This window comes from Drosophila nasuta, chromosome 2L (genome assembly GCF_023558535.2).
Source record: "Drosophila nasuta strain 15112-1781.00 chromosome 2L, ASM2355853v1, whole genome shotgun sequence".
Lineage (NCBI taxonomy): Eukaryota > Metazoa > Arthropoda > Insecta > Diptera > Drosophilidae > Drosophila > Drosophila nasuta.
Window position 1 is genome coordinate 26322437 of NC_083455.1, and position 288358 is coordinate 26610794.

At 38.9% G+C, this 288358-nt stretch overlaps 16 protein-coding genes and 2 long non-coding RNA genes across 27 annotated transcripts; 11 read left to right on the plus strand and 7 right to left on the minus strand.

Annotated features, from left to right (window-relative positions):
- Nucleotides 1–17189: 17189 nt before the first annotated feature.
- LOC132798726 (hydrogenase maturation factor HypB-like) lies at nt 17190–17905 on the plus strand. 2 transcript variants are annotated; one of them, XM_060810684.1, is made up of 4 exons: nt 17190–17409; nt 17479–17511; nt 17588–17650; nt 17711–17905. In XM_060810684.1, exons 1-4 carry the CDS (start codon nt 17267–17269, stop codon nt 17769–17771), a joined length of 300 nt encoding a protein of 99 aa, XP_060666667.1. In that variant the 5' UTR covers nt 17190–17266; the 3' UTR covers nt 17772–17905. The 2 variants fall into 2 exon arrangements, with proteins under 2 accessions (XP_060666667.1, XP_060666668.1); XM_060810685.1 differs by having other exon boundaries at nt 17714–17905.
- Nucleotides 17906–18085: 180 nt separating this feature from the next.
- On the plus strand, nt 18086–20232 carry LOC132798891 (uncharacterized). 4 transcript variants are annotated; one of them, XR_009633988.1, is made up of 7 exons: nt 18086–18330; nt 18401–18436; nt 18538–18600; nt 18664–19581; nt 19651–19686; nt 19763–19825; nt 19886–20232. XR_009633988.1 is itself a non-coding variant. In XM_060810901.1 (5 exons), the coding sequence occupies exons 1-5, from the start codon at nt 18140–18142 to the stop codon at nt 19944–19946; spliced, it is 327 nt and encodes a 108-aa protein (XP_060666884.1). In that variant the 5' UTR covers nt 18088–18139; the 3' UTR covers nt 19947–20040. The 4 variants fall into 4 exon arrangements, 3 of the variants coding, with proteins under 3 accessions (XP_060666884.1, XP_060666883.1, XP_060666882.1); XM_060810901.1 differs by lacking the exons at nt 18664–19581; nt 19651–19686 and having other exon boundaries at nt 18088–18330; nt 18538–18552; nt 19802–19825; nt 19886–20040; XM_060810900.1 differs by lacking the exons at nt 18086–18330; nt 18401–18436; nt 18538–18600 and having other exon boundaries at nt 19335–19581; nt 19889–20041.
- Nucleotides 20233–26574: 6342 nt separating this feature from the next.
- LOC132798177 (uncharacterized) lies at nt 26575–27578 on the plus strand. Its single transcript, XM_060809931.1, has 4 exons — nt 26575–26823; nt 26883–26915; nt 27086–27352; nt 27412–27578. Exons 2-4 carry the CDS (start codon nt 26897–26899, stop codon nt 27576–27578), a joined length of 453 nt encoding a protein of 150 aa, XP_060665914.1. The 5' UTR covers nt 26575–26823; nt 26883–26896.
- LOC132798826 (mitochondrial import inner membrane translocase subunit Tim17-A) lies at nt 27538–28362 on the minus strand. The gene has a single exon (XM_060810811.1). It carries the CDS (start codon nt 28159–28161, stop codon nt 27625–27627), a length of 537 nt encoding a protein of 178 aa, XP_060666794.1. The 5' UTR covers nt 28162–28362; the 3' UTR covers nt 27538–27624.
- Nucleotides 28363–35247: 6885 nt separating this feature from the next.
- LOC132791196 (protein snail) lies at nt 35248–36890 on the plus strand. Its single transcript, XM_060800034.1, has one exon. It carries the CDS (start codon nt 35335–35337, stop codon nt 36532–36534), a length of 1200 nt encoding a protein of 399 aa, XP_060656017.1. The 5' UTR covers nt 35248–35334; the 3' UTR covers nt 36535–36890.
- Nucleotides 36891–37677: 787 nt separating this feature from the next.
- LOC132791214 (uncharacterized) lies at nt 37678–183051 on the minus strand. The gene is made up of 8 exons (XR_009632880.1): nt 181717–183051; nt 151700–151764; nt 122127–122196; nt 101913–102011; nt 76688–76712; nt 57416–57465; nt 43805–43823; nt 37678–37748 (listed from the first exon to the last, which is right to left on the minus strand). It is a non-coding gene; the product is annotated as an uncharacterized LOC132791214 (long non-coding RNA).
- Nucleotides 81276–83017, minus strand: LOC132791186 (damage-control phosphatase ARMT1). The gene has a single exon (XM_060800023.1). It carries the CDS (start codon nt 82869–82871, stop codon nt 81483–81485), a length of 1389 nt encoding a protein of 462 aa, XP_060656006.1. The 5' UTR covers nt 82872–83017; the 3' UTR covers nt 81276–81482.
- LOC132791177 (zinc finger protein 286A) lies at nt 93748–95989 on the plus strand. Its single transcript, XM_060800013.1, has 2 exons — nt 93748–94005; nt 94105–95989. Exons 1-2 carry the CDS (start codon nt 93918–93920, stop codon nt 95694–95696), a joined length of 1680 nt encoding a protein of 559 aa, XP_060655996.1. The 5' UTR covers nt 93748–93917; the 3' UTR covers nt 95697–95989.
- On the plus strand, nt 168778–169465 carry LOC132791205 (uncharacterized). Its single transcript, XM_060800047.1, has one exon. The coding sequence runs from the start codon at nt 168896–168898 to the stop codon at nt 169448–169450; it is 555 nt and encodes a 184-aa protein (XP_060656030.1). The 5' UTR covers nt 168778–168895; the 3' UTR covers nt 169451–169465.
- Nucleotides 183052–191024: 7973 nt separating the features above from the next.
- On the plus strand, nt 191025–195093 carry LOC132798960 (uncharacterized). 3 transcript variants are annotated; one of them, XM_060810998.1, is made up of 4 exons: nt 191025–191276; nt 191335–191467; nt 191522–191728; nt 194999–195093. In XM_060810998.1, exons 1-4 carry the CDS (start codon nt 191070–191072, stop codon nt 195046–195048), a joined length of 597 nt encoding a protein of 198 aa, XP_060666981.1. In that variant the 5' UTR covers nt 191025–191069; the 3' UTR covers nt 195049–195093. The 3 variants fall into 3 exon arrangements, with proteins under 3 accessions (XP_060666981.1, XP_060666984.1, XP_060666982.1); XM_060811001.1 differs by having other exon boundaries at nt 191340–191467; XM_060810999.1 differs by lacking the exon at nt 194999–195093 and adding an exon at nt 191839–191945 and having other exon boundaries at nt 191029–191276.
- A 7071-nt stretch (nt 195094–202164) lies between these two features.
- Nucleotides 202165–204239, minus strand: LOC132798619 (protein escargot). Its single transcript, XM_060810546.1, has one exon. The coding sequence runs from the start codon at nt 203981–203983 to the stop codon at nt 202403–202405; it is 1581 nt and encodes a 526-aa protein (XP_060666529.1). The 5' UTR covers nt 203984–204239; the 3' UTR covers nt 202165–202402.
- A 7527-nt stretch (nt 204240–211766) lies between these two features.
- On the plus strand, nt 211767–213374 carry LOC132798490 (uncharacterized). The gene is made up of 9 exons (XR_009633949.1): nt 211767–211978; nt 212032–212150; nt 212205–212327; nt 212381–212499; nt 212554–212676; nt 212730–212829; nt 212885–213013; nt 213071–213206; nt 213260–213374. It is a non-coding gene; the product is annotated as an uncharacterized LOC132798490 (long non-coding RNA).
- An 8706-nt stretch (nt 213375–222080) lies between these two features.
- On the plus strand, nt 222081–224889 carry LOC132790723 (uncharacterized). Of its 2 annotated transcripts, none has more exons than XM_060799371.1 (3): nt 222081–222180; nt 223058–224473; nt 224532–224889. In XM_060799371.1, the coding sequence occupies exons 2-3, from the start codon at nt 223074–223076 to the stop codon at nt 224818–224820; spliced, it is 1689 nt and encodes a 562-aa protein (XP_060655354.1). In that variant the 5' UTR covers nt 222081–222180; nt 223058–223073; the 3' UTR covers nt 224821–224889. The 2 variants fall into 2 exon arrangements, with proteins under 2 accessions (XP_060655354.1, XP_060655362.1); XM_060799379.1 differs by lacking the exon at nt 222081–222180 and adding an exon at nt 222465–222487.
- A 24813-nt stretch (nt 224890–249702) lies between these two features.
- Nucleotides 249703–250848, plus strand: LOC132798178 (ubiquitin-conjugating enzyme E2 Q2-like). Its single transcript, XM_060809932.1, has one exon. The coding sequence runs from the start codon at nt 249703–249705 to the stop codon at nt 250846–250848; it is 1146 nt and encodes a 381-aa protein (XP_060665915.1).
- Nucleotides 250849–251411: 563 nt separating this feature from the next.
- On the minus strand, nt 251412–251970 carry LOC132795125 (uncharacterized). The gene is made up of 2 exons (XM_060805619.1): nt 251643–251970; nt 251412–251581 (listed from the first exon to the last, which is right to left on the minus strand). Exon 1 carries the CDS (start codon nt 251968–251970, stop codon nt 251644–251646), a length of 327 nt encoding a protein of 108 aa, XP_060661602.1. The 3' UTR covers nt 251412–251581; nt 251643.
- A 360-nt stretch (nt 251971–252330) lies between these two features.
- LOC132798179 (ubiquitin-conjugating enzyme E2 Q2-like) lies at nt 252331–253485 on the plus strand. The gene has a single exon (XM_060809933.1). The coding sequence runs from the start codon at nt 252331–252333 to the stop codon at nt 253483–253485; it is 1155 nt and encodes a 384-aa protein (XP_060665916.1).
- Nucleotides 253486–254079: 594 nt separating this feature from the next.
- LOC132795112 (uncharacterized) lies at nt 254080–255918 on the minus strand. 2 transcript variants are annotated; one of them, XM_060805608.1, is made up of 3 exons: nt 254490–255918; nt 254357–254409; nt 254080–254296 (listed from the first exon to the last, which is right to left on the minus strand). In XM_060805608.1, the coding sequence occupies exons 1-2, from the start codon at nt 255835–255837 to the stop codon at nt 254393–254395; spliced, it is 1365 nt and encodes a 454-aa protein (XP_060661591.1). In that variant the 5' UTR covers nt 255838–255918; the 3' UTR covers nt 254080–254296; nt 254357–254392. The 2 variants fall into 2 exon arrangements, with proteins under 2 accessions (XP_060661591.1, XP_060661582.1); XM_060805599.1 differs by having other exon boundaries at nt 254081–254296; nt 254357–255916.
- Nucleotides 255919–262850: 6932 nt separating this feature from the next.
- Nucleotides 262851–263720, minus strand: LOC132794283 (uncharacterized). Of its 2 annotated transcripts, none has more exons than XM_060804634.1 (3): nt 263336–263720; nt 263131–263272; nt 262851–263077 (listed from the first exon to the last, which is right to left on the minus strand). In XM_060804634.1, the coding sequence occupies exons 1-3, from the start codon at nt 263489–263491 to the stop codon at nt 263022–263024; spliced, it is 354 nt and encodes a 117-aa protein (XP_060660617.1). In that variant the 5' UTR covers nt 263492–263720; the 3' UTR covers nt 262851–263021. The 2 variants fall into 2 exon arrangements, with proteins under 2 accessions (XP_060660617.1, XP_060660609.1); XM_060804626.1 differs by having other exon boundaries at nt 263128–263272; nt 263336–263718.
- Nucleotides 263721–288358: the final 24638 nt, after the last annotated feature.

Below are 288358 nucleotides of genomic sequence, written 5' to 3' on the forward strand. Positions count from 1 at the left end.
TGCTTGATGAAACTACTTCAAAGCGCTTTTGCTTTACAATAAACGGAAATATTGCTAAAATTGGAAAAGTTGAGTGGAAGTGCTAAACATATTTCTTTTTTTAGTTTACATTATTTCTTTTTTTTTTCTTAAATTAGATGTCTGAACCGGTTCACTTGCTTAATGGAACTATTTTAAGTTGATTCTGCTTTATAAAAAAACAGAAAATATCAGAAATATTGGGTACATAAAATTGAGTTGAAGTGTAAAATTACTTCACTTCATTTGTTTTCTTTTTAAATAAGATGTTTGAACCTGTTCGCTTGCTTGATTAAATTATTTCAAAGCTTTTCTGTTTTATAATGAACGGAAAATGTAAGAAATATTGCTAACATTGGGTGTAAAAGTTAAGTGGAAGTGCTAAACTTACTTCACATTATTACTTTTTCCCATTTGTGAACCGGTTCATGGTAGTTTTTGGTATGGTTTTTGAAAAGTATTTTATGAAATTTGTTAAAATTTGCTAAATTAACTCGTAAACATTTATTATGGTAAAAAACTCTTATTACAAGTTTCTACTTCACAATATAAATAGGTTAAAAGGCGTTTCAGTGATATGAACCGGTTCAAGGAACCGGATTTTAACTCATATTTTAAGAGTTTGAAATATAATTGATACCGTATTTTATTTATATTGTCAAGTACTGTAAAGATGTCTTCAAATATTACATAGTATCCCCAAAGAGTTTAAACAGAACTTAAAAATTGATACTTTGAACCGGTTCTCATTAGCTCATCTTGAAAAAGAAGCAGAATAAAAGCTTCATCATCATTTGAAAGCAGGTCACAAATAAACAAAAATAGCTGGCTAATCTGCCACTTTCACAATTTATGATTATATCCACAGTATTCAAATTGAACTTACAAATTAAAGCGCCTTTCGAGAGTCATTTATTTTATGAAAGCTAATAAAGAAATTTCCTAGTTAAGTGTATGGCTAATTCGTTGTTACTCTGGCTTAACTAGGTTTATATTTATTTGCCTGGCTGACGCGCCTGGCTCTCAAGTGGACTTTGTGCCAGGCAAAAGGCAACAAAAAAAAAAGTTAAGAGGAAAAATGAGAAGCAAAGTGAGGCAAAGGCAACGCCAAGTTGACATTTTCATTATGCGACTTGTGACTGGGGGCCAAGTGTCGTTCGCCATTGCCACCGGCGGCGACAACAACAACAGCAACAACTGTTGCAACAACAACAACAATACGGTAAACAGCAATTACAACAACTAACTGCGGGGCGTGGCCGGGGCACTCAGTCAACGCGATTTTCAAACGCGTTGACAGTTTTGCTTGTCAATCGCTTTTTACGTATCTCTTGAGAGAGTCAAAACTTCTCCGTAGGTGTTTCTTTTGTTTTTGTTTTTTGTTTTTTTACAACAACGCGACATGTGATTAAGCTGTGAAACGCGCCAGTTTTGATTTGAGCTGCGAAATGCAACTGCAACTTTAACAACAACAACTGCAACAACAACGAGAAATAACATCGAGTGCACATTGAGTGCATAAACAATTGTCAATCATTCAGCTTAGACTGCGAGTATAAAACAAAAAGAAGGCCTATCCCAACAAACAAACAAATCATTAATGAAAACAATGGGATGCAGTATATTAACATATATATAGCATATTATTTATAGTGTAGTATATACTGCAATATGTGAAAATTTAATTGAATATTGAAGCAAAAGAAACAAAAAGACCTATCCCAAGAAATAAACGATTGGCGAAAATAATGTAAGGTAGTATATTTATATATTTTCAGTATATTATTACTGCAATGCAATATTTAGTTAAGTACTGTATCAGAAGAAAAAAGAAGACATATTCCAATAAACAAACAATTAGGGCAAACAATGAGAGGTAGTATATATACATATGTGTATACAGTATATTATTTAAGATATGGTATATACTGCAATATGTTAAAATTTGATTGAATATTGGAACAGAAGAAAAAAGAAGACCTATCCCAACAAATACATAATTGGGGAAAATAATGTAAGATATATTTTCAGTATATTATATATAGTATAGTATATACTGCAATGTGATAATATTTGATCAAATATTGGAGCAGAATAAAACAGAAGGCCTAACCCAACAAGCAAACAATTCGAAAAACAAATGGAAGGTAGTATATGCTATATTCATATGTGAATACAGTATATTATTTAAAGTATAGTATATACTACAATATGTTCACATTTAATTGAGTATTAGAGCAGAGCATCGCAAACTATTTAGTATATATACAAATATCTAGTATATTATTAATAACATAGTATAAACTGCAAATATGTTGATATAATATTTAAATGAATATTGAAGCAGAGCATCACAAACTATTTCTTTGCTGATTCATTAATTTCGTAATTTATCATATTAAATCTAGTATTGAATACTTTGTTGCTTCCTCTACCAACATTTCACTATCGATTTACTATCCTAAATCCTATAATCCTATAATCATATATGTATATGTATTAACACTCCTCGTTAAGTTTATATTTATTTAGAACTACAAATTATTTGCTTCCTTTGGTAACTTTGTAAGTTTGTTTTCATAATTTTGCTTATCTTCTAAGAATATCTATACTTTTGTTTCTACAATATTTATCAGACGCTTTTATATCTTATCATATCAAATCTTCCTTAGTCACTTTGAATGTTGAATATTTATTATATTATTATACTTAACATTTCATTTACTTGAGTATCGTTTTCTCATTCTTTTGAGTTCCATATTTTACTTTATACATATTATATTAATTTGGAATAGTAGAAGATTTTCTATCAGAAAAATAAGAAAACCATGCACAAGTAAAGAAGAATTTATTTGTAGTTATTTTTGATTTTACAATGTTATGAAAAACCTTATTTACATTATTATTATTTACAATATTTACATAGAAAATCTTCTCCTATTTCAATTCAATCAATAGTTTCACTTATTTTACTTTAATATATAAAGAAAATTGAATAATTCATAACATGTGTTGATGTCTTTTTCTACTAACTACTCTCCAAAATATTTCCTAGCTAAGTGCATTTGATTTTCTTTTATTTCTTATATAATCAAGTGCCACCTTGGTCACTTTTGGTGTATTTTTAAATGTTTTTTGGCTATTGACAGCATTTTGTGTAGATATTGCGATATGCGCTTAACACTCGTTAAGCGTCACAAATTACAAAAAGAAGCCAAGCAACGAGACGAAGCAACATCGAGTGCAACATCAAATTGCAATTATCGCAGTGGCAAAAAGGAAGCAACACAAACTGAGCAAAATAGGCGACGACCCCAAAGAGAGGCAAAAGCAAACACAGCAACTTGGAACAACAACAGCAACAACATCGAAACTAAGCAAGTGTCCAGAGCAACAATTGTTGCAACAACAGCAACTGAAACTAATGCAACTTGCTGCTTGAAAAGCTGTTGCAACTATTCGAAAGTGATTTTCACATGGGCAATTAATGTTTCAATAAACGATATTCTAGCTGCAATAACTGTAGCAACAACAACAACAACTACTTTGGCTGCTGCTGCTGCTGGAGAGGCATCAACAAATTTGTTGGCAACTTGCAACTGTTGCCGTGTTGCCAGCAACATATTGCTGCCGCTGTGGCTGCTGCCGCCTCATGTTGCAGCTGGAAAATGTTATTGAAATTGGCTTTTTATGTTTATGAAAACGGCCGCTGAACTGCCGACTTGCCACAGCAGCAAAGTGGAGAGGAGGGGAGAAGGAGGGGAGGAAGAGGAAAGCATCTTAAGCAGAGTATTTCTGTCTATAGATCGGTTTCGAGTTCGAGTTGCTCTCGCACTCTCGGCGTTAATTGCTGCCATTTGCAATCGTATTTATGGCTCACGCCTCGCTCACGTTTTGGCCATCAACTGCCATCAGCAACAGCAACAACAACAACAACAACAGCAATTTAGACAACAACAACAACTTTGACTACAACAAACTTCGACAGTGCGTACAAAATGTTTTGCTAATTGCCAATTTTATTGGCCAGCTAATTTGTGGGCGGCAGCCATCGAAAAGTCAAGAGTCGCGATTCGGATTCGGATTCGGATTGTGTGGCAAGTTGCCACTAGACGCGCCTCACTCTCTTCCCCCTCTCCACCTCTCCTTCCCCTCTTCTCTAGCTATACATTGGGGGCAACAGTTGTTCTTCGATTTCGCAGAACTCTATAACGAGCCTTTTCCATGAATGGAATCGCATTTCACTGCAAACTAAACACGAAAAACCAAATAACAAATGGCATCTAAATGCATTTTAACAATTTATGCGAAAATTTCTTAAATTGCGCTTGCTTTGCCTTTGAATTCTTGTAGCGAAAAGGTATCAAAAAACATATCAATTATTGCGAGTAAATCATTCAAGTAGGGGAACTTCAAATACTTCGAGATTTGGTTTAGAATTGTGACTAATTTTAACTAAGAAAATGTTTAAGCATTCATGGTAAACTTTTCTACTAAAGTAAATTATAAATTGATACTTAACTATTTTCATCACACATATTCCTCAATCTTATGCATTTGTCTTAGCAAATAATATCACTTACCTTATTAGCATTTCAATTATTAGTGATATATTTTATCTGCAACAAAATAGAAATAATATTAGAAGACATACATTTATTTATGTGCATAAAAACTTAAATTTGAAATAGCTTAAATTTATCTTTACCAAACATACTTTATTTCTTAAACTTAAGACATTTATATGCCTACAAATTTAAACTAAAACCGCCTAAGATTTGGTATTCTAAATTAACTTGAATATGAGAACAATTCATATGTGAAAGATATGTCTGTGATTTTTATTGTGAATATTGTGAATAAAACCAAAACAGTATGGTATTAACTTTAAAATATACCAATTTATATACTACAATATACTAAAAAAATACCAACATCATTTTTTAATAATGATATAGAACTATTTTTAAAGTATGCCCACATCAAATCATTTCGGTATTATTCCTGGCATTTGTCAAAGTAATATACCACAAAAATACTAAAAATATACCAAAAAACTTCATACTGTGGTATATGGTGGACTCTATGCTATATTTTGAATGTATTACAATACCGATATCCAAATAAAGAGTTCAGTATATTTTAGTATTTCTATGGTATATTTTTGGTATATTTGTAGAATATGGTGTTAATGTAAATGTCTTCTTACTTTTTTCTTCTAGTCTTGTTAAATTCACATACTAAACAATTTATACTAAATAGTTCATATATAATATTAATTGTTACTGGATATTTGATTCATACCTTCTTAAAGCATTTTTCCACTAAGTCTGCAGCTTTAGTTTCAGTTGGGGTCTATTAAATGTTAGCTGTAATCAATTGATAGCGAGCAGAGTTTCACTGTGAAATGGTTGCACTTTGCTTAGCAATCAATGAGGCGGCGCATTCCACATGTTGCACTGAACTGTGAAGAGGAGTCTCTCAGTCAGCCTAAGGTCAATTATGCTGTCTTCTTGCAACTGAGTTTGACCTGTGTGGAAGCTGCTGCTGTTGCCGCTGTTGCAGTTGCAGCCAAGGCTATGAATGCACACAATCTATGACTGAGTTAGTTGGCTGTTGGTTCTCTGTCTATAATTTCGGTTGCATACCACAACGCGAGTGAGTCGAACTTGCCACATGCAAATCTGCCTGCTGCATTTTGGACCCTTTTGGACAGCCAACACTTTGAGCTTCTTTTTTTTGTTGTAACTAGCACTTAACTTGGCTTTGATTTGAAGTTCGTGTCCCTATGCGAACTCCAACACCTTGCCACTAGAGAGAGATGGCAAGTGAGTGAGTGAGAGAGGCAACTGCAGTTGCTGTTTGAGTGAGTGATTACCGTTGTTTGTGGCTTCGCAACGCGGTCGCAACAGGTTACCCATGGGAAAACCTGCCCCAGCCAAGCAATTACCTTCAGACTCCAGCTGCCTGCCACCCCCTCTTCCCCTTGTTGCCCTCCTTCCCCTTCGAAGTGCTGCTCCCATCGTCTGATGTTGCTGCTGCTGATTTTGATTTTGAAATTTGAACTTGAGGCTAAAGGTAAAAATTGTTTGCCAAGTAATTGGCGCATAACGAGACTGCGAATTGCCAGCAGAGGGGGAGAGGGGAGTAAGAAGGGGAGGGGCAGCAGACGCTGCCAGCGGGCAAAAGAGTTGGCGTTGGCTGGCCCATAACATTTTGGCCAACTCGGTGCGTTAGAAGGTCGATCGTCGAATGTTGGCAACCAACGCCCCACAAACTGCAGTCGTAAAAGTCGTGCAAATGCCAGCAAACACAACTTGCAACTTGCAACAGCAACAGCAACAAATCAAGCGTCAGGTGCATTTCCATCAGCGATAATTCGCTGCTGTTGTTGCTGTGGTTGTTGTTGCATCGATTGCGGAAAACTTGCAACAGCCGCTGCGCATATCACAGCCGAATGATCTGAACTCGCAGTCGAAGTCGAAGCTGCAACACAATTGTCTTTGCAACTGCAACTGAGCCATATTATTTGCACTTTATTATCACGTTAGCAAAATGAGCAAAACGTGCAGCAATCGAATGAGAGAGAGCGATTGATAGAAGGATAGAGGGAGAGAGGGGAAGAATAGACAAATGAAACGAAGGCGAATTTTGCACCCACCCGCCCAAAAATAGAGAAAACAACAAACTCAAGCGGTTCTACTCGACTGTGAGATATCTAATAAGTATTTCTTTCCAATAAAGCTTCATCGAACAGATTAATTTAGTTTACTTTTCAGACTTGACAAGAAATAAGGAACTTGAAGAAATTCTTAAGCAATGTTGCCAAACTTCACAAAGAAGAAGCATGACAAAATTCTTCAGCAAACTTTAAATTTCAGAATTATAGCTCTTCTATTTGTTAAGATCGCAGTTTTTTTTAAGAAATTCTTAAGCAATGTTGCCAAACTTCACAAAGAAGAAGCATGATAAAATTCTTCAGCAAACCTTAAATTTCAGAATTATAGCTCTTCTATTTCCAAAGATCGAAGCTTTTATTGAAGAAATTCTTAAGCAATGTTGCCAAACTTCAGCGAGAGAAACTTAAAGCTTCAAATTTCAGTATTATATCTCTTCTAATTGTTAAAACCGAAGTTTTTCTTTAAAAAGACTTTCATAAAGAATCTATAATGTAAATAATATGAAAAGTTAACGAATTTAAAAGAACTTTCTAGGTTTAAAGCTGTTACTTAACTTTGCTTACATGTTAAGGAAGTTTAATAAGAATTTCCTTGTAAATGTTAATAATTTATAGTTCAATTTATAATAACCAAATTGTTGAGAATTTTGTCAGTTTGAATAAGAATTGATGACAATTTATAAAACACCAAAACGTTAAGAATGTTGAATTGAAAAGTTGTTCCTAACTAAATTCAATTTTATATTAATTAAGTATCATAAATTTAACATGATTTCAACATTAAATTAAAAAATAAAGCACAAAATGTAAATTTAATACTAAATAAATAATACTAATAGCAACTTAAATTGTATTTATATCCTTAGCCTATCATACCCTTCATACCTTATGCTTACCACACCACACTTAGAGAGAATAAAAATAAAGTTGCTGCTGCCAGCCGCCTGTTTGTGTGGCAGCCACATGTTGCAGGCAGCTTGTTGCTTGGCCGGCTGCTTGGCCAGTGGCTGGCTGGCTGCCCGCCTGCACCTTTGACCTTTGCCAGTGCTATCACAACAACAACAACTACAACAACAAGAACAGCAACAAATGCAAAGTCTAATTTCATATTTCTAATGGAATGCAATCAATGAAACTTGCAACTCAGCAGCGGGGGAGGGGCTAAAGGGGCTGCTCACATTTGTCTTAATAGCCAAAACAAAACGTAAAAATATCGAAAAACATTTTTATTCATATTTAATGCTTTCATATTCATTTTTATGCATTTGGCAATCTGTGGCAAAAGGCTAAATACATTTAAGAGGCATGTGCTACATTCGAGAGTTGCAAGGTGGAGACTGGAAAAATGGATAAATGTCACAATTGTTGCTAAGTGGAATGCTGTGAAAGTTGGCCAATTCAAGTGAAACAATAGATGATAAAAGTTATGCTAATTGCAAGGTATTAATAAAGAATATGAAATATACTTATGTTAATCTAATGCTAACAGGTATTAATAATACAGACAGAAAAATTTGGCGTAATAAAATAAACTTCCACTTGTTAAGTAATGCCAAAGGAGTTTACTTTGAGACTGATTTAATATTAATATTCCTTAACTAACCAATTTCATGCTTAACTAAACCATATTTAAGCTTAGTTTTGTCTGTGAAAACATTCATTAGAGAAGAGCATTAAGAATTGATTTCAAGCTTAAATCGCACGTTTTACTATTCAAATTCTATTGCTATCCTATCCTAACCTGTTCTATCAAATACTATGCTATTCTATCTTATCCTATCGTCTCCTATCCTCTCCTAGCCCATCCCATTCCATCCTATCCCATCCTATCCTTTTCCATCCTATCCTATCCTCATCTATCCTATCCTATCTTATCCTTTTCTTTCCAATTCTTTCTTATTCTATCAAATCCTATCCTATCCTATCCTATCCTATCCTATCCTATCCTATCCTATCCTATCCTATCCTATCCTATCCTATCCTATCCTATCCTATCCTATCCTATCCTCTCCTATCCTATCCTATCCTATCCTCTCCTATCCTATCCTATCCTATCCTAACCTATTCTATCAAATCATATTTTATCCTATCCTATCATATCCTATCATTTTCTTTCCTATTATATCAAATACTATCCTTTCCCATCCTATCGTATCGTATCGTATAGTATCCTATCCTATCCTATCCTAGCCTATCGTCCCCTATCCTATCCTATTCAAAAACCATCCTATCCAATCTTATCCTATCATGTCCTTTTCTTTCCAATCTTATCTAAACCTTTCCCACATAATACTATCCTATCCTATCCCTTTTTTTATTAACTAAAATTTAATAAGAAAGTCAATCAATTGTGCCAATATCTATTATCACTTTAAGATTCATATCACAGCCCATCACATTCGTCCTTTATCTACCACATTCATGAGTCATCTCTCATTCTCTCTAATTCCTCTCTCACATTTCCTTCTCAGTCGTTTCACGTCCTGTCAGCTGACTCACTCGTTATTTCCACTCACAAAGCTGTGACGTCATCCAGGCTGTCTCTCACTATCTTTCACTCTCTACATTTCTCAGCTGTTGCATGCAACGTGCTCTTAACCCAACACTGTTGCTCACACTCTTAACGCGACTGTCGAGATTTTTGCCATAGCAACTGCTTCCATCAATCATTATATTTGTCCCTGAAATCAAACGCAAAAAGCATCCTGTGTGCCAGGCGAACAGCGTCGCATAGCAAGCTGAACTTCCGGTGCCGCATTCCAAAGCGTGCCAGCGAAAAATAATTTGCAATACGCAGGATAAACACACAGAGAAAGCGAGAGAGAAATACACTGAGCGAAAGCGAGAGAGAAACTGGGAAACAGGGTCATGGAATTAGCACGCGTCGAGTCCTTGAGCCACAAACAGCTGCAAGGACACGTGTGAGAGAGCAAGGAAGAGATAGAGAGAGAGAGAGAGAGAGCGAGTAAGAGCGGCTGCTGTTGCTGTTATAGCAACCACGCGGCTTCGTCCTGTTTTCAGTTTTGTGCCGTTTGCCTGCTAATTTTGCTGTTCGCCTGCTGCACGAAGGCGCCAAAATTCAACATTTTCGCTGTGTGCGTGCAACGCGCAGCAACGTTGCTTCTGCCACAGGACGGACAAGGGAAAAAGGGATAGAAGGACCGCGGCACTTTTGAGTGGTGGATTTGGAGTTGGGCTCACTTGAGCCGCCTCCACCTCGGAGTCACTTTTCGAGCTATTCAGTTTGTAGCTGACTGGGGGGATAATCCCATTTTGGCAGCTTGTATTTGCTAGGGATTTAGCATCTCTCCATCTCCACTTCCATCTCTTACACACGCACACACATATGCAGAGAGTGAGCGTGAGAGCGAGAAAGAGAGCGAGATTGGCTCAAGTGCACGACACGGCGTAGATTTTACTTCTCAAATGTAATCGGCGCACAGAGTTGAACAGGCAGCGAGAGAGCGCAGCATGCAAAGCAAATTGTTTGTGTGCTGATGATGCTGGGGGATGTTAGTCACACTCACACGCACACCAGCACATCAGCACACTAGCGCACTCTCTCACACATACACAAAACTAAGGCTGACACACATTATCACAGCGACACGCATTTTAGGCGAACAGGCAAGCAAAGCGTTCAACAGCGTCACGCATACTAAGAAGAGAGCTCTGCTAACGCGGAGAGTAAGTGTGTGGAGAGTGTGTGTAGTGTGGAGAGGGCAGGCTTTAAATGGGTGGCTCTCTCTCACTATCGCTCTCCCACTCTCTCTCAACCAATTCACGCACACTGCGCTACGACAAACTTGCGGTTCGCGATGAGCGACAAACAGAGACGCAGCAGTCACAGAAGGCAACACAGCAGCATCTCCTGTGTATCCCGAAAACAGGCTCACCCCCTCCTCTCTTCTTCCTACCCTTCTCCACTCGCTCGCTCTCTCTCATCAACTATCAAAAGTGCGCCACACTTTTTTTTTTCAGCTAACGCTTTCTGTTGGCATTTCTAATGCAGCTGACGCAGCTGTTGCTCTTGCTCTTCTCCCCCCTCCCCTCCTCCCGCACCCTCACTCTCTCTGACGTCACGCGCTTTTGTTGCTTTTTCCACTGGCATCGATTTTCACACGCCTCTCTTGGGAAATGATAAGAATGCCAAAAGTTTCAGGCAAACATAAAGCGCGCGTAGCTCGCTGCCTGCTGCGTATCCCCACGCACACACACACACTAACACATTAGTATACACACCCACGCATACACACACACACATACTCAGAACATTCGCAACATCCCGCATCCCAGTTTCAAGTCACAGCAGAGGCGCCACCCGCGCCTATGTGCCACACTTTCTCTCTCTCTGCCAAGTCGATCGATGGAAATTTCTTTATACATTTTTGATAACAGCAAACTCACGCGTATGCGTGTGTTATGCACTGAGTGTGCTGAGTGTGTGTGTGTGTGCGGGAAATATCGACTATTGAATCAACTGCTGGGATATCAGTAGACTGTGGCAGCAAACGTTCACTCGGTTCACTCGATGGCAGTGGCATTAAGTCTACCTCGAGTGCCCACTTGAGCGCTATCAAGTGCTTTCTTTTGTTGCCCTTTTGTGGTGATAACTGTTTGTCAACAATTCGAACTTGCCGAAAACCTTTTCAGTTTGATAAGGTTGCTATAAAATTGATAGTTTTACTGCTAAAGTTTATGACAACAATATTTAATAATCATATAACTGTTTCACTATCTATAAATTCAAGATTTACTTCTTGATCGAAAGCTAGTTGTTCTATATATTTTATTTATTTGTTATTTATATTTCATTAAATATAAATTCAAGATTTAAAGTTGATCATTATATTTTATTTATATTTTTAATATAAACTGATAAAATTTCCTAGCTGTTTTTCTTTCCATTTAACATTCATTTAATGTTAGAAATAAAATCAAAGAATTAATAAAACATTTTGAATATATCTACTTGCTCTGTATATTTAACTAAGGCAGATAAAATTATAATAATACTTTCCTATTCTTGATTATTTCCCTAGTTGGCATTTTTACTAATCTGCTACATGAAATAAACTTTTATTTATCGAAATGCTGCGAAAGTTGATCAATTTATTAAGTTAATATCATTATTGTTTTACGATATATATTAAATTTATCATATGAATGATAATATTATAGTAATTACTCAACTTCTCTAGAAATATTTCTTTCTTTTACTTTCAATTGCTTGACTTAATGCGATCTAAACATATTTTTAAAACGTATTCTACAATAATTTTTTGATCTACTACTAGTATATTGATAAACCAAATATAGCCTGCGGTATATTTCAGTATACTTCGGTATAACAATTCGGTATATTTTAAGAATAATGCCGCAGTGATTTGCTCTTAATACAAATCTAGTAATAGTAAATTGATATACCAAATATAGCCCTTGGTATATCAGTTTGGTATATTTTAAGAATAATACCGCATAGTTTTGCTTTTATTAAAAATGATTATTGGGTAGCTTTCTGACTTGTTTTATATTATTAAAGATATCATTATAATGATATTTATTTAATATGATTTATTTCCTTGGGTTTCTATGCTACATTGATTGTTAGTGACTCATAAATTCAACACCATAAACATTTTTATCAGTTTCTCTATTTGCTCTTCTTACTTTATTGCTATAAATGAAAAACTTGAATAAACAGTCATGCTACTAATGCTACTCAAATGCTCTCTTCAACGTTTTCTTCGTCTACCATCAATAAATGTAGCAGCAACCATTAACCTAATATACATATTAAAGGTGACTATCGCAATTGATGCATCACTTTTAGGCATCCTTTAGCTATTTGTGGGCCCATTAAGTTGAGCACTTGAAAAATGTGGCTAGAAAATTGCAGCTGCGTTAGCAAAGGGCTCGCAGCGTTTTTGATTTGCGCTTTTCAAAGTCATTAAAGCCAAATTAAACGGCCACAAAATCGAACTCAAACGAACTCCACTCAAATGGCAAATTATTCACTGTCAGGCGCAAAACGAATGCAAATGCAACACTGCAAACAATTGCGGCACAAAAAATATTATTGCCAAATGATAGCCAAAGCTCTCCTCACTCCTCTCTCACTCTTAGTTGACTCCCCCAAAAATAGAAGCGAATCGATGAGGTCGCTGATAACGAGACAGAGCATTGCAATTGAACAGACGATCAACTTTGGTTTCGGTTTCGCATTCAAGGCGAGTAGCTTCAGGTCCTAACTGCCGTCAATTGTTGACTTTAATTTGTTTTATTGGCGCAGACTTCGACTTCGACTTCGACTTCAACTTCAACTTCGACTACAACTGCGACTTGCAAGTTGCGAAGTGATGCAGATAACGCTAACTAAGCGGGTCAGGGCCTGGCTGCCACTGGCCACAGCTCTGAGTATCTATTGTTGCCATTGAAGGAGAACTGGGCGGGGGAGGAAGGTGGTAAGCAGTATGTGCACACACGTCGTATACGCAACCTGAGCACAAACCCATTTCCATGACAATTGAAGAGACACGGCAACAAGTAGCTCAAATATTCTATTTGGATATGTGTTTTGTTTTTCTTTTTTTTTGTTTTTTTTTGTTGCTTTAATACCTTTAGGAAGTCAAAGTCCACAGCAAAACTAGCAGCACAAACAACAAAAGCCAAAAGTCACACACAACACAAAATGCGAACTCGTATTTACAATAACAAAAGGCCGCATTTCGTGGCGAGTTTTCTTCTTCAATAGCAGACAGGTCTCTCTCTCTGTCTGTCTCTGGGGGAGTCGCAGAGACTAATCAGAATTGTAAGTAGTGCTGCATCCACTTATCTTTTATGTAAATTACCTGCCATAACAATTTCTGACGGTCTACGGTTACAATCGGGAAGTTTCAAAGAAATGCGAATAAAAAAAAACTTTAAATACATATAAATACGAGCAGAGCACAAAAGCAAATTATTGTCGAAATGTTTAATGACAAACTGTTGATGCCATGTCACGAACTTTCCTCAAACTGCAGGAGCTGCTGCTCTCTGGCACTCAGTTCACGAGTTTGTAACGGATTTGCGTTGCGTTCACTTTGGGGAGAGGGAGACAAAGACAACGCTTATCCAATATCCAGATAGCCAGGCAGCACTTCTTTCATTCAGTTTCAGTATCAGTATCAGGTTCATGCCCATGACTTCAGAGAGACAAACACAAAGTGTGCATGATGAGCAATGAGGCTAGACATCAACAAATTGTCTTCAAGAAATACATTTAACAGTGGAAGTTTGGCAACCTGGCAACTTGCAAGATGAATTGCGACTTTCAACTTGATTGAAATCGGTTATTCAACTTTGTCATTCAAATAGTAAATGAACTGAAAGTGCTGAATAGAGTGCACAACCATCTAGGATGGTGAATAAATATTTATTACTGGGAAAACTTAAATTCCCTAATTAAGTATCGATTAAATAGAATGCAAAGATATTCCTTCCTAAACTTAAGCAAATTCCTTATTCTGAAACAGTTTTAGTTTTATATATTTGGGTAAAAAAGTATTATAACTTTGTGCCTTCACGAAATGTATGTAGCAGGTTTCTCCAACCCAACAAAGTTTACTTTAATAAAGCACTTTACGGTATATTTTGCATTTTGAATGTAGTGATGTATCAATATACCAATTAAAGAATTTAGTATATTTTTTGTATGGTATTTTAATTTGGTATATTTTAAAATAAATTTCGCCCTGTTGAGACTTCGTTTAAAATCGGAAGCGAGTATCTCACAGTCGAGCACACCCGAATGTGTGTCTTAAACTTTAGCCTTAAACGTATTTAATAATCTTTTACACTAAACGAATAATCTGATTACAACAATTCAATAGAATCTAACTCTTTTCTTAGCGTGTTTGTTCTATTTAGCTACAAACTTTTCTTTAATTTTAAGTCCCAACGCCTTCTGCTTGAATGTTTTTCATATTTTGTAGCCATAAACATATACCTGTTATTATATTAAATTCTTTAATAGTGTCCTTATAAAGTAAACATTAAATTTAAATTCGTCTCACACTTTTTCTACCACAAACATTTTAAATATATCCAAATCGTTTGATACATATTCCTATGCATTATTTGTCGCGCAACTTTCGCTTTCTTCGCTTCACTTTTACTTGAACTTCACTTTCATTTAAGTACTCGCTGTTGGGGGAATCTCCCACAGAATGTCGGCGGCATTGAGACTGAGACTGAGAGACTGAGCTCTGCAAAAATTTCCAAGAAATCATTTGGTTACGCATGTTATCAACACACCTGAACCTCAAAATAAAAAGAAGAGAAAAACACAACGCTTGTTGTTCTTTCCAACTACAATTCTTCAGCTCATATATTTACATCTTCGGTAAGTGAATTACTTTTATATTAATGACTTCAATGGAAGTGACCCACAATTTTATTGCAGAGCACAATGTTCTCTTTTGGGGCTAAGGTCAAGAGGGAACCGAACGGTGACTTCGACTTCAGAGATGATTTCATCGATTTGGTTTCATCAGCCAAAGAAGAAAATGTATCAAAAAAATACGAAGATAAATTACATATGGATTCGCACATTGCATGCATATCGTATGATATGAATCGACGCGGCATACGAAAATTGAGAAACGATTATCAATGCGATGCAAATCGGATGATCAGTGTGTGTTTTTGTCACAAAAAGTCATTGCGCCGCAAACTATTGCAGCAGCAATAGCATACTCTCCTACATCTTTGGCTTTTCAAACTCAATATACAATATCGCATGATGATATATGGAGAGTGCATTGATCCAAGCGCTATTTCAGGGACAACTGATATCACATATCGATGATAATATACGACCACCGAGAGAGTACAGTAGTCGACAAATGTGTGGACTGGATTTCGGATTTGAGATTCTTGGGCATTTTGTTTTTTGGATATCAATTTCGATCTGGAGTTGGGAGGAACACCTTGAACTTCCACTGACCGACCCGACTTGCTCCGACTTTGGAGAAGTCCGTTCCGTTAATTTATGCGCTAAGCAAGCTAAGATATTCTAAAATACCCCACACACCATTCTCGAGAATATTCCCAAAAAGAATACGCGAAACACGTACACACATATTACACTCGGACTCGAGCCACAATCACATCACAACAAATAATTCAATGCATTGCGCCTGCAGATCACGCTAGTTATACGATAAATTCTGTGATATGCATGAGATATTTGGCGCCGATTCGATCGAGCATACGAAATCGAAATGTGCCCCCAAATGCAAACAAAATTCTAATGCAATAGATGCTTTGTACATACAGTATGTGTATCGAAAGGTGCCATCAAGTCGGCGAAATTCCTTTAATGCGCATCTTGCGAGGTTCAATGTTTGACATTGACATGTGCCAAGGCTTGCTGCGGGTTCTCCTCCTCTTCCCGCTCTCTCTCTCTCTTCTTCTCGATTAGCTCTCAATCTGTGCAATCAGTAAACAAGCGAACCCATTTACCATATTGCTATTGCTATTACTTTTGCCAAATGGTTTCTCACTTCTCAATTCGGACCCATTTCTCAGTTGTAGCGCCATGCGGGCGCAGCATGCAAAACTCTAACTCTAACAGCAGAGGCAAACACACACATGTGTTTGGCATGTGTGTATCTTTATCTTTTGCTTAGTCCTCGTGCCTGCCACACCATCAGGCGTTGACATAGGTGTGAGACCGAGGGCCATCGCATATCCTTGCGTAGTCCTGCCTGCAAGGGTTAACGTTTGCTAACTGAATAACCCAATCAATTACTCAATCCAAAACAAAAAAAAAAATGTCAAAGTCGTAATATTCACCTGGACACACAACACTTAATTATAATTATAGAATTTACTTGCTTGAAAGATATCAAAATTGGAATTAAATTATGTCTAAGCAACAAGATCTATCATTTTATGCTAATACACTCATCTAATTTGTATTATTTGAGAATTACAAACACTTCAAGTTATAATAAAAAACCTGTTAATATAAAATTTTTCTAATATTCTTTCATTATGATTGTTCAAGATGTTTTTTATTTGAGACTATTTGATAAAATGCACTTAACTGTCGACTGCTGAAAGTGTTTGAAATGTGAAACAAATTTGCATTTTAAAATATATCAAGATTTCAAAATCATTTTCTATTAAACGTGCTGAATCAAATTAACAATGTTGTTCTAGTTTTTCGCATTCCATAAATATGAGATTATAAAGAGTAATTGGAAAAATCCATAATATATTCATGAAAATTTTCCGGGTACTCGACGCTTTTCTCTATATTCTAATCTTCTAGCTTCTAAATACCATTCTATTTTTTAGAAACTTGCATTAGAGGAATGCGAATTCGATTATTCAACCGAAAATTTCATGACAAATTGCATAATATGATTATACATTTGAAACACTTAATTTAACTTTCTACAGCATTGCGCCTCATACAACTTGTCAGTTATTTGTGAAACTCGAAGAAGTAACAAGCTTACAAACAATGAAATACGGGTGGATAATATTTTGCTATTTCAACTCGTTCTATTGTTGTCGATGCAACCGAGGGAAGCAAGTGGCGAATGTTGTCCGGGTATAGGTATTTGGTGCCTGGATCTCACAGTAAAGACGCCCTGCTGTGGGTTAAAACCATGCAATATTTTTTGCTGCGATTGCGGCAAATGTAGACGGGGAATATTGTGAGACATTAATTTGACATTATAAAATTCCTATTCATCAGAGAGAACTTAATGAGCATCTTTTTTTAGGTCCCGCAATAGCCATGGTGAACATTCTCAAAGGTAACAAAAGTCTTTGGTTAACTATTGCTTTAACTTGACATTGAGAATCAAGACCTAACAGTTCCATATTTTTTAGAAGTTCCGGTCGTCATGATCATCATCATACCCATAGTCGTGATCATCACCACAAACACAAAGGGTAAATATCAATTTTGTGCTAACTTTCCGTATTATAATTTAACAAACTATATGTTCTTAGAAGAAAACATTCCAATTCCTGCAAGTACACAATTCTCGCCATGTGGACATCAAAGGAATAAGCTTTTTATAAACAATTAATTTAATACTGAGAATTAAATTGCTCTTATTGAAGTTGAGTTATATTGATATACGAAATATCTTTTGTGTGTTTTTGGACTAATCCATAATAATAATAATATATTCATGAAAATTTTCCGGGTATTCGATGGTTTTCTCTATATTCTAATCTTCAAGCGTGCAACTATCACTTTTTTTTTGCAATTTGTATTATAGGAATTCGAGTTCGGTTATTTAACCGAAAGTTTCATGACTAATTGCATAATATGATTATACATTTGAAACACTTAATCGAACTTTCTACAGCATTGCGCCTCATATAACTTGTCAGTTATTTGTAAAACTCGAAGAAGTAACAAGCTTACAAGCAATGAAATACGGGTGGATAATATTTGTGCTATTTCAACTCGTTCTATTGCTGTCGATGCAACCGAGGGATGCAAATGGCGCCTGTTGTAGGCATGAAGATGGTTGGTGTAAGGACGGCACATTTGCGACGCCCTGCTGTGGAATAAATCAATGCAATATGTTTTGCTGCAATTGCAGATGCAGACGTGGATGGTGAAACATAAATTTAACATTTTAAAATTCCAATTCATCAGAGAGAACTTAATGAGTACATTTTTTTTAGGAGGTCCCGGAATAGCCACGGTGAAGATTCTCAAAGGTAACAAAATTCTACGTTTTTATCTGAATGAAAGTTCTTTGGTTAACTATTGCTTTAACTTGACATTGAGAATCAAGGCCTAAGAGTATCATATTTTTTAGGAGTTCCCGTCGTCATGATCATCGTCATACCCATGATCGTGATCATCACCACAAACACAAAGGGTAAATAATTATTTTGTGCTAAATTGCGGATTTATAATTTAACAAACTATATGTTCTTAGAAGAAAACATTCCGATTCCTGCAAGTACACAATTCTCGCCATGTGGACATCAAAGGAATAAGCTTTTTATAAACAATTAATTTAATACTGAGAATTAAATTGCTCTCATTGAAGTTAATGGCATACAAATATCCTAAGACTGTCTTCTTTCAATTCCAACGTTGGCTGGTCAAACACAGCAAACAGAAAACGCAAAAGATATAGGCTTAGTCCTCGTGTTGGGCGAAACCGAGAGCCAGAGTATATTCTGGGTTAGTCGTGGATGCGAGATCTCAGATCTCAGAAAAGAACTATTGTCCTAATGGTTATTTAATTTGGTTGCGATTATTTAACAATTGTATGAAATAATTGTATATGGCAAAAGTCGACTGTTGTCGAGAGGTCTTAGTTGCTTTGGTTGGCAATCCAGTATATTTTGAATGTAGCAGTATATTGATATACGAAATATCTTTTGTGTATTTTAGGGCTAATCTATAATATATTCGTGAACATTTTCCGGGTATTCGACGCTTTTCTCTATATCCTACTCTTCTAGCGTGCAACTATCATTCTTTTTTTTTGCAATTTGCATTATAGGAATTCGAGTTCGGTTATTTAACCGAAAGTTTCATGACTAATTGCATAATATGATTATACATTTGAAACACTTAATTGAACTTTCTACAGCATTGCGCCTCATACAACTTGTCAGTTATTTGTGAAAGTCGAAGAAGTAACAAGCTTACAAACAATGAAATACGGGTGGATAATATTTGTGCTAATTCAACTCGTTCTATTGCTGTCGATGCAACCGAGGGTAGCAAATGGCGCCTGTTGTCGCCCTATAGGACCTTATTGTCTGGACGGGACGTTTGCCACGCCCTGCTGTGGAAAAGATAATTGCAATATTTTTTGCTGCAATTGCAAATGCAAAAAACCATGGTGAAACATAAATTTAACATTTTAAAATTCCTATTCATCAGAGAGAACTTAATGAGCATATTTTTTTAGGTTTGTCCGGAATAGGCATGGTGAACATTCTCAAAGGTAACAAAATTATTTGGTTAACTATTGCTTTAACTTGACATTGAGAATCAAGGCCTAACAGTTCCATATTTTTTAGGAGTTCCCGTGGTCATGATGGTCATCATACCCATGATGGTGATCATCATCACAAACACAAAGGGTAAATATCAATTTTGTGCTAAATTGCGGATTTATAATTTAACAAACTATATGTTCTTAGAAGAAAACATTCCGATTCCTGCAAGTACACAATTCTCGCCATGTGGACATCAAAGGAATAAGCTTTTTATAAACAATTAATTTAATACTGAGAATTAAATTGCTCTCATTGAAGTTAATGGCATTAAAAAATCCTAAGACTGTCTTCTTTCAATTTCAATGTTGGCTGGTCAAACACAGCAAACAGAAAACGCAAAAGATATAGGCATAGTCCTCGTGTTGGGCGAAACCGAGAGCCAGAGTACAAGGTGCGTTCCAAAGTAAACAGGACTTTTTGAATCTAGCGCCCTCTGGCGGCGCCATCTATATGTCAATTGGTGCGTTAGAATCTGCTATCCTTTATCGACTTCCAGTAAAAATTTCATGACATTTCATCTATTGGAAGTGAAGTTATTGCGTTTCAAGTGTCAGTATGTTTTTGTCATCGGTGCGAAAATGAGCTTCGAACAAAACATTAAATTTTGTTTTAAAATTTTTACCGAAACGATTCAATTGACGAAACAAGTTTATGGCGATGCTTGCCTATCCCGTAGCAGAGTGCACGAGTGGTTTCAATGTTTTCAAAGTGATCGTGAGGACATAAATGACGATGAACATGTGGGCCAACCAAAATCCGTGATCACCGAAAATTCCATCGAAACTGTACGTGAATTCATGAAAAATCAGCCGAAATCATCATTGAAATTAATGGAAATAGAATTGATCATCTCCAAAACATCGATTTATCGCATTTTGACCGAACATTTGGGTGTGTGCACGGTTTGTTCCGCACAAATTGACGGACGTCCAAAAATTGCTCAGAATTCAACATTCGAAGTACCGACTATTGGACCAAAAATCACATTTTAACCATCAATCACTCCCCGTATTCACCTGATATTGCACCGTGCGACTTCTACCTTTTCGGAAAAATGCATTTGCCGATGAAAGGAAAGCGTTATGCAGACGTCGAGGCCATTCAAAAGGCTTGCACCGGCATACTGGAGGCCATACCGGGCAACGAGCTAAAACACTCGTTCGACTTGCTTTTGGACCGCGTAGAAAGCTGTATTAAAGCAGAAGGAGTCTATTTTGAATAATATAAATTGATTTTGCCGAAAAAACTATTTGTTCTGTCTTTTTGTTAAAAGTCCTGTTTACTTTGGAACGCACCATGTATATTCTGGGTTATTCGTGGATGCGAGATCTCAGATCTTAGAAAAGAATTATCATCCTTTGGTTTTTATACCCGCTACCAATAGGGTAGAAGGGTATTATAACTTTGTGCCGGCAGGAAATGTATGTAACAGGTAGAAGGAGGCTTATCCGACCCTATAAAGTATATATATTCTTGATCAGCATCAACAGCCGAGACGATCTAGCCATGTGCGTCTGTCCGTCCGTCCGTATGAAACACTGGATCTCAGAGACTATAAGAGATAGAGCTATAATTTTTTTTCGACAGCATTTGTTATGTTTGCACGCAGATCAAGTTTGTTTCAAATTTTTGCCACGCCCACTTCCGCCCCCGCAAATCAAAAAAAATCGAATAACAAGCGTAATTTTTAGAGTTTCTAATTTTGGTATATATAATAACAACTATATTAGTTATGATTCCTGAAAATTTGGTTGCGATCAGATAAAAATTGTCGAAGTTATTAGAGGAATACTTTTGTATGGGCAAAAACGCCTACTTACTAGGGGTCTTAGTTCCTTTGGCTGATGATCTGGTATATTGTGCCGTCTATGGTATATTTTGAATGCGGTGCTATATACCATTTGGTATATTTTTAGTATTTTTGCAGTATATTTGTTATATTTTGAGAATAATATCGCAAAATATATTGCTTTTATTCAAAAGGGGTAGCGGGTATCTCACAGTCGAGTACACTCGACTTTCTTACTTGTTTAATTTGGTTGCGATCATTTAACAATTGTATGAAATAATTTTATATAGCAAAAGTCGACTGTTGTCGACAGGACTTAGTTGCTTTGGTTTGGAATCTAGTATATTTTGTACGATATAGTATATTTTGAATGTAGCAGTATATTGATATACGAAATATCTTTTGTGTATTTTAGGGCTAATCCATAACATATTCATGAAAAATTTTCCGGGTATTCGACTCTATTCTCTATATTCTAATCTTCTAGCGTGCAACAATCACTTTTTTTTTTGCAATTTGCATTATAGGAATTCGAGTTCGGTTATTTAACCGAAAGTTTCATGACTAATTGCATAATATGATTATACATTTGAAACACTTAATCGAACTTTCTACAGCATTGCGCCTCATATAACTTGTCAGTTATTTGTAAAACTCGAAGAAGTAACAAGCTTACAAGCAATGAAATACGGGTGGATAATATTTGTGCTATTTCAACTCGTTCTATTGCTGTCGATGCAACCGAGGGATGCAAATGGCGCCTGTTGTCTCCCTTCTAATAATAGGTGTGCGGACGGCACAAAAAAGACGCCTTGCTGTGGGTACAAACCATGCGATATTTTGTGCTGCAATTGCAAATGCAGACGACCCAAAAGGTGATACATAAATTTAACATTTTAAAATTCCTATTTATCAGAGAGAACTTAATGAGCATATTTTTTTTTAGGTTTGTCCGGCATGGTGAACATTCTCAAAGGTAACAAAATTATTTGGTTAACTATTGCTTTAACTTGACATTGAGAATCCAGGCCTAAGAGTTTCATATTTTTAGGAGTTCCCGTCGTCATGATCATCATCATACCCATGATGGTGATCATCATCACAAACACAAAGGGTAAATATCAATTTTGTGCTAAATTGCGGATTTATAATTTAACAAACTATATGTTCTTAGAAGAAAACATTCCGATTCCTGCAAGTACACAATTCTCGCCATGTGGACATCAAAGGAATAAGCTTTTTATAAACAATTAATTTAATACTGAGAATTAAATTGCTCTCATTGAAGTTAATGGAGCGTGGCATGCAAAAATTCTAAGACTGTCTTCTTTCAATTCCAACGTTGGCTGGTCAAACACAGCAAACAGAAAACGCAAAAGATATAGGCATAGTCCTCGTGTTGGGCGAAACCGAGAGCCAGAGTATATTCTGGGTTAGTCGTGGATGCGAGATCTCAGATCTTAGAAAAGAATTATCGTCCTTATAGTTATTTAATTTGGTTGCGATGATTTAACAATTGTATGAAATAATTTTATAGGACAAAAGTCGACTGTTGTCGACAGGTCTTAGTTGCTTTGGTTGGCAATCCAGTATATTTTGAATGTAGCAGTATATTGATATACGAAATATCTTTTGTGTATTTTAGGGCTAATCCATAATATATTCATACCCATTTACCGGGTATTCAACGCTTTTCTCTATATTCTAATCTTCTAGCGTGCAACTATCACATTTTTTGCAATTTGTATTATAGGAATTCGAGTTCGGTTATTCAACCGAAAGTTTCATGACTAATTGCATAATATGATTATACATTTGAAACACTTAATCGAACTTTCTATAGCATTGCGTCTCATACATCTTGTCAGTTATTTGTAAAACACGAAGAAGTAACAAGCTTACAAGCAATGAAATACGGGTGGATAATATTTGTGCTATTTCAACTCGTTCTATTGCTGTGGATGCAACCGAGGGAAGCAAGTGGCGAATGTTGTCTCCCTGCGGGAGTTTATTGTTGGGACGGGTCATTTGCCTCGCCCTGCTGTGGAAAAGATAATTGCAATATTTTGTGCTGCGGTTGCAGATGCAGACGTGCATGGTGAAACATAAATTTAACATTTTAAAATTCCTATTCATCAGAGAGAACTTAATGAGTACATTGTTTTTAGGTGGGACCGGAATAGGCATGGTGATCATTCTCAAAGGTAACAAAACCCTACTTTTTTATCTAAACAAAAATTCTTTGGTTAACTATTGCTTTAACTTGACATTGAGAATCAAGGCCTAAGAGTATCATATTTTTTTAGGAGTTCCCGTCGTCATGATCATCATCATACCCATGATGGTGATCATCATCACAAACACAAAGGGTAAATATTAATTTTGTGCTAAATTGCGGATTTATAATTTAACAAACTATATGTTCTTAGAAGAAAACATTCCGATTCCTGCAAGTACACAATTCTCGCCATGTGGACATCAAAGGAATAAGCTTTTTATAAACAATTCATCTAATATTGAGAAATAAATTGCTCTTATTGGTAATGGAGCGTGGCATGCAAAAATTCCAAGACTGTCTTCTTTCAATGCCAATGTTGGCTGTTCAAACACTGCAACCAGAAAACGCAAAAGATATAGGCATAGTCCTCGTGTTGGGCGAAACCGAGAGCCAGAGTATATTCTGGGCTAGTCGTGGGTGCAAAGATTGCAAACCTAAAAACCTAGGTCACAGAGAAAATCTATTGTCCTTATGGTTTAATTTGATTGCGATCATTTAAAAATACTTTTATATGGCAAAAGTCGACTGTTGTCGACAGGTCTTAGTTGCTTTGGTTGGCAATCTAATATATTTTGTACCATATAGTATATTTTTAATGTAGAAGTATATTGATATACGAATTATCTTTTGTGTATTTTAGGGCTAAGAACCTACCCACCAGAATTCATAGTTGCTGTGGCTGACAATCTGGTTTATTTTGAAGTGTATGGTATACCAAATACAGCCTTTAGAATTTTGTGGTATATTAATTTGGTATATTTTAAAATGAGTACCAAGTGTGTAAAGGTGTAAAGGATATCTCTCATCTTACTTGTTTTTATTTAAGACTAAATTTGACTTAACATTTAAAATGATAACATTTTGTGAAATGTTGCTTTCTCTAAAATCATATATTCTTGGGCATTCGACACTTTTCCCTATACCATGGCTTGTAATTATTTCGAACATATGGGCTTCTCAATAATTCACACCGTCTCCTGCTCATATGTGTTTATACCCAGCTCTGGCCTCTGGCTCACCTCTGCGCTACCTTCGACTTTCTCAGGCTGGTTCCCATGGCACTGCAAGACTTTCAAGTATTCAATTCCCGCCAAATGCAAACTCCAGCAGCGCCTTGCTAAACAAATTTTTAGCGCCTCTACCTTTTTGGCAACGTTTGCGATGATTGGAAAAACAAGCGGAACTGTTAACTAGGACATGTGTGTGAAGAAGGGAAAGAGCACGTACCAAGACCAAGACCAAGACCAAGACCGAGACCAAGGCGTAGGTGCGATCTGTTGTTGTGCCACATGATAATGTGTAGTTGTATGGTAAATTTGGCCATAGTGTTTGCGCTTTTCCCATAGCGCCAGGCGTGCTCGAGGGATTTCTCAAGGAAAATCTCACAGGCACACATTACGCGACGCGGCGGCGCTTGTTCAACACACAAAAAAAATTAAGGAAGAAAAACACACGAGTCAGAGTTGCATATGTTTCTAGGTTTTTGGTTTTTGGTTCGTGCTAAAGGATCTTCCCAGATCCAGAAGGGCACCAAGCTGTCTCGCCATAGCTATTTGTTGGTTATTCAAGAAATTTCCATGTGGTAATTCCTATCGCTCTCGCTCTCTCTCTCTCTCTCACTCTCTCTCTGTCTGTCTATCGATATTAGCAACATTATCATAAAGAGCAATTTTATAACTAGGGTTGCCAAAAGGCGGCAACGACTTTTTCCCACCATCGCGACTCGTCCATGTGTGAGGGAAATCCTTGCTATTGGTTTTTTTGCTGCCCGCTGCTGCTGTTGTTGCTGCTGGGAAAACGCCAAACCAAAAGCAATTCCCACTGTACCTGAGTGCGAGACACGAACACGTGGCCAGTAGCAGGCTGGCGAGAGAGGGAAATGCAATCATTATTAGCCCGCTTTGCACTCTCAACTGTGGTCATTTTGAGTGCACAGGTTGTAAAGACTTGAGCTCGTTGTTGTTGTCTTGCCACACCCACCCATTGCCTGCCACACTTGACTCTATGCGCCGGCGCAGGCTTTTGCGTTTCTCATCACTTCGCAGCTCAGCGGGACGACAGGTAACGACACTGTGCACTGTGCAGAGCTCAACAGGTAAACACATTCGCCAATGACAACAACAGCCTGTTGCTTCCGACACGTGTCAAGTGTGTGTGATTATTTGAGAGAGAGAGAGTGTTTCTATTGCCCTGTCAGCAAACTACCTGTGACTTTGAATATGATATAGACCAAACATTTAAATCCAATTAAAACGAATCACGGCCTTAAAACTAATCAGCGAATATATTGATGTTGCTTAAGAATACTTCTTGTTTTAAATAATTACAAGTAAGACAATATTGATGTTGCTTAAGAAGTCTTTTTTTTTAAATAATGTGATTAAAAATTTGACACACACAATTATAAATAAATAAGTCGAAAAATTTTACACAGTTGGATAATCTCTTTAGCTACTCATCCGGCTTCCCTTTCAATTTAATGGTTAATTTTCCAGTAGATTTGGGATGCAAATTTAGGTGCGACCTTTTTATTTATAGTAAAAAAACATTCCAAGGAAATAACTGCAGTTAAATTAAAAATGTATTACTTTGTCTCAAACCAAGACTGCCTCAACACTTATATATTATTGTTTTACGATTGATGCGAGTTCGATTATTCAACCAAAAGATTTGTGACTAATTGCATAATATGATTATACATTTGTAACACTTAATCGCACTTTAAACAGCATTACAACTCATACAATGTGTCAGTTAAATGTGAAACTCGAAGAAATGCTGAGCTTACACGATCGGGGAAAAAATGAAATACGAGTGGATAATATTTTTGCTATCTCAACTCGTTCTATTGCTTTCGATGCAACCGAGGGAAGCAAGTGGGGACTGTTGTCTTGGCGATTTTTGGGGCTATTGTAAGGACGGCTCATGGCATACACCATGCTGTGGAATATGGCAATGCGATTGGTTATGTTGCAACTGCAAGTGTAGAAAAAAAAAACGTAGTTTTGACCACATGTAAGACATTCTAAATGATATATTTGGTATATCGAGAAATTAATGAGCTTTATTTTCAGTGGCACGCCAAGCCATGAAGAACATCAACAAAGGTAAGACATTGATTTTAAATGACGCGCCAGATTTTCATTTGCGAACAGAACATTGAGAATTGACTAAACAAAATTCTCTTAAAATTTTCTGTACGATAAATACATTTGTCGGTTAATTATTGCTCTTACTGGAGATAGAAAACGTGGATTTAAAGTTTTATGCTTTATAGGAGGAGTTTTCTTCGCCGTGATCAACACCATGATCGTGGTCATCACCATAATCATGATCATCACCGCGATCCTTTTCATCACAATAATCGTGATTATCACCGTGATCATGATGATCAGCATGATCCTTTTCATCAGCTTTATCGCGATCATCACCGTAAACGCCATGATCACAAAAATCATCATATTCATCAGCATTATCATCACCACGATCATTACCACGATCATCACCATGATCATGGACACAATCATCACCACAATCACAAAAGGTAAATATAAACAATGAGTTTAAATACAGATTTATAACTTAAACTATAAATGCTTTTAGAAGAAAACATTCCGATGCCTGAAAGTAAATTCTACAACTTGTTGACGACTGTCGAATCGATGGATATATTCACTGATCTCATGTTATGGGGTGTATTTTATTTTACCTTCATATTAAAAGCAAACATTAAACTTGACCAGAGCGATATATTATTACTACACCATTGACTAGATTGCTGAGAGCGAAGAAAACTAGGAATAAATTTAGCCAAATTTAGGTGTTAACATTGGGAGTTCGTGTTGTAAAGCCAAAGGCACTGGCTGACGAGTCCGTATCCATCATATTGATATTGGCATCATGTGGATCCGTTGGTGGCCCGGGATTCCGAAACTGTTCGGCCGAGATGCGGGTGAGCAGAATGCCAACACCCTCGATGAGGGAGAGCAATATGCCACCAATGATGGCACTGCCAGCCATCGAGGCGAGCCCGTTGCGTGCTGCCAGAATGCCACCAGTGGCTGCACCGCTGATAATCGAGTTCCATGGATCCTCCTTCTTACGGAAATGCACCAGCGTGCAGTCGATGGTGCTAAACATGCCGCCCCAAGCAGCAAAATTGCCGGCGATCACCGGCGATCGCGACTTCACAGCCGCCAAGCTCCCAACGAGGCGTCGACTCAGTCCTTGCGGTGCATTTCTGAAGCCCTTGATCGCCTGAAAGATGCCTCCGCCAATACAGCCCATAGCGAATGCCCCGCCCGAGTCATCGACAATGCGATAGGGGCAAGGTTCACGCGAATACTCCTCCATTTTCTAATGTGTAATTACTTGCTCTTGAGCTAAAGATGTTGAATGGTGGGGGGGCAGGGGAGTATAAAGTTTGATGGCCAAAACTCGATCAGAAATGCGAAATTTAACAATTTAAACTAATTTTTCAATTGATTGTGTTTGTTGATTTTGAGAGATTTGAGAAAGAAGAACGTGCTCGTAACATGACACTTAAATCGTCTGTCAAAACGAGAGTCACAAACTCTAAATGAGTGAAGGCTCAAAGGATGTCAAAGCAAAAAGAGTAAAGAGTAAATGAATTGCAATTAACTAAGGGATCGAATAGACGAATTGAATTCTTTAGAAACCATTCAGTGAACTAATCAATGTTTTAAAGAGCTGACAAAATGAAAGTGATTTGAGATACAATCGTCTATCAAAACGAAAGACGCAGCTTTAAAATGAGTGAAGGCTCAAGAAATGCCTTAGCAAAAAGAGCGTCGCATTTGTTAGTAAAGACAATAAACTGGAATTAACTAAGTGATCGAATAGGCGAATTGAATTGTTTAGGAAATCAAGTAAATCAATTCAAATAAAGAAATAATACTATAATCATTATACATGCCAGTTATTCTGTGAACAGTTGTAGATATAATAATATTCAACTGATTTGCGTAGTTAATGTTTTCATAGTATTTGTTGCACTTCCCTCTAAAAAGGTATTTAAGACCCATATTCATAAATGCGCTGATACGATAAGTCGTCTGTCGTTGGGTATTTCATTATCATATTATGATCGTCATCATCAGCTGCAAGCCCCTCCGAGTGTGTTGGGTTGACAAACAAAACTCGGTTCGGTTCTGCTCGCCATGGCAAATTACTCGAATATTATCGGAACACTTGGCACGAATTAACATACACACAGAATCACTTAAAACAGGGCCAGTCAGTCAGTCCCGAAGTAAACATATAACGAAACGCACGTGGGGCTAGAAGAAGACTGGGGACAGGGATCGGGATCGGGAGGTAAGGAAAAGAGCTTCGATAAGCAAAGCAGCGTTGCACAAAAGGTTAAATAGCACAGCAGAGAGCGTAGTTAACCATAAAATTTACTGGCTCAGCCTTAAGGTCTGCCACGCAGCTGGATGGTTGTCTGGAGGGTTTTTTTTTTCTTTATTTTTGATTTAGGTGGCTCGACAAAGGCAAATGGTGGGAAACGGAAACAATGAGACCGATTGTCATCGAGTCCAGCAGAAGCTTGCGATTGCCCCATCGTCATCGGACTAACTTACAACCATATACACGAAGTTTTCATGCATAATTATCACGCGAGCATAATCAAAAATGTTTTTTTTTTCAAAGCCGGTCGCAACTGTGTCTACACAACAGACTTTTTGAGGGGCGATTCTCAGTATAACGCTATGGATATATAGATGGATATCGCAACTTGCAATGCTCTTTACAACAAGGTGTCAAACGCTGACAAATGAAAGTGAAACTTGCCCAAAAAAAAAGCAGACAAATGTAAATAAAAAGGGACACCTGGACACACACATTGCCTAGCGCCAGTCTCTAGAGGAGGTCTGAGTTCTCTCTGACTGACTGACTGTCTGTCAAGTTGACATGTAAATCGTTAGAACGTGCTGGATTGATTGTTCTCACTTTAACGCGTTTATTGATTGTCCCATCGGATCGCCGAGTGATGTGGGGGAAAGGGGGAACAACAACGATCACTGATCATTTGTCAGACGAGTCGTTGTCGATAAACTTGTGTAATTTGTAATTGTAAATACACGAGAAGCTTGTCAACTGGGCACATTGTTGTTATTGCCGTCTCTTTGTGTTAATGTGGGCACATTATGTGGAAACTCATCAAAGGATTGGCAATTTCTACGAAGGATTCGATGGTCAGTTTCTCACGAACTCAGTTTGATTAACATACATTTTCATGGGAATCATTAGATAGTTATCTTTATGAACTGCTGCCGCTTCAGCTGAAGATATTACAATATATTCTTGCTTTAATTGAATCAAAGTTCCGCAATCACCTGCGAAAAAAACGACAGCAGCTGTTATGCAATTTCAATTTGGTAGCTGCAGGAATGCAGATGCGAAAAACTCATTTACCTACGTAAGCATTCAAATCGCTGATGTGTTGTGCACATGCCAAAATGCGAGCATAAACAATGCAAAACAATTGCGACGAGACGTCGCGGCAGTGGCATGCCGCCAAAAATATAAGAGAAGGAAACGAAGCGCAGGCGCTCTCGAATGGTGCACTATTGTTTGTCACACTCTCTACCTTTTGCCCCTCCAGTCTTTATTCGTTGTGCTCCCTGCATCAACTGCTGTGATTATTTTGATGACGACGCTCAACGTTTTGGTTTTGTTCCTGTTGCCCATTGTGCGCCCGCAGATGCAAGTCAACGTCCGAGTCGGAGTCTTTCTCTCTCTCTCTCTCTTTTGCACTCGCAATCTTCTATTTCGCTCTGCAAACAGATGCACGTCTTGCCAAAAAAAAAAATCCCTGGCCAAGACGCGCCAAAGGAGCAGCTGTCAATGCCAAGCCACCAACGCGCCAGCCAAGCCAACACCCTCAAGAGCAGCAGCATCATCATGGTTGACAGTTTTCTTCTTTTTTTTGCTTTCAAGCAACTGATTTGTGCTGCCTGCCTGAGGACGACGCAGATGCAATCCTTGTGCTGCTCTCTGGGCAGTTTTCTTGGTTTTCCGTTGCTTGCATTGTTGGGCGACCGTTACACCGGTGTAATGAGTTTTTTCCATTGCTTTGTCTTGGGTATTTCTCTGCGTATTTTTTTTTTTTTTTGCAGGCTGCCCAGCGAAAGGTGTTAAAAATGCTGTCAATATGGGCGTAATGCTCGACCTAATATCTAGCTTTGTGATTGCATCAGTTCAGAGTTCATTCTGCTCCAGTTTTATAGTCTTTGTGCGGCAGCTGATTCCGTTGGTTACTAAAGAATAGCATATCTGATCGAAAATCAGCTAAAGACTAAGAAAATGTTCTATTACTTAACTGTATTTCCATTTTAGAACAGCTTTTTGAATGTTTTCTCTCTTCTAAAGCGAATTATTTTATTATTCCTCTAAACATTACCTTCAGCTTTAGTTTAAATTACATTTAATGGAATTACATTATGTTTTTTTTTGGAGGAAACATTCCAATGGTTGCAAAACGTATTCATTGGTTACTTGCTAAATATATTTTATGTCATTCTCTTAATGTCTTTTTGAAGTATTCAAGTTCTTCATTCCCTTAAGTGCTTTCTATTAAAATACAATGAATAAATACAACTATCACTACAATTTGGATTTCCTTCTGTAGACTGAAAATCTTTGTAAGCAAGCAGCTCTAATCTACCAATTATTTCAAAATGCAATTTTCTATTTGTCAAATTTAGCCTATAGTTCTTCTCTTTCTTATTTATAAATGCGACGTCTTCCGCTTCCTGGGGACCTCCTGCAACTTAATCGCCGCAACAGCATCGTAAAATTGTAAAATATTTATTCACTTCATTTTTTAGGAGACACATTTAATAGGCTAAGCAGCACGTTAAGTCAAACTACTATCAAGGACTTAGAGTAGGGATAACGATGTGTGTTGTAGGGAGTGTAGTGAAGACAACGCGCTGACACAGACAATGAGGATAATGCGCAGGCATTGACAGGATAACGAAGCATGAATAGGCACGAAACCTGCGCGAATCTCTTTCTCTTAAAAGAAGTCGGAATCAAAGTCAGCATAGAACACAACACAACAGAGCACGAGCAGATGGCAAGTGGCAGACACAGTCAGGTCATGAGGATGCAGAGCTTCTTCTTTTTATCCATCATACTGGGGGGTTGTTGCTGGGGGTCATTCACAATTGGGCGAGAACAATGGATCACAGGTAGCTGGTAGCTGGAGAGGATTAAGCGAAGCGGCACCCGCACATAATCGTCATCTCGATTCGGCCAGGTGATCCAACTTTTTGATTTCTTCTGGCTAAGGACATTGATACGCCGCCGACTTCGTTTTATTTTTTTCCTTCGTTCTATAGTTTATTTGGGATTCTTGGAAGCAATTCCTTTCGCTGGCTTTTCAAAACATTTACTCCAATGTGTCTGCTCAGTCGATCTGTCTGTCCCTCTGTCTCCGATCGTTTATTGTGTCATGAGGTCCTGCGTCTATTGATTGTGCAATGCACCCGGTGCCCAAGGCCCGTGGCAGTGATTTCATTTTTGTGTTGTTCTTTCAGCTTCATTCTTCTTTCTTGGCTTCGATTTCGATTTATGGATTGGTAGTTCTTTTGTCCGTGCCAAAAACTCGGCTCGGCTTGGCTCTGCAGTTGTTCCAAGATCTGCTCTGGGGGTAGTAATCAACCATTCATTGTCAACGACATCACACATCGTATATCTTGGGCCATAGTTTGTTTTTTCTTTCCATTCTATTTTTTCAGTACATGTTTTCTTATTTCTTTTTGGCAAAAGGTGTGCCAATGCACCGGGCCAGGCTGTAATAACCGAGAAGAGCCGGGAGACAAGTACAACGATAGTTTGATAAACTTAGGAAAATTGTGTTGTAAACTTACGAGATTCTACCAAACTTATCATAGGATATTTATGTTTTAAGATGTACTTCTCCAGCTTTGAGATACTATTAAGAAAATCTAGTCTAATTGTTTCCTTGAATATTCTTCTCTAAGGCATCGCTTAGCATTCTCTCCATTTTTGCGTTCCATTTGCTGCACTCATCTGCTGACCTATAACTGCTCTCGCAACAATAGAAGGCATTCTCTTTTCGGGGCATTGTGAGAGAGACAAGGTGCAAAAATAGGATGGCATTATTGTTTGCGAAAATAGGAACGACAACGTAAATCCCTTTGGGACGCACCTGCACAGATTCTAACGGCAACTGTGGAATCAGGCAGCGGAAAAGGGTTTTTCCGATCAGGCAACTGAATGAAGTATTGCTGCTGGTGCTGGTGGAAATCTCAATCTTGCCAAACCATAATCTATACCTAGCTAATGCTAATGAGCGGGCGAAACCCGCAGGAGAATCCATGGCAGGTACTTGCAGGACAACAAGTGCGAGAGGGTTTCCATGGGATGTTCGGGTTTAACCTGACTTATGAATGAAAGATCGCGGGTTATTTCGCGATATCCTCGCGGGCAATTCCGCGCACGATATTAGCGTTTTGGATGATCATTAGGTAGTGGCTCGTATGCTTGTTAATTGCGCGGAATAACACACGTAATAACCAACATTGTTGGGATCGCCCGTTAGGTGTGTGTTGGTAGGTAGATGGGTAGGGAGGCAACTTCCCAAGGCGCACGAAATTCCCGAGGACGCTGACCAATCGTCGCTCGTGTTTTGCTTGAGTTTCGCTGACTGCGTAATTGGATAAGCTGGGAAATTACTTTAAATCCAATGCGCCGATCCACATCCGGAGTGAGAGCAGGAAAATCCATCATAGGGAAACTACAAAATGGAAATACAACAATCTATCGATTACTTGCTGGCTGCTTGTGTTGCCATCACACCCAGCGAACCTTTGAAGCACTGCCATTGGTCATTGGACTGAGAGTAAGAGAGAGAGTCGCGATTGCCTCTTGGGAAATTGGAATTTTGCATGCTGCACTTGGAATTTTTCGATTTTTGTGCGTTTTTGTCATCGCCTTGGGTTTATCAAAACTTTTGGGTTTGCTACATTTGCTTAGGTTTTTTCTCATTTCGCGTTTCGCGTTTCACACATTTCCCTGGGAAAGTGCGATGTGCTCGATCGGGAATATGCGTGTGATTTGGTTTTTTTGATGACTGGGAAATCAAAAATTGTTAGTATGCGGGCTGTGCTGTTTTTCCCTAGGCCATGGACGTGGGTAAAAACAAATCTAGTGCCTCCCTATGTCCTGCCACGATGTGGGACAGTTGTTTGGTGTGCATGTGAAATGAGGCAAGTACAAGTCAACGAAGGAAGTGATGGGCCGAGTGCAGAGGATCCCACGACTGAGATTACACGATTGTTTTATGAAACATTAAGGCTCCCACGTTGCTCAAGCTGAAGATTACAGGATTGTATTGAGGTTACAACACATCTATAAAGTTAGGAAACTTGAGAGGTAATTTCGAGAACATCACATTTACCTTTAACCTGATTTGATACCAAAAAAGTCTAAAGTGATCGAGCAGCACACGGCATAATAAGTTAGTGGAAAGTGTCCCCCTAAGAGCTAATATATAGCTACAATAGACTGCAGCGACTATTTATAGCTTTACTTATGGCTTTAGGTGCAATGTCAATTGTAGAACCAGCCGAGCACAACACAACACGACACGGCACATCTCAGGTTCAATTTACCTCCCCCCTCCGGTGTGGCAGATGCGTCGAAAACTACCCCGAAAGTGGAAAGTGAGGGAATCATCCAATTTGACTGGTGAAAAATGCCGCAACTTATAAATAGAAATTGTTTCAAATGTTTCCAAGTGCTTGGCGAAAGCGAAACTTCGAAAATTCCATGGATGCTGACAATACCTGCGACGCAGATTGACAAGAGATTGGGAGACGAAGTAGCGCACATGCTTTGACGAGTTATTACCGAGCACCGATGTGCTCCGCGGGTAATACGAGTAGGTGAAGTTGTCACAAGTTATGCGCGTTGTGATCGTCGCAGCAGAGGGAGCTTGGATCATTACCTGGCAAAAACTGAGGGAGGGTGCGCCTGCGTTCCAAAAGGGATTCTCAGAGAGCGTATGTCAGGTAGCAGGTAGTGCGAGCGAGAGAGCAATATCGAGAGGAAGAGAGAGCAAACGGAACGAGAGAGAATACGACAAATGGGAAACACGCAATAAGGGTATGGGAAAAGTGCCTGAGTGTATGTGTGAGAGTTGCTGCTGTTGTTGTTGCTGCTACCTAGCAGCATACACGTGCGTCTGCTGCCTGCGTGCATGTGTGTGTGTGTGAACTGAAGAAGAACCACCACCAAATGGGCAGACGTCAGGCAGTCAGCAGCCCCGCTGCCGGGCATATAAAAAGAGCTCGCTCTGCCCTCGACCTGTCACAGCAACCTCAGCGCTCGTTGAGTAAGCAACTCTCTCGTCTCGTCTCGATCTCGAACTCGAACTCTCGAAAAAGTGCTCGGAACTACAAACACACACACATCAACACAACTATATTTAACATCGTATCATCAAATAATATCAACAACATATTCGCTACCATGGCCGTCAACTACAAAAGCTGCCCGCTGAAGAAGCGTCCCATCGTCTTTGTGGATGAACTGCCGCAAACGGAGGCCTTGGCATTGACCAAGAGCTCACAGTTTGTTCCAGCAGTAATCGTCCAGCAAGAGGAACAGCCACAGGATCTCTCACTCAAGCGCAAAGCCAGCGCTCTGGATGACTTTGAGGATTACGAGCTGCCGGCCAAGCGTGAATACGTCTTGAATTTGTCCAAGACAACGCCACCACGCCGTGCCTGCTCACCGCTCAGCTCGGCTCTGCTATCGCCGCCCGCCGAGCAGGAGGAGTACCAACCCACCGATATACACATGCGTGGTCTGACTGCAGCCACTGCCGGATACACAACGAATCCCTATCAATCGGCCTTCGTGATGGCCGCCGGCTGCAATCCGATCTCGGCACTGTGGAGCAGCTATCAGCCACATCTGAATGCTGCGGCATTCCCATCGCCTGCCAGCTCGCTGGCATCGCCACACTCGGTCTACAGCTACCAGCAGATGACACCACCATCGAGTCCCGGCTCGGAGGCCAGCTCCGAGCCCGAGGATCTCTCGGTGCGCAACGACATTCCACTGCCGGCACTGTTCCACCTCTTCGATGAGGCACGCAGCAGCAGCCTGGCCTCGTCTTCATCGTCCTCTGCCTACTCTTCGTACGCCGCCTCCCACAGCTCCAGCAGCAGCTCGAGCAATGCCAGCTCATCGACAGCAGCATCGACTGCGGCCAAGAACTATCGCCACAAGTGCGACAACTGCCAGAAGATGTACTCCACCTCGATGGGACTGTCGAAGCATCGCCAATTCCACTGCCCAGCTGCCGAGTGCAACCAGGAGAAGAAGCAGCATTCGTGTGAGGAATGCGGCAAGCTCTACACCACAATCGGAGCCCTTAAGATGCACATTCGCACCCACACGCTGCCCTGCAAGTGCCCCATCTGCGGCAAGGCCTTCTCCCGTCCGTGGCTGCTGCAAGGACACATTCGCACACACACCGGCGAGAAGCCATTCCAGTGCCCCGACTGCCCGCGCTCCTTTGCCGATCGCTCCAATCTGCGTGCCCATCAGCAAACCCACGTGGATGTGAAGAAGTACGCCTGCCAGGTGTGCCACAAATCGTTCTCCCGCATGTCGCTGCTCAACAAGCACACCAGCTCCAATTGCACCATCACAATTGTCTAGACTGGGACTTGGAATCTGAACTGAACGACGAACCAACATTCCGCTGGCAAGGATCTAACCCAAAGCAAACAACTGACAAACTGACAATAAGCCCAACTCATAGTTATTTCTAAGCTCGATTTACTCTCGGTTTTGGTGCTATAGCATATAATACTCTCTCTCTATTTATTTCGTTTTGTAGCTCTTAAGTATTCTGTACATTTGCCACGAACATTTATCAGACAGCATTTGACCAAATTGTAATAGTTTTTAGTTAACTGCTATTTAATTTATACACAATTATTTCTAGTTATGTTTAGCCAATGTTAATGTTAAGATATTTATAGTTCTTAAGCGCATATTATATATTTTTGATAAGAATAAATTTTACAAAATGACAAAAGAAACTCAAAACTGTTTTCTCAATATCAAGTGAAGGAAAAGGAAAAAAATATTACAAAAGATAATCCAACTACAAGTGATTATTGTAAAGTATAGATCAAAATTGGTTCATCTTTGTTCTATTTTTCTTGGGGACGGATATGCAAGTCCTATTTCCGTTTTGCTCAGATTTCAAACAGCTGACAAACTGGCAACAATTTCTTCAGCTATTCCATAACAATATCGTATTCTGAGCAGCGAAAAACACCTTTCCTAAAGGCAAACAATAAATGCTGTTGCACTTTCAATTTCAGTTCGGTTTTTGGTAGAAGAAGAACTTCCTCTTAACCCGCCCCTAATATTTCATCAAATCATATCAGCGAGTAGATTTTTGCACCTTTGGCAAACGCAAATATTTAATTAGCTGCCCCTATTTACAACAATATCAAAAGGTTTCCTGCTCCTTTTTTTCAATCCAGCAGCAATCCTTTTGCTCCTCGCATTTGTTTACACAAAGGATACACGACGCATGCGCTCCGACGCAGGTGATAGACGTACCAATAGGACAACAAGGACAACGACAACGACAAGGACGACGACGACGGCTGCTTATCGAAGCCTGTATTTGAACTAACTGATTGACATGACAGACGGCAGTCTGAAGAGTCCTTAGACAGCAATTTGTAGTCTGCTCTTATCTAGGCACACTTTGGAAAACATTTGAGGAGCATCTTTCGATAGTGGAAATGCATTGATTATGCTTAATTACCTGTGTTTCCTTTCCCTCTCTGATAAGCTCTTTTACAGGTTACGTTGGCGGCAGTCACGTAGTCCTTACGATTGTGGCACAAATTCTGGCGGCAGTTTTAAAGGCGCAAAAGGATACGTACATTAGTGACATTTTGTAGCAATGGCAACACCTTTCTACCATAAATAAAACACATACAAAACGCAAACACACATGTTCCTAGAACTGCACCTTGGCTAACAAAACACAACAAAAAGCAATCATTTCATTCTTGTTCTACTATTTTCTTCCTTTTAGTCGTAATCAGAGCGCGTCGCATGTGCAAAAAAAAGAGAGAAGGACAATGCAAGTACCGCTATGGAAAGAAATCACCTTGCGCACCTTGAGCGAAACGGAAAATCCAAAAGAAGTCAGCTTCAGCTTCAAGCAGTGCAATGTGCACACTGAAAGAAATTGTCAAGAAAACTGCAGAGATTTTGTAAAAACATATTTGTGAATTTCTGTTTGAAATATTCTCTTAAAATCTCTTAGAAATATTTTCTTCAGCTAGCCCATCTCAATAAAATGCATTGAAGTGTGGAATGTCCGATTTACAAAGTATAAACTTAACATATAAGATATTAATTTAAATTCAAAACTATATTTCTGATGTAATACTACAGTATCTCTTTTTGAAACGTTAAAATTCAAGCAATTCGGTTAATTTTCTTTTACTTATGATAATTCCCTTATATAATCACAAAGATATTAAATTTATTTCCTTCTCCCATTCGATGGACTATTTTCGCACAGTGTAGCTGTCTGTACCTGTCGCCCAGTTGTCTGCATTGTTGCCTCAGTTGCCTCGTCACCTACTGACCCAGAACTGCGAATGCAGAAAGAAGTTCTTTGGCTTCATCTGCTTGTGTGATGTGTGCCGCTTACTATTGTTGCGGCATCCTTTTGGTCCGGCTTTAGGCCATTGCCGTTGTCCTGTGTTTAGCCGCAAAACTCGTAGCTAATCATTGCTCAGACGACAGCACAAAGCGCGCACACACTCGACTCAGCCGAAGTCAGAGCAAATCCTTTGATTGAATGACCAACAACAACGACAATGGTAAGAACAACAAACACGAAGAAGAAGATGTGGTAAGCACCTGAAGCTGTAGCTTTGAATCAACGCGAATTTGCTTTGCAGAGCAGATAACAAATTGCAATTGACAGAGGAACCCAAGTCGAGTCAATCGAGGAACAAGATGCGATCGAATTCGCAGCAAAACATACGAGTACGAGGTTTTTTTTGTTGTGCCATACAAATCGATGGCTGGCCATGATACAAGTCACAGCATTTGTAATTGCCGGCATTGAGAAGCAACGGAAAGGGGCAAACCGTGATTAAGGGGGCGATCAGGAGGCGGCATAGAGAGGATCGCAAGCGAGCGGAACACAAGACAAAGTTGGGGCAATCAACGAACGGCGGCGCATGTCACACAGCCATCAAAAAGAAGTGAATGCAGTTGTTTGAACTACTAGTAGATACCCTGCAAATTTAAATGAGATTGCTAATGAGGTGAGGAAGTATGAAGAATGTGAATTAAGGTGAAACTATTGAGTGAACACTCTGCAAATTTAAAAGAGAACGTTAAGGAGGTGAGCCCCTATAAGAAGTGTGAATTAAGCTAAAAGTATTAAGAGAATACACAGAAAATTTAAAAGAAAATGTTAAGGAGGTGAGGAAGTATAAAGAATTTGAATTAATGTGAAACTCTTGAATGAATAAAGTTTGACTAGAAAGTGTTCTCTCTCAGCAAATTTGTCAATTAAATAAGAGGTGATCTACAATACAAAAATTTTTAGAAGTCAATATGATCTATGTGATCTACAATTCAACAACTTTTAGAAACAATTCTGATCTTTATGAATAATGATGTACAATACAACAACTTTTAGAAATCATTTATGATCTATATAAAACATGATATACAATATAACAACTTTTAGAAACCAATTCCCAGCTTAATGGCTACTGATGATCGGACTATAGTTTCGAATCTTTTAGCATATTTTGTAGATCAAATATAGGGCTAAGTCTCCAATTTAAAACTTTACATTTTAAATTAATATAAGTATTGTTTTAAGCTGTTATTTTCAAATTTTCTGATTTTAATTATTTGTGGCCTTGTTTCCACTAATAGTTATTTGAATATTAACTCTTATTCACTTCAATTGTATAAATTTAATTGAAACTCTATCAAACTAGACAACCCGCTTGACTCCTTGTGTGTGTTTACAGCGTATGCTAAGCTCATGCAAAACAAACATTAGGAAATGCAATACGAATACGACTCACAACAGCAGCAGCGGCAGCAGCAGCCACTTAGGCAGTCACTCAGGCCAAGCCAGGCCTAGGCTGAGAGTTGCAGGCTGCATCTGAAGTTGAAGCTGAGGCTGAAGCTGGGAGTCGTGGTCGTGGTCTTTGTCGTCGTTTAGGACGTCTGAGATTACGACGATTACGTTTTACTCCAAATTTGTATGCTGCCAGAGTTGTAATTGAAAAAGCATCAACATTAATCTTGGTAACTCTGGAGCACTCGTCGCAGTCGCCTTCGATTTCGATGTGGATTTGGATTTGGATTCGAATTTCGTAACCCCCGCCAGAGCAGATCGAAGATAAGCAAACAGAAGAAAAGCAAAAAAAACCAGTGAAGCGGGTGTCTCATGTGGGGGCTGCTGCTAGTTACTTTGCTTACTTGCCAAACTCTAAAACATAGCTAACACAAAAAAAAACAGAAACAGAAACAGAAACATATTGCTTAATCGTTGAGCTCTCAGATGTGGAGCACTGAGATGAGATATGATCTATCTCTCGACAAGTGGAGAGCTATATGTGATGTGATGTGATGATCGTCAAGCGATCGCAGCGCATAAATCAAATGCCTGCGGAGAAATTGCAGCTGACAGCAAAGCCACGAGTTGTGCTGTGTCTGACATCGTGGACAACTGTCTCGTAGTACTTCTTCGAGTACTCTACATGAATGCTTTATGGCTTTGGCATATGCAAAATGATCGTGGCCAGCATTCGACACCCATTTCTTCCCCTTCTTATGCTGGCTGGCTGTCAGCGATCTTTAGTCAGTCAGTCAGTTAGTCACTAACAGGCGGCAGAGGGACAGTACAGTGTGAGCGACCTTAACTGTAAAGCACAGCCACAGACCGCATTAAGTTCTAGGCTGCGCCTCGAGTTACCTCGCAACAGAAGATCAGCGGAGTCGTGGCGTTAGTTGTCGCTAAGTGCAACTCGTTGCACAACATCAAGTTGTTCGTTGCTAGCGATGACAGCGTGTTGCGTGTCGTGTCGTGAGTATATCTCCTCATAATCCTCGAATGCAAACGTTCTATGTGATCTATGTGACCATCTCTAGATTGCAATTCTTTTGGCTTTCGCTCGGTTCGTGCCTGTGTTTGGCTCTGCTGTAGATCGTCAAGCGTTGATAAATGTTGTTACTTGTCGGTTGTTGCAAGTTGCGCTGATGTTTGCTGTGTTCAGAAAGTCGCCGATCGATGGGTGGTTGGTTATAGTTGACATGTCGTTTTGTGTTTCCCTTGGCTCATCATCGTCGTCAGGCGACATGATCAATGAGCTCCAGAGAGACAACGGCGATCGTGGTCTGTTGTGTCTGTATCTGTGTTGTTGTTGCTGCCACACTGTGATTGCCCTTGACAAGTTGGTATTTCTACATTGGCAAACGGTTAGTTAATTGTGGCTATGATTTTTGTCTCCTTAATTAGTTTCTCTCACTGACAATCTCTCTCTCTGCCCAAAAAAAAAGTAGCAATTACTTCCTGCTTGGCGGACGCATCTTCGCCAAATCAATTTGAATTTTATAAAAGACAGATCCAAAAATAAATATTGCATAAAGAGTATAGCAAAAGAAGCGCTCGACAACAAAAAAAAGGGTAGAAAGTAGCGCCTCTCACAGCAGCACGTTTACACGAAGAAGCATATCCGATTCGTTCGTTAATTTGCAGGCAAATCGATTCATTGCTCTGCTCTGCTCCAGAGATTGCATCTACTTGACACACATCGCACGCAAATCGATGCGGTAGCTTTTACAAAATACTCGCATATATGGAGAATGTTACAACAAGCCAACTTCCCCCCCTCGGTTCGCTTCCTCCCCCTCCAATGAAGATGCGATGCGATGAGCAATGCGACAATCCGACAATCCAAAAATAACTAGCAATAGCAATTCGATCGATCCAGAAATGCGACAGACTGAAAGCAGAAAGCCTACGACACAAAAAAAAAAGAAATGATTTATGTATGTGACTTTCTTCCCGCTATCTGAAAGCAGGCCTACATCAGTCAGCTGCGAAGCTGTGGAACATGGCTTCATTTCACCGACAGCTTAGAATTTGTATCTTTTAGGCCTGTTAAGTATCTATCTATCTATCCCTTTGACTCGAAGGTGTAGCAAGAAGTGCATAGAACGGTAATCCAATAAAAGTCGATGAACAAATATGCTAAACTCTGCTTGCTGCATTCACGTGCGAAGAATAAGTTGTCTTTGCTAGACAATTGGTTGCTATGCAAATCGATTGATCTATTCGATTCAGTCCACCTGGATGCTCACGATGACGTCGTGCAGACTCTTGAAATATGTATGAGTATAGAAAGACTTTCTTCCGTTTCCGCTACACACACAACGATGACGTCTGCAATTCCCCCCTCATCTATTCGAAAGATGCATTTTATGAGCCCCACACACAGAAGTGTGTTGCTGCCACACATCGTAAACTAACAGTTTGTAAAATTGCAATTAACTTTATCATCTTAGTAGTAGACGCACAACTGTTGTCCGTCTGTCGAACTATCTCTCTCGTCGTTACCTGTTCTGATTTGAACACTGAAAGTGAAACCGTAAATTTGGCCCCTGAGACAGACAACGCCTTCGGTCTTGAGTCTTTTTGGCTATCGTATCAAACATCAGGTGTCGACCGGCGGCTTCTTCAGTTCAGTTCAGTTCGGTTCAGTGCAAGAAACCCAAATTAAAACTCTAGCAATGATCATTTCATTGAGGCTAGAGCGATCCCGGCTGTCGGCGGCTTCATCAAATTTTGGTCAGTTTGTAATTAATTTCATTCTAGCCAAAATAGATACATCTTCTTCCAGCACCATATGGCGCACACAGGTCCTGGTCCTGGTCCTGTCTGTTGCCCCACACACGCCTACCAAACAACGCAGCTCGATAAGGTTCACTTGCTCTCTCTCTCACTCGCTCTCTTTTACTACTTCTATCTCGCTCTTGGCTCGCTTAGTTAGTGGCAATTAACACGACACGCTCTCGGCCTGTGCCGTTCGTGTGTCGAGTTATATTTCCACATAGTGCGGGGGATGTGACTTGGCTAGCAGCGCGCATTTGGCCATAGCTCACTTTTCATCAATTTTTGGTAACAACAACAGTTGGTCAAATATTCCTTCTGACCCGTAGTTTTCCCTAATGAATTCATTCGCTTCACTTTTTGGTTGTAAACTCGGGGTTCATTATCCTCGCGTGGGCAGTTGTGTTAGCCCCCCTCTCCACTTCCCTGGAATTGTTAAAAGGATTGTGCATTCTACAGAATTTATTGGGTGTGTCCGACATTTATTAGTGGCCGCGGCCACTCGAGCTGCTCTCGCTTTCGTTCTCTCCTCTCTCTTTTAATGTGCCATCAGACTGCATTTTTCAGTATATTTCGATCGTGTTTTGATAAGCGGTTGTACGTTGTTTGTCTGGGTTTGTGCATAAAGATTAATTAAAGGGTTCGTTTTTGAGAGAGAGAGAAAGCAAAAGGGTTAAACAGTCAGTGAAGTATAGTTTAATGATTACGTTTAGATGCATTTACGAAATGACTTTGAAAATTATTAAACCAAAGGGTTAAAGGACTCGAAAAAAAACTAAAGAGAGATTCTACTATTCATTCTACTTTATCAATTTTCAAAGTCTACAGAATATAGCGGCAATAAATGTTTAAATTCTCAATCCCAAGAATAAAATACTAAATGCATTTTTCCTAGACAACACTTGCCCAACAACAGTAGCTAATAATAACTAGATTTGCAACTAAATGAACAACATTTAAGCAAAGTATAAACACAATTTAAAAATAATGTCAACTATATAAAACAATTTATGGACTTACCCAATGTCATCAAGAGTTGCTGCAAATAGACAGAGAGACTCGTATTAAAAAATATGAATTTCATTTGCGATTTTCATAATAAACCTAGCATTTCAGTTTATTAGTTTGAAATTAAGACGTATTGCAGTTAAAGTGGACTATTAATGGAGTAACGTGTGAGTTCAATTGGGTCTAGCAGCTTTGTCTAAATATGATTTGTGCTCTCGTGTGTGTGTTTGCAAATTAGCATATCAAAGGTGAATGCAATTAATTTGCGAATTTACATTTCTGCAAATGGCAAGAAACGCAAATTAACACCTAAAACACAAGTAAGAAAGCCACAGTCGAGTGTGTTCGACTATAAGATACTCGGTACGATTAAAATATACCAAAATAATATACCAAAATACTAAAAAATATACCACTTGGTATATTTGGTATATTATATAGTACATACAAAAGTATATACATAGATTTGGTATATTTTGTATTTCATGGTATGCAAAATATACCATATATAAAATATACCAAACTAAAAATACTTAAAAAATATACCACTTGATATATTTGGTATATTATATATAGTACATATAGAAGTATATATAGATTTGGTATATTTTGTACTTTAAGGTATGCCAAATATACCATATATTATAAATGTACATATATTTTGAGATGTTTATAATACCCTTTTACTTTATGGTTACCGGATATTGCAAAGCAAATCTCGACTGTAACCTGTGTGTAGCGGAACTGGAACTAGAATTGAAATTGAAATTGAAGCATAGACATTTATCAAACTATATATGTATATATCGTGGCCATATATCCAATTGCACCCACATGCCACTGCAGCACGACGCTGAACTGGCGCCAGAATCAGAATCAGAGAGTTGAGTTTAACTCTGAACGCAGATTCAGATTCCGGGGCGAGTTCTTTTTGCTTTGCATTCGCACACTAAGTTTTCAATTAAAATTCAAATTGATGCAAACAAGTGGCCAAGCCCCATTCCAGTGCAGAGTCAGTCTCCCCTCAAGTTGGAGTTGCAGTTGCAGTTGCAGTTGCAGTTACACATTGCCACACAGCGCCCAATCCAAGTCCAGGTTCAAGCCTCGCATTAACAAATTGAAATTTGCTCGCGTCGCTTTGACAATGTGCAAACGCCCCCAGACATCGTTCGTCTACTGCACAACGTTTACGTTTGTGCAGCCTGATTTCTTTATTTCAATAATTTTACATAGATTGCCTGCCCATGGAGCCATAAACATTACTCCAGCCAGCATAAACAGAATGATTCGAATTTCGAATGCCCAAGCGCAAAGCCATTGACATCGAGTTAGGAACCGCGTCAAACTGTCATTTGATGGCGTCGCCATCGACGCCCGATAGTATCGCCAATTATTGCAGTTGCCTTTTGGCAACTTTTCCACCAATATGTACATACATATATATATAGTTCAAAGTCAAAGTATGGTGGTTATCTCTCAAGTTGATCTAGAGTTTGATTAATTGCCAAGTGAGTGTGACTTAGCCTCTGGCTAAAATGGGAGTGCAAAGCTCGAGAATAAATTATTTGCAGCCTGATAACTGACAGAGAGCTGCACAGTTCCTGAAAGTCTAAGCTCTACTCGTAATTGCAGCCTATCGCAAAACACTTTTCATTTAGTTTGAATGCTATTAAAAAGGAAGTTTTATACCGCCAATGCAACAGCTTATCCTTGAAGCATAAAACGATTAATTAGAAGTTGGAAGAGCAAAGTTCAAGGCATTACAGATCATTTAATGATATTTACTCAATGTAATATCGTTGGAAAAGAGTATTTCTGATAGATAAAGTGCGGAGAATACATTCAGTATTTGTTGAGAATAGCTTTTAGATAAAGTGAGAATACATTCAGTATCTTTAAGAATAGTTTGAAAGACTATTTTCGATGAATTAAGTTTGCTGAGAGTGTCCAGCTTTAACAGCTTTTCCTTGAGCCATTCAAAAGGTAAATATCAAATGTGAAGTTCAAACTTATAATATTGTTAAATGGGAAAATCAGTTGAATGGATTATTATACACAAAATGAGGTGGGAACCCTTTGCATTCGTATAATTTCACATTCTTCGGATTTTCTTACCACAAACTACTCATCTTTGAAACACAACACCATAATGTATAACTTTATTTAATCAAAATTGCAACTACTCAAAAGAAGAAAATATATCTGATAGCTAAAATGATAAAGTCTATATTTTTAGCATAACTTCTTCATCTTTCCTATTCTTAAGCTTCAAAGATTTTCTATTTCATACAGCTAAAGCAAAACTTTATCTTTGAAGCAATTGTAATTACACGATCAAAGTTATAAGATAAAGATAAAATGCTTTTAAGAGTGTTGCTTAAGTATAATTTTTGCTGGCCAATATCTCTCACTTCTCCCATTCAAAATGAAGCCTGTCTTAGATCTATTTTAGCATATCTTTAATTTCAATTTAGCTTCCCAAAGTATCCGTTAGATCGTGCCCTCTTTCTGTCAGCTTCTGTGACCATTCACAAAGTATTTGTTTGCGAGTCAACGTTACGCATTGTCAACTGAAGCAGCCATAGTTAGCTGCTTCGCCTTGCCTTCCGTGTCAGACAGTTGCCCCGCTTGCGTTGAACCCCCCTCCCTGAAAGTTCCCTGTGGCAGCAACCACCACAATACAATGACATTTCCTAGTTTTGCGGTCGGTCAAAAGTCTTCCTGGAGTAGAGTTACGGCAAGTGCAGGGGCCCAACTCTCACTTGGCGTGCAACCCGCAACCAGCAACAACAACAACGAGAAACAACAACAAGCGAGCGGCGCTCAACTGGCAGGCACATAATGCAACATGACATGCGCCGCATGTGCAACACAACAGCCGAGCAAATGTTGCAAATATGAGTTCATTATTTAAACGTTGACCAAAAACAAATTGACAAGTAAATGCGGCACATGGCTGAGTTTTCCAGCTTTTCCAGCTGGAGGCCAACTAGAGCTCTGGCTCTGGCTCTTGATCTAACTCTGCCTGCAACTCCAACGCCAACTCGGAGTCGAAGTCGAAGTCGGTGTTGCCTCTGGTGGCCTCTGTTGGTTCCTCTAGGTGGGTTCGCATTTCTGCTCCAATAGGCTGCGGCTGTTTCGATGATGTTGTGTCCATGTGACGCACACACACACACCAAGGCGTGCTCTTAAATGGACGACGCGTTCGTCGCTCCGCGTGCCACTTCAAAGGCACAAGAAACCGCCACAAAGCGCCAGCCAAGCCACGCACCACAGTGCGCGAGAGGCGCCTTCTTTGGTGGCTTGGCTTGATCTTTGGCCAGCTCTCGAGCCTCGATCGTTGGGCTGCACTTCCCACTTGTTTGCTTGCTTGCTTGCTCATTCGTTTTGCAGTTATGAGTTGCCAACAACAACAACAACCACAACAATATTGTTGTCGACGTGCAACGTCATAGGCTCAACTTGTTAACGCTTTGGCCTACAGTGTAAACTTGCGCCTCATCCTCAAGTCTCAAGACCTGTGGCATGCTGCCCCCAATGCTGTTGCTCTTGCTGTTGCTTTTGCTGTTGTCGTTGTTAATGATGCCTTATAATGCCAGCGCGCCTGATTTGCCACAATTTATTATGAAAATCGTAATAATCTCAGAGATTCCTGAACCCACAAGACGCATTTGTCTTTGACGTCGGCTTCGTCGACGTCGGCGCTTATCTTTCAGCCTGAGTTGCGACTCCAGTGCCAACTCTGACTACGAATCTGTGTGTCTAGTCTGAGCTCGGCAAAAGGTTTTTGACTGTGGCCTCCAGCCCATCCGTCAGCGTCGTCGCGTCGATAGCTGGTTAATGCTTTTGGCCGCGGCCGCATTTGCCGCTTTGGTAACACGATACGCAGCAGTTCAAGTGCCTCCCTCCATCTACATCTATACATCCATTCAGTCAGCCAGTCAGTCAGCCCACTCCCAAAGTGAAGCTGTGGCCAACAACTGTGCGCGTGTCATATTGGCATTTCCTCTTCTTTGCTGTGAGGCAACGCCTACGTGACCATCGTCCAACACTGGCAACACACACACACACACACAACGAGGCTCGTCTTAAATCGTTTTCAAATTGATTTTTGCCGTCAAATTTGCACAGTCGGAACGGAACACAGCAAAGAAGCGGGAAAGGATGTGGATCATTTCATGTTGCGCTTGTTGTCGTCGCAAAATGTTACTAATAGTTCGAAATTACAAGCCAATAATCGTTTGTTTTTGTGCAGCCCTCTCTCATTGAGCATTCGCATTCGGTTTTTGCAATGCACAAACTGCGAGTATGTAGGTGGACTCCTTTTGATAAATGATACGACTGTGCAAAGCTTTCTTCTACTCAATGCTAATGCATCATATATAATGCTTTATTTGACATACAACTAATCAAACTGAAGAGCAGTCTTTAAAAGATTAGCTCAAACTACTTTCACTTGAAGTCCTCAATATATAAAGCATAGGTCGATTTTACAAACTTTTGACTTTTAGACTGATACAAAAGTGAATAAGTAGAAAAGCTACAGTCGGGTGTGTTCGACTGAGAGATACCCGCTAGCCATTGAGAAAAAAGCAAAATGTGCGGTATTCATTTTGAAATATATCGAAATAATATACCGCAAAGATACTAAAAATATACCATTTGTTACATTTGGTATATTGATATACTACTACATTCAAAATACTCCATATAGTGCAAAACATAGCAAGGCAAAATGGTATTCAAATTCAAGTACACCAAATTAATATACCGCAAAGATACTAAAAATATACCGTATGTTGAATTTGGTAAGCTGATATACTACTACATTCAAAATATACCATAGCGTGAAAAAAGTAGCAAAGCAAAACGGTTTTAAATTTCAAGTATGCCAAATTAATATACCGCAAATATACTAAAAATATACCATATGTTGCATTTTGTATATTTATATACTACTCCATTCAAAATACTCCATATAGTGCAAAACATAGCAAGGCAAAATGGTATTCAAATTCAAGTACACCAAATTAATATACCGCAAAGATACTAAAGATATACCGTATGTTGAATTTGGTAAGCTGATATACTACTACATTCAAAATATACCATAGAGTGAAAAAGCCAGCAAAGCAAAACGGTATTAAATTTCAAATATACCAAATTAATATACCACAAAAGTACTAAAAATATACCAAATGCTATATTTGGAGTATTGATATAGTTCTTTATTTAAAATATACCATATTGGGAAAAATACTGTATGGGGTCGGGGATATCTCCTTCTGCCTGTTACATATATTTCCAAAAAGCAAAAAGTTATAATACCCTTCTACCCTATGAGTAGACACATTCAAATTTCATATTTCTCTAATTTATGGTCTAATCTTTCCTGCTCTCTTTCAACATTTCCTTATTGATTTAAGCCAAGCTTCTGTTCAAGATATCTTCTCCGTTGTCTAAGCTTTTAATGCATATTAAATTTAATCGCTCCTATTCTAACCTGTTTGACTTTGCTACACTATACTTTTCTTTATGCAAAGTTCGAAGTTATCTTAATGGCATTGCAGCCAGTCAATATCATCTTTATATCTTTATTTATTGCACTAGCTGCAACATTTCCGCTATTAAGTTTCGCATAAAGCATATTTGAAATACAAGTTAATCGATGCCAGACAAATTGAAATGCCAAAATGTGAATATAAAAATGTTGGCAATCGTTAGATAAGTGCGAACGCATTTAAACAGCGTTGCTTGAATAATTGTTATCTCTTAAATGCAACAAAGGTGTTTGCACATGTCCAAGCAAATACAAAAAACAAGAAGAAGAAAAACCAAAAACAACTTGACGCCACGCCACACTCAACGCGGTTTCCATACCCAGGATAATGCAAATAAATTCAACACAACAACAAAACCAAAACCAAAAACCAGAAGAAAAAAACGTTGGGCAAACAAATTGCCAGCCAGACAAGTCGCCACACACACATACAAACATTCAGTTGAGAGCTGTGAGCTGAGCTCTGAGCTCAGAGTCCACGGCAGTGGAGGAAAAATCAAGATAAACGCTCTAATTGAGATTAAATTCATAATTACGATCGCACGGGCGACACTTTTATGGTGTTCTTTAATTAAAGTTTTTTTGCCGGTCTAGGAAATTTGAAACGCGACCGCCCTGAGGCTTGGTCCGGCTCCAGCTTCAGCTTCGGTGTGGAGTTCTCTCCTCCGAGAAGGTGTTGAGTAATTTTCTGAAAATGCCGCACACTTCCCGCTCCACTCGAGAGTAGAGCGCTAATCTCGAGTTTTTGCGAGCGCGCTGATTGAAATCACAGACGCTGATCACATAAATTGCAAGATTTTTCGGTATACATGACAGAGAGACCCAAGTTTCCAGTTTCCCTTCCCCTCCTCCCTGGCACACACTACAACGCATAATTGCATTGTATGTGTTGTGTGTAATTGAAATTAATACGAGTGTATTACACCGAGCGAAATGACTTATTTCATATGGGTTAATTTGACGCCCGTGCATGTCTGATAATTAAGCAATTTAAAGCGGCTTTTATATTGATTTATGATAGTCGTTGGCGATAACTTTTGATAACTGGTAGCTGCCTGACTATCGGGGGTTAAAAGCTGTTGACATTTAGCCAAAAAATACGTTTTACTTTTTGCCATTGATTGCAGTTCACTCGGGACACATTAGCATAACGATCAACAGCTGCGAGAACTGCGCAGCATCTTTTTGTCAAATGATTTCCCACACTTGAAACACACTCGAAGGATTGCCACACGCGATCCCCCATCATCATCATCGAAGAAGCTGTCGAATGCGTAAATTCGTATAGATTATTGATAAGAAAAGCGAGCTGCTTAGGTAGAACCAAAACCGTCCCGAGATGCTATCGAAAGCTCATTGAAACAATTAAACGGCGGCTGCCTCCGCTGGCCGAGAGAGTTTGTGTCGCGCCTAATGATCATGATGATGATGGCCCCACAACTCAGTTCGATAGATAAGGCATTAAAAAGCAATTATGACGACAAATCTGTAAACATACGGCAATCGTTTTAATGGCGGACTTAACGCAACATTTAGAAGGTAATAAAAACAAGGCGGGCGACGATTCGAGGCGCCACAGTTTGAAGTTGCATTAACATAAAAATGTCATAAGGTTTATGTGTACGGAGATCGATCCGATCAGATATAGTCACTGGGAAGTAGAGGTATTGCTGTACGTACTTCCAGCCAGCTGCCACAGCTGGCCGCCCTCTGCCTTTCTTCGGCATTTTGCAATTGAAAGTGAGAGAGGCAGACATTGCGTAGGAAATGTTTCGAGAGCAAGCATAAATTATGAACGATCGTAAATCTTTGACATGGATCAGGGATCAATGCAGTTCTATTTATGCTTCGTGTAAGGCAAAGGTTTGTTGAGTATTTCAAATAAGTTTAAAGAAAGAAGTAAACATCCAAAAGTCTGCCCCTTAACCCATTAGTGTGGCCACCGGAAACCGCTCGCAACATTAATTATGTGCGAGCTTCGCGGAAATTAAAGCTGTGTTTGCTTCGTTTCCAACCTGCCAAGACACATGCTATACACAAACACACACCAAAAAGTGACCCAGAGACAAACCCAAGCGATGATTCAAGACACTAAACGAAGTAGGTACTCGTTATACCTATAAAAGTAGCCAAGGGGAGTGGGGGGGAAGACAAACAGATCGGTCATTGAGCGTAACAAAGGTGCACCTTCAATGAAGCCTAACCAAATAAGGCAAGCCACGCAGCGAGCAGCTCGTCTCTGTGTCTCTTCTCGACTACACGTAAGGAATGCTTTCGGACAGTTTTGGGGTGTGCTCCACACACACACTCGCACACACACACCGTTGAAAAGTTGTCGTCGGAACACCCATTTTACCTGCACAACGCGTTCTTTGGGTGACTAAACACTTGTTTCGCTTCAATAACGCACCGGCGATCGTCCAACTTCCAAGTTCCAAGTCGCTGCTGTCATCTTCCACTGGGGAGTGGAAGAAGCAGAAGAAGGGGAAGGGGAAGGGGGGAAAGCGAGGGAAGACGATTCAGCGAAAACATATATTTTAAACAACAAGTACGCAATATCGTCGCTGACAGTTTAGCCCCAAATCCAAATACAACAAGCTCATTTCGTTCTTTTTCATTCGCTTTAAGGCGCTGTCCATTCGTTCGTTCAATATGTTCGATTCTCGATTCGTTGACTTAAGGTGAGGATCGCACCACATCTCTGGCTATGGGATTGAGGTTGTGTCGCGGGGGTTAAGCGTGGCGTGGCGCGAGGGTGGGAGGAGCGGCAATGAGCCATAACGGTGCTGGCTGCTCGTGCCTGTGCCCCGCTTTCCCGACTCTCGACTCCCGACTCCCGGAAGCGTCTCTCGTCCGGTTCTTATGGGCTGGGTTGGGTCGTATACACGAAAGAGAAGCCCAAGACAAGTCGCAGGTTAGTCTCTCGATTGCGTATGCCTTTCATCATCATATGCTACACACTGTCTGTCTGTCTGTCTGTCCGTCTGACTGCTTGACTGTCTGTGTGTGGTTGTTCAACTATATCATTTGCTCGTACGTAATTTCTTGATTTGTTTTCTGATCGTTTTTTTTTCAATACCCTTCCAAAAGGTACTGCGAAATTGTCAACAATGTTGAGGCGTTCTTTAATTTATAATACAGGTCACAATATTTGAATACTTGTTGACTTATATATTACTGGAAACTTTGTTGCGTTGGGCACACTTTTTCGATGTTAAGGAACAACAGGTTTGAGGTATTGTTTAGTTTATAAATCAAGTTGCAAACTTTGAAAAATTGTTGACTTTATCATCTATCAAAATGCTTTATTATTTATTGAAATCTTTGTTGCGTTGGGCACACTTTTGCCTTGTTAAGGAATAGCAAACATTGACAATAATACTGCACATTGCAATTAACATTTTGTTAACAATATTGAGGCATTCTTTAATTTATAATGCAAGTTACAACATATCAAAACTATTTGACTTTATCATCTATCAAAGTGCTAAATATTTATTGGAAACTTTGTTGCGTTGGGCACACTTTTTCTTTCTTAAAAAATATCAAACAACATTGAGAACAATTCTGCATATTGCAATTAACATAAAAGTGCCCAATCAAAATAACAAATTGTTGTCATAGGAAAAAGCTGTCAAAAATTAAATGAAAATTTCAAAAGAAGTTTGACTTTCAATACTTTTCTTTATAGAAGTGTATTTACTAGTCGTACATCTTAAGCTTGCATTTCGTATTTGCTCTTTTTAAATACATTTTATGCGTCTCGCTCTCGAAATTATGGGAAATTAAAAAATGTTTTATTTATGAGTAGCTTTCAGGCAGCAAGTCAAGTAAATCGCGTTTCGTTGATTCTGAGGTGTGGTTTTTGGGTGCACATATGGAACACAAACACAAACAGAAATACATATTAATATATACCTCGATATATGGATATTATTATAGTGCTTTATGAGCTTTTAATGCATCCATAGACATGAGACAAGGAGAAGAGGAAAGAGAGGGGAGCGGAACGGGAGCTTTATGACCCGCAACAAAGTCTGAAAGTCAATCATATGTAACACAGGTTGCGATTATATTCGCAATTCTATGACTATATTCATATATCCACTCCATCAAAATCAAAAGCAAAAAACCAATTTAACTTCCCTCCCCGCTCTGCGCGTTCGTTTTGCATGTGCAAAAACAACTTTCCAACATTAATGACAATTTGTATCGTAATTGAAATCGAAATGCCGTGAATAAATGCCGCTTTGCACTAAGCCTCGAGACAACACTAGGAGAGTGCGAAGAGCAACTGAAGGGGAAGGGGGAGGGGTGTGTAGGGGGTGTTATACAGACGCACCACAACAAGGAACACCTTTTAAAATTAAGAGAGAAAAAAAAAAACAAACCAGAACCAGTTCAAGCGGCACAGGTGCCAAGCCAAGCCAAGCATCAGACGAGGCCAACTCTTGGCCAACTCGAGTTCGAGTTCGAGTCTGAGATGTGGATGTGGGCCTGGGCGAAAGCGCAGGCAGCCGCTTTTCAGCTTTTCAGTGTGTAATCCATTTTAATGCCAACACCATTACGAACAGTAGCCTCAGTGTCACATTTAGCAAAAGCAACGCGACCAAAAAATGCAAACTGTCATCCGCCTCAATGGACACTCTCGACTCTTGGCTCTCGTTGGTTGCAAAATGTTGCACCCTACTAAATGTGATCGAGTGCCATTCACACATCGATTTGCCAATTATACGAATATGCGAATTGAGAGTGCCGCAAAAAAATATTGACTTGAGGTACGTCAGCTAAGAGTTTTAATGAGCTGAGGACTCATTCATCAAGTTAGTCAACAGGCTCAATTTACTTTCAAAAGTTCAACATTAAGTTGTTAGCTTTTTGGGAAGGTACTTAAAAATATAAAATAACTTTCCTATTTCTTGTGGCAATATATTTTTTGAGGATTATATATATTTTTATAAGAATTTTAGACGATCAATCAATACACAATAGTAACAAAAATGTATCGAATATGCTAATTTGGGAGTAAAGCTCAATGTTTTTTAAAGATAAATGAGAATGAATGGGGGCATTGAATGACAAATTGAAAATGAATGATATGTTGTTCCTATAGTGAACAATATAATATTGTTTCTATATTATTCAAAATTTAATTCATATTCAATTCGTTATGGTAGCTAGCACTCATCCTTAAAAACATTCTTCATTTTGGTTCTTTATTGTACAAAATTGTAAATTTATTAAAAATAATTTCAGACGACGAATCAATAGTTTCAAATGTTATTTCAACTTCTTTAAAATGCTAAGTTGATTTCAATTTTCGTGATAAATCAATCTCATCTAATATCAACATACTAAAATATTATTATGTCTTTCTTATTTAGTACCAAATAGATTATATATTATTATTTTAAAAAGAATTTCAGAACCCTTTTACATTCTTTGACAGTTGCAGCGCATTTGAAAGTCTCCTTGCAGCATTTCTCACTTGTTTTATGATTTAAATGAAGCGCCAAAGTGTCACAGCATCGCTGATAGCCACGGCGACTGCAGCCTCTTGGTAGACAGCAGACTCGATGCCCCAACTACATACACTTGGTTGATCTGAATGCCAGGAGCCAGCGACCTTAATACGGCGACAATTGATTAGCAAGACGGACAGAGTCAGAGTCAGAGTCAGAGCCAAAAGGCGCGCACGCGGCTAATGAGCCAAGAGTGAAGCATAACATGTGAAGAAACGAGCAGCGCAAAGATTGGAGTGTGTGGAGTGTGTTGCAAAGGCGCCAAGTGCAGCAAAACAGGTTTCGCAAAGTTGTGGCAACAAGCAAAGGGTTGGTGTGGCACAGCTTCTGATGAGCCACTACGCATCTTCAGGCTGCGAGTTCGGGGGTATTAATCACGCCGATTGTCCGATATGGGCAACGCGATATGTTGTAAAGGATGCGAAAAGTCTCTCTCTCTCTCTCTCGCTTTGCACTTTGCTGTGTCGATAGCAGGGCGCATAATTTATCAAATACCTGAGAGACAGAGACTCAACTAAAGCGAACTGAACTGAGTCAGTGGCTCGGCATGCCATAATGAACCTTAGCCTACTTCCACAAAGGCCGCTGGTTGTTTCCCACAATTATGCAAAGAAGGAGAAAAATTGTTGGAAAATGCACAGAGTGAACAAACATGCCTCGAACATTCAACTGGCAACATTGGATAAGGTGCATCTCGACGGGGCCCAATTGCCAGGCCAAATTATAATGCATTACTTCATAATTCCCCGCCAGCAACTTGTTTGAACTGAGTCAGAAAGAGATTCCCTGGCCAGTGGGCAGTCAGGCAGTGGGTTGTGGGTTGTGGGTAGCCATAGATAGCCATAGTCGTCGGGGATAGTGAATAGTGGATAACGTTTGGTGGGTAGTCAGCAATCAAATCACTTGTTGCCCCAAAGCTAGCCACGAGATTGTTAGACAACAATCAAAGCTAAAATCGAATGATCGACTGGGAAAATGCGCTGTAAATTTTGAGGTGATAAAAGTATATTTAATAGAGAATATATAGAGAAAGATCGTGACTAGAATTATAAAAATATTTAGCAATTCATAGAAGACTTTCAAATTGTAATTATAGTTTAAAATGTGTAAATGAAAATTATTATTATTGGTTTTATGAAATAACGATTACAATTCCTTATAGCAATGGGATAAGCCAGAGTAAATAAGGATTTCAGGCTAATAAATGATATTGATTTTATAATTCGTAAATCTTTACCAATCTCGATCACTTCTAATCAATCAAAATCACTTTCAACTTCTACAGGATATCACAATTCTTACAGAATAATCCTAACTAGTACATAAAACGTGTCAATGAATAAGTGAATAAACAAATGAATTCAAAACTTGTTTACAAATTAAACTTTATAAACTGCGATCAAATGATTACTTTAAGCATCTACAGGGTATTGCAATCGTTACTCGCTTTTGTGGCCTACATTGGATACCAAAAGTCTCTCACTCCCTTTGCCTCGATTTGTTCTTCACTCTGGCAGTTAATTTGATTATGTTTGGCTGCATTGATTAACTGCCGCCTGACATGACAGCTCAATTCCAATGTCTCCTGCTTCCCCCCTCGCAGCATTTCATGATTATCGATTGCGCAATGTCCCCATCGACATCGTCGTCGTCATCATCTCTGACTCCTTAAGTGAGTCTTGTCTTTGGCAAACAACGACCAATCGAATTGGCCCTTTAGCTACCTTTGTCTGGGCATCGGCCACCGACCACTGAGACAACGATCGCGTAATCGCCCTTAATCCATCAATAAAACGGGGCCATCACGATATCGTTGCTCTCCCCCAGTTGTTGGCAGCAGTTGCCACTGTTGCCCAAAACAACAACAACAACAATAACCAACGACAACAACATTCAAATTTGCCAATTGCAACCTAGAAGCGAAGCAAAACTGCACTGTCGAAGCACCAGACACAAAACACCATCAGTCAACACAATCAATCTCTCAGAGACTCTAGTCTCGAGTCTAAAAACTAAGACTCGAACACAATCTCACATTGCAACTCAGGATCTTTGGAGCAGTTTACAGTTTTGTTGTGAAAATATTTGAGCTGTTTTTTATTCATTAAGTGCTTTTATTGGAGCTTAACGAGCAGCCCAATCGATCAAGTACCCTAAAACCTTTCACTAATGATTTGATTATGCAGTCAGTTTTTTGTTGTCCCTTATTTGTTTTTGCTTTTTCCACGACAAAGTCAACGACAGCTGAGCTCAGCATATGCCTCGGTCCAACTAGTCACAAAGTTGTGAAAATTAATTCGCAAATTGTTGTTGACAGTCTGCAAAGTTGCTTTCAATTTGTATTAATAGCAAGTCTTTGTTTGTTTTGCAACACTGTCACAATTACTTTTTATTAAGTTGCCAGCGTGCAAACTAAATATAGTGAAGTCGAGTTAGCGAACATTTGTATTGGATGTTTTTGGCTCAAATCAATAATTAGAGTATTACGTATATATATAATTAACTTGTCATGATTAAAGTATTGAGAGATAATAAACTTACCATAATATTGAAGCAACTCTCTCTAGCAGCGGCAGTTAAGGAAGTTATGCCTAGAAAAAGAAGAAACCTTTTTTTAGATTGATTGCGATCGCATTCAAATTGTGGAAGTTATTCAAGAAATACTCCTGTATGGCAAATTAAGCCTACTGTAATTGGGTTTTAGCTGCTTTGGCAGACAATCAGGTATATTTTGACTCTTATGGTACATTTTGATTGCAGTATTTTATCAATATACCGAATATGGATTTCGATATTTTTTTAATGTATTTTGTGGTATAATATTTTGGTATATTTTAAGAATAATTCCATGTTTCAAAATGGGTGGTCGGATCTCCGTTGCTTTGATTGACAATATGGTATATTTTGCACTTTATGGTATATCTTAAATGTAGTTCAATGTTGCTTTGACTGACAATCTGGTATATTCTGGTATATATTTATGGAATATTTTGAATGTAGCACTTCAAAGATTTACCAAATATCGCTTTTAGTATATTTTAGTATTTTTGCGGTATATTATTTAGTATATTCTAAGATGAATACCGCACTGTTTTGCGAGCACACTCAATTGTAGCATTCTTAATTGTTGTTAATTTAATTTGTTTGTCAGTTAATGAATTTACTTATATCTAGTTTGAATAAAAAGGCTTTAAATGAAAACAAATTTACTGATTACCGCCATAAACTTTCCGACTCTAACAATGAGCTCATCAAGACTGTTTTGTATGCTCCGGTCTGTTCATGACACTTTCGAGGAGGCAAACTCCTTGGCCTGAAAGTCAGGGCACGATCTTGCAGGCGGATAACAAATGTGTCCCAGAGACCCAAAACAAACGATGCGCCTTCACTTTTTATTTCCCTTAGCATATGGCAATAAAGCAACAAATTAACTGATGATCAGTGTCAATGGAATGCAACCATGTAAATTACACACAACTCAGATCAGTTCAGTTCAGTTCAGAGAGTGGGGTATGGAGTGGAGTCTTATGGGTAACGGAGACTTGCAATGTGAATCGGTGTCGTGATTACAGGTTGTTTGCAACAGCAGATGAGAAGCAGATGAGAAGGAGGAGGAGGGAGAGAACTATGCGAGAGTTGTTGTCGCGTTTTTAAGCGATGAATTAAGCGATATTTGCAATTAATAACTGTCATGCTGAAATCTGTTCGAATAATGAAAATTTGTTTAACTCAAATCGAAGCGGTCGCTGTGCAGAGTGCAGTGCAGCTGCCTCGAGGAGTCTGTGTCTCTTGTCTTGTCTTTGGGCCACACTTCCTTGACGTTGCCCACAAAGATTTCACAACGTCGTCGACGACTTTCGTGTTAATGGTATGCAGGCAATGCCATTGATTTCACTTCGATTATGGGGCACATAAAGAAACGCTTATGGCCTGTTCTCTCTCTCTTTCTGTCTCTGTCTCCCCTTCTGCCAATCTTCCACGCCTCCCCCTTCGGACAATAGTCGAGGTCGCCACGTGCGAGAAAAGGCGGCAAAAGTTATTGACTGATTATGAGATTTGGCACGCCATGCCACAACCAGAAGAAGGTGAATGCAACGCGTCTGCTGCTCTGTGTCTGTCTCAATCTCAACCTCTGGCCCTGCCTCCATCTCCTTGCTTCTTCTTGGTCGGCAGATTATGTTTTGAAAGTGCAGCCAGCGAGTGATTTCTTTATGAATTCATTAAACTTTAAATTGGTTTTAAATTGGCCACAGTTGTAAGCTGTGTGCCGAGAGTGTGGAATTTGGCACGAACTTGCTGCTGCTGCCCACAATTATCAGACAGCACACATCTACATATGAGGCCTTACCTTGCCTTGCCCACTCGTGTGTGGCCAGCGAGTAAGCCAGGCTTTTGGGCCAGGCCAATAATATTAATAACACGCACTTTGTGCCTCCTGTTGCCTGTGGCCCCGTTGGACAGCTGCCGGCGGGTAACTGCAACGGCAAAAGGCAACTCCATCCCATCTTTTGTTTGTTTTCATTAAGAAAATATTGCAGCGTCAACATGAAATCAATACCGAGGCCAAGGTCCACACACACACAAACACACATGTAAGACACCCGCACCCGCAGCATCAACTGCAACTGCAACTGCAACGGCAACAAACACCACGCCTTTTGTTTCACGGCTGCCTTTCTGATGGGGGTGACTGATTGCGATTGTGCAGCAGGCAGCCAGTCAGCTCTCTCAGTTGTTGTTGTTGCTGTTGTTGCTGTGGCAGGACATGTGCAATGTGCCGTTTGTCAGTGGCGCATAAAAGAAAGGAGTTTTGCTTGGATATATCAGGGCTGGTGCTGTGGCTGTGGCTGCTGCTGGTGGCTTGATGCTGCCTTCTACAGAAATCTGATACTTTCGTCTCTTGCTCGTAATTGTGCAGATGCATTGGCTAAAGGTGTCACTTGAGTTGTTATTGCTCTGCTCTCTGTTGTTGTTGTTGTTGTTGCTGTTATTCCCGATGTTGCTGTCGTGTCGCGCAGCTATTTTTGACTAACGACAAACGGCACAAGTTGGACACGCGTTTGTGATTTGAGCTGGCGTTTCTGGGATTGAAATAGACAAACACAGAAAGAGAGAGAGAGAGGATGAAGCGAAGCCACTCTTCGCTCACACCTGTTTTTGAGGCAGTGGAAAGGAAGGAACTAAGGAAGGAAACATTCAAGGGGTTGCAGCAGCTGCAAAGTGAAAAGTGACTGAAGCACTGATTTGTATACAATTGGGAAATGTAGTTTCCTCCATTTGATTTCCACCTTAATTCCCTTATCTCTCGAATAATTACAATAATCCACGTGCTTAACTAGCCTTTGATCTGATTCGCTTTGCCTTTCCGAAATCGATTCTCACGTTGGCCAAGGCAAAGAAGGCAATTAAAATGAACGAATCGAATAATCAATAATCGATTGCATTTAGTAGCAGCCACACAAAACGTGCATTTAATTGAGGCTAGCAGCAAAATAAAACAACAGCAGCAGCCGGCATAGTGCAAGCCCCACTTCATGATTACATAAAATTATAATTTAAATCAAATAGCGCAAATAGCAAAAAAGCAAATAATAAATAAGAAAACCAGCCAAAAATATCCAAGAAAAAACCAAAAAAACAACAAGCTGCCACCCACTCGATGCGAAGGACGTGGCTGCGGCTGCAGTTGCAACTGCGGCGCGGCGCCTCAAGCCAAATTATAACGATCTCTTTGCAGTCTCAATGTTCCCCCCAGAGTTCCATTCAGACAGTTGGCACACTGAAGACAACCAGACAACAGACAGGCAAAAACAATGCCCAAATGATCGCGAGCCGATCAAAAAGCCAAAGCAAATGAAACCCCCAAATGAAACAGAAACAACTGCCTTGCTGCGACAATCGACAATCGATAGTCGACAGTCAACAGTCGACAGTCTACAGTCGACATAACCCGCGGGCGCCTCAAACTTAAATGAAATTGAAATGGCCTCACAATTATAAACACAAACAACCAAGAACTGCTTAAAAAGTGTATGATGCAGACTTAAATACTCTAGAAGAGGTAAAGGCTGAGAATTCTATCTGAGGAATCTAATAAAATTTAAAATTAAATTAAGCAGCATCAGATTTCTATCATTCAGAACCTACTCAAATAAAGAATAGAACATTTTGGGAAAAATCTTTTCGCATTTTTTTAAAAGTTTTCAATAGAATATTATGAAAGAATACAGCTCTTCCACTAAATAAAGTTGATTGTTAATATATATCAATTTTTATACTATTTTGGAACAGAAGAAAGTAAAAGATTATCAGATATTGAACTTCTGAAGATTGCAACTTTTCAATCAAGAAAAATAAATACTCAATATGTAGACATATTTATAAATTTTGCAGTGTAAGAAAATAAAAGACAATCTTTTCAACTAATCAACATTCTTGCTAAATCTGCAGTCATTATTAATAAATTTTACAATAGAGTGGAGGAGAGAGAATACACATCTTCCATTCTGTAAAATGAACAATTATAGCGATTTTTATATATTTTGAAATAGAAGAAAATACAAGACAATCACATGTTGTAATGCTAAAAATCATAACACAATATATTGCAAATTTGTATACATTTTGAAATAGAAGAAAATAAAAGATTATTAGATATTGTATTTCTAACAATGATGACAAAAGTCCAAACTAATTTACAACCTTCTCCACCATCTTCAACCAATCAACACTAATGTGAAATCTACAGTCATCTTAAATAAATTTTGCAGTCTATGAAACGTTGTTATCTGTAAATATCTGTTGTATACGTTAACTTCATTAAACATTCCCCAAAAATAATTTAATGACACCTTCTTTAACTAATTTACATTAATATTTTAAGCATATCTGAAATATTAACATAAACGAAGCACGAATGTTTTGGCACATAAGAACTTCCTCAAAACTGTTTGATTTTAATTTGATTTGTCGTCCCATTGAGACAAACGACTGATTATGCAACTGCTGCAACTGCGATGGCAACTACAACAATGGAACCGCGAAAAAGAGTGCTTGAAGCACGTGCAGACCTTGCCGCAAAATAGTAGTATCTGCAACTATCGAGATATCGTAGATGCAACCGAAACGAAACAAACGATGAACGAACAAACGTTTGGCAACAATTTTAGTTTGCAACGCTTTTTTAGATATCTCGTTTGCAGCATCTGCGTTAAGTTGCCAAGCTTTTTATTTGCGATCATTATTATTATTATTTTTATGCAGTTTACGGTTTACAGCTAACAGAGTTTAAGAGTTTTTCCCCGAGACGTGGTCAGACATTGGCGGGCTGTCAGCCTGTCGTTGGACGGGAGAGTCAAAGTTCAATCAAATGAATGGCACCCACAACGTTTAATGTCTTTGATGGTTTTATTAGTCGAATGCCGACAGATAGATTCCTATCCGACTATTTGAATACGTTGTATATTCGATCGCTGGTGAATGAGTGAATGAATGAATGTACTCGCGTATCTCTTCTTCTTCTCCACTGACTCATTAGCCATTGTTGTGTTGATGAAGTTGTTTTGGCTTTTTCCTCGGCCAAAAAACCAGCTGGTGATTTCGGCCCCTGATTACAGATATTTGCAGCGAGACTTTATTTTTTATTACGAGTATTTCGATTATGTTTATTGGTATGCAATTTTGCAATGCTCAAGAAAAAAGTTCAAGGTTTCGAAATTAAAAAGTAGCGCAGCTCGCAGCTCGCGAAACAACTCAATATCCGAGTGCCGAGTGCTGATGATGATAATGATAATGATACTGACTGAGAGCTCTGGTCAAGGCTAGAAAACATCCTGAGGCATGACTCACACAAATTGGTGGGTGGAAATTGGCTGGAAAAATAGTGTATATTTTCCGAAGGAATGCAACGCTGTCTGCAGCTGATTACGGTGTGGATTTTTAACGCGCTAAATTATATTTTATTTATTCTCAAATCTCAATTACTAATTTCAATTGCAGACTGCAAACTTCAAATTTCTATCCACTTCGTCTGTCACCTTTGTTTGACGTATCTTTTTATACTGGCTATAAATATATCAAAGGTTATACTTGGTATATTGGTATAGTACTACATTTAAAATATACCAAAATATACTAAATCATACGAGTTATACCAAAATGCCGGACTTTACCAATATATCAAATATATCTTTTGGTATATTTTTAGTATTTTTGTATATCTTACAGTCGAGCACAATCGACTGCAGCTTTCTTATTGGTATAGTATATTTTGAACGCAGTATTATGTGAATATACCAAATATAACATTTGGTATACTATTAGTATTTGTGTAGTATATAAATTCGGTATACTTTTAAATTAATACCACACCGTTTTTACATTCAGTATATTTTTAGTATTTTTTGGAATATATTTGGTATATTTTGTGGGTATCTCGCAATCGAACGAGTGTATCTTTTTTACATGCTTCATCTTTGCTCTCGAAATTTAGTATTTTTGTAGTATATAAATTCGGTATATTTTAAAACTAATATTGCACCGATTTACATTCAGTATATTTTCAGTATTTTCTCGGTATATATAATTTGGTATATTTTGTGGATATCTCGCAGTCGAACGACTGTAACTTTTTTACATGTTTCATCTTTGCTCTCGGCATTTTCTCCTTTCCAAAAATGAAACACTGACAGGCTCATTTGTTGCTAGTGAGCCTTATCTTGCCTTGCAGAGCGAAGAGAGAGAGAGACCCCAATCACATAACTAGCTCCATCAGTGTTGTTTATACTCGCATTCTCCCCTCTCTCACACCCATATATCATTGGCTTGGCCCTGGCAATGATCGCTGGCAACAAGTGTTACGCCCAGCCAAGCCACATGACAATAGCTTTCAAATGTTTCTAATTAAAAAACAACGAAGAAATGGAAGAAAAAAACCAAAGCAGGCTGACTATATTTAGCTGACATTGTCCCTGCTGTTGTTTGTTGTTCTCCAAATAGATTCCTCCACAGCTGCCTCTTAACTCTCTGCCGATGCAGTGTAATGTGACCGACAACAACAACAACTGCGAGAGAGAATTGTGTTGTGTTGTGCCCGCATAAAGTGAGCGTGTCGCGGCAATGGAACGCTAATCATAAGCATTTGGCGATGATTTAGTGTCGCCAAGGCTGAGACACGTGTGTGTGTGTTAGTCCATCTCCCTCTCCTTGTAAACTGCAATCAGGCTACCACATCATGGGGCACATTGGGCGTCGTCGTCGTCGGCATCCTTTCAAGCTGCTTTTTCACACGCCGCACGTGAGAGAGCTTCTACCCCACAAAACAAAAAACACTTTGGCTCCAATGAGCCGCACACAACTCACAAAGTGATTACCTATTCCGATTTCGATTCCGATATTTCGCTGGGGTTGTCTGTTTTTTATGTTTGGGGAGCGAACTAACGCCCAAACGAACTTTCTAGCCAACAGGCGCGTCATTAATTAACGTCCTGTTGTTGTCTGAGCTCAGTTGAGTATTTAATGCTATTTGCTTTTGACGGCGCCGCACCACAACCACCCACAACAACGCTCTTTACCCCGTTCTCTTCCAGTATTTTTATACCCGCTACTCATAGGGTAGAAGGGTATTGTAACTTTGTGCCGACAGGAAATGTATGTAACAGGTACAAGAAGGCATCTCCGACATATAAAGTATATATATTCTTGATCAGCTTCAACAGCCGAGACGATCTAGCCATGTCCGTCTGTATGTCTGTCCGTATGAACACCTAGATCTCAGAGACTATAGGAGATAAAGCCATAATTTTGTTTGCACGCAGATCAAGTTTGTTTTAATTTTTTTGCCACGCCCACTTCCGCCACCGCAAATCAAAAAAATCGAATAACAAGCGGGTATCTCACAGTCGAGTACACTCGACTGTAGCTTTCTTACTTGTTCTCTCTCATTTTGGTTTTCAATTTTCCAATTTTCGATTACCAAACACTGGCATACTTTGGCTCGCTGCACTCTTAATTGCCGTTGCATTTCCACTTTACACAACTTAATTGCACCACCAGCTAAAATACCCCCATCTCTTCTCCCTTTTGCCCTACCCCATGCCCTGTGCTCCTACTTCTACCCCTTTCATGCTGCTTCTGTAGTCTCGGCTATTTATTGTTTCCATTTGGCTGCAAGCGGGTTTATTACAATGTTGCCCTCGACTCAACTCGACTCGACTCTTTGACTCTTCTGTTCGTTGTTGATTTTGGCAACTTTATTGACGTTTAACACGTTCACTCTGAAAGGGGTTGACACTCGTCCTAAATAAGTTAACAACAGATGTTTACATCATTATTTTATGATGATGTTTATCACTGTGTTCAACCCGTAGAAACTAACTGTTCACAAAACGCACATTCCTGTTGCAACTTCAACGACAAATAAACTTCTATGTTTTCTTTAATTAGCTAAAGTTCTAATGACAAACAAACTTGTTTAAAAAAACAACATGAAGAATTAACATCGGAGGAACTTTGGATTTCGTTGAATGCCAACTGAGCATAAACGAAGTTTGTCAATCAAAACAGTTCTGTTAAGTAAAAGATTTGCATAAATTTACTTGGAAATCGAAATAATCACACATTTGTATACAAAACAAACAATATAATTTATGCAAATTCTTACTTCAAACTTCTAAGCAATAAGAAATCAGGACATTCTCTATTCTATTGTTTGAGACTAATTGCAATATCTTTATCCTATTTGTATTGATATTCTTCTGGCAAGCAACATTTACTCTATTTTATTTCTTGCTACACTCAATTTAGAAGTCGCACAATACTTAGCCCTCATATTTACAGAATATATTTGCTAACAATATAATATATGCAAATCTTTTTATCAAATACATATTAATAATAAGAAGTCAAGAAAACACAACCTTCTCGTCAAGAAAGTTTCACTCAACTCTATTCTTTCTTTGTATAAAGTCGAGATAATTGCATAGTCACTTTCATTTTAAAAGACATATTCACATATTTAAACAACAAATTTGCTAATAAAGCAAACAAACTTCTTAGTAATAAGTGAAGCATTTCACATAAGATTAAATCTAAACTTTATCCTATTCAAATTGAAAATATCTCGCCAAGCTTAACTCTGTTCTATGCCACTTCTTTGTCTATATTTGATCTCTTACTTCCATCGCATACAATGTCATTCCAAACAAGAAGTTAATGTCGTATTTGTAGGCTGTTAGAGCAGCTTATTTCTATAGCCCAAAGTATTATTCATAAAGCAAACGCTTTACGTGTTGCGACTTGTGTTTTTTTTTTCATTCTTTTCTTGACTGTGTTTTGTTATGTTTTGTTGGCTGCAAACACACCGATGATGATGGCTCGTAATCGCTGAAATTGGCTTAGTTTCACATAAAACTTGCCCTGCAGTCTCACCTCCCCATTCTTACCCCTCCTCCTGTCTGTGGCAACAATGCAAACGGCTCCCCGGTCGGTGCACATACATAATAAAACAATAAAAACAACTTTTACGATAGCCGCCGGATTCTTTTCTCGTATTCAAGTGCAATAAATGTTGGACGAGACAATCCGTCACTGCAAGCTTCCCCCTCACCTCACTTCCCTACCCTTCCTCCTGCTGCAACACCTCCTACTGTTGGCCTATTGCGTTGTAGAGAGAAATAGGTGACAATGCCCCCGAAAATGCTGCGAGACGCATATAAAAATCAACGTCGGGCGATTTGATGGCATTTTGAAGGAATCAATTTAATCGCATTTAATGCCAAGCGATAATACCCAATGCCTTCTGCATCAGATCAGTTCAGATCTTCAGATCTTCTTTCAGCGTTCATATAAAAATTTCAATAATTTTCCATAGCTGCCCAAAAATACTTTCTTGCCTTTGCCGCTTGTAATGTGTGTCAAAGTGGGGAGCGAGTTAAGTGCGCCCCAAAGGGAATTGGATTCAACATTGTTCTGCTGTTGTTTTGTTCTTGTCAATGGGGCGACACCTTGCCGAAAGAACATTCGTAGCAATAGCTTCAGAGATACTTTCGTATCTTTACCCCATTGAGATATTCACTAATTAGTTGTTGCCTGCCAGATATTTATGCGTCGTTGGTGTCACTTGGCACATAAAACTGAGGTGGAAGATGGGGAGAAACTTCTTCTGCCGCTGCTGCAGCTGCGTGTGATAAAAAGGCCCAAAATTAGGCAAAAGGCGTGTAAAGTGCACACTGGAACGATTAACTGCCTGCATTAGCTGAGCGGCCTGATTAATACCGAGAATTAAACTGCAGACTCTGCTTTCTCTCTCTCTCTCTCTCTCTCTCTCTCTCTCTTCAGCACGTGTTGTGATTTGTGACTCTGTTTTCGGGTGTCCCAAAAATACAGTTCTGATTCTAATTGCCCAGTTGAAAGTAGTAAGAAGACTTTCTGTGTGCACTGCTAATATGAAAATGAGACTCCGCTGGCAACGGAACTGAGGAAAAACTGTTGCAAATGCAAAAAATGAAAAGAAAAACCACAAAGCACTAAAAACTGAAGACGTGAACGCGATGTTTGTGCGACGTAGCCTCGCCTGATCGCCTCAATGTATCACGATGGATTTATAGTTTAGTATGCACGATCAATCAAAAATCGTGAAGAGAAAGAATCACAGTGTGTAGTAGGAGAGCGACAGAGAGAACTCTTTTTTTTTTGTTTCATTGGTCTTGGCCATCTAACAGTAAACGATGCGCGCGGGGCATATTAAAAGAAAGTCGACGACGACGACGACGACGTCTTGACTTCCACTTTAGAGTTTTGGCACTGAGCGTTTTTTTTTTTGTTTGAAGCGTTGCCAATAAGAATTATTACACCTGATTGGAATCTGCAGCCGCAGTTGTAGTTGCAGCAGTCAACAGAAATGAACTTGACCACAGCAAAAAATAAAAATAAAATACGCCCACGTACTTGTGGGTGGGTCGACGTTTTTTGTTTTTGTTTTTGAGGAACCCCAGAATCCAGAAAATCTGCGCCAAGAAGCGTTAGACCCCGACTGCATTTATTAACATTTTGACTTTGTGACCAATATACCGAAGAGACTGAAGACTGAAAACTGAAGACTAGAAGACTTGCAGCAGCAGCAGTTGGCCTGGTAGGCGTACTTAATCGATCGCTTGTTGATAGGCAAATTGGCAAAATGCAAAAAGGCAGCGAGGAAAACCTGTTTCGGGGGGCTTTTCCTTTGAACTAACTTCCTCAGCGGCGGCGACTGCCAGGAAAATTCGTGATGCGCAGCATTCATTTGGCTCACAAAAAAAAAAACTTTTGGTTTAGTTCTTGCGGTCCTCGTCCACTGTGCGATCTTTATCTGGTCTCAGAAATTTTTAGGGCTCCATCGACGACGACGACGACGTCCGCTAGTCATTTACATTTGCCTCAAATGGGAATTTCAAGTTTCGAACTTTGTGCAGAGATTTTTGTGTTTTATTTTGGCGACCGCCGTCGTCGTCGTCGTCGTTGTCGACGTCTGACAGTTGGAGCATTGCAAAGTGATCGTTAAATCACGAATATTTAATTGTCTTCATCACCTGAGGGTGGTTGAAATTAGTTTGGACTTGGCTTAAAACATTTCTTCTTCAAGCTCGCTGCTCCATTTGCAGTTGTTGTTGTTGTTGTTGCGGTTTCTAGTCGGACTTCGTTCGTAATGGGCTTGTAATGGTTTCAACTTTCAGATGGACCCACTTTACTTAAAGCCAGTGCCCTCGGACACAGGCTTTAAAGGTCTGTTTTCCCGTTTCAAATTGCATGCATAGATTTGGCCTCTAATGAGTCGTCAACCTCGCGACATTAAGTGCTAATTTTATGGCGATTGATTGAATATCCCCCTAAAACTAAGGTCAAGGAATGCCACAAAACGAAGCGTGAAAAATGCAAAGGCAACACTTACCAAGAGCAGATTTAAGCGAGATTGAGAAAAGCCTTTATTGCTATTTTACTGGAAGAAATAAGATTCGTTGAACAAGTCTTGAATGAGCAATTGTGAGAAGACATTTAGTACTAACAGTTAAGAAAGCTAGTCGAAAGCAAAACAGTGAGGTATTAATTTTAAAATATACCAAAATAATATACCACAAAAATACTAAAAATAAACCAAGGGTTACACTTGGTATATTATATTCATACAAGCTGTACCATAGAGTGTAAAGTTTGCCGAATTAATATACGGCTAAAATACTAAAAATATACCGAAAGTTATATTTAGTATATTGATTTAGTACTACATGGAAAATAAACTATAGAGTGTAATACATCAATTAATATAGCGCAAATATACTAAATATATACCGAACGATATATTTAGTATATTAATATACTAAATGCAGAATATACTAAGGAGTGCAAAGCCGAAAGCTAGACTTAATATATTTATATATAAATATAAATTAAAAATATACCATAGAATGCAAAATATACCAACTATATATATTATATAATTTCTACAATGTTTATCCGATTAAACCGAATCAGTTATATTTTGATTTTTGAAACATTTACAATTAAAAGACCATCTTCAGCTGCTGTTATTTTCAGCTTGATTTGCTGTGAACTTTGATGTAATATTCTCTGAAGTTCCCATGTTTTGATCACACCTTGCCGACTTTTCCAAGCACAACTCATAATTGATAAACTGTTATGGAAGAACAATTGAATCGACTTCCCACGCTCAGCTACAAAATGATTTGTGTTAGTCGCTGTGCATTAACCATAAAAACACTTCACTTACAAAACAGAGCAAATATACAGAGAGTGAGGGCTGTAAAACAATTAACGATTGACCCCTCTCAACGAAAATCAGACAGTGACTAAACAGTTATCAATTATTACGATGAATGTCAACAATTGAACATTGCGGCGGTTGGCAGCCAAAGCAATAGATAAACAGTTAGAAAGACAAAATGCTATTGAAGGTTTCCCAGGCACAGAGGGACGGACAGGAAGTGGCAGAGGCAACGCATCATTGCACATGTTTCACATGATCGAGGGGGGTGGGATGAGGGGATGACATCGAGCATATTGTTGCAACAAAGATTCCCACAATTGTCAAATCACAATTCTAAGGGGGGAAGGCAAAGGCATCGAAAATTCGCGAAAGCAGGAGTCGAGAAATTAAATTAGTCCAAATTAAATGGTAACATTGAGTCATTGTCGCAAGTCTCGAGGGTTGCTGCTGCTGGTGGCAAGCACAACTCCAAAACTGCCACCGTTGCATTAATGAGCGACAAACGCTCTGATGATATTATTTACTTGTCGTACTTGTCACAGTCCCATTCGAATCATTTGCTGTCTGGCCACACTGGTCGAAAGTCAACGAGTAAAAGTTGAGGAGGGTGAACTACATACATATGTACGTAGAGAGGGTTGCAAGCGTCACGGCTGCCTGCACACCCTCACCCTCGCCCTCTCTAGTTTGTGCCACACGCATTTGACATACGTTTTGAGCAGCATTCAATTCTTAATATGCGACACGTGACCCACACTTTGCACGCTCTGCTCCCATCCACCTTAGTGGATGGATGCATCCCAGTTAGATGCAGGTCCTTCCCCTCCCACCGCCCACCTCCTGACGCATTTGACTTGTTGTTCTCTGACACGCGCAACGAGCGTCGAACGTCGTCCGCTATCGCCGAGCTGCCATCTCTCTGGGCTTCCATTCTTCATTACTCTTTTGTGGGCTGACCAGCGCCACGCGACATGCGATTGGCATTTGGGATTGCAATCGCGATAGCGTCTGCGACTGCGCCCCTCTGCTCAGATGTGGGCGTGGGGTATGAGGTGTAGTGTGTGTCTGCTTGTTAGGGTTGTGTGTGTGACGACATGTGGCATACTGGTGGTGCATTAACGATCCTTCAGCTAAGCTTTGTTTGCTTGATCAAGTGCTCTTCTCTGAGCTGTTCTACTTCTTGTTTGATCATTACTTTTATGAGAACATAATGAAACAACCGCAGACATTTATAATGTTCTGCAGAAATATTATAAATGAATATGATTGAGAATACTGCCAGAGGAAATATAAGTGCATAAGAGCTCATTAATTTAAAGAATACAATGAAAGAAAATATACGCGAATATTTTATATAGAAGCTGAATTGAGAGCTCATTAATTTGAAGAATAATATGAAGGAAAATATAAGCAAATATTTTGTATGGTATAAAATCTGAATTAGGAGTTCATTAATTTGAAGAATACTGTAGAGGAAATGTGGAATATCTTTAATTTTTATATCTTCATATCTTTAATCTTTAATAAAAAGAACACAATAGAGAAAGTATAAGTGAATTTCTTTTAACTATAAAAAGTCATCTTTCGAATGCATTTTATCCTTCTGCAACCATTCTTCTAAGTAGATCTATTAATCAATTAGAATATGAATTTCTCTTTTGTAATAAATCAAACTTTCCATGGATTGAAATTTATTCTTCGAAATAAAATGTACATTCATTCTTTTTAATAAAATATACTTTGCAAAGATTTGAATTTAATGCAAGCTTTTGCATCAATTTTACTTTTACTTTTAGTTAGATTATGCATTTATTAACGCTTTAAATAGGACTTTATGCTATTATCTAAGTACTTGTTGCGGAAAATGTTTGGAATGCGTTCGACTCTTGGCTGTGTTATTATATACTAGTAGAATGCAGCCACACAGTTTGAGAACTAAGTTTGCATTTTCGGTCTGGTCACACTTTTCTTCACGCTCTCTCTCAATTTAAGTGTGGCATGAAGCGAACTTCCCTTCAAAAACATCTTTCCCCTTCACGTAGTATGCAGCCACACAGTTTGAGAACTAAGTTTGCATTAATAGGTCTGGTCACACTTCTCTTCCCGCTCTCTTTTAATTTAAGTGTGGTGTAAAGTGAACTTTAGACTTCCCTTCATATTAGAATATTTATGAATGTAATTAGTTAAGTAAGAGCAACTCATCTCTGGCGATAACAATTCCTATATGCGACTTTCTATGCGCTGCTCATAAATCTGCTGGCATCGCCATGCTTGCAGCAATTGCAGTACTTTATTGACCCGATTGACCCAAAGCACGACGAAGTATTCGAGCGTTCGAACATTCGTCCCCGCGGGCAGTCAACGAAATAATCACCCAGCCGCAAAGTACTACAAGTACTACAAACGGCGGTCTAAGGATAATGTTTGTACATTATTTGACCAAATTTGCCCAAGTGAAGTCCAACAAGCAGACAAGTCCAAGTTGAAGGCATCGCATCGTGAGCGCATTTTCTTTCTTTTCTTCTGCCACAAAAGCAACAACTACAACAATTTTCTACACGTTTTTTGCGGTTTATGTTTTCCTTTTTTGCTATGCTCTCTTGAGATCTGTTTGGGGCGAAAATTGCCATACAAATTAAGTGATTTGCTATTGACATTTCCGCGAGCCTTGAACGAAGCACGCGCGTGAATAATGAAGTGCCAAGATCGCTTACACTCCAGAGACCAACAACAACAACATCGACGAAGTCGTGGTCAATTGATCTTCTACTGGCCGGACGGACTGCGGTCATTTTCACACAATTCACATTGACCCCGTGCGCACTGAGCCTGACCCTGGTTAAGGCTGGGTTTGTGCTCATGCTCAGCTCAGCTCTGAACCCTACTGTTGTTGTTGTCTCTGCTCAGGTTCACAGTTATGCAGCCGACAATCGATTTTAATTTGTTTAACTTGTGCATCAATTTCTGTGCTTGTTTGTGCAGCATCCTCTCTCTCCCCCTCTCTGCTCTCTTCGAAGATTTGCCAGCTGCCTTTGTGCATAAATTACTGACACTTGTCTCCATTAAAAATGAAGGTGATTCAACTGTCATTCGCAGCAGCATCTCAGACCTGAGAGCTCTCTGACTTTGACTTCGAGTTGGACTTAAGCAGTTGTTGTTGTTGCTGTTGTTGTTGCTGTTGTTCTCTCAGTCACGGCTTGCATTTCACTTGGAATTGGACATGGCTGAAGCTGAGGTTGATGTTGCGAACTGGAATGATGACGGCCTATTGCGAATGCCAATGAGCATCAATCGCTGGCAATTTTCATGTAATTGTTTGTTGTTGTTGTCTCGCATTGTTGCTGCTATTGAAGTGCAATTGACAAGCGATCTTCTGCCGAGCCTGTGTGAGTACATTTTAATGGCCATCTGACCGAACTACTCTGCTGAATCATGTACAAAATTAATGTAAACACATTCAAGTGGCAGAGCAAGCGAAATGAGAAACAAGCATGAGAATCATGAGAAGATTTCCAACTCCTTAAAATCATATATTTTTCTTCTCCTATCTCTTTTTAGTTAACCTACTAATTAGCTACTTATGTTTATCATATGACTGGCACCTCGAGAGTCATTAATCGATAGATCAACTTTCGTTTTATTCAAGTCCAGTTCACACACAGATAAACACTCACACACATTTACAACAACTCGCGGTGGTCCAATTCGCTTGAAAATGTGTCCTATAAATTAACTTTGACGCGTTTTAAAATATTTTAGCACTTTTTTGTTATCGCAGCGACAAAATCTATTACTTAATTTTTTATTTGCGCCCCATTCGGACTGCGCACATGTTTTGCAAATAACACTTGAAATGAAATATGAAATGCAACTAGCTCGAGAGGTCTCCAGCATTTAACTGGCCATTTATGTGCGTGATTATTACGTGATATCGCGCACATTGGGCCCATAAATAATATTAAGCCAGTTTCATAAACAGGCAGCCAAAGCAAGCAAAGGGGAATCCGGTCACAATCGCAGTTCCATTTTTTCTACAATTTTTTTTGAATATGAATTTCGGTGCCCAATTGCCTACACCCTCTCTATATTCAGACAGACAGATAGACAGACAGGCCTTATAAATGGTCGACTGCGGATTTGGATTTGGTTTTTTGTGGCTTTTGCTTATTTGCAATTGATTTCTGTTTGTGTTGGCGCATTGGCAAGCTTTTAAATCATTTAATATACCAATTATAACAAGTCAAGTAGTTAACATAAATCTGCAATGGACTCAAAGCAAACTTAAGTGATTTCTTGCACTTTACTTAGGCTCCAAATACCCTGGGAGCTATCAGGTAGAGGTAGTATGTGCTAAATGTCATTGATCATTAAAAGATCAATAAATAAACGAAAGAATTAAACGAAATAACCTAGCGAAGTAATCTAGCCATATAAGTTGCATTAAATTCACAAAGATCTTTTTATTTTTTTTTTATTTTCTATAAAATTTTCAATGACATTTTTGATCAAATTTCAAAAATGGAAAATTCAAATCAAAATTATCAAACTTAAGTCAAATTTTGGGAATAAACTGTTGACACTAAACAATAATATTCATTCATAATCATATATTCCGAAAATTGCAGAAGAGCATCACTAAAATCAATATCAATATGACTTCGTACCTATTCATTAATACTGTAATCTATCTATCCACATTTTAACAAACTCAAATTCTATATTTTATTTTTTTGACTACAAAACTTAAAATCAAAATTTTAAAAATTTGAATTATTTATTTCTACCTAAACAGTTGTCACTAAACATTATTTATTCCTAATCATATGTTCTACAAATTTCGGAAGAGTATCACTGCAATCTTAGGCAGAATATTAAGTAAAACTTTTCAAATTTAGATCAATTTTTAAAATATATTCACTTGGCACTAAACAACAACATTTCAAATGTAGTTTTTGTTAAACCTAAATCAAGTTTCAATACTAAATAAAGTACTGATACTAAGCAGATTAATTTATTTGACTGATTTCAAAATTTTTAGAGGAATCAACCTCCTACAGGGTATCTCCTCGTCTCGTTCAATAGCTAGACTATTATATTTTCTTTTTCTGTTGACTTTTTGACGTCGCTAAGAAATCAAAACTCATGCATTATGAATGCCAAAATTTTCTGACGTAGTCAATTTCAATTTTTATTTATTTTATTGCCTTTAATGCATTGCGCGCGGCACTCGCAAATAAATAAATATTGAAGCCAGCAACAGCAACAACAACACAACCATGACATTTTGCCAGTCCCCGCATAAGGAACCCACATACTAATGTGTGTGTGTATGAGTGTGTTTGCATATGTGAGAGAGTTGAGCCGGCAAAAATCGAAGGCTTTTCATATGTTGGGCTGACAGGTAGGTTAGTTGCCTCATTCGTGCCGCCGCCGCTAGGTGGCGTCTCGGCGGTGGCTGCCTGTCATTGGTAATGCAGTAATAACCAACAAGCAAGCAACCTCAATCCCTTCCCCCTTCCCCTCCACCTACTCTTCTATGCTTCCTGCACGTCAGACAGTCGCTGGTCAGTTATATACGAGACTCGATGCTTTTGTATGTATTTCCTTTTTGCTATTTGCTGTTTTCTCGTCTCTTTTTGATTTTCCTTTATTTATTTCTATTTTTCGGCTATTTTTCCACTGAATCATGGGGCATAGTAGTAACCCCTTCCCCTCCCTTCCCCTCCGCTCTCGGTCTCTGCAATGACGATGGAGCTACCCATTTGACTGTCTGCCCCAGTGTCTCATATTTTATCACAGCAGTCGGCGTCTCGAGTGGCCAAGTGTCTCTCTTTTTTTGGCCAAGAGGTTTCTATGGCACATGCTGCACACAGCCGCTTTTGTTGTTAAGGAGTTGAGCTGAGCCTCAGTCGAAAGCCGGTCGACTGGTCTTTTTGGCCGGCGTAAGTTTCGTTTTTTTTTTTGTTTTCTGTGTTTTTTGGCACAGATTTACGACTTTTAATGCTGTTTTGATTTGTTTTGCATAAGGGTGTTCACGTGGCCAAAATGAAAAGGAAAAACAACAGCAACAACAACACCGACAACAACAACAACAACATTGAGAGAAGTAAACGTCTGAGATGGAGTCTTGGCTGCAACTGTTTGGCCGTTTGTCTTGTTGGCCATTGTAATTGGGCTTTCAGAATATGACGGAAAGAGTGTTGCTAATCAGCAAATCGCACTCTGGCGTTGAGTAGACGAATTACATCGCACTTTTGACTCCAGCACGAGTCAAAGGAAGTGTTGTGTGTGTGTGAGAGGGAGTTGTTGAAGGAGATTGTAAAAAGGAAACTATGAGAGTACAAAAATGTAACTAGAGAAAGAGTTGATGAACAGAATATTGCTTTAATAAAACTTTGAAAGAATAAATATGTTACTCAAGAATTTGTTGATAGCAAATTGCCACGAATATTAAATAGAATATTGATTTAACAAATCTATGAAAGAATAAAAATGAACTAAAGAATATTGCTTAAACAAAACTGTGAGACGAATAAAAATGTAACTAAAGGAAGTGTTGATAGCTCAATTGTTTTATTATTCACAATTAATTTGCCAATTTGTCCTCTTACTGCAATTAAATATCAATAAATGCACTTTACTAACCAATAAACCTCAATCCGACGTTGTTAATGCACTTGGCAACTCCTTTAACCACATAAAATAATAATCCACAAGCCTATAAACCCATATTTCCATATCTTCATGCCACTTTTTAATACCCCAACCAATTTTAAGGCTTCTCTAGAGAAATTTCATGGTCTAAGGCAAAAGCACTTGGCTGCTAATCACAAAGCTGACACAACAACATTAACAAGCAATAATTAAATGCAAAAATAAACTTAAACTCAGCAAGTGCAATGAAGATAAACCGAGAACTTTTATAGGAAAGGCGATAATATATGTAAAAAGCTGTGAGGCATTTTTACAGCGAATGATAACGAATTATGTAATGGCATTTAAATAAGTTTTCACCTGCCAGCGAAAAAAAGGTGTGTAGCAGCAAATAAACTCACCTCGACTTTGAAGATTGCAAAAAACCTGTAAAGAAAAATACGAGGTATTAAATATTTATTTACTTATTTATTTATTGAGTTTAATATATAGCGTAAAACTGCATTTAAATATTTTATGGTTTACGGTTTATGCTTTAAGATTTCTTTGTTCATTCATTTTATGAATGCAGAAATATAATTATACTAAGATTTGAACAGAATCTTTAAGAAATATATGTTGAGTTTTTATGTTAATATATAAACTTTCCTTTAAGTCGATTATTTATTTATTAAGTTGAATATAAGAATTGAATTATAAGTAAGAATATATTTCTAGAATCTGAAATACTAACAACTAAGGCTTTTGATTCCTATGGTTGCTTATTAAAGATTTCTTTGTTCATTCATTTTATGAATGGAAAAATATAATCATACTAATATTTGAACAGAATCATTAAGAAATATGTTATATGTTGAGATCTTATGTTAACATATAAACTTTCCTTTAACCATATTATTTATTTATGAAGTATAATATAAGAATAGAAATATAAGTATGAATACATTTCTAGAATCTCAAATACTAACAACTAAGGCTTTTGATTACTATGGTTATTTATTTAAGGTTTCCTTGCTCCTTCATTTGATGAATGGAAAATTATGATTATATTTGAACATTAAGAAAGTTATGTACAATTTTAATGTTAACATGTAAACTTTCTTTTAACCAGAGAAATTAAAATTTCTTTGTTCAATCTTTTAAGGAATAGTCAGTAATAATTATATTAAGATGTTCATATAATTTTTAAGAAATGTATATACACTTTTTATGTTATGGTATAAACTGTCTTTTAACCAAAAAAATTGCTTGAAAATTTCAAAGAATTACGCTCGTGTTCTTCATCAAACCCTTTTCTTAAAAGGAAATACTAACTAACTAGTATAAATTTTAGTTTGGGGTTTATTTTATTTTCCATTATAAATTTATTATGGAAGATATTAAATAATATTGTCTGATTTATGCAAATGATTGAGCTAAGAAGCTATTGAGGAGATGTACAGTGAACGCATTTCCATTTGCCAAATATATGGGGAACTGCAACTGCAACTGAGACAGCGACTGAGACTGTACAGGGCAGAGCAGGGCAGGGCAGGGACTGAACAGGACAGGCAGCTGGTTGGGCAGGGGCAGCGCAGTTGTTAAGTTGTTGTTGTTGTCGAGTCGCAAGTCGTAAGTTGGGCAGTTGGCCAGGTGCGGGTGCCACACAAACTGGTTGGTCAGCGATGGCCAAACAACCGTCTATCTGTCTGTCTGTCCCTCTGTCTGTCTGTCTGTCTAGGCTGTGCCCAACGCAAGCTGACCAGCCTGTGCCTAGGCAGTGTGTTAGCTTGGTGTGGCATGGCCTGAGTCTGACTTGGCTGCGTGGTGGAAACACACCCGCATCGTGGCAGCGATCGTTTGGTCGGTCGCCTGGTCGCAGTTTAAAACCAGATTAGCGCCCAAGTCGATGGCTAATTTTTGTGGTACGTCGCTCGTTCAATGTGCGGTGGGGAGCGTTGTGTTGGGTTTATTTTTTAGCAAATTTGAATTTGAATTTTAGCGGGTGATAGTCGTTTGAATATACATATCTAATACTACTGCTATAACTACCACTTCACACAGGCCACTTGGTCAGTTTTTCAGTTCTTTTTTTTTTGGTTTTTTGGCGAATGTTGTTGTTACTTGGCGGGTTGACAGTGCCATTCGCCTGCCTAACCCAGCTACAGACCCCGTCTTGGTGTCTCGCTGAAATATAGGATGACATGCTGCATGCTTATGGTTACGTGTGCACACACACACACACACACACACACTCGTATACACAACAAACTGATTACGAAATGTTGACCTTTTTGCCGTTGCCTCTTGGCCACTTGTCAGCGCCTTTGGCGGCATTTTCGGCGAAAGGTTTATGTCAACTGCCAATTGGCAATTCGCAATGTTCGCAGCGCCCCCAAAGGAGTCGCGATACTCGTAATTGCTCTCCAACTCCAACTCCAGCTCGAAGCTCGTAGCCAGTCAACTCATTTAATTTGCCCATAATTTAGACACAACATTTGCCTAATGCCTGTGACCGACGACGACGACGCTTTGAGTGCCTGATTGTTGCCAAGTGCTCTCACTATGGACATTTATAGACTATCACAAACAACGCGTACAGTCATCAAACGATCCAACAAACACTGAATCACCCAATTGAAGCTTTGATTACACCAGTTTCTATTAGATATGAGAGCGTGTCGTGTCTTTCCAAAGCGATATTTTAGTTTTATAGTAGAGAAACACCAATTTAAATAGTTCAAATCATAAAAGTTTTTGACTTAGATGGGTGTTATAGAAATTTATGTTTATCTTCTTCATCATTCTTTAATAAATTTATGATTTCATTAAGTTTTCTTCATCGAAATAGGATTGTAATTGGTTAAATCTTGAAATATATTTTCATTAGTATTTAAGTATTTATAGAATTCAATATTTATAGTATTTCTCAATATATCTCTTCATTGAATTCAATAAAAAATTAATATAAGACTGTAATTTCCTTAAATCTTATATTACATTTTCTTTAGTATTTCAGTATTTTTAAAATACGAAATTCAGTATTTTTAGTATTTCTCAATATGTCTCTTTATTGACTATTCTTCATCGAAATAAGATTATAATTTCCTTAAATCTTAGAATAAATTGTCTTTAGTATTTCAGTATTTTTAAAATAGGAAATTCAGTATTTTTAGTATATATCAATATATCTCTTTATTGACTTTTCTTCATCGAAATAAGATTGTAATTTCATTAAGTATAAGAATACATTTTCTTTAGTATTTCAATAATGTAGAATACAAAATTCAGTATTTTTAGTATTTCTGAATATATAACTTCATTGACTTCATCTAAATTTAATTGTTATTTCCTTTAATCTTGAAGTATATTTTCATCAGTATTTCTAGAATTTTGTATTCAGTATTTTTAATATTTCTTAATGTATCTCCCCATTGATTATCGACTCTAATTATTACAACTATTTTTGTTTTATCGTGCCTCATATACAATTTCGTTGCCATCTCTAGCTTGTCTTATTTAAGAACTATGCGCATGACTCATTCACAAGTTTTGATCCAATAAATTTATTCAATATTTGAGCTCAAACATTGTAAGCACTTGTACTATAGCTTTGGCATCCGGTCAATCATTACATTTTTGGGGTGTAACATGCGATAAGCGATTTGCAATTGATAATAAATATATACTCATCGATTATGCACAATGTTCACACCTTGCCTTCAAGGCAATGCGAGAGGAGAGTAGAGAGAAGAGGGAAGAGAGAGAGCGAGAGCTGGCGGCAAAAAACAACTCAACTTGAACAATTTGTCTGTTGATTCCTGTTTGCCAGCTGGTTCAATGTTGCATACCTGCGCACAGCTTAAAGCTATTCAAATGGTTGGATCATGGTTGGGTGGTGGAAATCACAGCAGCAACAATCATCACCTGGCCTGCTTGGTGATAAAGTTTTCAACCCTCATCAGACAAAAGCACCAGCAGCAACAACCTGGTAAGCTGTTGACTGGTGAAATACCGAGGAGTCGGGGTGGCAATTGTGATTTTCAAGGGCGCATCTGCAGTCGGAAGTTGAAAGCAGCAGGAGCAGGCATAAACCACCCCACACCAAAAAACACGAGAAAACACGAGAACCAAGTGGACAACAGTCAGTTGCTGTTGTTGCTGTTTGTGTTGTTGCCACTGATTTATTCTGGCTGTTGCTTTTGTTCTCATTCCGCAGCTGCGCAGTAGCTTGCTTATGGCTTTGGGGTGGCTTTTTCATTGTGTGTGTTTCGGTGGGAAAATATAAAATTCGCCTGGATTGTTGTGTTCCATTTCCATTGCGTATCCCGACAGCAACAACATCAACATTTGCAATGTTCTGCTGATTAATTGCTCAACTTGGGAATGAGTAGGACGACTGTACCTTGAGATTTATGTGCAACGGAATTTTTGGCAATCGGCCTCATGTTGCTCTTTTCAATATCCTAATAGTTGTGGGAATGCTCATTTAAATCATTCGAAGTGCAATCAACTTAAAGAAATCATTCCTCAATAGTTTCTTGATACAATTTTTAAGGAACACCCATGGCTAAGTATTGAAATCTATTCGAGTGCAAGTCTGGGAAATAAAATAGTTGCAATAGGAAAACAAAGATTGCTGTCTTTGCTTTCTTTGCACAGTTAGACTGTGATATCATCTGCAATTGCTGCTGTTGAGTTTCACAACTTTCCATTTTGTTATGTTTTTCTTTTTCAATTGATCATCAAGCCGCAGGGCAGCTCCTCTGCTGACAAATGGCTGCGCATGTGCGCCACATCAATAAAACCAACAGCATTAGTCACTCGACAATTGGCCAGGCTGCTCTCTGTGCAGATCAAGCTTCAGGCTACAGTTTGAAAATAGAAATGCAGGTGGCACACACACACACACAACACAGAGAGTGCACCCAAAGGCACAACCCAAATAAACTCCTCTTGCTTGCCCCAACTTGCAGCAAGCAGCAGCAAACGACGGTGGACGTAACGATGTAGTTTGATTTGGGCAAAGTGCGCTGACAAATTTGGAATCATTTATTTTGGGCATTGTGAGTTTTCTACGCTGGCAGCGTAATGCAAATTAAGACATAGTCAACTTCCCCCAGCTGCGGTAGCAATTTGTGAAAATAGAAAAAAAAAAACAGTAATGAAAATGAAAAAAAAAAAAATAGAAGAGTGCTGATTATCAATGCCGACACCTCACTTGGCGCACATCAAGGACTTATCCATGCAACTTGCGGTCAAGTGCAAGCAATCACATTTGCACTTCAGGCTATCGGTGTATTGAATAACTCCGTAAGTGCCCGAGATCATCCAGTTGGGATCGGTGTGCAACAAACGATCCGCAGTGCCCTCGCTTAAACCGCAGATCACTTCGCACTTCACAGTGCGCATTGCACACATATTCGTAGGTCGAAAGCCGCGCAAGCATGTGATAAACTCCTCAGTGGAGTCCCAAATATAATCACCGAGCAACTTGCGATAGTTGAGATCACCCTTGAAGATGGCCACCGCCGCCTGTGAGAGCAGCTTGTACAAACCGATGCTGCAGTCGACCATCACAAAGTACGCTTGTGGTCCAGTCCAGAAATACGATGGCGGGGATATCACAATGCGTTGCTCGGCGAGCATTCGGTTCAGTTTCCAACCCAGACCGGAGACACACTCATCTTTGTGATCCATCAAATACTTGAGGGTCCATTCCACATCGTGCGGCATCACATCGGATATATACCAGGGTATTGCCTTGACATGCATTCGCACCTGGGTAGCCAGGCCATGATCGAGCATGTATTCCATGAGCAGAAAATCGGTGAATAGCTCAAAGCCAGCATTATCGCAAATGTAATCGACAATGATTTCCTTGTTGCTCTTGGCCTTCATCAGGCAATTCCACACCAGCAGCGACTCGTCGACCAACAGCCGCTTGTCCAGATCCGCCACCGAAGTCAACACATTGATATCCGAGCGATCTTCGAGGGTGCTGAAGTAATAGGAATTTAGCTGTATGTCAAAGTGATTGCTCCACAAATTGATGCGCACAAGTTTGCCGAAATTGTCAAAGGATTTGCTCAGATTTCGTGTTGCCTTCGCTAGGCAAGTGATGGCCAGCTCACTGATCCGCAAATCCTCCTGCTTGAGGTCCAGAAAATAGTCAAAGTTTCGCAGGTGCTTGCTGTTCTCAAAGAACGAATAGAGTCGCCTGTACAGATAACACTCGGCATGTAGCCAGGAAGCCCTGAAATACGAACGCTTCGGATGCGGCAACTCAGATAGGAATGCATTCCATTCGGCCTTGTCCACCTCGTTGCCATGGAACAGAGTGAATCTCCGATCGTTGCTCAGTTCTCGCTTCAATCTCTCGATGTTGTGCGTGATCACTTGAATGTCCTTCCACACCTCTTCGCCATGCTTCTTCACCAGCTCGTGTTCGTTACTGTGCAGCGTGTTTATCACCTGCTGCATAATGCCAGGCATTCGGGCTTGCAGCGCCACATAGGCGAAGCTCTGCTTAAAGCGACCCGAGAGCAGCGAGTGTCGCGGCGTTGCCACATCCAAGAGATCGGAATTGTTGGCGCTCGTCCTCATCTTGGGTTGAGAAGATCTTTCCGGTTATCGTTGCACATCTGTACATTTGAGACTCTTTTGGTTTCTACTTGAATTTGGTGACTAAAGCCGAGAAATACTAATGTTCTATTTTTGTTTTAAATACTCAATTTAATTTTGAAAAGTAATGCAAGTAATTGTTAAAATGAATTTCGTTTACTTTCTTTTTCTATTGCATTTCATTTGTCTGTACATTTCAGACTCCTTTGGTTTCAAATAGAATTTAACGAGATTGCATTCGATGTGATTTTCATTCGATATTCGTTAAATCTACTTCGTTCTGTTCTTCTAATCTCCATCCGATCTCAATTCATTTACTTCTCATTTCACTGTTTACTGTTTACCACCATTTCCGACACTCTCCTTAGCAACCAACTGTGGGAAAAGATCTCTTCCTCAGGGATGCGTGTTTGCTTCCTTCCGATCCGTTGCCCAGGTGTTCGACAGATCATGTCCGAGGTTACTTTACACCACATACTCAACGCGATCAATGCTAAACGCAATTTGCATAATTCTCGGATAGATGGGATAACACTTGCGTGTTGTCATCCGGTTGGGAAAATCATAACAAGACGAAAGGGTAAAGGGTTAATTTCGGGCCAAGGAAGCGTGGATCGTATTTGATGTGAATGTAATTTGCATTCGCTTGCCTTAATTGTCACATGTTAATAAACAAGTTCAAGAAAAGAGAGCGACGCAATGTCGATGGGAAGAATGCTATCAAGTTGTCTGTCGTTTCCCCCAGCGCAGTCCCAGGTTAATGCTATGCTAATGGGGCAAGGTGTGCACTTCCTCTAGCAACCCCTACGGCAACTGAGTCGATCGAGCATTCTGCACTCTTGAATGTTATTTTTATTCTTATTATCATGAACTGCGGATGACGCAAGTGTTCGTTTCTTTATAGATTTTGCCAAAAGCAAAAAGGAAACACCGAACTGATATGATTTTATGTTATTTACTGATGACACACATGGATATGGATTTACCCCCCCAATTCGATTCAATGTTTGAATCCCCGTCGCAGACATAACTGCGTCAAAACATTAAGTTGCGAGTTGCGAGCTCATTAAGTGAGCATGTGCACCTTAGATGTACCTTCAACTTTGTCCAGGTGTTCCATAGAAATCGAAAACTTCCCCCCGTGACATACCAGTTTCAATATCTGCCTGCTGCTCAACCTTTTTGAGGTGACTTACTACTTATCTACTTCTAGCTACTTCTCAAGGTGCTCGGCTGTGTTGCATATGCGCCACTGCTTTGAGGAGTCGTTACTTTTCGTGTGGCAGTTGCAAAGAGGAGTGAAGCGAAGTAAGAGTGCGTCATCGCGCTTTCAATTGCGTTGCCTTGTGAAATTCATGAGTAGCAGCTGCGCAATATTTGTGGCTACTTTTGGCATGTGCTCAACGATGCGCAATAAGAACACTTTTCTAGGGGGTTGAGGTTGTTTCCCACAAGCAACAAATAGTCGAAACAGGTCGAGAGGAGCTACAAGTTCTAACATGAACTCTATATTATATTCTCTATTCAACATTTCTAACTATTCATATTAATATAAGTTACGATCCATCTCTATTTGTGCCTCCATCCGCTAGACGCCCGATTTTTGGTACATACAATAATAACTATAGTCTTTAAGTAGAAGTTATATAATAAACACTCTTGTATGGGCAAAAGCTCTAACTTAATATGGTCTTAGTTGCTTTGGCTGACAATCTAGTATATTTTGTACTATGTGGTATATTTGAATATAGTACTGTGTTTTACTTTTGACATTTTTTGCACTCTGTGGTATATTTTGACTGTAGTACTATATCAATATGTCAGCCTATGGTACATTTTTTAGTATTTTTGGGGCATATAACTTTTGTATATTTTAAAATGAATACTAAATACTATTCAAAATGTCTAGCTGGTATTTTACAATCGAGCAATCTCGACTATTGCTTTCTTGTTTGGTTTAGTATGTTCACCGTACATATTCATATTTGCATTGATCTATTTAATATGATAAAATGCAAATTTAGTATTAATTCATTCTATAATGACTTTGCAATAAGTTATATAGCATATTTACTGTATAAATTTATATGTCATGATCTGTGCAACATTGCTAATAATTTTTTTTTTATACCACTTTCATAATCTATATTGTGTAATCATTATTTAAGCATACTTAATGTATACATTAATATTTGTAATGATCTATTTAACACACTGCCAAATTACTAATATTTATTAGTATGACTTTGCAATTACTTTTATAGCATATTCACTTCATAAACTTATATGCCATGATCTATTATGCATTGTGCCAAATTACCATCAACTGCAATAAAGATGACTATTATCTAGATTTCTTTATTATACTTATAATTGCTAAGTGAAGAAAAATGATCTTCGTCAGAAAATGTGTATATAATTATGCAATTATCTAAATGCTAAATACACTAATTATGACAGCAATTAAACTAAGTAAAAGAATATGTATAAAATAAGCAAAAAATCTTGCATAAATTTAGTTACTTTCAATTAGTTAATTTGCTGTTATAGTTGTCCAATTCTTTCACACCATTTTTCTAAGAAACTGCACTCTAGAGTCTTCGACTCAGCTCGTAGATATCGTTTAGTGCAGCACAGCAAGAGCTCAGCAACAGCAGTCTCTAGAGTTATGGGCAGCCATAAAAACGCCTCAACTTTCACCCAAAAAGCGAAGCGAAATGTGACAAAATATGGCTCACCCGGTAATTGCTCCCGCCAGATCAGCGGATATATTTATGTTATTGCAGGTTCCTCTCTCTCTCTCTCTCTAAAAAATTGCATTATCAGAGCCATAAACAAATTAGGAGGGGAGACCTTAACAGAGAAGAAAAAAAGTGAAGCAGATCACTGGCAGCTGCAGACTGCAACAGTTGATGATCGTTGCTCTAGGTGGAGAGCACTCGAAAAAAATCTTGGCTCAAGTGGCGGTCCCATTAGGTGACACTTAGGAGCGGAGCGTACAATATTTTAGAAACAATGGAGGCCCCAACTAAGCTCGATAAGATTAATAACTCTCTGGCGCACGTTCAATTAATCTTTCGTCTAAAACAGAAAGAAATTTCCCTGCTTACGCTGCTGCTTCTTCCACAACTGACAACTTAACGGCAGAGGCAGCACGCCTCCTCCTCAGTCTCCTCCTCTGTCTTTGCATCGTCGTGTACCTGCCGCATCGTCAGTGTCAATTGTGACAGCGCCCTGCCAGCCAGATTCTCCCAGCTTCATTCCTCCCCACTGACAAAACAAAAACAAACAAACGGACACGTTCAACAGCTACCAGAAAAGCTAGAGAGAGATAGAGATGCATAGAATGAAAGAGAAAGAGAGTCACTACATGGAAGTAGTCGAAGATCATGCCCATGAACGTGACAAAAGTGAAGAACATGAAACTTTGCAGCTCACATCTCTCACTAAATTAGTTGTTTTAGTTGTTCGCTGCGCGTCTAAATTTAGTCAACCCAACAATCCATTGGCCATAAATCAATTATATGGTTTTTCGATGCCTCTGTCTCGAGACAATTTCCAGCATTTCCAACTTGGGGGCCCACCTCAGGTGCATGAGAACAGCAACAGCAACAGCAACAGCAACAGAGAAAGAGACAAAGGTGCTTAGCTCTACCCTGTGCAGCTAATTAGAATATTCGGGCTGAGATAGAAATATACGGCGAATGAGACTAGTTCATTATTACGCTACTTATTTGTCGAAATAAGGTATTTCTGGCATTTGCAGAGAACCACAAAAAACAAGTAAGAAAGCTACACTCGAGTGTACTCGACTGTGAGATACCCGCTACCCATTTTGGATAAAAGAAATATATTTTGCGGTATTATTCTCAAAACATACCAATTATACTACAAAAATACTAAAAATATACCAAACGGTATATGTTTTATATCGATATAGTACCGCATTCAAAATATACCATAGACGGCACAATATACCAGATTGTCAGATTTGATTTGCGGGTGCGGAAGTGGGCGTGGTAAAAATTTGAAACAAACTTGATCTGCTTGCAAACATAACAAATGCTGTCGAAAAAAATTATAGCTCTATCTCTTATAGTCTCTGAGATCTAGGTGTGTATACGGACAGACGGACAGACACACAGACGGACATGGCTAGATCGTCTCGGCTGTTGACGCTGATCAAGAATATATATACTTTATAGGGTCGGAGATGCCTCCTTCTACCTGTTACATACATTTCCTGCCATCACAAAGTTATAATACCCTTTTACCCTATGGGTAGCGGGTATAAAAAGAACAACAATGCTGACAACAACCGAAAAAACTATGAAATATGAAATCATTTGTAATAATTAGCGCGACATTTGCTGCTATTTTTACGGCAAAAAGATTGAAGCTCCAGAGAGAGAGAGAGGTAAGAGCGCAGATCTGTTGCTTAATTTGTTTAATTACAAATCCCCGGTGTATGGGAAATACAAATAGGTTTTCTCGCTGACTTTATTAATGCCAACAGGCGCAAGCTGTCACTGAAATTGATGCACCCTCAACAGCAACAACAGCAAAAGGCGTAAGTTAAGAGTTCACGAAAACAAAAGCAAATGTTTTGTAATGAGGTTGAAATTGCAGCACCACCAAAAGTTCTCTCTGTATTTCTGTTGTCAGCTCAGCTTACCGCAGGATAAACAACAACAACAATGGCAAAGCAAAAGCGAACCTGAGTCACAGCAGTTGAATTTTATTTGAATTAGCAACGCGCAATCAAAAACATTCAAACACGCATAAATTGAATCCCGTGGGATGATTTCTCTGCCGCGTTCCCAGCAACCCCCTGTGGGCAGGCAGGCAGCCAGCAACTTGTCACGTGATTCAAATAACAAATAATGCACCAAGGATCATCCCTTAGCTGCTGCTGCACTGAACTGGTCTTGGTCCTGCTTCTCTCTGTGTAATTCGAATCCAAATCCTCATTCTCATCCTCATCCGTGCCCGCATTCGACTTGCCTGTAAGCGTGGGTACCTTTTATTTATTGGTCAACGGAATCGAATCATCCTGCTGCTCAGCCACCAGCCACCCTCCTCCACCCTTCTCCCTCCTTCACCCACCGCCTTTCTCACGCAGTTGCAAGTGTAAATTCGCCTGGTCATGGGAACATTTGCACACAATTGAATCATTCTATTAGGCGCTCAATTGATGGCCTTTAATTGATTATTTGAAGTGCAAGGAGTGTCTCCCTGCTCTCTCCCCTTCTCTTGTCCATCAATTTCAGTTCGATTATGACCTAAATTTATGTTAAGCAACCCCCGCGTATTGCGTGTTCTTTTAACATATACTAAATTGAGTTGAAATTACGTGGGAGTAAGACATAGACTTGAAATAAATTGATAGAACTAGCATCTAAGCAGTCGAAACAATCAATCATCAATTCGACACATCTTCATATTTACGGGATTTCAATAATCTTCAGCAGTTGCTTAAATAATAATTCAAATTTTTAAATTAAATCTTTCGATATAGATTGCAGCTGTAGCTTTCCTTTTTATTCTCAATCATCTTTTAAGAAACCTTTTTGTTGCAAGTATGTTAGAAAAACATTTTATTGTAGATATCACTGTTTTTTGATGATTTCGATAAGCATTATTCTATATTTCTTTCTCTTCAATTTGGCAATTACCTAAAATATCTTGCAAGAAATCTTTTTGTTTGTCGAAACAAACATGTTTAAGAAAAATATTTCTCGTAAATCGAACTTTTTGTTAATGATTTCAATAAGCATTATTGTTCTAAATCATTTTTCTTTCTCTTCAATTTGGCAATTGCTTAAAATATTCTTAAAGAAATCTTTTTGTATATTAGAATGGAATTTATATTATATTACAAAGGAATTTGTAGATCGCATGTGTCGCTTTCCACAATCCCAGAAACATTATCTGGCAATTACCATAATTTGTTTTCCAAGTATTGCTAAAAAATCCTTTGAGCATTATTTAAAAAGCATTGTTTTTCTAAATCATTTTTCTTTTTCTTCAATTTGCCAACTACTTAAAATATCTGTCAAGAAATACTTTTTGTTGAATGTATATTAGAATGGGTTTGTTCATAGATTTCATTGGTTTGCTTAAGAACTTTTTCCTGCAATTTCAATTAACATTAACTGACAGTTACTTAAATTATATTTCAAGTCTTGCTCTAAAGCCCTTTGAGTAAACTATGAGTCATCAAAAAATATGTCATTCCTTTACTCCTTCTTCCCTCCTTGCCTTTTCTTTTCCAATCGCATTTCATTCACAATCCCCGAGTTCAACCGAACTTGAACTTCAGCGCGCCCTTCAACTTGACGCAAACAAACAACCAAAAAAAAAAAAATGTATACTCTTGAGGATGTTTGTCATTGATAAGCTAAAAATCAAAGACAAGCCAAGAGTGTGTAAAAATGTTGGCAGAAATATTCACAAATTTTTGGTGTGTTCGGTTCGCATATTAATATTTGCAAGTGAATCAGCGAGCGCAAAATAAAAGCTGAAAAAGAAATATATATCATTTTTATGATATTTCAACATGCATTAACATAAACGCTGATGCTAATCTCTTTTTCCCATGAAGACTTCTGATACATGAGACTCGCCGCAGCATAAACAATTCATTATCGTGATTCATTTAACGAAAAAGCTAAAAAATATGAAAATTAAATCAAATCACCAGCTGATAATTATAATTCGTATTAGTCAAGATGAGAGCTACCGATGGATGTTGAGCTGAGCTTGGCTGAGCGGGTGGTCCCCCTCCCTCTCCGTTTCTTTCTATGAGTAGAGCATGACAGTAAGCTTCCCAAGCAGATTAATATCTCAAAAAAAAAGACTCCTAGAAGCGCATTTTAATTAGTTAGTTGACCAACAAATTTAATTTATTGTCACTTTGCGGGCCCCCTCTAATGAAACGCGTTCGAGTCTAGTCTTCGACTTCGAGTTCGACTCATAATTGACCAATTTGTGTGTGTGAGTGTGTGTGTATCTTTGTTATTAGTGTTATCGAGAAAAGCGCACACGCTGTCAATAAAACAAATTAGTTTGAATTATAGACGTAGCTTCTAACTTGACTAATTTATGCGGCGTCGGAAGCGACCCCCCAACCCGACTCTTTCTGTGTGTGTTCTTTACGTTTTCAATCTCGTTGTTGTTGTGCTTTTATTTGTTTATAATTACCGTTAGCTTTGATAACAATATCAGATTTCAATAGTCGGCGGCATTTATGTTCACTGACCTGGACATTCTGTCCATTGGTCTCCATCTCTGCCTCTGTCTGCGTTTCCTTCTCTTTCTACTTTGTCCAGCTTCGCTTTGTCTGCACAGATCAGGCGCCAATAGTTCTAAGATCTTGTTTTGATTGCCGCGTCTCGTCCCATGGTCGGCGCATTCTTTTGCAGTCTGTCTGCTCAGTGGCTTGAGAAATCTGTAACTCGTGACAACACAACGGCGTGTGGCATGCAACTACTTTGCTTTGGGGGGTATTGGGTTTTGCATTTCTGCATACTTTTCTTACACTTTTTCCTAGCAGACTTTCTTTTGTTGTCAGCTCGCTCTTGCGCAGCTGCAGCAGCAGCCGAGCTATGGCAAATTAATGACATTTTGCACTTCATTATGCGACTTTGGCGGCTCTTTGACACTTTGAAGTGAGGCACTCAGCTGTATCACAGTCGCTCTTTCTCTCTCTCTTGGCTCTGGGGCATGCCACATGCAGCTTGGCAGTTTGCCGTTTTCTTGCTTTGCTGTTTTGCGGTTTAGCTGCCAGGTGATGTGCAGTTAGCTTCACTCTGGTATCCGTTGTCAGTTGGCAGCCAGCCAGGCAGGCAACTGGAGCTTCACTTGGTCAAAGATGACAGAGAAATGTTATCAGAGTAGAGACCCAATAACAGTCTATTTAGAGCGTAAGCGAAAAGAGAGAACTACAAGTGATCATTAAGCTATGATTATCACTTTGTAGTCTCTGCATTTGTGGCTTCAGTATTCGATTACACATTTATGTATCTCAAAGGAATGCAAAGCTAACACACTTTCAATCAATAATCAATACACAATAATAGAGCTCTTAAGACAAGCCATTTATTGTGTGATCATCATCATCAGCAGGACACACCGGTTCATTACAGAACGTTTGGCGCCAATTTTCATTTAAGAAAGGTTGTTTCGAAAATCAGTTGCACGTTGGTACGTGTCAAGGAGAAGAGGCAGCAGCTGTGCATCGGTCTTGAGGGGCACGGGACAACCCTCGTTGTGCTGTGTTGAGATTTCTGCCAAGATCTCAAGAACAAGATGCTGCCCAAGGGTTGGCACAACAAACACAACAACTCGAAAAAGTAACGTACAAATGCAGTTTCAACAAATCATTAAGAGTACCAGCTACGAACAACCACCGAGAGCAGGCGGCTTGGCTGGTTTGGGGTGGGCCAACTGCAGCAGCAACAGCAACAGCAGCAGCAACGTGCCCCGTGTGGCATGCCAGGTAGTTTTGCACATACCTTTTTTTTGGCGCATTCCAAGGCATTCCAAGACTTCAGGTAAAATGCGGCGGCGCAACCACCCCATAAAATCCCAATAGAAAGGGAAGCACAACTGCCAACAACAACAACTTGGCTGTGCAGCTGGCGCAGCCAAACAATTTTCAATATCAATTTGAAATTTTAACATTTTCACGGCCGTTACGGATTGCACCTAGATATAGATGAAAGAAAGGAGCGAGCCACACAGACACAATGCTTATTGATTTACACACAGCAAACGGATCTTCTGCTTGTTTGTCTCGCTGATTATTGTTAGCCAGCAAACATTTTGGCAGCATTTTTATTTGACTGCGAGCCATGTCACGTGCTACCAACTCAACAGCTGCCAAGCTATTAGAACACCATGATAATAAATGATTATCCAAAAGTATAAAAGTTACCATACATATATCTAATAACTGTTAGAACACTATGCTTTTAGATTCGATAATAAATGATGATGATCCAAAAGTATAGTTTCTTATTTTGATGTCTAGTCTATCTACACATATCTATATCTATATAATAAATAATGATTATTCAAAAGTAAAATTGCTAAAGTTTTTAAGCTAAAGCTATAAGTCTATCTAGATCTCAGATCTTCATCATGGTAAAGTTTCTAAGCTTTAACTATAAGTTTATATAGATCTCAAATCATAATCTTATTATAGTTTCTAAGCATTAACTATAAGTGTACCTAGATCTCAAATCATTTTCATTTTATGTGAAGTTTAAATTTTATTTTACTTGGTGTGGAAAAAGTTTTCATTAATTTCGATTGGCATATATTATTGCTGTGCAACTTTATAATACAATGAATTTGCCCAAATCAATGATGAATCATTACATTATTGATTTTGAGTATATTAATGAAAATGTAGAGAGATTGCTTTACTTAATTCAATAAACGATCTACCAAGCTAGAGATTATTTACTTCTCTTTTTTTTATCATTTGCAATTCAATGTTTTCTATATGTATAGAGTTCTATGATTTTTTAGAAATAAATTGAGAATATAATTAAGTATATTATTGAAAATGTATAGAGATGGCTTTACTTAATTTAAAAATTCATGTTTCAAGATTATTCATTCCTCTCTTTTCTATGGTTTACAATCATATGTTTTCCATATATTGTATTTTATACTTTTGTAGAAATAAAAATCAACTTTACTTTAACTAATAAGAAATTATATTTCTTATTTCTATAAAATAATAACAATAATAAATAATCGACTGTACCGCAGCTATTGAAATTTCGTGTTTGTGTTTAATTTCAAAAGAAACTTAGTTCAATTGAGTGTAAATGCTTGACTTAAAGCTGATCGTTAATGAGGATCATTGGGAGCTAAGCGAAGTCAGCGGCAAAGCTGATCGGCTCAATGCTTCAACAGTCTAAGAATCGTTCGCTATAAGCTGCTTAAAGCCAAGAAGAGAATGTTTCAGAGTGTGTTCAGACTGTTCTCTTAAATATGCTCCCCAAAGCAGTTGGCGCAACGAATGAAATGTGAAACACAAAGAGAGCCAAGTGTGGAGAGCAGAGCGCCAATTGGCTGCGTGCTCCCGCTCTCGGAACAGCTTAAAGCTGCTCTTAATCACAAACAAAGAGCAAGAAGCTCACCTGCTCGCAAAGAGAGAGAAAAGACTTCGTGTTTAAGTATATAAGAAAAGCCGATCGTCGTGTGACGAAAGGGACAGCAAAGCAACGATACGCACACTCGAAAGCGAGAGAGTGAGAGAACTGTGGGTTAAAAATAAACTTGCGTTGCAAGTTGTACATAAGCTCGGCAGCTGTCACACACATACACACAATACACACGCACAGCTAGTGAGTGGAAATTTGAGCGTGTAAAATTAAATCTCAGTGGCAGCTGGTGGCGATCGTTGGCTGGTGTGTGAGTGTGTGTGCCAGAGGGAGAGAGAACTACACGCCGGCAACTGACGAATGTGTGTGTGTGTGAGCATGTGGCACGTGCTCGCTTTTTGAGACAGAGATTTGTTGGCGGTGCCTCTGAGCAGCCTCTTGTGACTCGAATCTGCAGCTGGAGCAACGTTCATTGAACGACACACAGCTGTTGAGGCAGGCGACAATCACAGTACCAAGACCAAGAGAGGGGTGCGGATGGCAGATCATTGAATATGTGGCTCGTGGTGGTTGATTTTACAGCGCAGAATCCCCTAGCGATCGAGCGATAGGGAAGTAGGAAGTAGGTAGCACACACACACACACACACATGAGAGATTCTTTTCAAATTTTGCCATTTGCCACACTCAGTACTAAAAGGGGGTTGCTTGGCTCGGCTGGGGGTTGATCCTCTGTGCTTGATCCTCAGCCGTGGCCATATAAAATTAAAGTGATCCTCGGCGGTTGCATCATTCGTATACGAAACTGCAAGCGATCGAGACGCGTGCGCACGAGAGACGTCGCGTCAGTTAAACCAGAGTTCAGTGTGTGTTAAGAATATAGTCAGCTCCCTCAGAAAGTGATCATTATGGATAAACTCAAGTACAGCAAATGTCCGCTGAAGAAGCGACCGATACACGTCGAGGAATCGCCACTCGAGGATCAGTTGTGTCATGGTAGGTTTCTCGCTCCACTTCCCGATTCGCAATCAACTATGGATACGCAAATATCTTGTGGATACAAAACTAACTATGAAACTCTCGCTTCGCTTACAGACGAGGGACCCGTTGATCTGAGCGTGGCTGCCGCTGCAGTGCCGATCGAGCCACACTGGAGCATCAAAGAGGAACCCGAGCCACAGCCAGTGACCACAGAACTGCGTCGTCGCTTCGACGCTGCCATGACACAGACCAAGGAGCAGCTGGCTCGTCGCATTTGGGAAGAGACTCGAGAGATCGCACGCGCCTTTCCTGATGTCTTCACTCGCGAGGAGATCGCCAAGAGTTTGGCTCGCTTGGGCTATGGGGACTTTGAGCTGCCGCCCGAGGATGAGGTGATGGAGCCAGAGCACGAACGGAATGTCGAAGAAGCTCGCAGTTATGCCAGCATTTCGCCACAGCCTCTGATGCCGGGTCCCATCAAAGTGGAGCCACACAACGAGGAACCGTTTGGTCTGCGCAACTATAACAACAATTTGATGAAGAGCATTGCTGATTATGAGGATTGCATGAAGCAGCCACAGACGCTGGTCGAAACCAACTATGCCGAGCCAGAGGATTTAAGTTTGGCGCCGCAGCGTCGCGGACTAAGTGAGAATGCCAATCTACATAATGTGGCACGCGCTCTGCTCAGCATGCAACATATGGCGCCACAGCAGCAGCAGCAGCAGTTGCCACAACAGCCACAGCAGATGTTGCAGGCGAAAGCACAGCATCAACACGATCAGGATGTGGACTTTGAGGATCAAGAAAATCAGGAGAATCAACTTAGTCTGAAGATCAAGAGCAGCAACGATCTGTACTATCAGTGTCAGCAGTGCAACAAATGCTATGCCACCTACGCGGGTCTCGTCAAGCATCAGCAGAGCCACGCCTACGAGAGCACCGAGTACAAGATCATACGCAGCAACCCTGGCAACCCTGGAGCACCGATTGTCGATCAAACCGAGTTCTGCACCGATCAGGCTTCCGCACTCATTCAAGCTGCGAATGTTGCCTCCGCTCAGTCCATGCAGAAGCCGGTGGGCGTGCCACGCTATCACTGCAAGGATTGTGGCAAGTCGTATTCCACCTACTCGGGTCTGAGCAAGCATCAGCAGTTCCATTGTCCCTCCGCCGAGGGAAACCAGGTGAAGAAGGTCTTCAGCTGCAAGAACTGCGACAAGACTTATGTTTCACTTGGAGCACTGAAGATGCACATACGCACACACACGCTGCCCTGCAAGTGCCCCATTTGTGGCAAGGCTTTCTCCCGCCCGTGGCTGTTGCAAGGACACATTCGCACACACACCGGGGAGAAGCCCTTCAGTTGCCAGCATTGCAATCGCGCTTTTGCAGATCGTTCAAATCTTCGTGCTCACATGCAAACGCATTCGGATGTCAAAAAGTATTCCTGCCCCAGTTGCACCAAATCCTTTTCGCGCATGTCACTGCTGGCCAAGCATTTGCAATCCGGCTGCCAATCGGAGCAGGGCGCGCATGCGGCAAACGCTGGCTTCAATCAGCAGCAGTTGCAACAGCATTTGCAGGGCTACGAGGAGGCGCCGCATCAACATTACTATGCAGGCAGTGTGGGCAGCAGCGGCGGAGAGGAAGAGGAAGCTCATGAGTTCCAAATTCCCGCGCCAGTCAGACAGAGCATCTATTAAAACACAATTCTATATTTTAAGCATTAGCTTCGTAAGTTCTCAAGTCAGTTTATACACATTCAACTCAGGAATTCAGTGCCAAAAATTAGTCAAGGCAATTTTATTGCTCGTTAGGTTCAACATTATTTATAACTATTATTATTAATATATTGAAATCTTATCGATTTTCGTAGGGCCAAGTCAAGGGTTAGCATTAGTTGAGCAGCGGTCGCCATTCGTTGTTATCTGTCGTTTTGTTTAAATTTGTTTGCCTGTATATTTCTTGTTGAAACTCATCGTGTACAAATCGAAATGGTGCGAGTTAGTATATTTTTAGTATAGTATATCATTTATGTATTTAATTTTAGTTAATATATTTATTTAATTTATTGTGTAAATATTTACATTTATTTTATAGATTTATTTATACTTTTTTTGATATATATTTATTTTGTAAAACGCGGAAAGTAATAAAGAAACAAGCACAACAAAAGTTTACGACTTTTCCTAATATCGTGATATTTTTTCGAAACAAAATTCAACAGTTCAATTTGCTTTCGATTGCATTGTCACTTTCAAATTTCAAGCTTTTTATACCCGTTACCTATAGGGTTGAAGGCTATAATAACTATGTGTATAACAAGCAAAAGTATATATAAAACTTGATCAGAAGTTATTTAAGAAATACTCTTGAAAGGGAAAACGCCTACTTACTATCTTTAACTGATAATATGGTATATTTTACAGTGTATGGTATATTTTTAATGCAGTACTATAGCAATATACCAAATATAGTCTTTTGTAAGTTTTCAGTATCTGGTATATTTTGTAGTATTACATCAATATACCAAATATGACATTTGGTATTATTTTAGTATTTTGCGGTATATTAAATTGGTATATTGAAAAACTAATACCACACGTTTTTGACTAACCAAAAATATAACTTTTGGTAAATTTTTAGTATTTTTCAGTATATTATTTTGGTATATTTTAAAATTTATACCGATCTTTTTTGCTTTTATTCTGCTTAGCGGATATCTTTCAGTCGTGCACACTCGACTATAGATTTCTTACTTGTTACTATTGCGCTTCTCTCTCTATCTCTCGTTGTGTATTGCGGATGCTCATTTGCTGCGCAGCCGTTTGCAATATGGCAACAATTGGAGGCTCGCTCGTCGTAGGTGTCTCTTTATTTATCTATCGCATAAAAACGTTGCAGCTGATTCGCAAATTTAGCGAATCACAAAGCGCCGGCAACAACAACAACGACAACCGAAAATAAAAAGATTGCCGCAATTTGTTGGTGCTAACAGCGGGTGGTGGGTGGTTGGTTAGTTGCCTAGTTGGCTTAGATCGGTTGTGCTGCTTGACTGTTTGGTGGCTATTAAGACGACGAGTGGAGCAAAAATATCAATCGCTGCTTAAATCAAAATTAATTGCCAGAATAATAATTGTTTTGAACGTAAAGCGCCAAACGGCAAACGAAGGAGAATTGGCGCAGCTGCAACTACTGCGAGATTGCAACTGCAACTGCAACTGCGTCACCAGCCACGACAACAGCAACAACGACTGCAACAGCAGGCGGCAAGCGCCAACAACAGCAACAAAGTACGACAAACGTCTAGCGAATTTTGAGAGCAATTGGTGGGGACAAAAGGGTGAAGCGGGGGGCAATGAAAACCACTCAAAACAACAAACAACCCGATGAATCATCGATTTTGGGTCTACCACCGCAACCACAGCTCAGCAATAGCTACTTCTACTTCAACAACAACAACAACGACAGCAACAACAAGTTTTGCCCGTGCCGGCTTAGTGCAGCCGCACGCAGCTAGATGGCGCTAGTGGGCAGTCATCAGGCTTTGGTTCAATTAAACGCGTTTTCCAGTTCATTTTCATTATGCTTGTTTTTGTTGGTATTGTCGCTGCCGTTGCTGCTGCCGCGATTTTTCAGTTTTTCCGCACTACAGCAGCCGCACCTTACTTTGTTGCCCCAAAGTCAACGCGGTTGCTGCCTCAAGCCGCATTATTATAAATGCCGTCCACGCAGTTTCTTACGCTCCACAACTTCCAGTTTCGTTTTCGTTTTTTCGGCGTTGCCTTTGCTTTTGAATCTCAGCCGAATTTGATACTCTAATCGAAGGGGTTTATAAGCTGCTAACAGATAAGGAAAAGCATTAAAGTTCAGTTGAACAAAAGTGTTTGCAGATAAAGAAAAGATCTTCAAGGATTAACTTCAAAATATGTGGCTACTATTAGAATGAGAGATTCTACTGTGGGCAAAAAATAGTTTGTTAAATGAAAAATCTTTATTTATTCTTTTAAATCAATTTCATTTTCTTCAAAGTCATACCCTCCTGATAAAATACACTTATATCAACATTGGAATAAACTCTTCAAGACATTTCAATATAGATAAAGGTATCAATTAGTTCATAAGCATCTAACAAAATTATCGAAACTTTTAAGTACAGTTTTCATTTCTCAGTTTAACACTTTAAGATCCTTAACTCATTAATTAAGGATCTTAAGTGCAATAGATAATAGTATAAGTCAGTTCTTCAGCTTCCGAATTCCTAAAATTAACGAAACTTTTAAATCAAAATTCGAGTTTTCTTTTACATTTCATGAGCTTTAAGCTTATTCCAAAGCTCAAATTTCTTTGAAGAAACTTTCTTCATAGAACCATCAAATTATCGAAAATTTCTCAGTCAAATATTTTTGAGTTAAGGATCTATAAGAAGCCATTTATTACTATATTACAACTATAACTCACACTTCCTTTTAGATAAAAGTATCTATCGAAACTTTGAAATAAAAATTGAAGTTTTCTTCTAAAGGTTTATGAGTTTTGAGCTTTTTTCAAAAGTTCAATTTTCTTTGAAGAAACTTTCTTCATAGAATCATAAAATTATCGAAAATTTCTCAGTTAAATATTTATGAGTTAAGGATCTTTAAGAAGTCATCTATTAATTACACTTCCTTTTAGATTAAAGTATCTATCGACACTTTTAAATAAAAATTTAAGTTTTCTTCTAAAGGTTTATAAGTTTTGAGTCTTTTTCAAAAGTTCAATCAATGTGCTTTCAATTTTCTATTTTGTAGAGCATTTCTCATTCGTTGGGCCACCTTCAAAACGTTCTTTCCGTTACGAATTGTAACTTGTCAGGCGGTAGCTTTGGTCTATTAGGAAACACACCACGCGCCCCGAAGCTGCGACTAGGAAAGTCATATTGCATTTGCCAAGAGAACCTAGGACACACAATTGTCGCCCCACCCCGTGACCCGTGCAGTTCCACAACTGTCACCACCATTGGATGTTGTTGTAGGCGCACATTAGAGGAGGTTGACTTGGTGCGCGTGCTGCGGCTGCCGTTGCCACGCCTTGGAATCAAATGGGCAACGCACATGTGTGGCACACAGAAAAAATATTGTGGTAGCGGCTTTTGGTCAAAGGTTAAATGAAACGACCGTCAGTCCCCTCCCCACCCCTCCCTCCACCACTCTCATTCTGACTGGTGACAAGTGCCACGCCGCAATTGCCTACAAAAATCGTTTAGAGCCTTAATTTATGGCACCCCAACAAAAAGAGCACAACAAAAATTTATCAGGAAAATATAGAATACAAAAAAAAACATATTTGAACGTTGGCGCTGCTCGAATTTCGTTTCATTTATTGCAGCTACGTGCAATGTGCGCTTAATTGGCATTTCGTAGCCAACCGACAAACCAAAAAAAAAAATAGAAATAGAAATCTAAAAAGAATAACACGCCTTGATTCTTATGGTCTACTTAGTTGAGGTGCTATTTGGGGGGCCACCAATCCCCTTGGCTTAGCTTAGGTTCAAGCTCGAACTTCCTCGCTTTGGCAATTAAAATTAATCTCTAATCGCCAAAATGTATTTTTAAATGCATTTCAGTTTACGAAATTAATTTTTTCGTGTTTAATTTAAATATATTTGCAATTTCAAATTCAAGCCACGTTTTCCCCGCTCGTTGTTATTAATATTTAATAATTTGAAATGCGCATGAAACAAGCGAAAAGGTTTAAGATAAAGAATGATGGTCGATGGGAATGCTCTGTAGGAATATTTTGATGGGGTTTTGTGTGGAAAATTGTCAAGTAAAAAGTGAGATAGTTAAATACACTTAATCGTTTTTATAAATTGAGGATATATAAAGTCTTTGATGAAGTTTTGGGGATGGTAAACTATTAATAAGTTACTGAGAAAATTCAACAAAATTTAGCTTCATTTTAATTATGTATCATATTTAGCGAAGTTTGGTTGTGGGTTGTTCATAAAACAACGAGAAACTTGATTGAAATTTAAGTTCATTTGAAATATGAGATCTTTAAGAAAGAAAATTAAACTAAATTTAACTTTATTAAAACCAAACAATATATAAAAAGTCTCTGAGCAAATTAATCGAAATTTCCCTACGAATATTTCTCGAAGTTCGCTTGTGATTGATAAAAAAACTAAAATGAAAGATTGCTTGAAATTGAATTTCCATTTTAGCCTTTTAAATATCAAACCTTTAACCACCTAGCTACCCTCTTTGAACTTCAACTGCCCACAGGGTATACAAATTATGGAAGTATGATATATGCCAGGCGCCGTCGTCGCTGTTGTCGCCGCAGCTGTTGATTGACTCGAGACCTGATGCAGATACCAATTGTTGTAGTCACCGTTGTAGTTGTAGTTGTTGTTGTTGTTCTCAAAGCTCAAGCTGTTGTTGTTTTTGCTGCTGTTGTTATTGTTATAGGCAGTACGTGTTGTTTGTTTAACGCGATGGGTGTAAATTAATATTTAATTACGCGCTGTTTCGCGCTGTGCTTGGTTTCGGCATTTTCTGATCTAATCGAACTTTAATATGGGCTACACAAAATGTGAAGTCGGTGCCAAAAAGTTGAGCAACAGATTCGATAATCTCGTGTTAAGCAATCTAATGTGAGCTTTGGCTAAAAATGCGAAAGTATCTCAGAAGAGTTGCACAAGAGCGAAGTAGAAGACATTTCGAAGGATAAACACTTATGATAGAGGAGATAAAATAATAATAAAAGCCCATGAAAGTATCTCATGGCAATAAAGTAAAGTTTAAGCTTTAAACTCGACTAATTGCTTCGCAATTTGCAGTTTAATACGCTTCAGTCATAGTTTCAGCTTGTGTCATTGAGCAGCACTCTCAGACTCCGACTCGGTCTCCGTCTCAGACTCCACTCATAATTCATGGCACATTTTCAAGCAGCACAACTTTTAGATGCCATAAATCCATTGCCATGCACTCGCACAGTGTTGACGTCAAATTAATCAAAAGCTGAACAAACCAGCCAGCCAGCCAGCCAAATGCAACGCAGGCAAATTAGCCAAAAAATGAGCAAAAAAAAAACACAGAAAATGAAAACAAATCTTAAACAATTTAGAAACAAATAAAATAAAACACAAAACAAAATCTAGCAAGATTAGTGAGAATTCTAAGCTCAAGTGGCAGCAAATGAGAACTTGTTGGGTTATTTTCCCACACTGGCGATCAAAGCGAACCGAAAAGAACACGACGAAGAGAACCTTTGTACAAAATCACACCGGCAACGCCCCTGAATGAAATCGATATAATTATTTGCATTATTAATAATTACCATTGTGTCGAGAGTTGGTTTTGGATTCGGATTTGAATTCAGAGATTTGAGATTCAGTTGCGTTGGCGTATTGTATGCTGAATAGTGTTTGGGACCAGGCCACACAAAGACAGAGACAATGTTTTTGTATCTTTTTAATATGCACAAGAACAAAATGTAGTTCGTCGTTCGGCTCGGTGCAAGCTAATTAATTCAAACCGCAAAGCAACAGCAGCGCTGAGACTGAAACTGACTTCAATACGGAAATAAGCTTAACGACCGCAACAAAAACCAATTTCAAAATTTAATACGCAGTCCGAGAGTTGGACCCGGGGAGGAATCGGACTCTGAGCCAACGCTGAGGCGCCGGCGGCGGCACAACAATTGCACCAGGTACATGTCCGACTCTCCATCGAGTGTGTGTTCGTGTTCGTGTGTGTGTGTGTGCGGGCCACCCACACCAAAGGCCTGGCCATGGCTAAAAACCAAAGCGGCCCGTCAACAAGACAAGAGAGACGCAAGCTTCAAATGGGCGACAGCACATATCAAAACTGAAATGTGTCTACAACAACAATAATAACAACAAAAAACAACAACAACAATTATAAGGTACGTACCGAGACTGTTTTGCAAGAGGTCCAAGTCCGTTTATATTTCTTATGAGCCACCTGACTGACGGGCCACGCAAAAGCTTCAACTTGTCAGCACGCTAAGTGCTGAAAAAAAAATAAAACAAAACAAAACGAAGAAAATGAGAAAAAAAAAGATTTTTAAATATTAAATACGTATATGTATTTGTTGTATTATAATATGGCAAACGGCGAGCATTGTTCTCTGTGTGTAGCGCCTGTCAGGTTGGGCGTTCAACCCGCACAACAAGAGTCGAGAGCCACAAAAGCACTACAGAGACAAAGGCGTTAGAGACTCGTCGTCGTCGTCGTCGTCGTGAGCAACCTGTTCACCAGCGTAAAACGGATTTATCTTATTATTACAACATAGACAACAAATGGCACACACAAACATAACACACAAAAGGCAAAACAGTCAAAAGATTTAATTATGCCCGTGACGCGTATTTGGTTTCAAAGAGAGCCACACAAATCACTTTCCAGCAAAACTTGAACACGCTTTCAATAATTAAACCTAGACTTAAAATAATAATCTATTAAACTTATTCCTTAAAGCATTCTCTAGCATTTAAGTGAAGGATTTCCAATGTTAAACTATTTCAAAATTTGCATTCATACTTAACTAAAGGATTTCCATGTTAAACTATTTCAACATCAGTCTGAAGACTTGACTTTTTGCTTCAATAATTAAACCTAGACTTTAAATAACATTCTATTAAACTTATTCCTTAGAGCATTCTCTATCATTTCAGTAAAGGATTTCCATGTTAAACTATTTCAACGTCAGCATTCATACTTCATTCATACTTAAGTAAAGGATTTTCATGTTAAACTATTTCAACATCAGTCTGAATACTTGACTTTTTGCTTCGACTTGGAGGCGTGTCGCGTGGGGCGCGCGCTGATGCTGCAAATTGAGGGCGTTAAAAGACAAAAGCAATCCCGTCACAAAAATTGACATTTCGTTTTCAGCAGCAGCAGCAGCCGCAGCACAAAAGTAGTGAGCAACAACAACGACGAAAAAATCATAATTTGCACGTTTTTTGTGTTGTAGAAAACAAAAGACTTAAGCAACGAACTTGCTGTTAAGGGCCCACATGCAAAGTGTCAAGTTGCGCAACTTGCCAGCAGTTTAAAGGCTCAGCTCAAGTCTCAGTCTCTGAGCTTAAGGTTCACATCACGGTGTTCACTGTACTTTTGTGGCCAGGCCAAAAAGATTTTTAATTAAACAGGCAACGACGACGCGACAGCCACTAAACATGCCCCATTATCATGTCCCCGCATGTCATATCTATGCTGGACTATCTGCATAAAGCCCATGCGCCTATCTACTGAGCTCTGCTTTGCTCTGCTCTCGTGGTGGTGCTTTGGGTGCTGCCGCTGACATAAACGCTGACATTAATTGAGTAATTTATAACGATGGCGACGGCGGCGTCGGTGCTGCCAGGCAGACAGCCAGGCAACCAGGCAGCAGAGACGGACATGAAACGACAGATACGACGGACAGCCGGACAACATCAAAAGCTCGCAGCGCACGTCGTCGTCGTTGTCTTGAGGCACTTCAGCGCTCTGGCACAACATGATATTGTTATTATTATTATGATTACCAGAGACATGAATTCAATTAACACTTGTCAGCGTTGTCAGCTGCGACGGTGGCGTCAGGAGACGGCAGCGGCAACGCTTCAATCTATGCCAAAAAGCCAAAAAACAGAAAAAACCAAAATCACACAAGAGTGCTTGCTCTAGTCTCGCAGACAACTCGACTAAATGATACCTTAAGTGGCTCATTTCAAAAACAGCTGCAAGCTTAGCGATCAAGGTTAAATCAACAACAAACTTAAGCCATCAGGTGTTCAATTCTTTTAGTCTTAGCTACCCTTTTGTTGGCATAAGTACTTGCCTAGGGTATTTACAACAAGCGCACGATTTGCGTACTGAGATAACTTTGTAAATTTATGTCTGCGTACAAGATTTGGCATGTTTAAATCAGTTTAAGTTAAAGTTTAGATCTTGCCACAGTTTTCTGTACTTAGTTTTGTGTTGCTGTTGTTGTGGCTTTTGGTCCCTTTTTGGAGCGAGTGCTAACGATAATTGCAAGACGAGGCAAATTAGCCAAGCTTCAAACACAGAGAGAGAGTGAGAGAAGTTGGCCGCTAATGAGCCAAACACAACTAACCAGGCAAATGGAAAACCTTTTGCATTTAGGCCTAATAACTGCCAATGCCGTTCCAATACGAAAGCAAAGTCGAAGCCGAAGCGACGGCAGCCCAAAAAGGCGCACAAGTCAAAGCAAATTAAAACAAGAATCACGACAGGTTACCATGCGAGCCCAATGCCAAGCAGGAGAAGGAGAAATACACGATTCACCGCCACAGCAGCAGGCAGCAACAACAAGCAAAACAGAGGTTCCAATCGGCGGCCTTTCCATAAATGCGACGACGATGCTGGCCAAGAAATTTACAAGTGTTAAATGTCGAATTGGGGGAAATGCGTGCAGCGGCTTTGACACAAACGAACACGGAAATGGCCGAACACAGAAAGTGGACAAATGAACCCACAAACCGAGAGTGTAATTCCCTTTTGTCCCCTTCTCCTAAATCTCTCTCTCTGCCTCTCGACAAATGGCGTACGTGTTAATGGCATTTGAATTTGGCCAAATATGGCAGAGTCGTCGTCGTTGTCACTTTGCATGTTTCGCCTGCCCCCAAATGGAGTCGACGAAGCTTCAGCTTTAGCTTCAGCTTCAGCTGCCCAGGCAAGTGAAGGCATGCGCTAAGTCAGTCGTGTCGCTCGAATCCGAATCAGAGGCAGAAGCTCAACGGACCGCGACACGCATCCAGCAAATAACCAAACAACCAATAACAGGCAGCATAAACAACAACAACAAACGCAACTTTTTGGCCACACAACACAAAACGATCGATGGGCGCCCGCATCAGCTTTTTATACCCGGTACTCATTAAATAGAAGGGTATTATAAATTGGTGGCCCCAGGAAATGTATTCAACTCAGACCCTATAAAATATATATATCTGGTATATTTTGCCCACTATGATATATTTTGAATGTAGATCTATATTAATATACCAAATACGACTTTCAGTATATTTTTGCGGTATATTATTTGGTATATTTTGAGAATAGTCATGTGGGTCTGTTTGTAATCTATGGTATATTTTGAATGTATCATTATATCAATATACCAAATATGACTTTCGGTATATTTTAGTATTTTTGCGGTATATTCGGTATATTTTAGAAAAGCCATCCTTCCTGCATACTATGGTATATTTTGAATGTAGTACTAAATTGAATACTAAAATATACCAAATATGGCTTTCGGTATATTTTCGGATTTTTACGGAATATTATATAATACCGCACGGGTATCTCACAGTCGAGCTCTCTCGACTGTAACTTTCTTACTTTTGTGTTGTTTCTTTAATTTTGGGGAGGTTGGGAAAGGTTTTTGTCGTCGTCGTCGTCGTCGCTTTTGGGCACACAGCTTTCTATTGGAGCGTGACTTACAGCCAGGCATATGGATGAGCATGACGATAGCCACAGTTTGACACTCGGTTGACACATTTCCATTGGCAGCAAATTAGTTAAATGCCACAATGGCCACCGCTTGACAGGTTTCGTTCAACTGAAGATCCAATTAAGCTTGAATTTAAACTTATTATTTATTATTGAGAAGATATCTTTTTGCATTCCATTACAACTCTTTTGGTTGGCGACCTGTGCTGATCTTTGCTGATTATTATTCGCACTAAACACATTATGAGAGTGGCTAATCAACTCATGGCATCTGACAGGCCCTAAAGCAATTTCCTGATTATTTATATATACCAACTGGTATAGGTAACATCACTTGCCAACGGCTCTCAGCCCACACTCTCTCGGTCTATACTCTATGGTTTGCTTAGTTCAATTGAAGTCGGTTCAATAAACCAGACCTGAAGAAGATGGAGACCGAGAGATGGAGACAGAGCAGTGACGTATACAGTGAACACGTCAAATGACAGGCAACAACAAACAAGTTTAATTATAGCTCATGTAAATAATTTCTCAATTGTAAGCTGTTATCAACGAAAACTTCAATCAATCATTGGCAAACGCATGAACCTGAGCCAATGAGCCAAAAACCCGACCGACCGACCGACCGACCGTCCGACCAGACACAATAGCGATCTTGACTGAGCTTCAGCTTGAGGCGTGGGCCGTACAGTTTGAACTAGCCAAATCTAAGCTAATTAATCAAAATAATAATCAAGCAATCAGTGGATCATACGCCATAGAGACAGCCCAGAGAGACGTGTCGAGGGAGGCGTGAGTGGAGAGGAGAGGGGCAGCAGGTGAGGTTGGGTGAGCCACGACGCACGCCAAACCAAATGGAATGGAAGCAAAGTGTAACCCAAGATCTCTCAAGCACTCGAATCAACAGTAATACAACAAAAAAACAGACAGACACACACAAAAAAATACATGACTTCAACTGCTGTCATTGCGCACGAGATTGGTTGATGCTGTCGTTGTTGTTGTTTTGTCGTCGTGTTGGGTTTTGTTTTGTTTTGAATTTCAGGTGCTTGTATCATTCAGTCATTTGGCCAACTATTCAACTATTCAGCTATTCATTCATTGAGCCCCACATGCAACTTGTTTTGTTCTCTCCCTCGCCTCGACACTTGCGACTACAAAATACTATATATATGTACATACATATATCCCCATATATGGACACTCACACTTGGATCTTGACATCACGAGTCAGAGAAACAGAAACAGAAACAGACATAGAAACAAAGTCAGAGTCAGAGATTGAGCGTTAAGTAACGTCTACGCGCTTGGAACAATTAATCACCTGTCGTCGTCATCGTCAATTGGGTTTTTGTTTCACATACTGAACGACATGGACAGTTATGCGGTTTAGTGGCCTTTTCTGGTATGTGACCAAAGCAAACCAAACCAATTCAAATATGAGAGAGCAGCAATTGAACTGAGAGTGAACTGAGTGGGGAGTGCCGCCAATGTTAAAGGGGCTGCACTTGTACACTTGAGCACACACACACTCACACACATTGCATACTTTTGTAGGTTGATTACTTTATGTGATGGTGATAAATCATTTGGCTGCTGATTTCGTGTTGAACTTCGTGTTGCTTCAGCAACAATTATGTCCACTGTCTTGTACCAGAAATTTATTCTGGTCGAATGCTTCAGATTGTCAAAAGTTGACTTATTATTTGTGCTATGATTGCGCATCAATTTCAATAGTTGGCACAAGAATTTTCCCACATTAGGCCGCCCCTCTTCAAGTCGAAGTTTTATTTGGCTTGCATTTGCATGCGATCTTTTTCCACTCGAAACGATTTCTCTTCTGGTGTAAGTTGTGCTGCTCCTCCCCAAAGGCGAGACAAGTGAAAAGCGCATAAATCGACGCCCAACACCTCACACCAAGACTTTGTGCCTTGACATGCAAGTGAAATTTAACAAGCCACTCCTAAGATCAACCAGCAACAACAATAACAGCAACAACAATGCGATCAGCCATGATCATGATCATCACACACACACATACACACACTCTTACAATAATACTTAATATAAAAGTTGAAAGCGGTGATTTTTCAAGCGCACACACCGTACCCAAAATACGTCACATTTGGGAGGTGGAAATATTGTGGCAGCGAAAAGTGGGCACAGCCTCAAAGGGACACGCCCCCAGCAGACTGGCGACTGGCGGCGGGGAAGTTTGCACTGCCCGCGCATATAATTAAATCAAATTAAAGGAACTAACAAAATATTGTTCGCGCATCCTGCCAACCAAAAAAGGTGAAAGATGGCTAACACACTCATCCAGCAACAACAACAATAAAGCTAAGAAGAAATGGGGGAAGGGGGAAACGAAAAATAAGAAATAAGTAAGTTGAGTCGAATGTGCTCGACTATGAGATACCCGAACAATAGCAAAATAAGGCGGTATTGATTTAAAAAAAAAATATACCCAATTAATATGCCGCAAAAATACTAAAAATATACCAAAGGCCATATTTCATGTATTGATTGAACAATTAATTTAAAATATACCAAAGTAAATCAGTGCTGAAATATTCTTATAATATACCGAATTAATATACCGCAAAAATACTACAATATACCAAAGGTTACATATGTATGGTATATTGATGTAGTACTACATTCGACATATACCATAGAGTGCAAACATATGGTAGTGGCTATTCTTAAAATATATCATATAATATACCGCAATAATACGAAAATATACAGAAACCCATATTTGGTAGATTGATACCACATTCAAAATATACCATAGAGGGCAAACAGTCGAAAGACATGGCTTTATCGTCTCCGATATGGACGCAGATCACGAACATATTCTTTATAGAGTCGGAGATGTCTTTTTCTGCCTCTTACATGCACTTCCTGCCAGCACAAAGTCATAATACCCTTCTACCCAATGGGTAGCGGGTATAGAAAAAAAGAGTTCCACTTGTCTCAATCGACGCCTCCTCAAAAGATCTGCGTGAAGTCGTTGTGGAGCCGCACCCGCTGCTTGGACTCGCCCTCAGCGCCAACGCAAATTCAACGAACGCTTTTCGCTCTTCAACTCTGCAGCTCAGTTCAGCTCAGATTTGTCCCTCTTCTCCCTTCTGCAATCCCTATGTGCCTTGCTTGGATTAGCGCGCAAAAACCAAGTCACTGTCTCTAATTGAATTCGTCGGTTTAAATAATTCAGCTGCAGGGCATCGAAATAAATTTCGATCGCCGACTTTGGCTTGAATCTATTTGTTGTTCGTCTGTCTAGGCGGCCACTTGTAGCGCGTTGTGAGTTCGTCGCCAGGCGATGCGAGTGACACTCAGCAAAACTTTTGGGTAACTGATGGAATAATTTAAAAGAAAATGTCTAAAAATATTGAAGTTTATTAAAACATGCTTGAATATTTAAATGTCTGAAATTTTAAATTAAATTCAATCATATCCCAACACAATAATAGTTGTCTAATTACAATTTCTGCAAGTGTAACTTTAAAGTCAGTCTCGCGTCTGATGGCTCACACTAAATGCCTTTTTTTTTCCTCACAATTGATTTCTGCGTTTCGCTCGCTGCTCGCTTGCTGTCTGCGGCAAGTGTTTGGCTTGGGGTATCTTCGGGGTATCTGGAGGCGCAGCAAATCAATCTGCAAACATGCCGCGCCGCCAAGTGCCGACTGTGACTCTCCACGAGATTGAGACTGACTCTTTCTGCTGGCCAAACACACAGAGTGAGTTTTGTATGTGGGCTGCGGCTGCGGTCGACGCATCAGTTGCTTTGGCTGTTGTGTCGATGCTGTTGCTTTCTTGGTGCCGTAATAAATACATTTGGTGAATTTTAATGTCCTCCTCCCATTTTTCAGGCAATTTGAGCGCACAGCTTCGCCTGCCTTCCGTCTGTCCGTCTGTCTTTGTGTCGGGGAAGTCACCACCAGGCAACACTTGGACTTGGCTGCTGCCCTTTTTTGGGGCCAGCGCGAGTTGCGCTTTTGGTTTTTGGTTTTGGTTTGGCAATAAATATTTTGAATCAGAAAACATATAAATTTAGTGATTTGCCAAGTCAGTGGAAGAGTCAGTCGAATCGGTATCGGTATAGGTATCGGGATAAAGATGAGGATGCACATGAGCACAGTTGCAAGTTGTTGTGCAGACAGGATCAAGAACCGCAGCTCAGCGCAACGCAAAGCAGTTCAACATAAATTGGTAAATTGTTTTTGGCGGCTGTGGCGGCACATATTTTGTATATTGCATTTTTAGTTCATCTTCAACTCTGTGTGTCTGTGTCTGGCAGTGGTTTATACTTACTTCCCTCCGCATCTGCGGACACGAATGTAGGTCAAACCGAGTGGCAGCCACAACAGCAGCAGCAGAAGCAGCGACTCATGCGGTAGCCAACATTCAAAGTAGGTGATGAAGTTCCAATGCTGCCTGATTTGTGATAAGCTTCATATTTTTAGGGTTTAATTCAATGAAAGTTGCGTGCGTGCCTCCAACGTTGGCGATGGCGATGGCGACGACAATGCCCCAAAGATTCGTTTGTTCATCCGTTTCGTTTCGTTTCGTTTGGGTAGGTGAAATTATGCAGTGCCTCAATTGGCTGTGCCACTCGCAGTCGTTGTGGCAGCGGCGTGAAAATTTTTTTTTGCTTTTTGCCAGGCCAGAGTTCAGCAGGCCTTCTGCATGTGCTTCTACTTTTCTTTTCTTGCCTCCTTTCTTGGCCAAGAGTCATAAAATTGATTTTAAGCGATGGGTAACAGTGAAAGCTACCACAGTCCGCTGCACAGCGCATTTTACTGACACGAAATGTGCAAATATCAGAATATGCTTAAGGATTAGAGCCAAGTGTGTGTGACTTATCAAAGATATCTAGCAAACGTCATTGAAAGAATATTCGTTAAGATTACAAAGTGGCAAATGAGGATGATAGTAAAGAGAAATTCAAACTGAAATTGTTCTGCAATTATCCAAACTTTTGCTTCAAAGAAATTGGCCACTCACTGTCCAATGAAATCACTATTTTTCAGAGAGTAGGCGTTGCAATTGGTCGCACGTTGTGGTCCACAATTACGCCATTTGCCAAAATCAAACTATCAACTTTGACACTCATTAGCGTCAAATTACAGACGTCCGTCTACGGCGGACATCTCAAGGGATGAGTGGGCGGCAGAGATGCGACGACGACGACGACGCCAAACGCCGTTGTACAGCAAAAACCTCGTAAATCCATAAAAGCAATCGTAAATTTTTATTGTCATGCCACTTGCCAAACGAACGGCAGCCACCACAATGAACGATGAAGGAAAATGCCTCGCTGCCATGGATGAGAACTTTTCTCGAGGGAAAACTACTGCGCACTGCCAGAGGTTGGCTTTGGCTTTGCTTCGCTGGCTTTTTTGGTGGTGCCTGAGAGCTGAACTGAACGGATGGCATATTAAACGAGCGCGCACATATTTCATAACAAAATTTATGAAGGGCCGTTAACTTTAAGAATCTTTTGCGCAATTTACTCCGCACTACGAGGGACGTTGCCCAAATGCCGCATGCCGCTAACCTGAAGGGGGCAGCGCGCAAACGTCGCGCCAAACTAGCGCCAATTTTTCGTCTAACAATTGGCGACGACCTAATGCCCCGTTTGGCAATCGAAGCTGAAGCTCCAAGCTCCAAGCTCGCCACCAGCTTGCATTTAATTCAATGGTTAGAGACTCCTCCCTTTGCCTGCCCCGTTGCTATGAACAAAGCACAAGTTGCACAGAGTCAGGCAAGCAGCCACAGCCACAAAGCAGCAGAAGCACAGGCTCATGAAGTTCACATGAATGCCATGAAACAATAAATTATGTTATTAATAAATAATAAATGTAATGGGAGACTGCAATTGCTGGAGAGATGCAGCTACCTGTTTTTGCTTTTTGCCAAATGGACAGACAGCGACCATGGCACGAAGTACTCCATTATTATTATGTGCCTGGTTAACTACTGTGTCAAAAGCCGCTTGGCAAATAAACTAAGCCAGCAGCAAAGCTGCTCTCAGGTATGTTGAGCTTACTAAAGAAGCGAATAACAAATGCTCTAAAAGTAAAGCTTTGTAAAGAATGGGAAGAGATGAACTATGAAATAGAAGTGCTGAAATGTATATTGTGTAAGCATTCCAAAGAATTTTTAGATATGGATAACTATTCTTTAATCAAATCATTAAATAATATTTACTATAAGGTGTCAAATAGTCTTTAGACTTTTGACTTTAAAAAGGAAGTCTTGAGGGAAAAATTCAAAATTCATTTAGGGTAAATAGCACAATGAGTTTTTAAGCATAGAAAACTATTATATAATAATCAAATCAATAAACAGTATTTACTATAAAGTTGTTACTTTATATTTACAATAGTCATTCAACTTTTGCATTTAAAAAGAAAGTGCTGAGGAAGAATTCAAAATAGTTTTAGTGTAAACAAACTAAGAAAACTATTCCATAATAATCAAAACTTTTAAAAAGTATTTACTATAAAATTGCTAATCAGTTCTTTAGGCAGAGAAAACTATTTTATAATAAACAAATCATTGAAAAGTTTATACCACAAAATTGTTACTTTACATTTCCGATAGTCATTCAACTTTTGCCTTCCTTTATTCAGTTTCAAACTGAAAACAATTGCAATTTGGTGTGGTGCAATGCATTTTGAGTGCAGGAGCAAACCTCATCACGCGATGCACCAGGAAGAAGAGCATGAGAATTGAATGCCTGAGCCGGTTATTAATCATCCATCGAGTCATAGAGCAGCAGCAGCCCAGGCGACGATCTGTTGATTGCGCGTGATGTTCGAGTAATTGAAATTTCAGTTGCACCGTTTTGTTCACGAAATTGGCCAAAAGACACTAAATGAATCGCAATTAAAAGCCTGCGCCTGAGTCATAATTTGAGCACACTTGTCGCCGCCAGGGCCAAAGCGCCAAGATGACAGCCAATCGAATTGAATTGCCTTACAATATTATCCCAAAAGTTGCAGCAGCAGCACTCATCTACATTTGAGCTACTTTTTCATATATCGCTGAAATGGCGTTTACAGTAGCCAACGACTTCGACATCTCGAATGGGAAAACTCATCGTCACTCTGCCTCCCTCCTCCCTGCAGCATGCAACACAGGGAAGCATTGCAACAGCTGCCCGCACGCGCATATATTTAAATAAAACGTGACTGCAGAATGGGCTCATATCTCTGTGTCGTTTTCGCTGGACACTTGTGTGTGCTGCTACCGCTACCTGATGCGAGAAGCCATTGCCATTGCCATGGCCCATGGAGAGAGAGACTCTCCTGTGCGATATGACTGGCATCCTGCTGCGAGAACTTTTGGCTGGCCTCGCCGCAGTGGCGAATCGCCAGCTCAATTCATATAGACAATATAAATATTTCATCTAATGCTCGCAATCTGCACTTGCCACTTGGACAGCCGAAAAAACAAGTAAGTAATCTAAAGTGTGCTCGACTATGAGATACCCGCTTAACAATTTTAATGAAAGCAAAACAGTGCGGTATTAATTTGAAAATATACCAAATAAATGTACCGCAAAAATACTAAAATATACCAAAGACTATATTTGGTATATCGTGGGATTGCTAGATTAAAAATATACCAAAGGCTATATTTGCTACATCGTTAAAATGCTACATTCTAAAAAATATACCGCAAAAATACTTGCAATATACTAAATAATATATTTGATATATCGTTAACGCGGTACATTCAAAATATACCAAAGAATATATTTGGTATATTGTTGAATTACTACCTTTAAAATATACTAAACGCTATATTTGGTATATCGTTGAATTGCTCGATTAAAAATATACCAAAGGCTATATTTGGTATATCGTCTAATTGCTAGATTAGATATACCAATAGCTATTTTTGGTACATCGTTGAAATGTTACATTCCAAAAAATATACCACAAAAATACTTGCAATATTCTAAATGATATAATTGGTATATAGTTAACGTGCTACATTCAAAAATACCTAAAGATATATGTGGTATATTATTAAAATGCTACGTTTAAAATATACTAAAGGCTATATTTGGTTCATTCAAAATATACCACAGAAAATACTAACGGCTCTTATCGCTTATCAAATATATATATATAAACTTCATACACGGAGACGCTTTCTTCTGCCTATTACAAACATTTCCTGCAGCCGCAAAGTTATAATACCCTGTTACCCTATTGATAGCGGGTATAAAAAACAACATAGAAATGCAGCCTTCGGCCGCCTTCGACTTAACCAGGGCGACGCCTGCTGCATACACTTAAAGAAATATGCTTTTTATCTAGGAGGAGAGCGGAAAGCGACTTCCATTCAGTTGCTTTCTTATCACTTCCAGCTTAGTTTTGCTAGCTGCTCTTCTAGATTAACAACTCGTTGGCTTTAAGAATCGCATTTGCAGTGCAGAAGAGGATAAACATATTCGAGTACTATATGCAGGAGCATTCGGTCGATAGGCGATTGCCAGGCGACGATAGACTCTTCATCATCATCGAGTGGGCTGCTTGCGGCGGGTCCACGTTGGCGTATCGCGCTTTTGATTTAATTTTGCTGCCTTTTTTCCTGGCTCTTTCTTCGTATTTTGTTTTTCGTTTCTGCTTTTTTTTTGGGAGCACACACCCAAATGAAAACAGAGATGTCGATGTGGATGTGTGCTTGAGGATGTGGTCCGATGCGATCTCATGTAAATTAGCACACGTTTCGTGGCTTTAACATAGAAGAACACAGAGCGCTGCAGAAGTTTATTTGTGCCAAGTTCCTAAACTGCTAAATGAACTCATATGCAAATGTGGCCCAAGAAGTGGGTTGCCCGTCGCGACACTCGGAAGACTTCTTTGGCTGCCTGCTGCTCCGTGGGTAGTCACAGAGAACCACAAAGGAGACTACTTTGTGTGCCCCACATTCAAAAAGTTAAAAAGTTCCCCCATTCCATACTGAGTAATCCCTTCGACGAAACTAATGTTTCAATTTCCTATAAAATCGCGCATACGCAATGTGTGATTTGTTATGACTCACTTGAGCGTCTCGATGCCCATTGTCTTTTTGAGCCATCCGTCGACTAATCCACTCAAAGCGGAACCGCATCGAAGTGAGTCTCAACACAATGTTACAAATCTCCTCGCATAAAGATTGTAGATGCATTAAAAACTCGGCTACCCAATATAATCAGCTATGGATCTTTTAATAGTCCCCAAACAAAAAGCTCAGCGACTCAATGCCAATGGTCATCGTAAAGCATCGCTCAATCAGCCCCAGCCCAACACATTTTCTACGACTTCTCTCTTCTTTCATCAGCCAGAGCCAGTCAATGGCGGCATTTATCTAAGAGCAGCAGTTGTAATTAAAATAAATTTAATAAATTAATAATGTCACTCCCTCAGAGCCAGTTGAAAAAAAAAATACTCTTCATTCAGAAGATCTTGTAGATTGATTGGTCAGCATGTTAGGTGAGTTTATAAATTGTTGCTTTGAGGTGTTGCTTTGGATACTTGAAAGTTTCCTCTACTCATCATTTTATCATTTACTTGACTTGCATGACTCACTTACTAAGAACTAGATTTGAGTGTATCTATTAGTCAGCTATTAGCTAAGACGGCTCAACAAATTTCACTTGGCTTTATTTTGACGCTTCATTCAGTTCGAGTTTTTAATATTTTGTTTCGTCGATCTTAATCAATAATTTAAATTTTTTTATTTGAATTTTTATGATGGCATTTTGTATTTTAATCCAGGCTGCTGCTGGCTGCCGTTACAGTTTTGTTTTTGCGTTTAAAGGTTTATTTAACTTGTTTTTATTATTATTTTTGTTTGCCTCACGCGTTTTGTTATTTTAATTTTATAGCTCGCAGCTTTTGTCTCACTCTCCTCCTCCTCCTTCGACCAGCTCTCATTGGTAGTTTGGTACTTTGTTTCAGACATTCAACGAGATTTTGTGTGAGAGCAATAAAAGTGGTCTTATTAGCCGCCATATTTCAATAGCTTTTCGATACGGACAACAACTCAGCGATTTCCAATGAATTCTTTATGATTTGCCAAAAGTAAAAAAGATTCAAAATCAACTGCATTTCCCACGCTAAGAGCTGCAACAAAATGCATTTCATTTGCTATACATTCAATAAAAGAGGAGGCGGGAATCTAACACAGCACACAACATTCCAGACAAACTTTCTCTGATGTTGTAGGTGTTGCCAAACACTTGTTGTCTTGCGCCAATCCACACACTTGGGTAAAAGTTAGTTGTTGTCTCGTATAATTTGTATGCAACGGCAAACGGCAACAGCAACGGAAAACTCACACAAGAAACAAGTGGCAAATGCTTATTAACATATCACACGAGACGCACAAACTCCGACATACTCCCATACTCCAACTCCAACTCCAACTTCGAACTGCAACGGAAGGCACATTAACTTGTTGGACTAACGAGCCGCTCCATTTAGGTTTGTAACAATTCGTTATGCGCCTCAACTTTTTGGCCCCAGAGGCGAGAGCAAACAAAACAGTCCCGAAACTCATCAGGCGTACCATCATCAGCATCAGCTTCAGCTTTGGCATCATCCTCATCATCATCATCAAAATTCGTCGACTTCTTCGTCGTCGTCGTTGACTTGACGTGCTCACACAGTTATCGCTTATCACAATCAGTGATAATTTTAACAGTAATCAACCTGTCCAGACCAAATGCGTCGTCGTCGTCGTCTTCGTCGTTGACTTCGTCTTCAGTCCAGACGGACAACGGACAAGGGACTTTGGGACTGAACTGACTGACAGGCTGACTTTTGGTATATGTCTGTGCAGACTTTTTCGACAGGTTGTCGGGAGCTTCATTCAGTCTCTGCTTGCTCCTCGGCAGCTTCTTCATTGTGTATAATTTTCAGTGAAATTGTTTAAATTTCGTTTTAATTTAATGATGCCGACATCGGGGGGGCGAGCGCCAGTTGCGCAAAACCAAACAAAACGAACGAAACGAAAATACAAAAACAAAAAATATCTCAACTAAAATAAACAATATGAAAAATGTTGCGTTTCGGCAAAACGCAGAACCACAGCGAGCAAAAAAATTATCAAAAGCTGCCGCTAAAATGTATGCGTTTGATCTTTGGGCCAAGTGTAGAGATGATACTTTGTTGTTGTTCAGCTTTTTTGCGCTGTTGTGTGTGTTACCTGCTGCTGCTGTTGCTGTTGCTGCTGTTGGTGAACTTGTTAACAAGCAGCCAAAGCCAACGCGGTTTCCATGTTTCGCTACCCTTCGTCGTTTCATATTTATGGTCTTAGATTTGGGTCTTCAACTGGCAGTCCTCTACCCATCGAATTCTCGTTGTTGTTGTTGTTGTTGTCTACAGGCGTTTTATGTATAATAATTTTATTGTCTTTGTCGATAGCATTGACAATGTTCGCAACTATGTGGGAACTTTTTTGTTTGTCTCAAAGCTTCGATTTGCCTTGCCAGTTCGTTGCCTAAGTCTTTTGATTTGTGTGCTCGGTTTCTTCGGTGTGTATGTGTTGTTTCTAAACTAATCGCTACCGAACTGGACACGCCTTCTATTGGGTACCTGCTTTGCCCTTTTAATTACCACACGCCGCGTCAGCTAAATTATATTTCCTGTTCTCGAAAAACTCAGCGCCTTTTCAAACTCTAAACCGAATAAACCCGAATATCATTTTTGTTATTTGATTTAAGCCGCATCTCGCAGCAACAAGAACAAATGCCACGCCCGCAACTGCCACAACTTTTTGAGGTAGCTGACTTACGTTTCTCAGCATCAGCGTAAAATGTAGCAACTTTATTGCCTCCAACGGGCGGGCGTGCATATTAAATTAATAAAAGATCAAACTTCGGGAGCGAACACCCAAAAAATCAAATAAGAAAGCTACAGTGGAGAGTGCTCGACTTTGAGACACCAGCTACTCATTGTAAATAAAAGCAAAACAGTGCGGCATTATTATTGAAATATACCAAATTATTTACCAAAAATAATGCAAATATACCAAATGGTATATTTAGTATATTTTTATATTACTACATTCAAAATATATATGCTGTAAAATATGACAACGCAAAACGGTATTAATTTTAAAATATACCTATTTAATATACCGAGAAAGAACTAAAAATATACTAAATGCTACATTCGGTATATCAATATAGTAGCACACTCAAAATATGCCATAGAGTTCAAAATATAGCAACGCAAAACGATATTTATTTTAAAATAAAGCTTATTAATATACTGCAAAAATACTAAAAATATACTAAATGTTGCATTTGGTATATTGACATAGTACTACATGCAAAATATACCATAAAGTGCTAAATATACCCTTTTACACTATGGGTACCGGGTATAAAAACTTTAATCCAAATGTATAATCGACATTTAAAAAATAAATCTTACTCTTCACTCGAAAATGCTTCGGCAGCAATTCGACAGTTGAGGAAATCAGGTCGCCATTGAAGGTGCAGCTGCAGCTACTTAAAATTTTGCGATATTTATCAATTCTTATAATTATTTACTATTTTGCTACGCATTACCAATTCGAAGACAAACGCCACAAATTAGTTTTAACTGTTGCTATGCTCGTGTTTGGTGGCCCATTTTCTGTTTGGCTAGTTCAAATTTGCACAGGAGATTATTGTTTTGTCAGCTTTTTATTGGCCAACATGGGCTATAAAGCTACTCAAGTAGTATTTTTGCGATAAAATACAACAGAACACGGTCCGTCCGCGTATAGAGTAGAAGCTGGGGAGGAGTTGAACTAGAAGCTAGAAGTTGGAGTTGGAGAACTGAGAACAACGAATACTGAACAGACACCAGAGACAAGAGGCGATAGCAGACGCATAGGATAAAAAGAAGCCTGGGACAAGCAATGCCAGATAGCAAAGAGCAGGCGACAAAGCAACAACAACAACAACAACGGACAAGGAATGAACAACCAAGTAACAACAGCAAACAAGCAGGCGGCAGCAACAACCAAGTGAAGCACTTTAGCTGATGTTGTTGACTGGACCGACCGGCAAGGTAAAGTAACTTGTAAAGCTCGGGATCTCGGGTTCGGCATCGTTTGGGTTGCGGGGGCCGCTGCTGCTGTTGTTGCCGCTGTTGTTGCTGCTGCATCTTGTACGGATAATTGGCGGCCATGCAGCTGCCGTTGTGTCTGCCTCTGTCGCGAAGGCAGTGCAATGCCATTTGACCATAAACGAGCTGAAATTTGTTAAACTGCAGCAGCAGCAGCCAAAGTCTAAAGCAGCAGCAGCCACATCGTCAAGTGCAGGGCAGCATTTGGATAATGTACGTGACCGCCAAGTGGCAGATGGCGGTCAAGGGCCAAAACTGTGTGAAAAGCTTTTTCTAATGCCAACATTTGCTATCATTATTTATTGGACAATTATCAACTTTGGCCGCCCCGGAAAAAACGGCGGCAGCAAGTGCCAGCAACAGCAGCAGCCATCAGACGAGCAGCAAACTGCGATAAAGTTACGATTTATTAGCGAGGAGTCTGTGCTTAAAATCAATTATGCCGGAATGTGGAACGATCGAACACCCAAGCAGGGTCCACAAAAAGAACACAGCAGAACCTGTCGGGAGGGACAAAAAGGGGAACAACTCTGCTCGAATCGCGTCAAGGAAGCGCGAGATTATGCAATGCGAAACACTTTGCCCGCCACAGCAGCGAGTCCAGCCACAGCATAAAAGCAAAAAAATGGTAGCCTAACCCAGGCATAACCTCTACTTAGCCCCCAAGTCCGAGTGGTCGCCATCGCCATCGTCGTCGGCTGCTGCTGTTGTCTATGGATGATAAATTAAAAGCCTAACTTGACAATCACTTAAGCATAGTTTGTAAGGCGTCCTCATAGATTTAAGCCGTTGCTATGTTGCTGCCATGCGCTAAAGTTTGCTCCCTGTCGTTCCTGCTGCTGGTGGTGGCTGCTGTTGTTGGTGTCGTTGTCTCGCCAAGGAGCAACGACGACGTGAACACGTTCCTATTAGTGGCGAAAGATCAGCGAAAAATAGAACGGCGGTTCATTAAAATGAGAATCGACTGGGGGCTAAAGTCTAGAGGCGGCTGCTCAAGGAGTCACCCAACAACGCCACCGCCGCAAAAGTTTAAGAATAATGATAGCGGTATTCTTGAGCTATTGTAAGCCAAGCAGCCAGCAGCAGCAGTATCCCAGGTAACATGGCCTGGCATGGGCCACAAAACCAGCAACCGACCGGATCAGTGTTCACTTTCGCGCCTGCTCTTTTAAACTGTGAACATACAAATTCACTCAGCGTTGATATCAGAGCCAACCTTAACAACAACTGCAAGACTTGCAGATTTAACCAAGCAGTTAAAAATGACGACATTTTAATACTCTACCGAGGCCCTTAAATGAAAACAAGTAAGAAAGCTACAGTCGAGTACGCTCGGCTATAAGCTACTCGCTACCAATTTTCAATAAAAGCAGTGCAGTATTATTCTCAAAATATACCATATTAATACCGAAAAATACTAAATATACCAGATTGTCAGCCAAGTAAACAAAGACGCGACTACCCCTTTTAAAACTCGGACAAAACAGTGCGGTATAAATTTCGAAATATACCAAATCAATATACCGAAAAAATACTGAATATACCAAGAGCTATGGTTGATATTTTAATATAGTACTATATTCAAAATATACCGTAAAGCGCTAAATATACCAGATTGTCAGCTAAAACACTGAAGTACTGCATTCAAAATATACCATTGAGTGCAATATATACCGAATTGTCAGCCGAATTCAGCTTTGCACTTGCCTAGCAAACGCTTTGAGTAATGCTGCATGCCCATTGAAAGAGTGTTGAGCAGACGCTGCCTGCGCTGAGTTGGGGGCGTTGCAGCTGCTTTTGGGGCGGGTATCGAAAACAAGTTAGCCGCATATTTTGTTCGAGTTCAAAGTTCAGCCTGCCAAGCAAGGTAGGCGGGTGGGGAGCAGAGAGTGGAGCATTTGAACAAGTCCAGTTCAGTTTAGTTAGCAAGTCAGCGTTCAGAGGAGTTCTGTTTAGTGGCAGCTACTTGGCCACTTGTCGTTGCAAGTGGCCCGTCGCAAGTTGCTCGTTGTCTCTCTCTTTCTCTCTCTGTCTCTCCTTGCGTCTCCGTCCCAACTCGCTTGCTTAGCTTGTCATTGTCACCGCCTGCGACGACGTCGTCGTCTGACATTTGCCTATAAACAACAGGCATGCATTTGCAACTGTGGCCGGGCCGCCTCTTACTCACATGTGTGTGTGTGTGTGTAAGGGGTAAGGGGAAGGGGAGGTAAGTGTACTCCACTCGTATAGAGTATTGTTGCCACATATTTCAAGTGTCAAACGAGCAAATTGCATACCATGTTCCTGTTTCGATACCGAAAGTCTATTTACATGTTCTTGTAGGCGTACTTAAGATTGCTGAAATGCCGCACAGACCAAACAATTGCCCCAACTGCAGCCAACTGCCAATTGCTGACGCTGGGGATGCTTCTCTCTTTCTTCTTACTGCTGCCAATTTGCTTACCAAACTATTGCCTCTTGCGCCAGGAATTTGTGAAAATTGTCGCCATGATTTAAAATTCCTCAACTTGAATGCCAGCTGCTGCCTGTTTTTTCCTTTTCGATGAACCTGTTGCCGGTTACGGCCAAGCTGTTCCCTCGCATTAACCATTAGCCACATTAACCATAACGAAAGCAGAACTAGAACTAAGAGAAATTCTTTTTTTTATGGCTTTACGCGCATTAAAGTGAGAGCAGCTCGCGTTTTAATAAACCAAAAAGAAATGGTAAACAATCCAACAGATGAAGTCGATTAATCATAAGCTACCAGAGAATCCAAGTCCTTCAAAGCGAACCGCCCCGCATCTCTGCGCCATATGACACTCGCTTGAAATGCTCTTTTCTTTTTTAATTTCCTACTTGTTTTGCCTAATTTTATGCAGCCTCAAGGATTGCTGCAGCCCAGACGAGCCATATGCTGTTTGAATATTCCATGAGCTGCACAAATTAAAAACAGAGTTCGACCCCCTGAACACTCACAGAGGCAGGCAGACAGAAGCGCCGAGCTACTACACATAGTACAAGCCACTTGATTAATTTAGCCCGCACAATGATTAAGTACTTTTGCGCATCTATCAAAGACTGAGCAAGGGCAGGAAGGAAGGAAGGACGAAACAGAGAAAGAGCGTGCAGCAGACTGACATCCAAACTGAACCCTCATTGAGTCAGCGTTATCATCGGTGAAGAGTGCAACCAACAAAAAAAGTGCAGCAGTGGAAAACATTTGGCATTAAGATACACCATGGAAAATAGTTAAAAGTTTTCATTTTGTAATTTCCATTTGGAATTACCAGCACATTTTTATGCATTTTATGCTGGATCAGCTTTTTATGGCTGTCGTATTTACATCGTGCAACATGACAACACACCCTGCAAGCCAGTGCTGCAACCCTTTGCAGCTTATGGTGCGATCACACCTAAGAAATGCTCTAAAAGTATTGTAGAGAATAGCCACATTCTTTTGTACTCTTACATTCTAATTTCATAGTAGAGAGTTTTAAAATTAAAATATAAATATTATGGAGAATAAAAATGATATAATTTCTTTACATACCCCATTGCTGAAAGCTTTTTGGCAACACTTTTTCTTTTAGTATTGTATATAGAATAAATATCTTTGATTTCTGTAAATAAAGAATAAAGATATCAATTTAAATTAATAGATTTTGTTAAGTATTCATGTATAGTCACTATCTTTTATAATAAAATGATCTACAATAAACAAATACTCAATAAGTACCAGATTTAGTAAAGCATATTTTATGGTCACACTTAGTTTTTAGAGCTTTATATTATCTGATAAATTTTTTCTTAATAAACTGTTCTAATATTAAAATAAATATATTGCGCAAACCTAAACATTAAACTAATACCTGATTTATTTTCTAAAATAAATATAATCTGGTCACACTCAACTGCAAAGCTGGTGTGAACGCAGCATAGAGTTAACGTGTCTGCCTTGTTGTTCTACCTGTTGGCAACCCACTCAACATGAAAATTATAATTAATGAGCCCACGAGCCGAGCGCACGTCAGAAGGTGAAAAGTTTTGCCTCCGAGTCGTTTCAATTAGGCGTAAAAAGTTGCAGCCCTAGGCCAGTCATCGCAGGAACGAAGCCCAGAATGAGGGTTGAGAGAATATCATATATTGTGACGCGTGCTCGTCGTTGTTTGTGGGCTTTTGTTAGGTTACCTATGCCCAACCAAGTTAAACCGATGAGCTGCGCCCATCCGGGCACATCCTTTGCCTAACACTCGCACACATACACAATAACAACAACCAAATACCATTAAAAACAACAGCAGGACGAAGTCCAACTGATGTGGGTGTGAGTCACGTGACGCATTCGCGTTTGCTACGGATTTTTGCCTACTTGGAGAATTGGAATTGGTTGCATTAACGGCGCACTGCACGCGTCCAATGGGCTGGTCGGTCGTCTATCCACGTCACGCACGCAACATGCAAAGAGTATCGCTTCCCCCTCCCCACCCTCACCACTCTACCTCTGCACCTTTCCCTGGCCAGCGCTTGCAATGTCTGGCCGTCTGCTGCCATACATTAAAATTAATAATAAACGATTTCTGTGTAATAACAATAATTTTACCCAAAAATTTAGTGCCCGCTCGAAGTTGGTTCAATGCCTGTTTCTCTCTTGCTCTATCTCGCTCTCTCTCTTTTACTCTCACTCTGTGCTTCATCGTTGCAGAGATGAAGCTGCCGCTGGAGTTTAGGAGCTGGAGAATGGGCGTGGGTGCAAATGGCAAACATTCGAACACGCAATGGGGCAAAATGGCAGGTAAAACTGCCTCAGAGTTTATGACGTGGGCGTTTCAATTAAATTGGTGACCAGAGACCGGGGAAAACCAGGGGAAGTTGGGCGGCCAACAGGCTGGCAGGCAGTGCAGAAGAGAGTGCAGCACGGGACACCACCACAACAGCAAACAGCAGGAAGCTCTGACAAGCTGTCGAGGTTGGGGGACCCCAAATTGATGGAGAAGTTTGTTTTGAATTTTCTTGTCAGTTTGCATTTCGGTTGTACGAATTAGACACAAGTTGAAGAAAGACAAACGAAAGAAGTAAGAAAGCTACAGTTGAGTGTGTGACTGTGAAATACTCGCTATCCATACCAAATGTATATACCGCAAAAATACTACAAATATACCAAATGCATTATACGGTATATTGATATACTATATATTCAAAAAAAAATATACCATATAGTAAAATATACCAAAAACTACATATGGTATATTGATATAGTATAGATTCAAAATATACCAGATACTAAAATATACCAAAAACTATATATGGTATATTGAAATAGTACTACACTCAAAATATACCAAAGTGTACAAAAATACTATATTATCCGCCAAAAGCAACTAAAACCTGTAGTAAGTAGGCGTTTTCATTTCCTCCAGGCACAAAATGATAATTCCCTCTTACCCTTTGGGTAGCGGGTATAAAAAACCAATAGAGATTGAAATTCCTTTCCAAATAATAATATAATAAAATATAACTCAATATTAACAAGCTTCTCGATTCTTTTTTCGTTCATATCTATTCAAATTTTCAATCAGTTCGTTCGCTGGATAGTAAAATTAATTTTCCACGCCATAGCTGACTAAATTTCGAATCTCAGTTAACTCTAATCTTATTCATTTCCTTCCCATTATTATGTTTCCCTCCGTGTTCGACTGACTACAAACAAGATCTTTACACGCCGCACTCGTTGGCTTTTTGTATCTATCTTACTGATTGTGGCTCTGACCGTGTCAAGTTGAATCTTTCGATAAATATACAAAACTATCCGATAATTACGCCGCCTGTTAGCTGTAACCAATTAAAATCATCAAATTGCGTTACACATTCCCAGCGGAGCTTCATTAAAAAACAATCAATAGTTTAGGGACGTGTGTTTGTGGATTGAAAATCAAAATTAAAATACAAATGCGAACGAGCAAATCAAAGAGACAAAAGGCCGCAACTGACACTGTGATAGTCTTGAGCTCGTCTTCCAACTAAAAACTCATGACTGTCACTTTATGATACCGTAAAAATTATACAAATTTTATGACAGGCCAACGACAAAACTGATTGGGAAAACAAGTTGATCGGTGGCTGAATGCATAATTTAGTCAAATTAGACGCCATTTGAAATCGTCTTGACCATGAAACACAACATGCGGACTCAAAAGTCAAGACTCCATTATGGAATGGAAATAGCCAACACCTGATTCGTTGTCTGTTTGCCAAAGGGCGGGGTGGCCGGCTCTTTGCCAACTGGCTGCCTGCCTGCTTGACTAACTGGCTGTCTGTCTCTCAGTCCAATGTTGTCTTTGGATCATGTCTAGAGACACACCATGGCGACAAGACAAGTGTGCAGCTTTCGATTTTCGAGCGTCAGCGAGACAACTAATTAAAAAGCAAGTCGGCAGCAAGAACTAGTGGACCTTATCTGATCGACAGATATATTGGCAGCAGAAAAAAAGGTTAGTTTTACTAGTATTTGGTTTAACATTTAAGCTACATTTTTATTGGTCATTGATTGCTAATACAAAATGTACTTTTTGCATATTACTTCCTTCTTTTCGTAAGATACATTTTTTAAAGCAGTCTCATACCCTTTCATAATAACTACAGGGTATAATGAGTTCTCAGGGATAGTCGTTGCGGTTGCTTGACATGTTTATAGCTACTTTTTACGAGCCTCAAAATGCGACTTGCCGCGACTTTGTTGCCAAAAACAAAATAAGTTTAAAAAAGAAAACACGAAAATGTCGCTTTAAATGATATTGTCAAATGCTTAAACAAGCTCGGAGGATGCTCGCAACGTTTCAACGATTCAAATCGCATCGAATGGAATTGGATGTGTATTCATTAAATGGCGACTTAACGCAAATATTGACCCCTTCAAACAAAATAAATAAAAATGAAAATAAACTCTTAGAATTTATGGCACATTGAGCCACGAGATGCTAAGAGGAGTTCGCTTTATTTATTTTATGAGCCCTCAACAACACAACAAACACACACACAATTTGCATGTGCTGGCATTTTGTTGAGCCGCCTTTGAGAAACACGAAATTCTCATTAGGCGCCCCGAAAAAACCAAAAATTATTTCAATCAGCACCAACAAAGTTTTTTTTATATTTTTGATATGATTATTTCCAATGATATTTTTCGTATGCAAGCGCAAAAGCGCCATTGACATTTTTATTTTCAAATTTTGTAGGTTGTTGTTTTTTGTGCTGTTTTAAATGAGCTTCACCGACAGGTTTGTCAACCTCAAATGCGATCGAACTCGTTTAGAATTTATACAATGAGCGAGCAGCTTCTCGACTAATTTGTGTAAATTCTAAATTTACAAGGCCTGCACACAAAATGGCCGTCGTTTGCTTTTGCGCTCGGTTTATGAGGCCGCCACATGCCAATTTTGGATCTCAGCTGCTTCTGCTTCTGCTGCTGTTGCATTGAGAAGCCAATGTAGCAGCGGAATGTGACAGAACGGAGCAGCTGGAGCTGGAGCAGGAGCAGAAGCTGCTGGGTCAATGTACACGCAATGTGAGGAGAGCTCGTGGTGGGTGCAGTGGCTTTTAATGAGCTGGTAAATGTGGATGTTGCTGCACTCTATAACGCTAGCCATGGTAACACTACACCTGACTATCTCTTAACCCACTAAAGATCACACTTTAATGATCTATATTTTACTATTTATTCTATAATTCGTTTTATGAGTAAATGTGAGTCTCTAATGAGTTATTATAATATTAGACGGAAATTTATATAAAATAAATTAAAAGCGTGTGGAGACAAATTCTCTAATTGAGAAAATAACACTAATAAGAGACAGTTAAAGATTTGTATTGCAGTTAAAGATTTGTATTTAGAATTTAAAAATTAAAAAAATATTGCAACCAAGTTAGAATAAAATTTGCTTGGGATATTGTCTTCATAGAAATAGCCAAAGAATGCGAGCTTATCTGTTTCCTTTCATTATTTATTTTATTCAATAAGCGAATGTTTCTGTGGGCCATTAATTTTTTGTTTACCTTTTCTGCACCAAATTTAGCGTCATAAAGATTGTCACAAACGGTCACTCTAAAATTTGTGGAACTTGCGAAATATATGAGTCCAAATAAAAACTAATTACTTTTAATAAAATTTAAAGTTATATTTTACTTTCTTTTACTTCTTCCTCTTTATTTTCAAATCATTATAATATATTTCTTCCACACATTACTTCTTCCTCTTTACTTTGAAATCATTATCATATATTTCCTCTACACAATACTAAAGATTTAGTAATAAAGATTAAATGCTTTTAATTAAATTGTATGTTCGATTGTCTATTATTTTCCCTCCTTCTTCTTTTTTTATAAAATCTTCCAACAATATTTTCTACACCTTACTAAATCTTCAGAACTGTGCATCAATGGGTTAAGCTTGTGCACTTGGCAGCGCAACGAGTTCAGAACTGGAGCTCAGTTACAGACATGCAAAGTCGTCGTCGTTGTCTTCAGCCGCACGTTGCACGTACTTGTTGTGGCTTGTGGCTCGTGTCTGGTGGCCAGTGGTCAGTGTCTGTCGGTGGCTGCTGCTGCTGTGGCAGCATCTTCTCGTTTTTGGCCTGATAAAGTTATTGTCGCACCATGGAGACATTTAATAAATGGTGCAGGCATTAGACCGACGACTTGACTCGCCTTGCCTTGACTCTGGCTTGCATGCATGTTGCATGAAACGAAACGAAGCTGTGGTAAAGAGCGGGCGATATGATACGAGTGCGAGTCCATGTTGCAGGCATAATGAGTGAGTAGCAGCCGTTGCAATGAGACGCTACGGACAGTTGTCAACATAATTTAGGCGCATGCAAAATGCTGGGCGAGAGAGCGAGCGAAAGATTGTCCAGCACCACGAATTGGGGATTGCAATTGCAATTGGGATCAGGATTGGGATTGGGATGGGGATTGGGGAGATGTGGGTAACATAAGTGCGAAGCACACTTTATTGTCACACAAATGCCATATTTTCTCATTACGATCGGACATGATGCATGTGGAATGCAACACGCAACACGTTGCAACAACGTCTGTGGTGTGTGTGGAAAATATCGAAATAATTAAATTCGTCAAGTGTTGGCAACCTGTCAGGTCGGGGGAAACTCTGGCACACACACATACACTGAAATACATTTAGATGTCTAGTAGAACTCAAGTCCGAGTATCGCACTTTGGTTTTGTGTGTGTTGTTCTTTCGATGTGTCTCGAGTAACTGGGGCTCTGGCTGGCTGGCATCTTGTTTATGTGGCCATGTTGCACATAAAGCAGACGAGTTGCGAGTAAAATGTTGTATGCAAAATACCGATACCGAGAGAGGAGGAGGAGGCAACACACACACTCAACACGTTTCAGCCTCCGCCTTGCGAGAGGTTTATTTGGCACCTGAAGATGATAATCGGTTACAAATTAATTGCAACTATGTTGACATTGTCTGGCTCAAGGAGATGGAGTTGCAGTTCGACTTGGAGTTCGAGTTGAAGTTACCAAAGGAGCAGCAGGAGTTGGAGAGCAGCACCTTCCACATCCTACTGGTGCACCTCAATTTATATAGACAGTTGCCAACTGTAAATAAATAAAATTGTCAACGGCCTGCACTTGAGTTTGCGCTCTCTCAGAGGAGAGCGCGCGGGGAAAGGAGATTGCTTAACGCTGATTGCGTTGCTCTTAAATTGTGCTGCCAACTTTTGAAAAATCTGCAAATTTACACAGAAATCTTTTCGGGAGGAGACGGTGCCAAGTTCGAATGCAATGCTCCTTTCATTTCACTGTTGCACTGACAGCTTTGGCGGGGGCACAAAACACACACTTCTGTAGCAAGTGGACGCTGCGTAAATTGGATTAATGCATTTGATTCGCTCAGAATCAGAGACGCCACAAGTCCACAGTCCACAAGTCCACTGTCCACTGTCTGCTGTCTGAATTGTGACAATAGTCTGTAGGTGCGGTCGGTCGCTCGGTTTGCTCGCATTGTTCCAATTTGGCATGCATATAGAGACGCGATTGTCTTGCGTCCCGTGCATTATGCCATGTTGTTGCCAACTTGTTGGTGTTGTTGTCTGCTGCTCTCTGCACAGGTGATATATCAGACAAGTGACGACGGGCGGTACACGCAGCCCCCTCAACAACCCCCCTTTCCCCCTCTCAGACCCCTTCCGCACTTTGCTGCGATGACGTGCGACGATAATGCAACGCTGACTGAGAGAGCGCAAGGAATGTTGACGGCTCGAAGCCTGATGCCAGGCTAAAGGCGTGGCAGCAGCTTGTGGGTGTAGATTGTGTCCGTGCTTGTGTGTGTGTGCCTTGTAGGTGTCGTTTCTTGTCTGGGCGTTTGTTGTTTCTGTCGTCTCGCTGTTGTCTTGATGCTGACTCGGACATGTGGCCAGAGGTCAAGGATGTCTGTGCAGCGCAAACGTTGTTGCACGCTCAGCTCAGCTCAAGTGATGACCATTGAGAAAGTTGAAGATCACCATTTGGGATTGGCATTTTGCAAAATGCCCACTGACAGCCTCCACTTGGGGCAGAAGAAGCGCAAACAACAATTGAAAAGAATTCCATCAATCCACTCGATATATAACGATAAGGCAGATCTAGTTGAAGAGTCTCTCCATCGCTCATCTTTTAGCTTAACTACTTCACCTCTGACCCTCTGACAAATTCATTAGTCACCTGCTCATTAAGCACAAATTCACATCATATTTGCCATAATTTCCACACTCCAAAAAGGGGCGATGGAGAGCCATCATATTTCTGCACAGTTATGTGCGCCTTATTAGCACATCATTTAAGCGAGTTACTCGACACTTCTTCTGCTGTCCGTTACGAGACCCAACAAACTGAACAGACAGACAGACGGACAGATGGACAGAGCATTCACTGTCCACTTTGCGGGCACTTGGCTTGGTTGCTTCCTGCTCATTAAATTTGAAAATATAGCCGCCGTTGTCATATAAATCTTGTTTCCATCAATATTGACCTGTCAATGTCGCCACAGCAGCCACAACAGCCACAGCTACGTCGTAACGTTTTCACCCGTTTCAGCCCTTTTGGCCAACGCGTATCAAAAATTCAATATAATCACACCATACGCATCTCTCTCTCTCTGTCTCTCTCCGTCTTTCAAGCCGTCGCCCGGTGTTGGCAATTATTTTTGATTTTTTGCGATTTTTGCGCCCGAGACGCGACTTGCGGGAAGACTCTGCACAGTCAGCAAACAGCAACAGCAGCAGCAACAACAGTTGAAGTGAAGAGAGACGCACTTGGCCATTGTACACTTGCCTGAGCACTTGGCCAGGCAGCCAAACACATCCACCTTCAATGTGCGTAATAGCTAGAGATGAGCGCGTGCTGTGACTTATCGTTTAGAAGTGACTTCACAAATGAAAAAAGGTTCTACAAGTTCTCAGTACTAAGAAATTTGGGTTAAAAAATGCCTCAAGAACATGAACATCTTAATGTTAGAAACCTCATCGTGATTTGAAATGAGAATAGGTGAAATAAACTATAAATTTATATAGAGATATGCAGAATTTTGCTTGTCTGATTTGTAGTTAAATATAAGTCACATTAATGACAATATAATAATATAACAATAGAACTAAAAATCTCAATGTTAGAAAATTCATCTTGATTTTAATTGAAAATAGCTAAAATAAACTCTAAATTTGTATAAAGATATGAGGTATTTTGCCTGTCTGGTTTATAGTTAAATATTAGACACATTAATGACAACATAATAATAAAAAAATAATATTGATTTCAATTGAGAATAGGTGAAATAAACTCTGAATTAGTACAAAGATATGAAGTATTTTGCATATCTGATTTATAGTTAAATGTTAGTCACATTAATAACAATATTATACCTTAAAAATATAACTGAAAACCTGAATGTTCGAAAACTCATCTTGAGTTTAATTGAGAATAGCTAAAATAAACACTAAATTTTGTTTAGAGATATGCAGTATTATGCTTGTTTGGTTTTCAGTTAAATATTAGTCACTTTAATGACAATATTATACTATAAAAATATAACTGAAACTCAACTTGATTTCAATAGAGAATAGGTGAAATAAACTCTAAATTTGATAGTATTTTACTTGTCTGATTTATAGTTAAATATTAGTCACATTAATAAAAATATAAACTGCTTTAATTATACCACAATTTAGCATTTCAAGTTTCCCATTTCATAAACTTTGTTGCTTGCTCATCGCTAAGCAAAAGCTGTCAATAAGCAAACACAACTGCAAGCTGCGATCCTTGGCTGGTTACGCTTCTTGTGCCTATTAGTCCAAAGTCAGACTCAGAGAGTGAGAGAGAGAGAGTGAAGGGAGGCATAAGGTAGCTTCATCCACTTGGTCGAGTGTCTCCCCATTGATGTGTCAGCGCATATGTTCTTTTATGTCATCATTTCACAGCTAAGTGGCAGCTACTGGCGCGCATGTCGATGTGTGGTTGGTTGCTGTTGTTGTTGCTTGTGAATTCAACTCCGGCACAAGTGTAAATTCAAATACAAGTTGTTGTTGCTGCTGTTGTGTTTAACTTCTGTTTTTGGGGCTGTGCTCTTGTTGTGGGGCTGATACAATTCAATTTCGTACGCCGAAAACAAATGCCAGCCAATTAGATTTTTCACGCTCCACTCTGGCAGCAAATAAGAGAGAGAGCAACAACAACAGGAACAACAACAACAACAAAATCTGCGCCTAATTGACATTTTCAGCGCAAGAATTTATTGTGCCCAGAGCGTACATAAGTTATTCCCTTTGGAAATGAATACATACGACGATGCTGACATGGACACGAGAGTCACCGAGAGTCGAGTTATGGAAACTGGCCAGGCTGCCTGCTCTACCCGGTGCGTGGCCATAAAGTACACACACTTACACACACACACACTGTCGCACACACGTTGGAGTGAGAGACAGTTGCAGGCACAAAGAAACAGCAGCTCACCCCCACGCAGCGCCAGAGGAATCGGAATCGGAGTCCAAGTCCAAGACGCAAGTGTTCCATTGTGTGTAGCTTTTGTAGTAGGAGGTTGCACACTCTCCAGCAACAACAGCAACAAATGTCAACAGTAGTTTATTGTTGTTGTTAGTGTCATTTGACTTGGAGCCTGCCTTTTGGGCCAACTCGGACAGTTGCAGTTGGCAGCGCGCTAATTTGTAAGCCTCGGCTACATTTGGCCAGCCTGATAACACTCACCGAGAGAAAGAGCGAGTGAGAGAGAAGAAAGATCTATGCTGTCTCCATATTGGTGGAGAAACTTTCAACTTGTTGACCATTGGGCGTTTGACGTCCGTTTGATGTTTTGCGCATCGAGCAGCAAACAAGCCAAAGCCAAAGCCAAAGCCAGAGCCAAACGGGCCGCATCACGAAACCATCAAATGTCAGTCAACCAAATGTGGGAGAAAATTTCTTGCCATAGGGCCACAACAGCAACAGTTGCTGCCACTGCAGGCATCGAGGCTAACTTATGTTTGCCGAGGTTATCCAATTGCAAAGTCCAACGCAAGTTTCCCTTTATTTATGTCATTTAAGACATTTCCCCCAGGAAAATCTTCAAAGAAATTATTGCACAATTGTGTGTATTTACTTTCAATTTGCAAACTTGTTGCAAAATCTATTGAGCGGTTTTTTATGAGTGCCGTGAGAAGGCATAAATGGTTGTGAATATGAATCATACAACATCGTTAAACATCTTTTAACAACCTAATTGGCTAGTGATCTTTATAAAAGCACAACAAACAAGTGAGATACCCTCTACCAAATTTGAATAAAAGCAAAACAGTGCGGTATTATTCTTTAAATATGCCAAAAATATACTAAAAAATACTAACAATATACCGAATATCATATTTGGTATACCGATGGAAGGACTTCATTCGAAATATACCATAAATGTCAAAATATTCAAGGTAGACTTCCTAAAATATACCAAATAATATACCGCAAAATACTAAAAATACACGGAATGTAATTTTTGGTCTATCGATGAAGGACTTCATTCGAAATATACCATAAATGTCAAAATATTCAAGGTAGTATTCCTAAAATATACCAAATAATATACCGCAAAATACTAAAAATACACCGAATGTAATTTTTGGTATATCGATGAAGGAATTCATTCTAAATATATGTCAAAATATACCAACAGTGTGCGTAAGAAGTATTTCCCAAATAACTTTTATTGGGTATATACTTTATAAAGTTATTAATATCCAAGGTGATTAAGAGATCAATTCTCTATAATCATAAAGTGTTTATATAACCAGTAAAAGTAAACAGTTTAAATAAATATTGTGTAATCTTCAGTCATTTTGAAATTATTCTAAACTTTGAAATACCTGAAGGATATCTTCAAAACGTGCAAACTCCTTAACAAGCATTCCAATTGCTGTTGCTACAGATTTTTATCGTTTTTTTATTTGATTTGAAATGCCAATCGAGCTATGTGGTTTAATGTCTCGAAGCTGCACTTGTTTATTTTTAGTTAACTGGCGCAGATCCAAAGAAGCCCAAACAAGAAAACTGTGTTCAAAAGATGGCATTGCATAAATTAAGAAAGAGAGAAAGAGTGAGCGAGAGAGTGAGACTGATGACAACGACTTAATTACGCCAAATTCAACGAGCAATTGCCATCAATAACATGGGCTATTAATATTCTTGCGCCAGGCTTGTTTATTACCACTTTAAGCCACAATTAAACAGTGGGGCCCAAAAAGCAGCAAAAACAGACACCGCAGCAACAACAACAACAACGACGACGACAGTTGACGATGGCCAACGACCAACAACAAAAACAGCAACAACAACGACAACAACTGTTAAAACAGGCCTTCGAATGTGCGCGGCAAATAAAAATTTGTAGTAATAGCAAAACTATGTAAATAATCAAAAACGAAAAAAAAAGAAAAAAAAAATGCCTCCTCGCTGCGTTGTGCGTGTGTGATTCATGTTGTGTGCAGTTGGCAACAGCCAGTCAGCCAGGAGTGGGCCACAGACCAAAAAGCCAGCTACAAGAGCTTAAAGACGGCACGAGCCGAGTGCCAAGTGGGCAACACTTGCCAAATACACTGGGATAAATAAAGGAATACTTCGAGTGTCCAGCCTCTTCAGCCGTGCAGTGTGTGGTGGCTGGAAAATCGCACTAGTTTTTCCAGCTTTTAAGTTCGAGTTGTAATGCGAAACCAGCGCCGAGCGGAAATGCAAATGAAATTAATGTGCTGACAACTCGTGCGCGCATGCGCGTTGACACCTTTGGCCATCAGAGGCACAGCGAATGAAAGAGATGCAACAACGGAGGACAGAGACAGCAAGAGGGAGAGAGAATCCCAGAGTTGTTGTCCACACAGTGAAATTACAATTACATATGGCAGCGTGTGCCATATTTCCTACAACAGCAGCAACAGCGACTGTGGGCCGACAGTTGTCGCCGTTGCTGTTGTTGTTTGCGTCTGGTTAAACAGGTACTCTGACTACCAACTACACTTGTTAACATGGCCAATGCACATATGAAGCTAACTGCCCTAGGATTGAGGATATTATATAAAACAAAGAAAGCACTCAGACAATGGTGTAATTAATAAATGAAAAGGAAATGTAAATACAAGTAAAATACTGTTTACACATTGAACAGTCATCATTGTAAGACTCTAAGAGAAGATCAGAATAATATAACTGGCATATAATACTTAAAGGATATTATAAAGAATAAAGAAACTATTCAGACAATAGAGTAATTAAGTTAATAAGAATTGTTAAATACTTTAAAATTCTATTAAGAGATTAAACAAACTCTATGGTAACTGATCCAATCCACATTGTTAGCACTAGTCAGTCATATTAAACTCTCTTTATTAATAGATCTGAATACGAAGATAAATGCCCTACAAATAAATTACTGCGACAATACGATAACTAATAATTTAATAAGTATTGTAAAATAGTTTAAATGTACTTTTTAAACACTTCAGCGAACTCTCTCATAATAATTATTAATATATTATGTTAGCAATATACTATTATATCATATTATATACAAAATACTACTAAAATACTAAGTATACCATGAAGATAACTGCCTTTGAAGTAAGAATATCTCGCAAAGAAAATACCAAGACAATGGCATAATTAATACATGAAAAGGAATTGTAAAATACTTTAAACTTAACTCTAAATATTGAGAAAAACTTTCTTTCAGAAATTATTCTTATTCTGTGATAAGTGAATAGATCTGAATATGAAGATAACTGCCATTGGATTGAGGATATATATCAATGAAAGTACTTAGACAAAAACGTAGCAAAACAAATGAATACAACATTTAAAATACTTTAAATAAACTCTTAAAAGGTTGAAATAAATTGTCTAGCGAACTTTTGCAAGATCAATAATGATATTATTAGAACTACATAAGATAAAATAAATAATCATTAATAAATTGTACATTTTTTTAAGCAGACATTCATTATTATTAGCAAACTTCCCAACAACTAATCCAATCAGCATCGACAACAATAAAATCATAATGTAACACTTGTTGTGTAGACATAGAAACCAACAGCTAATAACTTCATTTCAATAAGCAATAAAATCGACAAGAACGAGGAACGAAGCAACCGAAGAATATGTGTAGTAGCAATAAAGAATCGCGAATAGCGCCTAAACGTCTGCAAATTAAACACTTTAAGCGTAATAATCATTAAGTTATTTATCTTTATTAATAAGGAGAAAATTGGCACGCACAAGAAGTCAGTCGGATGACAACAAAGTGCGAAAAGAAGAGACGATGACGACGACGATGACGATGAGGCTCAAGATGAGAATGTGGTATGAAGTTGATGCGGATGGGAATGAGAATGAGAATGGACAGAAGATGTTGTTTGCACTCTTGTTGTTGTTATTGCTGTTGTTGTTGCTGCCTTTTGCCTAGAATGCGCACAATTTGAGCTACGTAAATGGACACATAAAATGTGTTCTGACTGTTCGAAGGGAAGGGGAAGGGAAGCGAGAGCATCTTCTTAACTCTTGATGAACAAGACGTTCAACTTGTGGCTGTTGCAATATGAAAAGCAACGGCGGCTGCCCCAACGATCATGATAAAAATCAGCTGCTAAAGTGCACAGACTGCTTGTGGCTGCTGCATCGTCGCATCGAGGCGACACTTGATACGCCAATAAATCAAGCAATCTGCTTAATTAATGTGCAACTTAGAACATTTAGATGCAATTTATTTTAATGCGATAATTTATTAATTTATTGACTTTTATTAAACGCAACCGAAACTGGCTACCAACTTGCTTCCTTGGGCGTTGTCCACACACTCCGCACTTCAATCTTCCTCCCTGGGAAGTGAAGTGTAGAGAGATCTATAGAAGCAGAAGAAGCTCGAGAGATTTACGAGCTGACAGGCGTAGAAACTGTTAAACTCTGTTGACAAAAGTGTCCCAGCCACTGTACATATAACCAGCTCTCCTTCGCCTCCTCCTCCTCCTCCTCCAGCTCTAGCTGTTGCTCCTTTCTCTCCCACCTGCTGATTCACCTGTCCGGCATACCTTGGCGTATCTTAATTGACGTGCACATTTCGCTATCGCGTAATGTGAAAATGCTGCTGGTTGTGCCTCGTTGCACGTTGCAAGTTGCAACTTGCTGTTGCTTCTTCTACTACTGCTGCTGCTGCTTGTCCAGGAGGTTGCAAGCTGTTCTACAACTTGTAGTTTCACATGATTTACGACTTATAGTTTTGCTGGCGTTGCGATGATGTTCTTCAGCTTTTGCTGCGCTTAGCTAATTTCTTAACACAATTTTAATGTTATCATTAGGAGGCATTGCGTCAACGCAAGAAGAGAACAAGTCTCAAAGTTTATGGCCAACTCGCACCATTTATGGGTGAAAGTTTCTCTGTGTTTGGTACTCCACTCATTTGGCGCACTGTTTGAAGTTTGATTTATGCCTCTGGCACTCGCGCTGAGAGTTAAGAACATCATCAGCAGGATATAACATATTGAAACTTTCCCATTCACTGCCTTGTTCTTTAAATTGAACACATACTTAATATACTTAACTTTCTCTCTTTAATAACTCTATCATCATAACTTGTCAGCTTATTCCTTTATCTTCACCTAAGGACACTTGACTCGCAACCCTTTTTTATTCGCTTGTATCCTTGAAACAATCGTAGTACAGCGATCGCTGTCCCCTTCCTACTTGAGTCTGTCAATACGAGCCCTAAAAACGATTATTTAACAACTGTTTAAACTGAAATTTATGTTTATTAATAATATCAACAACGATTTCGAGTGTCCGTCCGCTTGTCTGTCCCGCCATAAGAAACGTTTAATCAACGCGTTTTTGTTTTACTTTACGCTGACTTTTGTGCTGAGCTGAGCCTATGAATCAGCCTGGCACGAATCGAGAGCTAAAGTCGAGTGGGGTCCAAGTGGAGGTGGAGATGGAGGTGGAGGGCGTGGGCGTCTTGAGCGGGCGCCTTGAATGTGTAGACACATTTCGTGTAGATTTTTGAGTCCGTTTCATATGAATTTTTGCTGCGGTGTAACAAGTTTTATTTAGTGACAAGCAGCGGAGGAGTCAACCAACAACTACAAGTTAAGGCGAAATGCTCGACTGGCAAATACTCTACACAGAGAGAAAAAACGTGTTAAAATCATGAATAAAATCTTAAATCAAGATTTTATGATGTCAAAATTGAACCAAGAAGGAACAAACCTATATTAACATTGATTTTACAAAACAATTAGAATGCCTAATCTTGAAATTACACATTTTTTTATACATTTATGAATGATGTCTAAATCTTGAATCAAGCTTGTGTGATATCTAAATTGAATCAAGAAGGTTTATTTAGAAATAAAGAATGAAATTCTACAAAACATTTAGATCGCCCAATCTTAAAATTGAATACATATATATTTATACATTTATGAATGTTGTCTAAATCTTGAATCAAGATTTTATGATGACTAAATTAAACCAAGAAAATTTATTTTAAAATAAAGAATGAAATTATACACAAAATCTAGATTGCCTTATCTTCAAATTACAAAATTTTTTACACATTGATGAATGTTGTCAAATGTTTATTAATATTAGATACAATTATAATACTTACTCCTTTTGTATATACAAACTGACTAAAGTTTGAACCCAAGACCAACTTCACAATGATTTGTGGCATCTCTACTTACTGCATCTCTACTTATTGCAACATTTTGGCAATGCCACAGTTAAGCAAGTGAACAATTACAGGGTATGCAATTCTCGTTTCTACTTGAGATGCTGTTTTGTGGTGTTGTGTTGTGGTGTGCTTGCTTGACTGCGAAAAAATTCAAGGTTAGCCGCCGCGGCACGCTCGAGATTGTCTGGACAAGTCCCTCTCTCTCTTTGTCTATCTCTTTCTCTCTTTCGGTGCCACGCACCTTCAGGCCGTGCCCAGACCCTTGGAATGGCGGAGAAGCTAAGCAATGGACAGACAGACAGACAGAGAGACAGATTGTACAAATGAATTTCATTATATTGAACGCATTCGTGCATTTTACCGCACACGTTGGATGCGATCCGAAGCGAGGTGCGGTGCTGCCCCAAAAGGGACTTGTAATCAGTTGGCAACGCGAAAACGCATAAAGTAATTGCTAACCATTTGCGTTGGCACCACTTCCTGCGACTTCCCTCCTTCTCCCTCCTCTCCTGGCAACCAAAGTGCAACTCCTACTCCTCACAAAGCAAACTCTGCGCGGGCGTTCATTAACAGCAACCTGTTGAGACGTCGCCGGGGCGACAAACGTTACCTTTTATGGCCAGCAGCAGCAAACAGGCAACAACAAAAACGTTGGCTATAGAATTAATAGCCCAGACTGGGGATGGGCTGGGCACGAGCTGAAGCCAGAATCGAAGCTGAAGCTAAAGCTAAAGCCAGCGGGAGCGGGCGCATTAATCAAGCCCCAAACAAGTGGCAAAGGCAAGAGAGCTTTAGCAAAAGGCACACAACACAGAACAAGAAATCGAAAGTCCAATGCACTTGTCTTCAGCTCCGGTTTCGAGTTTTTTTTGGTGCGTTCCATAATTGGCCAAATTGACGTTTATGTGCGACTTGGGACGTGGACCTTGCTTGAATCTTGGATATTGAATCTTGAGACTGGTTGGCTGGCTCTCAGCTTATGCTTTAGCTCAGGATTATGCCATTGACAGTCGGCAAAAGTTCATGCGCAACAGGAAGCAACAGCAACAGGACAAAAGGCATTAAACTTGGCTAATTTACGTGGCTAAAACTTGTATTTTTAGCTCGAAACAACAACAAAAATTATTCTTTTAGGCACTTTTAATTAAAATACCATAAATTCGTGAAGAGGAAATTATCATTAAAATTCCAAAGGCAACAGCAACACAAAAAATTTAATTTCTTCCTTATGATCAGGCTACAAGTTCATGTTATATATATAGAGATGTGTGTTGTAGTTGTGTCTCTCCACTTTAGGCAGAAGGATGCAGTGTTGATAAGCCCAAGGTTGCAAGTTTCATTTCGGATCCCACATTTTAGCGCATTGCAGCAGTAAAAATAAAGTCAGTAAGCAAATAAAAAAGCCTCATAATAGTTGAAAGCAGCTATCACAAACTTTTATTGCAATTGAAGAGAGAGAGAATTAAAGCGCACCTAAGCATTATTTTTGTAGCTTCATTTTGTTGAGCTAATCTTTTCGTTTCGTGCTCCCTTCGACACTCGACATTATTAAGATTTTTGTACAGCGGCCGCTGGCTGGAAGGCATTCTCACAATGCTGTTGCTTTCTCTGGATAAAACCTAGCCCAACAGGTTGCATTTAGCTGGACTTCTTTTTCGATCACCTTTGCGATGAACCCATAAAGATTGCATTGCATTATGAAATACTCGATATGCCATGTCGATGGCCTTACCAAGTGGTCAACTGAGAAGACTCAGAGTCAGAGGCTCAACCACGTATTGCCGCAGGTAGCTGCATGCGGGCGCAACACGAATTACATACATCAAGTACTAACTACCGAACCGGAGCCGCAACAGAAGATGAAGATGAAGAAGAGTGGAAGACAGATGCCAAGCGCTTCTACGTAATCTGCAGCTAAAAGCCTGAACCACGTACGCATATCGAACACAAGCAATGCTGACCGATAACAGCGGGGCAGTGAAGGGGGGAGGAGAAGGGAAGAAGAGGTACAAGTACAAGTACGAGGTTCAATAATGTTGCCACTTTTGTTTTGTAACCTGTCCAAGGTGTTGAAGATGATCATGTCTCAGTCTCCCTCTCTTTCTTTCTCTCTCTCTCTCTAGCCTCCCTCACACCATGCAACAATGAATTGCATAAATGTACGGGCGCAGGCAACAAGAACAACAACAATTGAGCCGCTTCATACGATCACTGGCCAAATACAATTGCCACCATAAAGCCTCATCCCAAACAGCCCATCGATCCATCGATCGCAGACGCTTCTCTAGCCACTTCAGTTCTCCCCATCCTCTCTCTCTCTCTCCCTCTGTGGATTCTGGCTTCGTCGGGTTTTTCCTCAGTTCTATCTATCGAACAGACGCATCTCTGTTTGTCTCTCCTTCTCTCTCGCTCTCTCTCTTCTCACTTCCACTTCATTTCGTACGATTGCCGCGATCATTGATCGCTTCCCTCTCTCATCTCCAGCCACGCCACTTATACACTTGTTGCTGCGGGTTTGCGGTCGCCACTCGCTCGCAATTCGGTTCATTTTTTCTTTCCTTATTTTTTTGTATTATTTTTTCTGTGTTGGGCTCTGGGGGCACCCACTTCAACAGCAGCATCAGCAGCAGCAGTCGAAGCCTCAGTCTACGCATTCATTTGCGGGCTCTCATTTTTGTGGGCAACCGGGTTGGAACGTCTCGAGTCGAGTCGAGTCGAGTCGGGTTCTTGATCGGCGACGTCACCCTCACGCTTTGGCATTGGCTTTTGTTCTTCGGCCTCAAGTTTTATTTATTATTTTTATTTATTTTCAACTTATTTCGCTTTTGCCGAGAAGAGCTCTCCTACGCGCGCGCTCGCGCTCCATTCGAACGTTTTCGATTTTGTTCAACTCGTTAAAACGCGCCCGGGTCGAGGCATTCTTTTATAATTCCATTTCGCGAGAATTGCCCATGTGCGCCCTTGGAGCTGCACAGTGTCTCACATCTTCTACTGCAGCGCAAATTCTTCTCTAGTCAAGTTTGTCATACACTTTGGCCCCACTGTGCAGAGTCAAAGTCGAGCTTGGGCACGATGTGTTGTTGTTTCCATAGAAATGTGCTCTGGACGCGACCGCAGCCGCATTTTGTGGCTGTGCGTGGATTATTGGTTCGTTCTCGCATCCATGGCCTAGAGGCGACTGCAAGTACCTGTTGTCGTTGCTTTTGTTGTGGTCGTCGTCGAGAGAGTTGTAGATGCTGTTGTTGCTGTTGCAGGTTCACATTGAGGTCTCTGATCCACAGCAAGAACGTGCTGCTGCTGGCTCTGATCTTTTCTTGTTGATTTCATTGCCCTTCCTCTCTGTTTTGCTTCGTCTACTTCAACTTTTGTTTAGACTCGCACCGTTGAGACACGCTCGCCTTAATGTTGGTAATAATATTATTATTATAAGCATATGCAGCGCTCTTTTTAGCCTACAGCACAACAGCAGCAGGTACTTCATTTTATGCTGGTACAGGTGAACTTCACTCGGATCCTATTTCTTCTTCTCTATGTGTGTTCAGCTCAAGTGTCTGACTTTTTTTAAATTACATCATCATAAATAAGACCTTTTATATTCTAAATGTTAATTGACTTTAAGAACTGTGGCGTTGCCACATTATATTTTAAATATTTCGAATATTGAAATTGAAGAAGAAGCAAAAATGTTCAGTAAACAAATTGGAACCCTTTCAAGCGGCGTCGTCACTTGACATTTTGACGTTCCAATTACCAAATGCAAACACTTCAAATAATATAAACAAAATATGTGCTGTATGTACTCAGAGAAACGAACGGCCCACACATGAAATCATCAACTGTCCCGGGCAATTAAAAGAGCTCCAAAAAAATATCACAGCGCTGGCGACGAATACCAAGCAAATAAACAAAAGCCTAGAGAGTCATTAGAATAAGTTGTATAGAGTGGGGGCCACCACAATATGAAATACCTCAAAGAAGTTGGAAAATAAACAAATGTCAGAATGCGATCAACAATGCGACGACGAGCAAGTGACCATGACATGATTCCAAAGTGTCCACAAAATCCAAATCTGATTCGCTCTTTTCTTTTGAAGGGAATATTCCACAGAGCTAGGTGGTCTTTTCTTATCAACGAAAATAGCTGATAAGTCCAAGGCAAAGGCAATTCTCTTTTAATGGTCTGTGAAACGCTAATTGATGGCTTAATGTAGCGGCAGGTTTTTTCAGAACTTTGAAATCCAGCTCATAAATCACAGCCACATCCATAAAGTTTGACTAATTGAGGGTCTATCTGTCAAGTCAAAGTCGAAGGGTTCTCTGTGCTTCGAACTTTAACTAGAAGACTAAAATAGTTTAATCAAGACAGCAATGCTTACATGCTAATGGAATATCGAGATGGAAATCAAGATTCTTCTACAGTTCAAGTGCGAATTCAAGTAAGAAAGCTACAGTCGAGTATGTTGGACTGTGAAATATTCGATAACCATGGTGAATAAAAGCAAAACAGTGTGGTATTCATTTTAAAATATACCAAAATTATATACCGCAAAATACTAAAAATTATAATACTAACAATATATTTTATATTTTTATATAGCTACCCGCTCCTCACTGTGAAAAAAGCAGTATAAATTTTAAAATATACCAAAATTATATACCGCAAAATACTAAAAATATACCAAATGCTCTATTTGTTATATTGATATAGCTACCCGCCAACCATTGTGAATAAAAACAAAACAGACTCCTATAAATTTTAAAATATACCAAATTTGTATACCGCAAAAATACTAAAATTACACCAAAGCCTATATTTAGCATATTGATATGGTACTACGTTCAAAAGTTAGTTAACAATCTGACAATCAAAAGTTAGTTGACAATCTGGTATATTTTTCATTCCATGAAATATACCACAATGTCAACTAAACAGCTAAAACCCATAGAAAGTGGGTGATTTTACCCATACAAAAGAATTGCTTAAATGACTTCAACAACTTTTAGCTCTACTTCTTCACAAGGACAGACAGATGAATCGGCTGTTTAAGTTGATCAAGAATATATATACTTTCTAGGGTCAGATAAGTCCTAGGGACACAAAGTTCACTTCACTCACTTCTATCTCAACTCTAACTCTACTAAATTCATGTTTAAGTATCAATACTGCTCACTTGGCTAATCTGTTTGATTATCTAGCTGGACTGTCAATCATTCAACACCTCAAACTACACATTAAGCTTGACAATAATTTCACAGCTCGAGGCTCAAATACGAAGCACGTATGAGTAGTTGCCTCTATTGCTCGCTTTGCCTGGCAGCAATCACTGAACTTTCATTCGAGAGCTCCACTTTAAATAGAGAGTGAGATAGAGATAGGAATTGCTGCTGCTGGCAAATGTGCAACACAGTGTGACAGGTCCATGACTATTATTAGTCATGCGGTAGCAACGCTACCTCATCAACATTTGCCACTCGCTGGCTCAAACGCTCAGAGGCGTCGTAAGCTAATGAAGCCATTTCACACCTGCCTGCTAAATTATGCGGCAAGTGGGTCTGCGGCCTATTAACTTGTTACAGATTGCTTATAATTAAATTATAATCAACATCAAGGCGCATCACGCAGTAGACACACAGAGCCACATCCCAAACTGCTGACATATCGGGGTCCAGCAGCAGCAGCAGCAACAGCATCTCAGTAGCAACCGGCTATCTACAGTCTACGACGGTGTGCTCACCGTGTTTGCCTGTCCCGGAGTGGCCTGGCCGCTCCTCTGACATGCATCTAACAAGCCTTCAACTATCTAATCAACGTACAAGTCAAAACATCAACACCTCAAGTAATCAAAATCACTTTAGAATTTCAAATCAGTTTCGTTGATGGCCGCCTGCAGCAAGCAGCGTCTCTATGCGAGGCACGCAAGCCACCTCTAAGACCGTGTCCAGCTGCATGCGACAGTTGCAAAAGCAAAAATGAAAAACAGCAGCAAACTGCACACACACACTCGCAGCAAAAAAAAAAACTAAGATTATTCAAATTTAATGGGCGCAACGCGCGTGCAGACTGCGCAAGTGAGGCAACAACAAGAGTCCGAGAGTCATGTTAGAGGAAAGCTTTGCGCTACCTGTAGCAGGACGTCGTTTGCTTCGCTGGTCCGATCTGTGCTGTCATCATGATTGATACGTTTGATGGATTGATTCGGAGTTGGCTGCTGTGTGGCGTCCAAGTTTTCAAGTTAGCTGATTGATCTCCGCGCGTTGATTACAATCGACGGCGCTGAGACGCAGGCGTCGTCATCGTCCGAGTCGTCGTTGTCTCAGACTCAACGCACGCTGCTGGGAATTCAATCAAAAGTGTCAGCGCCAGCAACAACATCTCTAACTGCAACGGCACTAACTAGCCAACTACAGTATGCACATTATGACAGCGACAACAATTCATATGACTTAAATGAATGGTGGAAAAACTGCGAATAGTTCTACATAGCTGTAGCTTCACTGTACTTACATCAGAGCACTCAGTGCTCCCCATGCGAAACAGGTACTTTAGCGGCAAGTGTCTGTGTGTGTCTTTAGTGCCATGTTATATGCCACCTTAATGATCTTGTCTTGCCAAGCGCAGCTCCGCAGCTCGCAGCTCGCAGTCAACAGCATCGGCAACGTCCAAGAGTCTCTCGCTCTCTTGTCGAGTTGGCGCAGTCCCGAGTTGCCAACATTTTGAGCTGACCACCAACGGCGCCTTTATTGACTTCACAGTCGACTCCAAAACCAAGTCCGACTGGGTGGCCAATATAGTTACAGCAACAACAACAACAACAAGAGGCACTGTTAGAGCCAGGGCCTATTAAGTCATAGCGTTCACTCATTTCTGATCATTTCACGGCTGTGCCTTCTCTCCTGCTTATGAATAATGGGCGCCCCAGCTCCATATGCCTCTCATTTAGATTATGTTGTAAATGGCAGCAGCAATAACAGCAACAACATCAGCAACAGCAACAACAGCGACGGCAACAACAATAAATAATCGAGCAGCAGCTACCACATTTACATGAAAAATTGCCAATCGCACAGTACAACAAATGAAAATAAATCGAATTTTATGTTAATTCATCGACCTTTTTTTTCGTCGAGCTTTTTGTTGTAACATTTAAACAGATTTTAATTAGTTACGAACAGCAGTGGGCCGTCTGTCAATAATTTGTCAATATCTCTAACAACTATTTCAATTCCCATTTCAATTTCTCTCCGCACACACACGAGTTCAACAACTTTACACAACAAGTGTGCGCTGTACTTGTTGTTCGACTTGTTTGAAGTATCCGCCTCGCTTTTTTTTTGGGTTTTTGAGGCGGAATATTGAAATTAGTTCAAAATGTGACCGACGAGAGACTTTCTTGTAATGCCGCCGCCGGACGCTTCTTTTACGGCTTCTTATTTGGTCAGAGATTAATGATGTTTTAATGGAGCGTGAGAAAATGTTATTAATTTTGTGCCGTTTTCTTGAATTTAGCAATGCGCAAAACGGTGTTGCAAGCACCTTGCGTTGCCTCAGCACACGTGGCGTATGAGTGATATACAATTAACATTGGCATTCAATTCGAACCATTTGTGTGCGAATTTCTTAAACACAACAGGTGATTGCCACACAATTATTTGAAAGTAATGCGCAGAGAAATGGTTCGCAACCTCACAGTTGTCGTTGCTGTTGTTGTTGTTAGTACAATCTACCTTTGGCATTGCCACACAATGTAGTATGTTGGGACAAGTCGGGAGACAAATCAACGTAACAAATTCTTTAATTTCGAGTTACAACCTGTTGCAAGCAGGCAGCAAGCAGCAAGAACATAGCTGAAAAACAAGAGTTGCAAACAAGGCGCAAAACGAAAGACTTAAGACACGAACTTGTCGTACATACAACACTGAACACTGCAAACTCAGCTGAAACACTCTTCCGAGAGCGTAGAAAAGATTGCCAGGGCGGAGGGAGAAGCGAGGGAAAATAAGCCTTTACGTAATTAAGCAAAGAACGTTGCGCTAATGTCGCACATAAGTCACACGGACCATGGAGAACAGGACAGAATTGCAGAACAAGAAACGAAAATAACAAAAAAACCAAAACCCCCAAAACGACAGCAATACAAAAACGAACAAAACGGTTAATGTTTTTCCGAAATTTGCCTGCCAAGTACGAGGTAAAAATACCAGCAGCCAGATGTTGCTGTTGCGGTGCTTGCTGTTGCCATTGCTTTTGGCTCATTCACGCGAATTTGTTTGCCAATTGAACTTGGCTCTTGAAACTTGGCGTTTTTCGCATCGATTTTTTTTGGGGCCAGTCGGCAACGGAGTCGAAGTCGAAGTCGGCGTCGGCGTAGTCATCGTCGGCGCCTCAACGCGTTTTTGATTAGCTTTCCGCATTTTAGCGGCATTTGTTTACCCCGAATGTTTGCCAAGAGACTTTCGGACCACAGCGGACAACAACAAATGATGCTTATCAGGAATCACGAATATTTGCTGTGATGCTGTTGCTGCTGTTGTTGCTGTTGTTGCCAACAACAAATTCAAGAAGTTGGCTGGCCGTACAAATACTTTTCTTCCTATTTTCCTTCACAAATGCAGACAGAGTGAATGAGTAGAGAGACGAAAGGCGAAAGACAGACAGAAGGCAGGCAAAGGAAGCGAGAAATCCTAAACTTGACTCACGACGCATTTTGTATATAAACTCAGTATACATTTAATTTTAAACAAAACGGCGTCAAGTGTATCGAATAGCCTCAAACAGCAGCAGCAGCATGACAACTTTTGAAATACTCTCCAGAATATTTTAAATTAAATGTAATACAAAAGTTGTTAAAGTAAAGAGAGGATCAATAGAACAGAGAAATATAATTTACGCTATAAGTTGAGACATCGAATAGTATCACAGAATAGAGATAGCTATGAAAGTGAGAATACCCTGCAACGGTTGAGAAATGAAGTGCATAAACAGTTGCATAAACAGATTATAGATTTGGTCTTTTGGCGCCTGTTGCAGCAACACCCACGCGACACAGTTGCCACTCAGCGTTGCCACATCGCTGCAATCTCGCTGCCGCGTGGGCGACAGTTGCAAGTTACAAATGATTTCGCCAAAATATTCAACGTATGCATATTTTTTATAATTTTCACAAATTGATAAACCAAATTGCAAGTGATTTTTCATAGTTGTGTGTTGTTGCACATTGCACCCGCCTGTCTTTCCTTTCTCGGGTGTGACTCATATGTATGTTGTATGTTGTGGTGCCCCACAGTGCCGCAGCAGCACAGCACTGTGGATAATTATGATGCCAGATAATGCGATATTAAATAATTTAGCCTGGCCCAAAGTCGCATTTTATTTTTATTTGCCACTTGGCCGGTCGGTGCCGACGGTGGCAATCTCTGACAGCTGCATGGACACTTGGCCCATGCAAGTACACAACAACAATAAAAACAAGTACAAAGACAACAACAACGACAACGACAACGACGACGACATTTCGGGCCAACCACTTGGCGCCCCCATTTCTCAGTTGTGTTGGTCTTTCAACTATTGTCGCTCTGATTTGCAATTGCAATCGGTCTAACCCACACTCCACACTTTACACACTCCGCTCTCCTCAGCAGCTCCAAATATTGCACTTCCTTCTCTCTCCGCTGTTATCCACCATCCATCTGCCGCAGTGGGGAATGCGCTTATGTGTAGGGGTTACCCCACTACTCCAATCACAATCCGTAAGTGCATAATGCAGCATATTGTCTGACCAGAGTTTACTTTTTACGAGCGGCTTTGTTTGCGCTTTGAGAATTATTATGTCATAAATTAATAGGGGCAATTTTTTTTGCCCAGCCAGCCAGACTGTTATTGGGAGCAAAAGGCAGCCCCCTCCGCCTCCTCTATCTCCTCACACAATTACACACAACACATGCCAACAATGGGGACACTTGGGCAGTGAAAAATGTGATGCCTGCAATGCATTAGGATAATGATTAGCGATTTTGCTCGATAATGTGCGAGATACAAGCAAATTAATCGCGATACCTACATCTGAACATGTTGTAAGTGTCTAAGTTAATCTTCAACTCTGACTTTAAGTTTATAACGAAGTCTAGTTAAGATTGCTAGAAAGTCTTCTTGGAATTTATATAATCAAACTTTAGAGTCATTTTTACATATTATATAGGATTGCTCTAAAGTCTTTTAAAAAAGAATTGGTTTTGCTTTTGAAACACTCAAAAGAAATAGGCTGTTCATATAATCTAAGCTTAGTATACTCTTCACCTCTTACACCTAAATTACTATTGAGTATAGTAATTTCTTTCTCTTATGCAACAAAACATTCCATAAAGAATTTAAAGACAACAAAGCGTACAAAATTCGATCTGCATGCAAATATTGCAATTAACACACTTAATTCAAAATACTTTCTATATAAGAAGCAACAATATAAATAAATTTAGTTGTTTAATTTTGTATCTACAATGACACACACTTGTTTTATAGCCTTTCTATGGCTTACCTTAAATATATCAATGCTACGCTGCGAGACTGACTTCCCTTGCTGTAGTCCACAGTCATTTATTTTTTCAATAACAAATCGAAAAGATCGCTGCATGGATTTCCTGGGATCGAAAAAGTATCATTTCTATGACAGATTAGTGTGCAAAGTGTCACTTTGTGGCAAGTCTCTTGAGAAACCAACGGGCAGAAGATTTCCGTGCTGCGGTAAAGATTGCGATGCAGAGTGTTGTAATTGCAAAGGTGGATGCCCAGTATCATCCATGAAAGAAACGCAAACTGCGTTTGCCAAAAAAAATGGGAAAAGCCATATTTAATATTCATGCTTATACATCGGCATCTAAGTCAATGAAGAATAAGAAACGCGGTATTGTATAAAATTAATGTAACCAACGCGATTGATGAAATAAAAAAAAAAAGAATGAATTTCTATTTTATTGTTAAATTAAATCAAAATGTGATGCCTACAATGCATTAGGATAATGATTAGTGTGCGAATTAATCGCGATACTTATACTTAAATATGTTGTGAGTATCTAAGTCAATCTTCAACTCTGACTTCAACATTATAACGAAGTCTAGTTTAGATTGCTTTTTATTCTCCTTTGAATGAATTCATATAGCTTTCGATTTATATAATCAAATTTTAGTGTCCTTTTTACCTATTGTATAGGATTGCTTTAAAGTCTGCTTCAAAAGAATTCGTTTTACTTTGAAATACACAAAACAAATCGGCAATTAATATAATCTAATCGTATTTACCTAACACATTTAATTTGCATTTAAAACAGTCAATAATACCTTAATTTCTGTTGACTATAGCAATTTGTTTCCCTTGTGAAAGAACACATTCCATAAGAAATTTAAAGATAACAAAGCCAAAGCATGCAAAATTCGATCTGCAAGCAACTAATAAGGTTAACAAATTTGCCACACTTAATTTTTGATATTTTATACACAAGCTGTAATTAGAAGAGCTTTAGTTTATATTCTTTGGTATCTACAATGAGACACACTTGTTTTATAGCCTTTCTATGGCTCGCCTTAAGTTTATCAATGCTGTGCTGCAAGACTGAGAAGAAAGATTACCCTTGCTGTAATCCACAGTCATTTATATTTTCATTATCTTATGAAGATGATCGTTGCATGGACTTCCTAGGTGCCAAAAAGAATCATTTCTGGGACAGATCGGTGTGCAAAGTGCAACTTTGCGGCGATTCACTTGAAAAACCAACGGGCAGAATATTTTCGTGCTGCGGTAAAGATTGCGGTATAGGGTGTTGCAATTGCAAAGGTGGATGCCCAGTATCATCCATGGCAGAAACGCAAGCTGCGCTTGCCAAAAAGTTTAAAGACCTCATATATAATATTCATGCTTATACATCGGTATTTCAGTGAGTAAAGAATAATAAACGCGGTATTGTATACAATTAATGTAACCAACGCGATTGTTAAAACAAAACAAAAACGAATTTCTATTTTAGTGTCAAATAAAATCTAAATATGATGGATTACGATAATGATTAGCGATTTTGCTCGATAATGTGCAAGATGCAAGCAAATTAATCGCGATACCTAAACTTGAACATGTTGTAAGTAGTTCAGCAAATCTTTTACTATGCCTTCGACATTATATAGATGTCTAAATAAGATTGCTTGAAAGTCTTCTTCGAATGAATTCACAAAACTTTCGATATAAATAATCAAATTTTAGTGTGCGTTTTACCTTTTACATAGGATTGCTTAAAAGTCTTCTTCGAAGGAATTCGTTTTATTTTTGAAACACACACAACACATAGGCAGTTAATATAATCTAATTCTTTTTAGCTCACTCAATCAATTACCATTTTAAACAGTCAATAAACATCTAAACTGCTGTTGACTATAGTAATTCGTTTCCCTTGTGAAGCAAAACATTCCATAAGAAATTCAAATATGCCAAGGCATGAAAAAATTTGATCTGCATGCAACTAATAAAGTTAACAATTTTGCCACACTTAGTTTTTCATATCTTATACATAACAAGCTATAATAAGAAGTGCTTTAGTTTCTATTATTTTGTATCTACAATGAGACACACTTGTTTTATAGTCATCATATGGCTGACCTTAAGTTTATCAATGCTACGCTGCGAAACTGAAGAGAAAGATTACCCTTGCTGTAACCCACAGGCATTTATATTTTCATTAACAAATCGAAGTGATCGTTGCATGGATTTCCTAGGTGCCAAAAAGAATCATTTCTGGGACAGATTAGTGTGCAAAGTTCCACTTTGCGGCGATTCTCTTGAGAAACCAACGGGCAAAAGATTTCTGTGCTGCGGTAAAAAATGCGATGCAGAGTGTTGCAATTGCAAAGGTGGTTGTCCAATATCATCCATGGAAAAAACGAAAGCTGCATTTTCCAAAAAGTTTGGAAAAGCCATATATAATATTCATGCTTATACATCGGTATATCAGTGAATAAAGAATAATGAAGGCGAATTTCTAATCACCATAAAAAGAAGACTGCTATTTTAGTGTCAAATAAAATCAATTATATCACAAACTGCATCGATTGTTTTTCGTATTATTGAAAATACAACAAATCTCATTGATGTTATAACACCCTAACATACCTAAAGGCACTTTGCATGTTGTCTTTTACAACAAACGAATATTTGCCTCAAAGCGCGCTCTGCATGTTTGTTCAAAAATTGTTGCACATTTTCTACATACATAACACATAAGTTTATGCGATATTTTTGCATAGAGGAATAGCAGTAACACGCCCCGTAGCACCAGACAGATCACTTTACGTTTCCCCACCCTTTTCCCCTCGCTTCCGTTCACCAACTAACTGGGGCGCAGAGTCTGTCTGCGCAGCTGTCTGGGCCAAGAGCTTTTGCTCGGCTTTCGGGTGACTCATTGGGGTCTCTGCAGTTTGTCTGCCACTATTTGTTGCATATGCACATGATTTTATTAGTTGGTATAGTTTTCGAGATTGTCTGTATGTTTGTGTGTAGCAAACGTGTGTTGTCCGAGTACAACTACAGAAAAACGCCGCTGGTTGTTGGTCAGTCAGTCGCCGTCATAGTGTGTTTTGTCAATTAAGCAGCAAATTGCCGAACAAATTCAAAAATCGCGTTTTACAAATTTTTACTTGCAAATGAAATCAAAATGCATTTGGCATTGCTCATGATCTCTTGAAGCGCTTTAGCTCTTAACTGCTCTACGCTGTTATCATAGCCACGCCATCGTCACAATATTGGTAAAAAAAATACTACACAAAATAATAGCAGTCTGGGTCGAGGGGAATATCAACTTAAATGACCATTATTAGCGGTATATAAACTTACCTGGTGGCAGTAGTTAGTACTCTTGGCAACCGAAAGTCAGAGTCAGAGGCACCACAAAACGAACGCTGCAAAGAGTCGTAATAAAAGATCATGTTAACACAGTGCAGACAACAATTCCGACTACAATAACAGTAATAATAATAATAGTAAAAAGCTAAATAAAACCAACAAGAACTAAGCTATTTATGACAATGTTTAAACCCTCTAACAAAATGAGCAAAAAATGTACAAGTTTTTTTTTGCAGTTCCACTAATTTTATGGTACAATATTTTATTAGTTTCGGTAAGTTAAATCATAATTGTTTATATACCATTTAGTTTTGTAAAACAAACTTTCGGTGAGGGTATTAAATAGCAATGACAATGCCACCAACAAGCATGGAACTTACATCTGATAAATGATATAGTAGCTCGTTTGGCAGCCAAAGAAACGCAGCGCAAAATATTGCCAAGCCAAGCAGTGAGGAAAAAGAACAAGAAAGCTAAGTGTGTGCTCGACTTTGAGATACCCGCTACTCATTTTAAATAAAAGCAAAACAATGTGGTATTCATTTTAAAATATACCAAATTAATATACCGTAAAAATACTGAAAAATATACTAAATGTCAAGTGTGCTCGAATGTGAGTGATTTTGAATAACATGTGGTATTAATACCAAAATATATACCAAATTAATATACCAAGAAATACTAAAAATATACCAAAAGTTATAATTGTTATATTAATATAGTAATACATTTTAAATGTACCATAAAGTGCAAAATATACCAAATATAGAATATACTACTGCATTCAAAATATACCACAGAGTGCAAAATATACCAAATTTTCAGAAAAACCATTTAATATCAGTAGGAAGTAGGCGTTTATCTCATACAAAAATAATTATTTATAAACTTTTACAAATTTCATCAACTCACAACAAAATGCACAAAGTTATAATACCCTTCTAACCTACCCATAGCGGGTATAAAAGGCAGGCAACAGGCTGAGGCTCTGTGGTTCTGTTCTGGCTGTGTTGGGATCGTTCTATTGTTCTGCAGTTAGACTTGGGGCTTATCACTGGAGTTCTTTGGCCGCCACCACAGCCAATTAGGCGACATTTCTGGCACCATCTGCTTTAGCAATTATGAAAATGGCAATTTTTATTGCACACAAAGCGCGCCAAGAATCTGGAACCTGTCGCTTTTTGGAAAGTTAGAGAGAGAATTGAAAGGAGGGGGAGAGAGAGAAGTGGGAGGCGTGGATCTTATGGAATCTTTAATATTTACGCTAATTGGCAGCCAGGTGCATAGTTGCATAGAGATTCAGCGCTGACTCTATATAACTAAAGTAAATTAATTTCGCATGCCGCTGCACGCTCCAGCAGACCTGGGCACAAAAATCTGCTAATGGTCATGTAGGAAAGCGTGATTCACTTTGACCTCCAATCGGCAGTCAGCAGATTTTAGGAGAGCACACAGCTTCAGCTACAATCCCTTGTTGTTGTCCCGTGCTCAGTGGCATACCGTGTGTGTCATGCTCCAAATTTACATAAATCTGTAACCGAATTTCCCCAACGGAACGAATATGGATGCAATTCATGTCCAGGTGAGGAGAGGTGAAAGAGAGAGAGAGTAAGTTTTCTGGTCCACCTTTTGTTTAAATATCTCTGTCTTGTGCCAATGCGGAAGAAGCCATTGGCTTCGATTTTGGGCCGTTGCTTAAGCTTTGCTTTTGGATTTATTAAAATGAATTAATTTGAAAATTTTCAAGTACTTTCTTGGCATTGGCAAATGTGAAGCATTTTAATGATGTCGCTAAAGACTCCCGAAGTATGGGCATAAATTGTATTTGCATTTGCTTAACCTTTTGGCTTAAACCAAAAAACAAACCAAGAAAAAAATGCCATCGTCTTTGTCTCTAAAATGTTATAAATATTCTAAGTGAGAGGAGGAAGATTGCTACGGGATTCGGTAAGCAAAATGATGATGATAAGAGAAAGAAAATCTCATAAATCTTACATTAATTAACATTGCATCACATCACACAACCACTTGACTGCCGTCTAATCGTACTCACAATATGTTAACGTGGCCAATCATTGAACCACACCCACAACTAATCAGCACACACACAAATCATAAACCCCAATGCACTTTGAACACCTGACGTAATTTGCCAATTGCCAATATGGTCCAGAAAAAACACCCGAAAAAACACATTCGACAATCGATATACACTCAAGAGACCAACAATCACAATTGCTTAGCAATTTCACACTTTCAATCGATTCAACACAACTGCAACCGGCGGGCAATCCACCCAAATAAAAAATAACAACAACAAAATAGGAGCACTGTGGTGCTACCCACTGTGCAATTAACACCTCAACGTCTGTGGTAAAGAGACTGCAACTAAAATTATATACAAGACACTCTTAAAGGCGGTATTGGGAACGTTGCAGGTTTTTTTTCTTTTCTAATTAATAAATACGAACAGCAAGTTTACCTCATATGCAAAGAGCCAAATATCACATTTTATTGGTCATACACAGCAATGCACTTTGAATTTGTTGGTCCAGTCATAAATACTTATCTACTCTCGTGCATACAACTCGAATGAAATCGAACTAACACTAGATGATAAAAAGTAAAGTCGTACATAAGTATTTACTCACACACACTCCTCACATTTATATTTCACCTGCGGCACAAACAATTTATTTGTCCCCTTTGTATACCCTGTAAACAAATAAACTCAAGCTAAGCTTTAAACAAATACTTAACAAAGAATGAAAATAATTCATTAACCAATAAATTTATTGAATACATTGCAGAGCATCAACTAGTCAATGACACTCTGGAAGTTTGTTTTTATCCACCTCTTGGCGCATTATTAATAATCACATTTTGCCATAAATGTCGTCTTGGATTGGTGGCCAATTGCCAACCATTTGCCAATTGGCAGTTGACAATAATTCAATGGCTCAATGCATGCGTTTAATGGCATTTTATTGAGCAGCCTGCAGTTTGAGTTGCAGTTGCAGTTGCTGCGGCGCCCCAACTAGTGGCTAATTGATTTTCAATTAATTTATGCCTGCTTGGCATTCGTGACACTTTTGTTTGGCTCCGCATAATTAAAAGTGCAATTCGCTCGCTCGCTCGCATTGCATGGTAAATTTTTAAATGATTTATATCAGCTGACAATAAATCAACTCAAAATGCGGCGATAACAAGCAGGAACTGTTTAATTCGGCAAGTCGAATATAAAATACGCTATGATAAATTGATCGATTGAACGCTTCTTTCTCGCTAATCGTTTTTCTACTCAAGTCAACAAACTTCGCAGTCTTTCTAGTTGGTTTCGATCAAATTAAAATTGTAGAAGTTATTAAAGATATACTTTAGCATGGGCAAAAACGATTCCATATCTAGTATATTTTGCTCACAATGGTATATTTTAAATAGAGTACTATATCAATATACCAAATATAAGATCTGGTGCATTTTTAGGTATATTAATTTGGTATATTTCAAAAAGAGTACCGCATTATTTTGCTTTGTTTCACTCCTTCATATATTTTAATGTAGTACTATATCAATATACTAAATGTAAAATTTGGTATATTTTATAGTATTTTTGCAGTACATTAATATGGTACACATTAAAACTAATACTACATCATTATGGTATATTTTTAATGCAGTCCTACATCAATATCAATGTAGTACATATGGTATATACCATTTAGTATATTTTTAATATTTTTCAGGTATATTAATTTGGTATATTCAAAAAATAGTACTGCATTATTTTGCCTTTATTCACTTCACGATATATAACATTTGGTATATTTTTAGTATTTTTGCGGTATATGGTATATATTAAAACTAATACTACATCAATATGGTATATTTTTAATGCAGCCCTACATCAATATACCAAATATAGTATTTAAGATTTAGTATATTTTTAGTATTTTTTAATATAGTCAATTAATATAGTTAATTATTTTAATCTCAATGGGTAGCGCGTATCTCACAGTCGAGCACACTCGACTGTATCTTTCTTACTTATTGCTTATGGCATTAGGTAATCATGCATAGTTTGTGTCCACTGCGCATTCATTGCATGTATCCTTTAGCCTGATTCAGTAGGTTTAGTTTTTGTTGGACAACAACAATGTTTTCGTTTCGTTTCGTTCGTTTTCGTCTTGCGATCGGCCCGTGGCGCTGTCTTTAGAATCATGAAGCCATTGTCAGAGGCTGTTGCTCCACTCACTTTGGCATATTAGTTTCAATTCATTTTAGTGTCCGCATGTCCGATTTGTGGCTTTGTTTGCGCTCGCTTATTTTTTTTTTCTGCCTCGAAGTGTTGCGCTCAATTGACAGTCCGACTGACAGAGCCGCCTGCAGGCCGGCGAGTCCAGGACTTTTATGGTCGTCTGTCTGGCTGGGTCTCAGCCTTATAAATTATAACTGCCTTTAAGTCTGGCCACAAGACAACTCTGTGCAACGGCAACGTCGTCTGCACAGCATAGCACAGCACTTGCCGTTGCCATTTGAAAATGAAAAGTGAGTTGCACTTGGACTGGACTGCATATAAATGTGTTTCTATATGGCCAGCTTATTACCTAATTTCATTGGTCGACTTGAATCTCTGGCATTTTAAGTGCCTACGCTTTTGACATTTCAAGTTACGTTTACTATAACTTGTATGTGTTAGAGAAAGTTGTAAGATTTATAAAGAAGTTGAAATACACTTTAATAATATGATAACAGAATAGTTTCTTTAATTAGAACTTCCTAATAAAAAGAAAAGAGAAAAACTTAGTTATCAGCTGTGAAATCCATTTAAATTTGTTGGTTCAACTTTTATGTTTGTTATTATATTCAACAGGAGAGAAAGTTATCTAGAAAACTTGAGCATAGCATCCATCGATCACAACAATCAGCAAAGGGACAACATGGACTGCAGAAAGTGTTGCGACGAGACGAGGTCCACAAAATGCAATGCAATAAATTTACTTTAATTTCTCATAAATTTTAGCTTTGCATATTTTGCAGCCAGACCCCAAAAGACAATAGGTTTCCTGCATTGTCTGTCTATTTTTCGTTTTCTTCTCTATTTGCGCCTGGGTCTGGGCCAACACCCGCGCACATTTCCATGCAAATGAGCTGGAGGAGCCTGTGTCGGTCGGGCTTGGTCCAGAGACAGAGAGAGAGAAAGAGAGACCCGAGTGGGTGCCGCTAAGCACCATTTGACGCCAGGCCGCTTTTGCACATGCCGCTGACTAGCTGACTGACTGACGGACTGACTCTATATATGACACTTTTCTGGCTGGTCAAGCGGAGCTAGCGACAAGATGTCCATCAACGCCTGCGTATCTAACGAAGTACCAAGATCAGGCGTCTCCATCTCAATCTCTGACGCCCGACGCCGACACAGCGGCAGCCATCACATCAAAAGCCTTTGGCGCCAGAAGGATGCGAATGCAGCAGGAGACGTGGCAACTTTATGGCTGACACCAATCAACTTTGCGTCGCTTCAGCTGACGTCTAATGCCTTTGTTTATGCGACTGAGCCAAGTCTGGCTCTCCATCGCTATATCTATGTCTATGTCTGGGTACATAAAGTTTCCCTGGACAGCATTAGTTGTCACCTTTAGTTATTGGCTTCTCTTTCGGTTTGCCCTCTTTGGCCAGCATCTCCACCTCCACACACTGCATTTAATTTATTTTAATGATTTGCTGCCTACAAAATGTATCAAGTGCTCTCTCGCAGCATTCGATATGCCTCCAGGGAAGCCTTTGCCTCTGCCTGGCGCTGACACCCACAACAATTTGCACTAATGCGGCTCATCAACTCCCCATTGACAGTGGCAGCTTCCAATTGGCAAACGGGGGAATAACACAATCCCCTCTCGCACTTTTCGGACAGTAAATGGCAACATTAAGTGGCCCTCATCCCTGCCTTGTGCCTTGCCCCATGTTTTGCTCAAATCTTTGACAAATCTGCACGCTGCAGTTTTATTAGTTGGCAGTTGCCAGTCATCCGGACACGTGTCTTTAAGACGCAACGGAAGCGAGCCACATTTGTTGAAGTCATCCAATGCAGGGGCGTAAAAGGATTTCGCAAATATTTGCCAAAAACTTGTGCACTTAGCAAAATTAGGGAGCGGAACGCAATTTGAGATGCAATTGTTTTATTCTAAAAAGCCATTTTCTATTTTGATAGCCATTTATTATAAAACATTTTGAATAAGCTTTACTTGTCAATTACAAACTTTTTTTTATTAAAAGTCCTTTGAACAACCTCAACAGACTCAGTTTTCTATTGAATTTTAAAATTTCTTTGCCTTTTAACTTTAGGTTATTATAAAAAGTCTTTTGTCTGATCTCCATTGTCACTAAAATTATCTTATATATCCCTTTCAGTTACCCTTTAGAAGTTTCAGTGTATTTCGGGTCATCCCTTCTTAAAGAGCAGCATCAAAAAGCAAACCGAAATCTAGAAACCAGCCTAGGCAATCGTATCAACAAACCAAATCTCATAAACAGACAAAAACCTCAAATAAAACACACATAAGGCAAAGAAGACCCAGTTTGGGGTGGCGACACTCGTCTCGACTAAAAATATTAATTTATATTATTTGCAATGCTGCAGCATGCCGCCAAGTGTGATTGTGACAGGTACAGAAAGCTCGACGACTGCCAAAAATCCTACAAAGACGGCACGTGACTGGACGACTGCAAATATGCATAAAAATTGAAGATGCCATTGGCCATTCAAATTGATAGTGCACACGGCGTGGCCATTAAGAACACTGTGCGGATCAGACAGACAAAGGGGATGCAAGGGAAAAGCATATGCTCAGCTTCACAAGGAACGCTTCCCATCAGCAGTCAGTCCGCAGGCCTATTGATGAACCACCAAAATTCGATTGTAAAACTCAAGTGGTCCTGGGCACGCCACAACACCATGCAGATGATAATAAGTGGCACGGCAGAGAGACCAGAACCAAGGATAATACATAGATATGCATTGAGAAATTAAAGCGCAGCACGGCACAAACTCCCCTGCTCTCCTCTCCTCTCCTTCCTTCCTTCCCTTCATCTCCCACACTGTCGAGAGCAGCCCTCAACACGCATTACCAACCAAATTGATGGCCAACAGACGCTCGCTGTCTGCCACAGGCTACAAATGTATCTTTTCTCGGCATCGTCAAACCGCCAACAGGCACTTCAGGTCTCTCCCACTCCCTCTTTGCTCTCTCTCTCTCTCCCGGTTCCCACGACTCAAAGTGTTGCTTATGTCCCTGCGATGACTGTAACAACATTGCAAGGATGTGACGAGGGGTGGGGAGGGGAGGAGAGTTGCGCCTGGCGACCGCGCGGAAGTTGCGCATATTGCGCCCCGTTTTAATTGCCGCCCCTGTTGCAGCTTAACTGCCGGATCATCCCTTGTCATCGTCCGTTTTCATCGTTCTCAGCCTCTCGCCACGCTGTCAGCTTCATTATTTGCTATTTTAGCAATTTGACGGTAAACTTTGTCCGTCTGACAACTGCCGCTGATAGATACAATGTTTACCAACTCTCCTGCTGCTGCTGCTGCTAATGCTGCATGCTACCGGTCTATGACCTGCCCTTGGCAATAACGCAAACAATTGCATTAGACACATTGTTACTTTGAAGCAATATTGTCTGGTTAGCGGGTAGCGGGGGTAGCCGGGGATACTTTAATTTGCCATGCCAGGACTATTATTAATTTGTTATGGGACCAGTCTATCTATTATCCATGATCAGCTAGCCAGAGAGAATGCCAGCTGATGCACGCACAAGTTTTAATTTACGAATTCTATTCGTGTTTAATCATTTTGGTATAGCGAAAATAATTGTTTAATGAGATCTATTCAGTATTTTAAACAGTCTGTAGTATTTTTGTTAGAATCTAAAAACTATTCTGCATTCATATGAAAAACGACACAAACCTCCAATCAAATGCTTATCGCCACAGATATCGAGGTGCACGAAAAGAATGTTATAATGAGATCTCTTCAATTTCAGTATTTTAAACAGTCTGCAGTATTTGTAGTAGAATTTAAAAACTACTCTCCATTTTAATGAGATCTATTCAATTTCAGTATTTTAAGCAGTCTGCAGTATTTCTTATAGAATATAAACCTAATCTCCGCTCACGTGAAGAAGGACACACACCCACACCCACACACGACACACTTGTTGTTGGGCAACCAAATGCTCATCGTCACAGCTTCCGAGTGGCAAGAGAAACTGTTGGCATTGTTGTTTTGGATTGTTGTGTGCTCTTTGTTGTTATGAGTCTTGGTTAACGTATGTAACAAGCGTTGTAAAGCAAACATTTGTTAACAAAACATTGATCATTGTTCAACATGTAAATTCACTAATTTGGCAACGAAAAAACCGCCAGCTATAAATGGTAACAGCCACGAAACTATGAGACTGCCACAACATTGCAAAGACTCCTTCCTTCCCTCACGACGACAACGACGACGACGACGACGAGCCATAACAATTTTTCCTTCTTTTCGATTCGTTTCTTTTTTTTCGTTTTTTTTGCATACAACAACGAAATGAATACGTCGTTGTTGTTACGTTTTGTTGCTGCTGTTGCTGCTCGAGCATTTTCCTTAACAAATAAAATAAAAATTTGCATAAAAATCAAGTAAATAAAATACGCATGCGTGGCTTGAAGCCAAGGCGTAGAACTCAACTCGTAGAATCAGAACAGAGAACTTGAAAAAAATCTGCGAGAGCTGCGAACTTATTAAAGTTGTTGGCGGCTGTTGTTGCTGCTGTTGCTGTTGCTGTGGCTGCTGCTGCTGCTGTAGGCTGCACTTGACAAGGATCAAGGTTGTGTGAGCGCCCAGTGACTGCATTGCATTGCCAATTGCGACTGGCGGTCTCGTAACTTGCTTTTAGGAAGGGCATCGCTTCTCTTTTTTTTATACACTCACAGCGGGTATGCAGCACTTGTCGCTGCCTTTGTGGGATAAACATAAATTTGATTTTTAACACAATCCATGTTTAATTCAATTAATAATTTAGCTGCAATTTAACAATTGTTGGTGATCTTATTGGTAAAAGGGTATCTGCATCATTGTCATTGCAAAAGGACTTTAACTAGCTGTTCTTGAATGCATTTTTTATACCCGCTACCCATAGGGTAGAAGGGTATTATAACTTTGTGCCGGCAGGAAATGTATGTAACAGGTAGAAGGAGGCATCTCCGACCCTATAAAGTATATATATTCTTGATCAGCGTTAACAGCCGAGACGATCTAGCCATGTCCGTCTGTCCGTCTGTGTGTCTGTGTGTCTGTGTGTCTGTCCGTCCGTCCGTATGAACACCTTGATCTCAGAGACTATAAGAGATAGAGCTATAATTTTTTTTTTCGACAGCATTTGTTATGTTTGCACGCAGATCAAGTTTGTTTCAAATTTTTGCCACGCCCACTTCCGCCCCCGAAAATCAAAAAAAATCGAGTAACAAGCGTAATTTTAAAGTTAGAGTTGCGAATTTTGGTATATATAATAATAACTATAGTAGTTATGATTCCTGAAAATTTGGTTGCGATCAGATGAAAATTGTCGAAGTTATTAAAGAAATACTTTTGTATGGGCAAACACGTCTACTTACTAGGGTTGTTGCTTTAGATGACAATCTGGTATATTGTGCCGTCTATGGTATATTTTGAATGCGGTACTATATCAATATACCAAATATACTATTTGGTATATTTTTAGTATTTTTGCAGTATATTCGGTATATTTTGAGAAAATTATCGCAAAATATATTTCTTTTATTCAAAATGGGTAGCGGGTATCTCACAGTCGAGTGCACTCGACTGTAGCTTTCTTACTTGTTTTTCTTTCGATTTGGTGTGGGGTGTACTTTAGAACGTCGCTTCGTTCGTAGTGCTCCAGCAATGGAAATTGCTTTATGGCTTGTATATGCAGATTGGGAGCTGGGCAACTGTTGCAACTGAGAACTGAGAGAACTGGGAACTGTTTTCGTTGGCTGCTGCTGTTGCTGTTGCTGCCTGCAACCAGCAACCAGCAACCTGTCGCAAGTTGCAAATGCTCTTTGTGAAATTTATGCGCAAGCGCGCTGATTCTTATTTTTTCGCCTTTAACAAGGCGTACAGCAACAACAACAACGCTGACTGCTTCACCCCTGCCCCTGCCCCTCCCCTTCGTTCCTTCTCCTAGCCTTGTTGCCCTGCCGTTTTTGGTTTCTGCTGAAAATTCAATTTGCTACAAAATGTGCGCCGCTTTTGCATATCTTGCAGCAAAAATTCGTGATTTACAATTTTCGTTTCGTTTCGTTTTTGCCGTGCTTCATCCTGGCTCAGGCTCAGACTTCAGACTCGAGCTCATTTCGAATACTCTTCGTAGCTGCAACGTTTTCTGCTGGTCTCTGATTTAATTTTGTTGCTGCTCTCATTGTTGTTGCTGTTGCTGTTGCTACCTTCGTCATTGGGTACGAGGTTCACCTGTTTATGCCAGATTCCTGGCATGCGATTAAAATCACCTGCGCAAGCATGCGCCCACGCAGCAACCTCGCTCACAGTTGCCACAGTTGCCACAGTTCTCGTCTCCGTTCGCGGTCTTCAGCTTATTGTCGTCGTCGTCGTCTTCTTTGCCGTGTCTAAAGCCTCAAGCTTCTCATTCCACATCGCTTCGCTGCGCTTCGGTTCGGTTCAGCTTTGCTTTGCCTTTACCTTTGCCTTTGCTCTGGCTTTGATTCGGGGCTCGTTTCTTCTTATTATTTTGTGGCTGCTGCTGTTGCTGTTGCATTGCCATTTAAAGGCTGCGCCCGCGTCCTCGTTCATTTATTATGTACGAGTATTTTTTGTTCTCATTCTTTTTTAGTTTTTTTTTTTGGTTACCTCTCGCTGTTTATTCAAACTAATTTAATTTGTGCGCGGCTTTCGTGGTGCGCCCGCAGGTAAGTTTTTGGTCCACTGGCAGGTTGCTGTGTGTTATTTTGGCGTTTCACGCACTTGGCGCATGTTGCAGTCACGCCTTTTGTTGCCCGCTGTCCACTCTCTTGGACGGCATTTTTTCTCGTCTTTTCGTTTTTTTGGAGTAGGAGCCAAAGCCAAAGCCAAAGCCACACGCAAAAAGTTGTTAAAATGCAAATTAAATTAGAGACAAACTGGGCAGGCAGACAACACACACACACACACACTCGACACATTCACACACAGAGTTCCTTGAGAGGGGTGTGCGTTGCTTTAACTGTTTTACCGTGTTATATTGTGTGGGCTGCTGCACAGAGTGGGGTGGGGTCTCTTTTGCCTTTCTGCTGTTGTTTGTTGTCCATTGGATTAGCTGCTTTGCAAATGACATGAACAGTCTGCACAATGATTGCTGATATGCAAATATCTCACCAGGTGCAATGTTTTAGTCAAAACCCCTTCCCCAAACAAAATCAGAGGTTAGAATTTGACAGCAATAACGCATTCATGAAAGGTTATGCAATCCTTTTTAATAGTCTAATGAATCGAAGTACAAAATTCTGATCTCACAATTCCTTCACGCACATTTTTCAACCAGCAAATTCAAGGATTTTCTGCAAAGCATTTCACTTTAAAGCCTTTTGTCAAGGATTAATTTAGCAAAGAAGAAATTACGCAACAAATGTCTGTCTTTGAATGTAACCAAATAAATAGCAGCGCATTATAAAACAAAGCAAAAATCGTATTGCACAATGCAATGCGACTACAAAAAAAAGAAGCTACCCAAAAATGGCCATAAAACAAATGCGGCAACTCGAAAAAGAAAGAAGTACAAAAAAAAGCGAAAACAACAAAGCAAAAGAAACGTTTGCTTAACTTTGTTTTGTTTCTCACTTAGAGGAGCGGCACAGCAGCAATCAGTGCACCCACTGCCATCGCCACCATCTCATGCACCACCTCTTCAGCCACCGCCATCGCAGCACAGCACAGCTGCCGTATCTCCAGCAGTGGCTGCCACAACTTTAACACTTGTTTGCCCAGCTAATCGCGGCGGCAGCATCGTCGCGTCTCTCGGATTCGAATTCGGATTCGGATTTCAGACCCCAATATGAAAGGCATTTAAAAGCGAACAAAAAGGCCAGACAGAGTTTAAGTAGAATTAAGCATCCAAATTCATGAGTCAAGTTACCGCACGAAGGCTTCTTTATATATATATAAGTGTATAGTGTATGTCTGTGTATAAATATATATATTTGATTTTTTTGTTTTCCTGCTTTATCGTATTGGTTCTTTTTTGTGTTGTGCTGAATGCCTTTGCTTTTTGATTTGTGTGGCTTAATAAAATACCAAGAAGTTGCCGTTGCCAACGTCGTCGTCGTCGTCGTCGCCATTTGGGACCCATTGGGAAACAATGAAATCTTCCGGCGCGCTGTCAATGATTCTACCCCCAAAATCCGATATGTGAGTGTGTGTGTGTGTGTGTGTGTTTTGGTGATTTATTTGCCTCGTTTTTGGCCAATTTTCGTTTTTAGTTCAGCGCTGCGGTTAAATAATGCGCTTCCAAGAATATAAACACGCAGAAACTACAAAACTCAAAAAGATACCAAATACAAAAGAAACTCAACTGTTGCACAACTGTTGTAGTAAGGGTTTTGGGGGGGGAGGCCTTGAATATGCATAATAATAATAGTAATAATAATACACATATCTATACCATAATTCGTTTCGATTGTGATTATTATTCGTTGCTTTTTATTGACGACGTTCGAAATCAACATGTTGATTTTCTATACAATTAATTTGATTAACTGCCAAGTTGGGGCTGCGGTTTTTGAGGTGCCTTTGATCTGGCCACAGTAGAGTTCGATGTCAGTACACACATATATCATGAGCATTAAGCATCAGCCATTGAGCCATTAAGCATTATTAATTAAAAGTTCTTTACAGCCAATTGTAGAGTGTGATATAAGCCAAGGCAGCAGCTGATGAGCTGTCCGAAATTCGTTGAATTCCTTAACGGAAATGCCTGAATATCAATAGCGAAAATCCTTCAAAAATATTCTCATTATCACAGCGAAAATCAATATCGCTATTAGAGCGACACATGTTGCGTAACTTCGAAGATAAAGTTAAGGCAACAAGAGACCTGCTAATTTGTTCTATATGCACAAAAATATTTCTTAAAAACTTTCAAAAGCTAAATCGGCAGCAAGTTCGTTGCCTAAGTCTTTTGACTTGAATAGGATCGAAAAGGTTGTTCGTGGATTGCAAGTCAATTTTTTGACAATAAACACATTGCAACGATGTTATCAACAACAGCAGCAGCAACAACAACAATAGCAACAACAACAGCATTTACACAGTATGACCACCTGCTGGACACACCTCTTTTTTTGGGGCGTATATGCGCCTGATTAGCTGTTACCAATATTTTTGTTAACGTTTTTCGCTGGCTCCACTACTAAAAATTAGTCGCAATTCACGAATATTTGCTCGCTGCTTTTGTAATTGTTGTTTTTCGAATTGCTCTCGTTGTTGTTGTCGTTTCATTTGCCACAAATTTGAATTTCCAGAGACGAGAAAAAAAACAAAATTGGAAATACTCTTTTGAGTTAGTTGCAACTGCCAATGCCAGAAAATGACTGTTGCGGCAAACGTTAATTAATTACGATTTATTGACTAAATTTGTTGATTAGACAATTGACGTTTGCCGTTGTTGTTGTTACGCTCGGTTGTTACAATTGCTGGCTGTGGTTGATTTTGATGTTGCCACACAATTTGGCCACTTGCCACACAACAATTGTCGTCAATTAATTTAGCTTTGATTTCGCTGATTCGATATGCCGCCCTGCAGGTGGCATTCGTAGCTCCAATTTGATTTCGCCTGCCTTCAACCAGTTCCAAAAAAAATTGCATGCAAATCAAGAATTGGTTAGCCGAAAGTCTGTTACAAATTAAGGATAAATGAATACACGAGAAGTCAAATGGAAAAGTTGTTTCAAATTGTCGCAATTCAATTGGAAACGTTTATGAATTTTAACGACTAAGCAATAAAGCTGCACTTCATGCTTCATACAAAAGACTTAGGCAACGAACTTGGGAGATGGGATTGCTAGAAAATTGACTAAAGACTTCTTTGGCTGACTGACTGACAAGTGGCAAACACACAAAATTTCCATAGCGAGGCCAGTTGGTGATGCTGCTGCTTCTGCTGGTGGTGATCATTCGTTCAGTGTGGTGTGGTGTGAAATTCCTAACTGGCACTTTCTTGTGGAACAGACGAACGAACGAACGAACGCCGCATCAATCAGCGGCGGCAGCTTAAATGCTGCATCATGACAAAACCATTACACTTGACCAAAGAGAGAACGCGCTCCGGGTACAACGTTGATGGCGTCGGCAGATGCTCAGATGACTAGGCGACTCGACTGGGTTCAGTTCAGATCTCGGCGTGATTGATTGATTGGCAGCGTGAGCAGCGGGCAGCACTGACTGACTGGACTGAGATGCTTTTGTCTAAAAGCCGTTTAGAATAACACCAGCAAGAAGCAACCACATATAACGAATAACGAGCCCAGCAGCGAGAAATTATGCATTGTGTTGGAAAAATGTTTAATCTGTGCAATGCCAATGCCAATGGTACGTATCAAGGCACCCTCACCTGGCCATACATTGAAGCAGCCAAGCAAGCATTCAACCATTCAAGCATTCAGTCAGCCATTCAGGCAGTCAACAGCAGAGTCAGCAGTTGGAGTCATCCAACGGCCGGCGGCCGTCAGTTGATTGCGCTTCATTATTAATGCCAAACTGTGCGCCGGCATTCGTTGAATTTGGCTTTTGCAATTTGCTCTCAATGCCGCCGCTCCAGACTTGCCTTGGCCTTCCCCCTTCCCTCTCCCATCGTTCCCTCATTTTGGGCTGTGGGGGTGGAGCGGGGCCTAGAGGGGGGAGTAGGCATTAAAAATGAGCTCGAAGTAACAGGTGGATGCCAATGCCGCGACGACGATGGCGATTGCGATGGCGACGGCAACGTGATTTTCGCCAAATCGTTTAGATTATTTTAAGATTGCTTGCGCCAGTCTCCACAGACAGACAGAGAGCCAGCCAGCCAGCTGAGCTGTCCAGGCCGTCCAATCAGTCTGGCACTCCTCTCTCTGGCCAACAGTTCCGCACCTTGCATTTGAACTTGAAACATTTCATTTTGTTGCTAGCGGCATCCAAGAGGGAGTGAGAAAGACAAGAGCAGAGTAGAGCAAAGCAGAGGCTCAGTCTTGAGTCTTGAGCTTCGCTTCGATCGATTAGTGGCATTCTATTGCGTTCAATTTTCATGTGCAACATTGAAGCGATCGCCGTTGGCACAATAAACACGCGATTTATTTCATGCCGAGCATTCAAGTGCCGCGCACAGTCGGTCAGCCAAAAGGAGGAGCAGCAGCCACAAAATCGCAGCCGCAGCCACCACCAGGCAGCCTTGCCTTGCCTTGCCATCTCTTTTCTTGGCTTGGCTTGTGGTATGTGATAATGGGATGATGGTATGATGATGCATGCGCGGCATACACAACATCGCAACAAAACAGCAACAACGAAGCCAATCTATAAACTCAGTTTAACGAATATCAAATACACTTTAAAGTCTACTTCATTTTATATTTTAGTAAGAGAAATCACTTCAATATGTGATTAAATATAATAAGTTGAGTATGAAGAAAGTCTCGCTATAAGCTAAAGACTTTCAACTTTATAAAATACCCTTTAGAATTCTTCAATACATTCCAATCGATATGCCTGGCAATGTTCAAAGTGTATTAACAGCAACAATAATAACAACAGCCCACTCTTATATATTTTTATTATTTTTTTTTTCTTGTTTGCTTGTGTTTGTTTGCGCCGGTGTTGTTGCTGCCTTTTTCTCTTTTCCTCACTAGCGGCCAAGGTTAGTCGTTGTTGTTGTTGTTGTTGTTGTTGTTGAAGCTCACTCTGCCGCATTTTAGCCGGTAATTGCTTGTGATGTATGATTTTGAGTTCTAGTTTTCTTGCCCGGCCTGGGAATATCTCTCACACAGATGGACAAACGTATAAGACCAAGACCAAGAGGTGAAGAGATGGACCATTGTTGTGTGTAGTCAAGTCGTCGTTTTGCTAGCTGGCTGATTGCTGAGGATGCCTATATATGCGGGTGATGTATGTTATATATAGCTACAGGTATAGGTAAAGGCCATCGATATTGATTTGACAGGGGGTATCGTAATGATGAGAGAGCTTTGCTTTGCTGTGCTTTTTGGACCACACTACTCACACTACTGTCACACTTTCTAAGCACTTTCACCCAATTAGGGTGATCAGTCATATCACAGATATATAAATATAGGAATATACCATATATATCCCGCTTATTATGTAGCTTGTAGTTTGTTTATGTATATATGTTTGCACACTATCAAGGAGCTGGTGATCTTATGCAAAAGTAGTCAGAAGTAAGGCAACAGCCAAAGACTCAGTCTCCGCTCGGCTCGTTCAGCTCGCTCGTCGATGACAATCTTTTGTTTTCACTTCTGCAGAAACAAAAGCCATAAAGGATAAATTGTGGATATACGGCAACGGCAACGGATTGGGGATTGGGGATTCGGCTTGTGCCTGCTTTGGTTAGGTAGCCGCATTTAAAACAGTCGGAGGCAATCGTTGAACTTTTGGCTTCGACAAGTGCACAGCGGGGGTCGCTTCTTGGCCCAGGAAACACACAAAAAACAAAAAGGAGGCGGCGCTGTTGGCAATTTTGTTTTCATTTCGGCTAAATGGACTCGACTGGAGTCGACTCAACTCGACTGCAGTGGAGTGAAGTGGAGGTTGCTTCGATTATATCAAAGACAATCGTTTTGGCTCCATTGTTTTGGCCCAAAAGCCCAATTGGGCCAGAGATTTCAAGCTTCTATCGCATGATTCTTACAAACAATTTCTCTCGTCTCTCTCCTCTCTTTGCAGACTGACATGTGTGTTGTTGTGCTTTTCATGCCATTTCGATACGGGCCTCATTTTTCTCGCCACAATTAAGAAGAAAGTTGGCGGCGGAGCAATTAGAAAACTCACATCGATCAACTGCCCACAGTGTGAAACGTCATGCGGACATCATATGTATGACACACACACACATTATATTAATACTGAGATTCAGATTCCTTTCTGACGCATCGCGAGCTGCATCAAAATTTCAACCATGTCCAAGAGCATTGACAAGTTGCCCCGCGATCCACAAATGGTGCAAGCTCTGCGGCGTGAACTCAATCGCAACACGCGTCGCATTAGCCAATCCTTTTGGCAGGAGTTCGAGCAGATTCGCGAGCAGCAACGAGGTCAATTGGCACAGGAGCAAAGTGATCGCGATAGGATTACAACGCTGATGCGTGAGACCAACTTGGAGGCTCAACAACAGCTCGAAGCTTTAAGACGCAGCATCAGTTCGCATGGCATCAATCCAGCGGCACCTTCGCCTTGCATGCGACGTGAGCAACCTGCAATTATGCCCGCAACTGCGGAGCAGACACAGGAGACAAAAGACATTCCTCTCCAGCTGGCGACAAATCGCCAAAAAGTCGCCATCAAGCGGCGACAAATGGATGCAAGGCCATCGGCAACGGCTTCACCAAATCTGCCACGAGCACCGCCCTCATCCCGTGCAACAATTGTGCCAAACAGTGCCACATCAAGAGCACAAACTCGATCTCGTTCCCAGTTCTCGAAGCTGAAGCTAGGCGAGAAGCCAAAAATATAAGAGATGATGACTTAATTACGACCATTTTTTGTTTTTGTTTAATACTTGATTTTACCTTGATTAACGCACAACTAAATTGGCAATGTATAACACCTGATGGATAATGCCCGAAATTCAATCAAATTAAAATTTGTAATCCAATATGTTGTATTTATATGTTTATCCTGCAGCCAAACAGAAATAAACTCTTTATGTAGTGCATTAGTAAACAAATTCAAACACAACTTGCAAATTAATTAACGGTACATGGCCCCCATACACAAACACAGAAAGAGAAGAGGGAGGGAGAGAGGAAACACGCACTCAGACACCTGAGTAATCAACTTTATGTGGGCATGGCGCAAAGGCAAAAGTCGTAATGTAGCCAAATGATTCTGATGCCAGATTCCGCTGGTACTTTATAAATACGATAAATCACGATAAGCAACAACAACAACAATGAAAAACAACAAATCAACAAAATGTAACGTTATTCATCACAGGTGGTAAATTTAACTGACAACAAACGCGCGCCGATCCCCCTGAACAGATCCGCACTTGGATCGTCAGAGATTCCGTTCCGTTGCTGCCTCTCAAACTCAATTCCGATACACATACATATGCATACATATATAATCATACTTAACACACAAATCGAACAACAATTTCTGGGTCAAAATAATTAATAAAAGCGAGCGACTTTTGTGCGCATGACTTGGCCAAAAAAAACAAAACCGAAGTTGTTTAACGCCTGCTTTGGTGGCCACAGAGCGCGATTTTGACAGGCCAAAAACTTGAGGAAGCATTGCGAGGCGATTTAAAGGAGAACGCAACGTCAAGGCGTGTTAGGAGGAGGAGGAGGCGGAGGGAAGTGCTTTTCGCAGTTTTGTCGTCGCGTTTTTTTGGCGCATGCACCGCACCGCATGAAAAATAATCAATCAAAATGTCTTAAGCAAATCACTCGCATTTCAACTACCAAAAAGACGTAAGAAAAATTACAAAGCCAGCCACTAACTGAGCACCTCTTAGTCTGAATTGTGTTTACACGGCGTATACGTGTTGCAATAATGCACAAAACCGAATAAAGTGAAAGTGAAGTAATCAAGTAAGATAAAGTAAATAAAACTAGGGATATAATTAAAATACTTAGATCATTATTAGTTAGGAACTTTGATCGTCAACTAGAACATCGTGTATACGTGGCATGAGATCAACTGAGCTGCCTCTCGTCTGACTTGACTGACTGACTGACTGGCAAGTTTGTTTGGCAACTTGTGATGGACGTCGGTTGGCCAACAGTCACGATTTGCATGTGCGACAACTGTTGCCAGCAAGCAGCCAAAGTAACAACAACAGCAACAACATCCCCAGCAACAAATCGCGAGCACATTGAACTGTCATTGACACGGCAGCCAGCACAACTTGGGTAGCAATGTTGGCTCAGACGATCGACCAACTGAAGAGAGAGAGACACCTGTAACAGAAGTTGAAAGGCAAAAGGCGAACGATGAATGCTTGGGTGGTGCAGCGACAGCAGCAACTGTTGCTGATGGGTGCGGTAAGCAGCAGCCAGCAGCAGTAACTGAAACTTCAAGCTTCAAGCTGCAGCTAACTGCAGCGACAGTCGTCAGAGTTCCCTGTTTTGCTGGCCAATTACTGCAAACAAATTCGAATGCGAATGCGCATTGAAAATTGTGGCAAGGTTGGTAATTTAAGACTCACGCCGCCAGACACACACACTCACAGAAACAAAAGGCACCAAATACAACAAAAAATAAAAACTAAACTGAACTGAGAATCGAGAACCGTTTCTTTTGTCACCGGAGCGATTGTTGTTGCTGTGGTTGGAGGTGATTGAATTGCTGATTTAACGGTTGCTGTTGTCAAATTAATGACATTCATTCAATTCATACCATTGGCAGGCAGGCCAAAACGTGGCCAAAACGTGGCTCAAACGGTAGTTTTTATTGCTTGGCAAATTGCAATCGCAAAAACACAGCGCGTGTTATTATGATTGTTGCTCTCAGTTGGTGTTGTTGTCGATGTCATTGCTGCTGTTATTAATGTAGTTATTAAATATTTACAACTGCCGCCGCATAAAGCGTGCCAATTGTGGGTGCAGTGCGGTGTTCACTGTGGTTCACTGTAGTGCACCTGGTGGGGCCAACCGCGATGTCAAAGTGCAAAAGTTTAGCGCAAAGTTCTTGTCATTACTATGCAGTTTTGTTCCGTTCCGTTTCGTTGCTCGTTGCTTTTGGCCAAACCAAAGTGAAAGGCAATTCAATAGTCTGTAGCATAGAACCGAAGTTAGTTTTCGTTCTGCGCCTTTTGGCGTTTAATTAATGACTGCTTTATATAATTTAATTAGTTGTTAATGATTTGCTGATTGGCCAGCACTGCTTTTGTAGGTAGGTTGTTACGGTAGGTCCATGAATCAAATGCTAAGTGAGTGTCGCCTTAGATTCGATTCTGTGTTTTTTGGGTGGGCTTGGCAGATGTCAGGGTTGCCAGGTTGCCTCGATTCCAGATTCGATCGACAATCGTTAACATGGCGCTAATGGATTATTTCGTGACTCTTGAGCGATATCAACTAATGGCATACTCAAATTAAAAACCATCAATTTATTTAATTAGATAATTTACACTCACACTCCACACTGTCAACAAATGTGTATTTACAATATTAATGATTGTCTTATGCAATGTAGACTGACTCGTTTCGGTTTCTGTTTTCGCTTATGAAGACCCCAAAATCAGTCTCACAGTTTAAGGCCAAATTGAACATGGCATGTCTAGACAAAATGCTTGTTGTTCTTTCGATTTCCAATCGCCAAAAACACAAAAAAAAAAAAGCAGACTAAGACACTAAACAAGCGAGAGACAACTACATTACAAGCAAGTGAGGCAAGGCAAACGTTGCAACATACACACAGAGTGTGGCATGAATTGCACATTCAGAATGCGTAAAGTGGTCGATTAATAATATTTAGAGAATAGTTACATTTTGTACAAAAATTTGTTGGCTGCTGCATGACCGAAATCAAAATCAATGCGAATCAGAGTTTCACATTTTGCTGAGGCGCCATAAATTAAAGTCGAGAGGCTTTTTTATCGACGACCGACGACGACGACGACGACCATCGATTTCCTCGCCAATTAGTCAAAGCTTATGGGGGCGTTTAGCAGGGGGCTTAGTGAGTGAATTGGAATTGGAATTGGAATTTCAACGCCAGATGTGCCCCAATGATAGCGCCCCATGCGTGTTGCAATGATAAGGTGGAATCCACAATGTCGCCAGCCGGTGGCTTAACAGGCGACCTGCCAATGTTTGATTGATATTACAGACGGAAAATACCAAAAGTGTTTGCATACAAACTATGCAAAGTTCTTCTCTGTTTTTTACCTTTTAATTAGGAATTTTTTGAAGTCAAAATCTTTGTGATATTTTTCTATGGCACACGCAAAAGAAGACGAGAAAAAGGAGTAAAAAGGAGGACGGAGGTAACTCAATATTTAAGCACTTACACGTTAATTTAGGCACAAATTGAATTAATAAACCATACCATGTTGGACATTGTGTGCGGTCTCCTGTTTCCCTTGGCCACTCCTCACCTCTCCCCTTCTCTCTTTGAGAACAAGCTCCTTTTCATATTTCATTAATTTATGCACGGAACGCGGCTCAATGAACCACGAAAACAAGCAAAACTGACCAAAAGACTGTCGAATAAAACTCCCCAAGAGAGACCCACCAAAAACCCAAAAAACCAACAACAACAACAACAACAACAACGAATTTGAATTTACAAGCACGTAACGCGCCCTCAACTCCAACCCCCTCCTCCATCCGTCGCCCCCCTTGACGTGATTGGCTTACATTTGGCGCTGCGCTGATGTTGCTTGGTTCCTTTCAGTTTTATTTCATTTTGTGTTTTTTTTTCAATATTCGTCGCTCTCGCTTGTAAATTAGAACATGCCAAATGTGGTACCAAAAAAAAAAAAAACAAAAATATTCAGCGGCATCCGTGACGAGGTTCAACAAAAATAATTGTTGTTGTTGCTGCTCATGTTTCTCTCTCGCTGATAACCTGCGGCAAGTGGGTTTGCCTCCTTGCCTCCTTGCTGGCTTCGTGTTGCTTGCTTGGTTAGCCAAGGTGCGTAAATATGATTTTCATTTACACCTTGACGTTGGCCACCATCTCTGACGACATCGACAGCAGGAAGCGCTGCAAGCACTGCGTTTGAAGTAGCCGAAGAAATGCTTTTGAATTTTCGCATGGAATGCGTAAAGTGTTGAGCAAAAAACAATGAAGACGTGTCTTCTACGGGTGTTGAAACATTTTCGGGTTTCACACAAAAATGACAATAAATATGGATAATAATCATAATTACCTATTTATATTTCAATCATTTTTGTTTGAATTAAGATGTAATCTGTATATTAACATCAAAGAGAAACTTAGCTAAAACTTAGACAAAAAAGAGACTACATAATTTCCAAACTCCTCCAGACAACCAACTGCACAACCACAGCTACCAACAAGTTAAGAGAGCTACATTCGAGTGTTCTCGACTGTGAAATATTCCCATTTTGAATGAAAGCAAAACCATAATGTATTATTACGTATTACGTTGTTACGTATTATTAATACTTGCTTCCCGTTTTGAATAAAAACTAAACAGTGCTGTATTTTTCTCAAAATATACCAACTTAATATACCGCAAAGATACTAAGAATACGCCAAATGCTGCATTTGGTATATGGGTATTCTACTACATTCAAAATATGCTATACCAATATACTACATTTAGTATATTGATAGAATACTGCATTCAAAATATACCATAGAGTGGAAAATATACGAAATTGTCAAAAAAAAAAAATGCAAGTAAGTAGGTGTTTTTGCCAATGCAAAAGTATTTTTTAAATAACTTCTACAATTTATCTACAAATTTATCTGCTCGCAACAAAATTTTCAGGAATTATTAAGACTATAGTTCTTATATATAGTTCTATGGGTACCAGATAATAATACTATATTTTTATGCACAGATCAAACAAATAATGAAAACATTACTGCAATATGAAAGTAAGTTTATTTTTTTTGCATTTCTCCCGCTGGCCGCGTGTTCACTTTACTTTCAACAACCACTTGCCTCTGTCTGTCTCTCTGCGGCATTTCGATATCTTTCGATATCCTTTAACCCATAACAATGCACCGACTCGTGCCATTGCAGCTTGAGTTGACTTACATAAGGGTCCCAAAATCAAAATGCGCACATGATTTATTGTCATTTTGAGTTTGAGAATTTGCAAAAAGGCAAAGGTAATAAATTGTATGATTATTGTGGATGTTCACCCCCTTCTTCGCCCCTCTTTTCAACTGTATTTCCGTTGACGGTTTTTTTTTTTTGTGAACCATGCAACAAAGAAAGCAGGTACAACAAACGATTCAGACAACGACTGGAATGCAAGAGGGGAGAGCGATGGAAGGGAGAGGGAAGCTGGCATCCAGTTAACTTCATTCGCTCGTGGTGAGGTCAAGGGTTAAAATGTGGGAGTCACGATTCTGTGGGGCTAGCGATTTGGCTCAATACGCGCTGCTCTCTGTGGACTCTCGCATGAAATGAAGTTACCAAAAAATCAAAATACTCGCTAAGTACCGTTTGAAGCACACACACATACACACTATCAAACACACACACAGACACACATTAGTCGACCTCTGCCTACAACTTTAACTGCAACTTCGAGGCTTTATCAATAAATTATTGAGCCATTATTGTTATTACAATTTCTTTATAATGTTGGCAGCGTGCGCTGCAAGTTTTTCCATTATTACTGTTGTTGTTGTTGTTGTGGTAGTTGTTGACCATTAGCGTGTAGTTGCTGGCCGCCAATGGGGCCGAGGTTTCAACCTCAGCCTCAGTCTCAGTCGCAACCTCAGCATCAGCATCAGCATCGGCTTCGGCCTCATCATGTGCACAATGGAGAGCAGGTCGCGGTCATTGCAAAGACTGACTTTGTAGTTGGCCACAACTACACAGCCTGGCAGGTTCATGACAAATGCATTAGAGTTTGAAACATTTTCGAAGCCGTTGCAAGTTCTATGGCGGCTGGTTTTTTATCGTCTCTCCTTCGTTTCTCTTTTCTTTTTTTTCGATTTTTCGATTTTATTGTTATTTTATGAATATTGTAAATGATTTAATGAGTTTTAATTGAGCTCAGAGCCAAGGAAAAGCAACAAAAAAAAAATAAATTTAATGAGTTTAATTGATAGGGAGGAATAGACGCAACTGAGGAAAATCCAAAAATAAAAATGAGAGGAGAAAGCCAAGCACTTTGTTTATGACTTGGCCTGGAATTGGGAATCAGCTTCGAATTCCTTTCAAGGGGGGCCCTTTGTCTGTTTTTTTTTGGGAACTGGGAACTGTCAGTAACCGTTGCAAACCGTTGCACTGACCACTGATAAGAGGCACGCGCTGAGCTGCACTGCGCGCAAATCAAAGAATTGGCACAACAACAGTCGTAACTCAGGCCAATGAATCATGCACAGCGAACAGTTTAAGGGTGCGACGTGAAGAGGAGGAGGAGGAAGAGAGCGGGGCAAATGGAGAACAAGGAAAAACGCAATCACAACACTGCTACACAAGTTGACCAATGATCTTTTGGCCAAAAAAAGCAAAGCACCAGCAGATGCAGGGAATGAAACTGAACTCAACTGAACTGACTCTCAGACTGTCTCTCTTTCTCACTCTTTCTCTATCTCTCTCTCCCTCTCTCTTGCTCTGTTGGAACAACGTGTGGGCCATAATCAAAAAACGTGTTGTTGGCTTTTGACATTTTTTTTTTGTGCTTCGTTTGTCTGCGCGAATGTTTTGCATGTTAACATTTTATTAGTCATAACAACGAACGGAGCAACAAGAACAACAAAAACACAGCACAGCACAGATCACAGCACAGCTGAGATATCTGCCGCAGGCTTCATAATGGGTTAAAGCTCAGTTAAAGGCTTTTAAATTGCGCACTTGGCCAGGATCATAATATCCAAATCGTGGGCCACAAACTAACAAAAAAAAATAAAGGCTGTAAACGTTGCACATGTGATTTACAAACAAACTTTGCTAATGAATATATAACACTTAATAATAAGAAAACCGTTTCTTAAGGAGTCGTAATAGATTTTTCTCACTAGCCAAAACTTTATCGCTTTGGCCAAGAGTCAATCATGATTCCGCAAAAGCTTTTGTTTTTAATGGACTTGTCAATGGGCCAATGCCAGTCATTAATTATATTTAAGCTGATTTTCAGTCAAGTAAAAAATAAATAAAACTGAAAAAAAAAAACGGTACCGTTGACAAATACCTCCAAATAATAATAAAAACAACAACGAGACACGTCACTCATTTTAACCTGTTGCACATGCGGCAAAGGCAGGCAAAGTAAAGCAACGAAACAAGCAACAGAAAACAGAAAACACACCTTATAAACAAATGATCCAATTGTCTTCTGCATGACTTAATAATTTCAAATCTTTTTTTGTGTTGTTCGTAGCTGGAAACAAATTTTTCAAATGAAACCCTTGGATATCAAAAAAATGCTCTCTTGGTACAACAAAAATATTATGCGTGACGAAATCTTTTTGATGTGGGAAATGTCGCTTTGAGTCCAACCGACAAGTGTGTGTCCAGCAGCTACAACAACAACAGCAACAACAACAGCAACAAGATAATAACAAATGTTGGAGGAGAGAACATGAGACGCATGAGAGACACGTTGCGCATGTCGCTGGGATTAGCCTGAAAGCATTTTCTCAATTTTTGATTTTAATCCTTTTTTTTTTGAGTTGTGTTTTTTGTTGGTTTCTTGTGTTCATCTGGCAGCGAATTTCTCGTTTGGTAAATATTTTTTTAAATGTTGTTTTGGGTTTTTGTTAATTGGCGGCGACATGTGTTGTAGATAGGATAGTTTCTTGCTGTTGTTGTTTGTCTCTGTTGGTCACTCAAGTGTGTGTTTATTGTGAGGAGGAAGTTTCTAGCTTTTGGGGATTTATTTATTATTGCGGTACAACATCAAAAAACAAGCTTCGTGGACTTTTGAAAAATGGGAGTATGTCGGCTTTGGCCGAGAATCGCTTTGAATTACGACAACAAGAGATTTTGGCTCTGTTGATGGGACAAGCCGACAAGTGATGGGAAACTGTCCATTTTTCGTTGTGGGGATTATAATTGATGCATAATTGTGTCACATCGGGTCTCGGACAATCCCTTTGTCAGCTTTCTCGCTGGCCAAAGTTCAACGCCAAAGCAACAATACAAAATTGAACCTGTTGCCCATTTGGCAAAGCAATAATAATCAAATAATCAAATAATCGAATACTCGTTAAAGCCAAAGAGTCAAGAGAAGCAAATTTACTGCAACGTGCAACAAATTAAAACATCATAAAAATCAAAGGCAGATCCAGCCACAAAAAAGAAATGGCAAATTGCCGCCACATCTGCGCGCACAGAAGTTGAAGCACCATCAGAGAGCTCCACAAAATTAGCCACCGCCTCCACCAGCAAAACAAACCAACCAAAGCAAAGCTAACTAACTAACCAACTAGCCTAATGATGACCTTTTCACTGCGGCACGACAACTTAAGGTCATAAACAATCAAAAGCCGCGCGCTCTCCAAGTGCTTCCAAGTTCCAGACTCAGTCTTAGTTTCAAATGGTGGCAATTGCCGCATTGGCATCGCCATCAGCCGCCACAGAGTCTTCGGCAGTCTTCAAGAGTAACTTCATCTGCTACCAGCCAACGCTAATAGTTAATAATAATTATTATTTCATTTCTGGCAAGCGCAACTCCCACCAGCTGACACCAACTGAAAGCCAGGCCAACAAAAACAATAAGCTGCCAAGTCCAGGCTAAGCTAACAGTCCATATTCAGTTCACCGTGGTAACAATACTCTCCAGGGAGAGCACTTAAAACCGAGTTGTAAACTTGAAAAGTAATTGCTGAATTTAGAGGCAAGGTTAAGCAACAGAGGAGGAAATACGGAAATAGACAAATAGAAAAGTTTATAGTTTTTTTACTGGAATGTGTTTATTTTATATATTGCTCTGACGCCTTTCAATAAATCATAATAAATCTACTAAATATATTAAAAAAGGATTAGAAGAAGCGATTAAATCCCTTTATTAATCAATCATGTGTGTATCATTGACAATTTTCTAATATATAAAAAAGAATCTTAAAAATACTCCCGAAAAATCGCATAAACCCGAATTTTCAGCTTGAAAAGTAATTGCTGAAATTAGAGGCAAGGTTAAGCCATAGAGGAGAAATAATGTAAAATATAGGGAAATACGGAAATAGAGAAATATAAAAGTTTATAGTTTTTTTTTACTGAAATTCTGAATGTGATTAGTATATTGCTCTGACGTCTTTCAATAAATCATAATAAATTTACTATATTATTTAAAGAAGGTTTAAAAGTAAAGAGATTTGTGAATTTGCAATAATTTTTTAGCCAATAAATCTGTAATCAAAAGATGTGATATATAAAACAGAACCTTATAAGTACTCCTGGGAAATCTTATATAACTGAGGTGAGATGAGCTTTTCAGGTTGAAAAGCAATTTGTGAAATTAAATACTAAGAAAATAGAAAAAACGAAAGAGTTTTTACATGATCTTAACATATTGCGATCAAGCCTTTAAATAACGAATAAAGCATAGCAAATTAAGTCTCATGAAATAGTTTTAAAGATATTAAATCTTTACATTGGAATTATTAAAAATGCTCTAATATATGTGAAAAATAATCCTTTAGATTTGGGTGTAAATCTTATCAACCTAATGCGCAACTCACTCTTTAATCTATATACGAATAATAGAAAAAAAGAGAGTTCAACAATTCTTAAATCATTCGTATTAAAATACATTTTCAATATATGAAAAATAATCCTTTAGATTTGGGTGTATTTTATCTCTTATCAACAATTTCCCAAATCACTCTTTAATTAATGTACGAATATTAACAACTCTTAAATCAACCGTATTAACATCCTCAAAAAATCATCCCCATTTTTGACCAGCTTTTAAGGACTTTCATTCCACAGTGCTCTCAAATCGGTTGCCAGACACAACGGTAACATGGCGTGTTTGTTTATTGCGCATGCGCTTCGCTCGGCAATCGCAGCATTTGAGATCTGCCTGAGCAGAGGCAGCGGCAGCTGAAGTTGCAGTTGCAGAGCTACTAAAACTGAAGTAAAAACTGAAGCTTAAGCTAGAGCTGGACGAGCGTCGGCGTTGGCTCATTACTTTAGCCCACTTAGCTGAGCGGGGAGCATCGCCAAGTCAGGATCGCAGTGTTGCCCTGCAGAGGAGAAGAGAGAGAGAGAGGGGAAAGACACACACACACACACACCTTCGACTTGCCGCCGCTCTCACGCGATAGTTATCCTAATGGGTCCGAGAGACTTTCGTTTGAGGTTTTTTTGTTTTTTGTTTCTTCTCGTATTTTTGGCGGGCACATCTATCAGAGCGCCAGAGAGTTTGGCTTGAGTTTTAAGTGAGATGTTGGTAATAAAGCCGCAATTTGTTAACTTTGCCAGGCAGCGACGCGACGCTCATTTAGCTACCTCATTGGCGGCTCTGTTCGCTCGTTTGCCGCAACATTCGTGATTGCTGTTGAATGTTGTTGTTGTTGTTGTAGATGTTGCTGCCCCTTCTTGTTGCTGGCTGTTTGTTTGCAACATGAGCAGACAGTTTGTGTTGTTGTTTTTTCTGCATGTCCTGCACACATCGCAGCCAGAAATCTCATAGGTGCAAGAAGCTGCGATTACATGCAAACTATCCATTGTTCTACTCAGTTGAAGAGGAGGCAAGAAGAGGGGAGAGAGTCAAGGGAGTCAGCTTCAGTGGCAAGTGCACAGTAGCCAAAAAGGTCCATAAACAAATGGTCATAAAAATGGTGGGAAAAAACCGCATCGAGGACGCAATATTAACACCCAACTGAGCGCGGCAAGGATTCTCAACGATTATGACATAAGCTGCACGTTCTGCATTCCTACACAGAATGCTTTATAAGTGTGTGTGTGTGAGTGTGTTTGTGTGTTAGTGGATTGCATCTGAGAAATTGACACTTTACAACGTACAACCCATAAACGTGACCCAACGCCGGCAATATTTGCATAAACAGCCAAGAAGCACGGCCTAAAAATGAATCTTTTCATCCAACAACGAAGCTTTAATTCCCTCTAAGTAATGAGAAAAGGAAAAAGATACAATTTTTATTCAGAGAAGCTAAGAATTCTTTGTTTACAATTCAAACCAATTCCTTTATAAAATAACTTGCAACGATTCGATGCTAAATTTTATTCTAAATAGATGATTTCATATTTTGTAATAAAAAAAAAGTTTAAAATGCTATCTCGACCAGCTGCCCAATAAATTCAAGTTACCCTTTTAGCCATAGTCTGAGCTTATGAAAAAAATGCGTTATTCCAGCTACCAAACAAAAGTTTAAGGACGCAGGCACGATCCGATCAGAGAGGCAACTTAAAATAAAGTGGAAAGACAAAAAAAAAAAACAACAATAAAAACAAAACAAACATTCTTTGTAATGCGAAACAACAATAAAAATATGAAGCTACGAAGCAAACGCGACGATCGCTCCAAAGTCGTGTAAAGTCAATGTTAATGTCGATGCGATGCGATGCCTGGCAATGCTGACAATGTTGCCTCCTATTGTTCCACGCCAAGGAGTCTCTCGTTGTTGAAACTTTTGGGAGTCACAGCGAGGCGCACAGAGGAGGCTGCTGCTGGTGAACCAATAGACTGAAATTATTGGCTCTGCGTGCGGAGAAAGTGCACGTTTTGCTTGTTAAAAAGCACGAATTGTAATGAAAACAACCTGTTAATCTAAATATCTCACTCGATTGTTGTTGTTGTTGCTGCTGTTGTTGTTGTGTATCTGTGGCAAACAACTATTATTATATATAGTCTAGTCGTGTATGGTAAACTAACTGTAGTCACTGTGCCCCTTGCATATTTGCGCAGTTAAACTGCCAATAACCAAACGAATGGTGGCAACCTTTCTTTACGGCGCTGCCAGATCTTATTAAAATATCATAACAGTGCACGAATCAAGCGTGACGCTCGCTTCACAACATTATCGTTGGATGGAGCGAGAGGGGCTACGGGGAGTCATTTGTACCTGTCAACTTGACCCCAGCATAAATAGTTTCACTTTGTCGATGAATAACTGCATTTTAATGCATAGCAATAAATGTTCACTTACCTTGCAAAACTGTTTTGACTGCCGCCGGACATAACTTCCAAATTACTGCAAGCTGCTCCAAACTGCAATGATGCTGCTGCTTTGTGTTGTTTTTTCACTCACACTCACACTTGCACAAGCACTTGCACTAACACTTCACTTTTCACACACGCACATAAAAAAAAAAATTACGCAGCTTTTTAAGCTCTATGGCTCCCGCACTTTTGCTGCCTTCATTGCCTTTTTCTTGCATAGGCTTTTTCACTTACACTTTAATTACGCATTGCACTTTTTCACATTTCACTAACACTTTTAGGCACTTGAAAAAAAATATTCCTTTATTGCGCAGAAAATTTTCTGGCGGCGATGAGATACATATGTATGCATACACATGTATGTAACTTGCACTTTTACTCTAACACTTCTTCACTTTAGACACATACACATAAAAAAAAATTGAGCAGCAGCTTTTTGAGCTAAGGCAAGCAAAGCAAAAAGAGGGCAAAGAAGGAAGCAAAAGTGCTAGCATAGCATTTTTTCTGCCTTCTTTGCCTTCTTTTGGATAGGCTTTTTTATTGCACTATTCAATGCACTATTTTGCATGAGGATCACATTTCACTTACACTTTTCACATTTTCACTAACACTTTTCTACTTTAACACTCACTCACTTGTTAAGCACTTGAAAAAAAATATTTCTTAATTGCACAGCAAATTTTACATTTGCTTTGCTTGCACACGCACATATTGACACTTGGTGAATGCTTGCCTAATCTTCAGTCGCGGTTGATCTGAAGAGCACAGCTAGCTTTGCATACTTTTGCACATGCTATTTCACTCACACTTTTTCACTTACGCAAATTTATTTTTGCGAAAAGCAACGATTTAACCTTCATACACGCACTTGTTGAACACATAAAAAAAAAAGCACACTTGCAAGAGTTTTATTATCCGATTTAATAGTCCGCGTAAGACTAATTAATTATTCACGAATTTTCATTGCGGTGGCCAAACTTAATCCTCCACTTATAGTTTGGCACTTGTTGAGTGCATGCAGTTTATTGCGCAGTTAAATTGTGAAATCTTCACCCTTAAGTCTGCTTTGCTCTACGATGCCGTACTCGTTTCACTAACACTTGTTGAGTTTGCGGAGTCCAATTGTCTGCTTGCTTTGCACATACACTTTTACACTTGTTGTATGCAAGACATTTAGGCATGCAGTTGTCTCTTTTTCACTTGCACTCGCTAGGATCACACGATGAGGGCAAAGTCCGATTGCCAAATTTTCAACAGCGTTGGGACTCCAAAGGACAGCTTGCTTTGGGTAAAACCGCATAGAACTTTTCGTTGCAGTTTTTTACTTTTCACTATTTTTATTATCTTAGTTTGCACAAACTATACTGCTGCATTTTATGGGTTTTTAATTTAATTATTTATTTTATTAGCACTTTTTATGGCTGTCGCCCACAACGATTTTTCTCGAATGTGCTTTTTCACTAGCACATTTTCATATCCACTCACATTCTAGTTTTAAAACACACGATTAGCATTCAGGCATGTTTAAAATAAATCCACATAATGTTAATCACAGCTTTTAAATGCAGACTAAAATTTTACTTAATTCAGTTACGGAAAAAGTTTTTAGACACTCGCGCGAATTTGCAAATTAATGGCGGCAACGATTAATTGGTGGCCCTGTTGTGTTTTAGTGGTTATCGATAATCGATACATATCAATTAAAGTCGAGCATATTTTAATTGATTAAGTAACTATGAAGTTAAAGCAATTAATTAATTATCTATGTACAATTTAATTTTGCACAATTTTGCTTAGTTTATTGGAAACACTAAAAACTCTTGTAATGTTTGTAATGTTCCATAATTGCAAGGCAATTAGTAGTATATAGTGCGAAGCTTTGATTTATTCCTGGGCATATTTAGTGCATTTTTGTGAAGAATGCGATAAATTCGCAATACTGCTGGCTTGCCAATTGAGGCTCTGCAAAGACAAAGAAGAAGAAGAAGAGAATTAATGAGTTGTAAAGTGGCGACACCGCTACAGCTAATTGAGACAACTGGATCAGTCACAAAATGACTCACAACGTGCTCCACATTCTCACACCATAAACAACTGATATTCGTTACTTTTGTTGTTGTATTTTTGGTGCTACTGCGAAACGCGGTCGCAGCAGAGCATCGGAGCAGCGCAGCCTGCGAGTGCCTGTTTTCCGTTGAGCAGCCCCCCGCCCCACCCCGCGCATTGCCACTGGCCAACGCAATTATTATTGCCATGTCATAGTTGGAAAGTGAAGTGCCAGCCTGCTCCAACGGTATGTGTGTATGTGTGTATTACTCTACTCTTTTTTTTTGTGAACAGTGGCATTCAAACAATATCGAAATCTCTCTAATGAAGTTGAAGATCGGCCAGCTACTGTCAGCGTTTGTAATTGTGCTGGAGAAATCAAAGCAATTGCAGGGCAGACACCGTAACACCGCACTTGAGACCCCCGAGCTCCCCAAGCGATCCACATACTACAGTGGAGCACATCGTATACTATATATATGTAAATTTGAGAATTTTAATTTTCACATTCTTAAAGTCAGTTTGGGTAAATTGATGGTTTAATTTGAAAAGTTTCAAAAAAAAGGTTATTAAATTATGTTGTCTAATAACTTCAACTAATAATGTGAAGAATATTTTTTGTTATTTCAAAATTACAATCAATATTAACCCCTCAATGTATAGAAATGTGAAATTCATTAATTTTCAAAATTAAATTTTGTGTAAAAAGAAAATAAGTAGAAGTTTGATAGGCTTAGCAAATAAACATTCAATATAGAAATTCATATTTTCTAGGATACTTCCCAGAAAAGACTAATTTTTAAGTGATTATAAAAATTTTAGAAATTTTTATTTTACTACTACATATTTGAAATTTGTATTTTTTTATTTTTTATTTATTTTTGACACAAAAATTTAAAGTTATTCATTTTTTAAATTTGATTTTGTTCAAAAAGCAAATAAGTAGATTGATACGCTTCAAAAAGAATAATTCCGTAATAAAATGTATCTTTTCAAGGATTCTTCCCAGAAAATATACATTTTTGGGGACTCTAATTTGTTTTTAAGATTTTTGTTACTTCTTTTTTAATTTGATTTTTTTCTTTTCACAAACTAAGATTTCTTTTCCACTGTACATTCAGATTGGAAGACGGGAGTATTGGAAGCTGGAGTGCACTTAACGGTGCGAGAATCTCTCGATCTCGATCTCGATGCGCAGCAGGTTGACGTTGTCTTTGAGATTTGAATATCAGCTTGAAATCGCTAGAGGAGAATGTGTGGCGATAAGGAGGGCACAATTTTGGACTCTGTGACTGTGAGGCAATTAATCATAGAAATTTCTGGGGCACAAATTGCCAAATAATTGCAGAATATTTATTTTGGATTTTTTTATAGGTCTGTGTTTTTTTTCTATCTTCTAGGTTTTACTTTCAAAAATATGTCGAAAAACTGGCTGAAAACGTAAATCGCTCATTGCCAAGTGAGATTTATGGCTTGATTATTTGCCAATGATGGCCCGGCCCCAAAGCTAAGCCAATTGGTCAGCGTTTAGGCCAAGTTAAAACCAAAGGCGATCATTTTATTGTTCGGCAGTTATTCTGCAGCTGACAGATTTGTCGAGTGCATTGAATATTCGTTGTACTAATTTTCTGTGGGCCGCCTCTCTATTTCATTTCGGCAATGGCAAAAATTTAATTGGACTTATCATGAAGTAGTCTGAAACGTTGGACGAAGTCAAAGTCAGTCTCTAAGTTGAAAACTCGAAGGCACTTCAGCAGCTTTCTTTTATGGCCGCTTGGTATAATGACTATGTGTGGCTTGGATCGTCGTGGATCGCTTCGCTTTAAATTTATCACCCACTCAAAAGCATTTTTCCATATGATGAGGCTTGCAACCAGACGGACTTCGAGTGGAGCCATGTACCTGCCACGGTCAAAGCAATAATTCAATAAATCTATTGCACAAATCCATGCGTTATTGGCAATATGATGATGAGGAGCCTGAGACTGCCACAACAGCGATCAACGACGGACGACGATCGTCGAAACGTCGTTGAACATCGTCGTTGACGTTGCATTATGCAGAAACTGTCGGGGCCAGAACTTGAACTCCAACTTGACTTTGACTAAAGTCCATCAAGTGGAAGTCGAGTCGAAGTCGATGTTGGAGTCGAAGTTGTAGCTGTAGTTGTAGTTGGCCTGTGGCCAACCGCAAAGTTGCAGCTTCTCTACACCCAAGTCTAAACGCAAAACGCAAACTATGCCCGGTTTGTTTTTTATTATATTTAGCAGAGAGCATAATAATTCTTTGCAGCCTCAAGTTGATAACGTTTGCATGGCCAATGATACACACAGTCCATGCTCAAAGTGGAGGTGGATGTAGAGCTGGATGGAGATGGAGATGGAGATGAAGCTGAAGTTGAAGCTGTGGAAGTGGAAGTGGAGGTTGTTTGCCTGGAGTGGAGTGGAAGTTCAAGTCGCAGTCGAATGCAAATTTGTTGCAACATATTGGCGTCGCTGAGTTGCTTCAGAAGTGCGCATCAAATAGAAGCAGCCCACTCGACTACCCTTTCCATACCCTGTAATCATAGGCAGGGTCATAAATGGAGGGCAAAGGCAACAAGGTTTGTAAAAAGAATTATTTAATGAATTGACATAAAAGAGTCTCAATAAATTTGGAATCAGGGATGAGTCTTGACAATTTTAATAGAAAAGAAAAAGATATTTTAATTAGTTTGCTTTGAAATCTTTGAAATATTGTTAAAAATACTTGATATAATATAAGATTACCAAATATTTGTAATAGTAGATCAATTTAATTTGCTTTTGAAAGTTGTAAAAATTGATTTATTATGAAAGATAATCTTATATTATATCAAGTATTTTAAATAGTAAATCAATTTTCGAAGATTTCAAAGGCAAACTAATTCAATAGATATTTAAAAATACTTGACAATTTTTTTTATTTCAAGTATTTTTAAGAATCTATTAAATATTTCAAACATAATCTTATTGTACATCAAGTAAATTTAATAATAAATCCAATTTTTATATACAAATTGATTTATTATTAAAAATACTTCATAATCTTATGTTATATCAATTTTTTAAATAGTAAATCAAATTTTAATTGAATAGATATTCAAAAATACTTGATATTTTTTTTATGTCAAGTATTTTCAATAATATATTAAATATTTCAAACATAATCTTATATTACATCAAGTATCTTTAATAATATATCAAATTTTCATATATCCAGGAATGAAGATCGTCTATTTTGTAAGGCATATTTTACATATTATTTAAAAAAGTTAAAGTAAGTATATTCATCAATAAATTATATAAAAGATTTTCACAAAACTGACGAGTTATATAAAAATATCAAAAGCAACTTTTCAAATATGTGAAATCTCAAATTTCATAAAAAAATTTAAAATTTCCAACTAAACATTTTTAATTTAAAATCATTAAATTGTTAAAATAAGTATTTTCACAAAGTTAACGAGTTATATAAATATATAAAATACGCTTTTGAAATATTTTAATCCTCAAATTCCATTTACAAATTTATAATTTCCAGTTCAACATTTTGAATTGCAATTCTTCAATGGATTTAAAAAGGAATTCATATTAATTCTAAGTTTTATTCATGTTTTGCATTTCCTAATTTGCAAAACTTACAGCTGCTCTTTTTACAGGGTATCTCGCAATTCATCATCATAACTACTCAAAGCTCAGGCGTAGGCTAGACAGAGAATTTCCGAATGCTCAGCGAAATGAAATATTATTCATGGCTTTGGCAACTTGTTGCACTGCAGAGTGAGTTTCTGTAGCAAAATCTGCATATGAAAAATTATTATTGTAATCCATTTGGCCTCTTATTTTTGCTCGTTTTTTTTTGCTTTTCTGGGGTCCGGAAATTATGCAGCAAAAACCGAAAAAAAAAACTTTAAGCCAAAGCGTTTCGCCCCCGAAAGAAAGGCGTCAGGAGATTTATGCCAGAGTCTAGAGGAGTTTTGAAGATTTGCGCAGTTTTTCGTATTTTTTTGTCGCTTTTGTTTTTGTTTCTGTTCTGATTCTGCGTCGTCCGTTGGCGTTTAACTGTCTAACTGGGCCGCTCTGTTATGTGGTTGCTTGTGGGGGCTTGGAAAATTTGTACAACATGCGCTCGGTGTTTCCCATAACTCAGCATTGTCTTAGTTGCTGTTGTTCCTGTGTTGATGCTGATGCTGCCTCTTGGCGGCCTTTTGGTGTTGAAATCATTTGTAGTGCAAATTTTGCCCCATTGCCCGCTTGATATATGAGGCAAGTGTGAAAATATATTTCTGATCAAATAGCAAACTACTTTGTTGCTTTTTTCATAGCTCAAATTGCTCACCAAAGAGGTGAGAGGTGATTTATGGATGTTGTACAAACGCTTAGAAAGGAACTTGATGGCAGGTTTTTTTGCTTTGGCGAAAGTCTTCGAAAGGGATTCCGTTTAAGATAAGAATTTGCTTTATAATATCAGTACTTTTTTGATGCCAATTTTGTAATCTTAAGCATATGAATTTGCTTTAATCATTTCAGTGATTATTTAAAGCCAACTAACTATTCACTCTTCTTTCTATCTATGATAAGATGCCAACTTTTCAGTCTTTAGGATGAGAATTTAATTTGATAATTTTATTGGTTTTTTGAAGTTAACTTTTCAGTCTTTAGAATAATAATCAACTTAAATAATTTCAATACTTTTTTTATGCAAACTTTTCAGTCTATACGATAAGAATTTGCTGTAATCATTTCAGTGATTTTTTGAAGCCAACTATTTACTCTTCTTTCTATTTAAGATAAGAATTTGCTTTATAATATCAATACTTTTTTGATGCCAACTTTTCAGTCTTTAGAATACAAATTTGCTTCAATAATTTCAGTGATTTTTCGAAGCCAACTTTTCACTCTTCTTTCACTCACTCAAGACAAGTGCTTTTTGCTCCTCACGTATATTTCTGGCACTTCCATCTGCAAAATAAACACTTTGGCCACACAACTTAACCCACTGTCATAGCTCAATAAATCATTGACGATCAATCGCTAACACCTACCCAACCCAAATAGAGTTATATAACACAGAGAGAGAGACCAAAAATAAACGGCTTCAGGTGAAATTTTATGCAGATAGACAACAAGTTCGAAATAAATAAACAACAACATTATTGTGCCCGCATCCTCAAGCTAATCCGGCGCCAAAAACCGCAAAAAAGACAACGAACGAAATCGAATGACAACGAGAGACATGGGAAGGGAAAAGAAAGAGCAGAAGATGCCACAGCAGCGGCAACAGCATTTGAGAGTCTTCCGAGCCAAGGCTTTGTGGCTAATGATGCGACACATTTGCTAATTTCTATTTGAAACCCACTTGCCGCATGGCTGAAGCCGGAGAGTTCGTCATCGGAATCGGAGTTGGAGTTCGAATTGGAATTGGAATCGGAGTTGGAGTTGGGGTGTTAATGATGCCAGGTCAACCGCAAAACAGGTCTCAATCTCAAGTTAAGGATGGAACTCAGTTGAGATGGATCACTGGCCCCAAAAAAAATACCACCCGAAGATTTCTTTTGTGCGTGCATGAAATTAAACCATGTTAAAATTAATTAACGGGCCCCAGACTCGGAACGCTTCTTTTGTGTTAATTATTTCGGGATAACTGCAAAAACTCGAATTGGATCTCGAAAGTGTGCAAAATCTTTTGGCGAATGATTCAGAGAGTCCGCTCAATGTGTCAATCAGTCACTCAGTCAGTCAAACGCTCTGTCATTCCAATCACTTTGCGCTTTGCTCGCTTCCATCTCTCTATTCCATTTCTATGTCTCAATGCCTGATTTATGATTTGCATAAAAAATCATTGGCAATTCTTTTACGGCTTTTATTTGTTTGTTTCTTATTTGTTATTGTTGTTGCTGTCTCTCTTTCTGTATAACTTTTACCTTTTGTTTGAAAGTCTTGAGTCTGACATTTGAACTTTTCACCCACAATTCCATTTGCCATGGCGTTGAAAAAATCTTTTAAGGAAATAGCGCCGAACCGTTTGCCAAAATGGACATTTCTCGACATTTCCTTAAATGAACACCAAGTGAAATTTTAACCAACCCAACGCTTAACTTACAGCCACAACAATAACAACAACTACAACAACAAAGGCTGCGCCTTTGCACGCGCCTCACGTGCAAAATTTCATTATACCCTTCAAATGACAGGCTCAAAGTGGGTGGATTAACTTCAATGCGTGCATCTGAAGTAAGGCAAAATGAACACATATATTTATAGAATAAAAGTTATTTAAGAAATACTTTTGTATGAGGGAAAAACGCTTATTTAATACTACTCTGACTTTCTTTGACTGTTAATCTGGTCTGTTGTCTATGGTATATTTTGAATAGTACATTTTGCAGTCGATAGTATATTTTGAATAGTATATTTCACAGTCTATGGTATATTTTGAATAGTACATTTTGCAGTCGATAGTATATTTCACAGTCTATGGTATATTTTGAATAGTATATTTTGCAGTCTGTGGTATATTTGAATAGTATATTTAGCAGTATATGGTATATTTTGAATAGTATATTGTGTAGTCTATGGTATATTTTGAATAGTATAGTTTGTATTCTATGGTATATTTTGAATAGTATATTTTGCATTCGATGGTATATTTTAAGTAGCATATTTTGTTCTCTATGGTATATTTTGGTTGTACTCTATGGTATAATTGGAATGTCATATTTTGCATCAATGGTATATTTTGGATATAGTTTTTTTTATCATCATATCAAAAACAAAGATTTTGATATATTTCAGTATTTAAATAATACCGCATCTTATTAGTTTTGCATTGCAAAATTGAAAGCACACTTTTCTAATATTTTCCTCTTTTAGTCAAAATTAATTTTAGAAAATCTGACTTTCCCCTTTTGGACCCTAGAACTTATCGCTTCTATTAGATACAAATAAATTAAACGAATTTCAGCGAAGATCATTTGGAAACTGTTAAAAGTCATGTTGAAGAAATGTATTCAAAAACTTTGGAAAATACTGAAAAATATTTTAAAATACCCTTTTATATGGTAGGTTTAAAAATGTATCATTGATAATTTGATGCATACCAAAAATGTGGAAAACATATGGGTAATACATTGCGTATCTTTTTAATTACTTTATTTTATAGAACATCACATATATGAAGTTTATATCAATCACTTTCAGCTCATCTAAGCTAGCTAGATTATCTACATTAAATTGTCTAAAACAATTCAATACATCTTTGTATAAAATCAGCATGATTTTTGATACTTTTTTGAATCGTTTTGAGCTGCGCACTGGATGTTTTGTGGTTACAATAACGAACATGATTTTTGTCATATTCAGCTTGCATGTGCCCATGGTAGCTGACTTTGATATGTCCAATTGGATTGCAATCTTGGCGGCCATCGAAAGGCTCTTCGAATTCTTTTCGTTTCTCTTTGTGAGTTACGGTTTGTATCAAGTGAGTTTTGATTAAATTTATAATTCATTTCAACTAACTATAAATTATAAATTTTTAGCGAAGTCGTCAGATGCTGTTAATTTGGCAAATTCTTATACCGCTTAGTTTTATTTTCAATGTTGGATATTATTTCTATCTAAGCGCTGTGCTGAACAGTCTAAAATGGTTGATTCTCTTGGTGTTATCCTTGTGTAAGTTGTTTTTAATTCTAGAATTTTTATTGGCATAAGTTTTGTTTATTTCAGATCTCATAACGTATTCGCTAATGCTGATCAATTCGTATTACGATGAGCTGGGCTACGTGGAGGATTATATGAGAGATTTGGAGTATATACAATCCCGGAACTTGCAGAAAAATCCGCATAGCTATAATCCATCGATGAAATCTGAAGATCGAGTTGTAAAAATCACTAGACACACTGCAACCTATTGCAAAGCAACAGTAGCAACAGGTAATCTGATCTGTCTCTCACCCCCCCCTTTCCACTCCTCTTAACCAAAAGAGTCAGTATGAGTATCTGTCTGTCTGTCTTTCTTTCTTTCCATCTTTCTATCGTTCAAGGCAATGGCCAGAGGGCTGCGCTGTTGCTCTGTTGCAGGTAATCGGATATGCCACAAAAGGCGAAAGTCTCTCGGCGCATACCATTTTTTTCCACCATTAGTTTATTATTGTTATAATTTCTTTATTGTCATTATTATACACACAGATACATATATGCGCTAGAGAGTCTCTTCTACAAAACAGCAGCAGCAGCAGAGGTTCAACTTTTTTTCAACGCTGCTTCATTTCGGAGTCAGCTCGTAATTACCATCCACACAGACTGAGAGCTGCGAAGAAGACGTGGAACGTGTTGATTTCTCAGCCAGGCAACCGCAAATCCACTTGGAGTTCGGTTCATTCGAGAGGCACTTGAAATTATGCGGCTGTTAGCTACCAGATAACGCTTTTGATTATGACAACGGGGCCATAACGATGTGCAGCGATGGAAAGCTGCTGCGGCAGCTGCCAACTACAATCTTGGCCAACTTATATATTTGTTGTTGGCGGGGGGTGCGTGGCCCAAAACAACACCAACAACAACAACGACAACAACAGCTGCATCGGCAAAGACAATTCAAATCATTTTGAGTTTTCAGTTTTCGGCTGCCTTCGACATTGATTCACATTCACGTCAAATGGCCAACGGGTGCACAGTAAATGAAATCGCTTTTTGATGTGCCCTCCCGCCTCCCTCTGCCTCTCCCCTCTTCTGCTTCTCCACTCTTGCACCTCTTTTGCCCACTTGTCTTTTGGCTCGCGCTCACTTTTTTTTTTCTCGGTTTGGAGTTTGAAGTCCAAGCGTTTGTTATGGTCTCTATTATTGTTTATGATGATGGAGTGCCGCTTTTCGGACCAGAATTCTATTCACCTACCATTTGAAATGTGCCCGCCTATTTGTCGTCCACTCTTCTGGCATTTCTTTTCTGGCCAAGTGCGACTACAAAATGCATAAACAATCGACAAACCAATTTCACGTCTTTGGAAAAAATAATATTTAAAATAAACGTCGAATATTTTGCCCCCGGTTTTTTTTTTCTTTCCTACTTCTTTTACCATACAGCTCTTCTATCATTTGCCTCCTTTTCTTTATTGTTCTTGATTGAAATGAAGCCAAAGTCAGTGTAAATATTGAAGCTATTTGCACGATGCACAGTGGGGCAAGGGCAATGGAAAAAAATGCTGCTAATTACAAGTGTACACATTACAAAACTAAATTGAACTAAGAATTTTGAATCAACAAAAAATTTTACCATATACAGATATTAGTAGTAATTAAACGTTACTAAAAGACATTTTTAATTTCTTAGAACTAAAATCTTCAAAAAAGTTCTATAACTCTATATTTTAGAAATGAATAGTAAATAATCATATCCAAGGAAAATATGGGAATTTGTTTTTGACAATAATTTGAAAAATAACTAAAAGTTATTCTTATAGCTCTGGATTAGTCTTATTATATATTTAGAGCTAGGATTGATTTAAGGAACCTCTTCTAATTTAAGATAAAACATATAAATTCGATCATTTTTTAGTTTGCGTACGATTTCGATGTTTTTTGGAATTATCTTTAAGTAGAAGTAGTATGAAATCATTCATACCATAACTCTTATTTAAAAGCTAATCAAAAGCTAAAGGAATTTTTACTCAAAATAATAAAAGTTTTTATATAGGTTTTTTTCACTTTAGATAATGTCGCCCATATTTCTCATGGATACCACTCATTTTTAAATATAGAATTATAGAACTTTTTAAAATACATAATCTCCTACAAAAATAGAAATTTCTTTTAGTAATACTTGTTTTTAATTCTTGTTATCCTTAGCTTTTATTAATGTTTTGACAAAGAAGTTATTTAAAATTTCATTAAGTGTAAAATAGTAAATAAAGTTTATTACTCAAAGTAAATGCATTTCGTCACACTGTGCGGCAGCAGTAACAAATAGCGAACATATTTTGATAGCATTTGAATATCTCTTTGGGCAAATGACCGCAACCCCGCCCTCAGCTTTGCTAAATGAGTAAAAAATTGAAGCAAAAAAAAAGCGAGGAGATGGGGGAGAAGAGTAGCAAAGAAGATGAAAAAGAGAGACAATTAAGCTTAAGGAGCATTTCATTTGATCGAAGAAGAAAGTTCCAGAAGCAGCACACAAAGAGAAACCCATGAGTTAGAGTTCGAATTGAAGTTGGTGTCTTAGAGCCCATGGGCTGAGCTGAGCTGGCGTTATTTATGGTCCGCACTTGGATAATGGACCTTGAATACACCAAACAACAACAGAAACAATAAGTGCCCCCCGTCATGTGGCATGAATCATCGGAATAGAAGAAGGGGGAGTTCCAGTTGTTACATTTGAATTGCAAAAGACAAAGTTCGGTTACAATTTTTTGACATTTACGGATCATAACAATTTGAATTTAGCGTTCGCAAATGAGACCATTTTTGGCTATGGCCAAAGCAAAAGCAATGCCCCAGGGCATCAATTTGGACATGTGCCCGTTGCCGTTGTGTGTGTTACGTTTGCTAGCAAATATTTTAAGTGGTCTCCCCAGTCGAATGAGTGTCAAGAAGTATCCACAGAGATGTTTCTTCTCTCCTCTACTCAAAAGTCTCGCAGCTGTCCAAGGTGCGTTGCATTAATCAAAAATTTCTGTTATGTTTGACAAAATTAACATAAATATGAGACAGCGAATGGCATTGGTTTAAAAATAAACACGCTCAGAGCATATCCTGCAACGGTTTCACTTCCGATTCTACAGGAAATTTTCCCATGACCCCGTCGAACGTTGATTTGCTCTTGTCAGCATCTTCTTCTCCTGTCTCCTCCGTCTCCTGCTGACTCAGCTTGGATATGCACTCACATGTTTTTTTTGAGGTTGGCTTAGGTAGCTAACTAGATGCATGCCCACGCTTGAGAGTGGAAGAGAGTGAGGGAAGGAGGGAAGTCAACAAATCCGATGTCGATGAACAGGTTCTTTTCCTGCTTTCGGTTTTTTTTTCGGTAATTTGAGCTGTAGGAAATGGAGCAGCGGCATCTTTCTCATATATGTATATGAATACCATTTGAAATGTGTCGTGTTCTTTATGAGAGTTCACTGCACCTCAAAAGTTGCGAGCCTGAGAAGCAGGCTGTGATTCTTAATGAGTTTTTTCCTCCTTCTCTCTTCTTTTTTTTTTGGGGTCAAGACTTTGCCGTGAGAGTTGGCGACGCGTCCAGGTGGGGACCCAAAATGTGAGATTAGGGTGTCGCTCACAGGGATAACAATTGACGAGAGCATGTTTTGTGTCTGCATAAAAACTTAAATTATTGTCATAAACAAATCTTATTGTTTCATAGATAACACAAAATGTGCAACGCACGAAGTGCAACAATAAACTGCTACTACAACAGCATCTGCACGACAACAACACTTTTTCTTTATTTCCTGCATTTTGTTTTGACAATTTTCGCTAATTTGTGTTGTAAGTTGCAAACATTCAAAAGCAAGTCGACTGCGTAATGCTCTTTTGGGGATTAGGGAAAGTGAAAAATATATTTCTAACTGCTCCTTATTTACATTATAATCAATAATAATGTAAGGTTAGGTACCCAGTTCTTTAGCGCAAAGAAAAGTATCAACATAAAATTAAATCTTAATTTTGAAAAAATATGAAAACAACAGAAAAATAAACCAAATCTAACTGGGTTTTTGCTGGTTTTTTATCTCTTTGCTTTATTTAACAAAAACAATGTTCCAGCAATCAACTAACAAAAAGGAAATGTGCTTCTGTCGTACTGCTATTTTAATGAGCACAGCTGTATAGAAGCCTTCTAGCTCTTACCATTCCGGCTGTGCATTGATAGTACTTACTTAAGCATAACCTAAATTTATTTTTGTACTGATCGTTGATAATATTTACTTAAATAAATCACTCTTTAAATTGTCCTAATACTGTTGACAAATATTTCAAAAGATTCTTATATTATTTAAGTTCTGTAAAAACATCAGCCTTCTAACTCTTATTACTTTTGGCTGTCGGCTGGTAGTTTGGTGAATCAGTAGGACAGTCAAAAAACGTAGTTTGACAAAAGAAATACTTTAATAGCTTTTGAAAATTAACTAGAATGCTTCTCATTCTGGTTAGAACATATAAGAATTTGCTAACTCTCAACTCTTACCATTTGACTATATATTGATGGAGACTTCTTAACTCAGTCAGTCTGCCAAGAGAAACCGTTTTGTCAGTAAAAAAAAATGTATACAAGATTTGATTATAAATAGAAATAATTTCAATCTTAGGCGATCTAAAATTGCAGCCTTCTAAACTTCCTAACTTAATCTCTTCTTGTTGAAAGTTGTTTTAAAAGATCAGCTAGAAACTATTGACAACTATTTGATTAAGTTATTCAATACATTTATTTAGATTCACATTTTATTTAAATAGCTTACTTCTACTCTTTTGGCTAAATTTGTATTAATTTTCCATGTTTAATTTAATTCTACGTCTTAGTTAATCAAAAAACTGCCTAATTATATTTGACGCAACATGTTTGTAAAACAAATTGAGAATTTAAGTAGGACAATTTGCATATTATTCATAATATTAATTAGTTATTCAGACGTCACGCTCAACACGACAAATTGTTGAGGCTTTAAAGCGTAGAGTAGCCAAGCCAACAACACAAGCAAGTGTTTTTTTTGTGTGGGGGAAGCGAGCGCGCCTCGCTTTGGTTGGCCAAACGCAAAGCTAGCGAGAGAGAGCATGCAAAGAGCGAGTGAGCAACAGAGAGAGAGAGAGAGAGCTAATGTAATGGCTAGTGCGTGAGCTGAACGACAACACGATATCATCTTCATGCACACTAATACATAGGCAACCTGCTTTGGCTTTAGCTTTAGCTATGGCTAGTTGTCGGCTTAGCCATTGTTGTTGTATTAGTTGTTGTTGTTGCTGCTGTTTCGCCAATTAGTTAGCTGCTTTGGCTGCGTAGCGTGCAATATTGGCATTGGCTAAGTCAAGTCAAAGGGGAGAGAGAGGAAACAAAACAAAACTTGGCTCGCAGCCAACAATTGTGCAGGCAAACAACAAACAGCAGTTAACGCGTTTTATTGTCTTGCAAGTTTTGTTGTATATGTGTGTGTGTGTGCGTGAGTGGGACAACAACAACAACAACTACAGCATGGCGTAGATCATTAGACGCTGATGGAGATGGTGTTATTATTTGCACGTTTTGTGTGAAATGCACTTGGCCCACAGTTCGCTCTCTCTCCTCCCTCTCTTTATTTCTCTCTCTAACTACCAGATTGCCATCAGCTGCAATTCTTACTGGAAACCTCTGCAAACAAAAGCAGTTTAGCAATAAGTTAATATCGCTTTTGCTGATGTTTTGCAATTGCAGCTGGCTTCCCCTTTTTCCCTTCTCCCTCACTGTCCACTTCACTGATAAGCCTGACGACAACCGATTTTTTGGGGCCATAATAAAGCAGCGAAAAGTCAAAAGACAACGACAACAAAATGGTAAACAGATTGCGCTTTATGAATATGCAAAGATTAAACAACAACAATTGACTAACTGCCCCCTCTTTACCCCTCTCTTCCCTGCCTCTCTGCTTGTTTTTGTCATTTCGCTTTTTTTACGAATTTCAAATTTTTTTAACGAGCTAAAAACTGAAACTGCACAAAATGAAAAAAAGAAGCAAACTTTCCAACAAACAAAAGACTGCCCCAACAAGCACCCCAGCAGCCGGGACACCCTACAAAACATACCGAACCAGAGCAGAGCTGAGATCCAGCCCAAATGAGGCAGCCCCCAACTGAAAGAGGGACAAAAAACCAAACAGCAGAGACAGCAAAGTAAAAAAAAAAAAAACGAATGAAATTTAGCGTAAAAATTGAGATCTTTTGTCTGCGATAAACGTGAGCATTTTGTTTGTCACGACGAAGTGTGCTTTTTTGCGCGATCGCTCCGACTTGAGGAGCTGGAGCTAAAGCTTGGATTGAAGTTGCAGCTGAAGTTGGAGTTGGAGCTGCAGCTTTAACTGGAGCTGAAGCTGAAATTCGGGAGCAGAAGCCCGGAAATTAGAGCAATGCTACAAAGTAACGCCTTATTAAAAAAAATCCGTCGTTCTGTCTGTCATCGATAAAAACACCTAGATCTCAAAAACTTTACAAGCTACAGCTACCAAATTTGGCTACATTAAAGTATTGTCATCAACAACAACTTTTCCCTGCTTTAAAACTTTGCCACACCCCCTTCTTCGCCCTTCAATCACATAAATTGCATAGCTGATCAATCATAAACTTGAGCCATCCTTCAGCTATCACTGTGAACAGCCAAAAATCATCATTGACCAAACTCCACTGCCAATTGGCCAAGTCAGAAAATTCACCGATCAAGCGCGAAATTTGGCGCACACAAAGCGAACAACGGACAACGAACGAGCTAACAAGCAGGGCATAAACCGGGGGGAGGATGGCCACCTTTTGATACCCTCTGTTGGCCATGTTTTCGACTATTTTTTATAGTCGTTGTTGGGTCTTTGTTATCGCCAGTTTGCCAGCCACAAAAGGCCCTAAATGCGCGTCTATTTTGTTACAATTTAAGACGCTTATTAGAAATCGTTTGCAAATTGTTTGTGCAAGAAAGCAGCAGCACGATCAGCTTGCCAGTTGATCTCTTCCCTTCTCTGCTTCCTCTGGTAACCTGAGTGTTGCACTAGCGTACCAAACGGAAAGCGAGAGGCAAGAAGAGGAGAGCGAGAGAGAAACTCTACTGTCGGAGGCGAGCCACGAAATGCGTGCATATTAATTTCATATATTTACGTCGAGTTTTTGCTCAACGATCGCTGAGCTGCCATCTCTCTATACAGCACACGTGAGCCGTTGCCTGGAGTTGCACTTTGGAGTAGGAGCTGGAGTCGAGCTTGGAGACTTGACTATCCAGACTGGTTGTTGTGGCTGCCGCTGCTGCTGCCTGCTGATGATCTAATTTGGCAACAATTGTCGTAGTTCGAGTCGAAGTCGTTTGTTTACCTTTTGGGTTTTCGTTTGGGAGGGCAGCTGAGAGGGTTTGGTTGGGGTCGGGATGGGGAAGTGATCCACACACACACACACACACATGAGGCATGGCCTAACCTGGTCTCCGCCTGGGCGATCAATTGATCTCGATAATGAGTTTGCTTCGTAGTAGAGAACGCACCCATATTTTATACTCTAACGGTTTAAGGTAGTTGCAATATGGAGATTACTAAAATATGCGAGTTTAGCATAAACAATAAGGAAATTGAAAGCGTTTTAAGCTTTGGATTCTTGAGTTATTAAAAACCTAAGTTTTAGTTTCTACAATTATTAAAAAGAAATTGAACCCAACCACATTAAAAAAATATTTTCTTCCTCTACTCCAAAGTCAGACATAACAAAATAAATTAAGCAAGATAATTACCTTGAAACGACGAAAGCCAGAAGTCACAACTATAAGCTGAAAAAGAAAATTGTTAAATATAATAAAATATATTTTATAAAAATGTCAAAATATTATTAAATCTATAAAACTTAATAGTCAATAATAACTTGCAAATTGAAAAAAACTTTCCTAAACATTTAAAGAATTCAAAAATTAAAAAAAAAATTTAAAGATAGCATAAACTTTCGTAAAAATATATTTTTTGTAAAATCTAGTAATAACAAATCAAAAACTATATAACAAATACCTTTTTTAAAAGCTGTGGCAAATTTTAAAATCTCTCATTAAAATACTACGATTATTACTCTTAAGAAGGGAGTACCAATAAGCAAATGATCTACAAAATCTCTGAGTTTTGATTCCTTTTCAATACATTATTTTAAAAAACTCTCACAAGGAATTAGAGCCGTATTAGACAACCTTTTTATTTGAGTATGTTAAAAAGTTAAGAAAATACTATTATTTCTTTTAAGAAGTAGTAATTGGAAAACTCTAAAACAATTGTCTGTTTAAGCATATTATACCAAAATATGAAATTAGAAATCTTTAAAAAAGGAATTAGTAAGGAAAAGATTAAAAATTCACAAATGAAAAATCTTTGAAAAGGAATTACAGTTCTAGTTATCCTCATTCTTATTTAAAAAGATTAAAAATCCACAAGGAATATATAAATATGTTCATGCTGTTTTTTTTTATTGCAATAGTTAGGGTATTAAAAGCTTCGACCTGCCTTAGTTGTTGTTACTTAACCGAAATAGTGTCGCCCGTGGAGCGACGCGTCGTCTTTTGATTTCTCTTTCCGCATCAATGGCTCTGGATCGGGATCGCAAGATGGGAATGAGATGGGGATGGGGATCGGGTGGGATCGTTTTAGATTTGCTGCTTTTTCGCGTATGAAGAAATGTAATATATCTGCGTATTTTGTGTTGATCTTTTTCATTAAAATAGGTTTATGTTTAATAAGACGTTGATGGAGCTCTCTCTCTGTCTAACTATTGAACCATGTGTGTTTGAGAGTGCTTCGATTTGATTTAGTGACTGCCATTTTGTGACTACCTGCCTGCCTGCCTGCCTGCCATACTATTCATTCCCCTTTGCAACTCGCCAGCACTCCTCATCCAATCACGCTCACATTGTACGCTTGAGTACGTGCACTGAAATTTAAATATAATTTATGAGCCGCGTTGCATATAAAAAAAAATCATAGCAACAACAACAACAACAGTAAACAAACGTTGAATGTTTGAAACTCTTGGCGAAGGCAATAAAATGTCGCGATTGGCTGATTGACTCTGTGCAAGCTTCGTTACCGATCGATCGATCGATGGAGCGATGGATCGCCGGATTGTTTATATTTATTTGAAATCCGTATGAAGCTTACGAAAGAGGAGCATGACCCAAAAAGTAAACTTGGTTGTAAATCGCTTGACAGTTCATTGAAGAGAAGACGAGCGAACCAACCAAACAATCGCGATCAACTTTCAATTCCAATTGAAAGGGCGCAAATCCAATGTGACGATGGATTCCACTAGGAAAAGGTTTCCCATTTCTAATAGGAAATGATTCTCATTTTTATAATCAATTGAAATTTACTTAAATATTTGAATTCTTAGTAGTCTCTTAAGAAATATATATTAATGATTTGTTTGCTTATTTCACTACAAAAACTTTAATATTCATTCGAGTGCTGTTTTAATTTCTAATTCTAAAATGACGAATAAATAAAACTTCAGAGCTACAAAAATGTAAATAACAAATTCGTTAAATTTTAAATGGGCTTTCTTCTATTAAATGCTTTAAAGATGATTCTTTAATTGTAAAAACAAATAAAATTCATTTAAATATGTATTTGCATTTTTACTTGCCTCTCAATAAATATTTAATTTGAAACACATTAAAGATTTCGTTTGCATATTTCCAAAATGACGAATAAGAAAACTTCAGAACTACAAAAATGTAAATCACAAATTCGTAATTTTAAATTAGATTTTTCTATTAAATGCTTTAACATTATATTACCTTTTTTAAAAATCAAATTATATTTATTTAAATATTTGCATCTTTACTTGTCTCTCAATAAATATTTAATTTGAAATATATTGAAGATTTCTTGCTAAGAATTTATTACTCATTCTTTATATCCTAAAATCTAAGTTTATCTTTAATAAGAAGGGTTGTGTTCCAGCTTTCTCATATCACAAGCCTTATAGTCTAAGAAGTTGCTTTCAAATTCATCCAAGAATTCTCACAAATTTTTCCCATTGGATTCAACGTTGCATTTTAAATGTTGCCCGCTGATCTTGCTGTGAATTTCAAATGTAAATGAATAGAATTGTTTTTTATGTTTTTTTTTTCAGTGTTTTTGTATTTGTTTCGGCTTTGTTGTTGCTGTTTTCTTCTTGGCTGCCGTTTATAATAAATTACTTAAAATTATAAAACATTTTCATATCAAAAATTTATAAGTATAGAACATTTTCAATGTATGCAAAAGTTTATCAAAAATACATATTATATATATAGTGTATAGAGAGAGCGAACATTACAATCTAAAATACTATGATAAAAGGAGATACAAATATATATATATATATAGTTTTATGTGTATGATATAGAAGATTTCTCTGTTCTATAGCTAAATTTAAAGTTACAAGAGATATAGAGAGAGAGTGTGTTGTTGCTCTTTAGAGACTCTAGAGTTAGACGCCGGGGCGTAATACATTATGTACAGGACACTTGCAAATACTTTACAATAGTTCGGCTTAGGATTGCGACACACACACACACGCGCAAAATATGTTTAAATTTAAATAATATTCAATTCAAAGTTGTTGTTGAAAATTAAGGAAAATTAACAATTCATTTGTTTAGTTTTTTTAATTTTCTCTTTCAAAGAAAATGTTGACTAGAAAATAAGAAAAATTATGCGAAAAATACAAATTGAAATATATAAATCCTTCACTGGGTGTGTTTTAAGTGTGTGTGCGTGTGTGTGTGTCCGGGGTTTTTTCTTTTCTTTTTTTTTTTTGTTGTTGTCTTGGAGCTGCCGTTTAAACGCTTACTCTCGAGCTAGGAACTAATTTTTGGTGGAACATGGCTTGTGTACAACTTGTTTTCATTTTTTTTTGTTGGCGGCGATGATATGATGGAGCCTAAGGCTCAGCATAACCGCCATAGGATAGCTCAGAGTTGGAGCCAGGACCAGAGCTGGAACTGGAACTGGAGCTGCCACCGGGACAGCCGCCCTCGTTGTGCTTCGTGAGCAGCGACATGCGCGAAAAGGTCTTTGAGCAATTGCCACACGAATACTTCTTGATGTCCGAGTGCGTCTGGAGATGAGCTCGCAGATTGCTGCGATCCGCAAAGGCGCGATGACAGTGCTGGCAACTGAAGGGTTTCTCCCCCGTGTGGGTGCGAATGTGTCCTTGCAACAGCCACGGCCGGGAGAACGCCTTGCCACACATGTTGCACTTGCAGGGCAGCGTGTGGGTGCGTATGTGCATCTTGAGTGCTCCGAGGGAGACGTACGTCTTGTCGCAATCCTTGCAGCTGAAGGACTTTTTCACCTGATTACCCTCAGCGGCGGGGCAATGGAACTGCTGATGCTTGGTGAGGCCGGAGAAGGTGGAATAGGATTTCTGGCAGTCGGGACATTGATAGCGAGGCGGCGACGTTTTGTCCTTCTTGCTGGGCGAGCCAGTTGTCGATGATGACGACGAGGAGGAGGAGGTGGAGCTGGTTGCTGCTGACGCTGTGCTGGAGACCTCGGGCTGTGGCAGCGTCGAGGCTTGTTTGTGCTTCAGCGACAGATCCTCGGGCACCGAACAGCAGCTGGCCGCTGATTCGGGTGTCAGGCTGCGCATGGAATAGTAGGAGCTCTCGGAGTAGGCAGGCGAAATGGGGGCGTGATGATGATGATGCTGTGGCTGCGGGTGTTGCGGATGCAGCGTCTGATGATGTGCATAACCCAAGGCGCTGTACGCAGCCGGATACGAGGGATAAGGCAGAAAACTTTGTGGCTGCTGGCGTCCAAGTTGCGGACGATGGATCATCTCGGAGCGCATTGGTGGAGACACCGAACTGGCGCGTCCATGCAGATAATGATGTGGTGGCGGCGACAGTGATCCCAACGAATCCGAGGGTGAGCTGGGCGACAAAAGCTCAGCACGCAGAGGAGCTGCCACAGCAGCGGCTGCGGCAAGATGTGGCTGATTGATGGTGCGATAGAATTCGGCGGTGTAGGGCGACATGTGGAAGTTCCATGGCTGTAGGCCATACTTGGGGTATGTGGGTGTGGGCACCACAACCGAGGCGGCTGCAGCAGCCGCAGCAGAGGCAGCTGCCACAGCGGCAGCAGCGGCCAAGGCGGCAGCTTGTGTCTGTTTGGGATCGGCTTCCACATTCACGCAATCGACATCGTCGTCATCCTCATCGTCCTCGGGCTCGATGTCCATGTGCTCGTCGTCGTCGTCGGTGTGATCGACATCGACGCCTTCGTCCTCGCAGCAATCGCTCACATTGATCAGCTCCTCCTCAGAGGAAGCTGTCACTTTTGTCGCTGTTGTTGTTGCTTCCACTGAAGCTGTTGTAGTTGTTGTTGTGGTCGACTCATGGCTGCTTTTCTTCAAACACAAATCCTCGGGCTCGGCTTCAAACTGATAGTTGACCGGCCGCTTCTTCAAAGGACACTTGCTGTAGTTCTTTTCCACTAGCATATGCTCCACGGTATGCATTTTGTCTGTTTTTTTTTTTGTTATTATTATTGTCACTTTATAAACTTCAATTGAACTGTTTTTTTGTGGTCTTGTGTTTTTTATTATTGTCTTCACATAAACATCGCGTTGCGCACATACAAAAATCTTGACGAAACTGAACGAAAAACTCAACTGATTTTGCGCTGTGGCTGTGTGCAGTGCAGTGCTCTGTGTATGTGTGTGTGTATGTTTTGTGTTGCTGTTGCAATGAACGAAAGAGAAGAACTGAAACAAGACGTCGCTGGCAGCGCGCTTTTATAGCCGCTCAGCGCAGCGCGCAGACCGAGAGAGAGAGAACGTGAGTCCAAGAGAGCGTGCGACGAGAGAGCGCGCGAGAGAGTAGGCAATTTACCTGCAGCAGCCAATGCTCCCTTGTACCTGGCAGGGGTGTCTGTGTGTGTGTGTGTGCTTAGCTGTTGATAGCGTGTGTTTTGCTTTTGGCTGCTGCGGCCAATCGCAGCGACTCGCGTTGAAACCGGTTCTCGCTCGTTTATGTATGTTTTATGTACTGTGGAGCGCGTACACTTGCACCAATCGCTAACGCCGCTGTGCCAACGAAGTGCCGTTATGTTTGCCAACGCGGCTGCCTAAGAGAGCGCCAACAAGATCAACGCGCTCTTACGCACAAATTGAATTGATAATGATTGCTTTAAACTGCACTCTTAATATGCACAATGCGAAGAACTTTGCAAACTTGCGACACTTTTTCTTAGCACGTGCTAAATTACGCTGCAGATTTTTCAACAACTGTGAATGGCAATTTGCAGTTGCACGTGTTAAGCCATGCTGCAGATTTATCGATAACTGTGAATGCCAATATGGAGTTACTTTTTGGCGAATGTCAAAATTAACAGTGTTGGATTATAGCGTCATAAAACAGTTGCCTGCGCTTTAGGGTTGCCAGGTAATAATGTTTAATGACTTCACTGGACGCAGGTAACAACACTGGGAAATTCATAATGAGCTCGCAATTTGTCAAAGGACTGCAGCTGGGGGCAATAAAACTCTACGCAAAGAGACAAACAACAACAGCTTAACGTAAATTATGTTCTCTTAGCGGTCGCTCCTCTCTTTTGTTTGTTTCGTTTCCACTTTGTTTCAGTTGGCGTCGAACGCTCTTAAATTCGAACCCCCAACCAGAAATAGATAGACCCAAAGTGCCGCCTGTTGATTGACTGCGGGCACAACAAGGGTTAACCCACAAACGAAATCTAAATTTAGACACTCTGGCCACACGCATGCGCCATGTGCGCACAATTAAAAGAAACATGCATCTCAAGTGGCTGCCACAACACTAAAACTACAAACACTTTCAGTGTTGTGTTGTTTGATAAAAAAACACAAGGTGTCAAAGCTAGTGATGAGCCATAAATCAGAGATGGGCAAATAGGCTTAGAACCTGCATGGAATTGCGCATTTGCTTCTTGGAACTGTTGTTGTGACCACACACAAGCGCACATTTAACTTAATTAGCCCGCTTATCAAATGCACAGCCCACTGCTGTGCAGTTTGCAGATTCCCAGGAAGCCACGTTTACTCCTAAGACGCTATCTGCTGCGGCCCAAATCCACAAAACCACCAGCATAAATTAATAGATAAACATGTGCAACGTCCAGAGTCAACTGACCACGTACTGTGTGTTTGCCAGGTAAGCGAAAAAGAGGGAGACCTTTAAGACTGCACTCGCTTATCTTATCGCTCCGTCGTCGTCCAAGTCCAGTCCGCGTCTTCAGCTCTAATGTCTGTTCGTCGTCGTCGTTGTTGTTGTTGTTGGGCAGCCAGCAGACGAAGACGACGCTCGAAAGACGGTTTAACAAAGATTTAATGATCTTGTTAGCTAATTTTCTGAGTTGTAGTCTATGTCTAAGGAACAGTCGACCACCCACAGGTGCAAGTTAATTAGTTTACATTTGAATTCGAAACTGTTCCTGTAGCATTTGACAATTTACTATTGAAAATGTTGTGTAAAATTGAACTAACCTCAAATTTGAAACTCTTGAAACTTAAAAAGTTATCAAGTGAGGAATTCTACTCTAGGTTTTCGACTAAGGAATGCGGAAGGGAATAACATATTTTAAGGGATAGTAGCTTGATCAGTGATGATCAAGGGAAGACACTTTAATAATTAATTAAACATTCATAAAATATGTCATTCTCTTCCTCAAAAGCTTAATTATTAAAGAGTCTTTACTTCACTTTAATTAGATTATTTGGCAAGAATGTTAATTCTTAAAATATTCCCTTATTCCCTTTCTCAAAAACCAACAGTAAAAAGCTTATAAATATTAAGCCATAATTTCATTACATTATTCATTTTCAATTTCTTCCGCTTCAAATAAATAATTTAATATATTTACATTCTCGCATGCCCTTAATTAAGCAACAGTCTTCGATGTAAACATGTTATGATGAAAGGTTTGTTCCCTTTTTGGGTGGCATTTAAGCTGTAGGAATTTATATACAACAATTTCGGCTGTCATGTTTGGGGAGGAAGATTCCGGATTTCTCGACATAATATCCTGGCTGCTTCGTCGATGTATCAATAAAAAACCGATGAACAACTGAAAACTTTCATCTCGGCAGTAAGTAAACGCCGCGGGTGCACATGATGCTAAAGTCCCAGGCTCAGTCTCAGTCCTCAATTCCAGATGGAAGAAGTCCCAGTCCCAGTTCGGTTGCAGCAAGTTCACGAGAGATCTCCATAAGTCGCACGCACTTTCATCGAGTGCATGAGATGTGCAGCTACACAGAGAGATCCGTGTCTGCTCCCCAAAAAAAGAAGAGTCAATAAAAATGTGCTCGATTGTAATTTTCACTGTGCAATTATTGTCTCAGCTTTCAAATGCGGTAGGGCTTGGAGTTGGAGTTCCTCACGTACACATACAGTTCAAGGGATCCGTTGCAAAAGTAATTTTCAATTTTTACAGCCAACTCGAGGCATAAAATATAAGGCAGATCACTGCAGTACACACACTTGTTAATGCCACACGTAGTCGCCGCTGTTCATGCAGAGCTCATGCTCCAAACAAGTGAGTTAAGTTCAGAGCTGTTGACTTGGCTTGGGTTTGCCTTGTTATACGCGGTACCCAAAAGGGTGGAAGGGCATAATAAGTTAATGTCTTGTAGTATAAGCATTCTTAAATAGCTGATTTATTTCTAGACATCTTCCTCTGTGGGTTTACTATTCAAATAGTTTTAATGAGGTTTTTAATATTGTCCCTAATGTCATTATTTTAAACACAACTATTTATTATCAACGTTCTAAGGGTTATTCTCTCATTTCATCTAGTATAAACTTTGTTACTAAAGTCAGTATGGCTTTTAAGCGAAAATTACTCTTAGCAGCGAGGCCACTAAGTGAGATCTGGCTAAATAATTTGAAATTGAACGCTTAGGTATCTTAAAGTCGTGCTTAGGTTCCTTAGGTCCAAGGGTTTACTCTTATATAATCATCTCAATTCATAAAATAGCCTTTGCTACTAAAGTTAGTACGGCTTTTACGTCAATTACGTATAGCATCGAGGCCACTAAGGGAAATTTCACTGAATAACTTAAAACCCAACGTTCAGGTATCTTAAAGTCGATCACACTCATCTGTAGCGTTGTTCACTTGTGTTTTTTGTGGCTGCGTGTCCTTAAAACGCTTAAATGCAAAAGAAACACGAGTTTTTCATGTATCTCGGAGCAGACAAATCTCATTAAAAGGCGTCGCGTCTTCGCTTGTCGCCGTTGTCTTTGCTGCTCCTCTTCGTGCTGTTTGCCTGCAAGGAGTCGAAGACGCAGAAGAAGTCGAAGACGAGACTTTGCAGTTGACCCCTTTCGCTCTCACTCTTGGTCGCAAAAGGCGTTGTATTTAAAATGTCGTTAATAATTTGTTATTTGTTGCAGACGCAGACAGAGACTTCGACTTTTCGACTTGCTACGTGGCCGTGGCAAGTTCCTTGTTTTTTTAGAGCTTGTGTCGTAAAAAAGTTTTATTATTTTTGTTTCATTGCTGCAAAATAGGATTAGTACCTTCAAGGGCTTTGGCCAAGTTATGACTGTTGTTGTTCCATTTTTTGCTTTTGTTTTACCAGCATTCCGAAAAAAATGGCTTAAATACACGTATGATCATTTAACACGCTTTCGAATATGATTTTTTGTGTTTTGTTTATGCATCCTTCAAAAGAACGCAGCCGAAGACAGCGTACGCTTTCTTTTTTTTTATAGGTTTGCTTTAAATAATTGTAATTGAGTAACGAGTACGATTGATCGATAAGTTTGCTGTGGTCGATATCTGTGACTAGTACTAATTGTACAAATAATAAATCAATTGTAATTTTTATAAATTTAATTAAATTGCCACAGCATAACATAAAACACTGAGGTAGTCGAGAAAAAGATTTTGGGTAAACTCCACATTCAAAAGGAAATCTTTTTTCTTGGTCTATAAGGGAAGCTAATATTATTACAATTATATAAATTAATATAATAATAAATGCAATGAATATAATTGAAAAAATGATCTATACTTTTATTAATAGACCTTATGATTGGAAGTCCTACCTAACCTATAGTCAAATATTTTTCTTTACTAATATTTAAAAAAAAACGTGCTTTTCAAATATCGCTTATCGATAAGTTTGGCTCTGTTCAACAGCTTACAACACTATAACAAAAAAAGCGAATTGCCATTTTTACAATACGCTTTTTCGCAATCAGGCGTGTTTGTTGGCATGCAAATTGTTCACAAAATAAATAATGTCTGTGCTATTATAAAAGTCTAGTCAGGGACTAACAATGTGCAACAAGTATTTCAAGCGTGCAACGCCTGCAGATGCAAATTGCCAGTGGGCAGCAGCCAAACGAAAAGCAAGAACTACAAGCAGAAGAAGAGGAAGAAGAGATCGAGCTTCGTTTTGTAAATTGGAGCGCTCACACAGAAGGAGAAGCAGAAGCAGAACAAGAAGAAGAAGAAGGTAAGAAGGAGATTCTCCCACAGCCCAGTGCACTAGTTTCTCGAATGGTCATGTGCCTCTCTATTGATGTTAAGAAAGAGAGATGACAATAATGTTGTCTGCGCTTCGTTATGTGTGCTGCGCACTCTATTCGTAGCTGCTGCATTGTCATTGTCATTGTCACCATAACAATTTTGTTGCCTTTTTTTTGGTGTTGTTGTTGTTGTGTGCCTCCCGCTGCGTTGTGCATTGTTCGCTTGGGCCGCGCACGCTGCGCACATTTCCCAGAATTGACACCTTGCCTTCTTCGCTTCTCTCCTCTTCTCTTCTCTTAAAGATTTTGCTACAGTTTTCTGCTTTTGCCGGCGCGCCAAGTTGTCTGCCATAGACGGGGTGAGTGCAATCTGCGCAAGCACATTCATCATTCCTTTTTCCTGCCTGCCATTGAAACAATTCTTTCTGTCTCTCTCTCTTTGGGCCAGGTGTTTGCCCAAGGAATTTCAATTTGCATAAATTTGGTGCAGATTTGCGTACAATAGGGATAAGATGTTGGCCTGAACTACACCCACCTTGTGCCTTGTGCATAATAATGATCGATGCTCATTGAACCGATCTCTTTTAATAAAGATGTTTACCTGCTGCTGTCAAATCGTTTATGTATTGCACAGTACACAATGTGGATTTATGTTCTAGTGAGTAGAATCATGACTGATAAAGCAGCGAGAATTTTGCAACTAATTAAAAATGTAGTAAACGGAATTATGCTTGACTGTGAGATAGCCGTTACGCATTTTTAATGAAATCTAAACAATGATTTTAAATTTTAAAATATATTAACTTAATATGCCACAAAAATACTACAATTATAGCAAAGGACATATTTATTATATTGATATAATTCTTCATATAAAATATACCAGAGTAAACACCTACGGTATTATTCCTAAAATATACCAAATTATTATACCGCAATATACTAAGATTATACCGAAGACTATATTTGGTATATTGATTTAGTACTTCATTCACCATACCATATACCAAATTAATATACAGCATAAATACAAAAATTATACCATAGGCTATATTTCGAATATTGATACAGTACTTCATTTAAAATATACCATCTACCTGTTCCATACATTTCATTGTGGTACAAAGTATAAATAAAAACTCCTATCCAAAATTAAATATTGAGAAACCTTTTCTTGTATCTTAAGCAATTTGAAGCACTTGACATTTATTAAGCAATTTGTATAATTTATATTTTAGTATCAATTTAGACAACGCTATAGCATATGACCAATATACTATATATGAGCAATAAGAATTTTGCAAACTAAAAATTTGCTGAACAGAATTTATAAAAAATAATGCATTGAGATCTTTGATCTTTCTTTGTATTTTAAACAAAGAAATTGACTAAATTCGCACAAGAAATATTTGTAATTAATATTTTAGTTAATCAATACTACTAAACTCTTTTTTAAATTAAATTTTCTTGTATTTAAGCAGCACTTTAATATTATATATAAATAATATACCATACAAAAGAGTAAGTAATGATGTATATAGCACAGTAATACAATTGTTCCTTTGGGCTCTAATAAGTTGTACAAACATCTTTGCAGCAAACACCAATTCTGCCAGCTGTGCATTGCCAGATGCTCTGTACTCTCTCTCTGGCCACCAACTGATCCTTGATTTGCCAGAGGCGTGCTGGCACAACGCTAATACAGAACCACCTACAGCTACCGCGGAGAGAAAGAAAGAGAGCGAAAACAAAAGCAGGTCGAAGTAAAAACAATGCGCAGTTTTCATTACGAATCGCCTGCCAAGGACTTGCTTTTGTTGAAGGACCTAAGCTGTGCAGCACAATGCTAAAGAGACTTGTATGGATTTCTAACGAGCAAGAAAAGGAGTAGAGAAGACTGTGAAGACGCAGCGTGAGAAACCAACAGGTGTGGTCCAATCCAATGAGACATTTAAAGCCATCGAATGGACTGACTTATCTATATGACAGTCAAAAATTTCTTATCAAGTGATCGCTTAGCACCTGCGTAACATCTTGACTAAGCAAATAAACCCATTGATTGTGCTTAAATATGCTCATGTCAACGAAAATCACGATTTGGGAATGAGAATTTTTCGAAGCCAGCAGCAGCAGCCGCAAATAACAAACACAATATTCAGGTGCTAAACGTGACGTGCGTGTCGAAATGACATTTCATTTATCTTCCATGTGGTTAGCCACAACACAATCGACAAAACTCGTAACCACAACTCAAATTCGAATCTGAATCCGAATCCATCGACAGACTCGATATTATTTGTTCATCCATAGTCCAACTATTTACCAACACACAACTTGGCGACTGCCTAACAAGTGTCTGCGGCGGTTCTCTGTTTGCGTTTGACCTTAATAACAAGATAACAATTCTTTTTGTGATACTTTGAATTGTCTGCGGGAACACCTAATGGGTTATCCTTAAAAAAAAAGGTCTGCCACAGATAGCACAGAGATTGCGATATTTCAAGTGTTTGCTCAATATTTTAGAAGCTGTTTGTAAAATGTATATTTAAACAGTTCAAAGATAGATTACAATTCTTTAAGATTGTTTCTTGGATGTCTACTTTATATGTGTGTCTTTATATTAGAAAAGTGAAAATCAATGTGTCCCATAACTTGACATTTAAAACTATCTTCTTTCTATTTACCATTTTACATAACACTATGACGAGGTGCTTTTAAGAATTAAAATATAAAATATGGTTAATTTATGATTTCTTAATATTTTTCAGAAACAATTTAAACTTAACAGGCATATTTAGAGGGTGCACTTTAAAGAGGTAAGGGTTTTGTACTTTAGCATATTTTTATTGCTAAAGTTCGATTCTCTTAAAGATACTGCCTAATCGGACTTCCTTCAATGCTGAGGTACTTGTCAATAGAGAGCAGAAGCTACAGTTTAATATTACGAGTCTGAATCAACTGAAATACTTAGAGAAAACTTGCATCAGCTGATCAGTTAAAGAGGTAAGAGTTCAGTCCTTTTGCAAATTTGCTGCTTAAGACTGTTTCTCTTACAGTTGGTGTCACATCGGACTTCCTTAAATGATGAGATACTTGCCAGGAGAGATCAGCAGCTACAATTAAATATCACAAATCTAAAGCAAATGGAATACACATCAGTTGATCAGTTAAAGTGGTAAGAGTCTCGCACTTTTGCATATTTTGTTGCTGAATTGTGATTCTCTTACAGTTCCTGTTTCGGACTTCCTTCCATGCTCAGATACATGCCGATGGGGAACAGCAGCTACAATTGAATTGAATTAAAAGACTAAGCAACTGGAGTATATTACAAAAAACTTGGATCAGTTAAGAGGTAAGAGTTCAGCACTATGGCATATATTCTGCTTAGTACTGTTTCTCTTACAGTTTATGTCACATCGGACTTCCTTCAATGATGAGATACTTGCCAGGAGAGATCAGCAGCTACAATTAAATATCACAAATCTAAAGCAAATGGAATACACATCAGTTGATCAGTTAAAGTGGTAAGAGTCTCGCACTTTTGCATATTTTGTTGCTGAATTGTGATTCTCTTACAGTTCCTGTTTCGGACTTCCTTCCATGCTCAGATACATGCCGATGGGGAACAGCAGCTACAATTGAATTGAATTAAAAGACTAAGCAACTGGAGTATATTACAAAAAACTTGGATCAGTTAAGAGGTAAGAGTTCAGCACTATGGCATATATTCTGCTTAGTACTGTTTCTCTTACAGTTTATGTCACATCGGACTTCCTTCAATGATGAGATACTTGCTAATTACTGCAATTAAATATCACAATTATAAAGCAAATAGAATAAAAATCAGCTAAGAGGTAAGAGTTCCGCACTTTTGCATATTTTTTTTGCTAAGGTGTGAATCTCTTACAGTTCCTGTCATCGAGCTTCCTTCCATGCTCATGTGAATGCCAATAGAGAGCAGAAGCTACAATTGAATGTTACAAGTCTGAAGGAACTGGAACATTGAGAAAATACTTGCATCATCTGATCATTTAAACGGTAAGAATTTCGTACTTTTGCAATTTTTTTGTTTGCTTATGTATGATTTCCTTAAAGAGCCTGAAACCTCAAACATCCTTCATTGTTGAAGTATATGTCGCAGCAATCGCAATTGAGCAGCAGCTACAATTAAATATCACAAATCTAAAGCAACTGGAATAGATAAAGCTCGCATCAACAGAACTTCTAAGTGGTAAGAGTTCAACAGTATTGCATATTTTCTGCTACGGTCTGATTCTCTTACAGTTACTGCCACATCGGACTTTCTTCAATGCTGAGGTACTTGTCAATTACTACTGAAGCCAGCAAATATCACAAATCTAAAGCCACTGGAATTCACATCACGGTTCTCTTACAGTTCCTGTCATCGGACTTCCTTCCATGCTCAAATACACAATAGAGCAACTACAATTTGTAATTAAACATTTAAAACTACTGAAATATATTAGAGAATACTCGCATGAGGTAAGAGTTCAGCCCTTTGGCGAATGTTTCGCTCAAGGCTCTTACAGTTGCTGCCACATCATCATCGGGCTTCCCTCGTTCCAGAGGCACATGCCAATAGAGCCACTGGCTATATTGTGATGGCAGCAGGTCGACTTATGTACCTACGCTGGATCAGACACGACACAAATCCTTGAACAAAGGACAACCTGGCAAAAAAAAGAGAGAGAAGAGACGAACATGCTTTTGCCTTTGGACAGGTGATGAACATCTTTGTGTTCGTCGAATGCCACACAGAACTGAAGTCAGCAATAGAACCTGTGCCTAGGCAAACGTTGGATAAGATGCCTATCGCTATTTCAATTCCTATTATTCGCAAAAAAAAAGAAAATACAAAGCCAAAAAACAATAGAGATGTGCACACAAAAGCGGGTAGCTAAAGCAGCTGACAAATCTGAAGAGATGAAGATGCTATTAGAATGCCAGCCAGCTGCTGACTCAGGACTCAGGCAGGCTGAGGATTTTGGCAAGGTGCTTGCGTCATACACTGGACTAGATCGAGTGGCAAGGTGGTCCAGTATTAGAGCGAACTGTCAACATAAATCATGCTTAAACTTTTCTATATATATTTTATACAGATTGTCATAATTCACTATGGAGAGAGAGAGTCGGATTATAAATTTAATTGATTGGGAGCGGAAGTCGCTGAGCAGTGAACGATGCTTAATGCTGCTCTATACCTATTATTAATTGTCATAAATCTTGATATAAGAAATGAGTTCAAGCTGCAAATGCGAGGCTTTAACCCTTCATTAGAGAACGCGTTTTGATTTCTCTCAACTCTCTCTCTTTCTCGTTTGCTGTTCGTCAAATTATATAATGATGGCCAGCCTACTACTCTCAGGTGCCCCGACTTTGGCTTCGGCTTAATCTTGAGTCCTGGCCACGCCTCGCACACGTCGAACACACACACACACCTTTTGTTTGCCTGCGTGGGTGTGGCATGCAGGCAGGCCAAATAAAAGCAATCCTTTAGAGCCTTTTGTGCCGAAGCCGCTGCCGACCACTTGACAGTTTAACCAAAAATGCAAACCGTTGAAATTAAGTTAAATAGTTTCTTGTTAAAGGAAACCCTTTTGTCGAGTACCGTTTCGTTGTTCGCTGCGCTGCGCTTGCGCACCTGCCAAATGATTAATCATTTTCTTCGTTTCATGTTCGTGTTTTGTGTGTTGCCCGTCTGCCTTTAACACCTTTGCACTCTTTTTCTCTCGACCTCTTTCCTCCCTCTCTACCACTCTCTCTCTTTCACTCTTTGTTAGTCGCACTTGAGCCAAGCGTCTTTCGTGAGTTGATTTTTGTTTAAATGCTAAAAGCTCATCAATTATACGTCATGCATCTGTCTTTTGTTTGTAGGGGCTTGTTTGCTGCCTGCACCGAACCGTTGCAAGGCGCCAAAGGTCGCGCTTTTCTCTTTTCCATTTCGTTGATGTTGATGTTTTCAGCCTCTAATCATGTCCATCAATTTGATGAGCCTACATCTGGGTTATGCATTTTCTTCTTCTTCTGTATGTAGGTGAGGAGTCTCTTTTAAGTGAATGCCTATCTCAAATGGCGTCTCCTCAACTAAGTTTGCTTTATTTCCAATGTGGGCGGTCCCTGCTGTGCTGTGCTCTGCATCTGCTGCAACTTTATGCTAGGCTTAATATGTGGCAACCTCCTCATAATAATAGATTTCATTTTCATTACAGCTGCGCTCCACTTGGATAGATTGATATCACACACAGTTAGATGGCAACTTTTACACACACGATGCAACTAAATCTTGCATTTCTTTCTCATCTTACGATTCCTGCACGATTTATTACAACTATTGACGTTTGATGTTTCTCCTTTAATGTTGATTTGTATATTGTCAAATAGTGAGTAAAATTTCTTAATGGTGTAATGTAGTATATTTAATTGTTTTTTCTTCTAATTTGTAGATGTTAACCACTTTAATCATCACAGGAATTGCACCTTTGAGGTCTTTGAATATGGACATCTTAAAACACCTTTAATGCATTTTCGTTGGAGCTTCTTAAATACAATATTTAATTGAAATATCAGCCCTATTGGCTGCTCTCTTCAGTTTCATTCTCAATGACTACTAAATTTTGGTATTATATACTGAATTTGTGTCTAAACTCATCCAGTTTAGACTTGCATTTGGATGAGAATTAATCATGAAAGAATATTTAATTTTACTATTGAACTCAGTTGAAGATTTCTCCATGAATCTGTTAAGTATTTGCGCCCATTTCTCTAACACAAATTGTTTTGCCTGTACGAATTCTAATTGAGTTCTTTCTCTAGCATTTCAGATGCCACTTCAGCAGTAATCTTTCAGCGCATTGTCATATCCATTGACAGACGGAATGTGGATGCACTTTGAGCGCACGCGCAGATGTTTTGGCACCAGCTGAAGCCAGGATTGGATATGATTTTTCATTAGTGGCGCGTTCGTTTTTCAATTTGAATAAATAAACCAACAAAGAGTGCACACACACACGCTCTGGCACAATCAATAGCTAAACAAAACATGACAACGCGTCCCAAAAATAATTGAAAGGAACAAGCGAAGCGCGTGTAGTCTATAAATCAAAGTGGCTGCTGCAGGATAATGCAGCAAGAAGAGTGTTGAACACTAATTTGAATGGCGCATCTGCAGCAGCAGCAGCAGCAAGAAAGATTCATTGAGTGGCGCATTTTTCGCTTGAATGCAATTGCAAAGGGAATTGAGATCCTTCGTAATATGTGAGGCACCTGGAACTACTTAGAAGAGCACGTTTTATATTTTGGAGCCAGCGAACAGGTTGTCAGCGACCTACAAGCCAGCCGGAAAACCAGCTTCATAGCGGCAAAAAAAAACAAAATTGTAATATTAAAATTTTATTATAACAGAAAAAGGCAACGACGACGATGACGATGACAACAACCTCCCTTTTGGACACAACGACAACGAGCAACGACGACGACAACACAAATCAGATCAACCGTTGCCAGCGTGCTGAACTGGCATGAACCTGCCGCCAAGTGGAGTCGAGTTTTGGTACCGTTGTGTTGTGCTGTGCTGATGTTGCAACATTGGTAAGTGCTGCCCCACCATAACATTAAGCTTCAGCTGGTGGCACGAGCTTAATGTTGTCGTTATACATTTTACAGGTTGACGACGGCGACACACGACGAAGAAATCTTTTGACTGAGCTCTGACTGCACAAATTCCTCTCGCTCTTTGCATGTGGGGGGCGTGCATTCAACACATCCGTGCAACCACAGGCCATGCACGCCGCCGCCGGCGTGTTGCACTTTTTTTCTTCTCCTCCTCGATTTTTTGGTGGCATCAGCAGCACATCTTGCCCGCCTGGACAAAGTGCAGCCCAACAGCTATTAAGTTGCGGCCCCCTTTTTGCATATGATATTTTCGTTGTTGTTGTTGCTGTGTTTGTGGCATGAACTGACTGACGACGAGTGGCAGGTTATCGTCCGGTTTATGGTGCCATCGCGTCATGTTTATAAAGAAATTCTCTGCTTCTCATCATAATACGAGTAATTTTCGTTTGGCCCAAACGTGTCGTCAAAATGCCGACATTCAACCAACAACAAAAAAATCATTCATCGTTTTGGACATCGCGAAACTGACGTTTATGTTCTTATAATGCGATGCTACTTGTTGGGCACGAGTGCGGATGCCAATGGCAACTCAATATTTGGGCAACTGTCGATCGAATTATGCAGATAACATTAACGCATCAAATTAGAGTTGGGAAGCAGGAAAGATCAATCTTCTGACTGGCAATGCTATGTTATATGTTTAGTGACAATACAAGGAGATAAAGTAATGTAGACATTATTAACTATCTAATTACTCAATACGAAAAATGAGACTGCTCTTAGTAAGATTATTCCATGCTTAGAAATGTATTTTTCAAGCTTTCAATAATTGTTAAACAAAATTTTAATCTTTCAATTGCAGGCCTTTGCTCATCGTCTCTTGAGATACAAGGCAAAAAGCGTCTAAAAAGATGTCTGTGATGTACATTTGCCTAAATTACTATTAATGTATTGGAAGTCTAGTGCTGATCTTCTATATTATCTATGTTATGTTATAATGGCCAATATGTGAAATTGTTCAATTGTTGTATGCTAATTTAAACAACCTAAATAAATTGTTAAAAAAGAGACAATATTTTAATAATGCAACCTAGTTATTACATTTGAAAATTGACACTATTTTTAGTTACATTTGTGTATACATAAAAATGTCTCTTAGAAGTTGTAAATTAATTTTGTAATGCAGATATCTAATTACTAAGAGTTGGATAAAGAAAAGTATATTTAGAAAAAAAAAGTTAATGGCTTATTCAGAAATATTTGTCATCTCATCTTTGACAATGTTAATGCAAGGAGAGTGAAAAGAAATCCAAAATGTGTATAATACTATAATAAATAAACAATGTCTTAAGCAATCTATGATTTACCGAATATTGGCAAAAGTCGCCTGAAAATAGAAAGAATATAATTTCCGATTAGACATATGGTGTATTGTAATACCAATGAATTATGAAATATGAACAAATTGTGCATTATAATTAACAATTTTAATTGTTTTATATGAAAAGCAGGAAACTGCATTTATAATAAGAAAATCCATCTCTTCGAAATAATTATTCCAGGCATGAATTGTAACAATATCGTCAAAGGAAGCATATCAAAATAAACTGTTCTACCACTAGATAAATTAAACACAACTTAATCAAAGCAGATACCATTTAAAAAAGAATAAGATAAGGCCTCTCTATATAAAATGCCTTACCTTTAAAGGAAGCAAACTACTATAAAGAGTACATAATTGTATTAAATGTACCACTTGTTAAATTAAATTAATACAAATTAACAAAATCTGATATCATTGATAAATTTTCTAAATTAAAGCATTCAGAACTCAACAAATTCCCCCACTCGGAAGTATCTTTTATTATGTGAGAATATCTATTGAAGCAAGAGTATAAAAACAAAGCAGTTCCTGTTAACAAATTTTGGCTGAAGCAATTGAGAGTTCCAAGAAGCAAAAAAAAGCAAAACGGAAATGCGATGCTGTAAAAATAAATTAAAAGTGCCATCACAAGACCAGAGGACAATAAGTAAGAGATTGTAGGTGTTTTTATTCTTTTTGTTGTTGTTGTTTCGGCAAGACAAGGCGTGTCATTGCACACTTCCGTTGGATCAGGTTGCAGGTGTGTGTATTTGTGTGTGTTTGAGTTGTTAATAAGCAGGCAGCAGCAAGTAAACTGGGCTTGGAAAATTGAAACATTAAAGAGCGCTGTCAGGCATTTCCATAAGCCAAAATGAATCGTTTCCTTTCATATTTAAATCGCAAGTCAAACATTTTCAAATGGCCCACACGCCCACTTAAGTGGCAGCAACAGCAAGAGCAAAAAAAACCAGTAGCGAGGGGGCAATCGAAATCATCATCACACATCCTCATCATGAGCGTAATAATAGTCGAACATTTTAGCTAACAACGACGTCGCCTCAGCAAAAAGAGATTGATCATCGCAACCGAAGCAGCAGCCAACAAACTCATCCATTTCGCCCAATCAGCCACACCCACAAAAAGATGCAACGTGGCAGGCAGGTATTAAAATGGCTTTTCGCGCTGAAGTGGCAAACACAATAACAACAATTAGGCTCAAAAAGTACTCGACTCAGAGATGCTCTCTGCAGCTGTAGCATCGCTTCTTGCCTCACTCGCTGTTACACTCAGTGTGGCAAGTGCCCATCAAGGGTATCACAACATGGCCCATGGCATTGTGGCTTCCGTTTTTGGACTGTGGCAAGGTGTGTGGCACCACCAAGAGCAAACGGTAGCTGCCATCGCCACTAAAAGCGCAGCGCAACAATTGGCAATTTCATTTGGCTGCGCCCCAAAAAAAAAAAAGCGACGAACGAACGCAGTTCTTCTCCTCCAAGCCATATCCAGTTGGGCAACAGGTACGCAAAGGTGGCCAGGTTGTGCTCCTTGTGCGCTTGCCTTCAACTTTCTACACCGCTGCTGCTGCTGCTGCCACATGCTGTGGCACATCTATGAATGAATGGAGGAGGCAAGCAGCGCGTTCTCGACTCGCGGTGCTACATCATCGTCAATGTGTGTCGTCTTCGCCGTCGTCGTCGTCCAACGTCAACTTGTTGCAATTTCGATTTCCTGTGCGCCGCGACGTTTGACGTTTGCCGGGTCACCTTGCCACGGGGAGACGCCGCAACTCTTGCGACGCGACGCGACGCGCGGCACTCTTGCATTCGTAATTGCTCTGCTACGAAAAAATTTCCATATGATAATATTTATTCGCTGGAATATGCCTACAACTCACTGACTAACCCGTCCTGCTGTCCGTCCGTCCGTCCGCCCATCTGTCTGTCCGCCTAGTTACGCCCGCGCTCCACGCAACACTCTGCTTGTTATACCTGCTACAGAAAAGGATTGCAGGGTATTATCGGTTAGTGTAGAGGAAAGAACTCTAGCACCACAAAGTATAAACATATCACGATTATGAAAACCTATGAAAAGAGCTGGAAATTTTTGTTGGACACCGCATATTATTTTATTTTATAATTATAATAATAACACTTTATTAGGAGAGCAAAATATATATTAAAAAGGTAAATGTGTATTATATAGAAACAAAGCTAATATGACAGTTTAAGGGTTAAGGGCCGATTTTTCAAACTCTCGACAGTAAGACTTACTGTTCATATAAACTAACTTATAGGGAAGATATTGTTTTCTCAATGTGATCTACAAGCGCTATAGGGTTCTTATTCTGACATAGTATATACACTATGGGTTACATTTATAGGAACATAACTTTATAGGTACTTTGAATTTCGTTATGGAGAACTTTATTGCGCAAATAATTTTATTTGAGCGATAATTATAGAGCACTTTATGGCGAGTTTAAAAAGTCGGCCCTAAATTAAAACATTGTAAGGAACACAGTTAAAGATTTTGTAAAGGGAAAAGTATTCACAAAAAGAATTTCTTATGTTTTGCATAGAGATAGTTTATTGTAGAATTCGGAAATTAAAATAAAAACCATGCAATTGCATGACAAACTTGGAGCCAACAGTATGAAAGTTAAGAGCTCTATTTAATATTCAGAAATTCTCTTATTATACAATTGCAAAATTGTAAGGTATCAGTGATGCAAAGAACAGTTTAAAAGTTTTCGAATTGGAAGAATTTTAAAGGCGACTACCGCGTATCCCAAAGTCGATCACTCTCGCCCGTTACTTTTGCTAAGTTGTTGTCTATTTGACACTGCGCAGGCGGCGAGGATGCACTCTGCAAACAGCAAAAGGCATCAGCCAACAACAGTGTGTGTGGGTGGTCGCCAACTCCAACTCCAAGCTTGGACTCCAGCATCGACTGCGCTGTCTCTTCGTCCGTCCGTCTTTCTGTCTGGCAGAGTCAGCTTGTGTTCGCATTTTTATATCCATTTCCATTTTGCAACTACTGCAGCCTCAGCCTGCCGCTTTCCTCTCGTCCAACTTCTGCTTCGATTTTTGCTTTTTATTATCTAGCTGGCATTTTAGTTGAATTGTTAGCTTAGTTTATGTGCTTGGCAACCTCGACTGCGGAGGATTATGCAAGTTGCAAGTTGCACTTTTTCCAATTGCCAATCTGCATTTCTAAATGCTGCAGAGTCTCTCGAATTTGGCCTCTCGTTGACGTTACGATTGATGCACTATGCGTTGTGTTATCGTTAATCATTTGCAATTGCAATCGTGGCAGCAGTGTTGCAAAAAACTTGACGACAATCAATGATACTTTTCTTAGTAGCAAAAGTTATCGATACGTTAGATTAGCTGTGTTATTGGTAATCAAATGTTTGCATTGTTGAAAAAAGCTTGACGAGAATAAATGATACTCTTTAGCAACAAAAGTTATCGGTGTTGTAAAATCTTGAAGACAATCAACGATACTTTTCTTATTAGCAAAATTAATCGATGCATTAGAAACGTTGTGTTATCGGTAATCAAATATTTGCATAGTTGAAATAAGCTTGACAACAATCAACGATAAGTTGAAGCAGCAAAAATTATCTATGATGTAAAAGCTTGACGACAATCAAAGATACTTTTCTTAGTAGCAAAAGCTATCGATGCGCCAGGAACGTTGTTTTATCGGTAATCAAATGTTTGCAGTGCTGAAAAAAGCTTGGTGACAATCAGCGATACTTTTTAGTAGCAAAAGTTATCGATGCGCTAGACGAGCTGTGTTTGCAGTGTTCAAAAAAAGCTTGACGATAATCAATGATAACTTTTAGTAGCAAAAATGATCGATTTGCTAGACAAGCTAGGTTATCGATAGTATATTGTTGACGACAATCAATGAAACTTTTTAGTATCGATGCGCTAGACGAGTTGTGTTATCGGCAATCTATTGTCAGTGTTGAAAAAAGATTGAAGACCTTCAACCATAGTTACGAAGCCTTGCAGTGTTGCAAAAGCTTATAAGCTAATGTTAAATTTTCCTGTTGAACTTCTTTGCTTGCTTTACTTTGAAAGAAAAGGTAAAAAATTCGGTCTCCTCTTAAATTGAATTGTGCATAAGAAAAACGCATTGTGCACCTTGCATTAGATAATTAAGCAAAGGAATTCGGTTGCCCGCAGCAATCAACCCCTATGTAAGCGGGCGCAAGCCAAACAAAAAGAAAAACAATTTACAAACTAAAAAGTAGCGAAGCACGCATAAAAAACACAACACATAATTAGGTCAACGCCTCGTGAGTGCAACAGCCACAACAACAACGACACCAACAACTGACGGCACGCGTAATGAACCTGTTCGGGAGCAGGGCAACACTGGCGACACAACGCAATGCGACGCGTCTGCTGACGGTAAAGACAAAAGAACGCTGCCGATCGCCTTGACCAGAATTTCTAATATGTTAGTTCTAGGGGTAACAACAACAAATGTCAAAACACTGGCAGGTAAATGCAGTCGGGTTTAATATGCGCCCAAGCACCCTCGTTGCTGGACTAGACTGGACCGCGTGCCGTCCTTTTGGGCACCTCGAGTCAACGGTGCGCGGAAATGTGCGGGACGAGACAGCAAACTGCAGACGACGACGGGCGACTGTCGCGCGCCGTTGTTTAATATCCGCTTACCCCGTCTCTGTCTCTGCGTTTGTTGTCCTAGTTCTCTAGCATTCCATCATGCTCACAATTTGAATAATTAGTCAGTCAGCTCGTGGCAAACACCACCACCACCTCACCTCACATTCCTGTGCACTTTGCATAACATATCCTATGTCCTGTGTGGGCAGGTTGACTGCACTGAGCACTGTACACTGTGCACTGAAGAGGAACAAGTGCCAGTGGGCTGTTGCGGTCAGTGGTGATGCAGTCGACCGGTAAGGATCATGCTGGCATCTGTTACTTTTACATTATGCCACTTGATGCATATGCCTCAAAGGTGCAGGCGCGTGCCTCGCTTCTTATGCTTCTTTAGCTTTGCTCTCGACAGCTGCTTTAAAGTTGACGTTTTCTTTGCACTTACAGCACATACTTGAGCGTTATGAACAACACGAAGATGGAGGTGTCTAATGAAGAAGCTATGGAAGTGCCTAATGAGCAGGTTATGGCGGTATCTAGCGAGCAGGTTAACAAAGATTCCAACGAACAGTCTAAAGAGGTATTCAACGAGGAGCCTATGCAGGTGTCCAATGAGCAACCTATAAAACTGACCTTTGATCAGCCTATGAATCTGACCCATGATCAGCCTATGAAACAGCATATGGGAGCGTGCATTGAAAAATCTATGAAGGTGTCTCGTGAGCAGCCTGTGAAAATGCCTAAACTGCTGCCTATGAAAGTGACCAATGAGCAACCTTTGGATTTGTCCAATAAGCTGATCTTAGGGGTGACCAATGAGCAACTTTTTAAGATGCCATACGAGCAGCTCTTGAAGGTACCTAACGATCATCGTATGGAGGTGTCGAACATAACGCCAAATGAAGAGGTCAAAGCACAAACTAATAAAGCAGCCGCTGAATCAATGATTAAACAAAATGATGAAGCCATGGGGCAATCTAATAAAAACCCCAATGAAAAACTCGAGCAGAAAGCTGTTGAAGATTTTGTCGAGCAGCGTAATGAAGTCAGCCTGAAAGCTTACGAAGACAGTCAGAAATCTTTGCGATTTACCTACCGGACAGCTTCATCGCTAATCGGATTGGCAAATGAAGAAATCAGGCAGAATATTAAAATCGGCCACAAAGCTGCAGATGAAGTTAGTCAGCAACTTGACAGAAAACTCTTAGTGAATTCATCTAGATTAGCTTTGCGGAACGCTTCTGTTCAAAACGAACGAAAGGCAGATGGAGAAATCATCCAAAAGTTTGTTCAAGTTTCCACCGAGAAAACTGCTGAACCGGTCAAAGAGCAGCCGAAGGAGAAGCCCAAAGAGCTGCCCAAGGAGCTCCCCAAAGATCACCCCAAGGAGCTCCCCAATGTTGAAGCTAAGCAAGCGACCGATGATGTTCCTCAAGTGTTTCATCAGCTGCCCAACAACGCTGGCGAGTTGGTCTACGAGGTGCCCATGCGACACTATGCCGGCAAGCGTTTGCTCATCACGGAGTTGATCGTACCCGAAAATAGAGAGGAGCGACGTCCCTCGTACTTTGATCGCAAAGGCATTGAACAAATGCTGCTCAAGTACAGCGCCATGGAGAATGTGTTGCGTCAGGGACCTTTTAACGAGGAGCTTGTGGATGGCATATTGTCCGCAGTGGAGACGTATGCCAAGTACATGGTCAAGTCGGTTATTGAGCTGTGCGAGCATCGCACTGGCTATTGGCTGTACAACGATCCGCGTTGTGTGATGCAGCACGATATGCGCTCCACGATGATGTTTCTCAATGATCGCGAGGCGGCCGATTTTGGTGGCGCCGATGACGAAACTCCAGGGCATCGCAGGTAAGGTGAAATTCAATCGTTGCTAGCTAGTAAATTAATAAATTTTGTACTCTTTCAGTCGCTGGATGAAGATGAAACGCAAACTTCCGGGCAGCAGTTCGCTGGAACACGAGATGCGTTTGGAGTCGACCAACACAACGGCTCTCTTGGCTCTGGGCGGACGCAAGCCGACAGCAGCAAGTACCTTGAGACTTTCTAGTGGAGTTGCCACAGCATTGCCACCACGTGCACCGCCTTTGCGAGCCAAGCGTGTGGTTGTCAAGGATATCGTACAGTTCATGGAGAACAACAAACGCTATGCGCGATCGCAATTGCTCTACGAAGCCTACTTGACATACAATTTGTAGGGACGAAACACATTTTCGTACAATTTGTAGTTCAATGAACTTCCTTTTTGGAATAAATCCGAACAAAAGCCCAAGGAAACAGGTGGTGTGTCCTTTGTTCAATGGCTGCTGCTGCTTCTGCTGCTGCACTTGGCATTTTCAATGGATCTCTCGCATTTGGATTATTCATGTATTCCACACATGCACTTTGAACTTTTGTGCACTGATTGCAGACAGTCGGAGACGACTCGGTTTTGTGTTTGGGTACTTAAAGGAATATCCGGCCAGCAAACACGCAGACAGGAAGCATATGCGCATTGAGCATGCGCTAGTCGCCAACTGTCGACTGACGGCTGTCGGTGTCGCTTCGCTTTGTCGTCGTCGTTGTCGCTGTTGCTGTTGCTGTTAAGGAAACGTGATCTTATCGTGCCGCTCATTATGTTAAGTGCTGGCAATAAAATCAAAGCGTCTTCTACCAATTGAACTTCAATTGAAGCCGTGCGCCAACCACAAACGCATCACACAATTATTTGGGTCCTCACGTCTCGCCTCGCAGGTCGAGCGTGCTTACGCACGGATCGTGCCCCAAAACGTTGAAGTTGCAAGCGGAGCTCAGCTCGAGCGACAATCACAATTGCAGTAGCATTAATTTTCATGTAATTGATAGTATTTCGGAATCGGTTAAAAGTGCCTTCAGACGCATGCCTAATTAGCTATGCAACAGTGTCGGCAAGTCCAGAAACAAAGGCTTCAAGCATTCGAAAAATATGCTAGAACTGTAGATGGACAGTTCTTAGTTAGAAGGTTAGAAGGTTTTCTTAACATTAATTTTTCCTATGGAAAATGTATGTAACAGGCAGGAGAAGGCATCTCCGACTCTATAAGTCATATGTATATATTCTTGAGCAGATAAAAATGTAGAAGTTATTTAAGAAATTCTTAAGTATGAGGAGAAAAATTCCTACTTATTACGGTCTTAGCTGGTAATCTGATATTTTTTGTACTCTATGGTATATTTTCAATGTATTCACCAAATATATCGATTGGTATATTTTTTAGTATTTGACGGTATATTCATTTGGTAAGAAGAAATATTATATATGGTATATTTTGAATGTAATACTATATCAATAGACTAAATATAGCATTCGACATATATTTTTAGTACTTTGTGATGTATAAATTTGGTATAATTTTATGTTTGTGGTATATTTATTAGGTATATTTAAGCATTTGCCAGTATATTAATGTGGTATGTTTTAAGAATAATTCCACACTTTTTATTTTTTTTAAAAAGAGCAGCGAGTATTTCATTGTCGAATTTGTTAAAAGTATATAAGAATAAATAAGTAGTATAAATTCACTATAATCTTTTCAATACAATATTTTGTACATTCATAACCCATTTGATTTATGTACTGCAAGTTATTTATTACGATTATGTGCAGCGTAATTCCAATTTTATAGCCTACTTATAACATTATTATTACCACGCACAATAGTCTGTCAGTAAACTGTACTTTTAATCCCCCGCATAAATGGTTTGTTTGTGGATGAGCATTTCTTTTTGTGATAACTAAACAAATTTTGGAATGTTTCGACATTTTCGGGGCACACCTGTCCTATAAAGCTAGCCTAGTCGAGCCACCCCTATTCTGTAGGCCCCTTAACCTAAGCCAACATGTTGCAGTAGTGCTCGCTTGTATCCCTTTTTCAAGGACCCTCTTACAGCTGCTCTATTGGGCGCTGTCAGGCGTAAACTTGACAGGTAGACAGGAAAAGTTTAACATACAAAAATAAACCACCCCAAAAAAAAAGAGTATTGATATGAAAAAAACGAGAACGAGAACGAAACTATCGCCACTTGAGTGTAGATCACTTTTCCGGCCGGAAGGAGGCGACTTTGTATATAGGAGCATGCAAGGTGTATTTGCACAACTCAACTCCGTTCAACTCACCCCACAGACAGACAGACAGACAAAGTCGATAACGATCCGTTAGGGCGCAGCTTGTTGTTTGCACAACAGAACAACAACAAAGAGTTGCTTTTGTGGAAGTATGGAAAATGTTGCACCTTTTTTTGCATAAGGTTGTCGCCTGTTCCGTTTCGCTCAAGAAGTGCCAGCCAGCAACAGCAGCTGTGCCAATACTATCTGGACTGTGAAGCACCTTTTCATATGCTCATTTGTTGTTTGTTGTTTGTGTCGCCAACTCGAATGCCCGGATAAACCTTACGGTGAATTGTTGTGCTGTGTATCGATTGTGATTGTCACTACGTCTTGCGATTCATGTGTTTGCAAACTGTTTGCTCACTTGTGAGTCCCGATAAGGTGTTCGTTATTTTTTGCTTTGCGTAGCTAAAGATATTTTTAATAGCACGATAAAAAGTTATTTTTAACTAACTGCCACATCCTGACATTTGCCACACGTTGCATGAAGTGTGCTTATTTTCTGGGAGACTTTTGAGTAATAGCAAATTAATGTACAACAAAAATACCAAAAAAATATACAAATACAATATTTATACTAAATATTTAGTATATTTTGAATAAAGTGGTATATAAAAATACCAAAGGTAATATTTTATGTATTGATATACATAGTACTACATAAGGTGTTTAATATACCAAATATTGTCATTCAAAATAAACCGTTAAGTTCTTAACATACGAGATTGTCAGCCAAAGCAGCTAAGACCTTATTGCTGTAGTCCTTTTTTGCATTAGATCGGTGATCAAAAAGATATGCATATACTTTATGGAAATATATGTATTCTCTTCCTATTAAATACATTTCCTGTAGTTATAGTCATAATGCTTTTCTACCCCATAGGTACTTTTCTTTATATTTTTATGATTGTTAATATCAAATACAGATTTCATAAATTCCTAAAATAAATTGTGCTAAATTTCAACTCTGTTCAAATAACTAAAATATTCCCAGACCTAAATTCATTACCAATTTTTTTTTCCTTCCTCGCCTGCTTAAATTCCTGGCATCTATAAAAAGATACTTGCTAGATACTAATACCACAAAAATGCAATTCTCTTGTCTATAGGCATTTTATAGCCACCAATTCGCGTATGAAAATGCCAAAGTTGAATTGATTTTGGATTGCCTTTATTTTGTTGTAAGTTAGTTAATAAAGTTAAGCTCCTCCCATGGACATGTTAAGTTTCACTTGCTGATGCAATTTGCTTCCTCATAAAATATCAGCTTCAGCTCCGTTTCTAATCTGCGCCATATGCTCCGCCTTGCTTGGAGAGTGTTGCTAGCTCGAGATCGAGTCGCACACAAAGGAGTCATAAAAGCAAAAACAACAACGAGAAGAAGTAAAAAACTATCGACACGTAACGATTTGTGCCGCTTCGAGACGTGCTGGCGGCTGCTGATGTTGCTGTTGCTGTTGTTACTGTTGTTGTTGCTCCGACTGTTGCGTATTACGGCGTCTTACAGCGAAACCGAAATCCGTGCACAGCCCCCAAAGACAATATTTATGACTTTATTAACTTCAAAACGCAACAGCAGCAGCAACAGCAGCAGCCGGCAACAAAGTGTTAAGCCAGGCCAAGGCGATGAAGTTGTGTAAATGAAATTAATCTTCAATAGACACAGGGCAATAAACGTTCAGCAGCAGCAGCAGCGACGGCGGCAGAAGGCGTCTATGTGCCCCAACCCCATTTCCAAGAGAGCAACACCATCCCCAGGCACACACACAAACACACACAACAAGTAAGAAAGTTACAGTCGAGTGTGCTCGACTGTGAGATACCCGCAACCCATTTTGAATAAAAGCAAAATATAGCGGTATTTTATCGAAATTTACCTAAAATACAAATATACTAAAAATATACCAAATGTTACATTTGGTATATCGTTATAATACCACATTCAAAATATACCATAGACGACACAATATACCAGATTGTCAGCCAAAGTAATTAAGACCTATATACAAAAGTATTTCTTTAATAACTTCCACAATTTATATCTGATCGCAATCAAATTATCAGAAATCATAAATACTACAGTTATTATTGTATACACCAAAATTCGCAACTGTAGCTTGAGAATTACGCTTGTTATTCGATATTATTGATTTGCGGAGGCGGAAGTGGGCGTGGCAAAAATTTGAAACAAACTTGATCTTCGTGTAAATATAACAAATGCTGTCGAAAAAAAATTATAGCTCTATCTCTTCTAGTCTCTGAGATCTAGGTGTTCATACGGACAGACAGACAGACGGACATGGCTAAATCGTCTCGGATGTTGATGCTGATCAAGAATATATATACTTTATAGGGTCGGAGATGCCTCCTTCTATAGTTATAATACCCTTCTACCCTATGGCTAGCGGGTATAACTACATCCACTGGCGACTGCCATTAGTCATTAAACAATTTTCCACTGAAGCAGCCGCACAGTTTCAACTGCTGCATCGACTTTTGCTGCCGCTGCCGCTGCTGCGTATTTTGTCAGGTGTCATAAAAACCGAATTTATTGCGCATGCGCAACCGATGTTCCTCTCCACACACTCACACACAGCATCATCATCGCATCGCAGTGGATGCCGCATTTTGTTACAGTTTCCAGTTTTTATTATTTAATTTTTGTGTGTCTGTGTGTTTGTGTGTATTTGCTGCAGGATTATAAATCACGATGCGTGCGAGTTAAGGTGACAGCACTTTAGGGCACATAAACACACATAAAACTCTGAGCAGGTTGCTGGAATTTTAATTAAATGCATCACGAACTCAACTCGAACAGCCAATAAAACCAAAGCTGTCTGTCACAAAGGATGACGATGACGACAATGACTACGACACCGACGACTTCATAACTTGTTCATAATCGACACTAAATTAAATTAAAACAATTTGCTTAAAGGTAAGGAAGCGACAGCGTTAAATATGTGGGGCAAGCAATGTCCTAAATTTTTTTAAATATTTGTGAAAAAAGCATTGATGAGCTTGCTAAAATATACTATATAAATAAACATTTTAACTTCTTCTATTCGGATCGCATCGATTTTTACTTAATTCCGTAACTGATCAATTTTAAATTCCCAAAACAAAGTTAACCAGATCAGAAACTTAAGGATCTTTCTTGATTTATTTTGAACTACCTAAACAAAGTGAACTAGAAAGAAGCAACGTTTAATATGTGGAGCAAGCGATGCGCTTAAATACATTTAAGTATCTTTGAAAATAAAGCATTGATCGGATTATTCAAATATACATTAATGGGGTTGCCTTTTTTGTAGGGTAAGGATTTTTATTTAATTTCTTAACTGATCAATTTTCAATTCTGCACAACAACTTAGCAATTTCAGAAGCTGTTATTGTACATTTTCTCAGCAGTCTTAAAGGCAGAATTTTCTTCAAATTAATATTATAAATTTGATAAATTTTTCAGCCTTCAAAATGTTAGCAAATTCAGAAGCTCTTATGATACAATACATTTTCCCAGCCTTGAGAACGTCATCTTCTTTTCTTCATATTTTGTTTTATTGCCCACCAATTTAAAGCTTGCCCACCAATTTCTATATTGAAAACCCATCGATTTTTATCTAATTTCTTAACTACAATAATTCATTTTCAAATACATACAAAAAAGTTAGAAAATTCAGCAGCTCCTACAATTAGTTATCCCAGCCTTAAAAGAACGCCTTCTACTCATATTTTAATTTAAAGAAATTTTGTATATTGGAAACTTATCGACTTTTATTTAATTTCTTAACTGATCAATTTTAAATTAGCTAAATAAAGTTTGCAAATTTAAAACCTCTTACGATTCATGTTCCCAGCCTTAACAGAACGTCTTCTACTCATATTTTATTTTATTGCCAACCAATTTAAAAGTAGAAATGCCAAAAAAAAAGAGAGTAGTGAACTGAAATCATATTCATTGCAAAATTCACACGCTCTCGCCTGCGGGTGTTCTCCAGGCACATCGCAACAGGCACGTAACGTGTACGAATCACTCGAACTGCGACTGAGACTGAGATTTGGGATTGGGATTGTGCTGTGCACTTGTTCCCACAAAATTCCAAGGCATAGGCGATTTCCATGAAGCAAACAACAAGCAAAAATTTCACACTCTTGCATACAAAAGACTAAAAAAGAAAAAGAAACAGACTACCAAGAGGACAACACAACAGCAGCAAAAACAGAAAAAAAGAGAATAAAAAATTGGTAAACGAGAAATTTGTACTGTCGAAATGCCACTGAACTGAGTCGGTCGAGTAAGCGAGTGAGTGAGTGAATGGAACCTGCTGGGAAACTGCGAGACAGATCACAGCAGATCGGAGCCATCAGCATAATCAACAAGATCACGCATCAAACGAGACGACAGCGGCATAAGAATGCAAACATTAAGAGATTTTATGCAAGTTGTTCACATGCCAAAAAGGGAAGCACAAACACACACACACACACATATACACACAGTATGAGACCGCAGGCAGGCGGGCAAACAAACAGGTACACAGGACGATTATCCTGTCATTCACTTGTTGCACACAGCACAGCGCACAGTACAAAAATAATACAAGAGCTGAAATGAGAAGGAATTAAGCGAAATGTATCACACACAAACACACACACACAACCACACACAATTCACCTCCAGGTAGATCCAAAGTTTCCGCACACAGAGAGTCCCTTAACCCGTAACCCGGTGCAAAAGGGTGTTTCTGCTACACTTCCTGCCCCTGTGCGATCCGTTAGCATCCACAAAACTGTTTTCGGCATCTCGGTTCTTGGTAGCGTGTGAACCTGTTTCGGTTCACTCTCGGCTTCTTGCCTCATCGATGCTGCCAAATACCCTGTGTGACTTTCTAAACGGTTATGTTACCACAAGACACAATAAATAGAAAAGAATCCAATGGGTTCATATTCTGGGAATATTTAATTAGAGATGCCTTTAAAATAATTCTGATGTTCTTGGTATATTGTATTCTATTGTTATACGTTGCTTTGGCTGCCATTTTGGTATATTTCATCGATATACTAAATAAAGCTTTTGGTATATTTTAGTATTTTTATGATATACTAATTGGGAACATTTTGTAGAATATTGCTTTTCAATACATTAAATATAGCATTTGGTATATTTTAGTATTTTTGCGGTATATTAAATTGGTATATTTTAAGAATATGGCTTTCAATATATCCTATGATTTGGTTTACTAGTTTTTAAGTATATTAATTTGGTACATTTTGTATAATATGGCATTTGGTATATTTTAGTATTTTTGCGGTATATTAAATTGGTATATTTTTAGAATATGGCTTTCAATACATCCGATGATTTGTTTTAGTAGTTTTGAGGTATACTAATTTGGTATATTTAGTATTTTATGGTATATTAATTTGGTATATTTTTCGAATATGGTATTTTTGAAAATGGATAGCGGTAAGCTTTCTTAAGCGGTAAGCTTTCTTTTTATTTCTGTTTTTGAAATAACTTCGAAATTTTTGGAAAAATTTATTTGTATAATCACCAGGATCCTTTTTCATATTCTTGTTATATCTTATCACTAATTTGTTGCCTTTTCTTTCTTATAGGTCATCTGCTAGTCGTGCACTCTCGTCCTCAGCCTGGCCACTTGTATTTTTTTGTAGGAAATTTTTTGCATGATTTCATTTTCGGTTCGATGCTAATCTCGAGCTTTGAAATTTTGGCACAAATCGCCCGTTTTTTAATAGACAACAACCGAATTGTTGTTGTTGCTGCTTTAGTTGTCTTCGATGTTGTTGTTGTTGTTGTTGCTGCTGTTGTTGTTACTGTTCCTGGCCATATTTTAGTGCGCATTTCGTGTTTTTCGATAATTTATTACAGTTGCCCAATAAACGACGCTTTGCTTTTGCTTTATTTCAGCTTTTTGTGGGTCGCCGACAAAAACAACAACAACAACAACAGTGAACGAAATTCGAAAAATCGCATAAAAATAATAATAAAACTTTTTTTTTATTGTCAAATTCGCATTTATATTTGTGCGATTAGCTTTTCAGCTTTTCTTACCTGTGTAATTTGCGTTCGTCTCTTTTTTTTGCTTCGCTAGTTTTCTATCAAATTTCATTCGTCACACGCAAAATCTGAGTTAAAGTTCCCACGCATTTTCAGTTCGTGATTATTTTTAAAGCAGTTCAGTTCGGTTGAGTTGTTGTAAAATGAAATCGAATCTTATTGTTCTTTTGCCTCTTCGCCCTAAGCTTAAAGGCCATGTAAATTGACACAGAAACGTGGCTTTCGAGTGACTTAAAAATGAAGCGGAAAAGTAAGTGGAAAAAAGGAATACAAGAAAGTAGTTCTAATGAATTTGCTAAGGTAAACAACTACTGCTGAAATGTCACTGAATTCTGCAGATAAAACTCTACATTTTTAGCTTAATATCAGCTCTAAATTACAGACTGATTACTTTCTTTTTTGTGCAGCTTTGAAGCGCAGTTAAAGCCGCTTGGAATCGAGCCAGTGACAGCGACAACTTGCCACAGAAATGACATGCAAAGCAGTTGTCATTATGATACAGGCACAAAAAGAGTGAAAAAGTAATGTATTTAAATCAACGTATAAAATGAAATTGTTTAAATTGTTGCCCATAAATCAGATGCGCCACAAGACAAGGGAAACGACGGCGAACAGCGAGTCACAATTTTGCGCTCGATTTCACTGCTCAACTCAAAACTTCACCTGTTCGCACTGAGACAATGGCTTTCGGCTTTGGTGACATGCAGCATGCTCCTTCTTGCCCCCTGCCACACAAAACACAACAACAAAACACAAGACAGTGTGTGACAAGTAGGGGCAACTCAATTGCGGCACTTGTCGCGCGACACTTCACTTCAATTGAAAGGCACAAAAAACGAAACGAAGCGAAAAACAACAACAACAACTGCTGAAACTCAAATGAAATAAACTGAAATTTCGGTTCGGTCAGCAAAAGTGACGACTCGCATATGATTGGATCAGTGGAGCGATGGAGCATTGGATCCGCAGCATGACATGACAGAAAATATTGTGATTTTTCACGTATTTACCGAAATTTTAAATATATTTTTGGAAACTCGCCTCGTTTTGTGGTTGTCGTCGTTGTCTTTGGGTTGTCTTCTGTTTAGTTGTTGTTTTTTTTTATGGTTTAATTTACGGCACAAAGTTGACAGGCGCGTCTGCCCACTCAAAGGTTAAACGAGCCTCGGTCTCAGTCCAGTTTCAGTCAGTCAGCGAGACGTGCAGACACAATAAGCGCTAAATGACATGACCAGATAGCCAGTGCCTCCTCCAACTCCAACTCCTACAGCTACAGCTGCTGCTGCTCCTGCTTCCATATGAGTTTGCATTTTATGACTTACAAGAGATTTGCTTTGCCTGTCCCTGTCTCTGTTCCTGTCCACGCATTCTGATTTAATCACAGCGGACGCCGCCTTTAAACGTATTTTTCGGCTTGATTTTTGATACCCTAACTTAGGGTATAAACATGTTAGCAATGCGGTGTGTAAATTATAAAAGAAAGTTCTTGGTTTCGACTGCCTTGTCATTAAAATTTTTAATACTGTAGACAAGGAATTCTGTCTTCATTGTACATAAATTATTATCTAAAATGTTTGAAAATTGCTCTTTCCTGGCTTCAAATACAGCCACATTTTAGTCAAAGAATTCTGCCTTTATTTCTTCCAAATTGTTTGCATCTAAAATGTTTCAAGAATGCTCTTTTACAAGTCCAGCTACAGCTACATTTTAGTCAAGGAATTCCGATTTTTTTATTTGAACTATTTTCATCCAAAACGTTAAAAAATTACTCCTTTACAGCTCCAACTTTATATTCAATTTAGTCAAGGAAAAATACCTTTTTTATTAAATTGTTTTCAACCAAATATTGCTCTTTTATAGCTCATTGTTGCATCTCATTTTCTATCATATTCTTACATTTTTGTTTTATAATTTATGTATTAACTTTCAAAGAAATTTCTTTCCTCTCTAGAGTATTTAAACTGCGTCTTTTACCAGTTCATCTTCACATCTTCTTCTCTGATTATCTTTATTTTATTATTTTCGTTTACGCTGAATGCAAACCATCGCCTTAATTGTGCAGAACGAAATGCTTGCTCCACTAATTAAACGCCAAAAAAAGAGGAAAAAAACATAAATGCCTAAAAAATTGCATTTCATTATATTTCATTTCAGTTTGTTTAACAAATTTGCTGACAAGCGCGCTGACAGCGCACAACAAAACGAAAGACTTAAGGCACAAACTTGGCTGGCTGTCTGGCCACTTGACCCCAACACACGCACAATGCGTAAACCTCAATACGTACAACAACAACAACAACAACAAACAACAATAATTTTAGCCGCTTTCCAGCCGCACAAATTAAACCGAAATTTCAATTTTGCACTGCGCCACACACAACGCTCGATGCTCGGGTGCGAATACAAATGGCTATGGATATGGTTATAATCGGCATTTGTCTTTTGAGACTCAAATGCCACAATCAATGGACAACAAGAGAGAAAAATGTACGGGCACAAAAGCCAAACCCAATATGTAGCAACAATCAACGAAAAAAAACACAACAAGTAAACTCTCTGAAAACTGAAAGTTGAGATAAGAGTCGGCAATTTTCGCTTGCTACCTGTTCGCATTTCAAACAATGCCACGAAAATGAAGCCGTAACAATTATATTTATTACTTTCTTTGCCTCCCAAATTCTTATAGCATTCTTCGTTTTTTTATCTCATTGCGTGTGAATCTCCACGGTAGTTCACAAAACGCCCACACAACATGCCCAAAGGGGGGCGTTTGTTTTGGGTTTTTAGATGGAAAATTGCCAACATTTTGCAGGTAACATTGAGCACTTCCATAGAAATAGCTATATATTATACTCTATTTACTGAAAAGCAACATTTTTTATGTTGTTCATCGACAGGTTTTGCACTCGTAATCAATATCGTTATTTGGCTAAAAAATTTACTATTTAGCGCCTGCTCTTAAAATTCGCATTAAAAGCGCTTGATTGCCTATAAATAAAATAGTGAATAGCAACGATCATTAACATCGTTTTCACATGCAAACGTTGTAAAAATGATAATCCAACCTATCCTATCTCTTATAGTTAACATTCTTTATTCATTTGGCAATCGGTTGCATAATTTCCAATTTGATGTGGCGCCATCTATTGCTCGGCAGCCGCACTCTTTAACTGCATTCTGGTCGTTCGTTTTTTTTTTGGTTCATCAGGTTGTGAGACTCCCGTTTTGAGTCACGTTTTAGATATCTGGCAACGCATCTGGGGCAATTAATTTAAACGCACGCAGTAATATCTCATTTTTCGGCCTAAGAGTAAAGTTGGCAGCGAAATTCATAGAAGCCATTGCCCATAAAGCATTGAAATGAGACGAGAGACGAGGCTGCTGCTGCTTCTACTTCTGCTGCCGTTGCATGCCACTCGTGAGCTTCAGAGATTCCACTTGTTACTCCATTTACAAGTTCCTAAGAATTATGATTGAGATCGCGGGCCTATCATAAAAACCAACTTTATTTGGAAATTTAGTTGTAAAACTCAGCCAGAACAGCCCCACAAAAAAAAAAGAAACGGGGGCAAATGCCAGGCAGACGGCTTGAAGAAAACTTGTCGCATAAATCTTGGACAACATTTTCATTCCGTTTCAAACAGAACAACATAATATACAAATCCAAAAACACGCCCTACGAAATTAGACCGGACAAGTGTCGTTTGGTCAGTTGCGTTGAACCTGGACTTGGACTTGAAGTTGGAGTTGGAGTCGGAGTTGGAGCTCAACTGCAGCGGAAGTCAATGAAAAACAAGCGCACGCCAGCAGCTCGAATACCAAGAAGTTTGGCTCGGCAATCAGACAAAGTTGTCGCCAGTTGTCTCCGCGACTTTGACTTCAACTTCAACTCCAACTCTGATTCCGTTTTCAATACCTACTTGAAGCACTTTTTTTTCTTTGCTTTTCATTTTTTTGTCGTTTTTTGTGGTTCGTGCGTCGTCGTCGTCTGTTTGGAGCACTTTTTGGGGGCTTTGGCTTTGGCGCGAGTTTGACTAATTAAAGCGCAGAGTTTGGGCATTTTTAATTTGTACGCTTGTAAAATGAAATTAACTTTTTTCTCTTGTTTGTTGTTGTTTTGGTTTTTTACCTATCTATCTCTCGCTTGCACTGCGCACCTCTCTTTGTCTGTCTTTCTTTATGTCTGACTGTGATTTCGTGCAGCTTGTTTCCTTTTGAACTTTGAATGGTGCGTGTCGCTTTCAATACTCTATGTGGTTAAAGTGTGGTTTACTTGCCTAACGATAAGTGACAAACTCGAAGGAATATATAATTGAAAATTAACTTTATAACATAGAATATCATCTACATTAATCGATACAGATTTATCTTGCAGTTTAAATCTTTTGAGATAATTTGGCAAACAAATCGAGATTATAATATAGAAATCTTGATTTAAAAACTTATCATTTTAAAAAAAGTCTAGATTAAAAAGTAGATTTAGGAACTTTTCGATCTTAAAATCTTATCGCTAAGCAACATTTAAAGGTTGAAAAAATGTTCTTGGCTCAACTTTAAACCATTTTTGATTTCGAAATCATTTGAAAAAAATCTAGATTGTAAAGTAGAAATCTTGATTTAAGAACTTTCTTATCTTCAAAACCGTTTATCAAGATTTTTAGATTAAAAAAATGTTCTTGTTTATATTTTGAACTACTCTTGATTTAGATTCTTAAGCCAAGATTATATGTATAATCTCGAATCAATCATGGCAAATCTATAATTGTTGTAGATTTTTGATCTTGATTTGAGATATTACTTTCTCAATTAAGTTTTGACATCTTATAATATTGATTTAAGATTCTATTCCTGACTTTAGCACCTTTAGAAGTTGTTGTGCTTATTCTTCCTTTATACCTGTTCATCACAATTATATTACTTTTTTTAATTCAATTTAATAAAAACAGATAATATCTAAATTGTGATTATCTTTTCGTCAAAGCTGCTCATCACAATTGTATAACTTTTTGAACCCAACTTACTCTTGTAGAGTATTTCAAGTTCCGGTTTGCGCTGCAATTGGAGTTGTCAGCTTTTTTTTTGGGTTCTTTTCGCTTTTGGCCGTTGAACTGGACTTTGGTGCTTTATGGCCAGCAGTTAGTCAGTTCGTAATGTCGCCGTCTTCCAAGAATCGCACGTTGAACGCTGACCTCCATAGCGCTCATTGCGCTCTCTAAGAGCTCGAGCTCATGTTGAGACATGTTTCTGCTATACTTATGGAGCTAGCTGGCTGCTTAAATTGACGGGACCCACAAGCTGCACACGTTTCACTTTCAGCCAGAGTCGCCAAAAAAAAACAACTGCAAACAGCAACAATAATGCTGTCGACATCTTCATCTTTGGTGCATCCAAAAATGGCATCAAATTGTACATTTTTTGGACGTTGCGCAGGTGCAGAAGGTGCATAGGAGAAACACATGTTAACTAGCCGTATGGGGACAGGACACAAGTTTGAAGTTAAGCAAGGAGCAAGAGAGAGAGCAGAGGGCAATGGGGAGGAGCAGACAGAGGCAGGTTGAACGCCATTTGTTTGTTTCTTTTGGCCCACGTTGGCGCAAATGTCAGGCTATAAATACCGAATTGGTATTGCGATTCCAATTGCAATTGGCCAAAATGCGTTTTGGTCCGCTACATATAACGCAAATATGGACATCTTGTTGTTGTTAGTTTAACTCTTGTTGATGTTGTTGCTGCTCTTGTTGTTGTTGTTGTTGCCAATTGTATGAATTTCGCAATTGAAATAAAGTTGCACTAAACGCACTTGGAGCGCCTGAAATTGCCAATTGCATTTACATTTTACATTTACATTTGGTTTTGTTATTCTCTGTTTACCATTTGCTTGTTTAATATACCCTGTAAATCAGTAAACTGAAGGGGAAGACTAATTTATAACTTTTCTATCAAATTTAATTTTAATTTATATTCTTCAACTTACTCAACAAACCTTTGTGCACTTATGTATAAACCAACAACTAAGCAAGCGAACCAAATTTACAGGGTATCTATCACAAGTACATTAAACTACCTTGATGATGTAACAAGGCAATTGTCTGTTTTGTCTGTCTGATCAAACAATTAACACACTTTTCTATGGGTTATTAATGATACGGGCATCAACTAAGTCCGCTTTGGCTAACCTCTATGAGTGTGAGTATGAATACTTCGAGTACCCAAAGTACTTTCACCCACAATGCCCAGACAATGGCATAAAGTTATTGAAAATAAAAGTTTTGCGGGCATTTGATTTGGAAACAATGAACGCATAAAGACAACAGACAACAGACAACGAAGTCGAAGAGTCTCACCTGCAACGATCTTTGAACAAGAAGTGAAAATGTTCAAATTGAAAATGTGAATATAATGAGTGTATTCTAAGAGCCACATGCCAAGGGGATGACAGAACAAATAAGTCATTTTTATTGAACATTTAGCGCAGCTAATCGATTGTTTAATTTATAGAATCTTTCAAGCATCGGCAATCGGGAGACAATATAGAAATAACTTATGGCTGGCAGTTAGGCAAGATTTATGCGCAATCTGCCAGGCGTTTATCAATAGATTAGAAACGTATACGATTCGATTTAAATGATGTGGCAACAACAAGCGTGCTGCGCAGTTGCAACTTCTGTACACTAACTTATTCAAAATGGAAATGTTGTAATAAAACACCTTGTAAGAGATACGTCAGAGTGTTGCAACGATAATTCCTTGTCGAAATCATTCAACATTTGACACTTTCAACTCTTCTTGTGGCCGATAAATTTGAAATGTAGCTCACCTCTTCAAATCCTTACATCAATATGTTTTTTGGCCCCTGGGGTGCGATCATAACACGTGTAGCTCTATAAATAATGCGATTGTAAAACCCATTGCGGCTACTCGACTTAACGCCTTTCCCCTTACAACCAGATTAATATGCAATCGAAATAATTTATGCATAAAACGCTTAAATTTATTAACGCCACAGATGGAAAACTATCAGCTACATAGCTGCAGAGAGAGAGAGAGAGAGAGACCGGGAAAAAGAGAGCTATGCCACATAATTCACAGAGGAAGCAAACGAGCTGAGGGGGGAGATGGGAAGGCCAACTGACACACACTAAGATTTAGCCCCAACACGTGAGCATCGCTGGTGTATTATATTTAAAAATAATAATTATGAGATGGCAGCCCTTCATCTTTTTTTCAGGGGAGGAAAGTGCAGTTTATAAGTGGGAAACATTTGTATGGAAATACACTTCATATACATAAGTAGAAATGTAGAACATATTCTTTTCTCAGGATTGTCACCTTTCGTCTGCATTACAATAATGAATCCAGCCAATTGACTTCCGCTTTCCTTCACTTTTCCCCATTGAATTCTTCTTATTTATGTAAAATCCAATCAATTGGTATTATCGATGGGAATCATGCTTATTAGCTTAGGGTTTGTGTCTGTGCTAGAGATGGCTCTAATTGGAAATTCCCTAAAGAAAAACTTCCTTTCTCCTTCTACTGTATTTCTCACGCTACGCGGGGGAATTTAAAAATTCTCCCTTCACCTGTTTACAATTTCTAATAGAAGTAAGAGAATCAATACTAAAATAATTTATTCAGAACATGAATAAGCACACTAATTTTTAGAGAAACAAAAAATAGATTTGTTTTACAAGTATATTTTGTTAGAAATTAAAATCATTTTAAAGTCTTGAAGAAATGAGTATAACTGACTACAAAATATATGTGAAAATCATGTCAAATTCAAAAGTTTTATAAGATTAAATGTAATACTTAAGCTTTTAAATTGGGTGTGATTGGCAGTTCAAAATTTAATATGGCTTACCTATAAAGAGACAAATATAAAAATAGATTAGTTTAGTTATTCGATGTTACATAGTATTTACAACTATTTTTAGATTCAGTTAAAATATATACATAATTTTCGTATACCCGCTACCTATAGGGTAGTCGGTATATTTTACACTATATGGTATATTTTGAATGTACATAGTACTATGTAAATATACAAAAAATAGCCTTAAGTTTTTTTCCAGGATTTTTGTATATTAATTTCGAATATTTTAATATTTCTTTCTTTTTTTCAAAGTGGGTTTCGGTTATCTGTAGTTTTTTGACTTGTTAGTTATCTCTTTATTAAAATACTAAAACACAGCAAAATTTTTTGTTACTACATCATTTTGCTGTCGTAGTTGCAATCAATTAAAATTTGTAAAAATTGTTCATTGCACTGTCACTTGAATTTTGCTAGGCATAATTCTTGATTAATGTTTGTAACATTGCCTTACATTTGGCACATTTGGAAGGCATTTATCAAGCAACAGCAAATTGCCAGCCTCAATTGCCATTTCCTATTGCCAAAAGTCGAGCGAATGGAATTGAATTGGAGCTAAAAGCGTGAGCTGCAGTTGCAATTAGAAAACTTTTGGAATGGTTTTTTGGCAAATTGCCGAAATGCCATTCATCAGTTCTGTGTGGCAAATGAAAACATCAACAGAGACAGAGACAGAGATAAAAAAACAAGACTGTAAGCTATTTGAAAAAGTGCGTGACATGTTGTGTGTTTGTGTGTGTCTGGTAAAGTCGAGACTTTAACTTGGCCCAAAACGCATTTGGCACTTGGCAAAGCGGCGTGACATTTCAATTAAAATGCTAATTTTCAAATGGGGTAAAGTGAGCAGTGTAAGCAGAAGCAGAGGGGGAGAGCAACATCTTGTTAAAGCCTGGTCTAAAATGCTGCCGGCAACTATTTAGTAAAGTAAATTACTTTATTAGACTCGCTCCGTGGGCTGCCTGCCACAAGGCGTGCCATAGAGCGCTCTCTGTGGCTCTGACTCTGACTCTAACTCTGGCTTGCAAGTGCATTAATCAAGGCCCCCACACACATATCGTATGTGTGTGTGTGTGTGTGTGTGTGAACCCACTCAGCATGCTTACACACACATGTGTGTGTATTGCAGTCTATTACACTCACGCCCTGACACTCGTGACTTTTCTAAGTTAATTTATCATATGTATATGTTTACTCGATTTTCCATCCATTTTTTTCCATGTTGCCATCTGCTGCACTTTCTCCCAAATGCGATGCACTCGCTGTGCCATTCTTGAATGACTCCTCAAACGGAAGTTTCAAAGTAAAATGCACAGGATTGTCAGCCCTTCATAATCTGGTATATTGCACACTCTACGATATACTTTGAAAGTACTACCAATATTGATATAGCAATATTTATAGTATATTGTATGTATTTTTGTGGTATATTCACTTGGTATATTTCTGCTATATTTCTGCTTTCATTAAAATTGGGTAGCGGGTATCTCATAGTCGAGCACACTCGATTGTAGCTTTCTTACTTGTTTAGTTTACACTTTCAATAGGTGGGCTTTGAATTGGGAATTAGAGAAATTATTTTCAATGCTTTTCATGTGTGGGCGGCTGCGAGAAAACATGCGAGGCAATTAAGTTCGTTATCGTCCTCTTTTCTCAGCCAGTTAATCAGTCGCTGCTCATGCATAATCCATAAGCAATGAACAACAAGTACTTTAAGAGACTGTCTAGCGATCAAGTTGAACATAGCTAGTGTCAAAAGTGTTGCCAAAATTCCATAAGGCAAACCCTTTTTTATTAAACTGTAAATTCAAAGACAATTTTCTAGGCAACCCAATTCTCAATGACTTTCTACATATTCGATATTCGTTGCTGTTCCCATTAGCTACCACATCTTGTGGCAGCAATCAGCTAATGTCTGTTGTTAAGTGCGTCAACAAATTAGCCAAATGGCCAAGAACTAGCAATAAAAGCGTTGCAGATGCCAAAAGGCAATTTGGCGGTCAGTTAGCAACTTGTTGCAACAACAATAGCACAAGTTGCAAATGCAACTGCAAACTGCGAAATCTCCCCAGCGACAAAAGCAAATGAGACCCACTGCACAGCGTGCACCATGGAGAATCATGGAGAGGCCCCCAAACCGGCCACAAAGCGCCAGGCGCTGTCACAGCCGCAATCGCAGCATGCCACACTGCCACAAGTTGAGGTTGTAGCTGCGAGTCAGAGCGAGCGCTGTTGCAACATGTCAAAATAAATCAATTGATTGATCTTGTTTTATTTATGTCCAATTCAATTCCGATCAATGAGCAGTGCACACGAATGCAGAATGCCAAAGTGACTGCAGCAGAAGGAGAACGCATCAGAGAAGCAGTGAAGTGAAGAGCGAGAGAGAGGAAGAGAGCTTGAGCTAAAGAGAAGTGCGTGCTGCTTGCAACTGGCGCTTGGGCTGTGGCAAATATTTTTTCTTCTTTTATTTTTCTTGGTTTACTTGGCCGAAGGCGCGCGTGCTTTAAATGATTTTCCGGCTTACAACAGTTGAAAGAGGCGAAAAGTAAAAGAAAATTATGCAAAACTGAGGAATTAAGGGAAGCAAAAACACAGATTCAAATAATTTGCATTGCTAAGTTGAAATATTTTTAAATTAATTTAAATAAATATATATTTACGAGTAACAAGACAAGCTTTCAATTGATTACTCAGCAGAAAATTCAATACAATGCATCACACTTACCAACGAATGACTTTTTTAAATTTTTGTATGCAAAAATGAATAGAATTAAAATTATATTAAACTATTATTCATATACTAAGTCTAAACTCGTATTCTCGTAGCAAAGATTTGATTAAAAACCAACTTGTTTGAACTCAACAATGAGTTCCAAAATAAATAACTAAGAAAGCTACAATCGCGTGTGCTCCGCTGTGAGATAAACGGTATAGATTCAAAATAAAAGCAAAACAGTGTGGTATTAATTTGAAAATATACCAAATAATACCACAAAAATACTAAAAATATACCAAATGTTATATTTTGTGAATTGATATAGTACTACATTGAAAACAAACTATAGAGTGTAATATACCAGAATGTCAAAAATACTAAAATTATACTAAACGCTATATTTGGTATATTGATATTGTACTAAATTCAAAATATACTATAGAGTAACAAATATACCAGATTGTTAATCAACACAACTAAGATCCTTAGAACTATACCCTCCTCCGTATAATACCCTTCTTATCTATGGGTAGCTAATATAAGAATAGTATATCAAATTTAAATTCAGCACAATTGTTGTTCTACGAATTGTTATAAAGAACGCGCCTAAAACTGTGCTACGCTGCAAGTGAATCAATCAAAATGCAAAAGCGAGAAATCACAGTGCACTCATAATGCAAGTCAATTCACCAATACGGTATAAGCGAATGCAATTTGAATGGAGTTACTTATTTATGAAGCCTTTGTGGTCCATCTAGGAAGCAAAAACTACTCGCAGTTATATGAGTATTGAATTTTCCGCACAAAAAGAGCTTTGAACTCTCTCGAGAGACGCAACATTTTGTCATAATCATGCAAATATCACCTGTGCCTTATGGGGTCTATTTCCAGCTCTATCTCTGTCTCTCTTTCTCTGCGTAACTCCATCTCTGTCGCGCACTCTGACGTAGTGAATGAACCAACGGATACACATTGCATATTTTGTGATATTCAGAAAGTCTATTAAATATGTGCATGCCATGCAAATGATGTGGACAAAATGGACAAAGACATATATGACAAAGTCATTGGATAGAAGAGTTATGGACCGAATGAATACCCAATCCAATCTCTCTCTCTCTCAGCAGGTCAACCGAGGGCGTTTTTTCCAAAAAGAAAGAGCAAGAAGCGGAAGACTTGCAGTTGGCCAACTGGCAAAAAGGTTTGGTTCAGTGATTGGGCCAAACTACTTGAATTACCATTTGGTTGTAGGGTAACCAAAGAGCCAACGGAGCTTAGCCAATTCGGTGCAGTCGACACTCATAACAAAACTAACAAAAAAATGCACAAAAAAAAGTGCACAAAAAAGTAACAAATGCAATTGCATTTTTTTGCATTTCATTTGGCATATCAATAAAAATCAAATAATACACAAACTGTGGGATCAATCACATTTATGCTAATTCCAACTTACATAATATGAACCGGGGGAGGTGAATGAAAGCAGCACTGTGAGGGAAAAACCATGACAAATTCAATTCAAATATTTTGTTTTGACAAATTTGACAGAACAACGCTTAGATAAGCCTCCCAGCAGTGTGCAATGTGTGGAAACTGCATGCATGCAAGTTTTTGCCTTTTTTTCGTTATCAATTATAAAAGCAGAAATTGTTGTTGCTGCTGCTGATCGAACGAGCACAATGAACGGGGTATGTTTGGTTCTTGCACTTTCACTGCTTTAAAATGCATACCACCTACATTTTGTGTTGCTCGATTTGCGCTTGGTCGGTTCAGTGTCCAGTTGATGTTGATGCCTTCGTCGTCGCAAAAAGAGAGGGCGATGGAACCACCGTTAAAACATTCTGCATAAGTAAGGGAAATTGTTACGGGAAGACGAGTTACCGCCTTGCGATCCGATGCGATGCGGATGCGAGCAACGGACTAGCGACAAGACAAGTCAAGATGAGGAGGAGGAGGCAGGCAGGCTGAACCATCCATTGTTCTACTGCTGAATTGCAAATCGTAATCGCAATTCATAGTTTGCCTTCGGCGGGTTCGGTTGCAATTTGACGTTTGTTGGGGCAGGCAGCCCCAGCACAGCACATCATCATCATCAGCAGAACAGGGTTCAATCAACCCTTTTGGATCGTCGTCAGAGTGGCCAGGTTATTGACTTGATGTACCTTCTGCCATCCACGTGGGTGTGGTGTATGGACGACAGTGGCCTTGTCGTTTACCCATGGGGTGAATGTCCCGTTGTGTCTTTGAACTCTCTCTCTCACTCTTTCTCTGTGGCTATCTTCTATGGCATAACGCAGCAGCCACAGCCGACGCGAGCTGCGACGTCGACGTCGTCTTGCCAGACACTCAGACGACGCCAATGAATGAGACAACGAACTCCTCGCAGAGCAGGGCAAAGCTCTAAGCTAAGAGCGGGGAGATGCCGCCGAATAACCAAAAAATAAATAAATAAAAGCAAAGACATCTTGCCAGTCGAAATCGAAATATACCTGACACGATCTTTCGCATGCAAATCGATTTTTAGAGATCACAGCGAAGTTCGCACACACAACAGTGTGTAATTAACATTACAAATTTTTGTTGATGATTTGCTTGCGCTTGCGATTGGCTGCCAAAAAGGAAGAAGCTGCCAATTAGCATCGTGTTGTGAGCCAAATGACTTGATATGCAAAGAGCGTAGACGAGACTTGAATGAAAGCGATCACCGATCACCGATCATCATCACCAAAATCCTTGATGGCAACGTTCATTGATCCCGCAGTTGCACACTTTAATCTGTTGCCAAGTCGATATCTTTGCAGATTCTGCAGTGTTTCTTTTGCATTGATAATGAAACTCTGATACAAGTTTTACTTGTATTGACATTGTAAAGATGTTTCTTTAAAGAACTTCATTTCAATTTAGGTTTAATTAAACTATTCTAAGCAAGTTTTTAAAACATTTCTTAGAAACACATAAAAACTGTTGTGATTGGAAATTTTTATACAATAATGAATATCGAGGGGTAACAATATCCAAGCTTTGAAAAACAGAACATTCGTCTAAAAAATTATGTTCTTGAAATAAGATCATTTTAAGAACAACAATTTTAGGAACCATCAACTTGCTGCAGTCTAAGAGAAGGATAAATATATCTTAAGTAAAGTGATCAACATACAATTGAATTACTGTATAAATTTGGGTCTTATATTAAATGTTCTTGAAATAAATTTGTGTTTTCTAACATTAGGGCTTTCATGTTATTGTCACACTTTTAAGACCAAAATTCTTTGTACTTTTATTTCTGTGTAATCAATTTATATTAATAGTGTTATAGTGATATGATTCTTCATTTTCTATAAAGAAAAAAACACATTTAGTGTAATCTAAAGAATTTGCAAATCTAACAAAATTGCAATAAATAAATAATAAAGATCGCTACTGATCGTTGCCCTTTTGTTTGCCCGCCCAGTTTAATTCCCGAACCCAAACCCAAACCCAATCACAGCTTCGGTGTGTGAATCTGAATCCCAATGAAACTTGTTGCCAGCTCCAGGTTGGTTGGCCTGACTGGCAATGGTTTTGTTGGCTGCTGGTTGCTGTTGGCCCCGGTGTGGTTGGCCTGCAGATGGGTGATAAATAAATTCAGGTATTAACTTGCCATATATTTTCATTATATGCGACACAGAAAGTCGTGTTTTATTTCAACACAAGTGGATTTTAATAATAAAATGTGTCTAATTTGGTACCCACTCGGACTTGGAGGCAGCAAACCTGATTGCCTGGCTGCCCACTGGCCTTTTGCTAGGTGTGAGGCAACAACAACAACAACAGCAACAACAACTGCAGCAGCAACAATAAAAGCAACTGCAACTGCAACATCAAGTTGCAACATGTATCCGTATCCTCCGTGGTACGTGCGAGGCGTCAATGCTTCATTTTCACTGTCATCTTAAGTTGATTGCAAGTTACGAGCGTGTTGACACCAACAACAACAACAACAACGCCATCGACGTCGACTGCATAAGAACTGTGTGTAACGGTAATTGTTTGGCGTTGCATGCGTCTGCATTTTGAGGTTATGTTCAGGGGTTAATACCTCACTGAGAGTTGACTGGCTGAGTTGAGGTTAGGTTTAGCCTCTCTGGCCCAATGAGCGCGGGCGGCTTATTAATCAGAGCACTCGTTGCGCATTACACAATAACAACAACAACAACAGCAGCAGCAATCGGTGGCATGTGGCATGATTCATGCTTAATTGGCCCCGCACTACACTGCTCACTGCTCTGCTTTGCTCTGCAGCCCGTGCAAATCTCACCCAGTTGTCAATTTCACAGACAACACATTTCAATCAAACTTTGCTCTGCCATAAATAAACCAACAACTGGACAGAGCCTACAATTCAGCCTAACTTCGCAGCCAGTGCTGTTTAACTTGGCTGAAAAAAAGGCAAAAATTTACCAAATAATAAAGTTTAAAATATAAATATGTAAATATAAAAAGTGTTGGATATTGCAGATTTATTAAGTGTTGGAAATTGCTCAATAAAAGTCACAATGATATGTAGTCAATATATAAATATCGATTAATGATATATCGAAACTGATATCGATAATGTTGTGATCGAAAGTGAGTTGCAGCAATAAAGAAAAACAGATATAACTAAAGTACCAAAGACTAATTATTTAGTTTGCTTCTCTGATGTAATAATGTTCAAAAAAGCTAAATAAAAAAAGAATACTTTGGAATCTGGTCTCACTTAAGATTCTTTAAGCAAATGTCTTTGTACACAAAAATGGAAATCTATGGGAGGGCAATAAACCTTAAACAAATAGTTTAGAAAATCTTTTAGACTATCCAGCTTAAGTTGATCCTCAACATCTCTAGAGAAATAACATTAAAAGTATATACATAAAGTTGATTGCATTTAGTACAAAGACTTTTGCTTAATGCATAAATTCATATTTCAAAGTTACATAGCTTTTAATTATTGTTTCTTCAATTCATCTTTAGACATGAACTTTCATTCATAATTGCATCAGAAAACTATCTCATCTTTGTCTTTTAAGAATAACCAGATTTCCATCGTCAGAAAATTTGATCTTATCTTGCCTCTTAAGTCTAGCCAGATTTCCCTCTACGAAAATTTGTTTTGACTTTTTAAAAGCTATGTGCACTGCTGTGTCCAACTAACAGTTTAGGCTTTAAAGTCTTGTGCTTAAGTTACAGCTTCGCCAAAGCGACTGCTGCACGCCTAACGTTCACATTTTTCCACATGAAATTATGAAGTCTCCACGGCAATTAATACGCATGAGCCTAGCGACCAGCTTTAACTCCAACTTCACAGATCCGATCCAGCTGGCAGCCTGTGTGTTAGGCTCCATCTGAGGCTGAGGCTGAAGCTGAGGCGGGTGCTGTCGTCTCGCATGTCAATTTGATGGCAATTAAGTGTGGCCAGCGTTTTGTTTTAATAATAAATTTAATGAGCTGCCAAAAATGGTTGCAAATTTACGTGGCAATTAGCGAGCAAAGCGACACTTGGCCAACAACACAACACAGATAGACAGACAGACTACTGCTCCATATTGCTAATGAGCCGCTTTTAACTAAAGAGTCAGAGTCTGTGGCTCATTGGTTCCGAGGCTTGGCCAACAGTTGCATTGGCATTTCAAGCGGCTTGGCAGTGGAGCGCGTGGCATGTGGATGCTGTTGAAGGTGTGGCAAGTGGCAGCAATTGTACGCAGCCAACAAATAGATTAGTAGCTCAATGACAAAGTCAATGATTGCCTCAACAATTGCATTGATGAGTAGACAATGGTTTAATAACAATAATTACTATTTATTTCGATTTAACTATGTTGAAAAGAAGCTCCCTTTTGAAATATTCCCTGTTTTTCGCATTTTACTAAAAATTCATAGTAATTTTTATGATTTTATTATATTATGCTGACATCGAATTCGGAATAAATATGTGAGAAAATTATCTTGTGACTAAAGAAATACCAAAACTGTTTGCAAGTCAATTTGATTTAATACAAATTTTTAAAATAATTAACAGAGGAACTTGAGTATCTATCGAGAGTAAAGTCGATTACAGTCGATTGTGCAGCAAAGCAACTTGAATAATTATCGAATGTAAAGTCGATTCTGCAGAAAAGCAAACTTGAATATCTACCGAAAGTGCAGTTGGCTTCAATCGATTTTGCCGCGTTAAGCAACACTTTTTTTTCCAAAGTATTTCATCATAACTGCGTCATTAAAAAAGTTGCACATTGAAATCGCTTAAACTCTTGCGAATTACATCAATATGGCTTGCTTGAAATCTCAGAAACTTGAAATCGAATTGCTGCAGCAGATCTTTCCAAAGGATCATAACCGTTTCCAGCTGCTCGGTTGCACTCTGGACGATCTGCTTTGCCGCTTTATCGATGGCAATGGCAAGCATTACGACATTCAGGCGAGTATTACGGTCACCTATCCAATGACTCCGCCCATTTGGTACTCGGAATGCGATGATGCGAAGCTTAGCGAAATAATGCAAGAGCTGGGCAATACCCAAGGAGAGGACAATCACTTGGTGTTGCAGGTGGCTTCGTTGGTGCGTAAATTGTGCGACACTCACAATGTGCCGCTGCCGGATAATATGGAGAAGTTGACGGTGCCGATGAAGCCACAGAATGACAATGATGGTGACGAAAGGGCGATGGAATTGGAGATAATTCGCAATGCCTATGAGATATTAATACTGATGCTGACCCAAGAGAATGATGTCCACGAGAAGAGCGACGACGACTCGATGGACTCGGAGAAAACTAGCTCAAAAGATGAGGAAGTGAAGCAGACCCTGCAGCAGACCCTCCAGAAACTGAACAACCAACAGGATCGTCAGGATCAACCTCAAGGTCTTGCCGCTGGCTCGCCTAACGCCGTAAATCGCCTTATGAAAGAGCTGCGGCTCATCTATCATTCTGACACTTTTAAACAGAATGTGTTCTCGTTGGATCTAGACGATGATTCGATCTACAACTGGAATGTTTCCCTCCACTCGGTGGACAAGGACAGTCGCCTGTATGCTGATATGTTAAAGCTAAAGAAAATCGATGGCGAAGGTGCCATCAAGCTGCAATTTATTTTCAACGATAACTATCCATCTTCGCCACCCTTTGTGCGTGTAGTCTATCCCGTCATCATGGGAAGTTTTGTCTTATTCGGCGGAGCCATTTGCATGCAATTGCTAACCAACTCCGGTTGGACTTCCGCCTACACCATCGAGTCACTGATCATTCAAATTTCCGTCGCACTGTCTCAAAACGATGGACGCATAATCTTCGACGTTTCAAACCGTTTACTTGAGAAGGTTTACAACCTGGAATACGCCCAGCGCAACTTTCAATTGGCCGAGAAACTGCACAACAAACATGGTTGGTCGCAATTAGACAGACCCGAAAGCTAAACAGTCACAGTTTTGCAACTCTCCCTCTCTCTGTTCTGTAATGCTTACTAACTAACGTCTGATCTGAGTGAATACATTCCCTACATATGTTACGAAGAATTTCTTTTGTTAGCTATAAAATTTGAAAACTGATTTAAAAACCTGAAGGAATAATATTGAATTTGTATTAAGTTTTGTATTTAGTATTAAGCTATCTTTTGAAATGTTCTTTATAAGCATTACAGAACGGGGAAATTTATTTGTTTTCAGTTTTCCATTTATAATTTAGTTGCTTTTTGAGATGCTATGAAGTTTTTTTTTTAGCTCAAAAATTTGAAAACTGATTTAAAAATCTGAAGGAATAATATCGAATTTGTATTTAGTATTAAGTTACCCTTTTTAAATGTTCTCTAAAGGCATTACAAAACGACTTACAGGGAAATTCAGACCTTAAATTTTTTTTTTTTCAGTCCTTAAATATTTATCTTGTATTCGCTGTTCACTTAAAATGATTCATATTTTTATAAGCTAAGATGTTGAAAGTCAAAAATTGGATGAAAATAAAATACTTTTGATTTTGTGCATTAATATGTATTTTATTTATTATTTCTTGCTGTGAGAAGTTAACAAATTTCATAATATTTTAAAGCACGGTTATAAGTTTTAACAATATTTTAAACTGCAATACGTAGATGCTGTTTGATAAAATGGGCATAACTTGGAACAATTTCACTTCCGGCATCAACAGAAGAAGCTGTCAAAGGGGGGATAACAATAAGTTGAAGGAGCAAAAGAACATCTTAATAAGGACCCACTTTATCTGCGGATGGTAACCGTGTTGTTCATAGAGCTCAGCCTTGGTGATCGTCTGCTCCAGTTGCCCCGACAGTAGCTCAAAGTTACGCAACGGCAACCGCGATCGGCAAACTCGGCGGCAGCGAGCATTTGCAACATATTCTGATCCATCAGCAAATCTGGGATGGACGTCTCCGGTTCATTTGCGTCGGGCAAGGACTCGGGCTTCTCACTAACACTATCCAGGGAAGGCAATGCTGACTGCTCATCATCATCAATATCTTCAGCGACATCATCATCGACATCACCATCTTCATCGTCATTGAGGTCGTCGTTATCGCTAATCATGTCCGTCCAATCGTCTGGCACATTTGCATTAATCAAACGCGTTTCCCCAACGGTTTGCAAGTCAATTTAATTTTATACATGTTTTAAAAATAATTAGCAGAGGAACTTCAATAACTATCGAAAGAAGAGTCAACTCTACTCTTATACAGTCGATTGTGCAGCAAAGCAACTTGAATAATTATCGAATGTAAAGTCGATTCTGCAGAAAAGCAAACTTGAATATCTACCGAAAGTGCAGTTGGCTTCAATCGATTTTGCCGCGTTAAGCAACACTTTTTTCCAAAGTATTTCATCATAACTGCGTCATTAAAAAGTTGCACATTGAAATCGCTTAAGTTTTTGCGAATTACATATATCAATATGGCTTGCTTCAAATCTCAGAAACTTGAAATCGAATTGCTGCAGCAGATCTTTCCAAAGGATCATAACCGTTTCCAGCTGCTCGGTTGCACTCTGGACGATCTACTCTGCCGCTTTATCGATGGCAATGGCAAGCATTACGACATTCAGGCGAGTATTACGGTCACCTATCCAATGACTCCGCCCATTTGGTACTCGGAATGCGATGATGCGAAGCTTAGCGAAATAATGCAAGAGCTGGGCAATAGCCAAGGAGAGGACAGTCACTTGGTGTTGCAGGTGGCTTCGTTGGTGCGTAAATTGTGCGACACTCACAATGTGCCGCTGCCGGATAATATGGACAAGTTGACAGTGCCGATGAAGCCACAGAATGACAATGATAGTGACGAAAGTGACGACGACTCGATGAAATCGGAGGAAATTCGCGCAGTCTATGAGAAATTAATACTGATGGAGACCCTAGAGAATTATGTCGACGAGGACAGCGAAAGTGACCACCACTCGATGGAATCGGAGGAAACTAGCTTAAAAGATGAGGAAGTGAAGCTGCGGCAGACCCTCCAGAAACTGAACAACCAACAGGATCGTCAGGATCAACCTCAAGGTCTTGCCGCTGGCTCGCCTAACGCTGTAAATCGCCTGATGAAAGAGCTGCGGCTCATCTATCATTCTGACACTTTTAAACAGAATGTGTTCTCGTTGGACCTAGACGATGATTCGATCTACAACTGGAAAGTTTCCGTCCACTCGGTGGACAAGGACAGTCGCCTGTATGCTGATATGTTAAAGCTAAAGGAAATCGATGGTGAAGGGGCCATCGAGCTGCAATTTAGGTTCAACGATAACTATCCATCTTCGCCACCCTTTGTGCGTGTAGTCTATCCCGTCATCAAGGGAAGTTTTGTCTTACGCGGGGGTGTCATTTGTATGCAATTGTTAACCAGTTCCGGTTGGACATCCGCCTACACCGTCGAGTCACTGATCATTCAAATTGCCGCCGCACTGTCTCAATACAATGGGCGCATCTACTTCGACGCTCCGAAGTCTTTACTTGAGAAGTTCTACAACCTGGAATACGCCCAGCGCAACTTTCAATTGGCCGAGAGACTGCACAACAAACATGGTTGGTCGCAATTAGACAGACCCGAAAGCTAAACAGTCACAGTTTTGCAACTCTCCCTCTCTCTGTTCTGTAATGCTTGCTAACGTCTGATCTAAGTGAATACATTCCCTACATATGTTATGAAGAATTTCTTTTGTTAGCTCAAAAATTTGAACACTGATTTAAAAATCTGATGAAATAATATTAAATTTGTATAAAGTTTTGTATTTAGTATTAAGTTATCTTTTGAAATGTTCTCTATACGAACGGGGAAATTTATTTGTTAACCTAAAAATTTGAAAACTGATTCTAAAAATTGACATAACTTTGAATTTGTTTTCAGTTTTCCATTTATAATTAAGTTGCTATGAAGAAATTCTTTTGTTAGCTCAAAAATTTGAAAACTGATTTAAAAATCTGAAGGAATAATATTGAATTTGTATTTAGTATTAAGTTTCCTTTTGAAGTGTTCTTTATAGGGATTACAGAACGACTTACAGGGAGATTCAGTCCTTAAATTTCTTTTTCAGTCCTTAAATATTTCTTTTGTATTCGCAGTTCACTTAAAATGATTCATATTTTTATAAGCTAAGATGTTCAACAGTCAAAAATTGGATGAAAATAAAATACTTTTGATTTTGTACATTAATATGTATTTTATTTATTATTTCTTGCTGTGAGAAGTTAACAAATTTCATATTTTACAGCAAGGTGCAAGATGATAAGTTTTAAAAATATTTTAAACGTTTCATGATTGATTGATGTGCGTATTGTAGACACCAGTTACGATCACTGCAATACGTCGATGCAGTTTGATAAAATGGGGATAACTTGGAACAAATTCACTTGCGGCATCAGAAGAAGCTGTCGAAGGGGGAAAACAATGAGTTGATGGAGCAAAAGAACATCTTTATAAGGACCCACCTCATCTGCGGATGGTAACCGTATTGTTCATAGAGCTCAGCCTTGGTGATCGTCTGCTCCAGTTGCCCCGACAGCAGCTCAAAGTGACGTGGCATTATCTTCCAGTGCATCATGTTGAAATAGTTGTACTCACCCGACTCCTGACAACGCGATGCCACGTAGTGCGGATTATCCGGCTGACGGCGTATCCACAAACGTTCCTCGATGTGATAACGCCAACCGCGATCGGCCAACTCGGCGGCAGCGAGCATTTGCAACATATCATTCGGATACGTGTAGAAGAAAAAAAAGAGCAACTCCGACTCCATCTGATCCATTTTGGGCTGTGGCAGCGCCTTGACACTCGAGCGGTAATAGTATGGCGGAACATTGTGTTGTACCTCGTGCGGTGGACAACGGCCGCCCATCAAGGCGCCGGCAAAAGTGGCATGCAACTTGTTTGCCTCGTGCGTCGAACAATGATTGAGGCAAGCGACCTTGTGGCCAAAGAACTGCTGCACCATCCGTGGATTCTGTTGAACAGCCTGCAAATTCCTAGCCAAGCCAGCCATGCCAAAGGAATCTTTCAAGACCTCCCCTGACGAGAGCTGAGCATTGTTAGCTGCTGCTGCTGCTGGTGGCGCTACGTTGTCAAAGGTCACACCACCCAGTGGCATGCCCATGCGATTGGTGCACAAGCGTCCATAGTAAACGAGACGCTCAAATCCTGGCGGTGGTCCAAGCTGCGACTTGACTTCGCTCGACTTCTGACGTTCCGAGGCACGCTGCTGCATGCCAGCGATGAGAAACTGCGGCTCGAAGAAGCTCTCGTTGGCACACTCACAGAAGTTGGGACGAAAGTGTTTGCACTTCGGTGAGTGCTGCCATTCGCTGCCATTGGAATTGGCATTGCTGTGATCAGTGGATGCGGACACATGAACAACAGCTGGCGCGTCGTTTTCGCTACTCTCTGAGCTCTTGTTGTTGCTGCTGCTGCTGTGCAGCTCCATCAGCAAATCTGGGATGGACGTCTCCGGTTCATTTGCGTCGGGCAAGGACTCGGGCTTCTCACTAACACTATCCAGGGAAGGCGATGGCGATGCCGACTGCTCATCATCATCAATATCTTCAGCGACATCATCATCATCGATATCGCCATCGTCATCATCTCCATCTCCATCATCGTCATCGTCATTGAGGTCGTCGTTATCGCTAATCATGTCCGTCCAATCGTCTGGCACATTTGCATTGATCACACGCGTGGTTTCCTCAACGGTGCCCGGCAAAGCAGGAAAATCCTCGTGTAATATTGTGAACTTGGGCAGCGGCGATGTGGCTGACGGTGGCGTCTCCGCCTTGGCCATATTCTTGACCACATCCACATAGAGTGCGGCCGCACTCATTGTTGGTTTCGGCTCCGATTTCTTCTTAGTCTCCGGATTGGCAGCGGCGGCAGCTATGGCAACAGCTGCCGCAATAGCTTTGGCATTGTGACGCTTCATTTTGTTCAACTCAATTCTCGGAATGCTTCAGAGTTAAAGTAAATTTAATGGCATCCTATGAATTGTTTAGCTGTAGTTCAAAAACTTCGGACTGCCAACTTGACTCGATAGTCAAACGTTTAATGCGTCATAATTAAAAAAGCGTCGACCGATAATAAATATCGATAGCTTTAACGAGTGTGTGTGTGTGTGTGGGTGCTGCTGCGGAAATTGCCATAAACCAATTTAAAAGTCGAATCATAAATTTGCCAAGCTGCCTAGACGCAAATTCACCTGCACTTGCCGCCAATTGGCAACACAAAAAACGATCGTCAGGTTATGCAAAGAGTTATGAAAAGCGAAACAGCAAGAGAGAGCGAGGGAGATGGGACATGGAGAGAATTACAAGCCATTAACTTAAAATGACAACAGCACCACATAAATCTCGAGGCAGCCGCTTTTGTGCTTGCACTTAAAGGCAAATGTCTGGGAAATTGACAAAAGGAACGCCGCATGACCATAAACTGTGAGGCTTGGAGTTGCACTTGGAGTTGAGAGTTGTAGTTGCTGTTGCTGTTGGAGTGGGCGGCGCAGGCGTTGGCATTGAGCGCTAATAGTCCGAAGCAACCACCAACCACTAGACGAAGAGTCATTTGTGGCACTCGCCGCACACTTGCCACCCTCAGCTAGCCACACTTGCCACCACTTCTTGGCACTTGGCAAATTTATGCGAACGAGGTGCGAGCGTCAAATTAACGAACTTGTCTGCAGAAGATGCTGCTGGCAAAGTTCTCTGACCAAGAACAGAACACAGCGAAGAGCGGAGCAACCATCTTGGTCACAAAAAAACACTCAGGAAATCAGGTGCAGGCAGCGTTCAGTTCAGCCAAATTAAGCACAAATAATATAAAATACAATAATGCTAAATCCATGCTGCAGGCATGAAAAATGATACATATAAAGCGAGCCAGATAGTTGCGCAGCGAATAAATCCTGCCTAGAGATGGTTAAATCAAATGAATCAAGTTTGCGAAAAAATTAATAAAAGCTATTTTATTTTAGAAGAGCAAATTGCAGAGAGTTTACCTAAAAATATAAAGTAAATATCTGAATATAACAAATAGGTACGAATCTGTTATAAATGTGCTTTTGTTTCTTATTGTAAACATCTTAAAATATGCATTCAAACTAGATGTGGAGAACAATCGATGGCAATATAGACACTATCGATGGTCGGGCGCTATCGAGCCACAATCAGCAGCAGACACTTCCGATAGTGATGCAACCACTATCGATGACGCAAATATCGATGGCGTCTACTATCAATTGTTCTCCACCTCTAATTACAATTTTATCAATGCATTAATCTTATAAAAAATGACTGCTCTCAACTTAAAATTCGTTCTATACCGAAAATTTAAAAGCATTTAATATAATCAATAGTTTTAGATGAAGCTGCTGCAATACTATCGCAGAAAAGCCCATCGCAGTGCCATCACTAGCTGTAGCAGCTAACGAACATTACGAATTGCCATTTGGTGGCTGCGACAGGAACAACGAGCGACTCTGGACAGGGCAGAAGCCGCTCTTGAGCTCTTGGCCGCATAAACTACAATAAATCATACTCATGTTGCGCTGGCAAAGACAACGGACAAGCCGAGCAACAGAACTGAGCCGAACCGAAGCACATCCGAACCATAGTTTGTCGACGATCCACAAGTGCAGAGAGTTCCAGATGTATGTATCTGCAATGAGCAGCCCCAACGGCCACTTTGTGGAGAGCGACGGGTCAGCAATTGCTGAGCCATTAAATTGCCATTGCCATTGCCCTGGCCAAGGAAACAAGTGAAGCGCAGTGAAGATCCCCAAGACCAACAACGAGACGAAGTATTTTTTTTGTTCTTTTTTGTTGGTAGGTGTTAAGCCCCGGCATTCACTTAAGCTGCTTTGTAGCTCCCAAAGAGATTACCAGATCCAAAATTACTGCGAGTGAACGAACTGTTCTAGTCTCTAGACAGAGACAGAGAGAGAGAGGAGGGTGGGGCAACATTATGGAAATTAGCCCTGGCCCCAAAGTGACGCCCCATCTACCGACACAAATGACCCCAATGCGCATCACTCAACTGCGTGTGCGACGTCACTGGACTAAAGATTGGCGAGTTGCTGTTGCTCTTGCAGTTGGCGTTGAAGATGTTGCAGTTGCTGTGTTGCCTAATGACCAGCATCAGGAGCAACAACAGCGAAGGTGAGGCACTTGCAACAACAACAACTACACATACAGTAGTTATCCGGACGCCAAGTTTTATGAGCAGTTTGTAGAATTGTGTGGGCCCATCTCTCTCTCTCTCGCTTAGTCGTACCCATTAGTCGAAGCGTTGTAATGGCCACATGTTTATGAGCTTTTTCGCAGCACTAAAAATTATGCACATGTACTCAAGTACATTACACATAGGCGTAGATCTATTTGTGGTTTACTTGGTGGGCGGTGGAGACGGTTTGTTTTACGCTCTCTGACTAATTCCACCGATGGTCTGCCAAACGAGGCTTTAAACCAAATATTAAAAAATATATTAACTGCCAAATTATAATATGCTTGACGTGTCATAAAATTAAGCTGCAATATATCAAACTGACACTAAAGCAAATATAACCTCATAAACTTAAATTTATTAGGCTGTTTTAAAATTTATTATATGTAATATTTGCAGAAATGTACTTTTCTTTATAAAGAAAAATTCAAATATTTCGTAACTTGAATCTTTAAAATTTAATGTAAAAAAACTTGTAAGAAAGTGGAGTTTGCTTGTCTTCCATTTTTAATGAGAACAAAACAGTGCGGTATTAATTTTAAAACATACCAAATAAATATACCATAAAAATATTAAAAACATACCAAATGTTATAGTTGGTATATCGATACATTTAAATTATACCATAGAGTGCAAAATATACGCTGATCAAAAATATTTACATCTACTTTATAGGGTTGGAAATGCATTCTGCCTGTTAAATAAATTTCACGTGGGCACAAAATTATAATACTTTTTCTACTCAATTCGTAACGGGTATAAAAAAACAAACTTAATTCTACTAAAAATCTCGAAATTTGCAAAATCAATAAAGTCTTTGTCCTTGTCCACGAATTAGTCCATTAATAGAGATATATGAGCCTCAATAATCGATAATCCTCAAAGCCCACTCATAAAGTCGTCAATAAACTAAACTAAAAATGCAATTGCAAGTCAATTTTTGTGTGGTACTTTAACAACAATGTTGCATTGTCTACGCAATTGTTGTTACTGCTGTTGTTGTTGTTGTTGAGCAATTCAACGAATATTCACTGATTTCGTAAAATATTACAATAAATGTCGTTTTCAACATTTATAAGCGCAGATTTTCATATTTTATTGCTTATAACCGCAAAGCGACATTAAATGCTGCTGCTTAAAGATACAAAATGCAGCGCATAATAAAACCCAGCAAAAAAGATGAGCCCCAAAAAAAAGAGCAGCAGAAACCGAAACAGAAACAGAAACAGAGACCTGCCCCAGTAAGTCCGGGGCGAACGCAAAAGAAAAATGAATTGTCTTCATTTTGTAATTTAATGGTATTTTATTGAATTTTTGATGCGCACGGACAACGCGACTACGCATCCTTGGCTGCTGGCTTTGCTATCGATCGATGATGAAGGGGCAAGAAAGAGCTTCGGTACCTGACTGCCTCACTGCCTCACTGCCTGCCTGTTGACATTTAAAATATGGCCGCGTGTCAGTGCGGCTGCCCTACGCCCATTTTTATGGTCAGTCAGGTTTACATTTCGATTTCAATTTCAATTTTTCCCTCTTATTTTTTTGGGATTTTTTTTTCTGTTTTTTGGCACTGATCTCCGAACCCGAACAGGAATCTGAGTCTGGGACATGTGTGTGTGCCAGTTGGCGACTGCAGCGCCGGCGTAAATTCAATTTGAAGGTCTGCGCACAGCGTCCGAATTCCCGAGATGCCAAAACAAAATGTGCTTTCACTTGACCCGGAGCGCTGCGTAAATAAATTTTATCGCACTGTTGACACGTGCGCGTAATATTTCATTAAACTTTAAATAAAATGCAACTAAGAAATACAACAAATAAAATAAATAAACCAACTAAAAACGAGACAAAATCTATGCCTGGAGTTTAGCGAAGTTTTAATACTCTTGTAAAACAGGCTACGATTGCAAAGAATTTTAATGATTATAAAGTTTACATTTAAGTACAGTCAATTCTTTTACAAAGAAATTGAATGCTAATAATACTCTTGCATTAAAAACAGTCTAATATTTTACAAAGAAACTTATAAAATTCACATATAAAAAGAGTCAATTATTTTTTCAAGAAATTTAATTAATTGGAAAATTTACAATCGATTCTTTACCACAAAATTTAATGATTACAAAAAGTTTAGTTAGTTAAAACTGAGCAAAACTGAGGCCATTCAAAATTACCTTCTGTATTATTAAACAATAATTGCACATATTGAGAATTGCAATCCATAAAGACAACCTCAACTTCGTTACACACTTGACAACTCAATTAATATACCCCAAAGTCAGTGACAATGCACGCGAACTATGTGCAATCATAACAACAGTCAAGTCTCTCTTAAATTGTATCTAAAAAACTGTATATAAAAATCGTGTCTCAAATGTTTGTCATAGCCAAATCACACTGTACTTGTGTAAGCAGCATAAACAAATCGGCAGCCGCATCGTAACTTCGTTTTCAATTTGGCAAGTTTGACACTTGGCCAGTTAGTCAATTGGCCAAGTTTCACAATTGGCCAACGGGCGCCCATTTCAAAAAGTGTCCAAGTGCCACCTACGTTGGGTTTGCAGTTGAAGTTGCATTTGCACTTGGATCTGGAGTTGAAGTTGTGGAGGAATTAGAGTTGGAGTTGGAGTTGGGGCTACCTGTCGCTACTTGTGCCATTCACTTGCCGGCAGTGCGTGGCTCCTGCCAATGCCTTTTGCTTCTGCTCTGATTGCAAATGCCACGTAAACTATAACAAACACAAAAGTTGGGCCATTCGTCAGTCCGTTATTATTATTGCATTGCTCGCGTGTGTTGCAACTTTCAGTTTACCTAATTAATCACAGACTCTCATGCTGAATGCAAAAGACAAAACAAATGCGATGTCAACACAAAGTACTGAAGATTAACGCCATATAAAAAATGCAATAAATATTTAAATCTATTTTTGTAATTGTTAATTTACGAAGTAATGAATTTAAAATATTTGCAATGATTATTTCACTCAATTTGATCAATAAAAGAGTAATTTATATTTTGTCTACCAGATATTCAGGATATTTCTGCAGTAATTATTAATAATTAAAAATTCAACAAAGTTTTCCTATATGCTTTATTTAAAGAATGAATTTCTGTTTTTTATACTAACTATTCAGTGTATTTCTGCAGTAGTATTAATTAGGAATTCAACAAGATATACCATACTCATTATTCAGTATATTTCTGCAGTATTATTTATTGCTAATTCAACAGAGTTTTTTAAACGCTTTATTCAAAGAATAAATTGAGTATTTTGCAGTATTATAAATTACCAATTCAACTGAATTGTACAACACGCTCTATTCAAAGAATGGATTGTAATTCCAATTTTGTATACTAACTACTTAGTATATTTCTGCAGTATTAATGACCGATTTAACGGAGATATACTATAAGCTTTATTCAAAGAATGAATCTGAATCCAATATTTTATACTAACTAACTAACTATTCATTACATTTCTGCTGTATTTTAAATTACCAATTATTCAAAGAATCGATTGTAATTTCTTCTTTTTTATACAAACTTTTCAGTATATTTTTGCAGTATTATAAATTACAAATTCAACACAAATATACTATACGCTTTATAAGCAGTTAAGCTAAGCGTATGCCAACAATTTATTACATACACTCGCAATGTAATAATTGTAATTGTAACTGCAGTTGAATTTGCGGTCCTTGCCCTGCGGTCACTCATAACTTTTGGGGCAATAATCGAAATGCAGCATCCAAGAGTAATGGACCAAAGGGCTGGCACAGGCAACGCCCTAAACATACTACCGAAAACTGAATACCGAATGGAGTAAAGAAATGCGAATTGCCAATGCGCCAATATCTCATACTCGCCTTCAACTTTGCACTGCCAAAAAACGTATAAACAGCAAGCCAAAAACAGCAAAAAAAAAAGAAAAAGAAAAATCCAAGGCGCACTTTCAATTAATCAACGAAATTAATTAAGCCCCCCGATCAGTGATCAGTGGCCAGCCAACGGGTACTTGAGCACTGATCATCGAGCGCTTAGCACTTCGAATCTTAGCGATGGCAGCAGACACGCGTGACACGCACCAGCTCACGAGCTGGTCAAAAAAAAACATAGTCAATATACTAAACATTACTATAAATTTTGATATTGCTTTTTGTATTTAAGCAATATACGATACAATGAAAGGACTCATTAAATAAAATATTTATACAGAAAATAAATAAATAATTAAGAGCTAATTTAAAACTTTCATCAGTCGGTAGTTTTCTAACTGATATTTAGTATTTTCAGTATACTAAGTTATCCTTTTCTTCAACATTATTATACATCGTGTAATGAGAGAACACGAGATTTGGCCAGCTCTAGAGACACAATTGGAGATTGCAACATAATTTCATTTGGGCACAGCGTGCGTTTGTCGTCGCGTTGTTGTTATCATAGCAGGACGTGGCGGCGTCCATGTCGTCGACCATGTCCACGTTCATGTCCAAGTCCATGTCCGCGTCGCCAGCTCAGTTGGTCAGTTGGTCACTGGTCACCGCACTCAATTAGCACGCATGTAGCGCAACGGTGCGCCGATAATTAAGCCGAAGTCAGCCTTAAAACTGAAACTGGAGCTGGAGCTGGAGTTGGAGCCTGGTGACAATTGGCACCAGCCTGACACGATTTATGCGCTGCAGTTGCATTTGGATTTGGATTTGGATTTAGCAGAGCAATTGCGCAACATTTGACTAATAAATTTGCTTTTAATCATGGCACAAAATGCTACACGCTGTGATTAAGTCCAACTGCAAAAGACGAAGAGCCAAACCAACTACCGTTTCAGCAAAGCAGCGATAAGCAGCGTCTCTCTCTCTCTCTCTGTCTCTTTGAGCTGGCCAAATGGCATAATCGAGGCTAGTGATCCATCTCTTGGAAAAATGAGTAAACCACAAGCACACCGTACACAGTCCCTAAAAGTTTACATTGAGTCAATTGAATGGAGGAAATACTCAAAACTTACAACCAATTGAAAGAAAGGATAAAAGCGCAGCACTCCACGCGATCAAATCGTTGCTGGACAACAGCAAATAAAATATCAATTCAATTATTAAACTCGTTAGATTTACAACAATTTGCAGTGGCAGCAAAAAGGTCATAGTTTGAGGCTATCAATAAAGAACGATATTTAATTAATCAGTAATTGAATGAAAGGAAAACAGACTACTCACATTATGGGCGCAAGCCAAGAGCAGAACTCCAGCCAAAATTTTAATCTGATTGTGCAGAAACCAGATCTTTTTGAGGCGTGAGCAATACATTGCATCAGTGTAGAGTATCATCCAATATATTTCGTGAAAGGACAATAAAATCATGACATAACCCATGATAATGCAACCCTGTCGTAGGGGAACACAACAGCAGCACTTGTTAAAAAACCAACATAATCAAAAAATGCTCTACTTGATAATTTAGACAGTATTAACAGAGCTATCACGATGAAGCTGATTGAAGGATTTCTTGAATGCCAATAAAGTGCTTTATTTTTGGCGTGTATTTTTGTGTGGAATTCTAGGAATGCGCTACGGTAGTGAAAGTGTATAATGGGAATTTTATAATATCTAAACATTCATGTTCATGTGGAAATTCCCCCCTCACCCCATTCCCTTTTAAGTCAAACAACAACGACAACTACAACAAATTGCCTGTCATGTTATGTGTTAAGAAGAAATGCTTTTAGTCGAAAGTCTTTCTTCAACACACTTTGAGAGAGAGAGAGAGGCAAGTGGAGGCAGACAAGCGAGGGTTCTCTTAAAACAAAAGCTGTGTTTCAGCCACATTTTTGACTTGGTAACACATTAATTTGTTTTTTTATTTGGCATTCTAAGCCGCAGTTGTCAACGGCACTTTCTTCACAAGAAGAACTGGATTAGCAGAAAGTGCTCTTGATGTTTACAATCCATTTCATTTCCTAGCTAATAGTCAAGTCGTTGAATAGTTTTGCTCATTTACGAGTAAAGCGCACGTATATAAATCAGCATTAATTTGACAGTGCATTTTACATAACTGTAGACAACAGGTGAAAGCGAAAAGCTGAATGCCTTTGCCTGCCAGCCTGCAGCTGTCAATGGTCATGGCCAGGCCAGATGGGGAGTCCAGATGTAGTTGCCAGCTATTGTGGCCAGGGAAAAACTCGCCACTTGTACTCGTAAAAATTTACTACCTGCCGCTTTGCGTCGCCTCGCATGCAAAATCGAATTGTGTGCTAATATTTGGCGATCGCCTGGGGGACAACATTTCGACATGGACATGGATGAAGTGACTGCAACTTCGGCTTCGACTTGGACTTCGTCTTGCGACTCCAACTATGGAGGAGAAGAGTTTTCCCAGTGACTTTCTGGACAACAATAAAATCATTTTGCATGCCCAAATTGCCAAAATGTCAAAGGCGGAGGAGAAGGACGTGTGAGCTGTGTGTGTGAGATCGACATGCAAAGTCAGAGAAATTGTTGTCAAATGTGGTAAAAGTTGTCATGATGCCGAAAGGGTAACTTGAGAAGAACTTGATTGTGAGCAGTTCAAATTCGAATACAAATATTTGATAGGTAATTACCACCTTTGATTGTTTTAGATGTCAATTTGGTATATTTTACATGTAATACTATATAAATATACCAAATATAGTATTTGGCATATTTTCAGTATATTGACGGTATATTAATTTGGTAATAATCTGATATATTGTGCACTCTATGGTATATTTTGAATATAGTACTATAGCAATATACCAAATATAGACTTTGGTATATTATTAGTATTTTTAAATTTAGTTCTATATCAATATACAAAAACCAGATTGTTAAAATTTTAGTATTTTTGAATTTAGTATTATATCAATATACCAATAATAACTTTCGGTATATTTTTACATTATATCAATATATCAAATATAGACTTTAGTATATTTTTAGTATTTTTGCGGTATATTAAATTGGTATATTTGAAAATGAATACCACACTGTTTTGCTTTTATTCACACAGAGTAGTCGAGCACACTCGACTGAAGCTTTTTTTCTTGTTACTATTGTCCATAGCTGAAGCTGGTTAACATGATTATGCAAGGTTAACAGGTAGAGAGCGAGCAAGAAATACTAGGACAGCGAAGAGGACACAAAAGTTGGCGATGATCGTTTAGATGAGAATGCGGAGCATCTTAAGCCGCAGCACTTAAGCTTAATCCGAGTCAAACAAAATGCCAACAAGTCGAATTGCAGGCTGCGTAACTTGTCAACGACAATTACGCGAATGATGCACCAACTGACTGATGATGGGGCAAGGATGGCAAAGGCAAAGCTAAGGCCAAAGCCAGAGGCAAAGGCAAAGGCAAAGGCGTCGCGACAAAATGCCACGCCACAGGCCAATTGGCGACTCAGACTGGCGACAATAAAAGTGCTCAGCAATTTGCGGACGCGTCTCTAATTGAGCCTAAAGCCAGCCATCGAATCGCGTTGACAGACACACACGCAGAGAAAGGGGCAAAGGTGCAATAGGGGCAGGGACTATGCTAAAATGTTCACATATTAGCCATGGCCAAGAGAAAGGTGTTTTATGTGCAGTATGTCAGCGCTTTGATTTAGTCAACAACAACGGAAAAAAAGGAGACCAAAAGCCAAATCCAAATCCGTTCGCCTGCCAGGTGACAATCAATTTGTATATTTTCGCTTGAAATTATTTCTTTAATTTTCCACACACATGCAGCGGGAGCGAGATGGCTGCAATGTGATTGGAATTTCATTTAGAAAGTTGCACCACAGTCTGCAGTTAACAAATTTGCATTTGCCAAAACGCTGTGGCTGAGGCTGTGTGCGAGCAAGTCTTCAGATTCAGATTCAGAGACTGAGCGACTGACTTTTCAAGACTGTTGCGACATTCTTCAAGCTGTGCAACGCCTTCACTTTTCACTCTCCAAGGCAGTCGCCTTAACTGGGTCATTTAATAATATAGATAGGCAGTCAGAGAGTGAATGGAGGGAGGGAGTGAGGGGGACGCCCGCACGATTTCATATTCTAATTCCGTCAATCATCTGCAACTGCAACCGTGTGTCTTGTTGCTCCCCATAAGTTAGCCATAGCTCGTGCTCTTATTGATCTTGTTTTACTTTTGTTGTTTTACTCGTTATACTCCAAAACTCTTTCCTTCCTCCCCTCCACCGTCTGCAATCTATATATAAATTTCTCGATTTTGATCTTTAACTTGTCTTGTGTCTGTGCGTAGATGATTTTTTGCCACTCCTTTGGGCCACGACGTTACTTGTGACTTTGACTTGACTTTACGAGTACTTTACTTCTGATGAAATGCTTTCTACTTTGATTCATTGTCTCTCTTTTCTTTTCGTTTGTGGCCTTTTCCCAACAAAAATTCAGTTTGAAAAACGTTTGGCTTTAATGGCTTTTGATTGATTATCGCGTGCCACGCTCTGTGGGTGCTCCAGCTCTAGCTCCAGCTTCATGTGTGCTGTTTGGCCCACGTTTTCTATAATGCTTTTGTGGGTTTTTTATTGAAGTATGCTTAATTAGCTTGATGTGTGTGTCTGTCTGTCTTTCTCTGTCTCTGTCTCTGTGTCTGGCATCCACTTCTGCCCCTCTCCCTGTTGCACGTGCTGCGAGTTCCTGGTACTCAGTGTGGGCTCAAACAACTTCAGAAACAATCGATGTCTACAACAAGTTTGCTTTACAAGTTATGCTCAAAAGGGCTCGAGGCCTCTATTGGCAGCGGGGGAAATTGAGTGTTGATCACTCATAACTTTAACAATTGCCTGTTCACAATGATAATTCGAGTATGTCAACCCAACAAGTGCAATTGTCAAGCAGACTCAATTATTTAATTTGAACTATTTGAAATTGTGGAGCAGACTGAGTTTATTTTTAACTATTTTAAATTTAAGCCAAGCCTTTAAAATTCTACAGTTCTCTAACTTGAAACAAACTGCCAGCAAAAGCGCGTTATAGTATGAAGCAGTCTTGAAATCAAATCTATAAATTAGCAATTGATTTACGTACCTTAAACTTTTTGCTATCAAAGTTTTAAATTCATTTAATTTAAATTGAAACAAACTAAAAGTACTTCTATTCCTTAATTCAGCCTTAATCAGCTTTTACTAAATGCATTTTAAAGTCAACTACATTGAATGAAAAATATAACTAAAACAGTAGAAAAGTGCTTCAAAACTACTTTAAGAGAGCTGTTGTTATCTTCGATTCTAAAGCAATCTTGATATCAAATCTAAAGATTGATTTATATGTCTAACACTTTTTGGTTTCATATTTTTAAATTAATTTTTTTTAAATTGAAGCAAATAAAAGTAATTCATTTAATGAGAGAAAACTGTCAGCAAAACCACATTAAATCATAAAGTTTTAAAGCAGCCTTTCTTAAATGCATTTTAAAGTAAACTATGAAACTAAAATAAGCATGAAAAGTTTATCTAAAAGAGCAGAAAAGTGCTTTAAAGTGTCGATAGCTCTATTTACATGCCATATAAATTTTAAAGCTGTTATAATAAAGCTGTTTTTATCTTCGATTTCACTCCAATCTTGCCATCACATCTACTAACATTCTAAAGAGTATCAATTGATTTATGTATCTGAAACTTTTTGCTTTCATACTTATATAGTTCTAAGCTCTTGCTATCGGTATCTTCAGGATGTTTTTTGCATAGCAACTTTACAGTTTCTTTGGCCAGCTCATTAGACTGAATGTCCCCATGCGTTCGTTGGCTGTCTGTCCTACGCACTCCTTTTTAGACTAGTGAAACAACCTTTTGGCTGCACATAAAAACTGTTGCATTGTCTGTGGTAAGCTGGACGGTGGTGAGAGGAGTGAAGTGAAGTGGGATGCATCTAAGTAGCCTCTGGAGAGCCTCCTTGTTGAGAGCCTCCTGGCAATGGCCGATGGTGGGTGATAAATGTTTAGAGGCGCGCGTGTGCAGGCAGCAAGCAGCAGCTTCCATTGAAATTAGTTATTCACGCGGATCGTTTAAGGCAATCCAACACCAACTGGCAACTGGCAACTGGCAGTTGGCAACTTGCAACTGGCAGAGGCAACTTGGCAACGCTTTGGTCATGGCTTGTCAGTGATGCCTTGTTGTGGACTCGGTTTTGTGGCTATTGTCGCCGCTTTTGTTTTAATGATCGTGCCTCATGGTGTCTCCTCCACTGCTGCTGTATGCTGCTCATTTACCGCTGCTTTGCAGTTTCCGCGGCAAAACGGGATGACTTCAGTGGCATTGGCTTTGCCACCGTTGCCGGCTTATCAGTGCAACATTTTGCATGTAGCAGGCAAACAAAAAAGCACGTTCAACTTCATGGGCATTTGTCACAGTCCCCCCCACACACACACATACAGACACACACACATACACTAGGAGAAAGACGGACACTTTACATGTGTCTTTGTGTTTTTTTGCGCTGCCTTTTTTTTATGTATGCTTTTAGCCATTTTATCGTCGCTTTGGCTACTGCGGCGCTCTGAGCCTTTTTTTTCTAATGGCTCATTTCCTTGCTGCAACAACGACAGCAACAACAACAACAACAACAATGGTAATTAACCTGTGCATGTTAATGAACTTCAAACCTTCCCCCCAAAGCAAAGCTTTATGCAGATTTTTGTCTCCGAAACCAAAGTCGAGAGTGGATTCGCCTCATTCGGTTGGCGCTAATGCAAATCGTCGGTGTATGCTCCGGCATTTTGAGACAAAATGAGGTTGTTGTCGTGCCGTTGACAATCTAATTAGAATACAAAATGCTTTTAGCCAAACTCAGTTTACAGTCTACAGTCTAGAGTTTCAAGTTCATGGTGTTGACATATGTAGCTAGGCCAAACCCAGAGCCAAAGCAACAAAAGCAACTGCCTCCTGATCCTCATTCACCATCTGGCAAGCGAGATCTGTTAATGGGCTCTCCACGCTTTATACCTTATTGATATCATATAAGGCTGGCCATAACCATACAATGTTTGCATTTTGGATTGCGATTAGATGTGGAAAGTGGAAAGCTTCGATTGAGATGCACCGATGAACCCGCCATTGACATTGCCTCAAAGGGAAAACTGTCAGACCTCAAGGCATTCATAATGAGTGGAAAGTTTTGTCAAGCGCTGCTGCTGCGACTGTTTAAGACGCGATAACTTGTCATTGATAATACATTTTTATGACAGCTGAAACATGGCACATTTAAAGGACAGCAAACGATAAGATTTAATGAGAAAACTATTTTTATATCATATGTTAAATAAAACAAGTAAGAAAGCTCAGCTCGAGATGAAATATCCGCTACCAATTGTGAATTAAAGCGATTCAGTGCGATATTTTAAAATATACCAAATTAATATACCGCAAAAATACTAAAAATATCAATCGTTTTTCGGTATATTGATACAGTACTGCATTCAATATATACCATTCAAAATATACCACAGAGTACACAATATACCATTCAAAATATACCACAGATTACAAAATATACCGTTCAATACTAAAATTATCAATCACTTTTCGGTATATTTATATCGTATTACATTCAAAATATAATATAGCATTCAAATTATACTATAGGCAACAAAATATACCATTCAAAATATACCATAGATTACAAAATATACCGTTCAAAATATACCACAAAAATACTATAATGATCAATCACTTTTTGGTATACTTATACCGTACTACATTCCAAATATACAACAGGGTACAAAATATAGCATTCAAATTATACCATAGACAACAAAATATACCATTCAATATATACCATATTTTACAAAATGTACCAGTTTGTCAGCCGAAGCAACTTAGACCCATACAAATGTATTTCTTAAATAGCTTTAACAATTTATACTATGGATAGCAGGTATAAAAATACAATTTTGGTAAGAAAATTTGTAAAACTAATACCTAATCCCTATCCCTGAATCGCAGCTCTGTACTATAGCATTCCCTGTTCATTATAGTAGTGCAATTTGTTGATTCCGCTGACCTTACAGCTGCTCTGGCATTTGTTGGCCTGCATACAAATGCAATTGTAACCCATTTCCCGTGCCACAACTCTTAACACACCACAAATTGCGCTTACAGAGGGAGCGAAAGGGGAAGAGACACTCATAAGCGTGTTGCAAGTTCACACAGATTGCATCACATAACCTCATTTCGCACATTTTGCACAAATATTGACTTCGGACTGCTGTTTGTTGTGTTGTTTGTTGTTTGGATCAGTTGCAACTTGCAGCACAGTTGTTTGCAGCAGTTTGCCTTTGGCCCCCCAACGAACTTGGCTAAGTGGCACACTCACTTGGAGGCAGCATCGAATTGCAATTGCAGCAAATTGGCTGCAACTGCAACTGCAACAACATCGAGACGACTCAGCACAATGGGGTCAGTCTAGGGCGATGGCATTGTCGATGCGATGCACAAGTTGCGCCTTGGCCATGTTCTCTCTAATGTCAACTCATAATGCCAGAATGGAAAGCAGCGACGGCAGCACAAGATTCTTAATGTTTTTGGGCTGCTGACCCACAAAAGTAGTCGCAACTATTGTTGTTGTTGTTGCTGTTGTTGATGTCACTTTGCAGGCAGCTCGACACGAACTCAAGCCAATGCATCTAATGTCCCCTTTGGCAAAGGCAACACAAACTCTTTGCACTCGACTCCACTCGAGTCTCAATTTGGTCAATTTTTGTGGGCATTGGCCAATTGATCAAACTGCCTCCGAGCCATAATAACAATTGCATGAAAATGAGACAAAGTCCGTTCGTTGTTGTGTTTGAAATGCTTTCTAGGGGCGTTCCCACCTGATGTTACACCATCTACAGCTTCAGCACCAAAAAACAACAGATCCAAAACAAAAATGGCTTACAAAGAAGTAAAAAAAACAACTACCATCGACTGTTTGAAATTTGTCGCCGTCCTGCAACATTGTCCGTGTTGCAGCTCCTTGTAACTGTCAGGGCTCCACAACATAGCAAAAAAAAAGCAAAAAACAATCATTAAATTCAAAGAAAATAAAAATACGAAAAGGGTACCAAGTGCAAAAGGTTACAGGTACAGCAAAACCAACAACAACAACAGCAACTTCAGTAAACAAATGAAATAAATGAGACAGCAGAAAAAGCGTTGCCAAGTCGAGGATTGAATGCTCTGCAATTGCGATAGATTTTGTATAAGGCGAAACAATTTGTTAGAGGAAAGTAATTAAATGAATTGAAAATACTTTAATACAATAGATTTCATTGTAAATATAACTAATTCAATGTAAAGTACTTTAATAAAATATATTTCATTGCAAATATAACCAATTGAATTGAATATATTCAATACTAGACTCTTACAAAGTGATTCAAAGGCTGCTGTTATCATTTATAGCCTAGTTCTATATCGATTAACTTGATAGAAATGGAATTTTGATACAGCTTGTCGTTGCTGGCACCAAAGTAGTTTGACTCTCATTGCAAAGTTGCCCCAAAAGTCGCTGCAGCAAACAAATAAATCTGACAAGAGTTTGCAGCTCTGAAGTCGCTGCTTTTGCTTTGACTTGACTTTAGAATGCACCCAAAAAAAAAACGATGATGAAGTGATTTTGGGTGGAAACGGGAGGAGTCAAGACGATGACAAAAAAGAGAGACGAAGACGGGGCGGAGGTCGGCAATCGGCAAGTCGAGATTTTGGATTTTTGGTTAATGCTGGCTGGCTGCTAAGGAATTGCCCCGTTGAAGTCGACTTCAACTTCAACTTCAATGCGCACGCGCTGCCTGCCACTTAACGAGGAGGAAAGCAGGCAACAGTGCTTGCAACTGCTGCCTTTTGAGGGCGTTGCAGTGTCTCGCTGTCGCTTTGTGGCAAACTGCAACAGAGTAAAAAAGAAGGTGACAAAGTCACGAAATTCTTGTCAATTTTCAACTACAGACCAATTTGTTTGTCTTCTCAGTTTATTTTTTTTTTTGCTTCTTCTGTGCTGTTTTTGCGGCAGGCGCAAAAACCCTAAAAAAACACAACACAGGAAAAAAGACAAATCAAATAAAAGCAAGAAAAAAAAAAGAGAAAAAACATCGTGACAAATCAGGCTACCAAAATTGGGCGCAAAGCGCACAGTTAACGTCTTGGCTTGGGCCAAGGCTAAGGTACAAAAATACAAGACAGTTGCTAGCCCCCATATCAATAAGTTTTTCCCATCCCCATTTCCCAAAACAAAAGCAGACGAGCAGACGATGACGATGAGGTTGAGGATGACGCCTCCACTATCAACACCTTCTACTCTGTGCAACAGTTAAATTGCTTCCCAGGATGGGGCACAAAACTTCTTTGCAGCTTTGGATCTGATTTTGGTCATGTATAAGGCCAAATGAAATTGTCTGGAACGCTAAGTGTTTTCTTCAGTTTCGGCCTGCCTTATATAGCCGATTGATTGCTCCACTAACATAATCCATTCCGACCAGTCGACCAGCTTGCAACGTTTGCAACTTTGTTGTTGGCGGCAAACGCGGCAACATTCTCTCAACATCAAACAAATTCATTGGCTCAGCGTCTATGCCGCAAAACATCTTGCCACAATAAATTTCAATTACTTACCTACATTTTAAGACACTTTTACCGCTAAAAGTATTTAATGTTGTTGTTATACGAGTGCTCGTTGCTGCTGCTGCAGTTGCCGCTGATGCACTAACATTGTTCAATTTTGACAACAAGCGTGAGAGGAACTCGCGATGCGTGCCTGGGAAGGCGCAACGAAGCTGCAACATAATCTCGACTCTGGGTCAGCAGAGCGACAGCTTTTTAATGGGACAACTCCGAAAGTATAAAAGACAGAAAAACTATTCAGCAGATGTGGCGAAACAATAAATGTTACACTCCCAAATTTAAAATCTAATAAAATATTTTAGAAATTCGAAAATAGTGAACCTAAAAATACCAAATGCTATTTTTGGTATATTTATATACTACTATATTCAAAATATACCAACTGTGTGATAACCGCTACCCGTTTTGAATGAAAACATTATAGTACAGTATAAATTTGAAAACATACCGAATTAATATACCACAAAATATTGGTATATTGATAATACTACATTCAAAATATGCCATAAAGTGAAAAATATCGCAGATTATCAGCCAAAGCAACAAATACCACTACTAAGTAGGCGGTATTAATTTAAAATATACCAAATGTATATAATTTTAAAAATCTAAAAATATACCAAAAGTTAAACTTGGTATATTGATATAGTACTACATTTAAAATATACCATAGAGTGGCAAAATATACCAAATTTTCAGGTACTAAGGCTCCTTGGCGTTTTTTCCATACAAAATTATTTCTTTAATAATTTTTAAGTCACAAAATTTTCAAACATCCTTTTAATATTTATTAATATTAAGCAAATGCTCAACATGCTTTTTCTTTATCAAAGTCAACCTTGTTGTCGTTGAGTGAAATATATTTTAGAAAGTCATGAGCAACGAGAAGAAGAAGCGACAGCAAAATTTCAGAGATGAAGCTGTAGCTGTTCAACATGAAAAATCAATCATGTCAATGCGAGGAATAAGATGTTGACAAGCGGCGCTCAGATCAAAGCCCCAAAGGTCCAAAAGGTACACATTACGATCGCATTGTCTGCGAACAAGAGTTGCAAGTTGCAGTTGGTCAACTGGTAAATGCGTAATAATATTTATGTGTGTGATCGACGCTTGGGGGATGACAAATCCAAATCCAAGCCAACAGCATTGACGCCCATATCACATTCTGGACCGCCCTGGACCACCGACCACACCCAGCGTCGGCTGCTCACTTGATCCTGAGTCTAGCGCCAACTAGCTGCCAACTTGCCAATCGCCCAGCCGACTTCAACTTCAACTGCCAACTTGCAACTGCAACTGCAACAGCAATAGCAACTGCCACTGCAACTTCAGAGCGAGCGCACACAGAGCGCCACATGTTCGCGTTTCGTGCTTGTTGTTTTGATTTACTCTGGCACTGGCTTTATTTATAGACGACGTCTACGCTCTCTCCTCTTTCCCTCCTCCTATTCATGCCACCCTCTCTGCTCGTCTATGCGGCTCAGAGTCGGGCCCCCTGTTGCGTCATCCATCCGTCCGGTGGGTGGCAGCGCTCTGGCTTTAGCCGCCTTAGTTGTCCCGCCGACTCCTTTGACTGCGCTCGCTTTTTAATTTGGCAAATTTATACACACCACGCTGCACAGTAGTTCACAGTTGTTGTTGCTCTTGTTGTTGTTATTGCTGTTCACAATTGGTTTATTATACGCAAGCGATCATCAAAGTGTTGCACGACTAAATGTTATGCAGTATCAAATGATTTTTATGGACAATGAAGAGAGAATTCCTTACAATCATCGTATATTCAGCACAGCCTTTTACTTTCTAATAACATTAAATATTTCCGTATATTCACAGTCTTTTACCTGTTTATATCATGATAGAATTTTGTTGCCCTTTTCTATAATTTCATCTAAACATTTCTTCTTTCTAGCCTTCTAACAACTTTGTTTAACCTTTTAATCAACTTTCCTCCAGAAAATCCTCTGTTTGGTTTAACTAAAATGATGATATTTACAAATAAATTTAATTAATATAAAGCTTTTCCTTTTCCATATCACTATAGAATTCTAGAAGTTCTAAAAGATAATTAAAGCTTTTCTTTATATATATCTAACAAATTCTTTTAACCTTTTAATCAATTCGCCTCTAGAAAATGGTGAATTTTCTTGACTTAACTAAAGTGTTGATAGCCACAAACTTATTTGCTGTATTTAATTCAATTATAAACAAATTTTTGTCTCAACAGTTTCCCTTACTTTACTTTTATTATACCTTCTTTCGCTTTCATATTGCTGGGTATCAAACAGTTAATGTTGATTCATAAAATGGTTTTATTTGCCGCTGCCTGTTGCTCATTTCCACTTTCAGACCACCCACAGCCTCAAATTTCAACAAATTTACACACAGCCACAACAAATACACGCGCACAGCTGCTCAAAGTAAGCGCAGCGAATTTGTAAAAAAGCGTTGTAATTTTTCAACTGCAAAATCTCCAAGCGCATACACTCAAAATTCACTCACACTCACACACTTATACACACAGAGGCAGAGAGGCACAACAACCGTCAGCTTAATTAATAGATTTATCGCTATGCCTGCATATTATAACAAATTGGTAACGAATTAATCCTTTCAGGCGTGTAAATCGAGCACAAGCAACAACAAGAATATACACTCTTATACACACACACTCACACACACACACACACGGACAACAATTGGTAAGCATTACTCATACGCAGCGATGCACCAGCCAACCAAGAGTGGCATTCATGCAGCTGGCCGTGAGCCTAATGAGGCCCAGCTCCTCATTCGCAAGTATGTCTGTCCATTTAGCTCAATAAAAAAGAGTAAAAACTGCATTACACAGCAAACTGAGCAACAGTCGGCAGTCAACAGACCTCCAAGATGCCCAAGATCCCCGTTTGCCGGTTTGCCAAATATGGTTTAGCAGCTAAACCATTGTTCCGGGCCATCTTCTTAAGCCAAAGTTGCGATATTTAAAATTTATGTGCACCTCTGCCACTTTTTGCTACGAAATAACAGACTAAAAACTACAAAAAACAGATAAATAAAAACGCAAACGATGAAGAGTGACTAAGAGTTATCCTGTAAGCCGACTAGAATATAGTAAATATATATTTTTCACGAACTATAAACTGAGAATATAGTAATTAAGTAACGTTGTTAGGACTTGGTACCCAATAAAAGCTACACACAGCAGTCAATCAATCAATTTAATAGGGTTAAGTTATAAGTATGTATAAGCTATAATGAATTTTATTTTATTTTTCTGTTAACACTGCTATTTTAAAGAAAATCATAAAGCATCCTCTTTTATTTTAAAAAATGAAAATTGTTAAATTATTAAAAAAAAAAATACAATAAAGTGAAATATCATAACTGATTTTTCCTTCGAAGTTGCTTTTATATTAGTATTTTTCTATGTTCAACGCGTGGCTATTAAGCACTGCTATTTCAAAGTTCACAGCTCTTAACTGCTATTTCAATGTTCACATCTGTATCCAATTTCTACGAATAAAGTTATTAAGTGATTTTCAACAAATCAACATATGAAACTACGAATATATAAAATAGTTTCTTTAATTCAATCTAATCATTGATAACACTTTTTAAATATGAAAAAACATTTAATAAAAAGAGTTTCTTTAAAAAAGTGAACCACAATACTTTTGAAACCACTTAAAAAGCACATTTACAGCCACAGCCGTGCATACCCTTTATCACCCTCATTTAGAGGGTATTGCCAGCAGGAAGGAACCTGTGGGTCTCTTCGCTTTGGCCTCGCTTCGCCAAAAGCTTCGACAGGCAACACATGTTCGAGCTGCGCCTTGGCGTGTGTTTATCTTGGCCAGGCTTTAATGATGATGCTGTTGATGCCGTTGTCGCTGACGTTGACTCTGCGCCTTCCGACTTCCAACTGCTGGCTACTGTGCCCGCTCCCCTCTCCCCTTTCTTGGCCTAGACAACTGCGACTACTGTGTGGAAGCTGTCCAAACTGATGCTGGCCCTGGCCATCTCTCTCTCTCTCTGGGTACTATTCCATTTCATGTGGGCTTGATTTAGTGCAACGCTTTCCAGCTCTTGGTTACGAATGCACAATGCTCATAATGATGAAGATGATCATGGTGATGATGACGACAATGGCTTGGCTAAACAACGAGTTATGACTTGAACTTTGCTACTTGAACTTGACGTTGCGTTGAACATTATTTAAGGGCCACACTAAATAGTTGCCAATATAAGTTCAAGTACCGCTATGAGGCATAGATAAGCTCTAAAAAAAAGTCAATACAAACCTGGCAAGTATTTCATTTAATGAGCAAAACATATGATGTCACTTATGATTCACTTAACCGGAAATAATCAGGTGCACACCCCTTTGATAAGCGTAGATTGGCAATTCGCTTGGCCAAAATAAAAACTGTTGAGAAGCTAAACTGTTTTCTTATCTTTACTTTTACCTAGGTCTTAATCTAAGTTCATTTACAATCTCCAGGAACCAAATCTTATCAATATATATATATATAGATCTATATAGATATATATATTGATAAACTTTTTATAAAACTCTCAGTAAATGTGACTTTAATTCAGTGTTTTGCGATGAGTTCTGTAAAAGGCAAGTGCTTGTTTTACCTTTCTTGCCTCTTGCTACTCTGCGGTGTCCTTTCTAAGGATATCGTTGAGCAGCAGTCAAAGGAATCTGCAAACTTCTCAGCTGATCAAAGCCCCGACTTCCGAGACTATCATGAACATTTTCGACTTCCCGTTCGAAGTTCAACCAAAACCAATTTTACTGGAATACGGAGCTCCTTTCAATGGAGAGTTGGCAAAACGTTGTATGACGGAGGTATCAATAACATCATGCTATTCAGCATGAATGACACAGTTCCTATACCAACTTATTTGTCTGGACGAATTGGAATATATAGCAATGGATCTCAGTTTGGAGTATATTTCTCAATGGATTGGTCTGTGAATTACCCCTACATCAATTGCTCAAACAATTTTAGCGCGCACAGCGATAATCTTGGATGTTTCAATTCGAATTATTCCCTAATTTCGAATGCGATTTACATTCTGGATGTGGAAATTAGTGGTAACATCATAAGTGGATATATATCAGAGCCTCAAGCCGATTTGACCTTTATGGATTATACCAACTTGCCGCGAAAATTGATAGCTGAAATTCAATGGCTCGGAACTCTAGTTAACTTGAAACCTGAAGCCTATTCGGTCGAGAATAATTATGGCTCTTCTTGTGATTATACGAGTGAAATAACAACTTTCAACTATCCGCTAGTGCAATACAATAATGAGGAAAGAGTTACGAATACTTATCGTTATGCGGAAACAATTGAAAACTATTTCGTCTGCGGTCCAGAGAAAGTGATTGCAGTGCGAGAGAGGAATGATATTGGCGTCTACATCTCCAGACCTCCAGAGCAAATAAATAGCACAAGCACAGACAAAAATTCTGCAACTTCTTTGCAATTAAATACTATATTTTTGTGCTTCATTATTTTCTTTGTGGTTCTGCAATCCTAAGAAAGAATTATTATGTGACTTGAATATGTTTTTTAAAAGACAAAGCTTAAAAGTATGTGAAGTTATATAAATAGAATAAATATTTTTAGACTTTGTTAAGAAATGAATTCCCCTCAAAGAAATCAATAAAAGTTTTTCAAAACCTAACAAGTATTTCTTTGAAATAGGTAATCTTCAGATTTCACTTATAATTCTCTTCTTTTCAGGAAATGGTCAGGTCAGCCCCCATTGATAAGCGTAGATTGGCAATTTGCTTGGCCAAAATATAAATTGTTGAGGAGCTAAACTGTTTTCTTATCTTTACCTAACTTGACTAGGTCTTAATCTAAGTTCATTAACAATCTCCAAGAACCAAATCTTATCAATAATAATAAATTGATAAAGTTTCTATAAAACTGTCAGTAAATGTGACTTTAATTCAGTGTTTTGCGATGAGTTCTGTAAAAGGCAAGTGCTTGTTTTACCTTTCTTGCCTCTTGCTACTCTGCGGTGTCCTTTCTAAGGATATCGTTGAGCAGCAGTCAAAGGAATCTGCAAACTTCTCAGCTGATCAAAGCCCCGACTTCCGAGACTATAAAAAACATTATAAAGTTGGTACTCGAGATTTACCAAATAACAACTTTACTGGAATACGGAGCGCCTTTCAATGGAGAGTTGGCAAAAAGTTGAATGACGGAGGTATCAATAATGTCATGGTATTCAACATGAATGACACAGTGCCTATACCAACTTATTTGTCTGGACGAATTGGAATATATAGCAATGGATCTCAGTTTGGAGTACATTTCTTAATGGATTGGTCTGTGAATTACCCCTACATCAATTGCTCAAACAATTTCAGTGCGCACAGCGATAATCTTGGCTGTTTCAATTCGAATTATTCCCTAATTTCGAATGCGATTTACTTTATGGATGTGGATATTAGTGGTAACATCATAAGTGGATATATATCAGAGCCTCAAGCCGATTTGACCCATATGAATGATACCAACTTGCCACGCAAATTGATAGCTGAAATTCAATGGCTCGGAACTCTAATTAACTTGAAACCTGAAGGCTATTGGGTCGAGAATAATTATGGCTCTTCTTGTGATAACACGAGTGAAATAACAACTTTCAACTATGCGCCAGTGTCATACAATAATGAGGAAAGAGTTACGAATACTTATTTTATGACGACAACAATGGGCCACTATATTGAATGCGGTTTTGAGAAAGCGATTGCAGTGACAGATTGGAATAATCATATTGGCGTCTACATCTCCAGACCTTCAGAGCAAATAAACAGCACAAGCACAGACACAAATTCTGCAACTTCTTTACAATTAAATACCATATATTTGTGCTTCATTATTTTCTTCGTGGTTCTAAAATCGTAGGGAAGAATTATAATGTGACTTGAATATGTTTTTTTAAAAGACAAAGCTTAAAAGTATGTGAATTTATATAAAAAGAATAAATGGAAAAATAGTTATTAGAAATTTAGTTGTCAGTAGATTAAAATGAATCAATATTGTATAAAAATATTTTATTATCATTACCAAATATTATATATTCTTTGTAAATAAACTATCCAACTTTAACGATTATTAATTATACGTATCAAAAGTCATCCTCAACAACATCTTATCAATAAAACTAAAACACGTTTTTAGACTTTGTTAAGCAATGAATTCCCCTCAAAGAAATCAATAAAAGTTGTTTAAAATCCAACAAGTATTTCTTTAAAATAGGTAATCTTCAGATTTCACTTATAATTCACTTCTTATCAGGAAATGGTCAGGTGCAGTCCCTATTGATTAGCGGGGAACTACAAATACTCTTTTGAATGAAGTGAAGCAATCAGCTTGCTTGACCAAAAATATATTGTTAAAGATAAAATGTTAAATATCATTTCAAATGGCAAACATATTCATGAAGTGTTGATAGCATTTTCTTCAAATAAATTATATCTATTCCTTAATTGACTTTTAATAAGCCTTCTACCGAGCTATTTTTCAATTGATTTTCCTTTTCCTATAACCAAATCTTATCAATAAAAACTTATTGATAACGTTTCTATAAGACTGACGATCAATTTGAATTTCATTCAGTTTTTCGCAATGAATTCTTCAAAACAGACGTGTTTGTTTTACCTTTGTGGTCTATCACTGTTCTGTGGTGTTTTTTCCAAGGATCTCTTTGAACTGCAGACAAGTCTATCTGTGGATCAAGGACCTAACTTCCAAGGCTATAATGAAAATTTCCGAGTGATTATTCAAGAAATACCGAACAGCAACTTTACTGGAATTCGCAGCGTTTTTCAATGGAGAGTCGGCAAAACGTTGAACGACGGAGGCATCAATAATATCATGATGTTTTACATCAATGATACGGAAAACGCATCAACTTTGCTTGGACGCATTGGAATATATAGTAGCGGATCTCAAATCGGAGTGCATTTCACAATGGATTGGCCACCTAATTATCCACCATTCAATTGCTCAAACAATTTTAGCTTCTCCAGCGATAATCTTGCGTGTTTTAATGCCAACTATACGCTGATTACGAATGCGATTTACTTTCTCGATGTGGAAATCAGTGATAGCATCATAAGTGGCTATATATCAGACCCTCAAGACGATCTTACCAATATAGACGATCCCAACACACCGCGAAGGTTGATAGCTGAAATCGAGTGGTTAAGTAGTCTAGGAAACTTAAGACCTCAAGCATATTCTGTTGAAAATAATTATGGATCTTCTTGCGGCAATTCAAGTGAAATTACAACATTTAACTTTGCCCCAATTTCATACAACAGTCAGGAAAGAGTAATTAATACATATAACAGCATGTACACAGTTACCAACTATATCTGTGGCCTAGACAATACAATTGCACTTACAGATTGGAAAGAAGCAATTGGCATCTACATCTCCCGACCCTCAATACAAATCAACAGCGCAAGCACAAACTCTGCAAATTCGCTGAAAGTGAATGCATTATTTTTGTATCTATTCATTTTCTTTTTGGCACGGCAAACTAAAGGAAAAATGTTTGCATTATAATGAAATATATAAATATTGAACATAGAAAAAATATTCATTGGCTAGTGTTGTAAATATAATTAAACTAAATGTTGATAGCTAAAATATAAAAATCTTTTATTTTCATTATCGAAAATCATTTTTTTTGTGTTGCTACATCATTCAAATCTTTTCCTGGAACCACCTCTTATCACTAGTTATAGACTTGATAATATGGCTATAAAACTGGTAGCCAACAGAATTTGTAGTCAGTTCTAAACGATGAGTTCCTCAGTAGCAACGTGCTTTATTTACCTTGTTGGTGCTTCTCTGTTGTTCAGTGGCATCTTGGCAAAGCCAAGTACTAACAACTTTTCCAAGGATGTGGCTCTAGAGGAGACTCGAGGATACACAGTGTATCACGAACAATTTAGAGCCAACATTCAATCACAGACTGCAATAAACTTTACAGGATTTCGCAGTGCATTCCAATGGACTATAGGAAAATCTGTCAGCAGCAATCAAGGCATTCAAAATACCGTGAAATTCACAATTGAGGATGCGACTAACGCTACGGTTCAATTGACTGGAGAGATTGGATTCAATAGCAAAGGCTCACAAATTGGTGTCTTGTTATCCATGGATGAATTGGAAAGCAATTCAACGGGCTTTTCATTCTCTTGCTTCAACGGATTTAATTTCTCTGCTGATAATAATGCCTGTTTTCACTCTAACTTTAGTATGATTTCGAATGCGATCTATTATCTGGACGTGGAAATCCGTGAAAAGACTATTCGTGGTTATATATCGATACCTGTAGACAATCTTAACGATCTCGATGATCCCTACTTGCCACGCTATTTAATTGGCGAAATTAAATATTCAAATGCATTGAAAACAATAAATCCTCAGGCCTATTGGATTGGAAACTATTATGGAACATCGTGCAGCAATTCGAGTGATATTACAACATCCAACTACCAGCCACAATCATACAACAAAGCGAAAAGATCTAAGAGATATTTGATTAGTAGTTATTATTACGTGTGGTGCGATTTAGAAAATACTATTATAGCAACGGATTGGATTAACTCTGTTGCTGTCTTCATCTCCAGACCTACAATTCAAATCAATGGCACAAGGACTGCGAATTATATTGAATAGAGATTAAATTCTTTACATCACTGCAACTAATTTAAAATAAAAATCATATAAAGATAAGACAAAGCCTTTATAGTATAATTGTGAAGGTTCGGCACAATTTATTGCATTTATGAGAATATTCGTATCTCATTCTTGGAAGTCAATAAAAATGATTGCCAATTAATAAATGGTCAGATATAAAAACTGGTTTTTAGCAATGATCTGGCTAACATCCTGTATAAAATATACTATATTAAATAACTACACATAATAGAGCACAGAAATATGATATAGAAAGTAAATAATTTGTATAATAACAAATAATAAAACTATATTTGATCATTCCCATATCTGATCTGTAATATATAACCGATGTACTCTTTAGATTGCCCTTCCTAGAATCTAATCTTATCTACAACGCTAAGTTGATCAAGTTGATATAAAATCGGCAAGCAACTTGATGTTTAGTCACTCTTAAACAATGAATTCGTCAGCAGCAAAGTGTTTTCTCTACCTCTTTGGTATTTCTCTGCTGTGCAGTGGCATCTTCGCAACACCCAGTATTAACAACTTTTCCAAGGATGTGACTGTGGATTCGACTAGAGGACCGTCAGATTATATTCAACAGTTTCGAATGTTTATTGAAAAACAGAATGCAAGAAACTTTACGGGATTTCGCAGTGCATTCCAATGGAGGATAGGAAAATCTGTCAGCGATCGTCAAGGCATTTTAAACGCTATGAAATTCTCGATTGAGGATGCAACTAATGAAACGGTTCAGTTGAATGGACAGATTGGATTCAACAGCAAAGGCTCAGAAATTGGTGTCTATTTGTCCATGAATGAATTGGAAAGCAATTCAACTGGCTTTTCATTCTCTTGCTTCAATGGATTTGATTTTTCTGCCAAGAATAATGGTTGTTTTAATTCCAATTTTAGTATGATTTCGAATGCGATCTATTTTCTCGATGTGGAAATCCGTAAAAAGACTATTCGTGGATATATATCGATTCCTCAAACCGATCTTACCGATATTGATGATCCTTACTTACCACGCTTTTTACTTGCCGAAATTAAATATACCAATGACCTGAATCGAATAAATCCTGAGCTATATTGGGTTGGAATTCATAGGGAAACATGGTGCCAAAATTCGTGTGATATTACAATGTTGACCTTCCAGCCACAGTCATACAACAAAGCCGGAAGATGGACCAGATCTTTAGGCAGTAGTACGTACTTTGTGCCGTGCAAATCAGAATATACTGTTGTATCAACAAATTGGGTTGCTCGTTCCACCGCCTTCATATCCAGATCTACAGCTCAAATCAATTGAACACGACCTGCGATTTCTACTTTAATTATGTGAAATAACATCATAATTGTAAACAATTTAAAATAAAAATGATATAAATATAAAAAAGACAATGCTTATATAATTGAGAAGGTTCGCTGTATGAATTGTACAATACACTAAATTTATGAAATCATTCATATCTCGTTCTTGGAAGTCAATTAACACGATTGCCAGTCAATAAATGGTTAAATACAAAAGCTGATAGTTGACAATGAACTTCCTAATACCCTATATAACATAAACATTTGCAGATCGGAAACTAATAAGAAAAGTGATTAATTTTCTTGTGAAATTATAAGTTTTGATCTGCTTTTGTTTTCGCCATCAATGCAATTATGTGTCATCGTTCCCAGAATCTGTCTAAATATTTGTTTGTTAAACCGATCTGCACTATATAACTGATGTACCTTTTAGATTGCCCTTCCTAGAACCGAATCTTATCAATAACATAAATGACTGATAAAGTTGCTATAAAGCTGGCAGGCAACGAGGTTTTGATTCAGTATACAACGATGAGTTCCTCACAAAAGACGTGGTTCATTGGCCTGTTTGGTTTATATCTGCTCTGCAGTGGCGTCTCGGCCAAAACCAAACTCCAAGATGAATCCAAAGTTGTAGTGCAGACAAAGGATCAGCAAAATCCTGTGAATTACATATCAACTCAAGTTCTCAGCGTCTCCACATACCCTGAGCAATACCGAGTTAATCTGTGGGCAGCCGATTCAAACTTTACCGGAATTCGCAGTGTTTTCCAATGGACAATCGGCAATATCTCAAGCATTGGAGGCATTCACAATGCGCTGGATTTCACAGTCAATGATTCGGTCACATTGCAAACTCTAAATGGTCACATTGGTATTTATAGCAACGATTCACGAACTGGAATCCATTTGTCGTTCGATTCAGTTGACAGTTCAAGTCCTGGACCCAACTTTACTTGCTCAAACAATTTTACATTAATCAATGGAAAGCAATCGTGTTATAATTTCAACTACACTTTGACGTCGAATGCGATTTACTATCTCGATGTGGAAATCAATAACAGGACTCTACGTGGATATATCTCAGAGCCCCAAAGGAATCGCACAACTATCGATGACACAAAGGTGCAACGTTCATTGATTGGCGAAATGAATTGGAGAAACGAATTAAAGGATTTGCGTCCTCTCAGCTATTGGGGCGCACTTTCTTATGGCGATTCATGCAAGAATTTGAGTGACATCAGTACTTTTAACTATGATCCAGTATCGTACACAAATTCGAGCAGGACTCTGATATCTTTCGCTAGTAGCACAATCACAAACACCACGGACTGCGGACCACAAAATGTTATCGCAATGAAGACTTGGTCACCAGGCGCTGCTATCTATATCTCAAGACCTCCAGCACAAATCGATGAAAGCTGATCGGTGATTTTATTTTTGAAAAAGTCCCCTTTTGAGCGATTAAAATGTTACTAAATTATAAAAGTACCGTTATCTCAGATTGGTCATACAAATATATAAGAAATAAACAATGTTGATAACGAATTTTTTAATCTTTGCAAAAGTGTTTTATAGTTATCTGCATAGCAATTTATATTGTTATCTTTCTAATAATTGATTAATAGAGGAGCGTGCCAAACTATTATTATTACTGAGTGAGTTCCCGTAGCTGTCTACTTTCTATCTTATCATGAACACAAATTGAGACACACCATGATAAGCCTCCTAAGATAGGCAGCGACAGGTGGTTGACTACTTAATACTTAATTTAAAATGGTTCTCATGATTGGTGTTAACTCTGCAAAATGTTTTTATCTAATCAGAGTATATAATAAGACAAGGTAAGACGAATAAACCAATTCATTAATATCTTAGATATTTAATAATTTATTGTTAATTTAAAGTATATTGGCAATTGAGAATTTCCTCATAAAATATCTGCTGCCCACTTGAATGACTTTCGAATATATTTTGGTTTTATTTGCACAATCATTTCAACTGACCGAGGCCAATAGCAAATGTGTTTAATTGCCACAAAAATTCAAAAATAATAAATGTCAATTCCTCGACTTGAAAATACCAAGCATAAAAATTTTGGATAAATCAAGGAATAAACAAGTAAAGCTACGTTCGAATGTGCTTGATTATGAGATACTCGCTACAGATTGTGAATAAAAGCAAAACTGTGCGGTATTAATTTTAAAATATACCAAATTAATATACCGCAAAAATACTAAAAAATATATATTTAACGCAATATTTGATATACTGAAGAGTACTGCTGAAAAATATACCAGAGTGCGGTATTAATTTAAAAATATACCAAATCACTATACCGCAAAAATACTGATTAAATCATACCAAATGCAAAATTTGATAAATTCAAATATATACTATCGAGTACAGTATTAATTTTAAAATATACCAAATTAATATACTGCAAAAATACTAAAAAAATATATATTCTTAACGCAATATTTGATATACTGAAGAGTACTGCTGAAAAATATACCAGAGTGCGGTATTAATTAAAAATATACCAAATCATTTTATCGCAAAAATACTGATTAAATCATACCAAATGCAATATTTGATATATTCAAATATATACTATCGAGTGCAGTATTAATTTTAAAATATACCAAATTAATATACTGTACAAATACTGAAAAATGTACCAAAAGTTACATTTTGATATAGTTGATATAGTACAACATTCAACATATACCATATTTTCAGGAAACATAAAAATTAAAGTTACAAATTAAATTGAATTACTTAATAAAATCGCTGATATTTATTAGTCCATATTACCCTATCTGAAATGTTGCACTTCTATTGGGCAAACGCTTAGCTCGCCACAGGAGAACATTCACATGAGTTTGGCTGACATGCAACTGCCACAGCAACGACAGCTAGAAACTTGACGTTGTGGACTCAAGTGAAAATTGCACTTGGACGTTGCATTTGACTGTTTTGCATTGCAAAACAGTTGCACGACAATTGCCGACCAAAAGCGGGCAGCGGCACACGCCCTAACAAACAAACAAACAAAAAACTAAACGCCACAAATGAAAACTAATGATTTTCACTTTATGGGGGAGGTGCAGGGGAGGGTGGGGGAAAGGGCAGGGAGTGTAGGAGAAAATGTTGCAAATGTTGCCGCACGCAAAACTCGCAGCACGGAAGCGAATGCGCTCGAATCCAAAAACTGGAGACTTGGCATGGAAAATTTGAAATTTAATCGCTAGCAATTAATTTGGCCCAAATGCAGGCAGCGAGTGAGGCGAATGAGGCGCCCCCACAGTCAGCAGCTGTGCCCGCTGTGCATCGAGAGTTTGTTTGGGTCACAGCTGAACTCTCTATACTATATATAGCAGATAGATAGGACCCCTCGTATGTCCACCTGTATCTGTATTGAAGTCTCTGTCTCTGTTTGTTTGTTTGCTTGTGTGTGGTCCAGGGAACGTTGCACGTTCGACATTTGGCAACTGGTCGCTGTCGCTGTCGGTGGCCAAGGAAAATTGAAAAATTAACAAGTATGAAAAGTGCAATTAAAGTGGGCCACAATCGCCGACGCAGTTGTTGGTAATACGAGAAGCAACAAACGGCGAGCAACTCGAATGCTAGGCGAGAGAGGATGACAACGCTCAACGTTCGATTGCCAACTTGGCGTTGTCTCTGCACCTGAAACTGGGCCCGACCAATGTTGCCACTGGGCGGCTTATTAATCTGCTTTTAATTGCAACTACAACTAACTCGACTCCTTGTTGCGACTTTGCAACTTGGGTACTTGTTGTAGTCAATTGGCTCCTCCCGTTGTTGGCCAATTTGCCATTGATTAATGTGCGCCAATTGTGAAATAAATGTGTTGTTGATGTTTCTTTTGCCCAGGGTCTGTTTGTTTGGTAGCCTGCAACCTCTGGACACACGGGTGTTGCAGGTTTCTTCTTTGGCTCTCGGCTACGTTTGCAACCACGTTAATTGAATTATTGGCAGGGGCAAATTTGTGGCAGACACACATTCATATCGAAAGGAAGGCGTGTCGCAAACTAAAGTGCGCGCGGCCGGCTTATTGATTGTTGTTTGCTCAGAGGCGCCGGCCGAAACCATTGCAGCAACAGCAACATGCAACAGACAGCACAAAAGCTATCCGATATACCACTCCCAATAAGATTAGAGCAGGCAACAATATTGTTCTACAATTTCTGAGCGCTCTGTTCAACAGGTGTAAAATAAATAAATGACACTTACCTTATTTTTGTATTCAAATTTCGGTTGAAGTTACATTCCTTTTAAAAGAGTGATCTTATTAGCGAAAGCTTAATCCAAAGCTTATTAGAACACACACAAAAACACAATAGCCAGACTAAGGCTGCTTAATATTTTACTTAAAGTGGCAGCTCAATTAGCTTTTGCAAGATGACCACTGCTTATCTTATTAGCACAAAAAAAAAAAAACAAATAAAGGCAGACTCAGGCTGCTTGCTATTTCACTCAATCAGCCTCTGCATTTTTGCCACTGCTGCATCTTATTAGCACACGCACACACACTTATTCAAATTACATTTTCTAAGCGCGGCCAAACAGGA

Coding starts and splice junctions, on each gene's coding strand:
- LOC132798726 (XM_060810684.1), top strand. CDS start 17,267: ATGCAACCGAGGGAAGCAAGTGGCGAATGTTGTCCGGGTATAGGTATT. Junction 17,512..17,587: donor CATGGTGAACATTCTCAAAG/GTAACAAAAGTC, acceptor CATATTTTTTAG/AAGTTCCGGTCGTCATGATC. Junction 17,651..17,710: donor CATCACCACAAACACAAAGG/GTAAATATCAAT, acceptor ATATGTTCTTAG/AAGAAAACATTCCAATTCCT.
- LOC132798891 (XM_060810899.1), top strand. CDS start 19,391: ATGAAATACGGGTGGATAATATTTGTGCTAATTCAACTCGTTCTATTG. Junction 19,582..19,650: donor TGCAAATGCAAAAAACCATG/GTGAAACATAAA, acceptor ATATTTTTTTAG/GTTTGTCCGGAATAGGCATG. Junction 19,687..19,762: donor CATGGTGAACATTCTCAAAG/GTAACAAAATTA, acceptor CATATTTTTTAG/GAGTTCCCGTGGTCATGATG.
- LOC132798177 (XM_060809931.1), top strand. Junction 27,353..27,411: donor CATCACCACAATCACAAAAG/GTAAATATAAAC, acceptor AAATGCTTTTAG/AAGAAAACATTCCGATGCCT.
- LOC132798826 (XM_060810811.1), bottom strand. CDS start 28,161: ATGGAGGAGTATTCGCGTGAACCTTGCCCCTATCGCATTGTCGATGAC.
- LOC132791196 (XM_060800034.1), top strand. CDS start 35,335: ATGGCCGTCAACTACAAAAGCTGCCCGCTGAAGAAGCGTCCCATCGTC.
- LOC132791186 (XM_060800023.1), bottom strand. CDS start 82,871: ATGAGGACGAGCGCCAACAATTCCGATCTCTTGGATGTGGCAACGCCG.
- LOC132791177 (XM_060800013.1), top strand. CDS start 93,918: ATGGATAAACTCAAGTACAGCAAATGTCCGCTGAAGAAGCGACCGATA. Junction 94,006..94,104: donor CGAGGATCAGTTGTGTCATG/GTAGGTTTCTCG, acceptor CTTCGCTTACAG/ACGAGGGACCCGTTGATCTG.
- LOC132791205 (XM_060800047.1), top strand. CDS start 168,896: ATGTCCAAGAGCATTGACAAGTTGCCCCGCGATCCACAAATGGTGCAA.
- LOC132798960 (XM_060810998.1), top strand. CDS start 191,070: ATGATTTTTGATACTTTTTTGAATCGTTTTGAGCTGCGCACTGGATGT. Junction 191,468..191,521: donor TCTCTTGGTGTTATCCTTGT/GTAAGTTGTTTT, acceptor TGTTTATTTCAG/ATCTCATAACGTATTCGCTA. Junction 191,729..194,998: donor CAAAGCAACAGTAGCAACAG/GTAATCTGATCT, acceptor TTTGGGGTCAAG/ACTTTGCCGTGAGAGTTGGC.
- LOC132798619 (XM_060810546.1), bottom strand. CDS start 203,983: ATGCATACCGTGGAGCATATGCTAGTGGAAAAGAACTACAGCAAGTGT.
- LOC132790723 (XM_060799371.1), top strand. CDS start 223,074: ATGAACAACACGAAGATGGAGGTGTCTAATGAAGAAGCTATGGAAGTG. Junction 224,474..224,531: donor GAAACTCCAGGGCATCGCAG/GTAAGGTGAAAT, acceptor GTACTCTTTCAG/TCGCTGGATGAAGATGAAAC.
- LOC132798178 (XM_060809932.1), top strand. CDS start 249,703: ATGGCTTGCTTGAAATCTCAGAAACTTGAAATCGAATTGCTGCAGCAG.
- LOC132795125 (XM_060805619.1), bottom strand. CDS start 251,970: ATGATTAGCGATAACGACGACCTCAATGACGATGAAGATGGTGATGTC.
- LOC132798179 (XM_060809933.1), top strand. CDS start 252,331: ATGGCTTGCTTCAAATCTCAGAAACTTGAAATCGAATTGCTGCAGCAG.
- LOC132795112 (XM_060805599.1), bottom strand. CDS start 255,837: ATGAAGCGTCACAATGCCAAAGCTATTGCGGCAGCTGTTGCCATAGCT.
- LOC132794283 (XM_060804626.1), bottom strand. CDS start 263,491: ATGGGTTATGTCATGATTTTATTGTCCTTTCACGAAATATATTGGATG. Junction 263,273..263,335: donor TCTTGGCTTGCGCCCATAAT/GTGAGTAGTCTG, acceptor CTTTATTGATAG/CCTCAAACTATGACCTTTTT. Junction 263,078..263,127: donor ATCCTTTCTTTCAATTGGTT/GTAAGTTTTGAG, acceptor GTAAACTTTTAG/GGACTGTGTACGGTGTGCTT.